Here is a 243,793-nt window from a genome sequence, read left to right as displayed (position 1 = left end):
CTTGGCCTTTGGGCTCCATTTCCTAGCCCTGGAGGCTCACACTTGAGCTCCTCTTCATTCCTAAACCACTCTATTTCCCTTCATGCATGGTTGAGGGTTCTGGGAGCAATGCCTACCCTGGAATGTCAGAGGGAATAAGTGAACACACAGGAAATCTGGTTGATAAAGGATTGAAGAAAGGCTAATGCTTTCCTCAGGTGAAAACTGCTGGTCCAGAAGGGAGTTCAGAGCAGGCACCAATAGATACATGCTGAAATAAATGAACTGGATTAGGAAAATAAGCAAAACTTAAGTAAACTTTATTTTCAAAGTCCTTGAAATATAAAAGAAGACAATGGCAAAGTCTGAAGATAACACAAACCATCCCCCTGAGTGTTAAGAGTACTCTAGGGGTGAAGGGGCTGGGGACAGAAAGGTGGGTGGAAGATGCAACATTTTTCTAGCTTCAGAACCTCAGAGAGCCCAGATCACAGCCAGAACGTTATGGTATTAGTTACAGATTCTTTATAAAGGTGTTTACCTGTGGGAAAGAGAAAAAAATCAAAAGTTAAATTTCACATTTAGCAGACTGTTCAAATAGTCTACCCACAATGTATATGTAGCCAAGCCCATGAGGTTTTTGTTAGGAAGGGAAAACAGGCACGGAGAAGAAATGTGAGCAGGGTCATACAGCATCAAGTGGCAGAGCTGGGAATAGAATCCAGAAGTCTAATTCCTTAGTTTTAGAATACCTTAGAGGAGAAAGTCAGCTGGCAAGCATGTGTTACAAGTCAATTATTTAACAATTCTTAGCCCAATATATTCATACTTTAGAGAATAGGGATTATATTTGTAATTTGTACAAGATCCCATAGGCTTTGGAGCATGAAATGCAATTTGATATGCAAAGCACAAGACCCATTATACTGAACTTTGAAGCAAAGGCCAGAAAGATAAATGTATACTAGAAATCAGGAGTTAAGGTCCTTCCCACCTTTCTCATGAGTTCTTCTTGTTTGGTTACTTCTTCAGAAAAATCATCGTTGACATCCAATACCAGCACTGGAATGTTCAGCAGAGCCTCAAAATGGAGCCTATAAGAAGCATGAATGTTTGGGGACAGAAAAAAAGAAAAGAAACTTAAGCCAAGCTTCAAATACTCACCAAGCTGAGAACAGATCTAAATTCATGTGGCTTCTCAATAAAACTGCATGTGAACAGCACTTTAAAAAACGAATTCAATCAAGTTGTCTGGAAAAAGAAAGGTTACGATTTCTCTTTAGTCTTGAGAGTGATACTAAAGGTCAGAGCTGTAAACATTTTAAATGGACAGCCAACCAAGACTGCAGGGAGCGCAGGCAGAAACTAGGAATGTAAACTTAGTAAACCTGACGATTTCTCTAAAATTTGTCAGCTTTTCACCCTGAGCCAACTATCACCATTAATCACAATGTTAAATCTAGGGAAATGTTAAGAGAAAAAGAAAGAAAAAAAAAAAAGCTGGAGAAATAGAACCTAATGAATAGTCTCTTGGAATGTACAGATTATATTCAATATTAAATTTCTGAGTTAGAAAATGCCTGACATTTCCAACCACTTCCAGTACATTCTGAACTTTCTTTTGGGGCTGTCTGGTGAACTTCTTGTTTATAACTGGCTGTAGGGAGGCAGGTCTCTGTCTGATAACACTCTTTTCTCACTTACTTAGTTGTCTTGTGAATAAACCAGGCTTCGTGTTGATCATGAAGCTGCTCGAGATAGGCCAGCTCAATTCCTTTCTCTTCCTCCCTGGCCCTCAGGTATAGTCTCTTCAAGCAAACCTAAAAGACAATCCCCAGGCCCCAGTGAGCTCATCTGCTGTTTTGACTGTTACAATGCAATATTGGGGGGGCTCTGAGACGTACTCACAATGTCTATCTCAGGTATTACAAGCCATGACTTTGCTTCTGCTGTCCTGTTTTGTTGTTCAACTGGAAGATCTACACCATTCTCTCCACCTCCACCTTAAACTTGCTCTTCCTCTGTAGCATACTAAGCTGCTTAATGGCAAACATCAACCACTCAGTCATCTAAGGTGGGGACCTGAATTTTCCCTCTTTTTCCTCCTCCCAACCACATTTAAGAAGTCACTAAATTCTCTTTAATCTCTCTCCAGTTGGTTCTCTGCTTGCCTCTCTCACCTCTGCCCCAGTCAGGTCTACAACACCTCTCATGTGGATTGTGGAAAGAGCCTCCTGACTCTATGCTTCCTGGAGGCAGAGAAGTATAGGCAAAGAGCACAGGCCTTAAGTACAGAAAGTCCAGGAGTAAATTCCTGCCTTCATCATGTACTAGCGGTGTGATCTTTGTGGGCTTCCTCCTTCCATAGTACTGCAAAGTAATAGCATTATGTTCCTTGCTTAAAATACTTCACAGGCTATTTACTGCCTACAGCCATAACCCCAGGGTTCAAGAAGTATGAGTAGTATCGTACTTATAAAGTACGAATTATAAGTACTTATCGTACTTATAATTCAAAACATCTCTTGCATATCATACCCAATGTACTCTGGAGTAGAATGCAAATTGCATAGGTCAAAGATAAAACAGGCCGGGCGCTGTGGCTCACGCCTGTAATCCTAGCTCTTGGGAGGCCGAGGCGGGCGGATTGCTCAAGGTCAGGAGTTCGAAACCAGCCTGAGCAAGAGGGAGACCCCGTCTCTACTATAAATAGAAAGAAATTAATTGGCCAACTGATATATATATAAAAAATTAGCCGGGCATGGTGGCGCATGCCTGTAGTCCCAGCTACCCGGGAGGCTGAGGCAGAAGGATCACTCGAGCCCAGGAGTTTGAGGTTGCTGTGAGCTAGGCTGACGCCATGGCACTCACTCTAGCCTGGGCAACAAAGCGAGACTCTGTCTCAAAAAAAAAAAAAAAAAAAAAAAAAAAAAAAAAAAAAAAAAAGATAAAACAAAGTAGTGGGGAAAAAAAGTGAGGCTTGAGAGTAACTCTCCTTCCCTCCCCCTTTGCAGAGTGCATATAATTCTATGCTGCGTTCATCTGGTAGAAAAGTGCAAAGCACAGAAATATGTATTCTCCTTTACCTGTCACACAAGGCCACCTCTCCTACTTCTCCTAAACTTCCCTAGCTCCTCTCCTGAACTCACTGCTTTAACCAGATTTGACCTCCTTCCCGAGGGACAGGCCAAACTCTCTCACACCTCAAAACTTTTGCTCCAAATGTTTGTTTTGCCTGAGTTGCCCTCATTCCTCTCTCTGCCCGGCAAATATTTCATTATTCAATGTTGTCTGTCCTAGAAGAATAGATGGACTAACCCACTGATTTAGGATTTCCCTCTTTGAAATACTTAAAACTTAATTCCCCAATGTAGTATATAATATTCCCAAAGACTTGGGATCTTTGCTGTTTCCCTCTTATCTTTCTTCTAAGGAAATGAAATTGTATAAATAAATTTATGACCAAAAGGAATGTGTACTTTATAAACTGCCTCCTTAGTGGTTAACCATGTATATTACCACCAGCAAAGCAGCTTTAGGATGGATTTCTACTTTTTTTTTTTTTTGGAGACTGAGTCTTGCTCTGTTCCCCAAGCTAGAGTGCTGTGGCATTAGCCTAGCTCACTGCAACCTCAGACTCTTGGGCTCAAGTGATCCTCCTGCCTCAGCCTCCCAAGTAGCTGGGGCTACAGGTGTGCACCACCATGCCTGGCTAATTTTTTTTTTCTATTTTTAGTAGAGATGGGGTCTCACTCTTGCCCAGGCTGGTCTTGAACTCCTGACCTCAAGCAATCCTCCCACCTCAGCCTTCCAGAGTGCTTAGGATTTCTAAACATAGCAAAGCTATCTAATTTTCCTGGGGAGAAAAATGCCTGAATTAGTGAAAAAATATATATATTTAAATATGGCTTTATGTTTTCAAGTACACACAAGGGCAGAGCAATTTTTTTTACAAAAGCTGTTTATTCATTCATTGCTTGCAGACAAACATTGATCTCCTACTAAAATAGGCTAACATTTCCTTTTTTACTATTAATTTGCTTAACAGAGCAAATGTTTTCTCCCTAGAAGTCTAAGTAAACTCCTATTTTGACCATTTGGTATAATTCTTGCTTTACTGATAAGGTGACAACAAATTCTTTTTTAAAAAATCCTGTGTAGGTTGAGTATAGTGGCTCATGCCTGTAATCCTCATGCACTCTGGGAGGCCGAGGCAGGAGGATCACTCAGGATTCAAGACCAGCCTGAGCAAGAGCGAGACCCCATCTCTACTAAAAATAGAAAAAATTAGCCGAGCATGGTGACGAGTGCCTGTAGTCCCAGCTACTCAGGAGGCTGAGACAAGAGGGTAATTCAGGATTTGAGTAGCAGGGGAGGGACGCTTTGCCAATCTTATCCTAACCTGTGCCACCCAGGAAGAAAAGCTGCTGTTCTGATTGGAGTGAGAGGCAGGACAGGAACTGGACCATGACTGCCACTGTACCCTCAAGCCCCAAACCCAGGTGCCATTTGTTCCAGTACATCTGCATGCTGTTTCCATGCTGTGACAGTCCCAGGCAGGGCCTGGGTTTTTGAGGCACACTGGCTAGCTCCTGATTCCATGCAGCTGGTTGTAAGAACACTGCAGTCCAGCCATTTCTCTTCTGATTTTTTTTTTTTTTTTTTTTTTTTTGAGACAGAGTCTCACTTTTGTTGCCCAGGCTAGAGTGAGTGCCGTGGCGTCAGCCTAGCTCACAGCAACCTCAAACTCCTGGGCTCAAGCGATCCTCCTGCCTCAGCCTCCCGAGTAGCTGGGACTACAGGCATGCACCACCATGCCCGGCTAATTTTTTGTATATATACTTTTAGTTGGTCAATTAATTTCTTTCTATTTTTAGTAGAGACGGGGTCTCGCTCAGGCTGGTTTCGAACTCCCGACCTCGAGCAATCCGCCCGCCTCGGCCTCCCAGAGTGCTAGGATTACAGGCGTGAGCCACCGCGCCCGGCCTGATTTTTTTTTTTTAATTGCCAGCTTGCTTGCTTTTCAGAAGTTAGAGAAGAATGGGTGGAAAGGAGCAGAAGGCCCTACTGAGATCCACCTTCCATCTAAATAAATTCAGTATTTACCAGGACTCTGCACTAGACTGTTGGACACTTGCACAGCTTTTTACATAGAAATATCTTAACTTCTGTTCTGCTCTTCCCTTGGATATAGTTACCTCTAAATTTCACAGAAGAGGCCAGAGGTGGCTTCAGAGAAGGAATATGGGCATATCTGGGTTCCTAAATCTAATGCTATCAAACTAGCACTAAAATCCCCATCCAATTCCAAAATGAATAAGCTATTTTTCTTTTCTGTCATTATATTGCAATAATCCTTCAATTCTCCTCATGCTACCCCAGCTGAAATACTTCAATCAGCCTCTACAAAAAGATAAATCAGCCCCCCAGTGATAATAATCACCACTGCCATCTGCTATGGTTTGTGTTCCCCAGAATTCACGTGTTGGAAATTTGGTCCCCAGTGTGACAGTGTTGGGAGGTGGTACCTTTAAGAGGTGATTAGGTCAGTAAGAGGGATTAGTGTCACCCTGTCAGGACTGGGTTAATTCTCAAAGGAACAAGTACTCTGTGGAGCACTGAACTGGTTACGGAGAGAGCAGGCTGTCATAAAGCAGGGCTGCCCCTCATGTTGTGCACTTTCGTATGTGCCCAGTCTCCACCATGTGATGACGCAGCACGAGGCTCTCACCAGAGGCCTACCAGGTGCGGCTGCCCCATCTTGGGAGTTCCCAGCCTCTAGAATTATGAGCCAAAATAAACCTCTTTTCCTGATAAATTACCCAGTCTCAGGTGTTCCATTGTAGCAACAGAAAATGGACAAAGAAAATGGACACCATCCCTGTCCCTTTCTCACAAGGTCATTTAGAGGACACAAAGCAGAAAAGTGAGGAAGACTTTCTTCCTTTCCTTGCTGGGTCTTAGTGTCCCGGTCCAACCTCCACTCCCCAGAAACAAGAGGCTCTGCAGCTGGCCACGCAGCCTGTTTCGCTCCCAGGAATGAGTCAGCCCACTTCCTCCTTTGCTCCTTCCCAACACTGTCTTCATGGCACCAAGTTGATTGTGCTGAAGTTCTGTTTCTCTTGGAAAAGTTTAGGTCAGCACTCTCAATTCTCCTAATGCTCAACCTCCGGCTTCTTTCAGCCCAGCCAACCCACAACCCCACGGGAAACCTGTCACCTCTTCAAATTCCAACCAAATCTTCACTCAGTACCTAACTCCACGGCACTCTCATCCCTTCTAAGCCCAGGCAATAAACCCTCATGGGGGCCGGGGACTTCTCTCTCACCCTGAACCCTACACTCAGCTACTTCAAGCTGCCCTCTTCGACTCCTCTTCCTCTAATCACTGACACCAATCCCTACCCTTAAAGTATAATCACCTTCATAATTTGCCTCTTCTATTCCTGCTCCCGGGCAATGAAGACTACTAAAAGAAGTCACATAAATGTGACCTACCTGGTCAACTTACAATCAATGCATCTAACTTCAGCTTGATTCTTTTTTTTTTTTTCTTTTTTTGAGACAGGTCTTGCTCTGGGCTAGAGTGTAGTAGCATCATGATAGCTCACTACAACCTCAAATTCCTGGGCTCAAGTGATCCTTGGCCTCCCAAAATGCTAGGATTACAGGGTGAGCCACCATGCCTTGCCAGCTTGGTTCCTTTCATGGAAGGTTCTCAGCCCTCTGGTCTCACTGAATCTCCAGTTCAGTTTCATTTTAAAGCTATATCCTATTTATTTCTGTAGAATCCTTATTCCCTCCTATGGTCTAGCTTTTGCCTCATAATCTTCAGAAACTCCCGACACAAAGACCCCCGATATCTGGTCCCAGTCATATTCAAGGGCCTCTTTCCTGGCTGCCACCTTCCTGAGGCAAGGCCCTTGTTTACAGACTGTGTAATGGGGGCTCTCCCACTCTTACTCTGACTCTGCTCCATCTGCTCTCAGGCCCCCTTCTGCCCACAGGCTCAGTGCCACCTCTAAAAAGCATGGCCTCCATCAAAGATTATGTGGTATATCTGGTATTGGATGTATGTCTCAAAAGCTGAAAGAAATACATCTCTCAAAAAATAGCTATTGGCTGGGCGTGGTGGCTCACACCTGTAATCCTAGCACTCTGGGAGGCTGAGCTGGGAGGATCATTTGAGCTCAGAAGTTCAAGACCAGCCTGAGCAAGAGTGACACCCCGTCTCTACTAAAAAATTAGAAAGAAATTAGCTGGACAACTAAAAAAAAAAATAAAAAAAAATATATAATATATATAAATTATATATACATTTTTTATATATAAAATATATATAAATTAGCCAGGCATGGTGGTGCATGCCTGTAGTCCTAGCTACTTGGGAGACTGAGGCAGGAGGATCACTTGAGCCAAGAAGTTTGAGGTTGCTCTGAGCTAGGCTGATGCCACAGCACTCTAGCCCAGGCAACAGAGTTAGACTCTGTCTAAAAAAAGAACCCAACAAACCTCTTGCCTTGATTCAGAATTCAACTCCAGAAGACCCTTTAGAGATCATCTAGTCTAAGCCAGTGGATTTTTACAAACAAGGACACTACCAGTGGAAAGGTTTCCTGGAGCTGCCCAAGGTCAATGCCAGTCAGCAGAGGCCAAGGACCATTGCTCTCTCCAGAGACTACAGTGCTCCTGCCATGACATCATTCTATTACATGTTGGGCTAGCTCCAAAGTCCAAATCAGAGAGTCACAAAGTACAACTTCTGTAGTCCATCCTGCCTTGCCAGTGGCAAAAAAGGTTCAAAAGGGAGTTATAAATTAGAGCAGTATCAAGATGAGATGAGGAAATCCTTCTTCTCTTTCTCCCCACATCCTATTCAGGAAACCATCAAGGCCACTACAGATACTGCTGACCCAGTAAGAGAGAAGGAGGAGCTGAGGCAACTGGCTACAGGTCAGAGTGTTCAACCTGCAAACTCTGAGTTATAAAGATAATGCCCAATTTGCTCTGTGCTGATACTACATCAAGAGGGACCCTTCTATGCACAGGCAATTACATTAGCACTCTGCTGCACAAAGCCTGTGGGAAGCAGGGTGCCCAATGCCAGGATGGGAGGGTGTTCACTTACTGTTCTCTATGACTCTTATTTCTCCAACCAGAAAATCAGGGGCTTGGAGAATGTCACCACTTAGGTTTCACATGGCCCTAAAGTCTAAGGCTTTAGGTTCTGTGTTACCTGGGGCGTAGCCTGGAGGTAGATGAAGCCATGTAACATGAGCCGGCTGGCAAACTCCTGCAGGAGAAAAGAATGCCAGTCTTGATAGATATGCCATTCGATGTCACTGAGGGAACCATTTTCAAAAAGATTCTTTGCAAAGATATACCTGGTTAGAAACGTAAGTGGGGTGGGGATGGGGGGGAGGGAGGGAGAATGGGACATGGAATGAAAGGTACAAGACAGAGAGAAGCAGAAAAATCAATAACCAACTTATTCCATGTCTGTTCAAACCACTTAACCTTTTTAGCTCATCAATTCTTAAGATATGTGAATTCTTAACCTATATCTCCCTCTCTGTTCAACACTAAGATGGTAAATAGCATCTAGGCTTTAGAGGCTGAAATCACACCTTTCCAGGTGGATTAATTCACTGGAAGAAAGGGGACACTAGAAGAGAAATCATTGGTCCCTAACAATTTTTCCTGCGAGATACCAGTTGGAACATACAGCAAATGGTACATGTAAATTTTGAGATTTCCTATTATTATTATTGTTATTGCAAGGCCCAAATAATAAGAAAAAAAAAAAAACCACAAAAAACAAAAACAAAACAAAAAAACCCAAGTGAATCCAGTACAAAGCCACCCACTACATTTCACTTAAGGACTGAGGGTGTTTAGTCCCCAGGCTGCTAAGCCATCCTTTTGTCTAATTGAGAAGTAGAGAAGGACCTACTTTTAGGAGGCATTATCTATGGAGGAGGAAATGCATTTCCTATTAACTTCAGTGTTACCAAGAAAGCATACTCCTCCAAAGTACAAATGAGCTCTTATTTGCTTGCTGCTTCTGCTGCTGAGCTTCTAATTCAGATAAAAGAAAACTAAAACTGGCTGGGCGCGGTGGCTCACGCCTGTAATCCTAGGACTCTGGGAGGCCGAGGCGGGCGGATTGCTCGAGGTCAGGAATTCAAAACCAGCCTGAGCAAGAGCAAGACCCTGTCTTTACTATAAATAGAAAGAAATTAATTGGCCAACTAATATATATACAAAAAATTAGCCGGGCATGGTGGTGCATGTCTGTAGTCCCAGCTACTCGGGAGGCTGAGGCAGGAGGATTGCTTGAGCCCAGGAGTTTGAGGTTGCTGTGAGCTAGGCTGACGCCACGGCACTCACTCTAGCCTGAGTAACAAAGCAAGATTCTGTCTCAAAAAAAAAAAAAGAAAACTAAAACTAAAAATCAAACCAAGTTTGACCCTTGCTTACTTCCACAACTAAAAGGGCTTCTGGCAAATAGGAAATCAGAGCTAAACAGAAACTGTGGCTTCAGAAGGGTATATTCTGTTTTAAAACCAGGCATCTTAATACAAAACACAATTTATATCCTAAACAATGAGCTCCAGTTTCTAAGGCAACATTCAGCAATTGGCCACTTCTTAGAAAATAAAACTCAGAATCTTTGTGTATGAATGGCTCAGGGAAATGCAGGCTACAAGGCTGTGAGTGTCACCACTAAGAAAATAGGTTCCAGAGTAACATTCCAGGGTCTGATCCTGGCTGCAACATTCCATAGCTATGTCACCCTGAGCAAGTCACCTAAACTCTTTCAGCCTGTTATATGACGACTTGTATATAATATTCATAAAGGACTTAGAAGAGTGACATAGTATTTGAGATATCTCAAATACTAGTTGTTATTATAACTGCTTTTCTGCTAGGCCATGAAGAACCTAATTTGAAACACCAAGTTTTCCCAGTCTGGAATGGTTTAACTATAGTCTAACTGAAGACAAAGGAAAAGGTGGTGTTCATAACTCAAGTTCTGAAAAATGTTTTCAGAATCTTCACAGAAAAGTAGAAGATGAAATTAAGATGCTATAAAGATAAATTAAACATTTGTTAATAAGTTCTAGAAAAGGAACTCTAGGCCAGGCATGGTGGCTCCTGGCTCCCACCTGTAATCCTAGCACTCTGGGAGGCCAAGGCAGGAGGATTGCTTGAGGTCAGGAGTTTGAGACCAGCCCGAGCAAGACTGAGACCCCTGGCTCTACAAAAAATAGAAAAATTAGCCCAGCATGGTGGCATGCACCTGTAGTCCCAGCTACTTGGGAGGCTAAGGCAGGAGGATTGCTTGAGCTCAGGAGTTTGAGGTTACTGTGAGCTGTGATGACGCCACTGCACTCTAGCCTGGGCAACAGAGTAAGACCCTGTCTCAAAAAAAAAACAAACAAAGGGGAGGAGGCTGTTGCCTCTGTAGAGTGAGTACTTCTTTTATTTCTCCTAAGCTGGTGGGGATGGGGCGAGATTGGGTATAAGGGGCTGTGCTGAGAGCTAATGGGGACAGAACTACCTCAAACCGCATGCAGGGGCTGCAGGGAAGAACAGGCCTTAAGGACCTAGGAGTCAGGACCTCTGCTCCAAAACTGTGTGCTAGTGTTTCCTTTAACTCAAACATAAAAGACTTCGATTTCTTTCTCCCTGTAATCTACTCACAGCTGTGAGCATATGTTCAGTCCCTGTTAGACTAGGATCCATGTGAAGGCAGGGACTGGGGCTGCCTTACTGCTGTCGCCCTAGGGCCAGGCCTGGTGTCTGAGCATAGGAGACAGTCAATAAATCTGTGCTGGCTCATGCCTGTAATCCTAGCACTCTGGGAGGCCGAGGCAGGCGGATCGCTCAAGGTTAGGAGTTCAAAACCAGCCTGAGCAAGGGCAAGACACTGTCTCTACTATAAATAGAAAGAAATTAATTGGCCAACTAAAAATATATATATATAAAAAATTAGCCGGGCATGGTGGCGCATGCCTGTAGTCCCAGCTACTCAGGAGGCTGAGGCAGAAGGATTGCTTGAGCCCAGGAGTTCGAGGTTGCTGTGAGCTAGGCTGACGCCACAGCACTCCAGCTTGGGCAATGGAGTGAGACTCTGTCTAAAAAAAAAAAAAAATAATAATCTGTGTTCAGCAAACAAGGTCCGAATTACCCTTAGGATTAGAATTTGAAATTAGTTTCTGTCTCAAAAATGCCCTCTCTGAAGAAAGTACTTAAAATGTTGTGGCTGCCCATAGTGTAATCAATTCTTACCTCTTCCTTTACAAGTAAATGTTAAGATACATGTAGCTTCTTAACACATTTCTAATTAAAAAAGCATTTCTACTTCTGTTTTCCTTCGAGAGTCTCACATGCCTACCTCACTGAGGAGCTAGAAATCAAAAGACAGACTATGAATATGTTTCTAAGCAAGCCAGGTAATTCAATTTCCTAGTCTGAGAGGAATGGTTTGGGAGAGGAGACAGGAAAACAGGTAATAGCATATCCAACAGCTGAAAAAGAACTAAAACCTACAGCCCGTCAATTGTGGTTCACATATTTACTTTTTATAAAAAGTGGGTTCTTTTAGGGGTATACAGAGAAGGAATGTGTAGCCTGTAGGGTTTGTTTGACATATCTTACATGATTTTTAGGTTAAGTCAGAAAAATCACATTTATAAATGTACCCTTGGCCGGGCGCGTAGCTCACGGTCAGGAGTTCAAAACCAGCCTGAGCAAGAGTAAGACCCTGTCTCTACTATAAATAGAAAGAAATTAATTGGCCAACTAATATATATATATTTAGAAAAAATTAGCCGGGCATGGTGGCACATGCCTGTAGTCCCAGCTACTCGGGAGGCTGAGGCAGCAGGATTGCTTGAGCCCAGGAGTTTGAGGTTGCTGTGAGCTAGGCTGACATCATGGCATTCACTCTAGCCAGGGCAACAATGCGAAACTCTGTCTCCAAAAAAAAAAAAAAAAGTACCCTTATTTTTCCTTCCAGGAAGCTTTATATGAGCACTAAAAAGTAGAATTAGTTTGTCTAATTGGGAATTAAAAGTATAACCAACTGAGTGTCTTGCACAGTGAATGGACAGCAAAAATGCACCAATTTCCACTGACACAGGTCATTCCCATCCTTCAAATAAGAAAAACTTCAGCAGGGTCCATTTCAAGCCACTATGATGTTGTCTCTAGGCAGCTTAAACACAAGCACAGCCTGCTCTCCACACAGAGCCAGGAATTCTGAAGCCCGCATGGACTAGCTCTTCTGGAACAGACGGGCTAACTTCTCAGTGAGCTAGTGCTAGTCACTTCCCAGTGAGCTAGTGCTAGTCTTCATTAAAAATGACTTCACATCTCACTCCGTCAGGTGGTCAGGATGCCCTTCGCCTGACCTGACACAGGCACTTATGTCCATTACAGACTCTGGCCAGCAATAAGCCCTTCCACTTAAGGACTCAAAAAAGGTTAAATCTGAGACAGAAGCCAATTTCACAGATGTGCTATTTCTGCCTAGACATCCTTTCTTGATGAATAAAAAAGAATAAATGTGTCTCTCTTACATCGTTTTAGGAACACAAATTTTAATTCTGTCTACTGCTTTCTTAAAGGTGATAACCAACCACTGATTCATTTGGTTTCCTAAAACATACACTGTCACCTAAGTGTCTACTGTGTGCCTTGTAGCAAGTAATGGTTATATTGGGTAGCTACCCGCTTGCTTGTATGCCTAAAAATAAGGAAAAATAATCAGTGGCAATGTAAGAAATTCAATGCATTCAGTTTACGAAAAACACAATTTCTTTTCTTGAATTTTTTTTTTTTTTTTGAGACAAGAGTCTTGCTCTGTTGGCCTGGCGAGTGCTGTGGTGTTAGCCTAGCTCACAGCAATCTCAAACTGCTGGGCTCAAGTGATCGATCCTTCTGCCTTAGCCTCCCGGGTAGCTGGGACTGACTACAGGTATGTGCCACCATGCCTGGCTAATTTTTTCTATATTTTTAGTTGTTTGGCTCATTTCTTTCTATTTATAATAGAGACAGAGTCTCACTCTTGCTTAGGCTGGTCTCGAACTCCTGAGCCCAAGCAATCCTCCTGCCTTGGCCTCTCTTTCTTGACATCTATAACTTGGTAGAATTATAATTCTGGAGAAATCTGTATAGTGTTGTCTTTAAAGAGGGTGACAATTTTTCAAAGTGGAATTTTGAATGACTGGAGCAGTACAGGGCCTGTGCAGGAAGAGCGAATAGGCAGGACTGAGCATGGGGCTTGTGACTGATGGAGGGCTTGGTGTCTTACCTGTCACTGTACACAGACCTCTCAAAGATCTGTACTGGCTTCTTTTCAGGGAAGGGTTCCAACTGGACTTTGAGGCGGCTCATAAAGGAAAATGTCTGGAATGTGTAGGACCATCGTGCTGGCTCCTGGTACATCATATCCAGCAAGTTTCCAAGACTTTGGGTGGCACAGGCCTAGAGGGGTGTTACAAAAGAAGAGAATTTCCTAGAAGGCATATTTACTTCATGGTGTACATGTCCCCATCACTTCCTCCAAGCAGTTTTTACTAATCAATGAGAAGGAATTTCAAAGGTTTCCTTTCACTAAAAAGATACAATCAGATCCTCTAGCTCAAAGTTACATAATCAGGGGAGAGATTTTCCGACCTTATTAGACAAGAAGCTGACAGAGGGAGATGACATGCCACCTTCAATATAACAGGGAAGAGCAGAGGAAGAACCACATACAGAATTAACACACTCACTGATGGATGGGTTTGTAAAGTCTGTCTGGGTAGGAGTTAACAATCTACTGCTGCTACAATCTTTTGTTTGTTTGTTTATTTATTTATTTATTTAGAGACAGAGTCTCACTTTGTTGCCCAGGCTGGTGAGTGCCGTGGCGTTAGCCTAGCTCACAGCAACCTCAAACTCCTGGGTTCAAGCAATCCTTCTGCGTCAGCCTCCCGAGTAGCTGGGACTACAGGCATGTGCCACCATGGCTGGCTAATTTTTTCTATATATATTAGTTGGCCAATTAATTGCTTTCTATTTTATAGTAGAGATAGGGTCTCACTCTTACTCAGGGTGGTTTCAAACTCCTGACCTTGAGCAATCCACCCGCCTCAGCCTCGGCTTCCCAGAGTGCTAGGATTACAGGTGTGAGCCACCACGCCAGGCCACAATCTTTTGTTAAGACAGACAAACAAAACCCAAACCCTCTCCCTCCATTCTAAAGATTTTATGAAACGGAATTTGAAAAATTTCACTTACTCGGCATGTGCAAGTGGGCACAAGGATGGGATACTCAGGAGCCCTGGACTGATTTCTGCATTTGCCACTGACTTAATACAAAAGTGACTTCTGTGTAAAAGCACTTTGGATCTAATCACCATTAACTAAAGGCCTATGAGGATGAGGTGCTACCTAAGCCAGGTGCTATAAGGTGTATAGAAAAAGGAACTATCTCAGAAGCCTGAGTTCTCCCCTAAAAGTAAAAGAAGAAAATATATAAATAATAAATTATATAAAAATAAAGAAAAATTAAAAAAAAGAAAAAGGAACTGTCATTTATTTCAACCTTCACTGTGCTATTATCTCATTTAATCTTCAAAATAGCTTCATGAGGTAGGTACTGTTGTTATACCTATTTTCCAGAGGGGAAAATTCACTCAGAGGTTAAGTCACTTACTTGTCCAAGATCTCATGGCAAGTAAGGATTGAGGGGACTCAAACCTTTAACCTCTTCATTCTAATACTTCTCCATATAAAGGTGAACAAGATATGGTTTCTGAACTTAAGAGCTCACAATGCAAAAGGGACAAAGGTGCCAAGGATATAAAGAGCTAGAATGTGGCCGGGCGCGGTGGCTCACGCCTGTAATCCTAGCACTCTGGGAGGCAGAGGCAGGCGGATTGCTCGAGGTCAGGAGTTCAAAACCAGCCTGAGCAAGAGCGAGACCCCATCTCTACTATAAATGGAAAGAAATTAATTGGTCAACTAAAAATATATACAAAAAATTAGCCGGGCATGGTGGCACATGCCTGTAGTCCCAGCTACTCGGGAGGCTGAGGCAGGAGGATCGCTTGAGCCCAGGAGTTTGAGGTTGCTGTGAGCTAGGCTGATGCCACGGCACTCACTCTAGCCTGGGCAACAAAGCAAGACTCTGTCTCAAAAAAAAAAAAAAAAAAAAAAAAGCTAGAATGTAAGGCAGAAATGTGACAAAGAGGTGGTCATATATGGTGGAGGGAATCCTGGGAAGCTTCTGGAAGAAAGTGGCATTAAGCTGGGAAATAAATGATAAGCAGAATTTCCACAGATGGAAATGGAGATTAAGAAGACAGCATTTCAGGCAGAGACAGTGATACAGGAGGGAAAAAAAGATTAGACAATAATAAGTAATCCAATTTGACTAAACAGCACCCTGAGATTCCAAAGAAGGGTCCTGGCACTTGGAAAGATTTCAGCAGGAGTAATGCGTGTAGAGCAGAGTGGGTCAGAAAATCACTTAATGGGAGGTGTGTTCAGGAATTCACTCCTTCCAATCCCCCAACCCACAAACACACACCAGCCTCACAAATGGCCCCTGACTGAGAGCTGGAGGTTCAGGGGAGAAATCTGAGTCCCCCTCAAGTCTCTGTGGTGTCACTAGAAACTGTGAGTAGGGCACAGCCCTTGGCCTTAGCATAATTCACAGATTGCATGTGGAGTGGGACATGGTGCTGGCAGAAGTAGTAAGTTGACTAGGTGGGGACTATTGCACCTGCAAGCTTTGTGCTACCCAAGGGAGACTATTCTGGAACAAAAACTATACAGGGGCCTACACAATTTCTGAAAGAATCCATCTTCGCTACAAAACAAAAGTAAACATCCCTCCAAAAGTACAAACAGAAACAACAATTGGATATTAAAATATTCACAATTCAAAAGGAGAAGGACCAATCTGTGTGCTCAGATAGAGCTGTTGCCACAAACAGAAGAAAACAAAACAAAAAAAATCTCAGATTTAAGATATTGTCTCATTGATAACATAAGAATAGGCGATCATAAAAAAGAAGCAATATGAAAAGAACATTCTTAGAGGTGAAAATGTAATTGTCAAAATAAAACACCCATTGAAGATAATAACTAACGAACTATATACCGTGGTAAACCTAATTAATGAATGAGAAGATCCCTACAGAATATCAATTTAAGAAATTCTCCCTAAACTAAGTGAAAAAAGCAAAAAATTATGAACAACAACAACAAAAAAAGACATGCAAGCTAAAAGGAGAGCTAATATACATTATAATATATTAATATATTGGTAGGGTAATTCTTTCCTCTGGAAAGATACATTGAGATGTGGTATCACTTGTGTTCTACTTCACAGCAATTAACACAATTTTGTATCACACAACTTTCCAAACAGGGGCCAAAATGGTTTCCTGCAATTTCAAACCATCCCTAGCTCAGAGAAAGCTACCTAATCAAGGAAATAATTTTCCCTCTTAGGAGACCAGTCCAATCAGAGATAAAATGCCACCCCCAACAAAAAACACATGAGCAGAGGAAGACCCCTACTCATAAAGTGTGTGTCTCCCTCGCCATGAAGAATCATTATCAAACAGAAATAATGTGGTATCTCTAGATATTTTGGGACATAAACTAAGTTTCATGATAAAACTAGGAGTTTCATGCATTTATTGAAACCTTAAAATCTGTACCCCCATAATATGCCGAAATAAAAAAAAAAAAACTAGGAGTTTCAGTCAAGGGATTGATTAGATGAAACAGCAGTTAAAATCAAGGGAAAAATTAAAGAAAATCCCTAATATATATTTTTTTAATTAAAAAAATTTTTTTTTTCCGAGACAGTCTCACTCTGTTGCCTGGGGTAGAGTGCCGTGGCATTAGCCTAGCTCACAGCAACCTCAAACTCCTGGGGTCAGGCGATCCTCCTGCCTCAGACCCCCAAGGGTGGACCACTAAGCCTGGCTAAGTTTTTCTATTTTTAGTAGAGACGGGATGTCACTCTTACTCAGGCTGGTCTCAAACACCTAACCTTAAGCAATTCTCCTGCGTTGGCCTCCCAGAGTGCTAGGATTACAGGTGTGAGCCACCGAGCCTGGCCATCCCTGAAATGTGAGACTTTCCACCAGAGAAATCCACTAAGTAAGTACTAGATTTTATAAATATTTATATATATAGCAACTCATACACACATATGCAACACATGTACATGCTTGTGTGTGCATACACACACAGAAAGAGAGGTTCCTACAACTGGATCTATCCTGGAGAAATGTCAAGTCTTTTTTTTTTTTTTTTTTTGAGACAGAGTCTCACTCTGTTGCTTGGGCTAGAGTGCGTGGCGTCAGCCTAGCTCATAGCAACCTCAAACTCCTGGGCTCAAGCAATCCTACTGACTCAGCCTACCGAGTAGCTGGGACTACAGGCATGCACCACCATGCCTGGCTAATTTTTCACATATATTTTTAGTTGGCCAATTAATTTCTTTCTATTTTTAGTAAAGATAGGGGTCTCGCTCTTGCTCAGGCTGGTCTTGAACTCCTGAGCTCAACCGATCCTCCCACCTTGGCCTCTCAGAGTGCTAGGATAATAGGCATGACCCAACCATGCTTGGCCCAACAATTCATTAAAAAGCAAAAACAAAACCCCAAAACAGGGCCGGGCGCGGTAGCTCAAGCCTGTAATCCTAGCACTCTGGGAGGCCGAGGCGGGCGGATTGCTCGAGGTCAGGAGTTTGAAACCAGCCTGAGCAAGAGCAAGACCCCGTCTCTACTATAAATAGAAAGAAATTAATTGGCCAACTAATATATATATATAAAATTAGCCGGGCATGGTGGCGCATGCCTGTAGTCCCAGCTACTCGGGAGGCTGACGCAGAAGGATTGCTTGAGCTCAGGAGTTTGAGGTTGCTGTGAGCTAGGCTGACGCCACGGCACTCACTCTAGCCTGTGCAACAAAGTGAGACTCTGTCTCAAAAAAAAAAACAAAAAACCCAAAACACCTAATGAGGGGGGGAGGGAACCACAAATCACTTCTAAAGAAAAAAGGATCAGAACCACATAACATTTCTCTGCAACAGGAGCTACTTTTATATTCTAAGGCAAAAGAAAGTTTTAGACAAGCAATCACTCAGAAATCATACCACTCAGAAGCTGGGTGTGGTGACACATGCCTGTAGTCCCAGCTACTCGGGAGGCTGAGGCAGAAGGATTGCTTGAGACCAGGAGTTTGAGGTTGCTGTGAGCTAGGCTGATGCCACGGCACTTACTCTAGCCTGGGCAACAAAGTGAGACTCTTGTCTCAAAAAAAAAAAAAAAATCAGTGGGATAAAAATGTAAATTGTCATATAAATAAAGGGGAGGAAAATGAAAAAAAATTTAAGTAAGAAGAAAAAGACAGAACATGAAAGCACAAAATAAGGTGGTAGAAATAAACATAATCACAACAAAGGAGAAAAATCCCCAGCAAAGGCAAACCCTCAAATTGGGTAAAAACCTAAAAATCCTACTCATAAGAGAATACATGAAATGACACAGATTGGTTGAAAACAAAGGGACAACAAGTAGATGCAAATAACAAGAAAGCAGATATGGCAAAACTGTATAAAGAAAAAAAGCATTAAATGTTATGAGAGGGTTTTAAAACATCCTAATAAGCAAATAAAGACTCTACAAAAAAGTCATGATCATTTTTAAAGAGAATAATAAAGCACTGAAATATATAGATACAGAAAAAAGCCAATTAAAAATACAAAGAAAAACAGACAAAATACAATAAAAGCACAAATTTTAACACACTTCTCTCAGAATTTAATAGAAAAAGCAGACCCCAAATGTGAGAACTCAGAAAACTAGACCATTATTTTTTCACATATCTGAACAGGGGATATACCTTACAATGATTATTAAATTAATCGTAACAGGCCAGACTGCTCCAATGGCTCATGCCTGTAATCCTAGCACTCTGGGAGGCCAAGGCGGGAAGATCACTTGAGGTCAGGAGTTTGAGACCAGCCTGAGCAAGAGTGAGACCCTGTCTCTACTAAAAATAGAAAAAGTCAGCTGGGCGTGGTGGCAAGCACCCTAGTTCCAGCTACTTGGAAGGATGATGCAGGAGGATCACTTGAGCCCAGGAATTTAAGGTTGCAGTGAACTATGATGATACCACTATACCCCAACCTGGGTGACAATGTGAGACTGTGTCTCAAAAAGAGAAAAGAAACCCTGTACACACAAATAGTAATACCAATCAAATTTATAAAGACACAAGTGAAATTCCAAACATATTAGCTAATTAATGGAATAGTATACCATTAATTCTAGTTCATTCTAGAAAAAAGCTCATTCTAGAAATGTGAGGATGGTACCATTATCAAATCTATGACTAATATTAAGAGATTTAAAAAGGAAAACCCCATCACTATCTCATCAGATGTTAAAAAAAAGGCTTGGGATGGAAATTCAATACTTGATCCTGATAAAAACAGTTAATATTCTAGTAACAGAAGGGCACCCCCTCTACATGGTCTGTTGAAATGAATAACAAACACAGAACTTAACAATGGTAAATTAGAGGTGGTTTCACCAAAGACAGAACAAGGTAAGGGGACTACTCTCACTGGTATTACTTAATAGTGTTTTGGAAGTTCTACCCAATGAAAGTAAACAGGAAAATAGAAATGAGGTACAGAAACTGGAAAACTCTTCCAAATGATTACTAGTTTGAGACATTACTTTCTAAAAACCACACAGAAAGCAAAAAAAAACAAACAAAAAACAGGGGGGAGGGGGGCGGGTATATACATACATAATGAGTGAGATGTGCACCATCTGGGGGATGGTCATGATGGAGACTCAGACTTTTGGGGGGAGGGGGGAAATGGGCATTTATTGAAACCTTAAAATCTGTACCCCCATAATATGCCAAAATAAAAAAAAATTAAAACAAAAAACAAAAAACAAAAAAAACTAATATGAGAATGAAGCCATATGAGACAAATAAAGCAATCAACTGTTTTCCTTTAAAACAGCAATAAGTAGTTTGAAAAGATGATGGGGGAAAAAAGATCCTAGCCATGAAACAACAAAATACACATTCTGCTCAGGATTAACGAATGAATACTACTGGGACAAGTAGATAGTCGTTTGTCAAAAAATAAATAAAATTAGAGGCTTATAACTTTTAAAGTCACATAAAATCTAAAGCTATAAAAGCAACAGAAAAAAATATAGGTGGATTTTTTTAATAATCTAGGGCTATGGAAGGTTTCTTAAAATTTTCACATCAAAGGTGCTAACACTATGAGGAAAAAGATGGACAGACTACAGACATACTAGAATTTAAATGTATTATATAGGCCGGGCGCTGTGGCTCACGCCTGTAATCCTAGCTCTTGGGAGGCCGAGGCGGGCGGATTGCTCAAGGTCAGGAGTTCAAAACCAGCCTGAGCAAGAGCGAGACCCCGTCTCTACTATAAATAGAAAGAAATTAATTGGCCAACTGATATATATATATAAAAATTAGCCGGGCATGGTGGCGCATGCCTGTAGTCCCAGCTACTCGGGAGGCTGAGGCAGAAGGATCACTCAAGCCCAGGAGATTGAGGTTGCTGTGAGCTAGGCTGACGCCACGGCACTCACTCTAGCCTGGACAACAAAGTGAGACTCTGTCTCAAAAAAAAAAAAAAAAAAAAAAAAAAAAAAAAAAAAATGTATTATATAAAAATAAAAAAACATATACAGAGCCGGGCGCGGTGGCTCACGCCTGTAATCCTAGCACTCTGGGAGGCCAAGGTGGGCAGATTGCTCCAGGTCAGGGGTTCAAAACCAGCCTGAGCAAGAGCAAGACCCCGTCTCTACTATAAATAGAAAGAAATCAATTGGCCAACTAAAAAAATATATATAAAAAATTAGCCAGGCATGGTGGCGCATGCCTGTAGTCCCAGCTACTCGGGAGGCTGAGGAAGAAGGATCGCTTGAGCCCAGGAGTTTGAGGTTGCTGTGAGCCAGGCTGACGCCACGGCACTCACTCTAGCCTAGGCAACAAGGCGAGACTCTGTCTCAAAAAAAAAAACATATATAAAGATGAAAGAAAAATGACAAACTGTGGAAAATATCAGTACCATGTTTCCCCGAAAATAAGACCTACCCATAAAATAAGCCCTAGCAGGATTTCTAAGCATTTGCGCAATATAAGCCCTACCCTGAAAATAAGACCTAGTGATGGGCGTGGCTGCCCAGCGCATCTGCACAACCCTTGCATTTCGTCCCTGGAGCGGTAAAGAAGACAAGCAGTCCTTCTCATCTGCCTCACCGTGACAGCTACTATCCCAGAGGTGACTGGAAAGGTGCGGACAGCCCCACCTACAAGGTTGGCTCCCCCGTCAGGTCCTGGCCATCCTGTGCGTGCTGCAAGCTGAGGCTTTGAGGGGAAAAGTCTCCTCAGTGAAGTGAGGAGTGGGACATTTGGCTTTAGGTATTGTGTGTCCCCAGGGGGGAAGAAGCAAAGCTGTGGCTACCATTTTACTACGATGATGTTCCAGAAGATGACGACTTAACTATATTTGAATAAATGTAGATTGTTGTACGGTACTTTAAAAAATAACACATCCCCTGAAAATAAGCCCTAGGGCAGGGGTCCTCAAACTTTTTAAACAGGGGGCCAGTTCACTGTCCCTCAGACCATTGGAGGGCCAGACTATAGTTTAAAAAAAACTATGAACATGGCCGGGCGCTGTGGCTCACGCCTGTAATCCTAGCTCTTGGGAGGCCGAGGCGGGCGGATTGCTCAAGGTCAGGAGTTCAAAACCAGCCTGAGCAAGAGCGAGACCCCGTCTCTACTATAAATAGAAAGAAATTAATTGGCCAACTGATATATATATAAAAAATTAGCCGGGCATGGTGGCGCATGCCTGTAGTCCCAGCTACCCAGGAGGCTGAGGCAGAAGGATCGCTCGAGCCCAGGAGTTTGAGGTTGCTGTGAGCTAGGCTGACGCCACGGCACTCACTCTAGCCTGGGCAACAAAGCGAGACTCTGTCTCAAAAAAAAAAAAAAAAAAACTATGAACAAATTCCTATGCACACTGCACATATCTTATTTTGAAGTAAAAAACAAACACCCGCATGTGGCTTGAGGGCCGTAGTTTGAGGACGCCTGCCCTAGGGTGTCTTCTTGAGGAAAAACAAATATAAGACCCTGTCTTATTTTCAGGGAAACACGGTAATATACGACAAAGAATTAATGTACTTAACCTACAATGAGACCTTTTTTTTTTTTGATACAGAGTCTCACTTGGTTGCCCGGGCTAGATGTAGTGGTGTCCGCCTAGCTCACAGCAACCTCAAACTCCTGGGCTCAAGCAATCCTTCTGCCTCAGTCTCCCAAGTAGCTGGGATTACAGGCATGCCCGGCTAATTTTTTCTATATATTTTTAGTTGTCCAACTAATTTCTTTCTACTTTTAGTAGAGACAGGGGTCTCGCTCTTGCTCAGGCTAGTTTTGAATTCCTGACCTTGAGCAATCCGCCCACCTCAGCCTCCCAGAGTGCTAGGATTATAGGTATGAGCCACTGCGCCAGGCCTACAATGAGCTCTTATGAAGCCATTAAAAAAGATGAAGGTCTCAATAAGAAAAAAAAAAAAATGGCAAGGAGTTTGAATAGGCAATTCACTAAAGAAGAAGAAGAAGAATAAATGGACAAGGCCAGGCGCAGTGGCTCACGCCTGTAATCCTAGCACTCTGGGAGGCCGAGGTGGGCAGATTGCTTGAGGTCAGGAGTTCGAAACCAGCCTGAGCAAGAGCGAGACCCCATCTCTACTATAAATAGAAAAGAAATTAATTGGCCAACTAATATATAAAGAAAAAATTAGCCGAGCATGCCTGTAGTCCCAGCTACTTGGGAGGCTGAGGCAGGAAGATCACTTGAGCCCAGGAGTTTGAGGTTGCTGTGAGCTAGGCTGACGCCACAGCACTCACTCTAGCCTGGGCAATAAAGCAAGACTCTGTCTCAAAAAAATAAAAGGACTTTAAAAAGGTGTTCAACTTAATGTAATCAAAGAAATATAAAATAACATTTTCTTACCTCTCACATTAGCAAAGGTGGAAAGGAATAATAGCTAGTATTGCTGAAAGTATGAGGAAATGGTACAACTTTTCTGAAGGGAAATTTTGTGACACATAACAATATTCATAATTTTCACTCATCGAAATTCCAGTTCCAGATTATCCTAAGAAAATATGCATGTACACAAAATGTGGCTATTAGAAAGAAAAAAGATGTATTAGTAGCTACAAGGATATTCATCATTAAAATATTGTTTATAATAAGGAGAAATTAGAAAAGTAAATATTCAAAATAGAGGACTGGATAACTAAATGATAAATTTCATATTATGCAGTACAATGCAACCATTAAAATGACATTACTGTGAAAGAAGACCTTGCCTATCAAGTGACATGCAGATGGCAATCACAATTTCTGTTTAAAAAAGCAAATGTACGTGTATTTTATACATTTGTGTTAAATATATCCATTTTCTCCTCTGTAGAAAGAACTCTAAAAGGACAAAAATGTTAATCGCATTACCTCTGGATAATGGGATTACAGGAGTGTTAGTTATCTATTGCTGCCTAACAAATCATGACAACACGAGGTGGCTTAAACAAAAAACATTCATTATCTCAGTTTCTATGCAATAGGAATTTGGGAAGCAGCTTAGAGGGGGGGTTATGCCTCAGGGTATCTCATGAAGTTTCATTCAAGATGCTGGCTGACACTACAGTCATCTGAAAGCTGGGCTAGGACTGAAGGCTTCATCTCCAAGAAGACTCACCACATACCTGTTGGCAGGAGGCCTCCTGAAAGGGCTGCTTCAGGACAAGGTAGCTGGCTTCCCCCAGAGCAAGACAGAAGCTACAATGTCTTTTATGACCTACCCTAGAAAGTTACAATCTGGTATTTCTGCTATGTTCCATTCATTAGAAACAAGTTACTAAATCCAGCCTGCATTTAAGAATTACGCTCTAGGCCAGGCGTGGTGGCTCACACCTATAATCCTAGCACTCTCGGAGATTGAGGTGGGCGGATTGCTGGAGGTCAGGAGTTGGAAAGCAGCCTGAGCAAGAGCGAGACCCTGTTTCCACTATAAATAGAAAGAAATTAATTGGCCAACTAATATATATAGAAAAAATTAGCCAGGCATGGTGGCTCATGCCTCTGGTCCCAGCTACTCGGGAGGCTGAGGCAGGAGGATTGCTTGAGCCCAGGAGAGTTTGAGGTTGCTGTGAACTAGGCTGATGCCACGGCACTTACTCTAGCCTGGGCAACAAAGTGAGACTCTGTCTTAAAAACAAAACAAAACAAAAAAAACCAAAGAATTATGCTCTACCTCTTGAAGGGAGGAACATTAAACAATTTGTGGACATACAGTCATTTGGTTGCTTAACAATAGGGATATGTTCTGAGATATGCATTGTTAGGTGCTTTGGTCATTGTGCAAACATCATAGAGTGTATTTACACAAACCTAGATGGTATAGACTACTACACACGTAGGTTATATGGTCTAGCCTATTGCTCCTGGACTACAAATCTATATAGCATGTTACTGTACTGAATACTGTAGGCAACTGTAACACAAGGATAAGTATCTGTATATCTGAACACTCCTAAACATAGAAAAGAACAGTAAAAATACGGTATTATAATCTTGTGGGACTACCATCATACATGTGGCCCAATATTGACTAAAACATCGTTATGTGTCACATGACTATTTTGAAATCCTGACAGGTGACTTGTGGCATACTCATAAAAAGATATATAATTTATTACTAAATAGAAAAGTTACTTTCACAAATACACATACATATACATGTATACATATAGACATATAAAGACACAACTTAAAAACCAAACATCCTTAATAAGCGTGATATGCCTGCCACAAAAGGTAACACAATTCTGAGTTAGAATAAAAGAAAAATGGAACCCCAAAAAAGTTCCATGATACTCTGTACTGTTTAGACTATATCCAGAATGTCATGTTCATCTCTGAGTACCACTTTTAGTAAATTCTAAGTGGAAAATGACAAATTAGAGCTCATCACTTAGAAAAAGTTACTTCAGAATGAAGAACAGCCTGGAGGAAAATTGGAGGTGTTTGGCTTCAAAGAGAGAAGACATGAGGGGGAGAGAGAGCAGGCAAACCACTGCCTTCAGCTATATATAGGGTTGCCGCGTGGAAAAGTTAAAAGACTTAGGTGGCAGAACCTGAACCAATGAGTCAGAGTCACAGGGGTGCAACGTGGCTCAATGCAAGGCAGAACTGTCTAACAATTAGAGTTATGACACATAAGAATGAGCCACTCAGTCAATGTTCCAGGTGGTGTTCCAGGAGGCGTTCACAGAGCCTGAAGAGACACAGTGCTGCCACCCCCTCAGCTACCTCTAAGGTTCATGTCCAAATTGGTCCTTTCCCACTCACATTGATGTGGATGGTGTTGAAACCAACCCTATAGCCTTTGACGAAGCAGTAGGCGTGATACTAGGGCCTGAGCCATGAGGTATACGTGAAACGCATACAGTGCTTGGCATAGTACAGTGCCTGACACATAGTATGCGCTTCATAAATGTCAGCTATTACATCTACACTAACTCAAAGTGTGACAGGATCCTCTCTAAGGTGCCTTTCAATTTCTAAGACTTTACACAAAATTTAAAATCACTGTAATTAACAATTAATCCTGATGGTCAGCTTCAGTAATAAAAGTATAAATACTTAAGGGGAGGAATGACAAAATTCATCTTTAAAGCCATGATGATTGGACATGCTTTGGGAAACCACAAAAAACAGAGGCTGTCACTTATATAGACACATAAAAACCACAAAAATCAAAACTAAATATATTCAAACAAATCATATCCTTTCTGGTGTATGTGGTCTGTTTTCTGGAATGAAGCTATTTTAAAAAGGAGACTCAAACTGGGCTACTTCACCCACTCAGAGCAAATTAAATTATTACAATTAGATTACTCATCCATGCCTGCCAACTACCCACCGCAACTAAAAACTTACTTTTTGGGTGCCAGCAGCCTGGATATCCTGCCATGTTGCTACAGGTTCTGTAGCTACGTGCCACTCTGGGTAAGTTTTCGTGAGTAACTTCACAAAGGTGGACTTTCCCACAGCTGCAATGCAAACAGCATGTATTGGGATCCTTCCCAAAGAAGGGCTGAAGGAGAAGGCTGCTACCAAACTACCACAAATGCCTAACTCCAGAGAACAAGGACAAGTTTTTCCAATTTCAAAACTCTACGATTGTAAGACTGATGGTAGGGCAGGCAATGATAATCAAAGCCACCATAATGAATACAGGCAGCAGGGAGGAAAAATTCCCCCAAGATCTGATTTGCAATTTCCATGTCCCAGCCTTCCAGAGGCAATGAGTGTTTAATAACAGTCGAAAATGCAATAGAACCATCAAAAGTACATGGAATCAGCTACATAACTCACAGTCCTACTTGTTCTGTGACTGTGTCAAAATTACAAGTTTTTCAATGTAGAAAATGAAAATGATTATGACCCTCATTCATTCAACAAATCTAACAAATATTCATGGGGTGCTATGTGCTCAGGACTGTCAGGCACTGCAGGTACAATGTTAAACAAAACACGGAATGGATTTTGCCTTCAGAGAACTTGCATGGGCGATAGATACTAAACACACAAGTAACCATAATACTAACGAATTGTGTTAAGTGCTAGGAAAGAAAAATGCAGGACGGCTCTAATATAGCTCAGGAAGTCAGGGAAGGTTCCTCTGAAAAAAATGACATCTGAGGTAAGACTTGAAAGGTGATAATCCATGCAGAGTGAGTAGCATGAACAAAGGCCTGGAAGAGAGAAAGAATGTAGCACACAAAACCACAAAAGAGAAGTCTGAACTCTAGAGAAGCCAGTATGGCTACGGCATGGGTAAGTGATGAGGACTGGCTCAAGATGAGTGTGGCTACACAGACAGGCAGTTCAGGGCCAGGTCACACAGGGCCTTTGTAGCCATGGTGAGAAATTTGAATTCTATCCTAAGGGCAATGAGAAGTCAGTGACAACAGGTTTTAAGTAGGAAAATTACAAAATTCCTTCTCATTTTTAAAAGATCACTCCGCTAGCTGTGTAAGAATGGGCTGAAGCAGAAGCAGGAAGACTAGTCAAAAAATAATAGTATGGGGGGAGAGGGAGGGAGGGAAAAAAATAATGATAGTAGCTCGGACCAGGGTAATGACATAGGAGTGAAAGTAGTGGTTGCTTTGAGAAATATTTTGGAGATGAAATCAACTTAGTACCACAACATTCAAGTTCTCTTTTCCCATTTATCCCAGTATCTGGCCCATACCTCCCTGAACTCCGGACACACTATTCAAGAGCCCTGCAGACATCTCCACTTGGACATCCCACAAACACCTCAAAGTCAATATATTCTTTCAATGAATTCACCATTTTTCCCATCAAACTGAACTTCCTCTTGTATCCCAGACATAGCACCCCATGAATATTTGTTAGATTTGTTGAATGAATGAGGGTCATAATCATTTTCAAGGTATGACAGCACCAAGCACTCACTGTCAGAGCTTTTCTTTCTTCCAAGCCACAAATGGCTACCAAGTCCTTTTGCACTTGCTTTTAAGTATTTTCCATTTGTCCTTTTCTCTTCATTCCCCCTCCATGCTCAAGACCAAGCTCTCACATCTCTCGCCTGACTCCAGCCTTGTTTTCTTCAATCCATTCTCCATAGCATAGCCACACTGAACGTGACATAAACTGCTTAAAATGCTTTGACAACTTCCTATTGCCTTCATGACAAAATCCAAGTCCTTTAACACGGTCTGAGATACAAGATCTAACCCCTGCACACCCCTCTCTGGCCTCGGCTTTCCTGCAGGCATCCTATGTACCTGCTGAACCAAACTCCTTGCAACTCCAATCATGCCACGTTCCCTCTAGCAGATGGGACCCTGCATAGGCTTTCTCATTTCCTGGAGCACCCCCTCTCCTCACCTGGCTAACTCCCACTTAATCCTCAAGGTTCTGCTCTGATGTACCTCCTGTGTGAAGGCTTTCCAGACCCTGATGCCTCTAAGATAGATTAGCTAATCCTCCTTTGTTCTTGGCTTCGTATTTGGGATGAGACTCTACCACTGCAGATGAGGTTCCTGCAGGGTAAAAACAAATTTGAGCCTAACGACCTGGCTGAATGAATAAAACACACAACATATTATTAATTTCAGTTCCCTCGGAAGTCCACGTTTGTGAAAAATCAAAATATGAACCTGGCTGGGCGCGGTGGCTCACGCCTGTAATCCTAGCACTCTGGGAGGCCGAGGCGGGCGGATTGCTCAAGGTCAGGAGTTCAAAACCAACCTGAGCGAGACCCCGTCTCTACCATAAAAATAGAAAGAAATTAATTGGCCAACTAATATATATATATATAAAAATCAGCCGGGCATGGTGGCTTGTGCCTGTAGTCCCAGCTACTCGGGAGGCTGAGGCAGGAGGATCACTTGAGCCCAGGAGTTTGAGGTTGCTGTGAGCTAGGCTGACGCCACGGCACTCACTCTAGCCTAGGCAAGAAAGCGAGACTCTGTCTCAAAAAAAAAAAAAAAAAAAAAAAAAAAAAAAAAAAAAATATGAACCTTTAGACTGTTCTTGGGAGCTCAATCTCCTTTATTAGAAGTGGTTTTAAGAGAAAAAACAGGACTATCCTTCCAGCTTCCAGTCAATTCTATCAGCCACTCATGTTACTGATTGGGAGTGCTGAATGTCTCAGCACAAGAGCCCACACATCCAATATGTGACATTTACTACACACCACTCCAACTCCTCTTTGAATAGACAGGACAAGAACAAATAACAGGAATTTGTGCATTTTGTACAGTCATCCTCATCTTTCAGTCCCCACCTCCACCCAAATTGTAGTGCCTTTTCACAATTGCTCAGCCTCTGCTCTGCCCACACTTCAATGAATAAATCCCCTCCCCTGCTCTTCTAGGCCTATCTCTAAATCCTTTGCCTACCAAGCCTAAGGTCCCACATCTTCCATTAAGTTCAGAACTTCTCTAGCTCACATGAATTCCTACCACAATGGCTAACTGCTTGAGTTTGTATATTATGAGGTATGTGGCTGCTCTGAGTAAGCCCTAGCTTAAAATATTTGGCCCAGGTGGTCGATATTTAGATCGCAGGTTATTCAATAAGTCTAAAACATAGACATAGAGTCTAAAACTCTGCCTATAGGCAGAGAAGCCATTAATATTAAAAAATAAAGGTAGTGATCTGCTAGATGGTTGGGATTGAATAATTGTTAAAATTACTTATATTTTTAGGGCGACTTCTGGGGCCCCGCTCTTGGGGCCCCAGAACCTCGTCCACGAAAAATATAAAAATAAAAAAAAAAAAAAAGAAAAAAAGAAAAAGAAAAAATTACTTATATTTTTAAGAAGTTAAAAAAAATTACCTATAAAATTGTTGATAGAAAGGGCAGGCTCTGAGGATTAGGGAGGGCCAACTTCACCTTTGAGATCAGACACTATTAGTTCCTCTAAGGGCAGTCAGGACTCCGAGAAACAGACTCATACAGTTTAAACACACAAACCCCAGAATGCCAACAAGTTAGATGTAATGGGAAATATATGGTTCCAATGACTGGAACAATCACATCTGATACCTAGGGTACCCTGCACTCCACATTCCATTCCAAGCCTTCTGGAAAGCCAGTTTAGTAATCAGAAGCCAGCTTCAGCACAGAATGACAGTACATGGTGGTAGATGGTCCTGAGAGCTCTGGCGTCCATGTTGCTGGGGCTCTCAGAGCCTGGGTAATTCACCACAGGCAGTATTTCTTAAACCAATTCCACTGGAACTGAGTTGTGCTACGTACCACCCATAGATGTAGAATAATTACTTTTAAAAAATTTCAAAGTTATGTATTTATTAAATAATTAAAACCAGACATAGCAAAACTTTTTTAGTGCTGTGGTATTTGATCATAATAGCTGTTTTCTTCTGGCTTGGGTGTGTTTTTATTCTTTTTATTTATTTATTTTTTTTTAAGACAAATGTTTTAAAGTGTTCCCAAGGGCTTCATAAGAGTGGTAGTGTTTGGTTCTCTACTGCTACAAAGCTTCCTCCTAGTGACCAGAACACCCTTGTCTATAGAAAGCCTCATTTCTTCAGGCCTCTTAGATACCAATGTCTCAGGCTTTTGACAATTTAGTTAGATCCCAGATTAACTGTTACCTTTCAATATATTCTCATTATCATGAATTTTGGGAAGTATCCGATTTCACAGACAGTATCAAACCTTCCCTTAGGGACTTGGCAATCAGTGTTATTATATGTGCCATGACTTAAAAAAAAAGCAGAGGTACTTTCTTAGAGTTTATTACTTCAACATGTTGATTCTATTAGCTCTAGGATAATCATTTCACAAGCTGGACCAAAGAGTTCTGCTGTTAATGTTCATCTTTTCCTAAGCCATGGTTTTCCCTTCCCACAATTTTTTCTATAAACAATAATGCATGCTATAGCTACAAAATGTTAAAATCTAGTAGTAAGGTAGTATCTGATTAACATCCAAAATAATACATTCTATTAAGTTTAATACAGTTATATTTCACAGGAGCTCTAATACTACTAATACCTCCTCTAGGCATTTTCTTCTTCTGAACAAGATGGAAAATATGAGAAAAATCCAGCTCTGAACTCCTTTACCAAAGTGAAACAAAGAAAGTAAATATAAAACTGTCTAAAGGCCTGGCATGGTGGCTCACACCTGTAATCCCAGCACTCTGGGAGGCTGAGGCAGGAGAATCAAGGCAGGAGGATCATTTGAGGTCAGGAGTTCGAGACCAGCCTGCCTGAGCAAGAGTGAGATCCCGTCTCTACTAAAATTAGAAAGAAATTATCTAGACAACTAAAAATAGAAAAAATTAGCTAGGTGTGGTGGTGTTCACCTGTAGTCTCAGCTACTCAGGAGGCTGAGGCAGGAGGATCACTTGAGCCCAGGAGTTTGAGGTTGCTGTGAGCTTTGAGGTTGCTGTGAGCTAGGCTGACACCACAGCACTCTAGCCCAGGTGATAGAGCAAGACTCCGTCTCAAAAAACAAAACAAAACAAAACAAAAACCCACCAAAAACCTGTCTAGTATCTTTTAAAAAAAATTCTTCCAAAGAAAATTTAAAGTCTTTATTTCAGCAACTGAAATAAATTCATTCTGTCAATAGATGTTTATGGAGTACTTTTTTCTTTTATCGAGTATTATTACTAAAATGAACTAGGCTCAGGGCTTGCCCTCAAGGAACTTATATTCCAACCCTGAGACTAAGTACCCAGGACCAAATAGGCTCTGAGCCTAAAAGCATTCTAGGCAAAATGAACAAAAATCAGTCTGTAGGCTTAAAAGAAAGTTAGTACATTTTACCTTGATTCCTTTTATTTTATTTTCATGGGTAACTATTTACTTTAAAAAAAAAAAAAAAAAAAGGCCTTACAGCTTCCAGAATATGATTCAAGCTCATGGAGCAAGGCCCTCACCAAGATCCTCTCAGATTGGGCATGTCTTCCTCCTCTACTCTGCCTACCAGGTGATTCATCCTTCCAATGTCACTTTCTCTGTGAAGCCTCCTTGAACTCTGTCCAGCTCCACTTCATCCTTAGGCAGAGTTAATTACTGCCTACTTTGGTTTATCAAAGTATTACATTGTAATTATTTGTTCACTCATCACCCTCAACAGCTAGACTGGGAGCTTGCTTTTTGAAGACACAGACTGAGCCTTATTCCCTTTGCATCCTGAATAACTAGTGAGGTACTGAGAATAGAGATGGTGGATAGAATGAAGTGAACCACAGAAACAGGGAATCCACTATACGGTGTTTGAAATAAATAGCTTCCTCTGCCCCCCGCCCAAGAGTCTTTGCCCAATTGTTTTACCAAATAAAAGGAAAAAACACATATTAGTGATGTTAAATCACTAATTTTGAATGCTAGAGGAGACATATTATTAGGGAAGCCCTCCAATGCTTTATGTACAAGTTTCTAGACTAAAAAGTGTAAAACAGGCCGGGCGCAGTGGCTCACGCCTGTAATCCTAGCACTCTGGGAGGCCAAGGTGGGTGGACTGCTCAAGGTCAGGAGTTTGAAACCAGCCTGAGCAAGAGCGAGACCCCATCTCTACTATAAATAGAAAGAAATTAATTGGCCAACTAATACATATAGAAAAAATTAGCCGGGCATGGTGGCACATGCCTGTAGTCCCAGCTACTCGGGAGGCTGAAGCAGGAGGATCGCTTGAGCCCAGGAGTTTGAGGTTGCTATGAGCTAGCCTGGGCAACAAAGCGAGACTCTGTCTTCAAAAAAAAAAAAGTGTAAAACAATTTCCTCTTCTCTGGTTGCATCTTTCAAAATAAAAAGTGAGAATGGTCTGAGATGATTCACGAAATTATTTCATACAGTGATCCTTTCTTCATTTTGGGCTTATAATTACAAAATGACTGGCTTTGGAAGATAATAATACATTTTAGTGATGAGTGGTCTTAAAAGATAGGCTAGGTATTTTGTGTTTTAGATTTTCAGGGGTTCTAGGTACCAAGCTTTTTACTTTCAATCACACATTGCTGATGGCTTCACAAGTCATGCCAGATGCCATTAGTTGCTACTTCACTGATCCACTTTCCTCACACACTGCTTTCTGCACCTTCAGGATCACAACAGCAGGACTTAGAACAGAAGGACATATCTAACTTCAGTCAGTTCACCTTCCCTGTTTAGGTTTCCTGAACAGGTACTCTCATTCTGGTTTGTTTGGGGATGCCACCTGTGAGAAAAGGATAACTCTTTTTTTTTTTTTTTTAAACTTTTTATTACACAGTAATACAACAATACCTGAATCATACTTTAAAGATTCACAGGTTGACAGACCATACATTACAGTCCAAGGATAACTCTTGATTTAAAAAGTAGTTTAATATATTCCCTCCTGGGTACCAATGACTAACTTCCATGAATATCACAGAACAATTTAACAATCTGGTAAACACTGAATGAGTAAAGGGGGTCTGGTAGGGGGTGAGGTGCCAGTGACACAAAGATGAACACAGAGATGAGTGGCTCCAACCCAGGGAACGTGCTGAATGTAAAAACAACCTCAGAACTCAAGTGCTGCAGCAGTTGTGGGTACAGAATGTTATGTCAGCCCACAGAGGAGGCAGTGACTAATTCTGTCTGGAGAGCGTCATCAGGGTGTGTGGGGTGATGAAGAGTGGTGGGAGATGAAAGTAAAAAGAGTCAGATTAAGGTCCCCCAGTCCACTGGGCATCACCCTTTTCTTGGGCAACTGTACTTCCAAGGATTCAGCAACTACCGCCAACAGTCCAGCTTCCACATTTGAAATCTCAGCTCCCATCTCCAGTGTCTCTCTCTCTCTCTGTATGCCTCACAGGCTCCTCACACAAAACAGGTATCTCTTACCTTCCCAGACAGCTTCTTTCTTTATTCCCATACTCAGCTTTTAGAGTCAGCATCCAAATTATAAACCTCAATGTCATCCTCCTCAACTTCTCATTATCCCTCACCTCCAAGTGGCCACCAAGTCCTGTCAATTTCACTTCCAAAATCTCTCTCAAACCATCACTTCTTCTCTGTTTCTCCGTTCCATCTGTTCATGCCTGCATCTTTCCTCCTTCCACTTACTACAATAGTCACAAAACTAGTCTATATATTCTAACTCCTTTCTAATTCCTTTCTTCATTCATGCAAAAAAACTGGATGCAAGGCACTATGGGTACTGCTACAAACAAGACACACAAAGAGGGCCGGGCACGGTGGCTCATGCCTGTAATCCTAGCACTCTGGGAGGCTGAGGTGGGAGGATCGCTCAAGGTCAGGAGTTCAAGACTAGCCTGAGCAAAAGCGAGACCCCATCTCTATTAAAAATAGAAAGAAATTAATTAGTCAACTAAAAAAATTAGCCAGGCATGGTGGCACATGCCTATAGTCCCAGCTACTCAGGAGGCTGAGGCAGTAGGATTGCTTGAGCCCAGGTTTGAGGTTGCTGTGAGCGAGGCTGATGCCAATGGCACTCTAGCCCGGGCAACAGAATGAGACTCTGACTCAAAACAAAACAAAACAAAAACAAACAAAACAAGACACATAAAGAAAGTGCCTGCTTTGTGGAGCCTTTTTTCAATTTATTCATTCTAGCCAATTTCCTTTTAAGATTAATCTGGTAATGGTACATGCTGGCTTCAAGTGTTCAATAGTCTTCCACTGCCAACAGGATAAAATTCTAGCATGGTCCACAAGACTCTTCAATATATAGCAAATCCGACCCTTCCAACCTCTTGTTCTGCCACCCTCTCACAAGCCTCCAAAACTCCAAGCACATCCAGCTACTTCCCTTTTATTAAAACTACATGTGTTTTTTCAGTCTTCACCACTTTGGCAAATGTTATTTCCTGTGCCTGGAATACTTTTTCCTCTTCTTCCCTTTGGGAATTCCCACACCAGAGATTTGGAATTTTCAAGCCCAATCATAAATCTTATCAAACAGTATGGAAATTATATATTTAGAGTCTGTTTCTCCCACTTAGTTGTGAGCTCCTCGAAGGATAGGAGCTGTATTCCATTCACTTCTGTGTTCAGCATGAGGGTGGACTCACAGTAGGGATTCAGTAAACCTCTGCTGCATGAGAAAGCAAGGAAGCAGCATAAAAATTTAGCTAGGTTAGGAAGCAGAGGTCAGAAAATATGGAGAGGGAGCTCAAACTTCACCTGAAGACATCCAAAGTACTTATTTCTTAAGTACCATGGTCTCTGGGCTCTGAGGACAGAGCTTCCCCCTTTAGGAGTGTGTTTCTTAAAGTACAGGACAGAACATCTTTAAATAACACCACCAGGCAAGTAGCAGGACCCTTCCTTTTCATTTCTTTCAGTGTTTCTGATGTGGCTCGGAAAAAACACACAGCTGTGGTGACTGGTCTTGCTTTAAATTCACGACCACTAACTTCAAGTGGGTCCTGAATGCCACCCAGCAACTGAACAGTTTTCTTCCTCACTCACTAGACTATGTTACATCTTCTCCTCTCTCCTTGAACTCCCTCTTAGCTGATGACCTTTCTTCCTATTTCACTGTGAAAGCCGGCACAACCAAAAGACCTTCCCCAAATTCCCATCATACCCACTCAAGTTAGTGCTCATATATTTTGCTATCCCTCCTGCTACTAAAGATAAACAGTGCTCCTAGCCAAGGCTAAACTCTTTTCCACTTGGGCAATAGATCCCATCCTTTCTGGCTTACTTAAAAATCACTCCAGCAATTCTATCTTCTCTCCTGACTCACCAGTTTCCCCCCTTATACTAGGCCATTTCCATCAGCCTACAAACATGCTCTAATTCCTCTCACAAAAAGAAAAACCATTTTTTAAAAAATTCTCAAACCCTCCTCTAATTTCAGCTACCACCTCATGACTCTCCTTTCTAAGAAAACTTCCACACAGTTGTCTTAACCCACTGTCTCCAATTCCTCACCTCCCATTCTCTTGGAACCTACGCCCATCAGGCTTTTACTCCCACCACTCCTAAAACTGTTCAAGTTCACCAAGGACCTTCATTTACTTAAACAGTATAACACAGTCAATTATTCTTTCCCTCTGAACATCTTCTTCACTTAGCTTTCAGGTTATTGTTTTTTGTTTTTTCTCCTCAGTGGTCATTCCTGCTCAGTCTCCTCTGCTGGTTCCTTTCCATCTCCCCAACCTTGGAACATCTGCATGCCCCAGGGCTCAGTCTTTTCCATCAAAAACATATAGTCTCCTTGCTTTAAATACCATCTTCATTTATAGCTCCAGTCTAGGGAGATTCTGAATTCAGGACGCACATATCCAACTGCCTACTCAACACCTCCACCTGGACATTAATAGGCATATAAAAAACCAACATGCCTAAAATCTTGAACCACACAAATCTGTTCTTCTCAGTCTTCTCCATTTAAGAAAATTGGAACTCCATATTCAAGTTGCTCAAGCCAAAATAATTAGTCATCACTGACCTCTCTCTTTTATACTCCACATTCAATCTGTCACAAAATCCAGTTGGCCCTACTTAAAATGTAACTAGAACCCAATCACTTCACATGACTTCCACTGTTAAAATGTAACTAAATTCTAGTTAAAATGTAACTAGAATCCAATCACTTCTCACCACTTTCACAAAAACCAAAACTTATTACTGCAATAACCTCCTAACATCTCCTACTTTCAGCATATCAGCTATCGTGACCTTTATATAATCTAAACAAAACCATGTCACTTGACTCCTCAAGCCTTCCAATGGCTTCCTATTGTAATGTGACGAAAAATCCATGATAAGGCCTTATACAATCTGGCCACCCCTCACCCTCCTGACCTAATTTCCCTCCATTCCCTTCCTTGCTCACTACTCAAGACACAGTGGCTTCGGTCTTATTCCCTGAACACACTTTCCACCTCAAGCCTTTCTACTTGCTCTTCACTGTTTTGTAACATTCTATTCCCAGGTACCCATGTGGTTCACTCTCTCACCTTTTTCAGGTTTTTGCTCAAATGTCACCTTCTCAATGAGGACTTGTTTGACTATCCTATTTTAAATAACAACTTCTCCCAGTCCCTTACCCCTGATTTTTCTCCAACATACTCATTACTATCTACCAACTGTTTACATTAATTTATGTTGTTTATTTTCTATCTCTCTCTACTAGACCCTGTTCATAGCTGTACCCTCAGGGCCAAGAACAGTACTGACACACAGAAGTGGCTCAAAGGGTGATTTGTTGAATGAATAAAATAAGAAATTCTCAGTTTGCTGCTAGAATGTCTTCAGTACTCAACACTTGCTAATCTCCTTTTAAAACCCAGTGCCTTAGTAGGTAAAAGTATCTAGTCAGAATTTAGTAACATAAATTTGAAATGTTTTGTCTTCATTTTGCTTTTTGATTACTTTTTATTTAAGATACTGGGTCTCTACTCTTGTAGCACAATTATTTTTAATTTAATACAAATGTTTAAGTTTCAAAAGTGAGTTACAGCTGGGCGCGTGGCTCACACCTGTAATCCTAGCACTCTGGGAGGCCAAGGCAGGAAGACTGCTTGAGGTCAGGAGTTCCATACCAGTCTGAGCAGAAGTGAGACCCTGTCTCTACTAAAAACAGAAAAACTAGGCTGGTCCAAAGGTAATGAGTTATCTCACTTGATTGTTTACAGTCAGTTACAGATTGAATTCCTTGTTCTACTACTTTCCCCCCTTCTCACTACTGCACTTGACTAGTCCTTCAAAAAACAAAAACTGGCCAAGTGCGGTGGCTCATGACTGTAATCCTAGCACTCTGGGAGGCTGAGGTGGGAGGTTTGCTTGAGCCCAGGAATTACAGGTTGCTGTGAGCTAGGCTGACACCAAGGCTCTCACAGGCAAGAGCGAGACTCTGTCTCAAAAAAAAAGAAAAAGAAAAACTAGCCAGGCATCAAAGTGCCTGTAGTTCCAGCTACTCAGGAGGCTGAGAGGCAGGAGGACTGCTTGAGATCAGAAGTTTGAAGCTGCAGTGAGCTACCAATGATGGCATTGCACTCTACTCAAGGCAACAGAGACTCTGTCTTAAGAAAAAAAAAAGAAAAAAGAAATTGAACCCCCTTCTCACTCCCCTCCTTTAAAAAAAAAAGTGATTCTACTTCAAGTTCTCCCCAAAAACAAAAAAAAAAAAAAAAAAAATAAAAAAAAAAAAAATAAAAAAAAAAGTGAGTTGTTCCTAAGAAAGACCTTAAGAAATTATAGTGCAACTAGCACAGAGACATGGCAAAAATAGTGAAAGTGGTATTTGTATGACTTTAGTTTAGGAACTCTTTCAGAATAGGGTTGCCAGATAAAATACAGGACATCCGGTTAAATTTGAACTTTAGACAATGAATTTTTTTTTCAGTGTAGGTCCTAAATATTGCATTGGACACACACCACAAATTGTTATCTTAAATTCTATTTTAACTGGGCATTTAAAATTTAAAAAAAAATTCTGCTAAATCTGGCAACCCTATCTTAGGAGAACAAAGAAATTTCACACTGCTTGTTGTATGCATTGCGATCTATTAGAATAACTTAGTAAAATTCTTGTTATATCTACTGACTGCGTGGCTTTTATGCCCCAACAAATGTGTCCTTGTGGGCGGGTACTGAGGGACCAACGTCCTAAAAATCAAAGAGGCAAAGACCCACAGTGCAGTTTGGGAGGGGAAAGGCCCTGGCATCTTAGAACAAGCCGGCCAGCAGCATGAGATAACGGGGCGAAAGGGGGATTCAGGCCCAGGTCCTTTTCCCAGCCTCTCAGTCACCTGTGTGGCGGAGGCCAAGGCGTTGCAGCCGCTTTCTGGCCCTTACCAATGTTGCCTTCGATGGAGAGCCTTCGGGGCCCGCGCCCCGCATGCAGGCCCCTGGAGGACGGAGCGCCCTCGAGCGGGCTCTGGGCCATGGAACTGAGGGGTGCTCGAAGCCGACTTAGAAAGAGTCGGCCCGCCGCCATCCCACCCACGAGTCGCACAGAGATCACTTCCGCCGAGACGCTTCCGCCCTAGGTACTGCATTCCAGCGCGCCTCTGACGTCAGGAGATCGCCAGGCAGGAAATGGGTGGGGTTGAACTGCTTGGGAGGGAGGGGCCCAGGGGACGGCTTTGTTCTCGCGATGTTTGTAGAGGAGCGTTGCGAGAAGAGAGTCTTGTAGTGGTGAGGTGCAGTAGAGTTAGCTGGTAAACAGAGTTGTTGCTGCGGGGTTAACTCCTCCGATTTTGTTCGTCGGACGAATGGCATTTTAAAAGAGACATAACTCTACCATCCTTTCACCTTCGCATTTGTTAACTTTAAAGTAAATTAGGCCAAGCGTGGTGGCTCACGCCTGTAATCCTAGCCCTCAGGGAGGCCGAGGCGAGAGGATCACTTGAGGTTTGGGAGTTTGAGACCAGCCTTGGCAAGACCAAGACCCCCGTCTCTACTAAAAATAGAAAGAAGCTGGACAACTAAAATAGAAAAAACAAAAATTTAGCCGGGCATTGTGGCACATGCCTCTAGTCCCAGTTATTCAGTAAACGGAGGCAGAAGGATCTCTTGAGCCCAGGAGTTTGAGGTTGCTGTGAGCTAGGCTGACGCCTCGGCACCTCTAGCCCAGGCAACAGAGTGAGACTCTGTCTCAAAATAAATAAATAAATAAAAATAAATAGTAAAGTAAATTCAAATTTATAACTAAAGACAAAATAATTGTAGTTTTAAAAGAGATTTCTTTTTTCCCAGGTGTGTGTTGTCTGGTTTTTATTCTAATACAGGAAGAACATGGAGAGTTTATAGTAGGAAAAGGACTGATAATTTACACAAATTAACTTTTCCCCATTCCCTTTAACTCCCAGCACAATGCTGGCACATTATGGAATAAATTAACAAATTAGTTCACCAATAATTTTATCTCTTGAGTAAATAAGTTTTTGCTCAATCAATTTGCAAAATAGCCTAAAATCTCATCAGAATAAAGTGGTGGAGGCTCAGGAATGTAGATTGAGTTCTGTGTGAACAATGGCAGGTGGGTGATGTGGGGGGTGCACGTGGGTGAGGGATTCAGAATGGGATTTGTACAAGGATGAGAAGAAGCAGGGTAGAGACTTGTTGAGGGCTGAGAAGTGTGCTCTGTGGAAAGGCAAGGACCTGAGCTGCTGCCACCAAGTTAGGCAGACTGGCTTTGTCTCTGCCACATCCCACTGTCATGATAACCTCAGAAGTAATGATTTATGAAATGTCAAACAGTGCTTCTAGTTCCTATAGCATAAATCACAGGAGTCAAACCATGAGTCCACAGGCCAAACCAGCATTCTTAGGTGTGGGAAGATTTAGAAGGCAGGGATCTGATTGCAAGGGGGCTGGGAGGAAACTGTGACTGGGACACTTGTCTTGAAGCTATTTGCATAGAAAGCACAGGACCTTTTTCTTATATTGATGTTTATATGGGATGGTTGAACTCATGTTTGTGTATTCTATTTTTGTTGATTTATTTATTTAGAGACAGGGTCTCACTCTGTTGCCTGGGCTAGAATGCTGAGGCATCAGCCTAGCTCACAGCAACTCAAACTCCTGGGCTCAAGTGATCCTTCTGCCTCAGCCTCCCAAGTAGCTGGGACTACAGGCATGTGCAGCCATGCCTGGCTAATTTTATATATACATATTTTTAGTTGTTCAGCTAATTTCTTTCTATTTTTAGTAGAGACGGGGTCTCACTCTTGCTCAGGCTGGTCTCAAATTCCTGAGCTCAAAGGATCCTCCCACCTCGGCCTCCCAGAGTGCTAGGATTACAGGTGTGAGCCACCATGCCTGGCCTTCATGTTTGTATATTAATTGCATTCTTTTTTAAAACAGATTGAAAATTTATGTAGGATAACCTGAGTGGGGCACTAATGGCTGTCCAGGGTAGCTAAAGTGTGTCCCATTCCCATCCCCACTCCCCCTGCCACTTCTGTGTGAAAATACTGCTTACATTTTTATATCTATGTAAACTCAGGCTTGGAAAATATTCATCTATAAGAGTTTGATTACCCAGGCATGGTGGTGTGCACCTATAGTCCCAGGTACTCAGCAGCCTGAGACAGGAGAATCTCTTGAGCCCAGGAGTTAGAGGCTGAAGTGAGCTATGATTCCACCACTGCACTCCAGCCTGGGCAACAGAGCGAGACCTTATCTCTAAAAAATAAAATAAATAACAGACAAACAAATAAGTCTCTTTGTCCCCAGGGTCCGGCTGCCTCAGGATTGTTGTGAAGGTTAAATAAGGAAGTTGTTTGTAGGTTTAGGTGCAGGCAGACACTAACCTGCTCCTAAAAGTTATTATTTTTAAAAACTTTATTGTGAAGTATAATATGTAGTGAGGAAAAGAGGATGTATTGTAAGAGCATGGTTCAATGAAAATTTCACAAACTGAATAATCCCATGTTACCTGAATTCAGATTAAGAAATAGAGCACAACCAGCATCCCCAGAAACCCCCAAGCCCCTGCCAGTTACTATCCCTCAAGGGTAACCACTAGCCTGACTTCTAACAGCAGAGATTAGTTTTGCTTGTTCTTTTTATAAATGGAATCATATAGTAAGTACTTCTTTCATTTAACGTAATATCTGTGAGATGAATCCAGGTTGTATGTAGTAGTTGTAGTTCATTCATTCTCGTTGCTATATAGTATTCCACTATGCCACTATACCACAATGTATTTTATACATTCTACTATTGATGGACATTTGGCAGTTTCTAGATCTGAACTATAATAGTGTTGCAATGAACATTGCATGTTCTGGATATTAGTATGTTACACATATGTATTTTCTGGGTATTAGAACATTGCATGTCTTTTGGTAAACAAATGTATGCATTTGTCTTTTTTTTTTTTTTTTTTTTTTGAGACAGAGGCTCGCTTTGTTGCCCAGGCTAGAGTGAGTGCCGTGGCGTCAGCCTAGCTCACAGCAACCTCAAACTCCTGGGCTCAAGCAATCCTGCTGCCTCAGCCTCCCAAGTAGCTGGGACTACAGGCATGTGCCACCATGCCCGGCTAATTTTTTCTATATATATTAGTTGGCCAATTAGTTTCTTTCTATTTATAGTAGAGACGGGGTCTCGCTCTTGCTCAGGCTGGTTTCAAACTCCTGACCTCGAGCAATCCGCCCGCCTTGGCCTCCCAGAGAGCTAGGATTACAGGCGTGAGCCACCGCGCCCGGCTTATGCATTTGTCTTGTGTGTATACCTAGGAGTATCTAAAAACTCCCCAGGACCAGGAAGTGGCCTCATTCTGCTAGGTAAGTGGGAGGTGATTCTGCTATTATTTTCTATCTTTTGGCCAGCACCTGAGCCAGGATGATGAAAATGCCCTGTTGACCACTTGCAGGAGGAACTGATCACCTTTTTGGATGACTTCCTTGCTCGTCATGATCCCTTTAATTGCACTTCCTCATGTAAGAGATGGGGCCCCAACATGTATGTTTGTCTGTGAGACCCTCTCCCTTGGCCAGAGCTGACTGAACCTAGGTTAGATTCCTGTCCACAGCTGGGCCAATCATATTCTCTCTCCTGGGAATTAGGAATTGAGACCAAGAAAATATAACATCATAGAACAAGCATAAATAAATAAAGGGGGATAAAAAGATTATTACTAACGATAGTAGGATTACTGACAGACAATTTAGGCAAAAGATATTTTGATTTCTTAACTTATACATCAAAAAATTTAAAAAACACTTTTATTTCTTTTTTATTTTTATTTTTTGAGACAGAGTCTCGCTTTGTTGCCCAGGCTAGAGTGAGTGCCGTGGCGTCAGCCTCGCTCACAGCAACCTCAAACTCCTGGGCTCAAGCAATCCTCCTGCCTCAGCCTCCCGAGTAGCTGGGACTACAGGCATGTGCCACCATGCCCGGTTAATTTTTTCTATATATATTAGTTGGCCAATTAATTTCTTTCTATATATAGTAGAGACGGGGTCTTGCTCTTGCTCAAGCTGGTTTTGAACTCCTAACCTCTAGCAATCCGCCCACCTCGGCCTCCCAGAGTGCTAGGATTACAGGTGTGAGCCACCATGCCTGGCCTAAAAAAACACTTTTAAAAGCAAGCCACAGAGTGAGAGAAAATATTCACTAAGGACTAATATCCAGAATATTTAAAGAACAAGACAAGTGAAAGACAACCAACAGAGAAATGGGTACAAGACTTGAACAGGTCCTTCACAATAGAGGATACTGAAATGGCCAAGAAGATGTTCAACTTCATTAATCATCAGGAAAATGCAAATTAAAACTACAGTAGGGAACCGTTACACACAACAGAATGGATAAAATGAAAAAAGCTGACAATATCAACTGTTGGTAAGAATGTGGGACAACCAGAACTATCACTCACTGATGGGGGAAGTGTCGATTGGAACAATCAAACACTGTGGAACCATCTACTATTTTGGAATATCTACTATAGCTGAGCATACATAATAACTTATCACACAGCGGTTCCACTCCTAGGTATACATGCAAGAGAAATACATACTTTTGTTTACCAAAAGACGTGCAATGTTCATTGCAACACTATTCATTATGGTTCAAATCTAGAAACTGCCAATGTCCATCAATAGCAGAATGAATTATGGAACAGTGGCATAGTGGAATACTATATAGCAATGAGAATGAATGAACTACAATTACTACATATTTAATACAACCTGGATGAATTTCATAGATATTATGTTAAATGAAAGAAGTACTTACTATATGATTCCATTTATACAAAGAACAGGCAAAACTAATCTCTGCTGTAGTTTGCCAGTAAGAGCTGATGTTGCTGCAGGAACTCTAGTCATTCAGCATTCATTCATTCAGGCAACGTTTGCTGAGCATCTACTATACATTCTACTTAGTCCTTGGAGTGCAGCTCAGAAGGACTTACTATTTTCCAAGTGTTTGTAGATGTTATGCTACTGTGATAATTAAAGTACTGACCCATATTACATAAAATGCCATGCCACCATCAAAATGGGAAATAAACATACAAAAAATGTGATGCAGACTTTCTTCTGTTGCTTGAACTTTTGGCCAGCTATTTCTTATCTACTTCAAAGGTTTTCTAATTCATTAAATTGATTGTGCTAGATTGATTTGATTAAGCTGGGAAGAATGTTTCCAGAATGCCCCGCCAGCAAGGCTCTGAGTTAGAGTTAGCAAAAAGAGGCCCTGGTGTTGAGATTTGGAAGCCAAAATGGTAGCATCAGCCACTCTTCAGGGGAGATCTGCGTGGTCAGATACTGCGACAGACAGACGTGCCCAGCACATAGATGCCAGCTAGTTCCCCATGCAAAGTGACTCCTCTCTGATTGTCCCACCTTCACTTCTCCAGCTCCTCCCACATTTGGGTAGAGTCTCATTCCTGTAATAAGTCGCTTATTCCCGTAATGCCCATAGTGGCCCTGCTCCAACTGGTACACCTAATCATAAAGGGAGGCGTATAGGGAGGTGGTTAAGATCCCAATGGCCTGGGGGTGAGGATTAAGACAGAGAATCCACTAGCAGTATCTGCCATATAGTTATATTTTGTGTAATAGATATTACACAAAAAATGATAAGTAAAGGCTGCCTCCATTGGCCCTCAGTGCCTGGGCCATTGTTTCTGTTTATCTTTAATTGACTTTTCTGTTGGATTTCCACAGTTCTCAAGCCACTGTTCCTCTATCAGCAGATGACCAAACAATCACTGAAGAATCTAGGATAGCACTTTTTTGTTGTTGTTGTTGTTTGGGTTTACTTTTTTTTTTTTTATTTTGGCATATTATGGGGGTACAGATTTTAAGGTTTCAATAAATGCCCATTTCCCTCCAGCACTTTTTTATTTGAAGTGGGGCAAGACGAGTATGGTGGAAGGAGGGGGAGGGGAGTAAGAGGGTGTAGAGGCTTGGGGAGGGAATGGCCTGCAGCTTTTCTTTGAAGGTGCCCTCAGCCTGTGGGAGCCCTTTGACAGCACAGATGGAGAGCCTAGGACTTCGTGTCCTCCAGGATGTGCCCTCACCAATCACTGGCAGGTGTGGGACTGTGAAAAGCCAGGTCGCTTGCCTCTAGTGAGGCCCCTGTTTAGACCGCTGAGCCCGCCGGTCGAGGGTCTGGGTCAGGCCGAAGCTGCCCTCTTCAGGACTTGCGTGAGATTGTCTCCTTAGCTGGGCTTCCTTCCTCTCCTTTCCTGTCCTGCCTCTCCCTCTCTGCTTACCACTGTCCGCTGAGAGCACTGCCTTAATGATTCACTTGCTTGTGAATTCTCATTTCAGGGTCTGCTTCTAGGAAACCCATCCTAAGACAGAAATCCTCTAAGGGTTTTGGAGAACATGCTTGTCTATCCCACTTCACCTCCAGGGGGCCAGTGCCTGCATGGTGAAAGGAATGTCTGACACTGAAGTCCCCATGCTTCACCACCCGGCTCTACTACCTCCACATGGGTGTGTCTGCAAAGGCTCCTGCACCAGGTAGGATCTAACCAGGACATGAAGGCTGGGACTTGGCTCGGTGGAGAGAGAGAAGGGTGCACCAGGTAGAAGTGAGAACTAGTTCTGCCATGAACTAGCTGGGTGGCCTAGTAAACTAGCTGTAAAATGGGGGTGACGGTAGCACCTGCCCTATATGGGTTTTTGGTGAGGATTAAACAAAGAAATCCATGTAAAGCTCTTAACCCAGTACCTAGCATATTGTAAGCACTCAATAAATGTTAGCTATTATTATTATGCCCTAGTTTCTCTTAGTACTTTGTGGGTGCTTATATTTTACCTTGTATCATTGTCTTGTACGTATGTGTCTATCTCTGCCTTTATGCAGGGAGACCCTGATGGGCAGGAATCATCTTTGTGGGGAGCACTAATCCCTTGTGGCCTTACCCAGCAATTCTAGATAGCAAACATTCAGTAAGTACTTGTAAAATTAAACAGAATTGACCAAGGGCAGGGGGTAGGGAGAAATAAATAAGAAGGGAAGGAGGAAGGAAGAGAAGGAGGAAGAGGAGAGGGAAGGAGAGAAAATACCCTTCCTAAGAGGATTAATCCTTTCTTAATTAATTTTGGAAATACAACCTAATCCTCAATGACAAAGGACCTCATAGAGATCTTAAGCCCACTATGACCTTCGTTCATGTAAGTCACAACAACATCGTGTTTGACTACTCCTATGTCACATCCTGTAAGCCCTGTGTCATGACTCTTTGTATTCACCTCTTCTAGTGTATTACCCTTGAATACAAGGACTTACATCACAGAAAGCCCGTGTTTCTGAACCCCCCAAAGAGTCATCTTGTCTTCATTCTTACTCATGTCGGGGAAATAAGACAAGATGGTGTAGTAGAAGCAGCACCAGCTTTGGAGTCACATACACTTGAATTTTCATCTTGGTTCTGTGTGATCTTCAGCAAGTCCCTCACTTTCCTGAGCTCAATTTCCTCCTTTGTAACATGGTAATAATATGACCTACCTCACAGGTCATTATGTGGATTAGAAATAATGTGTGAAAATAAATATTAAAAAACAAAATTCAGTGATTCACTAGGAGGCCAAAAAAGAAATGATAAAAGAAAAAAAATGTGTGAAAAGTCCTTAGCACTGTGTATGAGCCCCAGCCCTGCAAAGAAAGAGCCCCACGCAGAGAAGTCAGGCTTGCAGGTTTTAATGTTTCATGACTGGTAACAGAGCAGTCTCGAGCGGACCCTCAGAGAGGCTGCTCTGACTTAGAAACACTTCCTGTGGACGATGGAAGGCCCTGCTTCGTCGTACTCGGGCTTGCTGATCCACATCTGCTGGAAGGTGGAGAGAGAGGCCAGGATGGAGCCCCCAATCCAGACCGAGTACTTCCGCTCTGGGGGAGCAATAATCTGCAAAGAGCAAATGTGGTGAATCACAATCAGTCCCCAAGGATAAAAGACAAAGTGGCCCAGGAATTAACCTGCCGTGCTGCCAGGCTGTCCTGGAGAAGCACAGCCTCCATAGTCAGAAACGGGCAGGATACACATCGTAGAGATTAGATTATTGCTTGAAATCTTCATGCCCCCACCCCTGCCTTTGCTCCTCCATGGGAAGAGTGCATTGCTCTACCCTGCGACTTTGGGCTGGGCCATGTGTTTGCTTTGGCCAATGGGATGTTAGCAGAAATCACACAAACAGGGACTTGAAATGCGCTTGTGCACTTGGGCACGCTCTCTTGCACCTCTGTCATCTTCATGAGAAGAGCTGCCCTTGAGGAGCTGCTAGCCCTTCAGCCTGGGCCCCATAGTGAGAGACGTGGACTTGACCTGAGCTGTCTGGACTTGCAGTTGAAACAGGGCTGCTTATCCAAGCCTGACCTTAATCAGCTGACTCCCAGCTGACCTGCAGATGCATGAGCATTACATGCTTATTGTTATGTGCCCTGAGATTTCAGGACTATTATTCAGCAAAACCTGACCCATACAAACATCTAAAGGGGAGCCCCGTTCTGTTCTTGCCTGAAATTTGGATGCATGGGCAGTTTGGACTGGGCTTCCTCTGTTCCTGAGTCTAAACCAGTCTCCCCAAATTCTGCTCTGAGCTTTATCTGTCAATGGCCAATTATGACTGAGAAGTTCTTAAATTCATGCATACATTGTGCCTCCTTTCCACTAGGAGTCCTGGGCTTGGCCTTTAGAATTTGGTTGTCATGTCAAACAACTTTGAACTCCACCTAAAAGTAGGTCTAGAAGAATGATTCTTCTACTAATGTCCAAGTTTCTGAAGGGTCTAAGAATTCGGTGCTAGAGCAAACCAGACTATAAATTGATTTTTTTGTCTCCTTAGAATCTCTCTATATATTTCCTAAATTGCAGAGACCATAGAATTGCAGAATAAGAAGGATCTTTCAGGCCAGGTGCAGTGGCTCACCCCTGTAATCCTAGCACTCTGGGAGGCCAAGGTGGGAGGATCCTTTGAGCTCAGGAATTTGAGACCAGCCTAAGCGAGACCCCTGTCTCTACTAAAAATAGAAATAAATTAATTGGACAACTAAAAATATATATATAAAACATTAGCCGGGCATGGTGGCGCATGCCTGTAGTCCCAGCTACTCGGGAGGCTGAGGCAGAAGGATCACTTGAGCCCAGGAATTTGAGGTTGCTGTGATCTAGGCTGATAACACGGCACTCTAGCCCAGGCAACAGAGTGAGACTGTCTCCAAAAAAAAAAAAAAAAAGAAGAAGGAAGTTATTTTTCAGGCTGACAAAAGTCACCCAGATGCTCCTTGAACAGATGTTTCAAGGACTGGGAATGTACAGCTACTAGGAAGGTAACAGGTTTAATTGCTGGGCACTTCTGATTGTAAGAAAACTCTGGCCTGTCCTAGGCTTTTGTTTCTAAATCTCAACCCCATGCCCACCCTAAATCTCTTCTTCTATGACTTTGAGGCTCACCTCATCCCCCTCAATTCCTCTGCACAAATCCTGCTGTCCAATTTGCTTAGGGTGCTTGTATGAGCACACACTCCCCTGGGCACCTTTGTTCATTCTGCTTCCCTCACTTGGGGTCCCTTTCTCCTCCTCTTGTCTTATTTAGGTTGCCTCCCATTGACGGTGTCTGTTAATGAGACCCTAAACTCAGCAAAGGCTAGCACATGCTGCTAAGCTCAGACAAATGGCTCATGAACTGGGAAATGCACCAGATCATTGGTGGTTGGTTATCAGTGTAGGTGGTGGGGGCAGCTCACACCTGTTGAACCAGAATCTGGGGGTGAGGCAGGTTTGGTATCCTGACACACAGTTCTGGCAGAAAGCCTCAGGCCTAGTGCAATGCTCACCATAGGGCGGGCCTCAGTGAACACACTGCTCTGTGGCTCTGGGTGAGGGGAGCCACAGGTTCTCCCCAGTTTCCTGGTGGCCTGCTCTGCTTCCCTGTGATGGGTAGGGGAAAGGCCTGGGGCAGCCTTCCCATGTGAAGAAGGTTCTTAGAATACCGACAGAGAACACACTTCCTCACCTCAGGCCTGCTCCCCAGAGGCTGGCTTTACTGTGAGACTTTGTAACTTTGATCTAATTTGTTATTTCTATTCCCAGTTCTTTCAACCTGGTAGCAGTGGAGTCCCTAGAAGCCCTAAAAAGGTCTGAATGCTTGTGTGAAGACCAAAGGCTGGGAGAAGCTCTCATCCTGCCAAGGCCTAGGAGGTGAAATGCCAAATGCCCTCCTGGGAAGTGGTGTGGGGAAGGCCGCAGCTAAGATGGGACAGTAGATCAGAGGATGTCCAGGAATCAAGGCTTAGGGCCAAATGTCCTCTCCTTGGAAATTTTACCCTCCTCTAGGGTAACATTCAAGTCCTTTTATTTTATTTATTTTATTTTATTTTTTTTTTGAGACAGAGTCTCGCTTTGTTGCCTAGGCTAGAGTGAGTGCCGTGGCGTCAGCCTAGCTCACAGCAACCTCAAACTCCTGGGCTCAAGCGATCCTTCTGTCTCAGCCTCCCGAGTAGCTGGGACTACAGGCATGCGCCACCATGCCCGGCTAATTTTTTCTATATATATATTAGTTGGCCAATTAGTTTCTTTCTTTTTATAGTAGAGACGGGGTCTCACTCTTGCTCAGGCTAGTTTTGAACTCCTGACCTCGAGCAATCTGCCCGCCTCGGCCTCCCAGAGAGCTAGGATTACAGGCGTGAGCCACCGCGCCTGGCCTCAAGTCCTTTTAAAGTTTAAAGATGCTATCATGTGACCTCCTTCTTTTCTTCCCTTCTATTTTCCACCCTAGGATTTCCTCCCTCCACCCCCTCAATAGTCTCTTCATCCCAAATTCTTTCAACCCCTTCTCATTTGACAGCCAGGTGACTAAGTTTGAGATCCCATGCTAAGCATGTCTCCAGTTCATCAGTGTCCAAGGATCATAATCCCCCAAGATGAAACTGGCTCCAGTCCAGGACGGTACCAAACCTACTAGAGCAGTGAGCTCCTGGGCCTGGCAACCTGGCCCTGAGCATCTATCTCTCAGGTAGGCAGGTCTTTGTACAAAGAACAGGATAGAGGGAACTGGGACAAGACCCACCTTGATCTTCATGGTACTGGGGGCCAGGGCTGTGATCTCCTTCTGCATCCTGTCAGCAATGCCAGGGTACATGGTGGTGCCCCCAGAGAGGACGTTGTTGGCATATAGGTCCTTACGGATGTCAATGTCACACTTCATGATGGAATTGTAGGTTGTCTCGTGAATTCCAGCAGACTCCATGCCTAGTGGAGATCACAATATCTAGTCAACACTTCATGAATACTTACACCTCCAGCTCTTCAAATGACCCTTCTTCTGTTGTTGCAACTACCCTAGTTCAGACCCTTAATATCTCCCAAAAGGATTATAAGATCAGACCCCCTACTTGGTCATGGCCCTGCCTTTAGTTTCCCCCATTGTAACTGGTCTTTCACACTGTTGCCCACACTATTTCTAAAGGAACACTTTAATCCCATCATCTTTTTTTCCATAGCTTTGTTGAGATATAATTCACCTACCATAAAATTAACCTTTTTATTTTTATTTATTTATTTTTTAATTATTTTTTTTATTTTGGCATATTATGGGGGTACAGATTTTAAGGTTTCAATAAATGCCCATTTCCCCCCCTCCCCCCAAAAGTCTGAGTCTCCATCATGACCATCCCCCAGATGGTGCACATCTCACTCACTATGTATGTATATACCCGCCCCCTCCCCCCTCCCACCTGCCCAATACCCTATTACTGTAGCACCTATGTGACCACTTAGGTGCTACTCAGTTAATACCAGTTTGCTGGAGAATATATCTGGTGCTTGTTTTTCCATTCTTGGGATACTTCACTTAGTAGTATGGGTTCCAGCTCTAACCAGGAAAATATAAGATGTACTATATCACCATTGTTTCTTAGAGCTGAATAGTACTCCATGGTGTACATATACCACATTTTATTAATCCATTCTTGGATTGATGGGCACTTGGGCTGTTTCCACAGCCTTGCAATTATGAATTGTGCTGCTATAAACATTCGATTTATTTTTTTTTTTTTATTTTTTATTTTTTTTTTGAGACAGAGTCTCACTTGTTGCCCAGGCTTAGTGAGTGCCGTGGCGTCAGCCTAGCTCACAGCAACCTCAAACTCCTGGGCTCAAGTAATCCTTCTGCCTCAGCCTCCCGAGTAGCTGGGACTACACGCATGCGCCACCATGCCCGGCTAATTTTTTTTTTTTTTTTTTAGATATATTAGTTGGCCAATTAATTTCTATTTATAGTAGAGACAGGGTCTCGCTCTTGCTCAGGCTGGTTTCGAACTCCTGACCTCGAACAATCCGCCCGCCTCAGCCTCCCAGAGTGCTAGGATTACAGGCGTGAGCCACCGCGCCCGGCTCAAAATTAACCTTTTTAAAGTATACAGTTCAGTAGATTCTAGTAGATCCACAAGTTGTGGAACCATCACCACAATCTAATTTTAGAACTTTTTTTTTTTTTGAGGCAGAGTCTTACTCTGCTGCCCAGGCTAGAGTGCCATGGCATCAGCCAAGCTCACAGCAACCTCAAACTCCTGGGCTCAAGCGATCCTACTACTGCCTCAGCCTCCCGAGTAACTAGGAATACAGGCATGCGCCACCACGCCCAGCTAATTTTTTCTATATGTTTTTAGTTGTCCAATTAATTTCTTTCTATTTTTAGTAGAGATGGGGTTTCTCTCTTACTCAGGCTGGTTTTGAACTCTTGACCTTGAGTGATCCACCTGCCTTGGCCTCTCAGAGTGCTAGGATTACAGGCGTGAGCCACCGTGCCCGGCCTAATTTTAGAACACTTTTAGCACCCCAAAAGGAAACCCCATCAGCAGTTATTCCTATTTTACCCTCCACTGCTGCCCCAGCCCTAGGTAACAACTAATCTACTTTCTAGCCCTAGAAGATTTGCCTATTCTGGATGTTTCATAGAAGAGTTTGGAATCATATGCTATGTGGTCTTTTGTGTCTGAGTCCTTTCACTTAGAGTAATGTTTTCAAGGTCCATCGATGACATAACCCATATCAATGCTTCGTTCTCTTTCATTCGGAATAATAGTCCATTTTATGGATATACCCATCATGTCATGTCTAACAGCGCCCCATCGCCTACAGGTTAACATCTAGCTACCATAGCCTGGTAGCTAGTGAAAGGCCCTGTGTGCCAAACCAGCTCTTGCCACCTGCTTGACCTCCCTGCTTCCAGTCTTTTGTCCATGCAATGTCACTCCATGCTGTAGGTAGAAGAATCTTCTTAAAGTACAAACTGAACTTGCTACACTACTGTCTGAAATTTTTTTCTGTTTTAACCTCATTCTTAGCCTCATGTTATATTCCCCATCCTGCTTTTCCTATGTCTTGATTTCCTTCCCCTTTTATTTAAAATTAGATTTTCCCTAGTAGAATTGTTTCTATATTTTTGGTCCTTCCCAGGAAAAGGTGGGTATGTATAAATAATAAACAAAGTGTCCATGACTCCTGGTGTTTCTCTTTCCACCCCACACCCACTTCTCCACCCTGCCCTCCTGATTAATCAAGCGCTCAGCAGGTACGTCACCAATGAAGGAAGGCTGGAAGAGGGTCTCGGGGCAGCGGAAGCGCTCATTGCCAATGGTGATGACCTGCCCGTCTGGCAGCTCATAGCTCTTCTCCAGGGAGGAAGAGGATGCTGCTGTGGCCATCTCATTCTCAAAATCCAGGGCCACATAGCACAGCTTCTCCTTGATGTCTCGCACAATTTCTCGCTCGGCTAGAAGGAGCAGAAGTGACAGCAGATGGATACTCAGCTCTGTTAGTTTGGATGTCCCATTTTGATCTCCATAAAAAACTCCTTCTTACATCTACTTTGGATTCAGTCTTAGGATGCTGATAGAATTGCCCCAGAAGAAGTTCAAGGGTCTCTCTATCCCACGTTAATTTTTCCACTCCTCTTTCTAAAGTGGGAGTTCAAAATCTTAATTCCCAGGAAAGACTTTGCATGTGATTTCTGACAAAGCCGCAGGCCTTCCAGGACACCTTTCTGGTCTAGACTCAGACTTATAGGTTGTGATCTTACAGACTCTAGAAAGGCCCTAACCTAAACACTCCTCTTGCCTAGATGGGCCACATGACACCTTCCCCTTAGACCTCACTTACTCCACTTGTCCTCAGATAAGCCATGGGCACCCCTAGGTAATGAAACACATCACCCCCTCTTTCCTACCAGTCAGCCTTGCGCAAACTAGCCTGATCCCGGCGAGGACGTGAACAGAGGTAGCTGTTTCCTATGGGGGTAAAGGTAGGCTCAGCAGAGTGCTGCTTAGGCAACTAGGCCTGAGCCAGGTCCTCTCCCCAGGGCATCTTGATCAGGAACTTTCCTCCTTAAAGGCTGCCTTGATTATCTGGTCTTATCCAGGGGCCCAGCTCTAGCTTGGGGTCTCCTGGTCTATACCAAGGAAGTCTGAGGACACAGGACCATAGAATTTTCATCAGTCCTGAGAACTTCTGGTCCTAAATCAGATCTGGTTCTGAGCTCAAGTCAGAATCAGGAATGGGGCTGGATACCTGTGGTCACAAAGGAATAGCCTCTCTCTGTGAGGATCTTCATGAGGTAGTCCGTGAGGTCGCGGCCAGCCAGGTCAAGGCGCATGATGGCATGGGGCAGAGCATAGCCCTCATAGATGGGGACATTGTGGGTGACACCATCCCCTGAATCCAAGACGATGCCTGTGGACAGAGGACAGGACCTAGGAAAAGCTCATTATTGTCTTTCATCTGTCTCTTTCTGGGGCCTATTACCAATGCCATTCAACTACCATGTTTTTCTTTATCAGTTAAAATTCACCCATCCTGAGAATTATCAATCAGATTTCTTATTATTTTTTTTTTTTATTTTTTTATTTTTATTTTTTTATTTTTTTTTTGAGACAGAGTCTCGCTTTGTTGTCCAGGCTAGAGTGAGTGCCGTGGCGTCAGCCTAGCTCACAGCAACCTCACACTCCTGGGCTCCAGCGATCCTTCTGCCTCAGCCTCCCGAGTAGCTGGGACTACAGGCATGCGCCACCATGCCCGGCTAATTTTTTATATACATATCAGTTGGCCAATTAATTTCTTTCTATTTATAGTAGAGACGGGGTCTCGCTCTTGCTCAGGCTGGTTTTGAACTCCTGACCTTGAGCAATCCGCCCACCTCGGCCTCCCAGAGAGCTAGGATTACAGGCGTGAGCCACCGCGCCCGGCCAGATTTCTTATTTTTTGTGTATGTTAATTTTTTTCCTCCCAAAAGAGATGGTAAGCCTCTCGAAAGCAAGTAAAATGTCTCTGTTTTTTCTTATGCATACTTGTCAATTTGCATTAATCTAGACCACATATTCTTTAAGTGAGATTGAATAGTTTACACATCCTTTAGGCATAAAATTAACACATATATACATATAATCAGGTCTGGAAGGGGCTATGAAAAACAGCCAATTTGAAAAAAAATTAACATTTCCTACTGATGAAACTTTAAGCCATGAAAGGAAGTAAGATTTTTCAATGTGGAAAATCTTTCTTGGTCTAATGGTCATGTCATAATTGATAGGAAAACACTAGAATATCACCATTATTATATAATATCGTCCTGGATGTTCTAGCCAATGTAATAAGGCAGAAAATAGAAATAAGAGGCATTACTACCAAAAGGAAACAGAATTATCATTGTTTGCAGATGATGTGGTTTTATATGTAGAAGACCCAAGAGAATCAAATAAGAGACCACTAAACCTAATTAGATGGTTCAAGAAGGGCCAGATGCAAAACAAATACCCAGAAACCAGTAACTTACTCATATGCAAATATCTTAATCACTGCATATTTTAAGAGACAACTTAAAGGTCTAGCAAAAGAGAAATGGCATAATAAATAAATTATGAAACCATCATACAATGACTGCCATGTGGTCATTAAATATGACGTTTTCTACAAAAAAAATCAAGTGCAAAGTGCAGGATACAAAACTGTACATGTCATGTATTTCCCCTTCACTGTTCTTATCATCTGCAGTGAAATTTTCTTTTACTGTTGCACGCACCCCCTCCCCCAAATGGTTAGCTGCATAATGGTAGGTCTGTCTTATTTGTCAGTGTATGCTCAAGGCCTGGTACTGTGTTTTGCGCATTGTGGGGAGTGCTGGAAAATATTTCATGGATGAATTAATGAATGGATAAATCAATGAATACATAAGGAATGAATGTTTGAACAATGTTTCTAGAAGCTGTCAAGTCCCTGCTAAAGATTACTTTTTACTTTGAAGTTGCCTCTGTTTCCCTGAGCACTTTACTATGCCAAGTCCCTGAACTTTGTTCCTTTGATTCTTCTGAGCAGGAGCCTCTGCTGGAGCCCAGCTTTCCTCTATTTCCCCTGAAGTGAGAAAAGGAACAAATTACAGGTCTACTTACCTGTCGTGCGGCCAGAGGCATAGAGGGAGAGCACAGCTTGAATGGCAACGTACATAGCAGGGACATTGAAGGTTTCAAACATGATCTGAAAGGACAATGAAGAATAAAGGATTATTTGACAAAAATCACAGCACGTCTTGGCCTACAGAGTAGTTTGCAATCTTATTAAGGACAAGAATTATGCCAACTTGATACTTCTTTATCCCATGCCGACCTTCCATTCATCCTGGCATGGACTATGCACATAGCAGGTCCTCACAGAATTCTATCGCGTTAATGTATGAAGAGGAGAAAGTATCTGGCCAAGCATCCTTGTTGCATTCTTGTGCTGGTGCTCAGGCCTTCCAGCCTCTTACCTGGGTCATCTTCTCCCTGTTGGCCTTGGGATTTAGGGGAGCCTCCGTGAGTAGGGTGGGGTGCTCTTCAGGTGCTACACGCAGTTCATTGTAGAAGGAGTGGTGCCAGATCTGGTTGAGACAAAAGCCAGATGAGTCCAGCAGAGTTTGAGTGACATTCCCATGCTGGGGGAGTGTGGTACCATGTTAGACAGGACTGTGCTGGATCTAGAGGGGAGAACCCTTAGCCCTAGGAATTTCTGGTTGACATTTAAAGGGTATTCTTCTCAACTTTCTGCCTGAGTCCCAGGCAGGACTCAGACCTGGGGTCAATATGCTTTGTGTTGATTATTTCCCTTTAAGTTTCCCTCCTCTGTTTTGTGCTCTTGGGGCCGAGCATAGGGCATCACTCAGTGCTCATTGCTTTCTGGCTTCTGGCTATGTTTGGAGGAGGGAAGATACCAGCAGGAGACTGGAGAGTGGGAGGAGAGTGAGAGGAGAGAGGGTATTTCTCCTGCAATGGTGTGGCCCTCCACCAGCACAGCTCCTGTTGGGCGGCCCCTCTTCCAGGGCTCCAGTGACACTGACCCGCCTCACCCCTTCAGGCTTAAGGGTGTGAAAGCTCCCACTGTTGCTGGTGCATGGGAGCCTCAGCACCTCTTTCTGGTTGCCTTAACCCCGCTCACACCTCTGTAAGCAGACCTTCCTTTCATCGATTTCAAACCCCGGGCGGAGTGTACGCTGTCTCCTGCTGGGAACCTGACTGATCCCCTCTCGCTCAGATCTCACTGTTTCTTATTGACCAGGCTGGGGCTCTAAAGCAGGGTTTCTCAACCTCAGCACTGTGGCATCTCAGGTTGGATAATTCTTTGTCGTGGGGGGCTGACCTAGGCATTATGGGATATTTAGCAGTATCCCTGCTCTCCTCCCACTAGGTGCTATTAGCACCTCTTCAGTTGTGACAATCAATAATGTCTCCAGAAACTGGAGAACATCATGTTAGTTCTAACAAGCCAAGCGCAGGAAGACAAATCTCGCATGTTCTCACTCATATGTGGGAGCTCATTATTAAAAATGATTGATCTCATGGAGACAGAGCGTAGAATGATGTTTACCAGAGGCTGGGAAGGGTATCAGGGAGAGGGGGATACAGTGGGGGTGGTAAATGGGTGCAGAAGTATAGTTAGGTAGATAGAATGAACAACATGCACAGCAAAGTGACCATGATCAACAATAAGTTAGGGTATACTTCAAAATAACTAAAAGAGTGGTATTAGAATGTTCCTAACACAAAGAAATGATAAATGCCTGAGGTCATAGATACCCCAATTACCCTGATTTGATTAGTTCACACTATATGCTTGTGTCAAAGCATCACATGTACCCTATAGAGATATATACCTATTATATACCCATAATAAAAAATTAAAAAGTATCTTAAAAAAACATCTCCAGACATTACCCATTGTGCTTTGGGAAGCAAATCCTCTCAGTTAAGAACCACTGCTTTGGAGGAAGTTATGTTTTCCCCCCTCTGTGTTCAGTTCCCTCTTCAGTGATCCGGGATGACCAAAAAGGAGTCTTTCTTTCAGAGGGACTCGGCAAAGAGTGGCAGGGACATGGGGCTCTGGGTTCCCCAGAGGTGGGGCACAGTGCCATTTGATTCCATCGGACCCATGTTCTTATGGACCGTGGCTTCCCTCTAGGCTGGTGCCAAATGTGGTGAGGATGGATATGAATCAGACATGGCACCTGGTTCTTGGTTTCAAAGTCCGGAGGGGAGAAAGGCAGTCAAAAAGATACAGAAACCACAAAGACACAAACCACATTTTACATGAAGGAAGAGGCAGGAGAAAATCATTTTCTGGGGGATTTCAGTGGGCAAAGGAAGGTTTCCAGAGGCTGTGAAGGGCACCTGACGCAGAGGACATGGCACAAGCAGAGCCCTGGACTGTGCAGGTTTCACAGGAGCATGAAGGACGGCAACTGGCCCTGAGTAGGGGATGCTGTGTTTCTAGGCTGTGCTTTCCAGACGCCCTGTCTCAGGGTCCCCTGGGATCACTGCTATGGGTGCAGGTTTGTAGGCTCTACCCCAGACCCACTGGATCAGTGGTTTTAGGTGTTGGGCCCAAACTTCTGCACTTCATTTTATTTTGGGGAGTTTTTTAATAAAGTACTTTAAAAGTTGAAGATGTTGATAATTTTAAAAATTAGAAAAATCTTTTTAATAGAAATAAAAATCTCCCATATTTCCATCACCTACCTAATGACAAATAGCTAACATTTTGGCTTTTTTTCTTCTTTCTAATCTTTTGTCTTTTTGTATTTTTAAATTTATTATTGTTATTATTTATTTCATATACATTTAGTTATTTATTTGTTTGTTTACTGAGACAAGGTCTCACTCTGTTGCCCAGGCTAGAGTGCAGTGGCATCATCTTAGCTCACTGCAACCTCAAACTCCTGGGCTCAAGCAATCCTGCCACTTCAGCCTCCCAAGTAGCTGGGACTACAGGCATGAACCATGGTGTCTGGCTGTATCATATGTGCAGTGTGTATCTCACATCCAGAGTGACTGAATCTGGATTTAGAGAAATGTATACGTGAATTACAGATTTCAAATCAACATTTCTGGTTGCAGTCTGCTAAGTAAGCCCTCTATTACATTTCAAAAAACAATCATTGCTCAGTCAACTGTCAGAAAAATTAATCAAAAAGAATATTAGAAAGGCTCCATTGGAATTTTGCACACATGACTTTGTTTATTATGAACTCTACCTTTTAAAATTTATCTCCCCTTTTTTGTTCTTGAACAAAAAAACCTTCTAGAAACCCCTAGGGAGTCCTACTTAAAATTTTCATTAGAGAATCATCATAATAATCTAGCATCAGAGCACCTATCTGAAGTCAAGATGGGGACAATGTAATGGAGAGAGAGCTATCTGCCTCTCTGGAGGCAGCATTAGCATTTTAACCACTTCGGTATGAGCGTCGACTATAGTCCATAGCCATAGATGAACCGAGTGTTGACTTTAGCCAATAGCTGTGAGGTGACTTTTCTAACTTTTCATTTATCAAAATAAAATTGTGAACATTTAAAAATAACGTAATTTACACTCCCCGTTTGTGTAAAAAAAATAAAATAAAAAAAAAATAAAAATAAAGTAATGAAAACATAGATGTATATGTTACCTATTCTGATTTACATTACAAGCAAAGCTGCCTGTAAAGTCAAACAAGCTTTCAGTGCTTTAAAGCTTTCCTCATCACACAGGAGCAAAACGGATTCGTCGTCAATGCACAGCACACACTATCGTGCCTGTGGACTGTGAGTGCCGGCTGTGGGCAAGGCTTCGCTGCGGTGAGCACCATACCGAAGTGGTTAAAGAAGGGGCAGTCACAACCCTGAGCAAACACTGCAGGAAAGGATGAAGCTAGGGACTGGGTAGGGCAGGTCCTCAGATCCCAGGACAGGGAGTTAGGAACCTGAGGAGGCAAATGACCTGAGCTAAGCTGTGTTCAGAAAGATAAGCTTTGCAGCTGTGTGGAAGCACCCAATTGATTAATTGGGTGGATGGAGCTGGAGACAGCCAGAAAGCCATTGCGATAGTCCAGGGCTGGCAGCCTGGGTTGGAGAAATGGTCAGGGGGCTGGAAAGGATGGAAAGAAGGATGCGAGGAACATTTTAGAGGAAGAGTTGACAGGGCACAGTGGCCTATGCAGTATGAGGCTCATGATGGCATATCATCCTTGAAACAAGCTCACTGAAGGGGAGTCCACAGATACCTTCTCCATGTCATCCCAGTTGGTGATGATGCCGTGTTCAATGGGGTATTTGAGAGTGAGGATCCCTCTCTTGCTCTGCGCCTCGTCCCCCACGTAGCTGTCTTTCTGGCCCATACCCACCATTACACCCTGCAACGCAAAGGAGGAGGAGGGGGAAGGGGGTCAGCAGAGGGCTCCGGGCATTGGAAGGTCTCTGAAGGAGGAGGAGGATGGGGAAAAGAGATTTTCTTCTCCTGGAGACAGGATAGCAGGAACCAAGGATGGAGCAGATACCAGCCAGTGTGCAGGTGACAGGAAGAGAAGGTGGACAACTTCTTGTGGGTTGGACTCTCTTCTCTCTCCTAAAACAACATCATTTTCTGGGAGAAAACAGGGCCCCTCCATAGACTTCTTCCCTTCACCTTAACACAAACACACACGTGTACACACACACACACATACACACACACACACAATTGCATATCCCCTGTGCTTGCACTTTGACATCTCCAAATCCCTGTTCATGCTATTCTCTCCACCTGCTGCAATCCTCCTCCTTCTCAAGCATTCCTTTTTCTCCTTCCCAAGTCCCTCTGTTCACACTTAATCCCTTCCTCTTTTTTTTTTTGAGACAGAGTCTCGCTTTGTTGCCCAGGCTAGAGTGAGTGCCGTGGCGTCAGCCTAGCTCACAGCAACCTCAAACTCCTGGGCTCAAGTGATCCTCCTGCCTCAGCCTCCCGAGTATCTGGGACTACAGGCATGCACCACCATACCCGGCTAATTTTTTCTATATATATTAGTTGGCCAATTAATTTCTTTCTATTTATAATAGAGACAGGGTCTCACTCTTGCTCAGGCCGGTTTCGAACTCCTGACCTCGAGCAATCTGCCCACCTCAGCCTCCCAGAGTGCTAGGATTACAGGCGTGAGCCACCGCGCCTGGCCATCCCTCCCTCTTTCATGCTCTTCTGGTGAGATACTTTGCCTCTATAACAGCCCGTGATTTCAAGTTGGGTGTGTGTGTCTCTTTACAGAGTATAAATTTCCTAAAAGCAAGGGGCTTGTTCAATTGCATATGTTTTAATTTTTCCAAGCCTAGCAACCCCTAAAATTTAAGCCAGACATGATACCATCATTGTCTGCCTGATGGATATCAGGTTTTTTTTTTTTTTTTTTTTGAGGCAGAGTCTCACTTTGTTGCCCAGGCTAGAGTGAGTGCCGTGGCATCAGCCTAGCTCACAGCAACCCAGCAACCTCAATCTCCTGGGCTCAGCTATCCTACTGCCTCAGCCTCCCGAGTAGCTGGGACTACAGGCATGCGCCACCATGCTCGGCTAATTTTTTGATATATATATTTTTAGTTGGTCAATTAATTTCTTTCTATTTTTGGTAGAGACAGGGTCTCGCTCAGGCTGGTTTCGAACTCCTGACCTTGAGCAATCCGCCTGCCTCAGCCTCCCAAAGTGCTAGGATTACAGGCGTGAGCCACCGCGCCCGGCTTGGATATCAGTTTTGGCCCTGGATATTTCTATTTAATGGGTCCTGCTCTATCAGTTAATCACAAAAGGGCTCCCCATCCCCAGCGTGGACACACATGCGCGTGCGCGCACACACACACACACACACACACACACAGAGCTCAGCACAGTCTCCACAGTGCAGCGCTTACTCCTACTGGCCCAAAGCCCAGGATCCAGGGGAGCACACACCTGGTGGCGAGGGCGGCCCACGATGGAGGGGAAGACAGCCCTGGGGGCATCATCTCCCGCGAAGCCCGCCTTGCACAGGCCAGAGCCATTGTCACACACAAGCGCGGTGGTCTCCTCTTCACACATGGCGAGGGCGGCTGAGTGAACTGGGGGCTAGAGCACCTTGGGGGCAGGGAGAGAAGAGAACTAGTCAGTCACTTGTCGAATCATGCTGGAGACAGTTTCTTGGTTTGGGGGCCTCACCTCCCCTGCAACCACGGCCCACTTCCAGGAAGGACAGGTGTGAACCTGGCCTCCCCCCCTCTGGCAGTTGGGCCTCTTTCCTCTTCCCCTGCTGTTAATGGAATTAACTGTATCTCCCCCAAATTCTTGTTGACGTCCTAACCCCTAGTACCTCAGAATGCATTTGAAGAGAGGGTCTTTAAAGAGGTAATTAAGTTTAAACGAGATAAATCCAATATGGCTGGTGTCCAGTGTGACTGCTCCAATCGGATGAGTGTCTTCATGAGAAGAGGGAATTAGGGCACAGGTGCATGCAGAGGGTCGGCCACGTGGATACAGGAGGAGGTGGCCATCTACACGCCAAGGAGAGAGGCCACAAAAGAAACCAACCCTCTGACAGCTTGCAGATGGCCCCCTTCTCACTGTCTCTAGAACTGTGAGAAAATTAATTTCTGTTGTTAAAGCCCCCAGTGCGTGGTACTTTGTCACTGCAGCCCTGGCAAGCTAACCCCCTGCCTTTAAAGATCTGAAATGGCTGCTAAGCTTCCTCCAATGGAATCACTAAAAGACTTGAAGGTTAGGAAAAGAGTTGGAAAACTTTGCTAGATACCTAACAAAGGATTATTATTTACAATATATAAAGGGGTCCTACAAGTCAATAAGAAAGACGTAAATAGCCCAAAAGAAAAACAAAGACTATGAATAGATAATTGACAGAAAGGGAAATGCAAACATCCAACTACGCAAAAAGATGTTCAGCCTCGCTAGTTATCAAAGAAATGGAAATCAAATAAAACCATTTCCACCCTTCATGTTGTTACAATTCAAAGTTTTATAATAGGTATTGGCAAAAGTGTGGGAAAACTGATGTTTTTTAACTAGAGAAACAAGGCCCAGCTGGAGACTACCCAAATGTCCAGATTATGGAATACTGTACTGCAGTTAAGAGCAAGGCACGGCACGTCTAACTGCCTTGGACTAACATGGAAAGATTTCTAAACCGTTCTGCTGAGAAAAGCTCTCTAATCCAGACCACAAGGCCCAGAATAGGATATTCCTATTGATAAACCATGTGGCTGAGCAATGATACAATTAGGCTTATATACAGCTGACTGAGTTGCTGTCACTGAAAGGTGTTAATTAATGGGTCAATGACAATGTCAATGTCAACCTGGAGGCAACAATATGTCTCAGGGCTCCACTTTTGTTCTTTTTTCTTTTCTTTTTTGAGACAGAGTCTTACTCCTCTTGCTTGGGCTGGAGTGCAGAGGTGTCATCCTAGCTCACTGCAATCTCAAACTCCTGGGTTCAAGTGATCCTTTTGCTTTAGCCTCACGAGTTCCTAGGACTACATGTGCACAGTTGGCTAATTTTTCTATGTTTTGTAGAGATGAGGTCTTCTTTTTGCTCAGGGCTGGTTTTGAATTCCTGGCTTCAAGCAATCCTTTCACCTTGGCTTCCCAGAGTGCTAAGACTACAGGCGTGAGAAACCACGCCTGGCCTCTTGATTCTTTCTTATATGACCTTTATATAGATGAATTGGATGAAAATACAGAGCACAGGCTGATCAAATTTTGAGATAAAATGGAGCTGGGAGAGAGTAATATTAAATATGTTGGATGAATCCTAGCACTCTGGGAAGCCGAGGCTGGTGGATCGCTCAAGGTCAGGAGTTTGAAACCAGCCTGAGCAAGAGGGAGACCCTGTCTCTACTAAAAATAGAAAGAAATTAGCTGGACAACTAATATATATATAGAAAAAATTAGCTGGGCATAGTGGCACTTGCCTGTAGTCCCAGCTACTCAGGAGGCTGAGGCAAAAGGATCGTTTGAGCCCAGGAGTTTGAGGTTGCTGTGAGCTAGGCTGATGCCACGGCACTCACTCTAGCCTGGGCAACAAAGTGAGACTCTGTCTCAAAAACAATAAACAATAAAAATAAATAAATAAATATGTTGGATGGAAGAATCAAAATCCAAGATCACAAAAGGCAGAGAAAATGAGCTGAGTCGAACAAGATTAAATTTGATGGGATAGGCTGGGTGCAGTGGATTACTACGCCTGTAATTCCAGCACTCTGGGAGGCTAAGAAGGTAGGATCACTTGAGGCCAGGAGTTCAAGACCAGCCTGAGCAAGAGCAAGACACCATTTCTATGAAACAGAAACAAAAATTTAGCAGTGTGTGGTGGCACACGCCTGTAGTCCTAGCTACTTGGAAGGCTGACACAGGAGGATCTCTTGAGCCCAGGAGTTTGAGGTTACAGTGAGCTATGATGATGCCACTGTACTGTAGCCCAGGTGACAGAGCAAGACTCTGTCTCAAAAATAATTAAATAAATAATTTCATAGGGTAAATATGAAGTCCTACATGTGGATTTGAATAATCAAAGTATGAAAGCTCTTGTTCAGCACCTGTGACCGGATGTCCTTTGACTGTCAACAGTGTGCTCTGGCCAGAATAAAGTTTACCCCCAGCCCTGGCCGGATTGCTGTGTCTAGTTCTTGGGGCCACTCTTGCTGGCAAAGGTATAGAGAAATGGGCTCACACGCACTGCTGGTGAGTGTCAAGTTGTCCTATTTTTCTGCAGCGAAATTCTAAAATACTTATCAAAAGCCTTGAAAATGCACTTATCTTTTGACTTGACAAAAGTACTTCTGAGAATTTATCCTTGTGGAACACTCTTGAGTGAGTAAAATATTTGGCGAAGAGTCTGTTTAACATAGCTTTGTTTAAAGTGCTCAAAATCAGAAACAATCTTAATGTCAAAAAAAGTTATTGAAGAATACATAAATTGGTTTGTTTCTTCTTGTTCCCATGAAGGGAAAGGAAAAAAAGAAAGAAAAATAATAATAAAAAATAAATACATACATAGGTTTGTAAAGTAATTGCCAGAAATCTCCATGCAATGAAGAAAGCAAAATATTTCATGTAATGGAAAAGGTGCAAGTTTCTTTGTTAGGAGAAAGATAGAAGTATGTTCAATGTTTCCATTGTTGGTAAAAATGTATTTTTAACTAAAGAAATTTGAGATCCTCTGTATTTATTATCTACTTAATCCTCAAAAATGCCCTGAGAGAAGATATCTTTAATTCCATTTTATAGATTTGGAAACCAAGCCTCAGAGAAGGTGAACAACTTAGCCAGAGATCTCCTCTCTGGGAAGAGGCCAGGAGAGACAGGTCTGGCATCAACTGCGACAGGTTCCAAAGCCTGAGCATGTGCCTTCCTGGACCTTAGGGAAACTGTCATAACTGTCATAACTTCTCCATGTTTGGTATTTTCCTTTGTCCTATCTGTTTCTCTGGAGCTTTTGGCAGCAAAAGCCCTAAAACAAAAGGGTCTATGTTCTTTTCTCACTATGAACCTTTGAGCCCCTCCCATGCCAGGACCATGTCTGGATTTACTCTTAGTCCCAGCACCTAACTCAGTATTCAGCGCATAGTAGGTGCTATGGTTTCAATGTTTGTCCCCTCCAAAACTTATGATGAAATTTAATGGCCATTGTAACAGTATTAAGAGTTGGGGCCTTTAAAAGGTGATTAAGCCATGAGAGCTCTTCCTCACAAATGGATTAATGCTGTTATCTTGGGAGTGTGTTTATCATTAAAGTGAAAATGCCCCCCCCCCCTTGCCCTGCGGCCACATGAGGACACATCTTGGAAGCAGAGACTGGGCTCTCCCCAGACACTGAAGCTGCTGGTGCCTTGATCTTGGACTTTCCAGCCTCCAGAACTTTGAGAAATAAATTTCTTTCTTTTTTGCCTGAGGCAGAGTCTTGCTCTGTTGCCTTGGCTAGACTGCAGTGCATCATCATACCTCACTGAGACCTGAAACTCCCAGGCTAAAGTGAGCCTCTTGCTCCAGCCTCCCAAATAGCTGAGACTACAGATGCCCATCACCACACCTGGCTAATTTTTTTTTTTTTTCTATTTTGTAGAGACGGGGCCTCGCTTTTGCTCAGGCTGGTCTTGAACTCCTGAGCTCATGCAATCCTCCTGTCTTGGCCTCCCAGAGGGCTAGGATTACAGGCGTGAACCACCATGTCTGGCCTGAGAAATAAATTTCTATTGTTTTTAAACAACCCAGTCTCCACATTCTTTTGTAGCAGCAAACGTGGATTAAGATGAATGCTGAATGGCAATCCCACCATTGAGTGGCCCCTCCCAGACCTGGGATCCCCAAATTCCCACAGTCCAGTCTCAAGATGGCTTGGTCACACTGGCCTGATTTACAACCACATGGGCAGTTTTCTCTTCAACCTGGCTGGCAAGCAGCCCCTGCCCTGATCTAGCAGGTGGTCCACCCGGAGGGGAAAACCACCTGGAAAGCAAGAAGGTGGCCAAGAGGCAAAGCTGTACCTCTGTGACTGCCTCGCTCTAGGGTCCCCCCTCTCTTATATGTGAGTCATAGTTCAAGCTTGTCTGGCTTCTAAATGAGCCCTTTTGTCCGCCCACCCGCCCAGTTCCCCACACAAGGAAAGAGAGACAGCATCGGACTTTTTGTTTCCCAAGCAAAGCAGCAGCTGACACAAGTCACAAAGCAACTTCAAGCTGTCAACAACGTCACTCTGCAGCACTTCAGGTGGCTTTAAATCTGTTTGTTTGAAGGCAGGGGGAGGGCTGGCTGAGGAGCCTGAGGAGTCCCTAGCTGCCCCAGGAAGAAGGGCTTTACCCTGGAGCCAGACTCCTGGAACCTCTCCTGCGGGGAGAAATTCTAAACCTTCCTCAGCTGCTTTCTGGTAATTTGTGGCTCGACTGGAGCATGTCAGCTGAACCAGAGCCAAAGTCACTGTGGTTTCCTGGGGTCACAACCGCTTTGCCCTAGCAGGAAGCTGAGCGAATTGTTCTGGCTCTTAAAGCGCGTACTACATCTGGGCTTCATTGAGGAGCTCACTGAGTTAGAAGTGCAGCTTTTATTTCATCCTCCAAAGGTGGCCAAAAACCAAAGACATAATGAGTGCAAATAATTTGCCCTCTCCCTGACCACCCCCAACACCATGTGAGGACAAAGGTGTTAAAATCCACCCTCCCCATCACTCTGAGGCAGGCAAGTTTGGCTCTAGGGTTCCTCCCACTTCTTTTTTCTTTGCTCTTCTCCCTCCTGGTATCACCCCTTCCTCAGCCCAGTCCATGTGTCCCTCTCTAGCCCTCAGTTTCCTCTGCTATGAAATGGAAAAGATAATATCTATTTCATGAGATGATGAATCAAATGAAATAATGGAAATGAAAGTGCTGCATAAACTATAAATCAGGATAGGCAAACTCAGGTCTGTTTTTGTATGGCCCCACAGGTAAGAATGATTTTTACATTTTTGTTTTTTTAAGAGACAGGCTTTCTGTCTGTTATCTGGCTAGAGTGCAATGACATGATCTTAGCTCACTGCAACCTCCAACTCCTGGAGTCAAGTGATCCTTCCGCCTCAGCCTCCCAAGTAGTTGGGACTACAGGTGTGTACCAACATGCCTGGCTAATTTTTTAATTTTTTGTACAGACATGGTCTTGCTATGTTCTCTAGGCTGGTCTTGAACTCCTAGCCTCAAGGGATCCTCCTGCTTCAGCCTTTCAAAGTGCTGGGATTATAGGAGTGAACCACTGTGCCCAGCTTTATATTTTTAAATGATTGGGAAAAAAGCAAAATAATAATAATAGTCCATGACCCATGAAGATTACATGAAGTTTAAATCTCAGTGTCTATAAATAAAGTTGTATTGAAATACAGCCATGCCCTTTCATTTACATATTATATATGGCTGCTTTTTTCTTTCTTTCTTTTTTTTTATGGCTGCTTTTGTTACAATAGCAGAATTGAGTAGTTGTGACAGAGAGCTTCAGGCCACCGAAGCTTCAAATATTTACTATCTGGGCCTCTACAGAAAAGTTTGTCAACCCCTATTATAAAGGGCAAAATAATAATACTACTGATAATTCTTATTAATCTCTTAAGTAAGTTTCATCAAAACTTACTCCCAAGATGAAGCCTGTCATGTTGGAAGGAATTGAATGATCTATTTCACAAATCAGTGACTACTGAAGGTTGAATTCATGCCAATTCCCAAAGACATTTTCATTTTAGTGGAAAGTTTTAGCCCTAAAAGGAAGGCCTCTCAGATGGTGATATTTCAAATAATATTTGGGGACATATTTTTTGGGTGAGGCCTTCAAATGACATGTAAGCTGCTGCCTATCTATTATTATCTTCCTACACACACACACACACACACACACACACACACACACACACACACACACACCAGCAAACTTGGCAGACAGCAATCACTTCATGAAAACACTGCCACGGTGGAAAATTCTAACAGCTGCTCTAATTAACTGTAACTTCAGGATATCTTTACTGGGTTCATATACATTAATTCAACTAAAAACAACTCTGGTTAGTAGCATTTCTTTTTTTTTTTGAGACAGAGTCTGGCTATATTGTGTTGCCTGGGCCATGTGTTGCCATGTGTCAGCCTAGCTCACAGCAACCTTAAACTCCTGGGCTCAAATGATCCTCCTGCCTCAGCCTCCCAAGTAGCTGGGACTATAGGCATGTGCCACCATGCCCAACTAATTTTTCTATATGATATTTTTAGTTGTTTGGCTAATTTATTTCTATTTTTAGTATAGACAGGGTCTCGGCCTTGCTCAGGCTGGTCTCGAACTCCTGCCCTTGAGTGATCCACCTGCCTTGGCCTCCCAGAGTACTAGGATTACAGGCGTGAGCCACCGCAAAGGGCCTGATTAGTAGCATTTCTGATCCTCAGGAATCTGCCCTTGGTGCCTGCTCTTCTGGCTCTTACCTGGCCTCCCATTCACTGCACCGGCTCAGTCCAGTCCAGACCCCTCTCCTGAGCTCCAGCCCCATCTGCAGACCCTGCCCTGCAGCCGTCGGCATGTCCCCTCCTGCATCTCAGCTCATCACCTCCAGGACTGCTGTCCTCATCACTACCTGGAATTGCCATCCGAAACTCTGGGGCCACCTGCCACTCACCCTGGGGCCTGACACGCTGGTGCCTCCGTTTGCCCTCCCAACCAATCACCAGCCCGTCTTGATTCTGCCTCCACAGCACCAGTGTCACCAGTGCCACCAGCTCAGGGCCACTGCACACGGCAGTAGTGCTCTTGCCCTCTTCCAGCCCACTCTCCTCGCAGCTGCCAAAGCAGTCCCTCCAAAGGACAAATCACTTGCAGTCACGCTCTACATTAAAACCCTTCCTTGCCTGCCCCGCCCCCGACATTGTCTGATCCTTTAGCTGATAAAGCCCTTGTAATCCAGCCCCGCCCACTCCTCTGAATTTAGTTCTCCCCACTTTCTGCCTTGCAAACTAATCTCAGTGGAATCGAGCTACTTGAGTCCCAAAGGCCATGCTTCCTCTTTACCAGGACCACCGTACTTCAGGACCCAGCTTGGGCACCCCTTCCACCAGGAAGCCTTCCCTGATAACTCCTGGGGTGGGTGAGGGCTCCTCCTTACCCCTCTCATATACTTGTCTACTCCATGGTTCTCACTTGTTTATCCATCTCTTCCAGTGACTGTCGAAGTCCCCACACTGTCCCTAAAGAACAGGGACTGTGCCTGGCACATAATAAGTGCTCAATAAGTGTTGGTAGAATGAACTAAGAGAAGGAGGAAAGAAATCTTGCCCCAAGAGCATGCCGTCACACTGCTCATCCTGGTTTCTCAGGCCTGGCATGTAGATTGTCACCACTCATTGCAGTTTCTCCAGTACCTGTCCATCTCTGTCACAGGAAGCTCTGCCTCTTTTCAGCCCAACTAGTTTCAAAGTCCACACCCACATCCAAATAGCACAAGTGAGCACCTCGAGCCTCCCTGTGCAAAGTGCAAGTCCCAACCAGCAGCCTCAGCATCACCCCAGAGCTTGCTAGAAATGCAAATAACCGGGCCCCACCCCGGCCTACTGAACCAGAATCTGGGGTGGGGTGGAGGCCATCTCTGTTTCCAACGAGCCTTCCAAGTGACTCTTAAAGTTTGAGAACTCAGGGCCAGGCCCTGACAGCCTTGGGTGCTTTATGCATGCATTCTCTCATTTAATCCTCACAACCCACTGCCGAGTAGACATTAGTATCATTACTCCCATTTTACAGGTGAGGAAATTGAGGTCACCAGTAACTTTGGCAGCCTGGCAGTCTGCCTCCAAGGCCTGCACCACTACACCAGCCTGCACCAGCTGGAAAGAGATGCTACAATGTCCTGATCATAAAAGTGGAAGGTGCCCCTTGGTCTCATCTTCCTCTTAATTCTTCATGTATGTGTGTCTGTGTGTGTTGGGGAGGGGGGTGACAATGACACAGGCAGGTGGTTTCACAGCTGGGAGTGAGCCTTGGGATGAATGGTTTAACTTCTGTAGGCCTCAGTGTTCTCATCAGAGGAGGACGAATTAGATGGCCCCAAGTTCCTTTTAGCCCTAAAACCTCATGATGGCACAGGGCAAGTGTGACTTTCCCCATCCCTCAATGACCCTGGAGACTTCAGACTGAGAAGAGTCTCCGTCCGCCTGAGCCAAGCACAAATCAGAGGACAGAGAGATCCACAGGGAACTGAAGAAAATACCCTCCCACTCCCAATACAGACATCTCATGGCCCCACGGCTCATGGACAGGGGGACCATGGTTGGCTTTGATTCAAATACCCTGAAAATGAAGCTGTTTTTCTGCAAAGTATCTGCTCCCCTAAAACAGCCTCCCAGACATTCTGACCCATGACAAAGGACGTCAGGATGTCACTCTGCACTGGGAGCCCAGGGAGCAGGGCAAGTGGAGACCATAGGGGTTGTAGCCCAGCCGCCCCCCCAGTCTGAGGGCAGGGAGCAGTTCCAAGATGCCCCTGCTCCAGGACACCCCAAGGCCAGACATGCCTTCTCCTGGCAGGCAGCAGTGTGCTTACAGACACCACTGCGCACCAGGAGCCTTGACGTGTGACCTGGACCAGCGTCACAGAGGCCAGGCCAATCTGGAGGCGCCTCCCGCACCCAGGAGGCCAGGCAGCCCCAGAAAGGAAGAGGCAGCAGGAGCCGTGCAGTACTTACTCACCGAGGGGATGAGAGGTTCTTCTCCCGGTGACCGAGGGCTGGTGTGTCTTTGGCATAAATACCAGAGCAATATAAAACCCCAGAGGCGGATCTTCTTTAAACAGAGTCCCTAAAAAGGCCAGCTGACGGTGTGTTAGCAATATTACCATATAAGGTGTTTTTTTCAATAAATCGCCTTGGGGGGTGGGGAAGGAGGGGTGGGCAGAGAGAATTACCATTTGAAAAATGTATGCAAAAGGACTCCAGTGGCAACAGCCTCTGCGCTGGTGGATTTGTTCCTTTTATGCTGCACTCACATAAACAGAACTCACACCAGGCCTTATAAGCTGCCCAGAGTGAGCCCAGCTGCAGCCCTGCTCCTGGAGTGAGAACCATACCAAGAATGGCAGTGGCCTCCTCTGTCCACACCTCCCTCCTCAGGCCCTGCTGCCGCTGCCCCTGGGTATGCTTGGGACATCCGTGCAGTGTCCCCAAAATGGGTGCAGTTGTGCCTTGTCTGGCACAAGCCTGGGATTGATAAAAGCTAAAGGGAAATGCCTCAGTACCTGGGAAACAAATCCCTGTGCCCTACTCACCTGCTGCCACTTGGCACAACCTCCTAACCCCTGGGCGGTCGTCTGGGGGACTCAGGACACCTTCAGCTCCCTCTGGCACTCCACTCTATCCTGTGTTTCCTTTCCTGAGTGGATTCCCTGTACCAGTCTCTAAAGATTGGGAATCACAGACCGAGGGGTCTGCCTCAGGGTTGAGGCTCTCCTAACAAGACTCACAAGCCTGTAGAATTTTCCACAGTCCTGTGGTTCTTGCTCTTCTTTTTGCAATTCATGTTCTCTCCCTAGGCACCTGGTTCGTGTCCCACAATGTCAGCTACCAGCTCTGTGGGATTACTTTCAACTCCACATTCCCATGGTCCCAAGAGCTCACCTGAGCCGGGCTAGAGTGATCAATCGCTTATTGACAACCCCCTCCAGAGGATTCTACAGCTCTTCAAACTCAGCCTGTCCAAACCGAACCCTTCTCCCCTACCCTCAAAGCTGTGTGCCTCCTGGGTTCCCACCTCTGAATCCTTCCCCTCAGTCCCTCAAGCTAGAAGCCAGTCAGTCTAGAACCCTCCCTGTCCCTCATACTCCCACAACCACCTGGGCGCCCTGCCAGTGGCCCACCGCTCAGAAGTGCCTCTCAGCGCACATCCTCCCTTCCGTCCCTGTGGCCCTGCCCTGCTGCGGGCTCTGGTCCTGTCTGGCTGGAGAGGGCACAGCTTCCTGTCGGCCTCCTTGACTCCGTTCCGTCCGCAACCCAGTGGCTCCCCAAATGGGGGGACTGCCAGAGTGCAGCAGCAGCGTGACATGGGAGTGTGTCCAGAATGCAGATTCTCAGGCTCCCCGGACCTAGTGGTAAGATACTCCGGGGCTGGCCGAGCGCGGTGGCTCACACCTGTAATCCTAGCACTCTGGGAGGCCGAGGTGGGCGGATTGCTCGAGGTCAGGAGTTTGAAACCAGCCTGAGCAAGAGCGAGACCCCATCTCTACTATAAATAGAAAGAAATTAATTGGCCAACTAATATATATAGAAAAAATTAGCCGGGCATGGTGGCGCATGCCTGTAGTCCCAGCCACTTGGGAGGCTGAGGCAGGATTGCTTGAGCCCAGGAGTTTGAGGTTGCTGTGAGCTAGGCTGACGCCACGGCACTCACTCTAGCCTGGGCAACAAAGCAAGACTCTATCTCAAAAAAAAAAAAAAAAGAAACTCCAGGGCTGGGCCTCAGCTGTGTGTTTTACAAACCTCCCCGACCCAAGTGTCCAGGACCCCTAGCCCACAACAGAAGCCACATGCATCGCACACCTGCTGTGGGTAGGGACTTCTAAGTAGTTTGGGGGTGGCCTGGTACAGTGGCTTGGTGCAGGTCTGGTTTCCCCATTAACTGAGAATCGAGGCAGGGGGACATGTGGATAAAGAGCGGCCTGTGCTGAGAGATCCCAGAGGAAAGATTAGGAAAGGCTTTCCATGGTGGTCTGTGGTTGTTCCCTGTGAAGAAGGGACGCTGTCACCATTATGAGGTCCACTGACTCATTTTTTGCCCGCTGGCCTGAGTGTTTAGTGCCTTAAGTCTACATTTCAGGCTCTGTGGAAGCTTCCTGAGCCTTTCCAGTTCCTAGGAAAGCCCGAGCCGCCAGGGATTCTGGAGGGAAGAGGGCTCCCTGCCTGCAGCTCTGCTGCACAGAAAGCGGCAGGCAGCGGGTGCGGGACAAGGTGGGAGCTGTCCCAGCAGGGACAGAGCTGCTGCTAAGTGCCAGGGTCACAAGCGCCCCCTTCTGAGTCTCCCTCCTCAGTGGTGGGAATGAGGCCAGGGTAGGGACAGGGTGCCAGTCTCCCTTGACCTGGCCATGGATCTAGAGGGGCATCATTTCTCTTCACAGCGAAAGGTTGGCTCAGCTTCCTTGTAATCATTCAGCGCTGTGTCCAGGTTACAGATGGGGACACCTTGCCCAGGTGGACGTTCACACCTTAGATGGTGTGATCAGCTGATAACAATGATAACAATAAAGAGCTTGTAATAAAAGGGAACTGGTTGTGATCCAGGCTCCAAACAGCGCAGAAAGCAGAAAGGGCAGCGTGCAAATAAACTGACACTCTAGGAAATGCTGAGGGGACTGAAGTCTGTCTAGGTTTTGATAGAGAGAAGGTCGGGAAGGTGGGGAGGTACTTAATTTTTAATAATGTGAGGGACCCTACCCTTAGCATTTCTTTTTTTTTTTTTTCTGGCTTGGCTGCAAATATTCAATGCAGAAAATTCAAAGGATACAAAAATGTATATTTTAGAAAGCAAATCTTCCCAGAATCCCACACAGACCTGAATCAGAGATGGCCAGTTAACAACAGGGCGTGTATTCTTTCTTTCTTTTTTCTTTCCTCCCTGCCTCCCTTCCTCCCTTCCTCTCTTTCTCTCTTTCTCTTTCTCTCTCTCTCTCTCTCTTTCTCTTTCTTTCTCTCTCTCTCTCTCTTTCTCTCTCTCTTTCTCTTTCTTTCTCTCTCTCTCTCTCTCTCTCTCTCTCTCTCTCTCTCTCTCTCTCTTTCTTTCGCTCACTATGTTGCCTGGGCTAGAGTGCCATGTTGACAGCAACCTCAAACTCCTGGGCTCGAGCAATCCTCCTGCTTCAGCCTCCTGAGTAGCTGGGACTACAGGCATGCGCCACCATGCCCAGCTAATTTTTTTCTGTATATTTTTAGTTGGCCAAGTAATATCTTTCTATTTTCAGTAGAGACAGGGTCTCGCTCTTGCTCAGGCTGGTTTCAAACTCCTGACTTTGAGTAATCCTCCCTCCTCGGCCTCCCAGAATGCTATGATTACAGGCGTGAGCCACCACGCCTGGCCTTGGGGTGTGTATTCTTTCAAAAAATTTTTCCAGACTATTCTAACACTTTCATATTATTTTACAAATATAGGATTATATTATTACATATATTTTTATAACTGTTCTGAAACTTATGCTCTCTTAATAATACTCTTGGATGTGAAAGACATCCAAATTAGTTCACATAATTTTTAAAATTCAGTTTAAAAGGTTTTCCATAGTAGGGATATAACATAAATAATTTAACCAATATCCTATTGATGGGTTCTTGGGTCATTTCCAATTTTTTACTTATATAAATATTGCTGCAATTAATAAAACTTTATACATGTACCTTTGCACACGTGTGCAAGTATATCTATAGGGTAAATTTCTTAAAGTGGAATTGTTTGATCGAGCAATAACCTGTGAAATATTGATGGGACTTGTGAAATTATCTTCCAAAAAGGTTGTACTATTAATAGTTTACACTCCTGCCTATAGCATAAGACTACTTTCTTCTTCACATTCTTTCAGACATTCAGGATTAATATTTTTCTCTATTATATTTGTTTATTACATGTAGAAACATGCTAATTTTCATATGACTCACCACCTTGAATTGTTTAGTTTTTTTCCTAATTCTAAAAGTATGACTGGGTGTGGTGGCACACACCTGTAGTCCCAGCTATTCAGGAGGCTGGAGTGGGAGGATTGCTTGAACCAAGAAGTTTGAGGCTATGCTGTGTTATGATTATGCTTGTGAATAGCCACTGCACTCTAGCCTGGGCAACATGCTGAGACCCTGCCTCTAATTTAAAGGAAAATATGCAAAATAGGTGTTTGAATCTTGCCTTATTTCCTTCAGTGCTAAATGAGTCACTCTGCTCATCTGGCTGTGCTTGTGCCCAAATGAACCACGTAGAACACTGGCAGTTATCCACCTTTTACATTTTTCCTAATTGGAAAGGAGAAACTTAGCATCTTCTTGCTTTAAAATTAAAATTTAAAATCTGTGGTAACTAATGCAAAAGAATATGTTTAGTATTTACTAACTTTTTTTTTTTTTTTTTGGAAACAGAGTCATGCTCTGTTGATGGGCTCTGTGGTGTCAGCCTAACTCACAGCAACCTCAAATTCCTGGGCTCAAGTGATCCTCCTGCCTCAGCCTCCTAAGTAGCTGGGACTACAGGCATGCAGCACCACAATTGGCTAATTTTTCTGTTTTTTTTGTAGAGATGTGGTCTCTTGCTCAGTTTGGTCTCAAACTCCTGAGTTCAAGCAATCCTGCCATCTTGGCCTCTCAGAGTTCTAGGATGACAGGCATGAGCCAACTTACCCAGCGCTTTTTTTTCTTTTTTTAAAAAAACATTTATCTTTCTCTGAGAATGGCTGGTTCATGTTTTTGCTTATTTTTCTATTGGATTGTTCACTGTTATCTTCTTTTTTCTTTTTCTCTTTTTTATGAGACGAGGTCTCACTCTATTGCCCAGGCTGGAGTGCAGTGGCATGATCATAGCAACCTGTAACTCTAAACTCCAGTGATCCTCCTGCCTCAACCTCCCAGAGTGCTGGGATTATAGGTGGGAGCCACTATTCCTGGCCCTTCTTGAGTTATAGGAGTTCTTTGTATATTATATTAGTGATGCTGTTAGCCTTTTACCTATCACAAGTGTTGTAAATATTTTCCCCCCAATTTAACAGATGCCTTTTAATTTTGTCTGGTAGCATTTGCCTTAGTGAAGTTTAATCAAATGTCTTTCCTTTTTGGTATCTGTGTTCTTTTAAATAACATTCTTAGGAAAATTAAGCACTTCATTTTTTATTTTTAAATTTTTTAGAATTTTAATTATGGAAAACACATAACATACAATTTACCAACTTAACCATTTTTTAATGTACAATTCTGTGGTGTTAAGTATATTCACATTGTTGTATAACCAATCTCCAGAACTTCTCCATCTTGCAAAACTGAAACTTAGTATTCAATTAAACAACTCCCCATTCTTTCCTCCCCACAGTCCCTGGCAACCAACCTTCTACTTTCTGTCTCTATGAATCAGAAAACTCTGGGTACCTCATATATGTGGAATTATAGGGTATTTGTCTTTTTGTGATTGGCTTAATGTCCTCAAGGTTCATCCATGTTGTAGCATGGGTCAGAATTTCCTTACTTTTTAAAACTGAATAATATTTCATTGTATGTATGTACCACATTCTGTTTATCCATTTATTGGTTGAAGGACATTAGAATTCCTTTCATTTCTTGGCTATTGTGAATAATGCTACTATGAACATAGGTGTACAAATAGCTCTTTAAGACTCTGCTTTTACTCCATGCAATGGCCAGATCATAGCTCACTGCAGCTCCAACTCCTGGGCTCAATCTATCCTCCTGCCTCAACCTCCCCAGTAGCTGAGACTACTGCTGTGCTCCACCACACCTGGCTAATAGGCTAATTATTTTTAAAAGTTTTTTGTAGAGATAAGGTCTTGTTATGTTGCCCAGACTGGTCTCAAACTCCTGGCCTCAAGCCATCCTCCTGCCTCAGCCTGTCAAAGTGCCGGGGGATTACAGGCCTGAGCCCGTATTTTTAATTTTCTGAAGAACCGCCATACTGTTTTCCACAGAGCTCGTACCATTTTCCATTCCACCAACAGTGCACAAGGATTTCAATTTCTCCACATCCTGAACTAGCACTTGTTATTTTCTGGTTTTTTTTTTTTCCATAGTAGACATCCTAAAGAGTGTGAGTCATCCTCATTGTGTATATATATATTTTTTTAGTTAAATAGACTTTATTTTTTAGAGTAGGTTTAGGTTCACAGAAACACTGAGCAAAAATTTTAGAGTTTCCATATACCCTCTAATCCCCACACATGCTCAGCCTCTCCCACCATCAACATCCTGCACAAAGCGGTACGTTTGTTACGGCTGATGAACCGACATTGACACATCATTATCACCCAGAGTCTATAGATTATATTAGGGTTCACTCTAGTGTTGTATCTTCTATCAGTTTTGACAAATGTATGATGACATGTATCCACACTGATACTGTGGTATCATACAGAGTAGTTTCACTGCCCTAAAAGTCCTCTGTTCTGCCTGTTCATCTGTTCCTTCCCCCAACCCCTGGCAACCACTGATCTTTTTACTGTCTCAGTCATGTTGCCTTTTCCAGGATATCTTATAATTGGAATTGTACAGTATGTAGCCTTTTCAGGTTGGCTTCTTTTATTTAGTAATAGATATTTAAGTTTTTTTTTTTTTTTTTTTTTTTTTTGAGACAGAGTCTCATTCTGTTGCCTGGGCTAGAGTGCTGTGATGTCGGCCTAGCTCACAGCAACCTCAAACTCCTGGGCTCAAGCGATCCTTCTGCCTCAGCCTCCTGAGTAGCTGGGACTTCAGGCATGTGTCACCATGCCGGCTAGTTTTTTCTATATATATTGGTTGGCCAATTAATTTCTTTCTATTTATAGTAGATGCGGGGTCTCGCTCTTGCTCAGGTTGGTTTCAAACTCCTGAACTCAAACGATCCGCCCACCTCGGCCTCCCAGAGAACTAGGATTACAGGCGTGAGCCACCGTGCCCGGCCTGATATTTAAGTTTTCTCACCATGTCTTTTTTATGGTTTGATAGCTCACTTCTTTTTAGTGCTGAATGATGTTCCCTTGTCTGGATGTAGCACAGTTTATTTACCCATTTACCTACTGAAGGACATCTTGGTTACTTCTAAGTTTAAAAGCTGCTCTAAACATCCTTCTGCAGGTTTCTGCGTGGGCATAAGTTCTCAAATCATTTAAGTAAATTCCAAGGCATGCAATTGCTGGATCTTCTAGTAAGAATATGTTTAGTTTTATAAAAAAAATTTCTAAATTGTCTTCCAAAGTGGCTGTACCAGTTGGTGTTCCCACCAGCAATGAGTTCCTGTTGCTCCATATCCTTGTGGTTTTGATTTGCATTTATTTGAGCACTTTTTCTTAACAATGTCTCCTCCCTGACAACTGTTCATGTTTCCATTTCTTTAAGAGAAGAAAATAACAAATATTTATTCAGACATTCTTCAAAATGAATTTTTGTCATTTTATTTTTGGCAAAGTAGAAATTTCTTTATTTTCTTGTGATCTAAAAGGCATATCCATTTTAAAAAATTTCAGGAATAAAAAGTATATAGAAAATAAAAATCTCCACCATCCAGACAACCACTATGAACTAAAAATCTTCGCAGAAATTTCAGCATATGTACACATTTAGAAAAATACTTTCATACTGTACACACTGTTTTATGTACTACATGCTTTATTTTACTCTTGATTATCTTTCATTTACCACTACAATATCAGCTTCTGGAGGGCAGTGATTTCTTTTCTCTTTTGGTTACTACAGTATCCCCGTGCCTAGAGGAGAGGCTGATATATGTAGGCACTCAATTAATATCCATTAAATAAATTAATAAATAAATCCCACTCTCATCCCATAACAAAATGTCTTGGAATTTCTTTCTTCTGTGCCCATTAATGTAGGTTTTCATCATCATCTATTTTATTGACTGTGTATATTTCTATGTATTTATTGAGCTAGTGCTTTACTGATTGGCCATGTAGGTGGTTTCTAATTTGTCATTATTATAAACAATACTGTGATGAATATGCTCTTACACATGTTTGTGCACCTTTGGGATTATCTCCTTAGATTCAGTTCAAAAAGAGAAATTCCTTTGTCAAATAGAACACACATTTAGAAAATGATTGCAATTTATTCTCCTGTTCAGGTACGAGAGTACTCATTTTCATTTTCTACAACCTAGTTATAATAGAAGGGATAAATTTTTTTAATTTTTTTAGTCTAATAGGTAAACAAAAGTGTTCTGCTGGGTTTTAATTTGGATTTGGTTATTAGCAAGTTACATATTTTTTTTTGTTTATTGTTCATTTGTGTATCTTCTTTCCTGAATTACCTGTTTGTGCTTTTTGCATTTGTGGTAGGTTGCTTAATACTTTCTTATTGATTTAAAGTAGCTGTTAAAGATATTAATTAACCTTCTCTATGTCATGAATGTTGCATATATTTCTAGTGTGTTGTTTCTTTTCAAATTATATTCATGGTATCTTTTGCTAAATAGAAATTTTATTTAAAAATGTTTTTTAAATTGAAGGATAACATACATAAAGTGCATCACCAATTTTAAGTGCTTAATGAGTCTTCTTTTAAAAAAGATGTGTATTTCCACCTCTTGGACTATGCCAGAAAGAAAAAAAAAAAAAAAGATGTGTATAGGGCGGGGTGTGGTGGTTCACGCCCATAATCCTAGCACTCTGGGAGGCTGAGGCCGGAGGATTGCTTGAGCTCAGGAGTTTGAGAGCAGCCTGAGCAAAAGCAAGACCCTTGTCTCTACTAAAAATAGAAATTAGCCAAACAACTAAAAATATAAAAATTAGCCAGGCATGGTGGCACATGCCTGTAGTCCCAGCTACCTGGGAGGCTGAGGCAGGAGGATCACTTGAGCCCAGGAGTTTGAGGTTGCTGTGAGCGAGGCTGATGCCACAGCACTCTAGCCCAGGCAAGAGAGTGAGAGTCTGTCTCAAAAAAAAAATAATAATAATAATGTGTATACTTGAGGTTTACAGCATGATGTTTGGAATACATACAGATAGTAAAATGATTATCATAGAGAAACAAATTAAAATGTCTATCATATCACAGTTACTTTTTTGTGACAAGAGCAGCTAAAATCTATTTATTTAATAAAAATCCCTAATACAGTACAGTTTTATTAACTGTAGTCCTCATGTTGTACATGAGATCTCTAGACTTGTTCCCCCTATATATCTGCTACTTTGTATCCTTTGACCTAATCTCTCCATTTCTTCCCTCCCCACCACTCTTTCAACCACTACCCAAATCAGGTTTTCAAGGTAACCTCTTCATGTCAACAATCCTCTCAAGGTAAATAACTCTGATAAGTAAGTTTTAACTCTTTTCTTTTTAGAGACAGAGTCTTGCTCTATCTCCCAGGCTGGAGTGCAGTGGTGTCATCATAGCTCACCAGCCTCAATTCCCGGGACTCAAGCAATCCTCCTGCCTCAGCCACCTGAGTATTCTACTTTTTGTAGAGATGGAGTCTCCCTATGTTGCCCAGGCTTGTCTTGAACTCTTAGCCTCAAGCAATCCTTCTGCCTCAGCCTCCCAAAGCGCTGGGATTACAGGCATGAGCCACTGCACCCAGCTGTTTTAACTTGATGTAACAGTAGCTTTCTTATCCTCCATAGTATTTATTTTTGTCATGTTTAAGAATGCCGTGTTTAGGAAAGCATTCCCCAACTCATAGTTGTGTAAATATTCACTGCATTTTATTCTGTTACTTTCATTATTTCTTTTGTTATGTAGAAATCTTTAATCCAGCTAAAATTTATTCTAATGTAAACTATAAAATAGGGATCAAATTCCCCTTTCTCCTCTGTCCCCTAAGGACTACCACCCAACATCATTAATTGTCTAACACCATTTATGTAATAACTATGCAACACTATCTCCATGATTTGAAATATATGCTCTTCTTGTACTCTGCTCTTTTTGTTTACTTTTCTATTTATTGCTATACCATTATCTCCTCATTTTAAATATAGCTTTAGGTTTTAATATCGGCTGAAGTAAATATTGCATCTTCACTCTCTTTCAGACATTACTATTGGTTATTATTATCTATTTATTCTCCCAGAATATCTTTATATTCATTATAATTTTAATTGGAATTACACTGAATGCATGTATTGATCTGGAAAATGTTGATATCTTTACATGATATGTTTTTCCATTTGTTCAAAAATTTCTTTCCGTTCCTCAATAACATCTCAAAGTTTTCATCATATGTATCAATTCTCAGCCTTTTGGCTAAGATCAAGTGTAGTATCTGTTCTTATCAGTTTAATATCTGACAAAAATTTAAAAAAAGAATGTTAAAAAATTTTTTAAAGTTGTCAGCATACAGATCCCACACATTTTTATTTTTTTAACCTATGTTTTTATATTTTTTGTTACCACTTCATTAACATTTTTGGTTATTTTTCTAATTAATTATTGTTGGTATATAGGAAATATGTATATTTTATTATATATACATATAACATGTTATTATACAAATGTATCTAGTCATTTTACTAAACTCTCTCATTAGTTTGCAGTTTATCTTTTTTAGGCAGATAACATCTGAAAATAACATTTATTTCAACCATATTTATACCATTACTTTTATTACACTATTAAGAACTTTCAGAACAATGTTTAATGTTTTGCTCTTACAACTTGTCTTTAATGAGAACGCCTCTAGTTCAGTGTTCATAACCTACCCCCACAAGCTCCACAGATTCAAATTTATTATATCTGAGGTGGGGTTAAGGCAACTGTGTTCTTTTAGTTACACAGATAATTTTGAAACATGTTCTCTTCCAATATACCATTGAGGATCCCACTCTAGTGTTTCTACATTAAATATTATTCAATATGATACACATTATTTTTCACATTAAGGAAGTATTACTCTATTCTAAATTTATTAAGAGTTAATAATTTAAAAGAGTTGAGTTTAATAAAATGTTTCTTAGCATCTCAATGATCCTTCCTGTTATATAAAATATTTAAACATCACCTGTTTGAAGGCACCAGACAACTACAAAAGCATTTAGGACATGAGAGGTGAGGTTTCTAGACAAGGAAGAAAATTCATTAGGGTAACCTTGACATGCTATGCCATTTTCCTTGAGACATCTATAAATATTTAAGCCACAAATTTAAGGGCCATAAATCAAGAAGTTGAGCAAGAAGCAGTAACTAAGATACTGAGAAGCTAATCAGAGCTTTTGGCAGACTCATGGGGCTAGGGAGAAAAATATCAGAGTTTGGGGCCCACTGTGGAGGAGGTGCCCTGTGAAACACTCCAGGCTTTCCCCTGGCACCGGTGATGGTTAATTTTATGTGTCAATTTGGCTAGGCCATGGTACCCAGCTATTTGGTCAAACGTTTAGATGTTTCTGTGAAGTTATTTTTATTTATTTTTATTTATTTTTATTTTTTTTTAAGAAATGACTATGAAATTCCAGTGAAGTTATTTTTTTTTTTTTTTTTTTTTTTGAGACAGAGTCTCGCTTTGTTGCCCAGGCTAGAGTGAGTGCCGTGGCGTCAGCCTAGCTCACAGCAACCTCAAACTCCTGGGCTCAAGCGATCCTTCTGTCTCAGCCTCCCGAGTAGCTGGGACTACAGGCATGCGCCACCATGCCCGGCTAATTTTTTCTATATATATCAGTTGGCCAATTAGTTTCTTTCTATTTATAGTAGAGACGGGGTCTCGCTCTTGCTCAGGCTGGTTTTTGAACTCCTGACCTTGAGCAATCCGCCCGCCTCAGCCTCCCAGAGAGCTAGGATTACAGGCGTGAGCCACCGCGCCCGGCTAAAGTTATTTTTTAAAGACGAGATTAACATTTTAATTAGTAGGCTCTGAGTAAAGCATTACCCTCCATGATGTGGGTGGACCTCATTCAATCAGTTGACAGCCTCAATAGAAAAAGACTGACTTTTTTGGCAGAAGGAATTCTGCCAGCAGATTGCCTTTGAACTCAAACTACAACTCTTTCCTGGGTCTCCTGGCCTACACTGCAGATTTTACATTTGCCAAGCCTCAACAAGTCTGTGAAACAATTTCTTAAAATCTCTCTCTCAGGCTGGGCACAGTGGCTCACGCCTGTAATCATAGCACTCTGGGAGGCCAAGGCGAGTGGATCGTTTGAGCTCAGGAGTTCAAGACCAGCCTGAGCAACAGCGAGACTCCATCTCTACTATAAATAGAAGGAAATTGGCTGGACAACTAAAAATATACAGAAAAAATTAGCCGGGCATGGTGGCGCATGTCTGTAGTCCCAGCTATTTGGGAGGCTGAGGCAGTAGGATTGCTTGAGCCCAGGAGTTTGAGGTTGCTGTGAGCTAGGCTGATGCCATGGCACTCTAGCCTGGGCAACAGAGTGAGACTCTGTCTCAAAAAAAAAAAAAATTCTCTCTCATTATCTCTCTCTCTCAGTCTTGTGTATATACGTATATATACATACACATATATGTATATTCACACATACATATATACACACATCCTCTTGGTTCTATTTCTTTGGTCAATCCTGACTAATACAGGACCCTTGAAAAACTGTCCTCTAGGAGTAAGGGAAACCAGAAATAAACCAGGCATTAGAAAGACTGCATCCAGATTTGAAAATGTTTAATTCCAGATTGGAATAAGGTGAGCTCTGCCTGCCTGCCAAAATCTAGAGTAAATCCTCTAGAGGAAGATAATATTATCAACAGATCTACAAACTTTTGTCTATAATATCTGGTGTTCAATAAAAATAATTATCACAAATACCAGGAAATAGAACTGAGAGAGAAACAAGCAAACAATAGAAACAGACCACAGAGGATCTATATTTTAGAATAATCAGACATAGACTTTCAAATAACTTAGCTTCAAATAACCATGATTAATATAGTCAAGAAAATAGATGACAAGATGGATATTTTCAGTGGAGAAAATTGAAATCCAGAACAAACCAAATGGGAATTACAGAATTGAAAAATTTTAGTAGCTAAAATTGGCTGGGCATTGTGGCTCATGCCTGTAATCCTAGCAGTCTGGGAGGCAAAGGCGGAGGATTGCTTGAGCTCAGGAGTTCGCAAACAGCCGGAGCAAGAGTGAGACCCCCATCTCTACTAAAATAGGAAAAATTAGCCAGGCATGGTGGCGCATGCCTGTAGTCCCAGCTACTGGGAAGGCTAAGGCAGGAGGATTGCTTGGGCCCAGGAGTTTGAGGTTGCTGTAAGCCAGGCTGACGCCATGGTACTCTAGTCTAGGCAACAGAGCAAGACTCTTTCTCAAAAAAAAAAGAAGAAAAAGAAAGACCCTCCACCAGCAAAAAGATTATTTATGACTCACTGTGGGCTCCAATAATCATTAGCATATTTTAGCAATATGGTATTTTAAAACTAAGGTATATACATTGATTTTTTTAGACATAATACTATTGCACACATGATATACTATAGTGTAAACATAACTTTCATATGCATAGTGTAAACCAAAAAATTAGTGACTTGCTATTATTGCAATATTTGCTTTATTGCAGTGGCCTTGGAACAATTGTACAGGTAGTATGCCTGTACAGCCCTCTCCACTTTCCGCATTTTCTGAGTCTTGGGCTGGCCTGGGAGGTCCCCCACAATCCAGGCTCAAATAACTGTACTTCTTCCCTTATTATCGGGCAGTTCCCTCACCCTCACACTCCCGCACTTCCTGGCAAGCACTTGGGGTGTGTTCCCCCACACCCTGTCCTCATTTCAGAAGCCTGGAGAAGCCGGGGTTGGTGGTGATGGGGGAAGGGGACTGGAGGGATTTAAAAGTATGGTTAGTGGCCAGGCACGGTGGCTCATGCCTGTAATCCTGGCACTCTGGGAGGCAAAGGCAGGAGGATTGCTTGAGCTCAGGTGTTTGAGACCAGCCTGAGCAAGAGGGAGACCCTGTCTCTACAAAAAATAGAAAAATTAGTCAGGCATGGTGGTGAGCTCCTGTAGTCCCAGCTACTTGGGAGGCTGGGGCAGAAGGATTGCTTGAGCCCAACTTTAAGGTTGCTGTGAGCTATGATGATGCCTCTGCACTCTAGCCGGGGTGACAGAGTGAGACCCTGTCTCAAAAAAATAAAAAAATAAAAAAGTATTGTTAGTAGCCTCCCCACTGGACAGTTCTTTTAGAAGGCAAGCTTTTTTATTTTATTTTTTTTTTTGAGACAGAGTCTCACAAAAAACTCTAGCCTGTTGCCCAGGCTAGAGTGCAGAGGCATCATCATAGCTCACAGCAACCTCAAAGTTGGGCTCAAGCAATCCTCCTGCCTCAGCCTCCCAAGTAGCTGGGACTACTGGCATGTGCCACCATATCCGGCTAGTTTTTTCTATATTTTTAGTTGGCCAATTAATTTCTTTTCTGTTTATAGTAGAGACAGGGTCTTGCTCTTGCTCAGGCTGGTTTTGAACTCCTGACCTTGAGTGATCTTCCTGCCTCAGCCTCCCAGAGTGCTAGGATTACAGGCGTGAGCCACCGTGCCCGATCAGAAGTCAAGCTCTTTACCTGACACTCAGGCCTGCCTACGTAGAAGGGGGGCTTTTAAATAAAAGCAGGACCTCTCCCTTCATTTTGTGATTAAGGGCTGTGGTTTCCCTGCAAACGGCTTCAACATATGAGGACTCAGGTAAACCTGGGCTATTAGGACCCTCTGCCCACCTCTTTTGGCAAGGCGATGATGTTCCCCTGGAAGATTAGTCCCCAAAGGATGATTTAGAGCAAACTACTGCCTGTAGGCCTCATTATTATTACTGTTAATATTATTGTTATTATCCATAGTTGCTACCTACTGGATCGTGTCTGCATGCTACAAGTTGTACTAAGCCCTGTATTTGCATTATCTCATTTAATCGTGGTATTATTTACATTTTACAGCATTGAGGACTTCAAGGCCCCAGGGAAATTAAGTTATTCATTGAAGTCACACAGGCAGTGAGGAAGCCAGGAATCTATCCCAGGTCAGTCTAGCTCCTGAGCCTGTCCTCAAAACCTTAGCATTGTGCCTCCCCTAGGGCTGGAGGAAAAATCATACTTGCAATTTGGTATTAGCTGAGAATTATTGGAATTGTCACTTGTAGCATTCTGAAGGTGAGGTTCTTGTGTAACAAGATAATGCAAATATAATAACTTAGAATCAGGTTTATTTTACCCACATTTTGGGTTTAAGGAGAATTTTTTGGTAACCAAACTACCTTTTTTTTTTTTTTTTTTTGAGACAGAGTCTCGCTTTGTTGCCCAGGCTAGAGTGAGTGCCGTGGCATCAGCCTAGCTCACAGCAACCTCAAACTCCTGGGCTCGAGCGATCCTTCTGCCTCAGCCTCCCGAGTAGCTGGGACTACAGGCATGCGCCACCATGCCCGGCTAATTTTTTTTTTTATATATATATATCAGTTGGCCAATTAATTTCTTTCTATTTATAGTAGAGACGGGGTCTCGCTCTTGCTCAGGCTGGTTTTGAACTCCTGACCTTGAGCAATCCGTCCACCTCGGCCTCCCAGAGAGCTAGGATTACAGGCGTGAGCCACCGTGCCCGGCCTAAACTACCTTTTAACGAGTCGAATGAAGCTGTGAAAAACCAAAATGGGAAGAGGCCACTCAGGACCTCATAAAGTTAAAGTTTATCATCCATTTTTCCCTGTCTAAAAATATTTTATTTCAGTAACATCTTGTATTGGGGATTGAATCTGGCTAATACATCTGGCAACAAGGGTAGAGTCTGGAAGCGTTTTTTGAGGTACCCTGGAGAGAGGTTTGTGTGGGGCGAAATGCTAAGTAACACCTAAGATGTTCACTTTCTCCAGCTCTCACAAGACACGGTTAACTGTCCCACGTTTTATAAATATGAAGCCTGTCTCTGACTAGAGCCCAGTTATGGTGCGCCACTGCCCAGGCAATTTTAAAACTTGAGATAAATAACGTGCCCAGAGAGGACTTTTTCCTCTGGAGTTATCCGTGCTCCTGAGTTGTGGCTCCAATCCTCAGTTCTATTTATTTATTGTGTTTATTACTTAGTATTTTACTTGATGGACTTGGCTCTGTTGGGCTAGACCCAGAGTCCTGTTTATCTCATCTTGCATAAGGACAATCTCTGTCTCCTCTAATTCAAGTGAAAAGTCTATTTGTTTATTGGCCATTCTACCCAAATTCTATGCCAGTTTCTTAACAAATTGTGCAAATTGGGTTTCTCAGACCAGCATTCGACATAGGAAGAGATGAGCTTTAAACAACAATTCCTTCACAGGCCATTAATGTCATAATTTTTGCCTTATGGTGGTAAGGATCATATCAAATCATTTGCAACTTTTATTGACCTTTCCTCAGTTCTGGGCCCTGGGTGAATTGATCAGGCACTGCTCTTCCTCTTTGTGGGTCACAGTGGTGGGAACAACTTTCCTGAGGGCTGATCCAGGCTGGGCTCTGACACCCAGTACTTTTCCACTCATTAAAAAACAACTTCGGCTACGACATGTTGGAATGGACCAAAAAAAAAAAAAAAAAAAAAAAAAACAAAAGGAGATATTCTTTTTCACTCTGATGATATGGCTTTGTTTTCTTAGATAAGGAATGGTCTGTATATACAACAGAAGCTACTAGCTAATTATGGACAGAAAGGACTACAGATCAAAACCTCTGATGTTCATGTTATTACCTTGGGAGGCATTCATTCCCAGGCTATTCCCCAGTTTATAAATAAAAAGACAACCACACTGTCCAAAATTTGATTACCCAAATTTGCTTATACAGAAACCCTTTGTGGTTACTGCAAGTTCCTCTTCCATTGTAAAGTGGGAATCGCTGGAGTAAGTGGGCTATGGGCTCTATTACTTCACCTTGGTGAGCTGTGTTAAAACAAAACAAAAACGAGTTGAAAGTTGAGAACCTTGGATCTTCCTCAGCCACCAATAAAGAATGGCAGCTGCACCTCAGGCACTTGCCAAGGATTACAATTCGAAGCTCACTGTCACTAAATATTTATTAAAATGTCACCAAACAGAAACTCAGAGTTGTTTAAAATGCATGTAGTCCATCTGAGCTCCCAAATGTGACAAAATACAGTCCTAGGTTAAGTCAGGTTAGCAGACAAACAGGTGTCTCAGCTGGACTATACCTCCCCTGCCCTGCACTCATCAGAGTTCTAGTAGAATTACTTTTACTATATATTGTGTTTTAGTGAAATTCCATTATTTTTATGGAAATCCAGAATCCTTCTAGTTGATGTTTGGGTTTATTATACAAATTATTTATGATATCACACAACATTTGGCCCATCCATGGTGGGGATGTATGTAAATAATCATGGTTTACATTTTTCTCTTTGCTGCTGAATTCATTTGGTTGCATACTTGATTTCTACATTCTTCTTCACTCCTGTTCATTTTCTCTTTTTAACATTTTACATATCCTGGGAATCTATCTGAAATCTTTTCTATAAGTTATCTAGAGTCTACCTATATCAAGTTCTATGGGACTTAGCACTTAGTAGGCATATAGAAAATATTTGTTGAGTTAAAAGTGGAGTGTAAATAGATTAAAATGAAAACATTCATTTCTCCCTCACTTGGCTTCCCTCAACACTTACAGGTAAAGTTGGTGCTCATTATTCCGTGTATGCTCATCAATCATGAAGAAGTTGCTCTTGTGCTATGTCACCAGCATATGGCTCCTTTATCTCCCTCCATTATCTGTTGCTTGAGGACAGAGAGCTTAGCATCCATGAATACTTTTTGCGTACTTTGAACAGTGCTCTGCACACAGCGGGTGCTCAATATATGCAAATTTAGTGAATGACCCATGGACTGGATGTGTGACCCGCCTTTTGGGATTGAGAGGGTCACCATCCCATAGTCTAGCTATTATTATCTAAAGCCAATACCACTTAGTGTTCCCGTTTACATTTTATTAGTTCACTCACCTTGGGTCATAAAGCCTACGTGGAGATGGTAGGCTCCAGCTTTTTCTCCTAGGCACCCGTCATGGACATCTCTTGCCTTTGCCTGTCCAGCATCTACTTCTCCTTCCGCTGCTAATGCCAACATGATTTTTCTTTGGAAATGAATGCTTCTCCACTCTCAGTGTATGTGGGAATAGGTACCTGGGACCTAGGTACTTCTCCACTCTCAGTGTATGTGGGAATAGGTACATGGGACAGACGGGGAATAGGTACATGACCCAGGCCTGGCTAATCAGAGTATTCCATCCTCCTGGCCACAGTGATTGGTCCAAGGATGAAGTCATGACCAAAACCATGACCTAATAACTCAATTCCAGGACTTGTGTTGAACCTGTTGGACTCAGAAGTTTCTTTTCCTTGATGGGTTTACCAGGCCAATAGGCTATATAAACCTATAGGTGTCAATGCTACCTTATTAGAAAATCTAATTAAATGAATACACATTAAGCATATGAGCCTAGAGATGAATACAAAATGAACCTGATGACAATGGACACTGAATCCAGCTGTGCCTGAATACCAGTTTGAATTTTCCGTCAGTGCAATTAAAAGAATTTGTACTAAGACATGATTCTGTTCTCATTATGTGATCTCTCCCTGGGTCAGCTGAAGTCTCAAGGGTATAATCAGAGACCTTGTGCTTACAAAGCAACACTGGGACTGGGAAATAAAATAGTTGTGTGAACTTATCGTGAGTCTACCATGTTTCCATTAAAAACAATTTAAAACTCCTAAGTCATGGGAAAGGTGTAGAACTAGGCTGGGTGAGAGACGTTGTAGACACAGGTGTTTTAACGTGGTGAGCAGGGTGTTATGAGCCATTCAAAATGGCAAAGGGGCCAGTGCTATAGACGGCATGGGCCATATTTGATGGAATTGTGCTTTGCTATGATGTCATTCGCTTTTTTTAAGGCAAAGTGGGGTGAAGAGAGGAGACTGCCAGGGATAGGGAACCTAACTACAGGGAATGACAGAGGAATATCTAAGAATAACTTTACTTCCTTGACTCAAGGTAATATCTCCACTTCTGTCACCCACTAATAACCCGTAATGATTTGTCCAACACAAGTAACAATCTATGTTTTCAGAAAAAGACAGAAATAACCCAGGGCTATTGTGGGAGTTCTTTTCTGGAGGTTGAGAAAAGCAATTCTTCCCTAGGAATAGATCACAAAAGAGATCTGCTAAGCTTGGATGGATAATCAGGACTTCTTCAGGCCATAAAGGCAGCATTTCTCTTCTTTTTTTTTTTTTAATTTATATAATTTTTTTCATAAAATATTTTACTTCTTTTTTAAATTTATTTGAGGACTGTAGAGGTAGATCCTGCAGAAGCACTTCTCTTCTTTAGGTCAGTTCTTTCTTAGTTCTCCACCCACTGGGTTTTGTCCAAAGATCTCTGCTAGTTCTTGCAGCAAGGTTTATGTTGAACAGGCTCCAGCGGTGAGGTCACCCTCATGGAAGGTTTCCATATATGACATGCCTCTGCTGCTACACCCAAGAGCTTTCCCAAGGCCCTTTCACTGATGCTGTCCAAGAATAAGGTCTTGGCTAGATTCCCACATTGAAGGGGCAATGGAGTTTTGGTTTCTGAAAATAGAAGGTATTGTCTTTTTTGTGCAATTATAAAAGCAGTACATGTTCTCTGTAGTACATTTGAAAAATTCAGAAAAGGATAAAGGGAAAAACAATAACAGTCATTCCATAATTCCATTGCCTACAGGTAACTAATATTGATATATGTATATATGTTTAATTTCTTTCTTTCAAAAATAATACTTTGTATTTTAATTCTTCTTTAATTTTCTCCTGATTTTTTTTTTTTTTTTTTTTTGAGACAGAGTCTTGCTTTGTTGCCCAAGCTAGAGTGAGTGCCGTGGCGTCAGCCTAGGTCACAGAAACCTCAAACTCCTGGGCTCAAGCAATCCTGCTGCCTCAGCCTCCCGACTAGTTGGGACTACAGGCATGCACCACCATGCCTGGCTAATTTTTTTTATACATATTAGTTGGCCAATTAATTTCTTTCTATTTATAGTAGAGACGGGGTCTTGCTCTTGCTCAGGCTGGTTTCAAACTCCTGACCTCGAGCAATCCCCCCGCCTTGGCCTCCCAGAGTGCTAGGATTACAGGTGTGAGCCACCGCACCCGGCCTTCTCCTGATTTTTTATTTGTCAAACACCACAACAGAAATAGTTTCTCATAGTTTTTCTGAATACATGCATCTATGTATATTTTAGGAAGGCAGTATTGCAGCATGGTTAAGAAAGTGGGTTTGGAAGTATGATACTATTCATTTGGAGTTCTATGACCTTTATGGCCATGGGCAACTTGACTCTTTAAGTCTTACTTCTTCAACAACAAAGTTTGCTAATTCTTAATCTAGTTCTCAGCTAGTATCACATTATTTTAACTTATAGGTTTATAATAAAAGTTATCTGGTAATAAAATTCCTCCTAATATTATTATTATTCTTTCAAGGAAGAATTTTTTTTTTCCCGAGACAGTAAATGAGACAGGGTCTCATTCTGTTGCCCAGGCTAGCGTGCAGTGGCATCATGATAGCTCACTGCAACCTCAAATTCCTGGGCTCAAGCAATCCTCCTGCCTCAGCCTTCCAAGTAGCTGGGACTACAGGTGTGCACCACCATGCTCAGCTTATTTTCTATTTTTATTTTTGTAGAGATGGGGATCTCCCTTTGTTGCTCAGGCTGGTCTTGAACTCCTGGCTTCAAGTGATCCTCCTACCTACGCCTCTCAAAGAGCTGGGATTATAGGCCTGAGCTCTCACATCTGGCCTTCCTTCAAGTTTTTAATGGTTATTTCACATATTTCCGATTAATTTTAGAATATTATTTTCAAGTTAAAAATGAGATTCTTTTAGTGGACTTGCATTTTAAATTTTGGATTAAAGAAGAATTAACATCTTTAAAGCACTAGATCTCCCCCTCATGGAATACATATATTATGTCTGTCTTTCCATTTATTTACTTTCATTTCCTTATGGAAAACTTAGTAGTTTTCCTGCTATAAGGCTTACATGTTTCCTCTTAACTTTGTTCCAAGGCATTTTATATTTTTACTGCTAGAGTGGTTGAGATTTTTCTTTTTTCCCAACCACAACTGGCTATTAACTGTACTGGAAAGCTATTTTCAAAGGCTTTTAATGTATATTTTACTGAACAACCTTACAACTCTTTCTTATTAGGCTTAAGCATTTTTTTCAGATTTCTAGGTAGATACTTAGTTTGTAGTATTTAGCCAAAACTGTGTCTCTTTTCCAATAGTAGACTCTTTACCCTGCTTCATTACATTGGCTAGATTATCCTTTTAGGACACTATTCAGTAACATATTAATAGTTAGAATGGATCTAGCTTGTCCTTGACAACATTATTTGCTTATTAAGAATGATGCTGGGTACTGTATCAGCATATTTATTGTATCATGTTAACGAAGCTTCTTTCTTTCCTAATTTAATAGGGGAGTTTTAAAAATAAAGAATAAATGTTAATTTTCATCTTAAGATACTTTTTATGAGAGACTCTTTTCTGTTTCCTTTGACCTACTTCTGTGATATATTATAGAGTGGATTTCTTTTAATGAGGCCATTGTTACATTCTGGGGACAAAATCACCAAATGTATCACAGGCTCTCTGAGACAAGTAAACCTGGGCTGTCATCCTGGCCCATCACTTACTAGCTGGAGAATCATGGGCAAGTTTTAAATGAGGATGCACAATAAATGCTGGCAGTTGTGATACATTATTCTTTTACTATATGGATATATTTGATTTAGAATTTTTGCAGCTATATTGAGACTGGTGTGAAGTGTATGTGTGTACACAATTTATGAGGTTGTATTCACAAAAATGAGTTATTTGTAAGCTATAGTTCTGCTTTAAAAAATGAGTTATGTTGGTTTTTAAAATGTTCCTATGCTCTACAAAAATTAAAACAGCATATTTGCATACCCACGTTCATAGCAGCATTATTCATAATAGTCAAGAGGTGGAAGCAACCCAAGTGTCCACTGATGGAAGGATGAATAAACAAAATGTGGTATCTACACACAATGGAGTATTATTCAGCCTTAAAAAGAAAGAAAAATCATCTCACATGTTACAACACAGATGAACCATGAGGACATTATGATAAATGAAATAAGCCAGTCACAAAAAAGACAAGTACTATATGATTTTACTTATATGAGGTTATCTAAAGAAGTGAAATTCATAGAGGCAGAAAGCAGAATGGCAGTTACCAGATGGTAGGAGTGGGGGGGAAAGGGAGTGGAATGGGCGTAGAGTTTCCGTCTGGTTCTGAGACGGGATCTCACTATGTTGTCTGCCCAAGCTGGTCTTAAACCCCTTGGCTCAGAAGATCCTCCTGCCTCAGCCTCCTGAGTAGCTAGGACTTAAGAGTTTCAGATTTGCAAGATAAAAATGTTCTAGGGATCTGTTTCACAACAATATGAATATACTTAACACTACTGAACACTTAAAACTGGTTACATTGGTAAATTTGATGTGTTTTTTACCACAATAAAAAAATGGCATAAGAATGATCTTTTCTTTCAAAATTTGAAAGAATTTACTCATAAAAGTATATGAAGGTAATACTTGTACATTTATTCCATTTCTCCATCTCTTTGACATCTTTTTTTTTTTTTTTTTTTTTGAGACAGAGTCTTACTTTGTTGCCCAGGTTAGAGTGAGTGCCGTGGCATCAGCCTAGCTCACAGCAACCTCAAACTCCTGGGCTCAAGCAATCCTTCTGCCTCAGCCTCCCGAGTAGCTGGGACTAGAGGCATGCACCACCATGCCCGGCTAATTTTTTCTATATATATTTTTAGTTGGTCAATTAATTTCTTTCTATTTTTAGTAGTGACGGGGTCTCGCTCAGGCTGGTTTTGAACTCCTGATCTTGAGCAATCTGCCTGCCTCGGCCTCCTGGACATCTTCTACTTCTTAATTTTTTCTTCTTTCACATGTATAATTTTTCTTTTACCAGAAGATCATCTATTTCGTGAGTAGCAAATTCATTAGCTTAGTTATACATAGGACTTTCTTATATATTTCTCTACTTGTTCATTTCTAACTTTATATACATTTTTCTGTTTCCTCTTTGGCTACTTTAGTGCTTTTTCAAAAAAAGACCTTGTGAATTTATCTACCTATTCTCCTATTTTATTTTATTTTATTTTTTTGAGACAGAGTCTCGCTTTGTTGCACAGGTTAGAGTGAGTGCCGTGGCGTCAGCCTAGCTCACAGAAACCTCAAACTCCTGGGCTCCAGTGATCCTACTGCCTCAGTCCCCCGAGTAGCTGGGACTACAGGCATGCGCCACCATGCTCGGCTAATTTTTTTTATATATATGTTAGTTGGCCAATTAATTTCTTTCTATTTATAGTAGAGATGGGGTCTTGCTCTTGCTCAGGCTGGTTTTGAACTCCTGACCTCGAGCAATCCCCCCGCCTTGGCCTTCCAGAGTGCTAGGATTATAGGCATGAGCCACCGCGCCCAGCCTATTCTCCTATTTTAAAATTTATTAACTTCTTTCTTTCTTTCCTCCTGGCTTTCTTAGTATATTTTGTTATTCTTTTTCTAATTTGAATCCAATGTTTAATTCCTATCTTTTCATTCTCTATTAAATAACTAAAGTATTTCGAGTTCTAAACTTCCTTCCCTGTACAATTTGTAGAAGTTCTAAAAGTTTTAATTTCTGATGTTGCATTATCACTCATCTCTAAATAAAAGATGAATGGCTTTATATGGCGCCATATGTAGTTTTTGTTTTCTAATGTGCTTTCTTTAACCATCTAAGAGGTAACCTTCTATGACTGTTGATCTTTAAGTTGCACAATCTTTAAAATCATTATTCAAAATGTGTGTACATGCATTGCTCTGTTCCAAAAAAGCAAAGGCTTACCAGTTATTAGCTGGATAACTTTGGACAAGTCTTTGCAGTTAGTCATATCTTATTGGATGTCAGAGGGCTGAGACTACAAAGACAAAATTGCTGTTCTCAAAGAGTATATTGTAGATACATAAGCTAGCAATAAATAAAGAGAAGAGTTTTAGCTTGGGACAGTGCCATATGGACAATACGGAAGGTGATGTGACAGTGATGAGGTGGAGGTGCTCTAGATGGGGTTGTCAGGGAAGGCCTCTGCTAACTGTCAGATCCCATGGGCTCATTCTGGCATTTAGCCCAGAAAACCTCTTCTGAGCCATTTGGCACCACTGACCTCCCCTTCCTTAAACTGTTACCATCCTTGATTTCTATGACAAGAGGTGGTGTCACTATTTCCTGGTCTCTTCCTACTTCTCTGAGCTCCCTCTTTCAGCCTTGTTTGCAGGCACATCTTCTTCTGACCACCCATTAAATGAGCTGTTGCTCAGGACAACTGTCCCTCCTGGCAGCTAGAAGGAGAGCTCAATTGCAGCACAGGCCCAAGATACGATGCTGAGTCAAGGAGTTCAGATAGGCTCCCACAAGGTTGGGAGTGGAGTTTCTCCAGGCTGGGACCCAGGTCCAGCCGGCTTCCTACTACATGACTGAATACCAAGGACATTATTTCAAGGAACAGCTAAGCAATAGGAAGTGCTATACTGACTGAAAGGCACTTAACACAGTGCGTAAACCAAACATGGTCCCTATCCTCATAAAATTGACAGGATAGTTCAGAGACACGACTCACATAAAGACAGTAAGAAACACTACAAAATAGCAAAAACCACACACCAAATTGTGGGAAACAGGCTATAATTGCTATTGGAATTCAAGGAAGGAAGCCCTCAGAGTGAACTTACCAGTGAGAGAAGACACTAAAGAAGGTGGAAGTTGGATCAAGCTCCAGGGGAAGCAGATTTGATCACCAGAGGACGACACAGACCCATGGCTGTGCAATGCCACAGAGCTGGATTCTGGACCTAACAGGCTCAGCCCATGATGAATCCACTTGAAACAGATCAAAGGTGCAGGACTCACTGGACTTTCACTCATTAAAGCTTTGTTCTCAGCGGTCTCCATTCCTCTCAACTCCAATATGAAAAACCTCCTACCACTGGGGTAACTGAAACGCAGAAGCAGTGATCAACAGTCAAAGGGGACAGGCACTTATAATTTTAGATTCTATGGTACCAAAATGAAAGCTGAAACCTTTGCCTCTCAAGCAAGAAATATCCACCATGATGCTGGCCCCACTAGGGACTACTTCTCCAATGCTGCCTTTCAAGGTGTCTGGTACTCCAGAGAGCATTATGAAGGCTTAAAGGTTTCTTCTTCCCCTTCAGTCCCATGTAATTAGGAGTATGTGAAAGTGATCCCCTGATAAAACCCAGCCCTGCCCTGCCCCCCAGCAAAGCAGCTCCTCTGGATTCTCTCTGCGCCTGGCCTGTGGCACTTTGGAGGGTCTGTGCCTCTGAGGCCAACTGGAATGCAGCCAGACACTGCCTCTGTCTCCCCGCTCACCCAGACCACTAAACATGGTACTTGTGTAGCTTGGGAGAGTGGAAAAGGCTCCTGGCCTTTGAGACTCAGGAGTCCAGGAGTCAGTCTCTTTAGCTGAGTAGTAGTTACCCTTTCAATATGCGCTTCTTTCCTCAGGTTTCGTGGCTTGAGTCTCTTTTATTCACAATATTCCTTTCCTCCTTTCCCTACAACTCTGGCTCCTCCTCTCTCCTACTGTCCTACCCAGTCTCCCTGCTTCCTTGTGAGCTATATTGAAACCATGTCTCCCTGCTGGAGAGAGGGTAAAGACAGACACTGACACAACCCTGTGCAGATTGCCTGTGTTGGCTAGACTGCAGCAGGTGCAAAGAGGGTGTTGTCTGCAGACTGATTTTATGCACATGGCAAGAGGCAAGAAAATATGGCAGTTTGGTGATCAGTCAGTGATCAATGTAGTTGCAATGTATGATACATATAGTTCACTTTGGTTCAACAAACATTTGGTGAATGTCTATGATGTGCATAGGTTGAGAAGAGAGCTCACAAGTCTTAGGTATAAATGATCAGTGCAGTAGTTTTCAACCTTGGCTGCATGTGAGAATTCTAGCAGCTTGAAAGACAAAGACAAAAACAAAAACAAAACAAAACCAGTTTCTGGGGCATCACTCCATAGATTCAGATTTAATTGGTAGGGGTGGGGCATAAGCATCAGTATTTTTTAAAAAGCTCCTTAGGTATTTGTAGGTATTTGAATGTGTAGCCAGGAGTAAGAAATTTAAGTGGCCATAGGTGGAAAGTTCTAACTAAACACTTAAATTTAGATTTTAGGCAATGGAAAGTTATTGCAGGTTTTTGAGCAAGAGAGGAAACGTGAAGATGGCTGTAACGTGGGAAGCTTCTTCTGATCAAAGTGTGTAGAACAGACTGGAATGAAGAAACACTAAAAACAAAGAAATCTGGTAAAAAGCCTATTATTGCAATAGTCCAAGTAAAAGGTAATATAGCCCTAAATTAAGTGGTAGCCTGGAAAATGGAAAGAAGGGGATGATTTCCTAGAAAGTATAGGACTGGGCAATTTAGGACTGTGCAGGGCAAGGTGGAGCAGCCCTGCTGCTCTGGGCTGCCCAGGGGAGAGGCAAGTGCCCAAGCCCACTTGGCCCCCCATTCTGACTTACATCAAAAACTGCAGAAGAATTTCTGCTATCTTGTAGAGACTTGGCCCTTTCAAGGGGAAGGCTCAAGGGTGACTAACCTAAGCAATAAAGGCTGAATATATTTGGCATACGAGATTTTAAAATGAAGCAAAACTTTATACATTCACAGATTTTTGGTATAGAAAGGAATCATTCTACTCAAGGTATTTACTCTCTTGCCTTTACCTGAGGTGTCAAAAATAAGACCATTATTTCTAGGCCACCTAGAACACCAGGCTCAGCTCATAGAAAGAAAAATGCAGTATCAAGTGCAGCTTCAAACACCTTCCTAGGTGTTTCCTTAGTCAGAAAAGAATGCCCAACACAATAAAATTAGTAGGGCGGGGTGGCTAGGGAATGTAATCATTTATTTGGAGCATAACCTGGTACTCCAAACAAAGGCTCTACTGTTCTCAGTGGAAAGCTTGTAGGGCATAAGGAGGAAGTAAATGGGATGACCCACTTGAGACAACACCAAAGAACAGAGATGACTTCATACCCCGGCAACAGGCAGAGAAAAAACATTGAATAATTTAAAGTGAACTGGGACACACCTTCAATGTTAGGACATCTCATATTCCATTTTCCCCTCACCTTTCCCAAAACAACCAGACCTTTTATTTAACCTGTTTATACAATGCTTGATCAAAAGGATCACTCTAGAGCACAAAAATATACATTGTTATTTTATTATAGAGGAAAAATGTCCTGAAATATTTGTTAAATGACAATAATTACGACAAAATTCACTCTTCAAGATTTGTAAGCCTCACCATCTGGTCAGATGCAGTGAGCTGTTCCTCATCCTTTAATAAGCTCCATTAGTATTGCCATAAACCACCGGAAAACCCCAAAGATTTTCTAAATGGCTTCCAAATTTCTGCATAGATGCCCTTGTTTAGTCCAGAGATAAACAATAAACAGGTTTGGCATAGAAATTAGAAGGATAGCTGAAAGGAAAAAAATGTTAGCAACTGGCAAATCTAGAATGAAGGATTTATGGGACTTCATTATACCATTCTTTTGACTTAATTTCTGAGTTACCGTGCTTTAGTGTCATCATGCTGTTTTCCAGCCAGGTCTAAAAAATAATTCAGTTATTTCTTTTTAAATCAGAAACAGAAAATCAGCTCTTTCCCAAATGATGCCCCCTTTCTAGTCTGTCTAAGAAAGCTTACGAAGCTTTCTGGAAAGCTTAAATTAAGGGGCTACAGTACACTGATATGGTTTTGTAATTCTTGGAAGGTGTCTGACTCAAGCTCTCATCGAAGGTCTGTGATGTTTACTGCTCTGTCCACAACGGTCACGTGACTGCAGCTCTGTAAGAGGGAAAAAGAAAGAATGGTCAAGTCGTAGACAATTCTGAAAAGTTATTTTTTAAAACGTCTATTTAAAATGCTCTGTCTAGGCCAGGCACGGTGGCTCACACCTGTAATCCTAGCACTCTGGGAGGCCAGAGGTTCCCACTCTGGAAGCCAGATTGCTACTTAAGTGGTAGTTATGGCAAGGGGTCTAGGAATCATCACTTCCATCAACCCTCACCCATAGACTGAATCAATGTCTGCCTATATGTCTTCATTTATTTTTCAAATGTATGTATCTTCTAGGGTCATTCTTGGTTTGTTGGTTGGTGATTTGGTGTGAAACCTGGCAACAAATAGTCATTCTTAAAATATACATTTATTGAAAAGAATTACTGAGTTCCTTATAATTTTTGGAACCACAATGTCAATCAGATGCTAAACACATGGGGACATGGGGAATTATAACATATATTAATAATATAATCACATGGGGATGAGAGATGCTCACTTTTGGCATGCAAATGGGGTCTTTATAACTGAAAATTTGGGCACTGGTGTTTCAGACTTTTTTTTCTGATTGTGTAGTCTCTGGTTTAACATGCTAGTACCTAGACATGTATTATATTTTAAGTCAGAACAATCTATTATTGAACAGATTTATCAGAAGGTTCTTCCTCCTATTTAGCTGAAACTATCACTCTATGAGGTCTTAGTTTTAGAGCTAGGAGTGATATGAAATACACATAACTAACTCTTCTAATAGTTGAAGTCACCTCCCAGATTCTTCCTGTGGCTTCTCTTGTAAACATTGTAGTTCCTTTTATGTGACAAGGTTATGAATCCCTTTTCTATATTGGTCACTTTTCTCTAACTTCCCCCCACCCCCAATAACACTCCATGGCCAGCACAGAGTAATGCAACACTATCACAATAGATTTGAGGAGGCGAACTGGAACATACTGATCTTTAGCCAAACTTTTTATTCACAGAACACAACTTAGAGCAAAAACAACTGCCTAGAAGGGTCATAAAATCTCTATAATCTAAGCAAAATTACAGATCGAATGTACTTAATTTTCTTATCATAGTGGCTTTTTTCCTTTGGATTCAAATCTTTTATTGAGGTCAGGCATGGTGGCTTACACCTATAATACTAGCACTGTGGGAGGCCGAGGCAGGAGGATTGCTTGAGCTCAAGAGTTTGAGACCATCCTGAGCAAGAGCAAGATCTCATCTCTATTAAAAATAGAAAAATTAGGGCATCGTGGCATGTACCTGTAGTCCCAGCTACTTTTGAGCCCGAGGCAGGAAGATCACTTGAGCCTAGGAGTTTGTGGTTGCAGTGAGCTACGAGGATGCCACTGCACTCTACCCAGGGTGACAGAGCAAGACTCTGTCTCAAAAAAAAAAGACATACAGTAGCAGAGCTAAGATTCAAATCTATTCCTATCCCACACTGCTTCTTTTTTTTTTTTTTTTTTTGAGACAGAATCTCACTTGGTTGCCCAGGCTACAGTGAGTGCCATGGCGTCAACCTAGCTCACAGAAACCTCAAACTCCTGGGCTCAAGCAATCCTCCTGCCTCAGACTCCCAAGTAGCTGGAACTACAGGCATGTACCACCATGCCTGGCTAATTTTTTGTATATATTTTTCGTTGGCCAATTGATTTCTTTCCATTTATAGTAGAGACAAGGTCTTGCTCTTGCTCAGGCTGGTTTCAAACTCCTGAACTCTAGCAATCCGCCCGCCTCGGTCTCCCAGAGTGCTAGGATTACAGGCGTGAGCCACCGCGCCCAGCCCCACACTGCTTCTTATGTATGTCCCTATGATGGAGATCTGGAAAGATAAGTGACAAGGCTGGCCTTCTATGTGGATCAGAAAGGACAATGCACCTCATGAGCCCTGTCATTCCTGCTTAAGCTCAGCTCCAATTTCTTCTACATAGATACATACACAGAAAAGAGGTGGATCCTTGCTGTGTGGGTGAAATCCTTTCTGGCGACAGGAAGATATCTCCTCTAGTCCATGTTCAGTTAGTTTAAAGAATCCAGTTCTGAAATAAGAAAAAGTATGCTCAGAGTCAAGCAAAGCCTCCAACATGCACATGCATACAACACAGAGGCATGCACAGTCACAAAGCAAGGCAGAGGTCATTCTTAGATTCTGTAGGATGCTGGCTCACAGGTCCCTTCTCTGGTGAATGAATCATAGGTAGAGAATGATTCATCACTGCCACCACACTAGTTTTGCTGGGTGAATTCCGAATAGAGGATTTGAAATGAAAAAGTAACATTCTGAGATAATCTGTTTGATTGTGAAATTTTCTAATCCAACATCAAACTCTTAAAATTCCTATTGCTTCAAGCCAAACACTTAAATTTCTTGTGGACATTTCTTAGAAAAGCAACTAAGTGGTTGCTTGGATATCTTTTTAAACAAGTATGATAGATTTATCAGAATATGGGGCTTAAAAGGAAGCAACTAATTGACATTACAATCTATATATTTTATAAAGAACAAGGTCTCAAGAAGAGAGACCTTTTCCTCCAAGTTGTTCTTCCTACTACCTCCCTGTAACACCCAGAACCAAGTCCCATATACTCACTCCTGGAACTTGGGGGAGCAAACAATGGCTATTGACTCTGGCAGCATCAACTGGTAGGAGCAGTGCGTGTGCAGGTCAACACTGGAGAGGAAGGCGGTCTGTGTGGGATGAGTCTGAGAAGAGGAAAAAAAAGTCAGAACTCTCAGTGAGGATACACAGTTGTACAACCCTTACCTGCCATTTCCCTGTCCGAGGTTTCAATTAGCCATGTCAACCACAATCTGAAAATACTATATACAAGTAAGACATTCTGAGAGAGAAAGAGAGAGATGACATTCACCTAATTTTTATTATAGTATATTGTTATAATTGTCCTATTTTTTTTTTTTTTTTTTGAGACAGAGTCTCGCTTGTTGCCCAGGCTAGAGTGAGTGCCCTGGCGTCAGCCTAGCTCACAGCAACCTCAAACTCCTGGGCTCAAGCAATCCTTCTGCCTCAGCCTCCCGAGTAGCTGGGACTACAGGCATGCGCCACCATGCCCGGCTAATTTTACATATATATATTAGTTGGCCAATTAATTTCTTTCTATTTATAGTAGAGACGGGGTCTTGCTCTTGCTCAGGCTGGTTTCGAACTCCTGACCTCTAGCAATCCGCCCGCCTCGGCCTCCCAGAGTGCTAGGATTACAGGCTTGAGCCACCGCGCCCGGCCTGTCCTATTTTATTAGTAGTGATTATGAATCTTTTACTGTGCCTAATTTATAAATTACATTTTAGCGTAGGATGTATGTATAGGAAAAAACATAGTATATGTAGAGTTTGGTGTTATCCTTGGTTTCAGGAACCCACTGGGGTTCTGGGAAGGTATCCCCTGAAGATAAGGGGAGGCTACTATACAACCAAGCCTGGTGGATGAAGGAAGGTAAAGCCAAAATAGTTCTCCACAGTTGGCCACAATTTCCTTTTCAAATACAAAGCCATTTGCAACCATGAGGGGGTACACCTGAAGTTCATGATATGAAAGTTCCTTTCCAGCATTGTACGGCTTCACATAATTATGTGAAGAGACTCATAATTTATTTATTTCTATATTTTAAGTTCAAGAGATTTACTGTACAACATGGTGACTGTAATTCATAATAATGTATTATATACTTGAAAATGTCTTAAGAAAGTAGATTTTAAGTGTTCTCACCAGGAAAGAAGTATGTGAGGTAATGCATTTATTAGCTTGAGTTAGCCATTCCACAGTGCATACATATTTCAAAACATCATGCTATACACCATACAATTTTTGTCAATTAAAAAAAAGGAAAAAATACCTACTCCCATTATAGTCTTGGAAAACAGGAATAAAACAAATAAAAGAGGCTGGGCGAGGTGGCTCACGCCTGTAATCCTAGCACTCTGGGAGGCCGAGGCAGGCAGATTGCTCGAGTTCAGGAGTTTGAAACTAGCCTGAGCAAGAGCAAGACCTCGTCTCTACTATAAATGGAAAGAAATTAATTGGCCAACGAAAAATATATACAAAAAATTAGCCGGGCATGGTGGCACATGCCTATAGTCCCAGCTACTCGGGAGTCTGAGGCGGGATTGCTTGAGCCCAGGAGTTTGAGGTTGCTGTGAGCTAGGCTGATGCCACGGCACTCACTCTAGCCTGGGCAACAAAGCGAGACTTTGTCTCAATCAATCAATCAATCAATAAATCAATAAATAAAACAAATAAAAGAGCTCATAGAAATAAGAAGAACAAATAATTTTTGGAAATTGGAGAGTTCTCTATAGTGAGGGATACAATGAGAGGAAGGGGACAAAAGTGACTAAAAATTAAAATAACTTAGATTAAACCGGCCCCAGCAGAATGGCAGCTAATTAGGAGGGGACTTCTCTGGAGAGCAGTGGTGGGGAGATGTCACAAGCAGGGTGAAGGAGACCACCCCCGCTTCAGTTCCTGGGTAGTTGGATGTATTAGGGATGCCCTAATGTACATTGTGCAGAACCATAATTCTGGGATTCCATTGGATAGGGTGATTTCTGTCTAACAGAAAGCAACACAGCATTAAGTCCAGACCAGAGCGTACCATCCTAGCTCATGGTTATAGACGACATATGAAATAACCTAGCACATTCAATTCACTCAGATGATCTTGTCAGGGAGAGCAGTCTCAAAGGGTAAGGCTCTGTTGAAACACCTTCTGGCTTCCCCTGTTTGAAGGCAGTGGAAGATATTAGGCAGCCTGAACACTTACTGGTGGGGGAACAGGCAGATAAAAGGAGGGGAGTGAACAGAAGGGGGAATATCTTTCAATCTGTACTAACTAAAATGTGAACTCTGATCCCACTGGTTCATGAAGTGTAGTGTGCCTGATGGGTTCTGGAATTCTTGTTGGATGAAGTGCTGTAGGCTGCAGAGCTTGGGGAAGGGGAGGTTTAAGGCATTGGGCCACTAAACTAGTGGGGTATGGAGAGGGCTTGAGGGCAGAGCTCAAACCTTCCATCTGGAGCATCATGGGGGAAAGATACTGATCCAGTGTTGAAGCTTGAAGACTACTGCAGGGTAGGAGAAAAATTAGCTTCTGAGACTGAACAGACAAGGCAGAAGAATTCAACATTCTGCCACATTCCAATTAAACAAGTTTTGACCTCTCAAAATGAAATCAAAATCCAGGTTCTAGTTGTCAAGAAAAAGTTTCTCTGTCGTTGGTGTGTGTGGGCCAGGAGATCAGCATGGTGGGCCTTGTGGGCTATGGGGACTGGCAGGGGGAACACGAATCAGGTGCACAGTGGATGTTCAGACAGTGCATATCAGACTTGGAAACAGGTACTGGGGGCTTAGCAGGTGTGGATAGTGTAGTCACATGAGGAGACTGGTGTTGTCAATGTGTGTGCATGGAGACATGAGAGATCAGCCTTGGGGCTTAGCAGGTGAGATGGGTGAGGAGTTGAATCTCAGGCCTGGAGATAGGAGAAAAGCTTCATAGTCTCAGGCACTGGGCATATGGAGATGGGAGAGGAGACCCCCCACTGTGGAAATTGCAGGTGGGCAGACTGGTGCTGTGGGAGCCCAGGGTGTGAAGACCAGGAGAGCACAACTGTGTCTCAGTGTTGCAGTCAGGGAGAAACATGTCCCAGTCATCACAGTTGAGAAGACAAGTGCATGTACCTGCCTCTTTCTGGCTGGAGACAAGAGGGGAGAACAGTGTTGTGGGTGTCAGGGGAGTGGGGTGGTCGGCTATCTGCAGCACAGAGATCACAGGTATAGTAGGAGCCGAGACAGTGCCTATCAGACTTGGAAACAGGAGAGGAGACTGCTGATGTTTCCTGCTCTGGCTCTCCAGTTCTTGAACCAAATTGGAAGGACTCAAGGACTACGATGTTGGGTTCACCCTGGGATCCATACAATCAAAGATGTTAGTGGGGTTATCAAGATGGGACTCCATGGACAAGGTAGGTGGGTGCCCTTTACAATTGTGACTGGCATGAGAGTGGCCTTCGGAACTTCCCCTCAGGAATGTCTCCTTTTCATCTTCTTGAAGGAGTATGATTATGTCTCTGGATAATTCAGGCTTTGGTTGTTCAAGTGACTCATAATTTCTAATTGACCATCAATGCTTATTTGGCTCCTCACGAGCTCTCTCCACATCATAGAGAGTCACCCATTCTGGAACAGATGGCACATGCTGCCCAATATTTCAACACAGAAGAAGTCAAGGACTATGTAATCCACAATTAGATGAATGATTCTTCCTGACAGAGGTGTTAAAAGGTCAAGCATGAATTTGGGGCTTCATAGGCAAAAGATGTTCTACAGTTAAAGCATCATCCAAGGAAGATATGAGAGGTAGGGGACTACCTGGATTCCAGTTAAGTCATGCAAAGGAGTCTGTCTTATTTAGAAGTAGAAAAAGATGTTGAAATTTGAGGGTAATTAGTTAAAGCACTATCTAAATGTGCATTCTGTTCATTTCATTTGTTTCTAATTATTTGTTTTATTAAGCACATTTTTTTGGTATACAAAACAACTAGATGAACTAAGATGATTTATGTTCATCTTAGAGGGATGTGTTCTTAGGTAACAAGAATGGAAATAGAAAAATCCAATGTGACTTAAAAAGACCACTGACTTCCACTAACAGAAAAAGATAAAAAAACAAGTGCAATTGTCCAGTGTTTTCAAATCTGCTGTCCAAAAACACAAATCTCCTGAGAAGCTTGTCAAAAGCCCAGACTCCTGTGCTCCACCCCTGGAAATATCCCATGAAAGGGAACATTTTTCTTTAAAGCTCACTAAACTATTCTTCTGGGCAGCCTTGTCTGAGAAGCACCCTCCACAGAATGCCGTGATAAGCTCACTGTGGATGAAGTCTTCAGGGCAGGAAATTGTTAGCTGAGTGGTGGAAGCAAATCCATACACGAGTCCTCATGGGGCTTCTAAGAACTTCAGGGACCAGTAGGGAAAAACAGTTTCTACTAGATCATAATATAATCCTTTAGACTGCTACAAAGCAATGGCCTGTGCCAACATCTCTCATCCCAGGGTGAGAACACAGGATTCTAACCAGGAGCCAACGAGACCCACAAAAGCCAATCCAGACCTACAATCTAAAGTTGAGAGGCCAGGCACAGTGGCTTACTCTTATAATCCCAGCATTCAGGGAGGCCAAGGTGGGAGGATGACTTGAGCTCAGAAGTTGGAGACCAGCCTGAGAAAGAGCGAGACTGTCTACTGAAAAACAGAAAAATTAGCTAGGGATTGTGGTGCATGCCTGTAGTCCCATCTACTCAGGAGGCTGAGGCAGGAGGATCACTTGAGCCTAGGAGTTTGAGGTTGCTATGAGCTACGCTGATGCCATAGCATTCTACCCAGGGCAATGGTGTAAGACTTTGTCTCAAAAACAAACAAAAACGAAAACAAAATACAGTTGGGTAGCCAGAAAGATAATAAAGAGACACACAGCAGGGGTACAATAAGCAACTGTTAAACTGAATCAAAAGACCTTCCTTTCACAGTCAGGTTTCTTGGATAGTTATGTTCACTGTGTCCACCCTGCTGGGATAGAGGAAGGCATGTCACTGAAGAGAAAACAATAGGACAAAGGAGCAGAGCAAGGAGAGTAAATGCTGAAGGCTGCCTGGGCACCTGGGCAGGAGCAGAATGGCCACAAGAGAAGATGATGAGGGCTAAGATGGGGCTGAGACAAGATGAGGAGTGCCTGGAATACTGGGTTGGGGGTTCAACAACAGTTGGTGACTAATCCATGACCATCTAAGTTTTTGACCAGGGAACCTGATTTACAGTTGGCAAAGTGCAGGAGGAAGAACTGATCTTTTACATTCTCCTCTTGCCAATTTTCAGATTTAAACAAACCTTATAGTCTGCTTTTTATTTATTTGTTTGTAATCCCAAATTAGGAAGGAATGGTACAGAAATATCATGGGGGGAAAAAGGCTAAACTACTATTAACTGAGGCTTTAAATTTGTTCCTAGCTGGGTCATCACCAATATTTAGAAATCCTTTTATTCTTCCATGGCTAAGTTCTATCTGAAGTCTAAACAGTAATTATTTCATACTTTCTCCCATCTCCTCCAGTTTCTAAATCCACCCTTGTCTCCCTCTTGTTTGACAGCAAACCTAGACTCCAACTTTACTGAAATCAAGATGGTCTGAGTTCCCTCAATCCCTCCAAATATCATTTCAAAACTCTCTGTATTTTCACCTCTCTTCCTTTAATCCTGTCTCAGAGGAATGAGTGTTTTCCTCCCCATATGAAGATGAATTTCTGTTTTATACTTTTGATTCAGTATTTCCCTACCACCACATTACTTTGTTTCTCCCACCCATTTACATCTCCTCCACTGGTAAAAACACATACAGATAACTACACATAAGAATGTGGATAAACCTTCAAAATGTTAAGCAACAGAAGCAAGACACCCATATACATATTGTATAATTCCATTTACAAAAAGGTCAAAATCAGGCAAAAGTAAACTATAGCCTTTTGGGATACACATTTAGATGGCAAAAGTAGAAGAAAGCAATGAAGAGAAGACCAGAAAAGTCAGAGGAGGGATTACCTGTATGAGGGAGGACATGTGACTAGGGTTGGGAGTGTACTTCTGGCAGTGTTCTATTTCCTGACTTTGGTGGTGTGTGCACACAGATGTTTGCTTAGATTTGTTAAAGTGTACATGTAGTTTCTGTGCTCTCTTATTTTATTTATTTATTTATTTTAATTTTTTTTTTAATTTATTTTTTCTTTTTCTTCAAGAGAAGGTAACAGACTCTGGAGGAATGTGCTCTCTTATGTATGTGTTATATTTCAAAATATAAAGCTTTTGAAAAACCAAAATCAAACCAAAACACATATTGAAGCTTTTTCACACTAAACAACTGCAACCATTCTCTCAACCCAGCTACTCCTTAGGCCACCACCGTCTCTCTCCTTTCCTCTAGAGCTAAGCTCCTCAGAATGGTAGTGTACATGCCGTTATTGCCACAACTTCAATCCCCATGACTTCTTTTTTTTTTTGAGACAGAGTCTCACTCCGTCCCCCCAGAAGAGTGCAGTGGTGTCACAGTAGCTCACTGCAACCACAAACTCCTGGGCTCAAGTGATCCTCTTGGCTCAACCTCCCAGGTAGCTGGGACTATAGGCAAGCATCATCATGCCCAGCTAATTTTTCTAATGTTTTCTTTTTTTGAGACAGAGTCTCACTTTGTTGCCCAGGCTAGAGTGAGTGCCGTGGCATCAGCCTAGCTCACAGCAACCTCAAACTCCTGGGCTCAAGTGATCCTACTGCCTCAGCATCCGAGTAGCTGGGACTACAGGCATGCACCACCATGCCCAGCTAATTTTTTCTATATATATTAGTTGCCCAATTAATTTCTTTCTATTTATAGTAGAGATGGGGTCTCGCTCTTGCTCAGGCTGGTTTTGAACTTCTGACCTTGAGCAATCTGCCCACTTTGGCCGCCCAGAGTGCTAGGATTACAGGCGTGAGCCACTGCGCCCTGCCTAATTTTTCTCTTTTTACTAAAGATGGGATCTTGCTCTTGCTCCCTGGCCTTGAACTCCTGAGCTCAAATGATCTTCTTGCCTTGGACTCCCATACTGCTAGGATTATAGGCATGAGCCTCTGCACCTAGCCTTCATGACTTCTAAAACCCTTACAATCTACCTCCACCACTGCCTAAAACCCACTAACTCAAGATCCTCAATGACCTCATCACATCCAACAGGCTGATCCAAGTCCTGATCATTCTGGAGCTCTCTAAAGCATCATTCACACCCTAGAATTTCTTCTTAAAGTGTTCCCTTCTGGTGGCTTCTGTGCCTTAACACTACTCTCACCTTTTTCATACAAGTTTTGCTTCATTATTGATTACTTTCTATGTTCCCCTAGGTAGCCTGTTCCCCAAGTTGCCAATGAGTCTCTTCCTGCTCTCAACACCCATCCCACTTCCAAGGTTTCCAAGGTCAGCTCTACATAGAAACTTCCAGATCCCTATCTCCTGCTTTGCTCTGCTCCTAAGTTCTAGCTTCACATTTCCAACTCGCTGATAACTACCTCAGTTTGATGTCTCACCAGAACCTGAAATTTAACATACTCAGAACTGAACCCCACTTCCAAAGGAAGTCCTCTTCCTGGATCCCCTACTTCTGCTTATGAGATGATCACTGTCAGGCCCCAAATCTCTGAGTCATCATTTATTGTTACTCATTATCCTTTATTACTCATTAACCAAATTCTCTGAAATCATATATTCATCTCTTCCTTCCCAAAAACAATGACATCACCCGAGCAGATCATTAAACTTTATGAGCAAACTCTCCCTGCCACAATCTACCTTAAAACTGCATTTATATTAAATTTTCTTAAGTATGGTTTTGATCACATCATTGCTTTGCTCAAAAACCTTTAAGAATTCTCCACATACTAAAAAGCATAATCATGCTGGGCGTGGTGGCTCATGCCTATAATCCTAGCATTCTGGGAGGCTGGGGCAGGAGGACTGCTTGAGGCCAGGGGTTTGAGACCAGCCTGAGCCACACAGTGAGACCCTGTCTCTACAAAATAATATTTAAAAAAATTAGCTGGATGTGGTGGTGTGTACCTATAGTCTCAGCTACTTAGGAGGCTGAGGAAGGAGGACTGCTTGCACCCAGGAATTCAAGGTTGCAGTGAGCTGTGACTGTGTTATTGCACTCCAGCCTACGCAACAGAGCTAGACTTCATCTTTAAATAACTAAACAAGAAAAGAAAGAAAAGAAAAGAAAGGTAAGGAAGGGAAGGGAAGGGAGGAAAGAAAGGAAAAAAGGAAGAAAGCAAGAAATGAGTAGTGTTTACAACACAATGAAAGAAAAGGAGACTAACCCTCAGAAAGCCCAGAATTTCTTACATGAATCCATCCTAGTGTGATGAGACCCTGCTGATCCTGTATGAGGAAAAGTTCTTCTTCATTCTCTGTGTTACAGTAATCAGATCCAGCACTTTGCTTGGGGATGAGAACATGAGTAATGGTAAATTCATTCCTCATCTGCCAAAGGAGAAAAGAGCTTGTCACAATTCCCTGGCACTCATGCAGCCCTGCACTGTCCTAACAGTGGAAAGTTAAACATCTGTACAACTGAAGGCCCCTCCCACCCAGCAGCAGTCCCTCACCTCAGAGGTTCACAATCTTGGCTGCTTGTGCACATTGCCCGAGATGCTTTGTAAAGGGACAGATGCCAAAGACCAACCCCAGAACTCTGCAGCTTGGGCAAATACCACATCCCTGTGGGAATTTCTCGGTACAGCCAAACAGGTCTACACATGATTGTTGAGGAGGTCCGGATAGAGTACCATTTCTCTTCCTTTGTTTGTGTCTAAAGTAGTTTCCTTTTCACTGTTTCCTTAAGTCCTTTTCATCCTTTAAGGTTCAGATTAAGTCTATTCCACTTCCTTCATTTATTCATTCAGTAATTAGTAATGGGTTTTTAAGTGCCTCCATTCGGTGATCTTTCCTTCCTCAAAATTTCCAGTGCTCATATCATACGTGCTATTCGGCATGCTATTTATCTTTTGGTGTGCCTCTCCCATCTTTGCAAAGTGACTGGCACTTTTCGTGGACATTTACTATGTGCTTTAGATATTTCATAATCCCAGGTCCTACCATAAAGTAGGTACTCCAAAAATGATATACAGATAATGAATGGATCTTCCTGCTAAATTTAAAATTAGGTATTTCTTAGTACTACCATTAACATAATAAGTTCAATTCAAGGGATTCTAAAAATCAAATACACGGTCACCCAATTCAAAGTGACACTACATTATGCAGTCCATGGTTCCTTCAGCAGAGGGTCAGCACAAAACTACCTGACCCTGGATATCTTCTCTGAGAGTCATGGGAGGCCATGGGAGAAAAAACAGTCTCAGCTCAGGAAAGACTTTGTTTTCTTTACCAGTTTTCCACAGAGAATTCCACATGTCTCCACTCCCCGGGCAGTGTTGGCGCTGGCTAACTGCAGAAACTGTGGGCACAGCCTGCCGGGCACCACCACGTGGCGCAATCCATCGATGGTAGGAACTGTAATGGAGAAAGGGGGAAAGTCTGAGACCACTGGACTGAGCTCCTCCAAGCAGACCTCACAGCTGGCAGCTCTGGGAGAGCCACGCTAACTCGCTGGGATCCCCCCAACTTCAGGCAATAGATGGGGATCTCATTCTAACGGCACCCAAAAGAGGGTTGTAAAGTCTCTACTCCAATTTCTGGCCACTGCTCTTGGGAGCACATTACTTCAAGAAAAGAAGAGTAGGCTTTAGTCATTCAAATTAAGAAAAGGGTAAGGTACGTACAACTTTAACAAAGTTCCTGAGATAGTTGGGAATTTTCTGTTGGAAACTAATATAAAGGGTTAAAAAGATTAGTTCTCTGCTGTGGTTTGAATGTGTCACCAAGGTTCATGTGTTGGAAAATTAATCCCTAGTGTGAAAGTGTTGACAGGCAGAACCTGTAAGAGGTGATTAGCTCAGGAGGGCTCTGGTTTTGGCCCATCTGCCCTTCTACCACAGGATGACACAGCAAGAAGGCCCTCACCACAGGGACCCCCCCATCTTGGATTTCCCAGTCTCTTGAACCATAAGTCAAATAAATTTCTGTTCATTATAAATTACTTAAGTATTTTGATATAGCAGCACAAGTGGATTAAGACACCGCCATTCATCTGAACTTTTAATTTTAAATCTCTCTTTTATTTCATTCTTTCTTTTTCTTGAGACAAAGTCTCACTCTGTTGCCTGGGCTAGAGTGCCTGGGCTCAAGCCATCCTCCTGCCTCAGCCTCCCAGATAGCTGGGACTAGAGGCATGTGCCACCATGCCTGGCTAATTTTTTCTATATATTTCAGTTGTTCAACTATTTTCTTTCTATTTTTTAAGTAGAGACGGGGTCTCGCTCTTGCTGAGGCTGGTCTTGAACTCTTGAGCTCAAACGATCTGCCTGACTCGGCTTCCCAGACTGCCAGGATTACAAGTGTGAGCCACAGCGCCCAGCCTCTCTTTTATTTCAGATAAGAATATCAGAGAGTATGACTTTCAAAGAAATACACCAGGATATATTCTTTATAACAGAAAAGAATTTGGGTATTTATTTCTGAACTTCATCTTTTAGAAGAAAGTTAAAATGCCAAACCAGAACAAAATAACCAAAATATAGTCTCGTCCCCCCCAAAAAGGCATGAATGAAGCAGCTCATAAAACCTGCCTCAGGATGCCAAGAATGGACCCAGTTCCTGAACACCATGGAGAAACCCTGTGAGAGAGCCAGCAAGCTAAAGTTAGGAAGCATCTTTCACAGCCAGATTTTCATGTTAAAAAAAAAAAAGTAAAAAAAGATAATTCTCCTTCTGCACATTCAGCAGCAAAATCTGAATAGCTGAAGAGGCAACAAAGTCATACCACAGTCACCTGGCAGTCTGATGATGGTATCTAAGGATTATGATTAGGTTTGGCACAGCCCTTTCCTTTCAGTTCAATGACTTCCCAAGTGCATACCAAGTAGACACTGTGCTCAGCCCACATGGAACACAAACATGAATAAGATTCAAGCCCCAACCTATAAGAAGTTAAAATCTAATTATTGACAAACGACTGACACTATCAGGTGAATAATCTAAATTGCATCAGAGACTGAAAGAACTCTAAGAGTTTTAAGGAGAACAGAATCAGTCTGATTGAAGGGAGGGAAATCTGGAAAAACTTCAAAGAAAAAAAACAGGGAAAGCAGGAAACAGAGAAAGGGGAATCTAGGTAGAAGGGAAATGTTAATAAATCTCTTTGAGTAAGATAGTCTAGCCATGTTCTGAGAACATTATAGTCCAATTTCACGGAGTATAGACTCTGTATGAATGAACAGTGGGAGATAGCCCACCAAGTAAATGTGCAGAAGCTCTAAAGGTCAGGCTTCAGAGTTCAGCCCTACTTACGCATTCTTACTTTTTTTTTTTTTTTGAGACAAAGTCTTGCTCTGTCCTCCTGGGTAGAGTGCAGGGTTGTGATCATAGCTCACTATAACCTCCAACTGCTGGACTCAAGCCATCCTCTTGCTTCAGCTTTCCAAGTAGTTGAGACTATTGGAGCTCGCCACCATACCTACCTAATTTTTCTATTTTTTGTACAGACATGGTCTTGCTCTTGCTCAGGCTGGTCTTGAACTCCTGGCTTCAAGCAATTTCCTGGCCTCAGCCTCCCAAAGTGCTAGGATTACAGGTGTGAGCCACTGTGCCTGGCCTTACATTGAGCTTTTAAGTGGATCCTTCTGCAAAGCTGACTTCCTGTTAATAACTACTTGAATGTTAACTTCTACCCTCCAAAATTTGTTCTAATGATCAAGGTTACTCATCATTTTGCCCCTAGTGTTATTTTCTGAGATTGCAAATTGTTGGTGAGAGGAGGAAAGACTGTTAATAGTTTTCAGGCCAGACTGAGTTCTCACCAAATATATACAATGTTTACCTTGACTAAGCTCCTTAAAGATTAGGAAGGCTTTCAGGGCAAGCACAATTCAGTAGCCCTTTTTTTATTTTTTGAAAGTCAGCTGTTGAATTGCACAGTGGTTTTATACATTTCAAATTTATTTTTACAAAAGGCTCAGTGGTCTCTAATTCACTTAACTTTTCCAATATCTGAAGTTCCCTTGTTGTCTAGTGGTTAGGATTTGGCGCTCTCCCTCAAATCTCTGCATAACACTTAAAAGTTGAGAGTCTAACTTTGAAGGACAGTTGTAACTTTTCAAAAAATTGACCCGGCCTCAGGTAAATTATATCATTCAAGCAAAGGCCACTTTTATAATACAGGCAGTGTGACACGACACAATACAGCAACACTTATCAAATGGGTTTCTGTGACTAAAGCCTATTAATCATATGACGGAGGTACTCTCGGGCTGGCTCCCCCAGAACGATGCTCTGTGTGGTGGCAACTGAGATGGAACAGGATCAGCACGTGTACTCACCACTCTCTGAGTTGCTCAGTGCTCCAGGTTTCAGGGACCTATCCACCACTGGTGGCTTAGCTGGCCTTACAGTTGTGTTACAGTCTAAAGGCTGTGTGGATGAGACAGGTGAGGTGGGGAACACATCTAAGGAGGGCTTTTCCAAGTCAGGCACCAGTGGGCCTCCTCGGCCAGGGTCCACCTTCCCAAACTCCTGTACAATTTTCAGTCGCTCTTTTTCTAGCTCCTGGTTCCGAATCATCTCCTCAAAGGCATGGAACTGTTCCTGTTCCAATTGCTGCTGCTTCTGCTGTGCTATCCTCTGTCTTTCCTTTTCTAGCTCCTGCTGGATGGCCATGTTACGGGCAAATTCCTCCGCTTCCTTCTTCTACAAATAAAGAAAAGGATTTAGGCCTCTACATCACCCCTCAGATGCCTTCACACCTCAGGAGAACAAGGCTTTTTAGCAGGGAGATTTCCAAAATGTACTTCTGCTCTGGCCTGATTTCCTAACTCAAAATTCATACTTCCCTTGTACTTTATATTCATGGAATACAGTCACACACACCCCTTCCTATCTGTATACCCACCTTCAAGGACAATTAAAGTCCCAATCCTCTTAGTACCTGTCCCCTTGATGACTCCAGTCAGTGCATTTCTTCTTTACTGAAATCCTGAAGCAACTTACTGTCTGTTCTCCATAAGCTGCACCACATACAGTTTTTATTCTCTAATTGTTCCATGTCTATATTCTGTATCGAAAGTAAGGCTGTAAAATAGAACCAAATCTAAACTTATACCTGATACGCTAAGGGTCTCTAATGAATTTTTTTTTCCCTAGTGATGGAGTCTCGTTGTCGCCCAGGCAAGAGTGCAGTGGCACAATGACAGCTTGCTGTAGCCTCGAATTCTTGGGCCTAAGGCATCCTCCATGTCAGCCTCTCAAGTAATTGGGCCTATAGGTGTGTGCCACCATGTCCAACTAATTTATTTTTTACTTTTTAGAGACAAGGCCTCACTATGTTGCTTAGGCTGGTCTCAAACTCCTGACCTCAAGCGATGCTCCCATTTTAGCCTTCTACTGAATTTTAACCCAAAATGAAGCCTCTGAAATTTTTCTGGTAATCAATTCAATATGCAGTGACATTTTAAACTACTAAGAAATATTAATTAATAACCTCCTACATTAAACTTTTCACTCACTCGGTGCCATAGAAATATACTCTTCATAGCTATTCACCCCTCTGCTGATATTCAACATCACAGTCCAGAATAGGGCACAGCAGACAGCTGCAGTGTGTATTCACATCTGGCCACTGGCAGTTCCCTGGGGCCTTCTCTGCATGTTTTACGTGACTCTTCCTAACAAGAATCATTAGAAAATGGCTTGAAAAATCGATTATTATAAACAGCTTCAGGTATCACCAAATGTGAATCAAATCCTCAAATTCTCTGATGGAAAAATGTATGTTTTGGTTACAATTTTCATTGTTCTTAAGGCTCTTACTCTAGATAGAGCAGACAGGCAATAGATTTTCTGTCTCCCAACTGACCCTCTTGAACAAGTAAGCTAAATCTGTGTTAGAAGCCTGAGCCTAAGCACTGGTGTTCTACTCTTTTGAGTTTCTGGCCTTTGCATAAAATTGCAGGACTGTTGAAATATCATGTTATAATCCCAGAGCACAGCCAAAGAAACCAAAATAATTTTTTCTTTTTCTTTGCTGTTATTTACTGACCTTTTCTTCATTATATTCTGTATATTCTTTGGTGTATCGTTTTAATAGTTCTGCCTTCAGTTCTTCTGCCTTGGGAAATGCAATTTCCTTTAATTTCTGAAATAAAAACCAGAAAACAGAATTAGAAACAATGTCAGCTAAGTAAGAAGAGAAAAGAAGACTTAAGTCAAACTGGCAATGGCAACAATGTTTCCCAAAATGATATAAAATACCCCCTATTGGTTGGGCGTGGTGGCTCACACCTATAATCCTAGCACTCTGGGAGGCTGAGGTGGGAGGATCGCTCAAGGTCAGGAGTTTGAAATCAGCCTGAGCAAGAGTGAGACCCCATCTCTATTAAAAATAGAAAGAAATTAATTGCCCAACTAATACATATAGAAAAAATCAGCTGGACATGGTGGTACATGCCTGTAGTCCCAGCTTCTCGGGAGGCTAAGGCAGAAAGGATCGCCTGAGCCCAGAAGTTTGAGGTTGCTGTGAGCTAGGCAGATGCCATGGCACTCTAGCCCGGGCAACAGAGTGAGACTCTGTCTCAAAAAAAAAAAAAATAAATAAAATAAAATAAAATAAAATAAAATACCCCCTACTGTAGCATATGTGCAACCTCATAACTCTTCTAGTAAAATGGCCTTATCTCCTACTGCAGGATTTGATGCTCAGATGCAGAGACTAATACTATTATCTTGAAGTAAGACTATGATGCTTTGAAGCTTTTAGATGGGCAAACAATGAAAGTGAAGACCCACCTTTACCGTGTCTTTCTTTTCAGGAATGACAGCAGATTTGTAATCTCGATGCTTTGGCAGTTTCTCAATAAAAAGCCTGAGGGAACAGATCAAAATGACTATGATACAAAGACAATGTTCAAATCTTTGGCCAGGCGTGGTGGCTTATGCCTGTAATCCTAGAACTCTGGGAGGCCGAGGCAGGAGGATTGCTCAAGGTCAGAAGTTCAAAACCAGCCTGAGCAAAAGTGAGACCCAGCCTCTACTCAAAATAGAAAGAAATTAATTGGCCAACTAAAAATATATAGAAAAAAATTAGCCAGGCATGGTGACGCATGCCTGTAGTCCCAGCTACTCAGGAGGCTGAGGCAGGAGGATTGCCTGAGCCCAGGAGTTTAAGGTTGCTGTGAGCTAGGCTGACGCCACAGCACTCTAGTCCGAGCAACAGAATGAGACTGTGTCTCAAAAAAGAAAAAAAATGTCCAAATCTCTGTAGGACCCTGAAGCAGTGCAACTCTTCCCTTATCCTGCAGCTCTCACATGAAGGGTTTCTAGAGGTGTAGGGGAGGGAGAGCAGGCACACTCAGCCAGGCCATGGTTCCTTTCCATATCTAGGCCTGTAAAGAGCCCAAGTCTTTCTCTTCTCCCAAACCAGGTATGTGGCAGCAAGCACCAGACTTCTACAACAAAAAGGATGGCTAGAAAAAAAATAAGAGCCTTTCCTGTGCCCCAAAATGTACCTCCAAAGAAAGAGATCCTTTTCTTTTTGTAATGTGACAGGCTTTCTAAGGAAAGGGCCTCCGTCACAAAACATTCTTTGAAAAATATTTTGGCAGCCCTGGGAAGGAGGCTAAGAGAAAAACCATGTTCAATTACTACTTCTAGCCTTTATGTGACCTTTAACTTTGACTTTTTTTCCTTTAGAATTTATCTTCATTCAAGGAACATTCCTTTGCATCATAGTTAGCGTGGAAACACTTAGCACATGTATTATATACATGTAATATGTACATATTACACGTGTATAGTATACATTACGATCATTTATGAAAAGTGCTTAGATAAATATAAAATGCTAGATTTTCTCTTTCAGTTCTTGTCCTTGGCTATAAAGCTCAGTGTGAAGAATAAACTGAATCAAGTCATAGACCTTTAACATTTATAATCTCTACTTAGAGACCGTAAAAACAAACAGAAGTCCAGTAACTTGTCACAGGAGGAAAGTGGCAGACTTAAAATGTCAATGCTAGCAGGCCAGCTCCAGAGCATCTTTTAACCATTACACCATACTGCTTCCTCATGGCTCCTGGCATGTGTGGAACTATTGGAGAGGTTCTGAACAAAGATCTCTTTTAAATTGAGGGTAGCTTTCCCAAAGCTCTAAAATACTATACTCTAGTTGGGATAAACTAATTCTTCTCTACTTTGTGCCCACGGAGTAGGAGTAAATGGAGGAGGAAACCTCAGTAAGGGAAAAAGGAAATGACTCTCACCAAAACAAACCCTCTTTAGATAAGCTCTCCTCCTTCAGGTCTATATTAGGTACATGAAAATTTCATTTCAATCCTAGTTGACAAGGCTCCTCAGGGAGGGATGAATTCTACAATCAAAATGGTTCTAAAAATCTTCCCTTTGTGTTCACGAAAAAGATATAAAAGTTTCCTTGAAGTTTATATTTAAAACAAGTACAGAGTCATTTGTTTAAACCATAAAGTCCTGGAAAAGATATTAAGATGAATAAGATATAGTTCTTACATTCTAGAGACATAATTCAGTAGATCTTGCCTTGGTCCCCAAAGACAAAGATGTATATTTTCTACCTTCAGCAGGCTGAGTGTGCTTTACATTGAGGCCTGAATCTGGCAAGAAAGCAGCATGTCATATAAATACCACACTTTACGTTCACTGAGGCTCTTGTTCCAGAACTGGACTGTAAACTCCCTGGGGCCAGAGATTTCTGTTTAATGCTTTTTGTATACTCCTCTAAAGCCAGCATAGTGCCTTGTATAAGGAGGCGCTCAATAAATATTTGATAAATGAAATGGTCTTAGCCTTTGGATAAATCGAGTGAAGAAAAGAAAATAAAGTGTAAAATAAAGTGTAAAAAAGTGTATACAGTATGGTACTTTATGTGTAAGAAAGGGGGAACATTATATATACATACGTATATACAATAAGTCTTCAACAGTGTCAACAGGTTCTTGGAAACTGCAACTTTAAGTGAAATGACATACAAGGAAACTAGTTTTACCATAGACTAATTGACACATACACGAGTTAAGATACTATGGTATATTTCTGGTCACAAACACATCACTAAACTTCTAAATGTTGAACTTCTAACACTTCTAATATTAGACATTGAAGTAAATGTGAGCTATATATACATTTAAGAAGATTAATAAAAACAAGAAAGATCACTGTTTATCCACTTATTCCAGTTCAGGGTCACAGGTGGCCAGAGCCCATCCAGGCAGCTCAGAGCTCAAGGTGGGAGCCAGCCCTGGATAGGACCCATCCCAGGATACACTAACACACACATCCACACTCACTCAGACTCAGAGAATTTTTTTATGCTAATTCACCCAACATATACATCTTTGGGATGTGGGAGGAAGCCAGAGAACCCAGAGAAAACCCACAAAGACATACAGAGAACATGCAGACCCTACACAGTGGCCCTGGCTGGGAATCGATTTTTTTTCTCATCAATGTTACAACAAAATGACACTGAACAAAAGGACCTGCTGTATTTCATTATTTTGCTTGTAAGTATACTAAGATACAGGAAGTATACACAGAAACTAATAAAAGTAGAAGGCAGGGGAAATAGAATGAGATAAGAGTGGGAATGACATTTCTCACCAAATGCCTTTTTATATTTTTTGACTTTGAACCATGTAATGGAATCTAGTTTACAAGTAAAGAAAAAACTCCTGGACCCATACATGAATACCTTGCCCTTGTTTCAGCAGTAGTAGTCAATTTTCTGAATGGGGATATGGGCAGAAAGGTCTCTTGAAAACAGACAATGGGCAACATAACCCATTACCCATACTGGAGGTAAAAGAGCTCAGTGGTGAGGAGGGCAGGCCATAGAGCCACTGTGCCTGGGCTCAAAATCCGGCTTTGCCATTTACTAGCCTTGCGACCTTGGGCAAATCACTTAATCTCACCATCCTTCAGTTTCTCTACATATAAATTACATAGATGGAGATAAACTAGTACACCCTGATAGGGTTGCTGTGACACTTAGGTAATAAAAATAAAGAGCTAAGCATAGTATCTAGCACATAGCCAACATCTGCTATGTACTTACATGATTATCTTTACTAATAAACAAACCAACAAAAATATGATCAGGTCAGGCATAGTGGCTCATGCCTGTAATCCCAGCATTTTGGGAGGCTGAGGCTGAAGTGCTTGAGGCCAGGAGTTCAAGACCTGCCTGAGCAACATAGCAAGACCACTTTTCTATAAGAAATTAGCCAGGTGTGATGGTGTGCACCTGTAGTCCTAACTACTCTGGGGGCTCCGGCAGGAGGATCACTTGAGCCCAGGAATTTTTTTTTTTTTGAGACAGAGTCTTACTTTGTTGCCCAGGCTAGAGTGCTGTGGCATCAGCCTAGCTCACAGCAACCTCAAACTCCTGGGTTTAAGCAATCCTTCTGCCTCAGCCTCCCGAGTAGCTGGGACTACAGGCATGTACCACCACACCCGGCTAATTTTTTCTATATATTTTAGTTGGCCAATTAATTTGTTTCTATTTTCAGTAGAGACGGGGTCTCGCTCTTGCTCAGGCTGGTTTTGAACTCCTGACCTTGAGTGATCCACCCACCTTGGCCTCCCAGAGTGCTAGGATTACAGGCATGAGCCACCGCGCCCGGCCGAGCCCAGGAATTTGAGGCTGCAGTGAGCTATGATGACACCACTGCACTCTAGCCCGGGCAACGGAGTGAGACTCTGTCTCACACACACACAAAAGAAATATGAGCAAGAATAAGAGATGAAGAAGCTAACACTAGGGTAGAAACTTTCTAGGCATAGAATAGCAGTGGCCCAGATGTATACTGTTCTCTGGGGTTATATTTGGTTGCAGCCTAGAGAAGAAATATACCAAAGCAAAAAAAGATGTGTTAGCAAAAATATGAGCAAAACAACCAACAATGGAAAAAAACGAGATAAGCAGAAAAGTAAATACAAAAGTTGAATAAATATATGAAACAGTTCTCAACTTCACTCACAATGGAAGAAATTCAAATTAAGATGAGACGTCATTTTCATCCATCAGATTGGCAAAGACTTAAAGGTTGATGATACCTGGTGTAGGGAAGAGTGTAGGGAAATAGGAGTCCTCATATACTGTTAGCAGAATTGTAAATTGATATAAACTTTTTTTCTTAGGGGAGGGAAAAGCTAGGAAATAATTATTCAAAATTCAAAATATGAGTATCCTTTAAACCAGGGATCTTCAAACTTTTTAAACAGGGGGCCAGTTCACTGTCCCTCAGACCATTAGAGAGTATGCACCATGGGCCTGGGATGAGTCGGCTGCTAAGCAGGACAGGCAGCGGCAGCAAAAACACCCAGAGGGCCAGATAAATGTGCTAGGCGCCCGTATATGGTCCGCATGCCATAGTTTGAGGATGCCTGCTTTAAACGTATAATTCTATCTCTAGGAATCTATTCTAGAGATTATACAATAGTACAAAAATATACATACAAGAGTATTCAATATAGCATTGTTTATAAAAGTAAAGAAAACTAAAAAAAAAACAAACAAAAAAAAACCAACAAAACCTAAATGTCCACCAAGGATAATTATTTAATAAATTAATAAATTACAGTATACCTAAATTGAAAACAATGTAATCAGTCACTCATTCATTCAACCAATATTTACTGAGCACCTACTATGGAGTCAGGCATTATTCTAAAGGCTGAGGATATGACAGTGAATGGCACAGTCAAAACTTCCTCCTCATCATAAAGTCTACATTACAGTGGAGAAAGAGACAATAAACAAAACAAAAAGTATGTTAGATAATTAATGCTAGGAAAGTCATTAATAGTGAAGGGGAAGCCGGGCGCGGTGGCTCACGCCTATAATCCTAGCACTCTAGGAGGTTGAGACGGGCGGACTGCTCTAAGTCAGGAGTTCGAAACCAGCCTGAGCAAGAGCGAGACCCCGTCTCTACTATAAATAGAAAGAAATTAATTGGCCAACTAATATATATAGAAAAAATTAGCTGGGCATGGTGGCGCATGCCTGTAGTCCCAGCTACTTGGGAGGTGAGGCAGAAGGATTGCTTGAGCACAGGCGTTTGAGGTTGCTGTGAGCTAGGCTGATGCCACGGCACTCACTCTAGCTTGGGCAACAAAAGCAAGACTCTGTCTCAAAAAAAAAAAATTAGTGAAGGGGGTAGAATATGATAGGGGAAGGCTTGATATTTTAGATAGCAGAACTAAGGAAGGTGCCATTTGGTTAAGGAATGGAACAGAGGAAGCCATGAAGAAATCTAGGGTCAGACTATTCCAGGCAGATGGAACAGCCATGAGGCAGAACAAGATGGCTCAGTACATCCTGATATGGAAAGGCACTGGTGTTAAGAAAGCAAGTCACAGAACAGAATACATCATATGATCCCACTTATGATGCTTGCATGTGTGTGTGTGCTTGCATGTGCATAAATAATGTCTTACACACACAAGAAACATACCAGTGGTCAGCTCTAATAGATGGGACTTTTCTTTTCACTTTAGTATCTCCCTTGAGATGTTTGAAAAAAAAAATATAAATCATAAACAAGTGTTAAATTTCTATAAAAAATAAATAATTTAAAAAGTCAAGCAGAAATTCTATTAATATAACATGGATGTATTAAGGACCATCATCTCATTCCTTCTCATCTTAAAAGTTAGTCAGCAAAGTAAACATAATTGCAGATGAACTCTTCTTCAGTCCATAAACTCCAATCCCAGTAAATATTTTCAATATAGGTGACAGTTCATTTTCAGAAAGAGGGTTTGTGTTACCAGAGGCTCACATAGCAGATAGAAATTGCTTGAATGCTGTGACTCCCTTCTGCGCAGCCTAGTCGATGACCATAAAAAGCTATGAAAGAATCCACTGCCTGGCTTATTGTCTGTGCTCATCATGAAAATATGTACTGATATAATATGCTGAAGGTCTTTCTTCTATACTGGGGTCTGCAAAAGGCAAAGCATTCCTACATTAGGGAAAGCACGGAGGGGAAATATGCCTGAGATCATTAAGATGCCTGAACTGCTCCAGGAAAAAGAACAAACATGCCTTTTAAAATCCTGAACTAAAGTATGCACAAATGGTCCAGAACAATGATTCTCAATAGTGGGGGAGGCAGAGGAGTAGTGAGGTAGATGTTTGTTTCCTCTCCTCTCTCCTTGATTGTAGTTACCTGTTAAGTAAGCCACTGTTATTGATACCAAATAAAACATGGTAGAAAAACAGATAAAGAATCACTGAGCTAGAACATCTTAACTGCTGCACTTGTCAGCTCACAGAATCAGCATCAGAATCTTGAAGGTATCACAAGAAAAATGAAGGTAGCTACCTTTATTGCTTCAAGTCAAGCCAACCCAACAAAATCACAAATTAAACCATTAATCCAACAAATAAAATAAATGAGCTGCTAAATCCACTCCCCACTCCACTCTCCTCCAGGCCTAGTTCATCATATTAAATGGTCCTGTAAGCAGAACACCTTATACAGGGACAGACTCCCCATATCAGTCTTGCTGTTAACACTGATATTCAGGTTTCTAAAAGTAACACCAAATGACATAAAAACAAAACAAAACAAAACAATTTCTTAAGCATCTGTGTACTCTTAATTCTAGTCCCTCTTGCCTTCTTAGGAGCTTATTGCTATAGTTAAACTCTCTTCTGGACCATCAGCCTCTCCTTTTCCACAGGATCCTTTCCATCAGCAAAAACATATTCCAGAATCTCTTATCTTAAAATACATACACACATTCACACACTCCTTGTTCCCCTTAAACTATTTCCCCATTTTCCTACTTTCCTTCCTAGCCAAAGTCCTCTAAAGACTTGTCTATACCAGGGTTTGGCAAACTACAGCTGGTGAGTCAAATCAGGCTAGCCATCTGATTTTGTCAATAAAGTTTCATTGGAAGCAGCCACATCTGTTCATTAATGTGTTGTTTATGATGCTTTCACATTACAAAGCAGAGGTTGTGACAGAGATTAAATGGCTCACAAAGCCAAAAGTATTTATTATCTGGCCCTGTACAGAAAAAAGAATTGCCAACGTCAGGTCTATACTCCCTTCCTCCCTCTGTTCTCTTCCTCTTCCTCTTCCCTTCCCTTCCCCCTTCTCTTCTCTTTCCTTCCTTTCTTCCCTTTCTTTCTTCCCTCCCTCCCTCCCTCCCTCCCTCCCTCCCTCCCTCCCTCCCTCTCTCTCTCTCTCTCTCTCTCTCTCTCTCTTTCTTTCTTAGACAGAATCTCACTCTCTTGCTCAGGCTACAGTGCCATGGCATCAGCCTAGCTCACAGCAACCTCAAATTCCTGGGCTCAAGCAATCCTTCTGCCTCAGCCTCCCGAGTAGCTGCGACTACAGGCATGTGCCACCATGCCCGGCTAATTTTTTCTATATATTTTTAGTTGGTCAATTAATTTCTTTCTATTTTCAGTAGAGATGGGGTCTCACCCTTACTCAGGCTGGTTCTGAACTCCTGACCTTGAGCAATCCTCCCGCCTTGGTCTCCCAGAGTGTCAGGATTACAGGCGTGAGCCACCGCGTCTGCCTGCTTCCACTTTCTTATTGTCCTTTCCACCCTTTCCAATCTAGTGGCTTTTTTACACTTCTAGGAAATTGCTTACCAAGATCACCAGTGACATCCTGTTACCAAACCCAAAGGACGGTTTTCTAACCTCATCCATCTGATACAGTTGGCCACTCTCCTTCAAACACTGACCTCTTTTGGCTCACATGACACTGCTCTTTCCTGGATTTCCTCCAACCTCTCGAACCTTCCTGGAAGTATCTTCTGTTGGATTTCCCTTCACTAACCAACCTCAGGTCTCTGTTCTAGGCTCCTTCTCTTCTCATTCTATAGTGTCATTATCAGGGATTCTTGACCCTTTTATGTGCATGGATCCTTCTGGCATCTGGTGAAGTTGAGGAACTCCTTCTCAGAATAACTTTTCAAGGCATAATATAAAGTAGAAAAGATTAAAAAGAAATCTATTTTACAGAAATACAATTTTCAAAATATTTTTAAAAACTGTGATATGTACTTCTTTATAATGTTCTTTATTAAACAACAAGATCTAGTTGTGGATAAATAACTCTGTACTGTAATTCTGAAGTAGTTATAAGTATAAATGCTATTTTGAGATGTTAGCAATGACTATAATGTGATATAAATGCTAAATTTCAGTCAGTGCTTAGTAAAAACAATAAAAATTTTTCCAAGTTCATGGACCCCTTGAATTCTATCAATGATTCCTTGTAAGATTTCTTAAACCCAGATTAAGAACTTCTTCATGAGAAAATCTCTGTGATTCCCATGGCTACAGAACAATCTCATACTGATGACTCCCTCATTTGTATTTCCAGCTCAGAATGCTCTGAGTTTCAGCTGGTATGTACATTTGACCTCCTACTTCACATTTCTACTTGGATATCTCAGAGGCATCTGAAACTTTACATGTTGGGCCAGGGCAGTGGCTCACACCTGTAAACCCAGTGCTCTGGGAGGCTGAGGCCAGAGAATTGCTTGAGATCAGGAGTTCGAGACCAGCCTGAACAAGAGCTGTCTCTACTAAAAATAGAAAGATATTATCTGGACAGCTAAAAATACATATAGAAAAAAATTAGCTGGGCTTGGTGGCACGCACCTGTAGTCCCAGTTACTTGAGAGGCTGAGGCAGAAGGATCGCTTGAGCCCAGGAGTGTGAGGTTGCTATAAGCTAGGCTGACGCCATGACACTCTAGCCCGGGCAACAAAGCAAGATTCTGTCTCAAAAACAAACAAACCAAAAAACAACCAAATGTTACATCTCAAAAAAAGCCCAAACCTGAACTCTTGAGTCTTCCTCTACGCAAACTCCCCCCTTTTTTTTGAGACACAGACTCGCTCTATTGCATGGGCTGGAGTGCAGTGGTGTCATTGTAGCTCACTACAACCTAAAACTCCAGGGCTCAAGTGATCCTCCTTGGCTGGTACAGGTGGCTCATGCCTGTAATCCTAGCACTCTGGGGGGCCCAGGTGGGCGGACCATTTGAGCTCAGGAGTTTGAGACCAGCCTCAGCAAGAGAGAGAGACCTGTCTCTACTAAAAAAATAGAAAGAAATTAGCAGGACAACTAAAAAATATATAGAAAAAAATTATCCAGGCATGGTAGCGCATGCCTGTAGTCCCAGACTGTACATATTTATTTGTTAATCTGTTTATTGTCTTCTCCTATACCTAGAAAGATATACAAGGGAAAGTCCATTTTATTCACCTTTCATACAGCCTGTGTATTCAGTACCTAGTGCAGTGCCAAGTAGACAGCAGGTATACTCAATATATATTTGCTGAATGAATATGGTCCTTGCCCGGAAAGCACTTTCCATGTGGGGCAAGGCCCTTCAGAAAATACCTGGTAGAGTGCTTCCATGATTCTACTTAACTTTCTCAATTAGTGATTCTCCAAAGGAATTGTGCCCATGGGTTTTATTCCGAGCAGACAATCTACAAAATGACTGGAAATATACAAGAATATTACTTCTACCAGCAGTAGAGTATATAAAGAGGACAGTAGCCAAAGTAACTTTTCAGGAAAATAAATTTTGTGCCTAGGAATAAAAAACTCATAACAACAAAGAGAAGCAGAACTGTAACAACAATTCTGTAAAACTTTACCAACGTTGAGGGCACATGAAACTACATGATGGCATTAGTGAAGTACACGATTTTTGAGGAAACAGGTGGTAAAATAAGTTTAGCCTAAAGCTGTCTCCTTATATACTGTGAACTATAACCTACCTTACTGTGGAAACAAAATATAACTTAACATAAACAGGTTACAAGTAGCTGAGTCTCACCCAATCATAGCAGCTGACCCTCCATCCAATCAGAGGCTGAAGACTGCCAAAATATGACTAAATAAGGCAAACATGGTATTGTAACCAATCAGGCTATTTTTGTATCTCATTTCCTTTTCTCTGGCTACAAATAAGCCTGCACAGCCTCTGCTGTGGGGCACAGCATCCTGAACCACTTTGGTCATGAGTGTTACCTGGTTCATGACCATTTTCTGCTCAATTAAACTCTACTAAATTAACTTGTCTAGGGTTTTTACCCTTTTAACACAGGCAAGACTTCTAATTAAGAAAAAACAAAACAAAAAAAGACAACAGCAGTCTGATTCTTCCATTTTAAAATTACAATATAAATCCTAGGCAGTCTACTTTTCCTCATTCTTTTCCTTAGAGCACTGGTTCTCATCCAGGGGTGATTTAGTCCTTCAGAGAACATTAGGTAATATCTGGGAACATTTTGTTGCTACAACTGCATCTAAGGAGGACAAACCAGGGTTGCTGGCTAAACATCCTACAATACATAGGACAGCCCACAACAAAGAAGTATTGAGTCCAAAATGCCAAGAGTGCCAAAGTGGAGAAAACTGATTTAGAGGAGTATGTGATCAAAACTTAATGTAACATACTGATATGCATATATCATCTCTGGCATGACAGGTAAGAAACTAGTAAGAGTGATTGTCTCTGGGGAGGGGAACTGGGAATTTGGGGGAAAAGAGGAGTGGGTAGGGAGATCTACTTTTTAATTATACATACTCTTTTTTGCCTCTGAATTCTGTACCATGTATATATATGTAACCTATTAAAAAAACAATAATAGGGCCAAGTACAGTGGCTCACTCTGGTACTCCCAGGACTTTGGGAGGTTGAGGCAGGAGGATGGTTTGAGGCCAGGAATTTGAGATCAGCATGGGCAACATAGCGAGAACCTATCTCTCCAAAAAAATTTAAAAATTAGCCAGGCATGGTGGCACATGCCTGTAGGCTCAGCTACTGGGGAAGCAGAGGTGGGAGGATGCCTTGAGCTCAGTGAGCTATGATCACACCATTGAACTCCAGCCTGGGTGACAACAGCAAGACCCTGTCTAATAATAAAAAGCACAAAATAGTCATTGAGCCTCATCACCATTATCTTGAAAGACAACCTTAAACTCACGGAACACTACTAAATGGAAAACAGAAAAAACAGGACCTATGTTGTAGAATGACTCCTGAATTAGAAGTTAGAAAACTGAATTTTGTTACTCTAAGCTGTGGAAAATTGAGCATATCACTAAATCCTAAGCTTGTTTCCTCATACGTAGAATGGAAGGATGATATGTTGTACATAGTACACAAGGAACCGTGAAGATCACTTGATGTTATACAGGCGAAATAGTGTATGAATTCTGAAGAGCCAATTTGTTTTAAAGGTCTTGGTATTATGAAAGAACCAGACTAGAAATGATAAAGAAGACCTTTAACATTATTGCCTTTCTAAATTACACATCATTTCATTGTCATGGGCATTAGGAGTTGCTCCCTGTTAACAGTACTGAAATCTATTTTTGCTGCCTACCCTAGGAAGATAAGCAGCTCAAGGGTAAGGTCTTATTGTAATGAGCCACACAAAGTGTGGGCAATTGGACGATTTGCATGATTATAATAAAGGTTAAAAGAAGAAAAACTTTTTCCTATATCACTCAATTTGCTAGAAAATAAGTAGAGTGAGGAATTTTGGCTCTGCTAGACCTCAGCAATAATCCTATGATTGGCTGCCTTAATAGAAAGAGGACAGTAAAAGCATTCATCAATACATATCTAATTTAACCAACAACTCTTTTGTCTAACAGCTGGGCCATATGGGCATAGGCCAAAGAGCTAAATCTCTTACTCATGAAAGTACTGAGTCATGAAAATAACACCTTGGGTACTCATGTCTTTGAATAGCAAGGACTGCTAATATGTAGGCGTTGCCAGCAAAAATGATTAATGCTGATGATACTGTAAAGTTCTCTAGTTTTAGCAATTCTGAGCAGAATAAGTGAGACATCAGTCACCGGAAAAGAAAAAGGAAACCGTGGGTGTCTTACGTGATATACTTGTTATAAAGGATGAAGGCATGTTCAATGTTGCCTTCCTCAGAGTAAATGGATGCCATTCGGATCATCTCAACTCCAGAGCGGAAGTACCGACGGGGTGGAATGTCTTCATTCACCTCCACTGCACTACCCAGCTGGGAGAGAGCCCTCACCCGGTCTTCGGGTGGGAGGCTCACATCTCCATGGTCAGGCATCAGGACCAAGAAGTTCTGAGACAGAAAAGAGAAAACAGATGGTATCAACACCATTGCCCACATCATCCCAGCACAGTCTAGCACAGTGTGTTTATCTCACACATCTCTACCTTAAGAGGAAAATAAGAGAAAATACCATGTGCTGTGTCTTACATCAAATAAGGTCTCTTTCCTACAGGAAGGAACTCCAAATCACGATGAGAGGATTGGCAGGCTCAAAACCCCCACAATCTCTGTGCCCTAATTGGTCGGTATAAGGAGTATAACAATCAGAGCCCACAGGGATGCAGTTCTACCCTTCAAGTGAATCATTCCCTGTCATCAGGTGGCCTTGCCCTAGCACCATAAAAATAGTTACAGTCTATATTACTTTCCATTATTTCTCCTTCCAGCTACACACTTAAATCCACTCCAGTACCTGGCATAGCACACTCAGTGAACTTTCATAGAGATTGTTAACAGATTTCAAGTTTAATCATTTTTATTTAATCTGAGAGTAAATGACATTTTCTGTGATATATATTTGAGCATAAGGTTAGTTAGAAGAACTAGTCTGGGAATGAATGGTTATAACAATAACTCAACTTACTAAACCACCATGATTCCAGTTAGTCTATAACAATGTTCATTATTCTCATGGCAAGGAATTTAGATCTTGAAAACAACAATTTATTCATCTTCAAAGACTAAGCACTTTTTGAATAAAAAAAGGGCCCATGGTAATCTGGAAGGCAAAAATAAACCAACTAACCTGGGAGTTTTCCCTCCCGTGGGTCCCAACTCCAGAAATTCCACAATCTTTGCAGATAACACTTGCGGTTAGAATCAGATTCCAGGCTGGGCGTGGTGGCTCCCACCAGTAATTCTAGCACTTTGGGAGTACAAGGTGGGAGGACTGCTTGAGGCCAGGAATTCCAGACCAGCCTGAGCAAGAGCCAGACCCCATCTCTACAAAAAAATAAAAAAATTAGCTGGACGTGGTAGCACATGCCTGTCATTTGGGCTATTAGGAAGGCTGGAGCAGGAGGATTGCTTGAACCCAGGAGTTGGAGGTCGCAGTGAGCTATGATGTTGCCACTGCACTCTAGTCAGGGTGACAGAGGGAGACTCAGTCTCAAAACAAACAAACAAAAAAACAGATTCCAAATTCCAATGACATGTCACCATTCTCCATCATCTCCAAAAGGAATCTGGGTATTTGATACACATTGAATTACAACCTAACCTAACCAGTACACCATACAGGCTAAAGTAGAATTCATCTTGGAATTCAAGGCCCTGTTATCAACTGGCGCCACCTTATCTTTTCCATCTCATACATTTATCCCTCCCCAACAGAGATCTTTTGCTTCAGTCAAGATTCCAATCTGCCCAGGAATCCACACATTCCCGTTTCATTTGTCTATCTACCGCTTTTGTTTTCTACTACAACTCTTCCCTCAGAGAGTCTTCTCTGGGCCAATTCTATTTTTCCATCTCTTCAATATTCGGGTCACACTTCCTCCACAAAGCGTCCCCTCTAAAACAAAACGGCACAAAAGCTGTGGGGATTACTAGGGATGCAGAAACATTGCCGCTCTCACGAAGCCTCTTTCGGTATTCGGAAAGCCACAAACAAATCTAAAACCTCCCCAAGCCGCCTAATTAGTAAACGTTTCCAGAGCTCGGGAAAACTAAACGCAGGATGTTCGCTGCATCTCCATATCTCTTGGAGAGGTACTTGTAGGTCAAGCAAAAAACCCCTTCCACAGGCCAGTAAGCGGCGCCCGGTTCTACCGCGTGTGGAAACTCCAAAGAGATGCAGCATCCGCAAATAAGGGGGAAGGGCGGAGTAAAGCACTGAGGGGAACACAAGGAGGCAAAGGAAGTGGCAGGAATGAGCGGAGGGGGCGTAGACAGTGGAGAGGGATCTACAGACAACTGCTGAGGCAATCTTCTTGAAGGCACTCAAGCCCAAGTTGCGAACCCCAGGGAAATGTATCTAAGGTTTTGGGGTCTTTCAAATGCCGCAGGCAGGGAAGCTCCGGGCCTTGCTGGTGAGGCGCCAGCCCGTGGGGAGCTGAGCCATTAGGGACACGCGCGCGGCGGGCAGGCCGGGTACGCGGGGGGAGAAGGATGCAGGCCCCACACTCACGGAGGCCGCTTCCCTTCATAGTCCGACTACGCTCAAAGTCCCTACGCAGCACCTTCCCGAGACCCTTCCCGGGACCCTTCCCCACCTTTCCCCGCAGATGACACTCGGAACTTCCGGAAACGTCACATCCGCCGTCCGCCCCGCCCACTCCCGCTTGCCTGCCAATTATACTCTCTAAAACACGGACCTGGCGTGTGGAGGTAGTGGGTGGGGCTAGATTGTCACCTGAAGAAAATCTGACCAATGAGAAGAGCGATCTACGGCAGCCATCTTGGTAAAGGAAAACGAACCGACGCGAAGGCGTAACTAATGACCAAGCTAACATTTGTTTTTGAAATTATTTTGATTTGCATAGGGTTTCCTGCCAGATAGTCCCTCTATCACAGTCACGTACACCCTGCATTTAAGGAGGGATCCCAGTACAACTGCAGACTTCGCGAAACCTTTCGGGATTTATAGATGGGGGGTAGGAAAACTTTTGAATTTATTTTTCAGCTTGTTTGTGTTACTTTCTGTATAAAATTGGTAGTCTGAGATATCAGGGAATAGGCTTTATTGCTTATAAAACATAAGACTAATTTTTTGATGTCAAAACACGTATAAAACGTATAAAAAATGAGTGTATGTCACATTTCCTGCTCCTGAGGACAGCACAAGACAGTTATACATATCAAATACAAACAGTTCTGTCTGTAGATGTGTGTATGTATAAATATGCAGACACTCTCTTTCCAAAAGGTCCTGCAAGCCTGCTAGTCATTCTGTCTCAGGACACTTTGTATATCATCACTCTGGAAGTTTATGCTTTGGTTTAAAAGTTTAACTCTCCGTGAACAATTTCCCAAAATTTATTAGGGAGCCCTTCCTGTGAGTTTGTTAGTCTGATGACAGGAACTATACTTCAAGGTCAAGCTTACAGCCCAAACACAGCTGTTAACTTCCTCCATTAAGCCAGCCTCCAGATCTCTCATTTATCCTAAACTCTTTTGTGTATATTTCTCTTAGAGTGATTCTGTGTAGTCATCAACTTTTCAGACTTGTGATTGAAGGCACTTACTGGATCATTCCCTCTCTCCTTTCCCCAACAAGCACTAATGTGCCTGCCAGTACTAGGGTCTACTCATGCTTGAAATCCTAGCATTCTGAGAGGCTGAGACTGTAGGATCACTTGAGGTGAGGAGTTTGAGACCAGTCTGAGCAAGAGCAAGAACCTGTCTCTACTAAAAAATAGAAACACAAAAGAAGGAAAAGAAATTTTGACATTCTTCATTTGTTGCTTAACCAGCAAAGTCGAAAACTGAACACTTTTGTATATGCAAGTTTTGTAAGGCTAACAAAAGTTTCTTGGTATAACTGAGGAGAATATTCTACCTACCTTTACCCCAAAGGTTGGAGGTTAGCAAATAGGTTTCAACAGCTCACCTGGTGGGAATTGAGGTTCTCTTTCATCCTGGTACCCACACCTGGCCATGACCACTTTTCCTGTACATAGCAGCCTCTTTCTGGCCCTGTGCAGGATCCAGTGTCCTGTCTCCTGCACTCCTGCATGCTCATTCCTACCTCCTCATTCATGGGAAGCAGCAAAAGACTTCTATAAGGTGAAATCATTAATCTGATATGTAGCATTGGGGTACAGCAAACACAAACTGAAGTAAGGCAGGTGGAGAACACCTGTACTCCTAGCTACCAATGAGGCTGTCTCAGGAGGATTGGTTGATCCTCTGAGTTCAAGGCTATGATAGTACCAATGAGTAGCCACTTCACTGTTGCCTAGCTAGAAGCGAACAGGGAGGTAGGAAGGGAAGGAAGGAGGAAAGAAAAGGTGTGCAGGCCCAGAGGAGCTATCTGGGGGGTGGAAGAGGATGTTGTCTAACAACAAGGAATATTATACATAGATATCACTTGTCTACTTGTTACTCCTGTGATAAATGGCATACCTAGAGGGGTAATCTCACTAGTTCAGGAAGGACATCCATTCTTACCTACTACAATGCATTCTTACAACAGCAACTAATGATCTTTTTTAAAGAAAAATCATATTTCATCACTCCTGGGCTTAAACCCCTCCCATGAATTCCCATGGCATTTGGAATAAAAGTCTAAACTCTACCCTGGATTCCAGAGTGATTGGGGCCCTGTGCCTGTCTGACCTCATCTCCCACTCACCTCCTTGCTTGCTACTCTCTGCCACATCATCTGAACTTCTGCTGCTCTACTCAAGACCTGTGTGCAGCTGTTTCCTCTTCCTGGGGGGGTGTGTTTACCTTGTTCTTCACTTGGCTGGCTCTGTCATGTCATCCGTGCCTCAGTTTACATGTCAACTTGTCAAAGAGAACTTAAGAGCACTCCTTCTAAGTAGCTACCCAGTCACCCTCTATCACGTGGTCCTATTTTAATTCTCTTCATAGTCCTTACAACTGTCTGATGTGGTTTAGGTTGTTTGTTGTCTTTCATTTCCCACTAGAATATAATTTCCAAGAAGACAAAATCTTTTTCTGACTTGCTCACAGTTCTATCCTGAGTGCCTAGAACAGCTTACAGCCCCAGATGACACTCAAGAAATATTGTTATGCTTTTGGGACCAAGTTTTCTCTACAAGGTAGTTAGAGCTGGAAGCATAAAGCTTCAAGGTGAAATGCCTTCATTAACAGAATGAAATGTTTATTGAGAAATCTATCATGCTCATGGATCTATGTAAGGCATGGTTCTACCATAATGAAAAATAAACCTCAATTTTTGTTTTTTTTAAGGCTTTCATAGGAGAAGGCTTAGACTTATCAGAAGGAAAAAATTCTTTAAAAGATAAGCAAGATTCCCAAGGTGGGGGTGGGGGTGGGGAGGAAGTGAGTTCCATGCCCAGAGACACTACAACAGCCTATCTTGAACAATGCTAGGAATGGTGTGCTCTGAAGGCAGAAATGCAAGGTGCACCAAAGACAAATTGTTCACATTGTGAACTTTTTGCTGTGAACCTGCTGGGAATATAAAATGACAAATAGAATTTGAAAAGTAGTGCTTGGGAAGAAAAAGATGTAGGATCAGCTGGTTCAAAGAAAGGGAAATGTAGCAACTGCACTGGGATCATTAGGTTTATGCATTATCAATGCATTCAAATTATGTCCCTGTTCAGTTCAATTTGGAACCTGATGAAGCTGTACCTTGGGAAGAAGGCTGTAGTAAAACCAGCAGCATTAAGATGAATCTGTGGTTTGGAGCTCCATCTACAGTTTGAAGACTAATATCGCCCATTGTCAAGAAAAATGACTGGTTTGAAAAATGAGTTCTGATACATGCTTGGAAAGATTTTCAATGTGTCTACTAGAAAAATTTGTGTTTACATGTGTACTTGAGGAATATGTTTTATGTTAGACATATTTTCATCTTTTGTTACCTGCTAGTTAGCGTTGAGTTATATCATTTATTTCCTAATAATTCAAAGCCTTTGTTTTATGTAAGAGTGCCATTCTCAAGATTGGAAATTTCAACAAGAATTAAATGACAAAAGAAACTTTGGCCAGGTGTGGTGGCTCAAGCCTAGCCACCTAGCACTCTGGGAGGCCGAGGTGGGTAGATCACTCAAGGTCGGGAGTTCAAAACCAGCAAGAGCGAGACCTCGTCTCTACTATAAATAGAAACAAATTGATTGGCCAACTAAAAAATATATAGAAAAAAATTAGCCGGGCATGGTGGCACATGCCTGTAGTCCCAATTACTCAGGAGGCTGAGGTAGAAGGATTGCTTGAGCCCAGGAGTTTGAGGTTGCTGTGAGCTAGGCTGATGCCACAGTTCAGGCAAGAGAAGTGAGACTCTGTCTCAAAAGAAACTTTAAGGCTACTTAAATTGCACACTTTGGGTGAGGGATTTTATCATTTTATATCTGCTTTCCATATTTCTTTTTTAAAATACTGGCTTATGACCAGACATTGTAACTTTAAATGAGGGATAAAAAAATGCATGCCACACTATATTTATATTCTGAAAAACATTCACTTAGTCTGCAAAAGCTCAGGACTCAGAAGAAGGAGGACAAATTTGCTGGCAAATGAAGAGGATTGAGATGATTCCTGTCTAAAATGCCATTGTCCTAATCATAAACAGAAATAAAGAGCTTTTAAAGGGATGTTTTCAGCTTCAGGCAATTGTCGTAACTACATTTGATGATTCTGATTGTCTCATCTGTGCTGAATCCCTGTGACCTCCCCCAGCAGTTCCTTTGAGCCAACTCCTAGCACAAAGAAAAAAGGACATTCTCCAGCCCCTCTAGACCACTGGCTTGAGGCAGGGATGCAGGTTTTACTTTCAAAAAGAGTGGGAAGGTTTTAAAGAGACAGAAAACATCCTCCCCAACCCCTTTCTAAAGCCATTCACTGTTACATTACTATGTGCCAGACACTATTTAAGGCACTGGGCACTTAGTGAACAAAGCAGTCAAAAATTTCTCTGCTCTCTTGGCCAGGCGCAGTGGCTCACGCCTGTAATCCTAGCACTCTGGGAGGCCGAGGTGGGCGGATTGCTCGAGGTCAGGAGTTCGAAACCAGCCTGAGCAAGAGCGAGACCCCATCTCTACTATAAATAGAAAGAAACTAATTGGCCAACTAATATATATAGAAAAAATTAGCCGGGCATGGTGGCGCATGCCTGTAGTCCCAGCTACTTGGGAGGCTGAGACAGAAGGATCGCTTGAGCCCATGAGTTTGAGGTTGCTGTGAGCGAGGCTGACACCACTGCACTCACTCTAGCCTGGGCAACAAAGCGAGACTCTGTCTCAAAAAAAAAAAAATTTTTTTTTTCTCTGCTCTCAAGGATTTTACAGTATAATGATGGGCAAGGGAGTAGAGGATATTATTATCATGATAAAGAAAGAAGTAATTTATCTAGTATATTAGAAGGTTCAAAGTACTATGGGAGAAATAGGCCCTGGTAAAGAGAATCAGATTGAGGATAGTGAGAAGAGGAAGGAGGTGAGTACAATTTCAAATAATGTGGTGAGGGAAACCCTCAATGAGAAGGTACCATTTGAGAAAAGACTTGAAGAAGGTGAGAAGAACATTCCAGGCAAGGAATAATAGCGAGTGCAAAAGACCTGAGTCAGGAGCTTGCTGGTGCATTCAAGACACAGGAAGGGGGCTCAGGAAGGTGGGAGTGGAGTGAGTGAAAGGGAGCAGCATAGCAGTAGATCATGTAGGGCAAGAATCAGCAAACCAGTGCAGCCTGTTTTTGTAAATAAAGTTTTGTTGAAACATAGCTAAGTGGCTGTTTCATGCTATAAGTGCAGAGTGGAATAGGTGTGGCAGAGAGGATGTCACCCACAAAGACTAATATATTTACTGTGTGGCTCTTTACAGAAAATGTTTGCTGATTCCTGATGTAGGTAGGGCTGTATAAGCCATTGTGAGGACATTGGCTTTGACCATGAGAGAAATGAGAAGCCATGGGAAGGTTTGAGCAGAAGACTGACAGGATCTGACTTATGTTTTAAAAGGATCCTTGTGCCTGCCGTGTTGATATATTTTCCGGGCAAGGAAAGCCAGTTTGGACCATGGTTCAAAAGGTGCACAAGAGTGTCCCCAGGAAACGAGAGCAGATTAACTGTGTATGTATAGGAGGGTATTTTAAATTTGTGAAGGATTCATAGCAATACTTGACTTCTGTTAGACACTGTGGGAGCTTCTAGCTAGTAGGTAGTTCACAGTTTCCGCATCACGTTGTGCTACACTCCTTTCAAGCATGCCGTGTATTTGTGAAACTGGGTTTTTGTCAGCAGCTCATTTAAAAAGCAAGTATCCTCTGAAAATCAATGTGGACAGGAAATGAGACTAGCAGTGTCCACTTTGATTCCAAGGTTTGAGATGTTGTACAGGGCCCAGCAGGCACACCTATCCCATTAGCAAGTAATTGTAGTTAAGAGTGAAATAGAATTTTCTTTTAATTTGTATGTATTGGTTTTCAAAGAGCTACTTAGGGAACATTGTATTGGTTTTCTGTGGCTGCTATAACAAATCATCAAAATTTGACTGCTTAAGAAAACAGAAATTTATTTTATAGTTCTAAAGGCCAGAAGTCTGAAATTGGTATCATTGGGATAAAATTAAGGTGTTGACAGAGCTGCACTACCTTTGGAGGCTCCTGGGGAGATTTTGCTGCTGCCTTTTCCAGCTTCTTCTGGCTGCCAGTGTTCCTTCACTGGTGGCTGCATTACTCCAATCTTTGCCTCTGTGGTCCTTCCTTTTCCCTCTTCTGACTCCATTAATTATCCATCTGCCTGTATTTTATATGGACATATATGATTGTATTCAGGATTTGCCCAATAATCTAAGATAATCTCCCCATGACAAGATCTTTACTTTAATCACATCCAAAGATCCTTTTTCCAAATAACGTAACATTTGCAGGTTCCAGGGATCAGGACTTGTTCTCTTCGTGTGGCCATTACCCAGCCTACTACATTATAAATACTTATTCAATGGTTGGCACCTAACTACTTAATAAAGACTGTTAAGTATTTTGTAGTTTAAGTATTTTAAGCATCTTGGCTTAGGAGTCAGACAACAAGGGATTGGTGAATCTAGAAAGATTTGGAACTTCTGGGTGTGAAGGATATTGCAATAATCTAGGCAGGAAATGATTAAAGCTTGGACTAGAGTACAAATGGAAGAATGTGGTTAGAAGTAGTCAAGCTCTAGATGCAATATGAGGATAGGGAAGGTGCACTTTGCTGAAATTTTAGGTGTGTAGTTGGGAGGGGAGGAAAGAAGTGAAATGACTTCAAAGGTTTGTGGCTTGAGCAACTGGAAAAAATGACCTTATCATTGACCAAGATAAAGAAAACTGTGTATGGGCCAAGTTTCTGCAGGGAGAGGAGCAGTGATTGAAGACACAATTTGTGGGCATTTAGAAAAAGCAAATACAGAGAGAAGACAAAGGCCAAGTGCAGTGGTTCATGCCTGTAATCCACACTTTGGGATGCTGAGAAAGGAGGATTGCTTGAGGCCAGGAGTTTGGATCAATAAGTTGTGATTCATGGATGTTGGGGTATAAATAAATAATTTATGTGGAAGAATCCTCAAATTGGCAAAAGTAGATGTCTCTAAGGGAGGGCAGAAGTTCCTGGCTGGGAAACTTGGGAAAGATGGTGAATTTCCATGGAATACCCTTTTATGTCTTTCTAATGTTCTATCATGTGACTCTATTACCTCTAAAATCCAAATGCCTAAGTTCAAATCCCAGCTCCCCTATTTGCTAGTTCTTTATCTTGGGTCAGTTCTTGCCAGTCTGTATCTCCTTATCTGTGAAATAGGGCAAATAACTTAGCCAGGTGCTGCTCGGCACAGAATAAACTCTCAGTAGTGAGGTAGGGTGGCTCATGCCTATAGTCCTAGAACTTTGGGAGACCAAGGCAAAAGGAAAGGATTTCTTGAGGCCAGGAGTTCGAGACCAGCCTGAGCAAGAGTGAGAAACCGTCCCTACAAAAAGAAAAAAAAATTACCAGGCATGGTGGCTCTGGCCTATAGTCCCAGCAACTTGGGAGGATCCCTTCAGCCCAGGAGTTTGAGGTTGCAGTGAGCTGTGATGACGCCAATGCACTCTAGAGCCTGGGTGACAGAGCAAGACCCTGTCTCAAATGAAATAAAATAAAATAAACCCTCAATAAATGTATGTTACTAGTGGAAACAACCCAAATGTTCAGCAACTGATGAATGGATAAACAAATGTGGTATATTCATACAACAGAATGCTATGCAGTAATCAAAAGAAGTGAAGCACAGACAAACACTACAACATGGGTGAAACTTGAAAACATGCTAAGTGAAAGAAGCCAGATATCAAATGTGCCATATTGTATGAATCCCTTTATGTGAAATGTCCAGAAAGGACAAATCTGTAGAGATTGGTGGTTGCCCCAGGGCCAGAGGGAGGTGGGAGTGGGGAGTGACTACAAATGGATAGAGAGGTCTCTCTTGTTGATGAAGAAAATGTTATGAATCAGATAGTTGTGATGGTTGCACAAAACTGTCAATGTACTAAATGCCACTGAATTGTATATTTTTACTTTTATTTCATTATTATTATTGAGACAGAGTCTCACTCTGTTGCTTGGGCTAGAGTGCTGTGGCATCAGCCTAGCTCACAGCTACCTCAAACTCCTGGGCTCAAGCAATACTTCTGGCTCAGCCTCCTGAGTTGCTGGGACTACAGGCATGTGCCACCATGCCCAGCTAATTTTTTTTTATATACTTTGATTTAGCCAATTAATTTCTTTCTATTTTTAGTAGAGATGGGGGTCTCACTTTTGCTCAGGCTGGTCTCTCTGGTCTCTAACTCTTGACCTAGAGCGATCCTCCCACTTGGCCTCCCAGAGTGCTAGGATTATAGGCCTGAGCCACTGCACCTGGCCTCATTATTATTTTTTAAAATAAGAGACAGCATCTTGTTACATAGCCCAGGCTGGAATGCACTGGCTATAAACAGGCACGATCCCACTACTGAATTGTATCTTCTTAAACCGTGAATTTTGTTATGTGAATTCTGTCTCAAAAAAGAAATCTTATCTCCACAAATATCTTAAAAATGTCAATTACTGACTTTTTCATAGTTGCAATCCCTGTCCCACCTCCTCCTTCCCCATTCCATTCCCTTTCTGCCCTCCCCTTACCTGCCCCTACGGTCCCACCGCCTCCCTCCCTTCCCCCCTGGTGCTGAGTCTCCAGGCCCCCCAGGAGCGCCTCTGGACCCTTGGGCGCCTGCGCCCTGAGGGTTTGGCCGGTGAGCCAGTGCGCACGCGCAGCAAGCGCTGCCACCCCGGGGAAATGGACACAACCAGCTGGTGCTTCTCGAGCGCTTCGGTTGATGGCGGAGGTCCAAGGAGGCAGCACGCGCTGGGGTCGGTGGAGGAGGACATGGCGGGCCCCTCAACTTCATATTTAGGCCCCTGCAGCAGTTCGATCTCGAGCCGACGGTGTGCCCTGAAAGCCAGGTTGGCCGCCTATGGGCGCTGGAAATCACTGAGGACCTCGGAGCCCCGTAGGCCTGGCATTGAGGCCTTGCTCCGCGTGTGTTGAGCCCAGACATTGCTTAACCAGCCTAGTAAAGTGGCACAGTGGTTCGGGCCTCGCGTGTCCTTGTGAAGGTTAACGCAAGTAGTGCATGTGGCTGGCCCCCTGCGCGGGTATAGTCAGTCAATAAATGGTGGTTTATATTCCACACCCTGTTCTGGCTGGGCCTCATGCTAAGGAGTTCACTTGGCCAGGGCCCTGGTTTTCAGTTGCTCCCAGGATACCTGCTTGTCACTCCCTTGGTAGAGTCTCCTGTGTTTTGTACTCACCTTTCTCAGCTATAGATCATACACACATAAGGTAACCCAAATCTTTTGAGGATTTGTCCTGTATCTTATTTTTTAAAAGGCTTATCTGGCAAGTCATGAGATATAAGGTCATTCTCCATGAAAGATTTCTTTGCATTTCTGTGGTCAACCCAGGCTCATCTTCTCCAATTGTCAACTTAATTCTCATTTTGTTGTTTTAGCCCAAACCTTAGACTCTGTCTTAGTTCTGCCATTTCCCCCATTGCTGATACTTTTTATAAATCCATAAATATCTCCCCTTTTGGCTTACCTAGTCCTGGAAAGGTTCCTTCCTCTTTCCTCAATTCTTAATCCCTTTTGCCCCTATTCTCCCACCCAACTTTCAGTGCCTTCTTTCTAAGGCAGCCTTTGATCCCCACCTCCTCAAAAGAAAAACCACACTTAACAGCACATCAAAATTCAAAAGGGCTCCTTATTACTCATTTATTAATCAATCTATTATATCTATTTGTTTAATTTTATTAAGTTTTTAAAACATATCAGAATAGAGAAATTTGTATCTATATATGTGTGTGGAAAACCAGCTCAAAGTGGTACCAAAGTGGTACCAACAAGCTGAGCATCTCTTATTTTACATAGCCATAGTAGTGTGAAATTTCCATCTCTTTTTCCCTCACAACAAAAAAACTGCATTTTCCGCAGAGAGCTGTATTTGGCAGCATTCTCACGCTCTTGTTGAGCCTTCCTTTTCATGGCTTCACAATCTGGCCTCTGCTCTTTTGTGGTAGGCTTTGATATTACTGGCCCAGAAATATTGGGTTTCCTCCATGGAATTGGTTAGCAGCTGAAGTCTTGGAGTAGAAATTGGTTTTGAGGCTTGGGTGGTGACTTGGGCTTGGTCAGAGCAGTGGAAACAGGATCTTGCTGGGGAGAAGTGCAAGGTGATGTTTTGTTAGGTACAGGCTTAGAAGAAGCAGACTGAGTTTCACTAGACTGGGTAGGGTTGGTCAAACTGTGTCTTGTTGCATTGGTTGAAATTGGCCAAGCTGGTCTGCCAAGACCTGTTGAAGATGCATTGGCAGGAGCTAGTTGGAATAGGTTGACTGCAATAGGTCGAGATAAGTTAGTAGAAGCAGGCTGGGCAGGGTTAGCCGCAGTAGGCCTATGTGAGGCCAGAGAATGTGGCCACTGAGGAACAGGTTGAGCTGGAGGTTTGTCCAGGGTTGGAAAGGGCAAAGGTACCAACTTGACCTTCCCACGTGGTGGCAGCTTATACTGTGATGGAGATGGACACTCTTTTCCAGCACTGCCACCTGTTTTCTGGGCTTTGACTGGAGTTTTCTCAAAGCCTTTACCTTCACGTTGGGTATCTAGCCATGGTTTCTGGCTGGGGGTTGTAGATGGCTGGGGGTATTTGAAGTTACTTGAATTTCCCAGCTTCCAGGAGAAAGAGAGTCCAGTTTGCTTATCACTTTTCTTTCCCAGCACATGGAAAACCTGCAGAGACTCCGGCATGTGCATGCCTTGGCAGGTTTGAGGCTTTTTAAAATTCTGTGGGCTAAGCTCAAGTTGGTTTTTCTTTCTCTTCATTTTGGGAATGGTTGGCTTGTCTTCTACCTTGACTTTGTTCCCTGACTGCTTACTTTCTTCAGCTTTCTTGGAGTTGTTTTCCCTGGTCCTTTTTGGTCTTTCCTGCCTATGACTATTAGTGTTGCTGCCCCTGCTGGATGCAGCTTTCTGAGGTTTGCTGTTAGAACGCTTGACTACAGCACTGAAAATAATCACTTCTTCTCCTATCAGACACTCTGGATTCTTTGGCTGGATTTTGGCCTTGGGAGCACCACTGATAGGCTCAGAAGCTTTACGCTTGTTCTTCCTGACTTGCCCAGAGGAAGTCTTTGTGACACTTGACTTTTCCTGTGACTGATTCACCTTGATGGCTCTGGTATCTTCTGCTTTGATTGCTGTGAGACCTTTGGATTGGTCAAGATCTTTTAATAAATTTAAAAGGTGGAGAAAGCGAATATCTTTCACCACTGTAGTGGTGTGTGAACTACTGACAGACTCAATCTGACTTTCAATTGTGCCTTGATCCTGAAGATTCAGGCTGTTGTTTCCTAGACTGACAGTTTTAGAACCAGGCTGTACCTCTTGGCCAAGAGGATCAATGCAGGCCAGAAGCTGGTAGATATCAGGGAATTCTAAAGAAAGTAATAGGGGATCTTGGTTTTCTATTGGGATCTGGTAGGCATCCAGAGCCTTTGACAGCTTGGTTTTAATCTCATCCAAATTCTTATTGTCTTTTTGTTCCTGGGTCGAAGCTGGAGGCAATGCCAGGAAATCAGAAGGACTCTGGACTAGAGCCATTATTGAAATGTCCCCAGAGTCAGCAGTGGGGCAGTAACTCTCAATTATCTGGATATTTCTGCTCCTGCAGGACTTGGAGAATTCTGGAGTTTGTAGCAGACCAAGTGTCTGGGTTGGAGTTTGCAATCCCAAGGAAGTGTCCATCCCCAGGGAAATTTCCATCACTACAAAGGAATCAAGGAAGCAGTCAGTCCCTGGTAAGTAAGATGCTCTCCCTACACACCAACACACAGTCAGGCACCTTATAACAGAGTGCAACACATCTCTACTAGCTCTTCCTGGGTACCATGGACAAGACCCTGTATTAGGACACAGGCAGTGACTGTCCTACTCCCTACTGGTTATCATTTGATGCCATTGTTTCTTGCTTTTCTTTATATTTCATAGAGTTGTTATAGGTCAAATAAAAAGTAAAGTGATTTTTAAACATATGAAATGTTTTATAAATCCTAGCATTCTTACCTAAGGTTCTTTCCATTTTTTTCACTCTGCTGAGAGAGCAAACACACTTCACTCCATGGATTAGGAGAGTGAGTGGAGCTCCTCCTCATGAAGTAGACAAGCAAGGACAGATTTTGAGCCTGCTTGTTTTGGACAGGGTCTCTGGACACAAGGTCTTAAATCCTTGTGCAAACCAAGGAATGTTAAAATGTCACTTCCACTATAAGAGTTCTCAAGTGCCTTCCAGAAGGACTAAAGCAATATATCAGGGAAGAGATTTAATTCCAGTGTGATGGTGCAGGGGAACTGATCAGCATATTAGGGCAGCAAATACTGTGGTAGCCCCCAGCACACTCCTGGGGTTCTCTTACGGGTATGCTAGATGGCCAGTATAGTGTTCTACCTTCCCACCTACATTAGATGTTCTTATGTAGTGTCTGAAAGTGGGGAATACTAAGCAAAGGTAGTGGTTGAACTCCCAGGACTTAAATTCTACTTACCTGTGGACTTACTTCTCAGCTGCGTATTTGCTCCTCTTTTATTGCTGTGTCTTTTTGCTGTTTGTACTTACGTTCAAAACTTGTTTCTGTGACAGGTTGAGCAGACACAGAGTAGTAGATCCTAGTGGTAGAGGTAACTGGTAGAACATTTGTAGCTTGAACCTCCTTTAGCCCCATCACCATTTCTGGTTGAGAGGCAGAGGACATACTTCCTGTGTTTGACATAGAGCCATAGGATTGCAGGCAGGGGCTAAGTTCTCCAGACAGTAGTGGTCCCAGTGTGCTTTGATTGTAGTAATAGACCTTGCTTCCTTCCTCATAAGAATGTGACAGGCTCTGTCACTTGTCTTGATTTGAAATTTCACATGATGTTCCCTGAAGAAGGCTGGCAGAGAGTGATGGGTACAGAGGGAGCATAGTATTGGCATCTGGAGTTTGATCATACTGGGCTGTGTTGGACATGGAAGAAATAATTCTGTCCTGGTCAATGATAATCACAGTGAGGTCCCCAAGTGAAGATGAGTTTTCAGTGCTTCCTGTCATATTCCAATCAAAAACACTTGGATAGGAGGCAGCTGAAATGGACATGGGGCTGTGTCCAGTAACCTCAGACAACATAGTTGTGCTAGAATGTTGGTAAAGGTAGGCACTACCCATGAGTGACTGGAATGAGCTGCTAGCAGGTGATGGCAGTATCCATGACGAGCTAACGGCTGGAATAGGAACTCTGGAGAAGTTGCAGACACTTCCTGTTAGGGAAGCCTCATTGCTTACCACAGAAAGAGTGAGCTGCAGAGAATTTGCAGTTCCAAGTAAAGATGAATTTTGGAAATTTACTGTAGGAAAAAAGAGGGTGATTAAAAAATGAGATGAGATGGACAAAAATGATGAGATGGACAAATTCTCACTGTATGTGAGGAATAGCATCATCTTAATGTTGCTGCAATCAGGCAGCCTCTAATACTAATACTCACTGAGATACCAAAAGCCAAACGGTTTATGGTGCTGTGAAGTTCTGGAGCAGTTGGGTATTCTTCTGATGAACTGCCTCTGTGTCCAACTTGGGCAGAGATGTGCAGAAGACCCAAGTGGTCTGGTTCACACATTGTTCCCTAGGCTGGAAGTAACCTTCTGCCATCTTTACCCTGAGCCAGCATTAGCACTGACTCATAACTACTTCCTAGAATTAGAGTCATGTAGAACTAGGAGGTCCTTAGAGAACTTCTGTTCTCACATTTTCATTGTATAAGTGAGGAAACTGAGGCTCTTAGAGGTCAGATTCACCTCTTCAAGTTCTCCCATCATGTTAATATGATTACCAGGTTACAGAAATTGACTACCTTTCCAGGACTCTTGTTCTGATCAAATACTGGAAACAAGAATTAGAACTGTTAATACAGGCAATTTTGTGTCCATTAGATAACACTACAGCTATTACCACTGTAATCTCTAGTGTCCCATATTGCATGTGCAGATCACTTGCCATTTCCTAGAGTTCAAATACAGCCCAGACCAGCTGGTAAGTGTAAAGGGTCATTCTTAACCCTTTTTAATCCTGGCTTCTTATCTTCAATCGAAAGCACTACCTGAGAGTTAGTTTCTCAAGACATGCTTTTTGAAAGAAAAAAGTTACTTAAACTCTCTGAGCTTTAGGTTACTCATCTATAAATTGGTTATAATCATAACAACAATGATAATTCATACATAAATAAAAGTGATATATTGTGCATGATTTGTTTGGAGAAAGTATAATAAGTTCTGGACAGACAGACACAAATCATGAAAAATTTATAGTATTATAGAACTTAAAAAGAATTTAAAACTGGGGTATGTAGCAAGCATCAAAGCATAGTACCCATACTATTAAGCGAAGTCCTGGTTATCATACATGTTATTATAAAAATGAATATTATCTACTCTCTTTTAGCAAATACTGTTAACCAAAAAACTCCAATCCACAATAGAAGGCAATTTTATATGAATTTCTAACCACTACAGATATATAGAGAAAGTATATTGGTAAAAAGTGTGTCACTAGCAGCAAAATGGAGTAAATATGAATGCATATGTATACATATAGCGGTAACATATATGCAAATATTTCAATAAAAACCCGTATGAAACCAAAAATACCCCCCCAAAATTTTTTTTTTTTTTTTTTTTTGAGACAGTGTCTCGCTTTGTTGCCTAGGCTAGAGTGAGTGCCGTGGCGTCAGCCTAGCTCACAGCAACCTCAAACTCCTGGGCTCAAACAATCCTTCTGCCTCAGCCTCCCAAGTAGCTGGGACTACAGGCATGTGCCACCATGCCCGGCTAATTTTTTCTATATATATTAGTTGGCCAATTAATTTCTTTCTATTTATGGTAGAGACGGGGTCTCACTCTTGCTCAGGCTGGTTTCGAACTCCTGACCTCGAGCAATCCACCCGCCTCAGCCTCCCAGAGAGCTAGGATTACAGGCGTGAGCCACCGCGCCCGGCTCCCCCCAAAATTTTTAAATGTAAAAAAGGTAGAAAGCAGAGTGTAAAACTGTGCAGTGTAAAGGAGTTCCATTATTGTGCTTATCATATTTCTGTGAATATTATCCAGCAAATGACAGATAGTAATCCTGGTAGAAATAGATCTTTAAATTAATATAGCCACATAACAATTAGAAAAGAACATTTAGAAAGTATTAGGAAGGTTTTTATATTTATTCTCAAAAAGTAGAGTATAATCATCTTCAATATCCAGGAAAATGTCATTCCCAAAGCCTAAGAAAACCACTACTAGAATCTAGTTAAAATTTTTTTTTAATATAGGAAAACCCAAAGGACTCCAGACAATTGTTTTAGGTAAATGTCTAATTAGAGATGTAGGATGTTTTCATTTTATTCTTAGGTAGGTCTTTCTTTTTATTCTTAGATTGAAAAACAGTTAATGACTGTTAAATTGTATATACTCTGTTTTAGGATGAATAAATAACGATGAAAAGCAACCTTTACTTGTAACATACTTACCATACAAAGGAATCTGTCCTTCAAATGCAAGGTAAGATACATCATTTATTTTTAAAAAAACTTAATTTTGTTTTTTATAGGAGAAACATCCATATAGTTTAAAATCAGAATGAAACACTTCTTCTGTCCCCCTAGGTACCCACTTTTATTAGTTTCTTATTTACAGGAAGCAAGAAACAGCGGTATCCAACATTTTTGGCACCAGGTACGGCTTTCACCATGGAAGACAGTTTTTCCCTGGAGAGCGGCAGGGAGGCGGAGCTCGGGGCAGTGCCAGCCACCAGGAGGGAGCGCTGTAAATACAGGTGAAGCTCGGTCGCGCTCCCCCGCTCACCTGCTGCTGTGCTTCCCCACCCCAAATTTCAAGGAAGACAGTTTTTCTCAGGGTCCGGGGTGCAGTGGGGTCGGTGGCCGGGAGGTCTTGGGCTCTGACCTCCGCGGCCCGTCCGTGAAAGGACTGGTAGGGTGGTCGGTGGCCCCAGGATTGGGGACCGCAAATCTAAAACGTATTTTCAAAATATTTACATTCAAAAGTATCAAGTGTCATTGGTGTTTAAAGAGGCAATAGAAAAAAACCAAACAACGGAATGTGACTTTTCTGATAAGCTGCTTTTTCTAGTGACATTCTATTCTAGCCTTAGCTTCCTTCCAAGTCCATTAATCTAAGCATTTGCTAAAACCAACTTTATTTTGCCCTGCTCTGAGTAGATTTCACTCTATGCTCTTTCTGCTTAAAAATCTATGATTCTCTTACACATTTCATCTGAAATTACCTCTTGAGAACTCCTCCACAATCTCCATAGCTTTGATTCTTACATTTTCTCCTCCCTCATTTTTACATTTTCTCCCCATGTCAGTTCCTGTTGCCCTGTGCTTAATGAAAACAGTCACAAACTTTCTTTCTGTAGAATATCTGCCTCCTTACAGCCCAATATCCTCCATTCTTTCCTTATTTTCTCTTTTCACCTCGTTTAGATAGAAAACACCAAACTTGTAAATACTACTTTCTGAACAGCACTAAATTTAAAGTACTGAAATTGATATAGTAATGATAGGAGACTATTAGAGATAAAACATCTCGGTATATATTGCTAGTTTTCTACACCACTGAGGTTTTTTTTCTCTGTTTCTGATGAAACAAATACCTCTCAGAAAGTCTCTGATTTCATTTTCTGTATGCAAGCCCTCTAAGACGCGATAGTAGAAGGGGGCCACAGGGACAACCAATCTATTATTATCCTAATATAACACATGAGAAAACAGATTTTGTGAGAGAGTAAATGATTTATCCAAAGTCACACAGCTAGCTAGTAAATGTCAAAGCCACAAGTGAAATTAGGTCTGCAGATTGGAGTTCAATACTTTCCCCCATTATTCTAAGCTGTTTTGAGTCTGCTACTAAATTTAGGGGGAAAGAAACAAAAAACCTTAAAAAGTTCCTTTCCTTACCTGACATGGTCAGAGAAGAGGAAATGTCAATGGAGGATAGAAGGGATGAGGAGACAATAGTAGAGGGTGTCTGAGGAGTGGCAGAAGAGCGCATGTGGCCAGCAGAAAGGTCACTGGTCACTGATTACTGGTCACTGGTTACTGGTCACTGGTCACTGGTCAGTTGCGATGATCCAAATTTATTTACAGACAACTCCATGGAAACCCCAAGATTCTACCAGGTGCTCGTAGGTTTGGTGGGAAAATGATGTCACAAAGCAGGCAGTTTAAAGGTATGAGTTAGCCAATGTGGAGGTCAGTTTCCCAGCAAGAAGGCACTGGGTGGAGGGAGTGTTAGGAGAGCTGCAACAGCACCTGGCTGGCTGAGCTCTGGGGAGGTGAAAGACAGACAGGATAGTTCCACCCTCCCAGGCTCTTATGTTAGGGAGGTCATCTTGATGTTCCTCATAGATGTTCATTCATATAATTAACTAACAGTTATTTATATTTAGTATACTGTGTTTCCTATTATAATGTATATTATACATTTATAATTAGATATTATATATACAGTTAATTGATATTCTTGGGTAGGAGAGAAAGGGACAACTAGGTTGAACAACTGTTGTTCTGAAATGATTTCACTGGATCTGAGCAGTGAACTTACTGCAGCTTTTAAGGACCAAAGGAAGGGATTAAAGAGCTCTGTCTGTAACTTGGTTGAAAAGTAGAGTTAAGTTCGTTGAGTGCTCGTTGTAGAAAATGATGTGGTCCAAGGCTCTTCTCTTTAGGTTCTTCTTGAATCCCACCTTCCTGGGGTGGGCTGGGCTGGGCTGGGCTGGGCCAGGTTGAACTTGCATCTCTCTTCTGCTTTCCCTTTCCCTTTCCCTCCCTCCCTTGATTCTAGGCATTGTTTCCGGGTCAAGCATTGATCGGGCTTTCTTACATTTGTAGATGTTACTTCCTGTCAAATTCCATAGCAGGGGTCTTCTTTTCAGTGCCATCATATTCAAAAAATTGACTCTGCCCATTAGAAGCAAACACCAGAGAGGTAGAAGACACAGCTGAGTATAAACTTTTCCTGTTTCAGCCTCTGGGTACAGTTCTTTTGTCCATAATTTACTACCTTTGGCTCCTTGGGCCATGTAGACATCCTGCCATCCTCTTTCATATGTGAGAGGCATTCATACTACTTTTCCCTTTTCTCACATTAGAGACTCCATTTTGGCAGTTACTGTGGCCTCCTCCCACTAGCAAACAGCCACTGTAGAATGTTAGACCTCTATGATTCTCTGTCTGCCATGCTTGGGTGCAAGGTCAGGCAAAATGAAGAGGACAATAGTTAAGAGAAAGAAGACATTCGGGGAGAATAGGGAACAGGTAAGGTGAGGGTATAGAACAAAAGAGGTTCATGTGGATTTTTTATTTTCTGTGACAAACAAGATGACACACTTTGACCTCATTTTGTAATAACAGAAGAAATAAGTCAATATTTTTAATGTAGCTAGTCCAGAAACCACCATAGATTGTGTACATTAAAAAGAATAATTTTAAATATATTTTCTCATTTGATTTATGTCACATTACCTCATTTATGTTATTCATTAGTTTGTTTGTAGAATGTAGAATATAGATTTCTTTTTCTTTTTCTTTTTTTTTTTTTTTCTTTTGAGACAGAGTCTCGCCCTGTTGCCTGGGCTAGAGTGCTCTGGCATCCGCCTAGCTCACAGCAACCTCAAACTCCTGGGCTCAAGCGATCCTCCTGACTCAGCCTCCAGGTAGCTGGGACTACAGGCACACATCACCGTGCCTGGCTAATTTTTTCTAGTTTTAGTTGTTTGTCTACTTTCTTTCTATTTATAGTAGAGATGGGGTCTCACTCTTGCTCAGGGTGTTCTCGAACTCCTGAGCTCAAGTGATCCTCCCACCTGGGCCTTCCAGAGTGCTAGGATTACAGGTGTGAGCCACCATGCCCAGCCTCTTGTTATGTTTTAAGGACTCTAACATTGTAAGACATACTGCATGTTTTTCTGTTTTTCTTTTTTTTTTACATTTTTATTTGACCATGCTTATGTTTTATTTATTTATTTATTTTTTCAGCTTATTATGGGGGTAGAAATGTCAAGGTTACATATATTGCCCTTGCCTCCCCTCCTCCCTTGAGTCAGAGCTTCAAGTGTGTCCATCCCCCAGTTGGTGTGGATCACACTCATTATGTCTGTATATACCCATCCCCTCCCACTCCACCTGCTCAACACCCGATAGATGTTATTCCTATATGTCCACTTAGGTGTTGATCAGTTAATACCAATTTGCTGGTGAGTACATGTGGTGCTTATTTTTCCATTCTTTTTTTGTGTGTGTGTGACAGAGTCTCGCTTTGTTGCCAGGCTAGAGTGAGTGCCGTGGTGTCAGCCTAGCTCACAGCAACCTCAAACTCCTGGGTTCAAGCAATCCTTCTGCCTCAGCCTCCCAAGTAGCTAGGATTACAGGCATGCGCCACCATACCTGGCTAATTTTTCCTATATATATTAGTTGGCCAATTAATTTCTTTGTATTTATAGTAGAGACGGGGTCTCGCTCTTGCTCAGGCTGGTTTCGAACTCCTGACCTCGAGCAATCCGCCTGCCTCGGCCTCCCAGAGTGCTAGGATTACAGGCGTGAGCCACCGTGCCTGGCACTATTTTTCCATTCTTGAGATACTTCACTTAATAGAATGGGTTCCAGCTCTAGCTAGGAAAATACAAGAGGTGCTATATCACCATTGTTTCTTATAGCTGAATAGTACTCCATGGTATACATATACCACATTTTATTAATCCGCTCATGTATTGATGAGCACTTCGGTTGTTTCCACATCTTTGCAATTGTGAATTGTGTTGCTATAAACATTCGAGTGCAGGTATCTTTTTCATAGACTGACTTTTGTTCTTTTGGGTAGGTGCCCAGTAATGGGATTGCTGGATCAAATGGTAGATCCACTTGTATCGCTTTAAGGTATCTCCATATTGCTTTCCACAGAGGTTGAACTAGTTTGCAGTCCCACCAGCAATGAAGGAGTGTTCCTATCTTTCCACATCCACACCAACATTTACTGTTTTGGGACTTCTTAATAAAGGCCATTCTCACTGGAGATAAGTGATATCTCATTGTGGTTTTGATTTGCATTTCCCTGCTGATTAGAGATGTTCAGCATTTTTTCATGTGTTTGTTGGCCATTATTCTGTCTTCTTTTGGAAATTTTCTGTTCATGTCCTTTGCCCACTTTTTGATAGGATTGTTTGATTTTTCTTTTTTTTAATATTTTTTATTTTCATTAAAAAATTTTTTTTGTTGTGATATCAAACTATGGTTGTTTGATTTTTCCTTGCTGATTTTCCTGAGTTTTAAATAGATTCTAGTTATCAGCCCTTTATTGGATGTGTAGCTTGCGAAAATTTTCTCCCATTCTGTGGGTTGTCCCTTTGCTCTATTGACAGTTTCTTTGGCTGTATAGAAGCTTTTTAATATGATGAGGTCCCATTTATTTATTTTTGTTGATGCTGTGATTGCCTTTGGGGTCTTCATCATAAATTCTTTGCCTAGACCAATGTCTAGAAGAGTATTTCCAACGTTTTCCTCTAGAAATTATAATAGTTTCACACCTAAGGTTCAAGTCTGTTAGGTGAGTTGATTTTTGTGAGAGGTGAAAAGTGTGGGTCTTTTTTCAGCCTTTTACATGTGACTATCCAGTTTTCCCAGCAACATTTAATGAATAAGGATTCTTTTCCCCAGTGTATGTTTTCGTCTGTTTTGTCAAAGATTAGATGGCTATATGAGGATGGCTTTATATCTGGGTTCTCTATTGTGTTCCACTGGTCAGTGTCCCTGTTTTTGTGCCAATACCAGGCTGTTTTAATTACTATAGCCTTGTAGTATAGTTTGAAGTCTGGTAAATTGATACCTCCCATTTTCTTTTTATTGCCTAGGATTGCTTTTGCTATATGGGGTCTTCTCTGATTCCATACGAAGCAAAAATTATTTTTTCTATATCTGTGAAAAATGAAGATGGTATTTTAATAGGAATTGCATTGACTCTGTAGGTCACTTTGGGTAGTATAGACATTTTAGCAATGTTGATTCTGCCGACCCATGAGCATGGTATGGTCTTCCACCTGTTTACATCCTGTGCTATTTCCTTCTTCAGTGTTTCATAGTTCTCCCTGTAGAGGTCTTTTACCTCCTTAGTTAAATATATTCCTAGGTACTTTATTTTCTTTGTTGCTATTTTGAAGGGAATTGAGTCTTTGATTTGGTTCTCACTTTGACTGTTGTTGGCATATATGAATGCCTCTGATTTGTGTGTATTGTTTTTTATCCTGAGACTTTGATGAATTAATTTATCAATTCAAGGAGTCTCTTGATTGAATCCTTAGGGTTTTCTAGGTATAATATCATATCATCAGCAAAGAGTGAGAGTTTGATCTCTTCTTCTCCCATTTGGATGCCCTTAATTCTGCTCTCTTGTCTGATTGCTTTAGCAAGGGCTTCCAGCCCTATGTTGAATAGAAGTGGAGATATTGGGCAACCTTGCCTTGTTCCAGTTCTAAGTGGGAATGCTTTCAATTTTTCTCCATCCAGTATAATGTTGGCTGTGGGTTTGTCATATATGGCTTGTATCATTTTTAGGTAAGCCATATCTATGCTATTTTGTTGAGCATTCTTTTTTTTTTTTTTTTTTTTGAGACAGAGTCTCGCTTTCTTGCCCAGGCTAGAGTGAGTGCCGTGGCGTCATCCTAGCTCACAGCAACCTCAAACTCCTGGGCTCAAGCGATCCTCCTGCCTCAGCCTCCCGAGTAGCTGGGACTACAGGCACGAGCCACCATGCCCGGCTGATTTTTTTATATTATATATATTAGTTGGCCAATTAATTTCTTTCTATTTTTATGGTAGAGACGGGGTCTTGCTCAGGCTGGTTTTGAACTCCTGACCTTGAGCAATCCGCCCGCCTCGGCCTCCCAGAGTGCTAGGATTACAGGCGTGAGCCACCGCGCCCGGCCAGTATTTTGTTGAGCATTCTTTTTTTTTTTTTTTTTTTGAGACAGAGTCTCGCTTTGTTGCCCAGGCTAGAGTGAGTGCCGTGGCGTCAGCCTAGCTCACAGCAACCTCAAACTCCTGGGCTCCAGTGATCCTTCTGCCTCAGCCTCCCGGGTAGCTGGGACTACAGGCATGCACCACCATGCCCGGCTAATTTTTATATATATATATCAGTTGGCCAATTAATTTCTTTCTGTTTATAGTAGAGACGGGGTCTCGCTCTTGCTCAGGCTGGTTTTGAACTCCTGACCTTGAGCAATCCGCCCGCCTCGGCCTCCCAAGAGCTAGGATTACAGGCGTGAGCCACAGCGCCCGGCCGGCTTGTATTCTTTTATACATTCTGCCAGCCTGTGCCTCTTGAGTGGGGAGTTCAAGCCATTCACATTTATTGAAAACTGATAGGTGGGGCAGATTTCTGTTCATTCTGATGGCTTAAACTTTGTTGCTTTGTTTTCTCTCTTGAGCCATTGTGGTATCTGGCCTTTGATTTTTAGCTTTTGAGTGGATTTACATTCGTGAGTGTTTATTGTCCTGGGTAATACTATTTTGAGTACTTCTTGGAGGGCTCGTCTTGTCTTGGTGAATTCCCTCAGTTTTTGCTTATCTGAGAATGTCTTTATTTCTCCTTCATATACAAACTTTAGTTTTGGGGAGTGAAAACTAGTTCAACCTCTGTGGAAAGCAATATGGAGACACATTAAAGTGATATAAGTGGATCTACCATTTGATCCAGCAATCCCATTACTGGGCACCTACCCAAAAGAACAAAAGTCAGTCTATGAAAAAGATACCTGCACTCAAATATTCATAGCAGCAGAATTCACAATTGCAAAGATGTGGAAACAACCGAAGTGCCCATCAATACATGAGTGGATTAATAAAATGTGGTATAAGTATATCATGGAATACTATTCAGCTATAAAAAACAACAGTGATATAGCACCTCTTGTATTTTCCTAGCTAGAGTTGGAACACATTCTACTAAGTGAACTATCCAAAGAATGGAAAAATAAGCATCACATGTACTCACCAGCAAGTTGGTACTAACTGATCAACACCTAAGTGGACATATAGGAATAACATCTATTGGGTGTCGGGCAGATGGGGGGAAGGGGATGGGTAAATACATACATAATAAGTGCGATGCACACCAACTGGTGGATGGACACACTGGAAGCTCTGACTCGAGGGAGGGAGGCAAGGGCAAGATATGTAACCTTAACATTTGTACCCCCATAATATACTGACAAAATAAAAAATAAAATAAAATTTCAAGAAAAAAACAAAAGAAAAGATATAATGAACGAATTTATGTCAATAAATTTGACAGTTTAATGAATTGAACAAACTACTTAAAAAATATAATCATCTAAACTGACATAAGAAATTTTAAAATGATCAGTGTGAAATCTATTAAATATATTGCATCCATTAATAAAAACTTCATCAAAAAAGTAAAAAAAAAAGCCAAAAAACAACTTAGTTTTGCAGGGTACAAGATTCGAGGCTGGGCATTATTCTGTTTCAGAAGAGTGAGAATAGGGTCCAGTCTCTCCTTCCTTGTAAGGTTTCAGTAGAGAAGTCTGGCTTTATTCAGATTGGCTTTCCTTTGTATTTTTGTATGTTACTTGCTTCTTTTGCCTTACAGCTCATAGAAGGGCCTCTTTAGTTGATATTTTGGTCAGTCTGATGACTGCATGTCATGGTGTCTTCCTGTTTGCATTGAATCTCCCAGAGGTCCTTTGAGCTTCTTGTACTTGGATATCTATCTATCCTGTACTTGGATTTTTAGCAAGGCTTGGGAAATTTTCCTCTATTATATCTTCAAATAGCTTATCCAACACTTGGCATGTTTTCTTCTTCCCCCTTCTGGAATCCCTATAACCCTCACATTAGGTTTCTTCACATAATCCCACATTTCTTGTAGGCTTTGCTCTTTTATTTCTCTATCTCTGTCACTGACTTATTTAATTAGAAGGTGTTATCTTCAATCTCTGAGATTCTTTCTTCTGTTTGATCTATCCTGTTCTTGAGGCTTTCCAATTTGTTTTGTAGTTTCCTGAATAGATTCCTCATTTCTGGGATTTCAGTTTGATTTTTCTTTATTATTTCAATTTCTTTAGTGTTGTTTTTGAGTCCTGTAACCAGCTCTTGTTCCCTGGAGAGGCTATCTAGTGCCTCAGGTAGTGGGTGGGGCCCTGGGACTTCCAGGTGTGTCCTTATTCTACACCTCAGTGAGGGCTGGTCTGGGTGTGAGTCTGGGTGGAGCTGTGTTGGGTAGCCTGCCCTCAAGCACCACAAATGCTGTTAGCAGGGGTCAAAGTTCTGTTGTCTGCTTCTGAGCAAAGCTGTCAGGGAGGGACTGGAATGCCCCCACTCAACTGGAAAGTCTGCATGTGGGGGTGGGGCTGTCTGAGACCTACAGTGTGGAGCAGGCCTTGCTCCTTTCCACCCTCCCCAACTCTGCGGCTTCTCCTGGGCTTCTGCAAGCAGGAAGGACTTCATGCCAGTGGGTCTCCCCTAGCTGTGATGCCAGCCGGGAGGCTCCCTGTTCAGGATCATGGCCTGGGCTGGGCATAGGGCCCTCCCCTGGGAGGAGGGTTGCCCTCAAGCATGCTGATCTGCCCCTGAAGGCACACACATCTTAGTAGGCTGGTTCATGAATATCTCTTCTGTGCCTGGGGCAATGTGAGACCTGGGTGCACGGGATCTAGTCTGCAGGTCTGACCTCTGGGCCCCAGAATTCAATCCCTGACCCCCACCAAGGAAAGGAGTGCCGGTCCTAATTCACCCACAGGGTGCCCAAGCTGGATCGATGTCTCTCAGCCTTAGGATCTGCCCTGTTCTCCTGGAGTCACCAGGCCAGCAGCACCTGGGAGGGCTGGCGGGTAGGGAACTCACCGTCAGAGTACCCCTCAGTCAGCTGTAGGGCCCTAAAAAGAAAGGTCTCGTTCCCTGGAGATGCCTCTGGCTGATGGCTATATTGTCTCTCTTGGCAGCTGCTGTTTTTCTGTTGACGTTTATTTTGAAGCACTGTGAACTAATTTGACCTGTTGGATTTTGGGGAGGAAATTAAAGAGGAGGCTGGGAAAAGGCATGGTGCGTTGTTCAGTGCACTCAAGCCTAGGTAACAGATGTCTTCAGTCAGCCCAACTTGGCCTGCATTGCCTTTATTTTTGTCCCCCTAGTTAAGGCTTTTGTGACTAACTTCTCTTGTAACTGTGATAAAGTGAGTTAGGGCTGAGTTACTAATGATTTATATGTGGACTAAGCTGGGTTAGGGGAGGAAATGTATGGATATAATCATTTATTTGGTGGTAAGCTCTTAGAGATGCCTAGCTCAGTCTGTCTAGGGACTTTTTTAGTGCAGTGAGTACATACAGAGTGATACAAGGTGCCAAGAGCCCATGAAAAGATCAGCTTAGGATGGGACCTCTGAAGACAGATATTGCATTTATAGGCCATTTTTCCCATCCCTTCCAATAATGCTTCATAGTATAAGAGAGGAATATTTTCAGTGATTGTATTTGGGAAGGTAATGCTTATCTGAGAAGAAATTATGAAAGGTGTGGCAATGTGGAGATGGGCTTAAGCTATATACAGTTTTCAAGGTTTTTTTCCATTTGATCTCAGCTTCAATCTCAAGATAGCCTACTTCTATGATACTGCTAGGTAATGTGAAATTAATAGTATATAATAAGTATCTGCAAGCCAGAGCAATCTCTGTTTTCTCAATGTTTTCATGGAAATCCAGGGAATCCATAACTACTGCAGGTTAGAGTGGGTAGTATAATATATGCAGGAGTGTGATAGAATCGCTTCTAATAGCAGTAAAATGTTTGCATATTAAATTGTTCATTTATAAGATTCAATTCTATTTAGGCAAATGCTTATTTCTCAACCTGTATAACTATTTTCTCTGCATAGTTCTAGCCACTTAACTGTAGCTTGCACTCTCGCCATCATCTTAACTTCTAAAATAAATCTCAAGTGTACAAGGAAGAACCTAAAGAGCTGTAGACCAAGCTGGGCACTGTGGCATGTGCCTGTAGTCCCAGGGACTTGAGAGGTTGAGGTCGAGGATTGCTAAAGCCCAGGAGTTCAAGAAAAGCTGGGCAACATAATGGGACCCTGTCTCTGAAAAAAATTAAAAATTAAATGAAAATAAAGAGCTTTAGTCCAATACTCAGGAACGTAGCATGAAGTCCTATCATGACCTAAAGCCTCAGTTTTTATAGTTAAAGTGTTGTCTTGTGTCAGAGACCCACTCCCTGAATTTTGTACCCATCAGGATAACTGGGTCTCATCTTGGTATAACATACCCAGTCCTCCTACCCCTGAGGCCCTTGCTTACTGTTTCCATTTTTGGTTTTCTTCTTCTTCTTCTTCTTCTTTTTTTCTTTTGGAGACAGAGTCTCACTCTTTTGCCCAGACTAGAGTGCTATGGCATCAGCCCAGGTCACAGCAACCTCAAATTCCTGGGCTCAAGTGATCCCTCTGCCTCAGCCTCCCGAGTAGCTGGGACTACAGGCATGTGCCACCATACCCAACTAATTTTTTCTATATATTTTTAGTTATCCAGATGATTCCTTTCTATTTTAAGTAGAGATGGAGTCTTGCTCTTACTCAGGCTGGTTTCGAACTCCTGAGCTCAAACGATCCACCCGCCTCTGCCTCTCAGCGCTAAGATTACACGTGTGAGCCACCACGCAAGGCCTTATTTTGGGTTTTATTAAAGAGTGGAATCCCTCAAACCCCTACATGTTACCTGGGGCCCTACCAGATACTGCTACATTTATTAGTATCAATTACTTAGCTGTTTGGTGCTCCAAATATCCCATGCTCCTATATTTTCCATTCCTGAGTACTACACACTTGTAAAAGCATTCTTTTACCTCATGTTGTAACCACTCCCATCTAATGGCCTAGTCTTTTCTAGTTCCCATACTTTCTAGAAACCCTATTCTCTCTAGGTCTGGAGTTTTTTGTGTCAAGTATAACTGAGTTTGTTCTCATCCCAAATTTGTGTCTTTTAGGAAATTGAAAGTGTAAGATCAATATATGTTTTCTAGCTTCTGATAGATTTATGTCACATATTGTATCTTGTCATATCTATAGATATTTGTATCATTTGTACTTTTTGGTCACTATACATGTACTGGATTTTTTGTCATAAATTCCTAAAGAGTATTTTATAATTTAATGTCAAATTTGAATATGCCTAATTATAAGTTTGAAAATTATGTTATACTAACTTGTATCTTCCTTTTCCAATTAGCAATTTACTAATATTGACACATTTTTAATTATGTGGAATTTTTCATATTTGGAAATGCTTGTAGATTAAGGTTGGAATATGAGTGTCTCAAAAATGTTAATAAAGCTTGTAGACTTTTTACCTATTCCTTCATTTCTTCATTTATTCAATAACTCTCGCCTTTCTCATCATCAGTTTATCAAGCTCTAAGATGGTTGTGAAGATTCCTAAAACTGTATGTTAGGTAGTTTCCTAAATTAAAAACTAAAAAGTATTATAAAAATTATTTTTATAGTGTGTTATCATAATTACAGTTAAACCTACAATTTAGCACTCTATTCTGTTTTCAAACCTACTGTGGGTCATGCTTTGCTGTTCCACTTGTAGCAGAGTTCAGCTTTTCTAATAGTTACAGATTTTCATGTCTGATACTGTGTAGAAACCTTGGACTTGAGCTCCATACTCAGTTATTTTTTGGTATTTTCTAACACATAAATACATGCTGCCCACTTTTTTTTTTGAGTCAAGAGTCTCACTCTGTTGCCCACACTACAGTGCCATGGCATCAGGTTGCTAGCTCACAGCAACCTCAAACTCCTGGGCTCAAGTGATCCAATTGCCTCAGCCTCCCGATTAGCTGGGACTGCAGGCGTGCGCCACCATGCCCGGCTAATTTTTTCTGTATATTTTTAGTTGTCCAATTAATTTCTTTCTATTTTTAGTAGAGACAGGGTCTCATTCTTGATCATGCTGGTTTTGAATTCCTGACCTTGAGTGATCCACCTGCCTCGGTCTTCCACATGCTAGGATTACAGGCCTGAACCACAGTGCCCCACCATGCTGTCTACTTTTAGCATGCTAGCAGCTACATGATAGGAACCCAATAAAAACTTGGCTGTAAATGAGAGTGTATGTTCATACAACATTTTTGTAGAGTAATTAGACAGTATCTTTCAGAATTTTGTATATCTTTCATTCCATAGGTTGTACTTCCAGGAATCTAGATATATTTGTATATACGTATAAGGATGTTCACATTGTAGCATTGTCTTTAACAAGATTTTTTAAAAACATAAAATAACTAAAGGTCCATCAATATTGAGCTGCTTAAATAAATTATGGTACTTTTAGTTATGTTATTTATAATCAATGAAGTGCTTTACAGCTATTAAAAAATGGAGTGGATATATATGTAAATGGGGAAATTCAGTGTTCCAGATATATTATAGAATATATGCTATTTTTGTATAAAAATAGGGGATATACATATGTGAAAGTAAATATTTACACAGAATATTTAAAATGTGAATGCAAGGCCAGGCGCGGTGGCTCACGCCTGTAATCCTAGCACTCTGGGAGGCCGAGGTGGGCGGATTGCTCAAGGTCAGGAGTTCAAAACCAGCTTGAGCAAGACTCCGTCTCTACTATAAAAAAATAGAAAGAAATTAATTGGCCAACTAATATATATAGAAAAAACTAGCCGGGCATGGCGGCGCATGCCTGTAGTCCCAGCTACTTAGGAGGCTAAGGCAGGAGGATTGCTTGAGCCCAGGAGTTTGAGGTTGCTGTGAGCTAGGCTGATGCCACGGCATCACTCTAGCCTGGGCAACACAGGGAGACTCTGTCTAAAATAAAATAAAATAAAATAAAAATATAAAAAAATAAAATAAATATATAAAAAATATAAAAAATAAAATAAAATAAAATTGAATGCAAGCACTTGGAAATATCTGGAAGAACACACAAGGAAATGGGGGCGGTGGCACTTAACGTCTTATTCCATGCCCTTCCCTATTTGAATTCTGAAGGGTGCATGCCCGACCTCATCTACCTGCGCTACCGGCCGCCAGCCATGGAGGGCGCTGTAGCTATTAATGACCTGTTTACAAATGAAGCGTCTCAGTAAGTCGATATGGTTACGCTATCACGACTGGCGACAGCGCATGTGCACTATCCCAGCGTGGGGTGCTGCTAAGGTTCCTCTGGTCCAGGGTCTTACTGTGGCATCAGGGCCGTTGGGCTGGCGCGTTGGGTAGGCAGCATTTTGGGGCCCACATTAGCCAGTGGCATCATGTCCGCAGTGGCTGGGGCCGGGGCACGAATGTTCTCTGGGAGTTCCTCAGCCAAGAGGAAGGGTGGAAACCACATCCCTGCAAGGTAATATGCCTTGGTCCGTGGACACGGCCTTCCCAGCTCGCAGCTTCTGGGCCTGAGCTTCATCTGTTGTGGCCTCTGCCTGTCACTGTCGCAGCCGCGGACTTGGCCTGTCCACCCTTCACTTAGAGGCACTGACTTTCACTGCACCACCCACAACAGCTTAAAGGAGCAGTGTCTGTGATATCCTGTTATTTCTCCGTGTTCTTTTCAGAAGGAGGTTCTGGCCATCGTTCTCAGGTGAAATATAGAAGGACCATGTTAACGAGGGACTGTTAGTGTTGGGGACACTCCTTAATTACCAAAATGGAACCCCTCTGAACTCATAAAGTTATGCTATGTTGACAGAAAATGTAATAGTTTGAATGAATGAACTCACTAGTAGCGACCTGAAAAGTTGGAAAGTTGGTTTATGTTTCCATAAATCACAAAGAGCATCCTATGTTGCTTCTGAACAGGTCTCATGGGAGAGATCTTCCTTTATATGGTCAATTGACTGATTTTCAAACTTTGCTCATACGTGCAGAGAACTGTTTTTACTCCTTGAGACGTTCCTGTTACCTATCTCATACTTCATTAAGTCCCTTTCATTTTATCTCCTGAGTTATCTTTTGACTATGTGGACTTCTCTCCATGAGCACCTAATACGGGTCTTGGCTGACCTATTGCAATTGGTTCCTAAATAGTGTCTATATATCTACTCTTTGTTTTCTTCCAGTCCATTCTTTTTTTTTTTTTTCATTAAATACATTTATTTGTTAAAATAATTTAACTCCAAATACAACTGTTGAATTTGCATTGAGTTATAACTACAATTCGTGTTTTAATTGAAATGTCAAGGTTTAACAACCAGTCCATTCTTCACAGCAAGAAATATTTCTAATAGGTAATGATCAAAAATTGACACTCTACACAGATGTGCCCATTAGAAAAACGAAAAAAAGTAAAACATTTATTAACAATTTAAATAAAAAAATTGAAACTCCATTGTAAATAGAACATTGCTCATAAGCATTGTTCATAAACATTGTTTTGGCCAGGCATGGTGGCTCACATCTGTAATTCTAGAACTCTGGGAGGCTGAGGCAGGTGGATCACTCAAGGTCAGGAGTTCGAAAGCATCCTGAGCAAGAGGAGACCCTGTTTCTACTAAAAATAGAAAGAAATTGGCCAACTAAAATATATAGAAAAAATTAGCCGGGCATGGTGGCACATGCCTGTAGTCGCAAATAGTCGGGAGACTGAGGCAGAAGGATTGCTTGAGCCCAGGAGTTTGAGGTTGCTGTGAGCTAGGCTGACACCATAGCACTCTAGCCCGGGCAACAGAGTGAGACTCTGTTTCAAAAAAAACACATTGTTTCTGCTTATTTCAGGCCTTAAAAAAAACAAAAACAAAACACATTGTTTTAAGAATTCAAACTCCTTATCATGGCCTGTATTCTAAAGCCCTCTCCATGCGCAGGGATACTCTCTGCTTCTCCAGCCCCATCTCTTGCCACTCTTGTCTTATCTATGCTTCATGTGTATGGAATTATATATATATAAAAAAAGCACACTCATTCTGTCTGTCTACCCCAAACCCTCTAGAATATGGCTCCAATGTATATACCTGATATACACCATAAATCCCAGCAAAGTGGACCACTCAGTGCTCCAGAAACAGTTTGCCTATTCCCTATGCTATCTCTTCCACGTGGAACTGTCTCTTGGCCCAGCTTGTCAAAATTCTACTAAACCACATCAGGTATGATCCCTCTTTCCTCTGGACTCCACAGTGCCCTATTGGTACCTCTTGAGGCCCTTGGCACATTCTCCCTTATGTGAAATTATTGTCTATTTTATGAGGCTAAAGTCATATCTTACTCACATTTGTATCCTCTGGCACATAAAGAACAAGTTTTCTTTTTGTCATCTAGTACCAAGAGGAAGGTACCTACATAAGAATAGGTAAATTAATCAATGTTAATGTAATTTAATGGAAGAAAGGACAGAAGGCTCATGGGACTGCCTCCCAGGTCAGTATTTCCCAAATTCTGGAATACAAGTATGTGTAATCTTCCCAAATCCAGGAATAAGCCACTGTATGTCTAACTTTGTCACACAACATGAAAAGTAGCTCCATCTGTAATAGTAAAGAGTTGAAAGGAATAGAAAGAAAAATTAAGTAGTTTTTAGGGAAGGAATGGTATTTCACCTGAACATTACCAGAAGACTGCACAAGAGAATACAAACCCTGGAAAATCTTGTGTACTGGAAGACCTTCTGGGTTATATAAAGGTATATGCTGCTTTAAGAAAGATTAGATGCAAGTATCTAAATTAACTTCCTTGGTTCATTTAAAATTTTCTGGACACAGTGGCTGACACCTGTAATCTCAGCACTTTGGTAGACCGGAGCAGAAGGATCACTTGAGGCCAGGAGTTTGAGACCAGCCTAAGCAACATAGTGTGACCCTGTCTCTACAAAATAATTATTTAAAAAATTATTGTGCACCTGTAATCCCAGTTTGGGAGGCTGAGGTGGGAAGATGGCTTGAGCCCAGGAATTCAAGGTTGCAGTGAGCTGTGATTGTGTCACTGCACTCTACCCTGGGCAACAGAAAGAGACCCCATCTCTAAAACATAAATAATAAGAAAGAAAGGAGAGTGAGGAAGAAAGAAAGAAAAGGAAGGAAGAAAAAAGAAGCAGTGTGTTTACAACACAATGAAAGAAGGGGAGACTAACACTCAGAGAACACAGAATTGCTTACATGTATCCAGCCCAATGTAATCAGACCCTGCTGATCCTTTTTCATTTTTTGAGAGAGTCTCCCTCCATTGCCTGAGCTACAGTGCCCTGCCATCAGCCTAGCTCACGGCAACCTCAAACTCCTGAGCTCAAATGATCCTCCTGCCTCAGCCTCCTGAGTAGCTGGGACTAGAGGCATGTGCCACCATGCCTGGTGAATTTTTTTATATTTTTTGTTGCCTGGCTAATTTTTTTTCTACTTTTAGTAGAGACAGGGACTCACTCTTGCTCAGGCTGGCCTCGAACTCCTGAGCTCAAACAGTCCTCGCTCGGCCTCCCACAGTGCTAGGATTACTACTGTATGCCACCACACCTGGCCCTGCTGATCCTGTATGAGGAAAAGTTCTTCATTCTTTGTGTTAAAGTAATCAGATCCAGCACTTCGCTTGGGGATGAGAACTTGTGTAACAGCAAATTCATTCCTCATCTGCCAAAGGAGAAAACAGCTTGTCACAATTCCCTGGCACTCATGGAGCCCTGCACTGTCCTAACAGTGGAAAGTTAAACATCTGTACAACTGAAGGCACCTCCCACCCAGCAGCAGTCCCTCACTTCAGAGGTTCACAACCTTGGCTGCTTGTGCACATTTACAAACATCCTAAGTATTAAGATCATGACGAGAGGACTTTAAAGAGCTGTGAGTGAGACACACATAAGAGGGGTGTGCTTAATCATAAACACAATAGTCTCTACACTGAGACTGATTCTGATAATCAAAAGTAGACATGCTTAGTTGCTAGCAGTTCTTAACATAATGGCTAAAGGGGAGATATAGGAAGAAGTATCTAGTCCTTTTAGGGAGGGAATTTGTAAATATTCACCAGAGTTTTTGGCATCTGGGGCAAGGGTCAGCACTCTTAGCTTTTTAGGAACCAGAAACAACAAGAAAAGCCTGGCCAAGGAAAAATTTGACATTCCTCATTTCTTGCTTAACCAGAATACTTGAAAATGGGACAACTTTGTATATACAAGTTTTGTAAGGCTACATAAGTTGCTTGGTGTAACTGAGGAGAATATCCTACCTACCTGAGTCCCAAAGGTTGGAGGCTAATATATTAGTCAGCAAATAGGCTTCAGCAGCTTACCTGGTAGGAACTGAGGTTCTCCTTGGTCCTGGTGCCCACACCTGGCCATGACCACTTTTCCTGTCCATAGCAGCCTCCTTCTGGCCCTCTGTAGGCTCCAGTGTCCTGTCTCCTGCATTCCTGCATGCTCATTCCTACCTCCTCATTCATGGGAAGCAGGAAAGACTCCTATACAGTGAAATTCTTAACCTGATATGTAGCATTGGGTTACAGCAAACACAGACTGAAGCAAGGCAGGTGGAGAAAATATGTAGTCCCTGCTACTCAGGAGGCTGCCTCAGGAGGATTTCTTGACCCTAGGAGTTCAAGGCTATGATCTCACCAAGGCTATGACAGTGCTGATGAATAGCCACTTCACTCCAGCCTTGCTGGAAGGGGGTAGGGAGGGGAAGGGAAGGAGGGAAGGAAGGAGGAGAGAAAGTGTGGGCAGGCCCAGGGGAGCTTAGGTGAGAGGGGGGTTGTCTAAAAACAAGGAAGATTCCAGGCCAATTTCACTTGTCTACTTGTTACTCCTGTGATAAATGCCATACCCAGAGGGGTAATCTCATGAGTACAGTAAGGACATCCATTCTTACCTACTACAATGTGTTCTTACAACAGCAGACAATAATCTTTTTCAAACAAAAGTCATATATCATCACTCCTAGGCTAAAAATCCTCCCATGAATTCCCATGGCACTTGGAGTAAAAGTCCGAACTCCTTATCCTGCACTTTTAGAGCTGGAAGTAGTAAGTAGGTAGTTAGAGCTAGAAGCAGAAAGCCTTAAGATGAAATGCCTTCATTAATGGAATGAAATGTTTACTGAGAATCTATCATGCTCGTGGATCTATGTCAGGCATAGTTCTACCACAATGAAAAATAAACCTCAGTCCTTGTTTTTTAAGGCTTTCCTGGGTGAAGGTTGGAGACATCAAAAAGAAAAAAATCTTTAAAAGATAAGCAAGATTCCCAAAGTGGGAGAAGGTGAGTTCTATGCATGGAGACACTACAACAGCCTATCTTGAACATTGGTAGGGAATGGTGTGCTTTGAAGGCAGAAATGCAAGGTGCACCAAAGACAAATTATTCACATTGTGAACATTTTTGCTGTGAACCCGCTGGGAATATAAAATGACAAATAGAATTTGAAAAGTAAGTTCTTGGGAAGAAAAAGATGTGGGATCAGCTAGTTCAAAGAAAGGGAAATGTAGCAACTGCACTGGGATCATTCAGTTTGTGCATTATCAGTGCATTCAAATTATGTCCCTTTTTGGTTGCATCTGGTATTATCTGATGAAATTGTCCCTTGAGAAGGTTACAATAAAACCAGTAGCATTAAGATGAATCCATGGTTGGAATGTGTTTTGTGTTAGACATATTTTCATCTTTTGTTACCTGCTAGTTAGTGTAGAGTTATATCATTTATTTCCTAATAATTCAAAGCCTTTGTTTTAGATAAGAGTACCATTCTCTTGGTTGCAAATTTCAACAAGAGTTAAATGACATAAGAAACTTTAAGGCTTTTTGAATTGGACATTTTGGGCAAGGGATTTTATCATTTTATATCTGGTTTACATATTTCTTTATAAAAATATTGGGTTATGACCAGGAATTGTAACTTTAAATGAGGGATAAAAAAATGCATGCCACACTACATTTATATTCTGAAAAAGATTTACATAGTCTGCCATTCAACAAACATTTATTGGCCGCAGTGGCTCATGCCTGTAATCCTAGCACTCACTCTGGGAGGCCGAGGCAGGCGAATTGCTCAAGGTCAGGAGTTCGAAACCAGCCTGAGCAAGAGCGAGACCTCCGTCTCTACTATAAATAGAAAGAAATTAATTGGCCAACTAATACATATAGAAAAAATTAGCCAGGCATGGTGGCGCATGCCTGTAGTCCCAGCTACTTGGGAGGCTGAGGCAGCAGGATCGCTTGAGCCTCCTTCTAAGGAGATTCACTGTTACATTACTATGTGCCAGACACTATTTAAGGCACTAGGCACTTAGAGAACAAAGCAGACAAAAATTTCCCTGCCCTCAAGGATTTTACAGTATAGTGATGGGCAAGGGACTAATGGATTATAAACAATTATCATAATCAAAAACGAAGTAATTTTTCTAGTATATTAGAAGGTTCAAAGTACTATGGGAGAAATGGGTCCTGGTAAAGACAATCAGATTGAGGAAAGTGAGAATTGCAGGGAGGTGATTACAAATTTTTTTTTTTTTTTTTTTTGAGACAGAGTCTCACTCTGTTGCCTTAGCTAGAGTGCCATGGCATCAGCCTAGCTCACAGCAACCTCAAATTCCTGGGCTCAAGCAATCCTCCTGCCTCAGCCTCCCAAGTAGCTGGGACTACAGGCATGGGCCACCATGCCTGGCTAACTTTTCTATATATTTTAGTTGGCCAGTTAATTTGTTTCTATTTTTAGTAGAGACAGGGTCTCGCTCTTGTTCAGGCTAGTTTCGAACTCCTGAGTTCAAGGGATCCTCCTGCCTCGACCTCCCAGAGTTCTAGGATTAGAGGTGTGAGCCACCATACCCAGCCTGTGATTACAATTTCAAATAATGTGGTGAGGCAAACCTTCAATGAGAAAGTACTATTTGAGAAAAGACTTGAAGGAGGTGAGAAGAACATTCCAGGCAGGGAATAATAGCAAGTGCAAAAGACCTGAGTCATGGGCCGGGTGAGGTGGCTCACGCCTGTAATCCCAGTACTCTGGGAGGCTGAGGCGGGAGGATTGCTTGAGCTCAGGAGTTTGAGGCCAGCTGTGCAAGAGTGAGACCTTGTCTCTACTATAAATAGAAAGAAATTAGCCAAACAGCTAAAAATAGAAAAAAATTAGAAGGGTATTGTGGCAGGTGCCTGTAGTCCCTGCTACCTGGGAGGCTGAGGCAGGAGGATTGCTTGAGTCCAGGAGTTTGAAGTTGCTGTGAGCTAGGCTGAGGCCATGGCACTCCAGCCCAGGCAAGACAGTGAGACTCTGTCTCAAAAAAAAAAAGACCTGAGTCAGGAGCTTGCTGGTATATTCAAGTCACAGGAAGGGGGCTCAGAAAGGTGGGAGTGGAGTGAGTGAAAGAGAGCAGCATAGCAGTAGATCATGTAGGGCAAGAATCAGCAAACCAGTGCAGCCTGTTTTTGTAAATAAAGTTTCATTGAAACATAGCCATGTGGCTACTTTCATGCTACAACTGCAGGGTGGAATAGGTAAGGCAAAGATGATGTAGCCCACAAAGACTAATATATTTACTGTCTGGCTCTTTACAGAAAATGTTTACTGACATCTGATATAGGTAGGGCCATATAGACAGGCCATTGTGAGGACATTGGGTTTGACCCTGAGAGAAATGAGAAGCCATGGAAGCTTTGAGAAGAGTGACAAGATCTGACTTACGTTTTAAAAGGATCATTGTAGGTGCCATGTTGATAAATTTTAGGGGGCAAGGAAAGCCAGTTTGGACTGTGGTTCAAAAGGTACACAGAGCATCCCCAGGAAACGAGAGCAGATTAACCTGGGTATGTATGTATTTTAAATTTGTGAAGGATTCATAGCAATATTTGACTTCTGTTAGACACTGTGGGAGCTTCTAGCTAGTAGGTAGTTCACAGTTTCCACAACAGGTTGTGCTAAATTCCTTTGAAGGATGCCATGTCTTTGTGAAGCTGGGTTTTTTCCAGTAGCTCATCTAAAAAGTGAATAACCTCTGAAAATCAATGTGGACCAGGAAATGAGGGTGGCAGTGTCCAATTTGGTCCCAAGGTTTGAGATGTTGTACAGGGCCCAGCAGGCACACCTATCCCATTAGCAAGTAATTGTAGTTAAGAGTGAAATAGAATTTTCTTTCTTTTTTTTTTTTTTTTTGAGACAGAATCTCACTCTGTTGTCTAGGTTAGAGTGCCATGGTGTCAGCCTAGCTCACAGCAACCTCAAACTCCTGGGCTCAAGCAATTCCCCTGCCGCAGCCTCCCGAGTAGCTGGTACTACAGGCATGTGCCACCATGCCCGGCTAATTTTTTCTACATATATTTATAGTTGTCCAGCTAATTTCTTTCTAATTTTTAGTAGAGACAGGGTCTCGCTCATGGTCAGGCTGGCTTCAAACTCCTGAGCTCAAACAGTCCACAAGCCTCGGCCTCCCAGAGTGCTAGGATTTCAGGCGTGAGAGACGGTGCCCAGCCAGAATTTTCTTTTAATTTGTACGTATTGTTTTCAAAGGGCTACTTAGGGAGGATTGTACTGGTTTCCAATGGCTTCTATAACAAATCACCACAAGCATGATGGCTAAAAAAACCTGTAGGGGACTGACATTATATTTTCCTGGTTTAAGAATTAAATTTAGTAATATACGTGCTCTGCCCAGAGTGTTTAAAAGTAATGTGCTCTGGACAAGGTCCCTGTGATAAACAAGGCTGTTGCCTAGAGGCATAACAAAGGACCCGAGCTGCAAGTAAGCAAGAGCTGCCCAGCCCCACAGCAATGGGGGTCTGGAGGCCATACGATAGACACATTGTTCCTGTGATTGTTGCTTGACCCCCATAAGATGGCTGGTTAGTCAATGACAGGTAAGACTCCTCAAGGGAGGGGCGACATAAGCCAGGCACAGCCACCGGGGATCAGCCTAAGATCTTAGGGGATCACCCTAAGAGAAACTGGGGATGAGAAATGCCCCCTGTGGCTGCCTTGCCCATCCTTGCTAATCTTGGTCCGTGATCTATGCCTGGCGCCTACAGCAACCACCTGGAAACCTTGAGTCAGGGGACATCTGTATCCTTAAGGCTACGTGTTCCAAAATTTATGGCCATTGCTAAAATGCCTGGGTGGTTACGTATAAGGAACTAACTTTAATTTTTTAGAGTACAAAAATAAAACTGACCTGGTATATTATTACTGGAGTCAACCGTCTGTATGTGTGTCCACATTTTTCTTTGTGTTCTGCGTTTTTGTTTTGTGTTCTGTGTTCATCCTCTGTCCTGTAAATGGGTCAAGACAAAAACCCAAGCCGGGCGCGGTGGCTCACGCCTGTAATCCTAGCACTCTGGGAGGCTGAGGCGGGCGGATTGCTCGAGGTCAGGAGTTCGAAACCAGCCTGAGCAAGAGCGAGACCCCATCTCTACTATAAATAGAAAGAAATTAATTGGCCAACTAATATATATATAAAATTAGCCGGGCATGGTGGCGCATGCCTGTAGTCCCAGCTACTTGGGAGGCTGAGGCAGGAGGATTGCTTGAGCCCAGGAGTCTGAGGTTGCTGTGAGCTAGGCTGACGCCACGGCACTCACTCTAGCCTGGGCAACAAGCGAGACTCTGTCTCAAAAAAAAAAAAAAAAAAAAAAAAAAAAAAGACAAAAACCCAGAAATTTACTTTCACAGTTCTAAACATCAGAAGTCTGAAAATTGGTACCACTGGGTACCAATTAAGCTGTTGACAGAGAATGCATTCCCTTTGCAGGTCTTAGGAAGATTTCATTTCTGACCTTCCAGCTTCTGGTGGCTGCCAGCATTCCTTGGCTGGTGGTCATTACCTTCATCTCTTCTGTCTGCATTAAATCTCCATCTGCCTCTATTTTATAAGGACATATGTGATCATGGGATTGTGTTTAGGACTCACTCAATAAACCAGGATAATCTCCCCGTGTCAATATCTTTAGTTTTATCAAATCCAAAGATCTTTTCCAAATAAGGTAACATTTACAGGTTACAACAATCAAAAGACTTGTTCTCTTTGTGTGGCCATTACCCAGCCTACTACATTATAAATACTTATTCAATGGTTGGCACCTAACTACTTAATAAAGACTGTTAAGTATTTTGTAGTTTAATTATTTTAAGCATCTTGGCTTAGGAGTCAGACAACAAGGGCTTGGTGAATCTAGAAAGTTTTGGAACCTCTGGGTACAAAGGATATTGCAATAATCTAGGCAGGAAAGCTTGGACCAGAGTAAAAATGGAGGAATGTGGTTAGAAGTAGTCAAACTCTAGATGCAACATGAGGATAGAGCAGATGAACCTTGCCAAAATTTTAGGTGTGCAGTTGGGAGGGGAGGAAAGGAGTGAAGTGACTTCAAAGGTTTGTGGCTTGAGCAACTGGAAAAAATGACCTTATTGACCGAGATAAGAAAACTGCAAAGACCAGGTTTTTGCAGGGAGAGGAGCAGAGATTGAAGATACAATCTGTGGGTATTTGGAAAAAGTAAATACAGAGAGAAGACAAAGGCCAAGTGCAGTAGTTCATGCCTGTAATCCACACTTTGGGAGGCTGAGAAAGGAGGATTGCTTGAGGCCAGGAGTTTCAGACTAGCTTGGGCAACATAGCCAGATGCTGTCACTACAAAAATGAAAACAAAAATTAGCCAGTGTTGCGGTGCATGTCTGTAGTTCCAGCCACATGGGAAAACTGAGACTAGAGGATCACTGGAGTCCAGCAGTTCAAAGGTGCAGTGAGCTATGATCACACCACTGTACACTGCCTGGACAATAGAGTGAGATCCTGTCTCTGAAAAAAGAGAGAGACAGACAGAAAGAAGAAGGAAAAGACAGAAAACATAGACATTTCTGACCAGGTCCTGGCTCCAAACTCTCTACCTGCCCAGCCTATTTCACCTGCAATAGTAGCCAAATGTCCCTCCACCCATGAGCTCTTTAGGCTGTTGTGTTTTGACTTCTTACCTAAAATGTGGATTGAACAAACAGAGACATGAGGTGCTGTGTTAGACACAGGGGACTCTGAAAGGCTCCTCTGACTCAGGTTTAATTAGTTTGGGGCAAATGGAGCGCTGCTTCAGGGAACTTAAAACTGTAAGACCCTCACATTTAAAATAATTATGTCAAAAGGTTGAGCAGGATTTCATAAAGTTGGAAGCAGCAGTGTAGTTTTTGAACCTCCCCAAATCTTCTCAGGGAAATAGATCAAATAAAACCAATTACGCATGAGTAGCATTTTCCACAAATCCAGAGGAGAAAATTTTCCCTATGAATTTCAGAACAAGAGAGAGGGGCAAAAACTATCACCCACGGGCACCAGACCTGCCTGATATCAGCATCTGCACAGGAGGGAGTAGCAGACAGGAGGCCTCCGAAGTGCCAGCAGGTGTTCACTGGAAAGCTCTGTGGGCCAGTTTGAGACAGCAGTTGAAACTGAGAGACTTGGCCCAGTCCCAAATTGAGTAAGTACACTGGGCCCGTGATAGAATCTAAAGTTGGGGAAGTCTACCCCTCTAGACTGTTGACACTGAGCAGCCAGAGCTCCTTTCCAGAAAGTGGCCACACACAGAAGAGAAATTGCTGGGAGGAACAATAGACACAAAGAAGAAAAGTCAGGTGGGGAACAGACATGGAATCCCAAACAGCAAGACAATATATTTCTAAATACTACGTTAAAGGAAAACACAAGCAGAAGAGGTGTTTTATGAACTTAGAAAAGCTATCCTCAAATGCATCTCCTTTTAAAAGTGCAGAAAAACTAATTTTACCACATAAAACAGAAAATGATTGAGAACAAATCCCATATTATAGGAAAAAAAGAGAATGAGGAGCAGAATAGCATCGTCTCAGATCACAGGAGCAAGTCAAAAAGGCCCACCAAACAGATCAAAACAGTAACCTGTTATTTCAAAGCTAGCTATGAGACATTAGGAAAAACAAGGAAACAGATGAAAGAGCACAGAGAAGGGATGAGGAGTTATTACTCCCTGAGTACTGTACAGAGTTTCTGTTTGGGATGATGAGAAAGTTCCGGAGATGGAGAGTGGTAACGGTTGAACAACATGGAGAGTCTATGTAATGCCACTGAATTGTACACTTAGACATGGTTACAATGGCAAATTTTATGGTATGCATATTTTACCACATTAAAAGAAGATGAAAAAGCAATACAAATCAGAATTAGGTTATATGATAGAACTCAGAACAGAATTAAAAGTAAAAAATTTCAGAAATGAACACTAAAAAGAATACGAGAGGGGGCTTCTAGGTGGCTGACTAGAAGGATTTCATGCCCACCTCCTCCACTTAGAAGAACTGAAATCGTCTACAGACTGTTGCACTTCAAATACATTATCCATGATTGAACACTGAAATCCAACAGAGAATGGACAGGAAACCCCAATATCAGGGAAGGAGAAGGAAGAGAGGAAGCTGCTTGGCCAGGACCAGTTGGAGCTGGGAGTGACTCTGCAGCACAGGGAAAGTGTGAATGGGAGACTTCCAGTGGCCATATCCCCACTGTGGAGTCATGCCATCCTGGCTAGGGGACAGCCCCTTGACCCTCCTAAGCGCTGAAACTAACATAAGAAACAGCCAAGAGACTGTGGGGTGAAAAAGCTCACACTGGGTCCCACACCCTTTCTGAGATCTAAACAGCTATAGCAAGGCTCCATTTCCAAACCTAGCCTTTGGCAAAGTACACCCTGACCTGGGGCCTAGTGGGACCGGGACTGAGGTTTATGGAAGCTAAGGCAGTTGCTGCTGGGATTGGGGCACAGGCTGGATGTCCTCTTACAGCTGGGGATAAGAAATGAGTGAGGTGTGAGTTGTAGGTGCCTGGGCCAAGAAGTGAGAGCAAGCAGGGTGTAAGGTGCCACAGGGCCTTGGTCATGAGCTGGGCAGGGGCTCCTGCACCTGCGGATGGCTGAGAGGTGAGCCCCACCAGGACTGACGTGTGAAGGGGACACATGTTCCCCACCCACCAGCTCAGGCTTTGGCCACTAAGCTGGGCCCCACCCTCTCCACTGCCAAAGCCTGAGTGTAGCTGCTACTGCCCCTCACCAAGTGCTCCTCCAGGGGCCTGGGTATTGCCCCTCCCCGTCCTCCACGTGGGAAGTGGGATACAGTGCGCATACATACAATAAGATAGAAGGAATACATTCGATGTGTGCTGGCAGAGTAAGGTGGCCATACTTAACAAAAATACAGTGTACTTGTGTGTTGGACACCCTAAATACTCTGACTCTATCACTACGCATTATATAGACATAACAAAATTTCACATGTACCCCATAAATTTGTATAAAAAAGAGAACACACAGGTGAGTGAACAGAATGGATAATGCCTTGAAAGAAACAAAACAAGGAAGAAATTTTTAAAATTCAAAACAAGATGATATTCAACAATATGAGTCTCTTCTGCTTTAAAACAAAGCAAAACAAAACAAAACAAAACAAGATGATAGAAAGGATTCCAAAGAAATGACACACATAAAAGATAGGCCAAAAAAAAAAAATAAATAAAATCAGGATAGTTCTGAAAAGAGTAATGCAAATGCACGCAGGAATTCAGTATACCACAAAAGTGACATTTCAACACAGTGGGACAAAAGTGTTCAATAAACTGTGATACATACACATAAGGGTATAAATACATAATTTCTGTGGAAGGATGATGAATTTCCATGGAACACCATTTTGTGTCTTTGTAATGTTTTATTATGTGAATCTATCACCTCTGAAGTCCAAATGCCTGAGTTTAACTCCCAGCTCCCCATTTGCTAGCTCTTTATCTTGGGCCAGTTCTCGCCAGTCCCTATCTCCTTACCTGTGAAATGGGATGAATAACTTAGTCAGGTGCTGCCTGTCACAGAATAAACCCTCAGTAGCCAGGAAGGGTGGCTCATGCCTATAATCCTACCACTTTGGGAGACCAAGGTGGGAAGATTTCTTGAGGCCAGGAGTTCGAGACCAGCCTGAATAAGAGTGAGAAAACATCTCTACAAAAAAAAAAAAAAAAAAAAAAGAAAGAAAGAAAAATTAACTGGGCATGGTAGCACTCACCTATAGTTCCTGCTACTCTGGAGGATCCTTTCAGCCCAGGAGTTTGAGGTTGCAGTGAGCTGTGATGATGCCAATGCACTCTAGCCGGGGTGACAGAGCGAGACCCTGTCTCAAAAAAATAAATAAAATAAACTCTCATAAATATAAATTACTAGTAGAAACAACCGAAATGTTCAGCAACTGATGAATGGATAAACAAATATGGTATATTCATACAACAGAATGCTGTGCAGTGATGAAGTGAGGCACAGACACACACTACAACATGGGTGAGTCTTGAAAACATCATGCTAAGTGAAAGAAACCAGATTTCAAAGGTTACATGTTGTATGATTTACGTGAGATGTCCAGAAAGGGCAAATCTGTAGCTTGGTGGTTGCCTGGGGCCAGAGGAATGAGGAAGTGGGGAGTGACTACAAATGGATAGAGGGTTCTCTCTTGATGATTATGGAAATGTTATGGATCAGGTAGTTTGATGGTTGCACAACACCGTGAATGTACCAAATGCTACTGAATTGTATATTTTTATTTCATTATTAGTATTTTTTTTTCTTTTTTTTTTTGAGACAGGGTTTCACTTTGTTGCCCAGGCTAGAGTGAGTGCCATGGCATCAGCCTAGCGATCCTCCTGCCTAGGCCTCCCGAGTAGCTGGGACTACAGGCATGCGCCACCATGCCCTGCTCATTTTTTTCTATATATATTAGTTGGCCAATTAATTTATTTCTGTTTATAGTAGAGACGGGGGTCTTGCTCTTGCTCAGGCTGGTTTCGAACTCCTGACCTCAAGCAATTCGTCCGCCTCGGCCTCCCATCATTATTAGTATTTTTAAAAATAAGAGGCAGGATCTTGTCATGTTGCCCAGGCTGGAATGCACTGGCTATAAACAGGTGCTTTCCCACTACTGAATTGTATCTTTTTAAACCGTGAATTTTGTTACGTGAATTCTACCTCAAAAAAGAAATTTTTATCTCCACAAATAGCTTAAAAATGTCAATTATTGACTTTTCCATAGTTGCAATCCCTGTCCCACCTCCTCCTTCCCCATTCCATTCCCTTTCTGCCCTCCCCTTACCTGCCCCTACCGTCCCACCGCCTCCCTCCCTTCCCCCCTGGTGCTGAGTCTCCAGGCCCCCCAGGAGCGCCTCTGGACCCTTGGGCGCCTGCGCCCTGAGGGTTTGGCCGGTGAGCCAGTGCGCACGCGCAGCAAGCGCTGCCACCCCGGGGAAATGGACACAACCAGCTGGTGCTTCTCGAGCGCTTCGGTTGATGGCGGAGGTCCAAGGAGGCAGCACGCGCTGGGGTCGGTGGAGGAGGACATGGCGGGCCCCTCAACTTCATATTTAGGCCCCTGCAGCAGTTCGATCTCGAGCCGACAGTGTGCTCTGAAAGCCAGGTTGGCCGCCTATGGGCGCTGGAAATCACTGAGGACTTGGGAGCCCCGTAGGCCTGGCATTGAGGCCTTGCTCCGCGTGTGTTGAGCCCAGCCATTGCTTAACCAGCCTAGTAAAGTGGCACAGTGGTTCGGGCCTCGCGTGTCCTTGTGAAGGTTAACGAAAGTAGTGCATGTGGCTGGCCCCCTGCGCGGGTATAGTCAGTCAATAAATGTGGATTATATGCCAGGCCCTGTTCTGGCTGGGCCTCATGCTAAGGAGTTCACTTGGCCAGGGCCCTGGTTTTCAGTTGCTCCCAGGATACCTGCTTGTCACTCCCTTGGTAGAGTCTCCTGTGTTTTGTACTCACCTTTCTCGGCTGTAGATCATACACATAAGGTAACCCAAATCTTTTGAGGATATGTCCTCTATCTTATTTTCTAAAATGCTTATCTGATCATGAGATATAAGGCCATTCTCCATGAAAGATTTCTTTACATTTCTGTGGTCAACCCAGGCTCATCTTTTCCCATTTTCAACTTAATTCTCATTTTGTTGTTTTAGCCCGAACCTTAGACTCTGTGTCTTAGTTATACCATTTTCCCCAACCTTGGTTCTTTTTATAAACCCCCAAATCTCTCACCTTTTGGCCCTCCTAGTCCTGGAACAGGTTCTTTCTTCTTTCCTCAATTCTTAATCCCATGGCCCCTATTCTCCCACTCAACTTTCAGTGCCTTCTTTCTAATGCAGCTTTGGATCCCCACCTCTACAAAAGAAAAACCACACTTAACAGCACATCAAAACTCAAAAGGCTCCTGACCTCTGAAGGATGTAAAAAATAAAATGAAAAAAAAATTTAAGAAAAAAAATTTAAAAAACTCAAAGGCCTGTTTATTATTCTGCTACTAACCAATTTTATTACATTTCTTTATTCAATTTTATTAAATTTTTAAAATATATCAGATTTAATAGAGAAATTTGTGTCTATCTATATGTGGAAAACCAGCTGGTACTCAAAGTGGTACCAAAATGCTTAGCATCTCTTATATAATACAGCATGAAATTTCCATCTCTTTTTCCTTCTCAACGAAAAAAATGTAGTTTCCGCAGAGAGCCGTATTTGGCAGCATTCTCACGCTCTTGTTGAGCCTTCCTTTTCATGGCTTCATGCTCTGGCCTCTGCTCTTTTGTGGTAGGCTTTGATAGTACTGGCCCAGAAATACTGGGTTTCCTCCATGGAATTGGTTGGCAGCTGAAGTCTTGGAGTAGAAATTGGTTTTGAGGCTTGGGCGGTGACTGGGGCTTGGTCACAGCAGTGGAAACAGGATCTTGCTGGGGAGAAGTGCAAGGTGATGTTTTGTAAGGTTTTGGCTTAGAAGCGGCAGACTGAGGTTCACTAGCCTGACTAAGGTTGATCAAACTGTGTCTGGTTGCATTGGTGGAAATTGGCAGAGTTGGTCTGGCAGGACCTGTTGAAGATGCACAGGCAGAAGCTGGTTGGGATAGGTGGACTGCAATAGGTCGAGATGAGCTAGTAGAGGCAGGCTGGGCAGGGTTAGCTGCAGCATCCCTATGTGAAGCCAGAAAATGTGGCCTCCAAGGAAGAGGTTGAGCTGGAGATTTGTTCAGGGTCGGAAAGGGCAAAGGTACCAACTTGACCTTCCCAGGTGGTGGCAGCTCATACTGCGATGGAGATGGACACTCTTTTCCAGCACTGCCATCTGTTTTCTGGGCTTTGACTGGAGTTTTCTCAGAACCTTTATCTTCATGTGGAGTATCCAGCCATGGTTTGAAAGTTGGGGATGGGTGGGGGTATTTAATGTTGCTTGAATTTCCCAGCTTCCAGGAGAAAGAGAGTCCAATTTGCTTATCGCTCTTTTTTCCCAGCACATGGAAAACCTGCACAGACTCCGGCATGTGCATGCCTTGGCAGGTTTGAGGCTTTTTAAAATTCTGTGGGCTAAGCTCAAGTTGGTTTTTCTTCGACCTTATCTTGGGAATGGTTGGCTTGTCTTCTGCCTTGACTTTGTTCCCTGACTGCTTACTTTCTTCAGCTTTCTTGGAGTTGTTTTCCCTGGTCCTTTTGGTCTTTTCCTGCCCACGACCCTTAGTTTTGCTGCCCCTGCTAGATGCAGATTTCTGAGGTTTGCTGTTAGAATGTTTGGCTACAGCACTGAGAACAATCACTTCTTCCCCTATCAGGCACTCTGGATTCTTTGGCTGGATTTTGGCCTTGGGAGCACCACTGATAGGCTCAGAAGCTTTATGCTTGTTCTTCCTGACTTGCCCAGAGGAAGTCTTTGTGACACTTGACTTTTCCTGTGACTGATTCACCTTGATGGCTCTGGTATCTTCTGCTTTGATTGCTGTGAGATCTTTGGATTGGTCAAGATCTTTTAAGGAATTGAAGAGGTAGAGAAGTTGAATATCCTTCACCAGTGTAGTGATCTGTGAAAAACTGTTGACAGACTCAATCTCACTTTCAGGTGTGCCTTGATCCCGAAGACTCAGGCTGTTGTTTCCTAGACTGACAGTTTTAGAACCAGGCTGTACCTCGTGGCCAAGAGGATCAATGCAGGCCAGAAGCTGGTGGATATCAGGGATTTCTAAAGGGAGTAGTGGAGGATCTTGGTTTTCTATTGGGATCTGGTAGGCATCCAGAGCCTTTGACAGCTTGGTTTTAATCTCATCCAAATTCTTATTCTCTTTTTGTTCCTGACTTGAAGCTGGAGGAAGGAAATCAGAAGGACTCTGGACTGGAGCTATTACTGAAATGTCCCCAAAGTCAGGAGGTGGGGGGTAGCTTCGATCTCCCAGGGAGGTGTCCATCTCTAGGGAAGTTTCCATCACTACAAAGGAATCAAGGAAGCAGTCAGTCCCTGGTAAGTGAGATGCTCTCCCTAAACACCAATGCAGAGTCAGGCTCCTTGTAACAGAGGGCACAGTGTTTCCACTAGCTCTTCCTGGGTACCATGGACAAGACCCAGTATTAGGATACAGGCAGTGACTATCCTAGTTCTTACTGGGTATCATTAGGTGTCATTATTTCTTTGTTTTTTTAATATTTCATAGAGTTGTTATAGGCCAAATAAAAAGTAAAGTGAGTTTTAAACATATGAAATGTTATATGAATTGTAGCATTCTTACATAAGTTTATTTCTATTTTTTTTTTTTTTTTTTTGAGACAGAGTCTTGCTTGTTGCCCAGGCTAGAGTGAGTGCCGTGGCGTCAGCCTAGCTCACAGCAACCTCAAACTCCTGGGCTCAAGTGATCCTTCTGCCTCAGCCTCCCGAGTAGCTGGGACTACAGGCATGTGCCACCATGCCCGGCTAATTTATATATATATATATTAGTTGTCCAATTAATTTCTTTGTATTTATAGTGGAGACGGGGTCTCGCTCTTGCTCAGGCTGGTTTCGAACTCCTGACCTCAAGTAATCCGCCCGCCTCGGCCTCCCAGAGTGCTAGGATTACAGGCTTGAGCCACTGCGCCCGGCCTCTTTCTATTTTTTTCATTCTGCTGAGAGTGCAAACACACTTCACTCCATGGATTAGGAGAGTGAGTGGAGCTCCTCCTCATGAAATAGACAAGCAAGGACAGGTTCTGAGCCTGCTTGCTTTGGACAGGGTCCCTGGACACAAGGTCTTAAATCCTGGTGCAAACTAAGGAACATTAAAATGTCACTACCACAATAAGGGTTCTGAAGTTCCTTCCAAAGGGACTAAAGCAATATATCAGGGAAGAGATTTAATTCCAGTGTGATGGTTCAGGCAAACTTATCAGCACACTAGGGCAGCAAAAAGTGTGGTAACCCCCAGCATACTCCTGGAGTTCTCTTATGGGTATCCTAAATGGCCACTATAGTATTCTACCTTCCCACCTATATTAGATATTTTTTTTTTTTTTTGAGATAGAGTTACACTCTGTTGCTTGGGCTAGAGTGCCATGGCATTAGCCTAGCTCACAGTAACCTCAAACTTCTGGGCTCAAGCAATCCTCCTGCCTCAGCCTCCTGAGTAGCTGGGACTACAGGCATGTGCCACCATGCCTGGCTAATTTTTTCTATATATTTTTAGTTGGCCAATTAATTTTTTTCTATTTTTAGTAGAGACAGGGTCTCACTCTTGCTCAGACTGGTATCGAACTCCTGACTTTCAGTGATTTGCCCATCTCGGCCACCCAGAGTGCTAGGATTACAGGCCTGAGCCACCATGCCAGCCTATATTGGATGTTTTTATGTAGAGTTAATATGGGGAACTCTAACCAAAGGTGGTGGTTGAACTCCCAGGACTTAAATTCTACCTATCTGTGGACTCACTTCTCAGCTGCAGATTTGATCCTCTTTTATTGCTGTCCCTTTTTGCTGTTTGTACTTACCTTCAAAACTTGTTTCTGTGATAGGCTGAGCAGACTCAGAGTAGTTGATCCTAGGGGTGGAGGTAACTGGTAGGACATTTGTAGGTTGAACCTCCTTTAGCACCATCACCATTTCTGGTTGAGAGGCAGAGGACATACTTCCTGTGTTTGACATAGAGCCATAGGATTGCATGCAGGGACTAAGTTCTCCAGACAGTAGTGGTCCCAGTGTGCTTTGATTGTAGTAATAGACCCTGCTTCCTTTCTCATAATTAAGTGACAGGCTCTGTCCTTGATCTGAAATTTCACATGATGTTCCCTGAAGAAGGCTGGCAGAGAGTGATGGGTACAGAGGGAGCATGGTATTGGCATCTGAAGCTTGATCATACTGGACTGTCATAGACATGGAAGAAACAATTGTGTCCTGGTCAGTGAGAGTCACAGTGAGGTCCCCAAGTGAAGATGAGTTTTCAGTGCTTCCTGTCATATCCCAATCAAAAACACTTGGATAGGAGGCAGCTGAAATGGACATGGGGCTGTGGCCAGTAACCTCAGACAACATAGTTGTGCTAGAATGTTGGTAAAGGTAGGCACTACCCATGAGTGACTGGAATGAGCTGCTAGCAGGTGATGGCAGTATCCATGACAAGCTAACAGCTGGAGTAGAGACTCTGGAGAAGTTGCAGACACTTCCTGTTAGGGAAGCTTCATTGCTTACCACAGGAAGAGAGAGCTGCAGAGAATTTGCAGTTCCAAGTAAAGATGAATTTTGGAAATTTTCTGTAGGAAAAAAGAGGATGATGAAAAAACTGATGAGACGGACAAATTCTCACTGTATGTGAGGAATAGTATCATCTTAATGTTGCTGCAATCAGGCAGCCTCTAATACCAATACTCACTGGGATACCAAAAGCCAAATAGTTTATGGTGCTGTGAAGTTCTGGAGCAGTTGGATATTTTTCTGAGGAACTGCCTCTGTGTCCAACTTGGGCAGAGATGTGCAGAAGACCCAAGTGGTCTGGTTCACACATTGTTCCCTAGGCTGGAAGCAACCTTCTGCCATCTTTACCCTGAGCCAGCATTAGCATTGACTCATAACTACTTCCTAGAATTAGAGCAGTGTAGAACTAGGACGTCCTTAGAGAACTTCTGTTCTCACATTTTCATTGTATAAGTGAGGAAACTGAGGCTCTTAGAGGTCAGAGTGACCTATTCAAATTCTCCCATCATGTTAGTATTATTACCAGATCACAGAGTCCCTTGCTAGGACTCTTTGTTCTGAGTAAAGACTGGAAACCAGAAGTAGAACTGTTAATATAGGCAACTTTGTGTCCATTAGATAATAGTACAGCTATTACCACTGTAATCTTTAATGCCCAATTTTGCTTGTGCAGATCACTTGCCATTTCCTAGTGTTCAAATACAGCCCAAACCAGCTGATAAGTGTAAAGGGTCATTCTTTACCATTTTTAATCCTGGCTTCTGATCCTCAGTCAAAAGCACTATGTGAGAGTCTCTCATGACATGCTTTTTGAGAGAAAAAAGTTAGTTAAAGGCCGGGCGCAGTGGCTCACGCATGTAATCCTAGCACTCTGGGAGACCGAGGCGGGATGATTGCTTGAGCTCAGGAGTTTGAGACCAGCCTGAGCAAGAGCGAGACCCCATCTCTACTATAAACAGAAAGAAATTAATTGGTCAACTAAAAAAATATATATATATATAAAATGAGCCGAGCATGGTGGCACATGCCTGTAGTCCCAGCTACTTGGGAGGCTGAGGCAGGAGGATTGTTTGAGCCCAGGAGTTTGAGGTTGCTGTGAGCTAGGCTGATGTCACGGCACTCTAGCTGGGGCAATAGAATGAGGCTCTGTCTCAAAAAAAGAAAAAAATTTAGAAAAGTTAGTTAAACTCTCTGAGCTTTAGGTTACTCATCTATAAATTAGTTATAATCATAACAACAATGATAATTCATACATGAATAAAAGTGATATATTGCATATTATTTGTATGGAGAAAGTATAATAAATTCTGGACAGACACAAATCATGAAAAAATTATAATATTATAGAACTAAAAAGAATTGCAAATTGGGGTATGTAGTAAGCATCAATGCATAGTACCCATACTGTTAAGTGAAGTCCTGTTATCTTACATCCTTATGAAAGTGAATATTATCTACTCTATTTTAGCGAATACTGTTAACCAAAACACCCCAGCCCACAATAGAAGGCAATTTTGAATGAAGTCCTAACTAGTACAAATATAGAGAGAAAGTATATTGGTAAAAAGTGCATCACTAGCAGCAAAATGGAGTAAATATGAATGTATATGTATACATATACCTGTAATATATGTGCACAAATATTTCAATAAAAATTTCTTTCTGTTTTTAGTAGAGACGGGATCTTACTCTTGCTCAGGCTGGTCTCGAACTCCTGAGCTCAAAGGATCCTCCCACCTTGGCCTTCCAGAGTGCTATGATTATAGGCATCAACCACCACGCCTGGCCTATAATCATCTTTGTTATCCAAAAAATGTCATTCCCAAAGCCTAAGAAAAATATCACTGCTAGAATCTAATTTAGAAATAATTTTAATCTAGGAAAACTCAAATGAGTCTAGAAGATTGTTTTAGATGAATGTGGAATTAGAGATGTAGGGATTTTTCTTTTTATCTTTAGCTAGGTCTTTCTTTTTATTCTAAGGTTGAAAAACAGTTAATGATTGTTTAATCAGTACATATTCTGTTTTCAGATGGAAAAATAAAGATGAAAAGGAACCTTTACTTGAAACGTACTTATCATACAAAGGAATCTGTCCTTCAGATGCAAGGTAAGATGCATCATTTTTTTAGAAACTTAGTTTTGTTTTTAATAGGAGAAACTTCCATATAGTATAAAATCAAAATGAAACAGTGTTTCTTCTGTTTCATAAAAAGGGATACTCCTAGGTAGGTATCCCTTTTTATTAGTTTATTTATTGGAAGCAAGAAACTAGTGATCTCCAAACTTTTTGGCACCAGGGACCGCTTTTATCATGGAAGACAGTTTTTCCCTGGAGGGCGGGAGGGAGGCAGAGCTCAGGGGGTAATGCCAGCAATGGGGAGGGAGCGGCTATAAATACAGATGAAGCTGCCCTGGCTGGCAGGCCATTTACCTCCTGCTGTGTGCCCCCTCTTCCTACATGGAAGACAATTTTTCCCAGGTCTGGGCTTTTTTTGGGGGTGTTGGAGGGGTGTCACTGGGAGTGGACCCCTGCAATCTGCTGGTCCCTGACAGGACCCTCACAGTGGTCCACGGCCTCGGGGTTAGGGACTGTAGATTTAAACGTATTTTTAAAATGTTTATATTCAAAAGTGTCAAGTGTCATCTGTGTTCAAAGAGGCAATAGAAAAAAAAAAAAAGACACCCAAATAACAGAATGTGACTCTTCTGATAAGTTGCTTTTTCAAGTGACATTCTATTCCAGCCTTAGTTTCTTTCCTAGTCCATTAATCTAAACATTTGCTTAAACCAAATTCATTTTGCCCTGCTTTCAGTAGGTTTTACTCTATGGTCATAGTTTCTGCTTTAATTTAAAATCTTCAATTGTCTTACACATTTCATCTCAAAATACCTCTTGAGAACTCCTCCATGCTCTCCATAGCTTTCATTCTTACATTTTCTCTTCCCTCATTTTTACATTTTCTCCCCATGTCAGTTCCCATTGCCTTGTGCTTAATGAAAACAGTCACAAACTTCCTTTTCCTAGAACATTCACTTCATTACTGCCCAATACCCTCCATTCTTTTCCCATTTTCTCTTTTCACTGAGTTTAGATAGAAAATGCCAAACTTATAAATATTACTTTTTGAACACTACTAAATTTAAAGTACTGAAGTTGATATAGTAGTGACAGGAGACTATTATAGATAAAACATCTCGGTATATATTGCTAGTTTTCTACACCACTGAGGTTTTTTTCTCTGTTTCTGATGAAACAAATACCTCTCAGAAAGTCTCTGATTTCATTTTCTATATGTAAGCCCTTTATTTATTTTTTGAGACAAAGTCTCACTTTGTTGCCCAGGCTAGAGTGAGTGCCGTGGCATCAGCCTAGCTCACAGCAACCTCAATCTCCTGAGCTCAAGCAATCCTCCTGCCTCAGTCTCCCAAGTAGCTGGGACTACAGGCATGTGCCACCATGCCTGGCTAATTTTTTGTATACATATATTTTAGTTGGTGAATTAATTTCTTTCTATTTTTAGTAGAGATGGGGTCTCGCTCAGGCTGGTTTCCAACTCCTGACCTTGAGCAATCAGCTGGCCTAGGCCTCCCAGAGTGCTAGGATTACAGGTGTGAGCCACCACGCCCTGCCTTTATGCAAACCCTTTAAGACTGAACACTACAAGCAGGGCTACAGGGAATAACCAATCTATTATTATCCTAACATAATAGATAAGGAAACAGATTTTGTGAGAGAGTAAATTTATCCAAAGTTACACAGCTAGCTAGTAAATGTCAAAGCCACAAGTGAAATTAGGTCTGCAGATTTCTAGGGGAAAGAATACTTTCCCCTGTTATTCCAAGCTATTTTGACTCTACTACTAAATTTAGGGGGGAAAGAAATGAAAAACCATAAAAAGTTCCTTTCCTTACCTGATGTGGTCAGAGAAAAGGAAATGTCAATGGAGGATAGAAGGGATGAGGAGACAATAGTAGAGGGTGTCTGAGGAGTGGCAGAAGAGTGCACATGGCCAGTAGAAAGGTCACTGGTCACTGATTACTGGTCACTGGTCACTGGTCAGTTGCGATGATCCAAATTTATTTACAGACAACTCCATGGAAACCCCGAGATTCTACCAGGTGCTCGTAGGTTTGGTGGGAGAATGATGTCACAAAGCAGGCAGTTTAAAGGTATGAGTTAGCCAATGTGGAGGTCAGTTTCCCAGCAAGAAGGCGGCACTGGGTGGAGGGAGTGTTAGGAGAGCTGCAACAGCACCTGGCTGGCTGAGCTCTGGGGAGGTGAAAGACAGACATAAGAGTTCCACCTTCTCAGGCTCTTATGTTAGGGAGGTCATCTCAATATTCCTCATAGATGTTCATTCATATTTAGTATACTGTGTTTCCTATTATAACGTATAATATTATACATTTATAATTAGATATTATATAAACAGTTAATTGATATTCTTGGGTAGGAAGGAAAGGGATCACTAGGTTGAACAACAACCTTTGTTCTGAAATGATTTCACTGGATCTGATCAGTGAACTTACTGCAGCTTTTAAGGACTAAAGGAAGGGATTAAAGAGCTCTGTCTGTAACTTGGTTGAAGAGTAGGGTAACATTCGTTGAGTGCACGTTGTAGAAAATGATGTGGTCCAAGGCTCTTCTCTTTAGGTTCTTCTTGAATCCCACCTTCCTGGGGTAGGCTGGGCTGGGCCAGTTTGAACTTGCATCTCTCTTCTGCGCTCTCTTTTCTGCTCTTGATTTTAGGTGTTTCTGGGATGAGCCTTGCTTTCTTACATTTGTGGATGTTACTTCTTGTCAAGTTCTAGAGTAGGGGTCTTCTTTTCAGTGCCATCATATTAAAAAAATAGACTCTGCCCATTAGAAGCAAACACGAGAGAGGCAGAAGACACAGCTGAGTGTAAACTTTACCTCTTTCAGCCTCTGGGTACAGTTCTTTTGCCCATAATTTACTACCTCTGGTTCCTTGGGCCATACAGACATCCTGCCATCCTTCTCTTTCATACGTGAGAGGCATTCATACTACTTTTCCCTTTGATCACATTAGAGACTCCATGGTGGCAGTTACTGTGGCCTCCTCCCACTAGCAAACAGCCACTATAGAATCTTGGACCTCTAGGATTCTCTGTCTTCCATGCTGGGGTGCAAGGCCAGGCAAAATGAAGAAGACAATAGTTAAGAGAAAGAAGAAGACATTAGGGGAGAATAGGGAACAGGTAAGGTGACACAAAAAATTTCAGAGATTCATGTGGATTTTTTATTTTCTGTGACAAGATGGCATATTCTGCTTCATGTGAAATTATTATCTATTTTATAAGGCTAAAGTCATATCTTACTCAAATTTGTATCCTCTGGCACATAAAGAACAAGTTTTCGACTGGGCGCGGTGGCTCGCGCCTGTAATCCTAGCACTCTAGGAGGCCGAGATGGGAGGATAGCTCGAGGTCAGGAGTTCGAAACCAGCCTGAGCGAGACTCCGTCTCTACTATAAAAAGAAAGAAATTAATTGGCCAACAAATATATATAGAAAAAATTAGCTGGGTATGGTGGTGCATGCCTGTAGTCCCAGCTCCTTGGGAGGCTAAAGCAGAAGGATTGCTTGAGCCCAGGAGTTTGAGGTTGCTGTGAGCTAGGCTGATGCCACTGCACTCACTCTAGCCTGGGCAACAAAGTGAGACTGTCTCAAAAAACAAAAAAAAGATATACAGATAATTAATCGATCTTCCTGCTAAGTTTAAAATTAGGTATTTCTTAGTACTACCATTAACATAATCAGTTCAATTCAAGGGATTCTAAAAATCAAATACAGGGTCACCCAATTCAAAGTGACACTACATTATGCAGTCCATGGTTCCTTCAGCGGAGGGATCAGCACAGTTCCTGACCCTGGATATCTTCTCTGAAAGTCATGGGAGGCCATGAGAGAAAAAACAGTCTCAGCTCAGGAAAGACTTTGTTTTCTTTACCAGTTTTCCACAGAGAATTCCACATGTCTCCACTCCCCGGGCAGTGTTGGCGCTGGCTAACTGCAGAAACTGTGGGCACAGCCTGCCGGGCACCACCACGTGGCGCAATCCATCGATGGTAGGAACTGTAATGGAGAAAGGGGGAAAGTCTGAGACCACTGGACTGAGCTCCTCCAAGCAGACCTCACAGCTGGCATCTCTGGGAGAGCCACGCTAACTCGCTGGGATCCCCCCAACTTCAGGCAATAGATGGGGATCTCATCCTAACAGCACCCAAAAAAGGATTGTAAAGTTTCTACTCCAATCTCTGGCCGCAGCTCTTGGGAGCACATTACTTCAAGAAAAGAAGAGTAGGCTTTAGTCATTCAAGTTAAGAAAAGGGTAAAGTACGACTTTAATAAAGTTCCTGAAATAGTTGGGAATTTTCTGTTGGAATCTAATATAAAGGGTTAAAAAGATTAGTTCTCTGCTGTGGTTTGAATGTGTCACCAAGGTTCATGTGTTGGAAAATTAATCCCTAGTGTGAATGTGTTGACAGGCAGAACCTGTAAGAGGTGATTAGCTCAGGAGGGCTCTGGTTTTGGCCCATCTGCCCTTCTACCACAGGATGACACAGCAAGAAGGCCCTCACCACAGGGACCCCCCATCTTGGACTTCCCAGTCTCTTGAACCATAAGTCAAATAAATTTCTGCTCATTATAAATTCCACAAATATTCAGATATACAAGTGAATTACGACACCATTCATCTGAACTTTTATTTTAATTTTAAATCTCCCTTTTATTTCAGATAAGAATATCAGAGAGTATGACTTTCAAAGAAATACACCAGGATATATTCTTTATAATGGAAGAGAATTTCAGTAGTTATTTATTTCTGAGTTTTGTCTTTTAGAAGAAAGTTAAAATACCAAACGAGAACAAAATAACACAAAATGTAGTCTAGTCCCCCAAAAAAGGCATGAACGAAGCAGCTCATAAAACCTGCCTCAGGATGCCAAGAATGGACCCAGTTCCTGAACACCATGGAGAAACCCTGTGAGAGAGCCAGCAAGCTAAAGTTAGGAAGCATCTTTCACAGCCAGATTTTCATATTAAAAAAAAAAAAAGTAAAAAAAGATATTCTCCTTCTGCACATTCAGCAGCAAAATCTGAATAGTTGAAGAGGCAACAAAGTCATATCACAGTCACATGGCAGTCTGATGATGGTATCTAAGGATTATGATTAGGTTTGGCACAGCCCTTTCCTTTCAGTTCAATGACTTCCCAAGTGCATACCAAGTAGACACTGTGCTCAGCCCACATGGAACACAAACATGAATAAGATTCAAGCCCCAACCTACAAGAAGTTAAAATCTAATTATTGACAAATAACTAACACTATGAGGAGAATGATCTAAATTGCATCAGAGATTGAAAGAACTCTAAGAGTTTTAAGGAGAACAGAATCAGTCTGATTGAAGGGAGGGAACTCTGGAAAAACTTCAAAGAAAAAAACCAGGCATAGCAGGAAACAGAGAAAGGAGATTCTAGGTAGAAGGGAAATGTTAACAAATCTCTTTGGGTAAGATAGTCTAGGCATGTTCTGGGAACATTATAGTCCAATTTCACAGAGTATAGACTCTGTATGAAGGAATAGTAGTGAGATAGCCCACCAAGTAAATGCACAGAAGCTCTAAAAGCCAGGCTTCAGAGTCCAGCCCTTCTTAGCTATTCTTATTTTTCTTTTTTTCGAGACAGAGTCTTGGGCCAGGCGCGGTGGCTCATGCCTGTAATCCTAGCACTTTGGGAGTCCAAGGCAGGTGGAGCGTTTGAGCTCTGGAGTTCAAGACCAGCCTGAGCAAGAGTGAGATCCCATCTCTACCAAAAATAGGAAGAAAATTAGCTGGATGACTAAAAATATATAGAAAAAATTAGTCAGGCATGGTGGCACATGCCTGTAGTCCCAGCTGGAAGCTGAGGCAGGAGGATTGCTTCAGACCAGGAGTTTGAGGTTACTGTGAGCTAGGCTGATGCCATGACACTCTAGCCTGGGCAACAAAGTGAGACTAAGACTCACAAAAAAAAAAAAAAAAAAAAAAAAAAAAATTGAGACAGTGTCTTGCTTTGCCCTGCTGTGTCTAGTGCAGTGGCATGATCGTAGCTCACTACAACCTCCAAGTCCGGGGCTCAAGTCATCCTCTTGCTTCAGCCTCCAAGAGTGAGACTACAGGAGCTCACCACCATACCTACCTAATTTTTCTTAATTTTGTAGAAACAAACTTTATTTTGCTCTTGCTCAAGCTAGTCTTGAACTCCAGGCCTCAAGCAATTTCCTGGCCTCAGCCTCCCAAAGTGCTAGGATTACAGGTGTGAGCCACTGTGCCTGGCCTTACATTGTGCTTTTAAGTGGATCCTTCTGCAAAGCTGACTTCCTATAAATAACTACTTGAATGTTGACTCCTACCCTCAAAAACCTATTCTGATAATCAAGGTTACTCATCATAACCATCAGCCCCTATTGTTATTTTCTCAGATTGCGAACTGTTGGTGAGAGGAAGAAAGACTGTTAATAGTTTTAAGGCCAGACTGAGTTCTCACCAACTATATATAATGTTTACCTTGACTAAGCTCCTTAAAGATTAGGAAGGCTTTCAGGGCAAGCACATTTCAGTAGCTCTCTTTTATTTTTTGAAAGTTAGCTGTTGAATTGCACAGTGGTATTATAAATTTCAAATTTATTTTTACAAAAGGCTCAGTGGTCTCTAATTCACTTAACATTTTAAATCTCTGCATAACACTTAAAAGCTCAGAGTCTAACTTTGAAGGACAGTTGTAACTTTTCAGAAAATTGACCTGGCCTCAGGTAAATTATATGGTTCAAGCAAAGGCCACTTTTATAATACAGGCAGTGTGACATGACACAATACAGCAACACTTATCAAATGGGTTTCTGTGACTAAAGCCTATTAATCATATGACGGAGGTTACTCTCGGGCTGGCTCCCCCAGAACAATGCTCTGTGTGGCAGCAACTGAGATGGAACAGGATCAGCACGTGTACTCACCACTCTCTGAGTTGCTCAGTGCTCCAGGTTTCAGGGACCTATCCACCACTGGTGGCTTAGCTGGCTTTACAGTTGTATTACAGTCTAAAGGCTGTGTAGATGAGACAGGTGAGGTGGGGAACACATCTAAGGAGGGCTTTTCCAAGTCAGGCACCAGTGGGCCTCCTCGGCCAGGGTCCACCTTCCCAAACTCCTGTATAATTTTCAGTCGCTCTTTTTCTAGCTCCTGGTTCCGAATCATCTCCTCAAAGGCATGGAACTGTTCCTGTTCCCATTGCTGCTGCTTCTGCTGTGCTATCCTCTGTCTTTCCTTTTCTAGCTCCTGCTGGATGGCCATGTTCCAGGCAAATTCCTCCGCTTCCTTCTTCTACAAACAAAGAAAAGGATTTAGGCCTCTACATCACCCCTCAGATGCCTTCACACCTCAGGAGAACAAGGCTTTTTAGCAGGGATATTTCTAAAATGTACTTCTGCTCTGGCCTGATTTCCTAACTCAAAATTCATACTTCCCTCGTACTTTATATTCAGGGAATACAGTCACCTCCCCTTCCTGTCTGTACATCCACCTTCAAGGACAGTTAAAGTCCCAATTCTCTCAGTATCTGTCCCCTCGATGACTCTATCAGTGCATTTCTTCTTCACTGAAATCTTGAAGCAACTTATTGTCTGTTTTCCATAAGCTGCACCAAATGCAGTTTTATTCTCTAATTGTTCCATGTCTATATTCTGTATCCCAAGTAAGGCTGTAAAATAGAACCAAATCCAAACTTATACCTGATACACTGAGGGTCTCTAATGAATGTTTCTTGTAGAGATGCTGTTGCCCAGGCAGAAGTGCAGTGGCACAATCACAGCTCACTGCAGCCTCAAATTCTGAGGCCCAAGGTATCCTCCACATCAGCCTCTCAATTAGTTGGGCCTATAGGTGTGTGCCACCACATCCAACTAATTTATTTTTTACTTTTTAGAGACAAAGCCTCACTATATTGCCTAGGTCTCAACCTCCTGACCTCAAGCAATGCTTCCACTTCAGCCTCTACTGAATTTTAACCCAAAATGAAGCCTCTAATATTTTCTGGTGATCATTTCAATACAGAGTGACATTTTAAACTAATAAGAAATATTGAATCCTAGCACTCTGGGAGGCTGAGGCAGGTGGATTGCTTGAGGTCAGGAGTTCGAAACCAGCCTGAGCAAGAGCGAGACTCCATCTCTACTATAAATATAAATTAATAGGCCAACTAATATATATAGAAAAAATTAGCCGGGCATGGTGGCACATCCCTGTAGTCCCAGCTACTCAGAAGGCTGAGGCAGCAGGATCGCTTAAGCCCAGGAGTTTGAGGTTGCTATGAGCTAGGCTGACATCACGGCACTCACTCTAGCCTGGGCAACAAAGCGAGACTCTGTCTCAAAAAAAAAAAAAAAAAAAAGAAATGAAAGAAATATTGGCCAGGCGTGGTGGCTCATGCCTGTAATCCTAGAACTTTGGGAGGCCGAGGCAGGAAGATCGCTCAAGGTCAGGAGTTCGAAACCAGTCTGAGCAAAAGCAAGACCTGCCTCTACTAAAAATAGAAAGAAATTAATTGCCAACTAAAAATATATAGAAAAAATTACCTGGGCATGGTGTGATACATGCCTGTAGTCCCAGCTACTGGGGAGGCTGAGGCAGGAGGATCACTTGAGCCCAAGAGTTTGAGGTTGCTGTGTGCTAGGCTGATGCCACAGCACTCTAGCCAGGGCAACAAAAGTGAGACTTTGTCTCCAAGAAAAAAAAAAGAAAGAAATATTAAGTAATAACACCCTTCACTCACTTGGTGCCATAGAAATATACTCTTCATAGCTATTCACCCCTCTGCTGATTTTCAACATCACAGTCCAGAATAGGGCACAGCAGGTGCCTGCAGTGTGTATTCACATCTGGCCACTGGCAGTGCCCTGCAGCTTTCTCCGCATGCTTTACTACTCTTCCTAACAAGAATCATTAGAAAACGGCTTGAAAAATCAATTATTATAAACAGCTTCAGGTATCACCCAACGTGAATCAAACCCTCAAATCCTCTGATGGAAAAACGTATGTTTTGGTTAAAATTTTCATTGTTCTTAAGGCTCTTACTCTAGATACAGCAGACATGCGATAGATTTTCTGTCTCCCAACTGACCCTCCTGAACACATATAGGTTAAATCTGTGTTAGAGAATCCTGAGCCTAAGCACTGGTGTTCTACTCTTTTGAGTTTCTGTCCTTTGCCTAAAATCGCAGGACTGTTGAAATACCATGTTACAATCCCAGAGCACAGCCAAAGAAACCAAAATAATTTTTTTCTTTTCTTTGCTGTTATTTCTGCTGACCTTTTCTTCATTATATTCTGTGTATTCTTTGGTATATTGTTTTAATAGCTCTGCCTTCATCTTCTGCCTTGGAAATGCAATTTCCTTTAATTTCTGAAATAAAAACCAGAAAACGGAATTGGAAACAGTATCAGCTAAGTATGAAGAGAAGTAAAGAGAAGACTTAGTTCAAATTGGCAATGGCAACAATGTTTCCCAAAATCATTTAAAACCCCCTACTGTAGCATATGTGCAACCTCATAACTGTTCTGGTGAAATGGCCTTATCTCCTATTGCAGGATTTGATGCTCAGATACAGAGACTAATACTATTATCTTGAAGTAAGACTGTGCTGCGTTGAAGCTTTTAGATGGGCAAATAGTGAAAGTGAAGACTCACCTAGGATTACAGGCATGAGCCACCACAACTGGCCCCAACCTCTTTTTGACAATTTTCCCATCTCAGTAGATGGTTTACCATACCCTAAGTTGCTTAAGGAAGAAACTTGAAGTCAACCTCAATACCACCTTTTCCAAAGCTATTGTATCAGGAAGTCTCCTGGACTCTATCTTCAAAATATCAAATCCATCTGCCTCTTTCCATGCTGCCACACTACCTCAAGCCACCAGCCTGCAAGAATTTCCTAACTAGTCTCCCTGCCTTAATACTCCCTCCACCATTCATCGTGCAACTGCCAAGATTTATATTTTAAAAATATAAGTAAGTTTAGGCCAGAACCTTGCTGAAAACTTTTCAATGGTTTTCTATTGCTCTCAGGATAAAGTGCATACTCCTTATCATAGCCTATAAAGTCTTGTGTGATCCAGCCCCATCTGCCTCTACAATCTTATCTGAAGTCATTCTCCCTCTTCTCTGGCTACACTCCAAACACAATGATCTTTCAAACCCCAGAACATGCTAAGGTCTTTCCAACCTATGTCAAATTTTATACACAGATATCCAACTGCACAGGGAGTTGGTGCCTCTATCCCTGTGTTGTTCAAGGGTCAACTGTACATATTTATTTATCTGTTTATTGTCTTCTCCTGTACCTAGAAAGATGTACAAAGGAGAGGCCTTTGTATTTACTCTATCATACAGCTTATGTATTCAGTACCTAGTGTAGTACCAAGCAGACAGCAGGTATACTTAATATATATTTGCTGAATGAATATGGTCCTTGCCTGGAAAGCACTTTCCATGTGGGGCAAGGCCCTTCAGAAAATACCTGGTAGAGTGCTTCCATGATTCTACTTAACTTTCTCAATTAGTGATTCTCCAAAGGAATTGTGCCCCTGGGTTTCATTCTGAGAGGACAATCTACAAAATGACTGGAAATATACAAGAATATTACTTCTACCAGCAGTAGAGTATATAAAAAGGACAGTAGCCAAAGTAACTTTTCAGGAAAATAAATTTTGTGCCTAAGAATAAAAAACTCATAACAACAAAGGGAAGTGGAACTGTAATAATAATTCTGTGAAACTTTATCAATATTGAGGCCACATGACAGGGCATGATGGCATTAATGAAGTATAAGATTTTTGAGGAAACAGGTAGTAAATTAAGTTTGGTCTAAAGTTGCCTCTGTACACAGTGTGAACCGTAAACTACCTTAGTGTGGAAACAAACTGTAACTTAACATAAAAAGGTTTCAAGTATAACAAGTAGCTGTGTCTCCGCCAATCATAGCAGCTGACCCTCCATCCAATCAGAGGCTGAAGACTGCCAAAACATGACTAAATAAGGCAAACGTGGCATGGGTCCCAACCAGGCTATTTTTGTATCTCATTTCCTTTTCTCTGGCTGTAAATAAGCCTGCACAGCTTTTGCTGTGGGGCACAGCATCCTGAACCACTTTGGTCCTCAGTGTTACCTGGGTCATGAACATTTTTCTGCTCAATTAAGCTCTGCTAAATTAACTTGTCTAGGGTTTTTCTCCTTTTAACCCAGGCAATATTGCTAAACTTAAAAAAAAAAAAAAAGACACCAGCAGTCTGTTTTTTCCATTCTGAAATTACAATACAAGTCCTAGGCAGTCTACCTTTCCTCATTTTTTTCCCTTAGAGCACTGGTTCTCAACTAGGGTGATTTTGCCCTTAAGAGAACATTATGTAATATCTGGGAGCATTTTGTTGTCACACCTGGGGGGAGGGGATACTAGTAGTATCTAATGAGTAGAAACCAGGGTTGCTGGTTAAACATCCTACAATACATAGGACAGCCCCACAACAAAGAAGTATTGAGTCCAAAATGCCAAGAGTGCCAAAGTTGACAAACCTGCCTTAGAGGATCAAAGCTTAATGTGATATAACTGATATGCATATATCATCTCAGAGACGACATGTGAGAAACTAATAAGAGTGACTGTCTCTGGGGAGGAGAACTGAAAATTTTGGGGAAAAGAGGAGTAGGTAGGGAGACCTACTTTTTATAAATTTTTTTTGAGACAGAGTCTCACTTTGTTGCCCAGGCTAAAGTGAGTGCTGTGGCATCAGCCTAGCTCACAGCAACCTCAATCTCCTGGGCTCATGCAATCCTGCTGCCTCAGCCTCCTGAGTAGCTGGGACTACAGGCAGCGCCACCATGCCCAGCTAATTTTTTCTATATATATTAGTTGGTCAATTAATTTCTTTCTATTTTTAGTAGAGATGGGGTCTCGCTCTTGCTCAGGTTGGTTTCGAACTCCTGACCTCGAGCAATCCGCTCGCCTCGGCCTCCCAGAGTGCTAGGATTATAGGCGTGAGCCACTGCGTCCGGCCGAGACCTACTTTTTAATTATACATACTCTCTTTTGCCTCTGAATTCTGTACCATAGGTATATGTTACCTATTCAAAAACCAATAATAAGGCCAGCTGTGGTGACTCATGCCTGCACTCATATCACTTTGGGATGCCAAGGCAGGTAGATCACTTGAGGCCAGGAGTTCAAGATCAGCCTGGGCAACGTAGCGAGACCCTATCTCTACAGAAAAATTTAAAAATTAGCCAGGCATGGTGGCAATTGCCTATAGTTTGTGGAAGCTAAGGTGGGAGGATCCCTTGAGCCCAGTGAGCTATGATCACACCACTGCATTCCAGCCTGGGTGACAGAGCAAGACCATGTCCAATAAAATTATAACAATAATAATAATAACAATAGGCCGGGCATGGTGGCTCACCCCTGTAATCCTAGCACTGTGGGAGGCCGAGGCAGGCGAATCGCTCGAGGTCAGGAGTTCGAACCAGCCTGAGCAAGAGTGAGACCCCGTCTCTACTATAAAATAGAAAGAAATTAATTGGCCAACTAATATATATATATATATACATATATATATATGTGTGTGTGTATATATATATATGTGTGTGTGTATATATATATATATATAAAATTAGCCGGACATGGTGGCACATGCCTGTAGCCCCAGCTACTTGGAAGGCTGAGGCAGTAGGATTGCTTGAGCCCAGAAGATTGATGTTGCTGTGAGCTAGGCTGATGCCAGGGCACTCACTCTAGCCTGGGCAATAAAGCGAGACTCTGTTTCAAAAAAAAATAACAATAGGCCAGGCACCGTGGCTCACATCTGTAATCCTAACACTCTGGGAGGCTGAGGCAGGAAGAGCACTTGACATCAGGAGTTTGAGACCACCCTGAGTAACAGTGAGATCCAGTCTCTATGAAAAATAGAAAAAATTAGCTGGGTGTAGGGGCACATGCCTGTAATCCCACCTACTTGGGAGGCAGGAGGATTGCATGAGCCCAGGAGTTTGAGGTTGCTGCGAGCTAGGCTGATGCCACGACACTCTAGCCTAGGCAACGGAGCAAGACTGCGCCTCAAAAATAACCAAATAATAATAAAATAACAAAAAATAGTCATTGTGGCCATGACTATGATCTTGAAAGACAACCTTCAACTCATAGAATACTACTAAATGGAAAACAAAAAGAACAGGACCTATGTTATAGAATGACTCCTGAAATAGGAGTTAGAAAACTGAATTTTGTTACTCTAAACTGTGGAACATTGAGCACATTACTAAATCCCGAGCGTGTTTCCTCACATGTAGAATGGGAGGATGATATGCCCTATATAGGACACATGGAACTGTGAAGATCACATGACGTTATGCAGGCGAAATAGTTACGAAATCTGAAGAGCCAATTTTTTTTAAAGGTCTTGGTATTATGAAAGAACAAGAAATAGAAATGATAAAGAAGACCTTTAACATTATTACCTTTCTAATTTATACACCATTTCATTGTCATGGGCATTAGGAGTTGCTCCCTGTTAACAGCACTGAAATCTATTTTTGCTGCCTACCCTAGGAAGATAAGCAACTCAAGGGTAAGGTCTTATTGTGATAAGCTGCACAAAGTGTGGGCAATTATTTGATGATTTGCATGATAATAATTAAGGTTAGAAGAAGAACTTTGTGCTATATTACTCAATTGGCTACAAAATAAGTAGAGTGAGGAATTTTGGCTCTACTAGACCCCAGCAACAATCCTATGATTGGCTGCCTTAATAGAAAGAGGACAGTAAAAGGATTCATCAATACATACCTAGTTTAACCAACAACTCTTTTGTCTAACCACTGGGCCATGTGGGTGTAGGCCAAAGAGCTAAATCTCTTGCTCATGAAAGTACTGAGTCATGAAAATAACACTTTTGGTACTTATGTCTTTGAATGGCAAGGACTGCCAATATGTAGGCGTTGCCAGCAAAAATGATTAATGCTGATGATACTGTAAAGTTCTCTAGTTTTAGCAATTCTGAGCAGAATAAGTGAGACATCAGTCACCAGAAAAGAAAAAGGAAACTGTGGGTGTCTTACGTGATATACTTGTTATAAAGGATGAAGGCATGTTCAATATTGCCTTCCTCAGAGTAAATGGATGCCATTTGGATAATCTCAACTCCAGAGTAGAAGTACCAATGGGGTGGAATGTCTTCATTCACCTCCACTGTACTACCCAGCTGGGAGAGAGCCCTCACCCGGTCTTCAGGTGGGAGGCTCACATCTCCATGGTCAGGCATCAGGACCAAGAAGTTCTGAGGCAGAAAAGAGAAAACAGATGGCATCAACACCATTGCCCCCATCATCCCAGCACAGTCTAGCACAGTGAGTTTATCTCACACATCTCTACCTTAAGAAAATAAGAGAAAGTACCATGTGCTGTGTCTTACATCAAATAAGGTCTCTTTCCTATGAGGAAGCCCAAATCACAATGATGAGAGGATTGGCAGACTCAAACCCCCCACAATCCCTGTGCCATAATTAGGCAGTATAAGGAGTATAATGATAATGGGCCACAGGGATTCAGATCTATCCCCAAGTGAATCATTCCCTGTCATCAGGTGGCCTTGCCCTAGCACCATAAAATAATTACAGTCTATGTTACTTTCCATTATTTCTTTTTCCAGCTAGCTACACACTTAAATCCACTCCAGTACCTGGCACAGCATACTCAGCGAATTTTCATAGAGATTGTTAATGGACTTCAAGTTTAATCATTTTTATTTATTCTGAGAGTAAATGACATTGTCTGTGGTATACTTTTTCATATTTGAGTATAAGGTTAGTTAGGGGAACTAGTCTGGAAATGAAGGATCAATAATCATAACTTAACTTACTAAACCACTCTTCCAGTTAGTCTATAACATTGTTCATTATTATAGTGACAAGGAATTTAGATCTTGAGAACAATTTACTTATCTTCAAAGATAAGCACTCTTTGAATAACAAAAGGGCCCATAGGTAACTTGTAATGCAAAAACAAACTAACCTGGGAGTTTTCCTCCCTGTGTTCCAACTCCAGTAATTCTACAATCTTTGTAGATACAGTTGCTGTTAGAATCAGATTCCAGGCTGAGCGTGGTGGCTTTCGCCTGTAATCCTAGCACTTTGGGAGTGCGAGACAGGAGGACTGTTTGAGGCCAGGAGTTCCAGACCAGTGTAAGAGTGAGACCCCTGTCGCTACAAAAAATAGAAAAATAAACCGCACACGGTGGCTCACGCCTGTGGTCCAGGCTATTGGTGAGGCTGGAGGAGGACGATTGCTTGAGCCCAGGAGTTGGAGGTTGCAGTGAGCTATGATGACACCATTGCACTCTAGCCAGAGTGACAGAGGGAGACCCTGTCTCAAAAAAAAAAAAAAAAAAAAAAAATCAGATTCCAGTCACTTACTGGAATTCTCCATCATCTCCCAAAGGAATCTGGGTATTTGATACACATTGAATTATAGTACACTACAGTACACTCTACAGTACACTATATAGTACACTACAGTAGCTTAAGCAGTACACCACATAAGCTAAAGCAGAATTCATCTTGGAATTAAAGGCTCTGTTATCAACTGGCGCCACCTTATCTTTTCCATCTCATACATTTATCCCTCCCCAACAGAGATCTTTTGCTTCAGTCAAGATTCCAATCTGCCCAGGAATCCTCACATTTCAGTTTCATTTGTCTATCCACTGCTTTTGTTTTCTACTTCAACTCTTCCCTCAGAGATAGTCTTCCCCGGGCCAATTCTATCTTTCGGTCTCTTCAATATTCGGGTCACACTTCCTCCACAAAGCGTCCTCTCTAAAACGTCACAAAAGCTGTGGGGATTACTAGGGATGCAGAAACATTGCCGCTCCCACGAAGCCTCTTTCGGTATTCGGAAAGCCACAAACAAATCTAAAACCTCCCCAAGCCGCCTAATTAGTAAACGTTTCCAGAGCTCGGGAAAACTAAACGCAGGATGTTCGCTGCATCTCCATATCTCTTGGAGAGGTACTTGTAGGTCAAGCAAAAAATCCCTTCCAGAGGCCAGTAAGCGGCGCCCGGTTCTACCGCGTGTGGAAACTCCAAAGAGATGCAGCATCCGCAAATAAGGGGGAAGGGCGGAGTAAAGCACTGAGGGGAACACAAGGAGGCAAAGGAAGTGGCAGGAATGAGCGGAGGGGGCGCAGACAGTGGAGAGGGATCTACAGACAACTGCAGAGGCAATCTTGAAAGCACTCAAGCCCAAGTTGGCAGTCCCTGGGAAACTCATCCAGAATCTTGCGAATACAGCAGGCAGGGAAGCCTCGGGCTTTGCTAGCGAGGCGCCAGCCCCCGGAGACCAGAGCCGTCAGGGGCCTCGCGCGCGGTGGGCGGGCCGGAACGCGGGGGGGAGAAGGATGCAGGCCCCACACTCACGGGGGCCGCTCCCCTTCACAGTCCAACTACGGTCAAAGTCCCCACACTACACATTAACCCGACCCTTCGCCACCTTTCCCCGCAGATGATACTCGGATCTTCCTGAAACGTCACATCCGACGACCGCCCCGCCCACTCCCGCTCGCCGGCCAATTACACTCCCCAGAACAGCGACCTGGTGAGGGTAGCTGGTGGGTGGGGCCAAAATCGTTACCTGAGGAAAATCTGACCAATGAGAAGAGTGATCTATGGTGGCCTTCTTGGTAAAGGAAAATGAAGTGGGATGAAAGTGGAACTAATGAGCAAGCTAAGTTTTTTTTTTTTTTTTTTTTTTTTTTGTGAGACAGAGTCTCACTTTGTTGCCCTGGCTAGAGTGAGTGCTGTGGCGTCAGCCTAGCTCACAGCAACCTCAAACTGCTGGGCTCAAGCAATCCTCCTGCCTCAGCCTCTCGAATAGCTGGGACTACAGGCATGCGCCACCATGCCCGCCTAATTTTTTCTCTATATATTAGTAGACCAATTAATTTCTTTCTATTTTTAATAGAGACAGGGTCTCAGTCAGGCTGGTTTCGGACTCCTGACCTCAAGCAATCCGCCTACCTCGGCCTCCCAGAGTGCTAGGATTACAGGCGGGAGCCACCGTGCCTGCCCGGCCCCCCCCCCCTTTTTTTTTGAGACAGCGTCTCACTCTGTTTCCGGGGCTAGAGTGGCAAGGTATCTGCCTAGCTCACAGCAACCTCAAACTCCTGGGTTCCAGTGATCCTCCTGCCTCAGTCTCCAGAGTAGCTGGGACTACAGGCGTGTGCCACCATGCCTGGCTAATTTTTTATATACATTTGTTAGTTGTGCAGCTAATTTCTTTCTATTTTTAGTAGAGATGGGGTCTTGCTCTTGCTCAGGCTGGTCTCGATCTCCTGAGCTCAAAGGATCCTCCCACCTCACCCTTACAAAGTGCTAGAATTACAGGTGTGAGCCACCCGGCTGGCCTGTTTTTGAAATTACTCTGATTTGGCATAGGGGTTTCCTGCCAGATGGACCCTACATCACTGTCGCATAAACCCCACATTTAAGGAGGGATTGCTGATCCCAGTATAACTGCAGATTTAGCTAAATTAGGGGGGATTTAAAGATAGGGGGATAGGGGCCGGGCATGCTGACTCACACCTGTAATCCTAGCACTCTAGGTGGGTGGATCGCTCCAGGTCAGGAGTTCGAAATTAGCCTGAGCAAGAGTGAGACCGTGTCTCTACCAAAAATAGAAAGAAATTAATTGGACAACTAAAAATATATAGAAAAAATTAGGCGGGCCTGGTGGTGCATGCCTGTAGTCCCAGCTACTTGAGAGGCTGAGGCAGAAGGATTGCTTGACCCCAGTAGTTTGAGGTTGCTGTGAGCTAAACTGACGCCATGGCACTCTAGCCCGGGCAACAGACTGAGACTCTGTCTCAAAAATAAATAAATAAATATAGATGGGGGATAGGAAAACTTTTCAATTTATTTTTCAGCTTGTTTGTGTTACTTTTTGGAGAAAATTAGTAGTCTGAGATATTAGGTAATAGGTTTTATTGGTTAGAAAAGAATATGAGGCTAAGTTTTTAATGTCAAAACACCTATAAAACTTATTAAAAATGAGTGTTTATCCCATTACCTTCTGAGACCAGGACAAGGTAGTTATACACGTCAAATACAAGAAGTTCTGTTTGTAGATGTGTGTATGTATAAATATGCACACATTCTCTTTCCAGTGGTTTTGCAAGCCTGCTAGTCATTCTGTTTCAGAACACTTTGTATATCATCACCCTGAAACTTTATGCCTTGGTTTAAAAGTTTAACTCTCTGTGGACACTTCCCCAAAGATTGTTTGTGTGCCTCCCTGTGAGTTTGTTACTGTGATGACATGACCTATACTTTAAGGCCTAGCTTAGCCCCAACTCAGGTGTTAACTTCCTCTACCAGCCAGCCTCCAGATCTCTCATTTATCCCAACCCATGCTGTGTATGTTTTTCCTGGAGTTCCGTGAAGTGATTCTGTGTGGTCCTTAGCTTTTCAGACTTATAGTTGAAAACACTTATTGGATCATTCCCTCCCTCCTCACCCCAAGATGCACTAATGTTGATGTCAGTGCTAGGTTCTACTATAGACTGTCATGGATCCACTGCACTTAAACATGAGAAGACAGGTACAGGGCACTCTACTGTATCTTCAACACTCTAATTCTCTACTGATTCTTTCCCTTCAGAATATAAACATGGTGGGTTGGGCCTAAAGAAATTGATGCGGGACGCATGTGACTGTAGTTTCCATTGGAGAGTCAGGTCATAGGGCAGGCATATAGTGTAGGTGGAGTCTGTTAGGCTTAAAGAATTTACCCTCCCCAAACTTCCATTCCCCTCCATATGGGTATATTAGGCATGTAACATTTGCCCGTCCCCTAGGGAGATAAAGGAAAGAGGGGAACTTACTTTCCTTATCCCTCCTGACAAGGGGGACACTTATTTCTCCCCTCCAGGTGGTTTGAAAAGAATTTATTATAACAGCTCTTCTGGCCCAGTTGCTCAAACAGCCCCCCCCCCAAAAAAAACCTTCTATAAAACCTAAGTCTTGACCGGGTATGGTGGCTCATGCCTGTAATCCTAGCACTCTGGGAGGCCGAGACGGGTGGATTGCTCAAGGTCAGGAGTTCAAAACCAGCCTGAGCAAGAGCGAGACCCCGTCTCTACTATAAATAGAAAGAAATTAATTGGCCAACTAATATATATAGAAAAAATTAGCTGGGCATGGTGGTGCATGCCTGTAGTCCCAGCTACTCCAGAGGCTGAGGCAGGAGGATTGCTTGAGCCCAGGAATTTGAGATTGCTGTGAGCTAGGCTGATGCCATGGCACTCACTCTAGCCTGGGCAACAAAGTGAGACTCTGTCTCAAAAACAAAACAAAACAAAACAAAACAAAAACGAAGTCTCTCCCACCCTCCTTGGCATGGACCCTTCTTTTGACTTCCACTCAGATGCTCAAAATAAGCAGCATTTTGCTACACACAAGCTTTCATGTGTCTTCCTCTTGGCTCCAGAACTAATGACTGGTGCTGAAACCCAGGAGGGCACACGGTGTGGACACGACCTCTGAGACTCTAGCAGGCAAGGCTTGCAACTTGGGAAACAGTAGACCCTAGCAGCTAGTCCTGGGCTTACTCCCAATCCTGTCTTCCTCTGAGTTCCTGGGTCATCGGTAAGGTTTCCACAGATCTTTTCTGAGCCATGCAGGGGCCTCTCTCTAACTTGTCTCTGATCCTGGAAGGTAGGCAGAGTATTCTAGCTTGGCTGAGGTAAGGTAATTGTCCACCCAGACTCTCCTGAATCAAGCTGAGAAAGAGACACTGGAGTGGGACTCAGATCTTCCTTGCTAATCTCCAAAATCCACACCCTGTCATATCCTGTTCCTGGTGAGTGGGGAGCTCACAAGCTCATTCTCGTTTCTCAATCTCGTTCATTAGTTTGTTTCCCAACCTATTTTGTTCTTGTTTCTCATTTAATTGCTTTGACTCAAAAAGTACTACCGGTAAGCTGAAGGACTCTCGGCCCCTGGGGCCTTCATTGGACACAGGGACGCCTGTTCTGACTTGTCACTCATGCTCATCACTCACTTGTCACTCCTGTGCCATTCCCTTGTTCTAGGGACACCTAGAATTGAGTAGAATTTGCCCTGTGTGACCCTTCCTCTTTCCAGGAACATGGGAAACTCAGTCTACTCCTCCTAAAACTATCCCTTTGGGGTACCATCTCTGAAGCCTCAAAATACTAGGTCTCCCTACAATTTCTGTCACTGCAATGGAAAGTGGTCCAAGATTCCCTATGTCCAGGCCCCCTTGCCCTCTAGTCTCGACCCTCACTCTGTACAAACTATAATCTGGCTCAATCTTCCTACTACACACCTGCCCCCTGTCCTCTTCCCAGCCCCCCTACTACCTGCTCTTGGTCTGCTCAAGTACTGTGGGTTGGGGGTGGAAGACATCATGCGGGTGCATGTCCCTGTTATTTAACTCAAATTTATAATCGGACCTGGCAGGGCCTCTACATTATTCTTTCCTCTACTCTATCCCCTGAGGAGAAAGACAGGGTTTGGCTTAATGCCCAGGCACATGGTGATGAAATCCATAGATGTACCCCTGCCCAGCCAGTAGGTGACAGTTGCTGTCCCTAGAACAGACCTACGAGGGGATTATCAAGTAGGAACTCCTGAGGGAACTTTTCTCCTCAGCATGCATTTTATGTCCCAGTCCATGTCTGATGTCAGGTGCAAGCTCCAAAAAGTGGAGGAAGGCCCTCAAACCCCCAAAAAGATCTCCTAAGCCTGGCTGTCAAAGTCTTTAATAACCAAGATGGGAAGAGGTGAAGGAAAAAAGAGAACAGGACTGACAACAGCCCCTCAAAACAGGAAAAACGCTTTTCAAATAGTGGCTGCCTCTGTAAAAGAGCTTTTCCAGAGAGTCAGTCAAAAAAAGTCCCCACTAAGTAGACGACAAGGCCACACCCTCTCTGTGGGAACTGAGCCCTGCCTCCACTATGACTCTGATCCCCAGAGTAAAAATACCCAGGAAACGGGCTCTGCCATGATTGTGCCCCCTCTAACAAAAGAAGGGCAGGGGGAGAACTACTGCCTTCTTCCTAAAATGGGAGATCACACCTGCATTCCAGGATTGGCTGCCCTACCCTGAATGGACATTCTCCGTACCTACAGACCCTCTGAAACTGCTTCAGTCTCATGGGCACATCAGGCTTCAGAACAGACTGAACTTTGGCAGACAGGGATGGCTGAGCCTTAGGTAACTCTCTGGCACAGGGAAGAACTAATGCTGGAGCCACGCCCTCTACTCTTCCTGAATTTTCAGGGCCTCTATTTCTCTCTCCTTCCCCCACAATCAGAATAAAAGGTAAAATACGAAATTCCTGTGTATTCCACAACTTCTCTGTCGACTGGGAGATAAAGTATTTGCCCACCCCTTTTTGTGCTTCCCAATTACCCCCACTCGGAAAAGATCTTATGGCTTCCTTCCTCTGACTTATTTTGAACTTTACATGCAAACTTTTCCTTGATATACTCTGAGCTTTCAAACTATAGAACTTTCTGCCTTGTTTCACCTAAAATTGTCTCCTTCTATATGTCTATATGTTTGTGTGTCCATATGTCATGTATATATAATGTTTCCCTATCAAAATATGTAAAAGAGCCCTAATTAATTGGCTTAAAGAAAGAGTAAGTGCTTACATCAAATATTTGATTAAAAATAAAATAGAGGCTGGGCACGGTGGCTCATGCCTGTAATCCCAGCACTCTGGGAGGCCGAGGCGGGCAGATTGCTCGAGGTCAGGAGTTCGAAACCAGCCTGAGCAAGAGCGAGACCCGTCTCTACTATAAATAGAAAGAAATTAATTGGCCAATTAATATATATATCTAAAATTAGCCGGGCATGGTGGCGCATGCCTGTAGTCCCAGCTACTCGGGAGGCTGAGGCTGGAGGATCGCTTGAGCCCAGGAGTTTGAGATTGCTGTGAGCTAGGCTAACGCCACGGCACTCACTCTAGCCTGGGCAACAAAGTGAGACCCTGTCTTAAAAAAAAAAACAAAAAACAAAAAAAAAAACGAAATAGAAAGTAACTTGTGAGTAAGAGAAAGAGATGTAAAAAGGCAATAACTGTGGAAATATATTTTGGTAAGAAAGGATCTTGTATGGAATTTTTTATCCTAAAATAATTGGTTTGGTCCAGGTCATCGCCTGGGGAGACCAAGCTCTGACCTACTCCAGTTGTTTGGCCACGTGGTCTGGATTGTTACCTGGGGAGACCGGGCTCTGATGTACCCCAGTTGTTTGGCTATGATTTAGGAAATGGGAAAGTTAGGACAAAACAGAGAGTTTTAGGCATGTTTTTTGTAGATGGTCTCTGCAGGTTGGGATAAAGTTTATGAAGGAATTTAGTATGACATCTACTTGGCCATAATTAGAAAAGTTTAGTTATGACTTTCTATTTAAAACATCATTAATTCTCTTGCCTTACTCCCCAAAGCCATTAAAGTAATATTGAGTAAATAACAAAGTAATCTCCAGGATATAAGCTATTAAATTCCACCTGGCCCAACCTTACTCAATCTCTCTAGGCCTAAGGGGTATTGCAAAGGAGACAAGCATTTAAAATTGTAAAGACTGATTTCAAGAAATGGAATTAGTAAGTTTGGTTCCCTTGTCTTACTTCACTACCCCCACCTGGTGCCTACCTGCCAGCAATGTAACACACTAGCGACTTATTAAAGGGACTGCAACTCTTACAGCCTAGAGTTTAGATTTTATTCAAGGATTCCTGAGAACAAGTGGGGTCTCCTTCAACCTTTTAAATACTTCTTGCTACTTCCACCACTACAGCTGAAATTCTGGGAATACGGTCTAAGACTCATCTCTCCAGACTGAAACCTACAGGCCCTCCAGAACCTGCTTCCACCCATGGCGGGCTCCCTGAAAGCCCAGCCCATCTTGGATACCAGGCTCTGATAATATGCCATAGTATATATGACTACTTATTGTACTTTTCCTCCTCTTTATACTTCTCGTGTCACTCTATGAATGCCACCACAGCCCAGCTTACATACCAGGCTGGTCAGTCCTTTGCCCATGCTGGGAGATCTAAAAATAACCTTACTTTCCAGCCCCCACTATGGATGTTCCACGACGTCTCTATCTGCCTATAGTACAAGAGACCCTCTACCTTCTCAAAACTGTAAACTCTTCCCACCATGTGTGATCTTAGGTTTCTTGGCTAACGCTCTCATTTTCAAACCTTACATTCCCCACTATCTAGTAACATTCATATGGAATCAAATTTAGTCCCTAACTATTTCTCTCCAGTGAAATCCCATCCTGCCTCTAATCTAACTTCAAGACTGTCCATGTTCAAACCCCTCCCTTTTAATAATTTAGATGAACTCCATAAAAAGATATCTACACTTCTTCTTAGTTGGATATAGCTACAGAAGAAAGATCACCAATCATTTCCCCAACTTTCAAGTTCATTTTAAATAGAAATTTACTTTTAACAACAGAAAGGGGGAAATGTTAGAGTGGCTTTGAATCTCCCAGTTTTCTATTAACAGCTAAAGATTAATCTTGAGCTCTCCCTACTCTCTTTGCTGCTTCTCTTCCAAACTAGCAGGCAACTTGCTGAGACTCTGTTTTCACCAACACCTGGAAAGAGCTCAGAAAGAAAATGTAAATCTTTCTCTTTACATTTCCCCAGATCACAGCTTTTAGAATTGGTTTTATAACCTCAAGGTGTTCCTGAGAAGCTCCCAGATAGACAGTAGGGGAGTAAACTCCAAGCCTTTGTTTCCTGCCCAAAACCATATCTCAGCACAAAACTCATATCCTCTGCCATAGGCCTGACTACATTTCAGAAATAAACAAGTCTCCAGGAACAGAAGAAAAGAGGAAGCAGTCAGAAAGACAATGATGCCCACTTCCCAATCTTTCTAATTTTTAATTTTTCCCCTTCCTTTTCCTATGTGTATATAATAAAAAGGGTGGAATGTTAAGCTTAAAGAATTCACTCTCCCAAAACCTCCATCCAAATCTATAAAACCCACTGCTCTCCCCTTCCTAGGGGTGTATTAGGCACATAGGCTTTGCCAGACCCCTAGGGAGATAAAAGCAAGAGGGAAACTTACTTTCCTTATCCCTCCTGACAGGGAGGATGCTCATCCCACCTCTCCTGTTTGTTTGAAAAGAATTATTTACAGTGGCTGTTCTGGCCCAGTTGCTCACTCCCCCCGAGAAAACCCTCTATAAAAGTCAAGGCTGTCAACCCCCTTGGCATGGACACCTTTTTCGGCTTCTACCAATCTGCACCCAGATGGTCAAAGTAAACAGCATTTTGCTACACATGAGGCTTCCTGTCTCTCCCTCTCGGCTCTGGACCTGACAGGGTCCTGGCAGAAGCCAACACAGGGCAAAATCCAATCATTCAACCTCTTGCTTAGTAAATATTGAGCATCCACTGTGTGCCATGTTCTGTTTTAGCTGTTAGGGATACAGCAGTAAACAAATCCAGCAAGTGGGTACCGTCATGGGTGAAGTGCAGGCGGAAACAGAGCTGCTGGGGTAGGCAGCAGGAGTATCTGCTCCCACTATTCACCATGTCTAAAGTAGCTCTTTTTTGTTATGTTTAACTTACAAGTAAGTTAACAGAATGTACAAACATACTAGATATAAGATTATGATGAGAAGACTTTAAGAAGCTGTGACTGAGACATACAGAAGAGGGGTGTGCTTAATCATAAACACAGTAATCTCCACACTGAGGTGGTTTCTGAAAGTAGACATGCTCAGGTCCTAGCATTTCTGAAGATAAAGGCTAAGAAGATATAGGAAGAAGGATCTAGTCCTTTTAGGGAGGGAATTTGTAAATGTTGACCAGAGTTTTTGGCATCTGGGGCAAGGGTCAGCATGCCTAGCTTTTTGGGAACCAGAAACAACAAGAAAACCCTGACCAAGTGAAAATTTCACATTCCTCATTTCTTGCTTAACCACAAAAGTTGAAAATGGAACAATTTTGTATATGCACGTTTTGTAAGGCTAGGAAAGGTCCTTGGCATAACTGACGAGAATATCCTACCTACCTCTGCCCTAAAGGTTGGAGGCTAAGCACTGGAGGCGTGATGTTGCCAAATAGGCTTCAGCAGCTGACCTGGTAGGAACTGAGGTTCTCTTTCATGGGGTGCCCACACCTGGCCATGACCACTTTTCTTGAACATAGTAGCCTCCTTCTGACCTTGTGCAGTCTCCAGTGTCCTGTCTCCTGCACTCCTGCATACTCATTCCTACATCCTCATTCATGGGAAGCAGCTAAAGACTCCTATTAGGTGAAATTCTTAACCTGATATGTAGCATTGGGGTACAGCAAACAAAGACTGAAACAAGGCAGGTGGAGAACACCTGTAGTCCCTGCTACTCAGGAGGCTGCCTCAGGAGGATTGCTTGACCCTAGGAGTTGAAGGCTATGATCTCACCAAGGCTATGAGAGTGCTGATGAATAGCCACTTCACTCCAGCTGAGCTGGGAGGGAGGAAGAGAGGGAAGGAAAGAGGAAAGGGAAGGTGGGCAGGCCCAGAGGACCTTTGGTGGACCCTGTGATAAATGCCATACCCACAGGGGGTAATCTCATGAGTACAGGAAGGACATCCATTCTTATCTACTACAATGCATTCTTACAACAGCAGCTAATGAACTTTTAAAACAAAAGTTATATTTAATCACTCCTGGGCTTAGACCACTTCCATGAATTCCCCTAGCACTTGGAATAAAAGTCTAAACTCCTTACCTTGGATTCCAGAGTGATTGGGGCCCTGTGCCTCTCTGACTTCATCTCCCACTCACCTCCTTGCTTGCTATTCTCTGCCACATCATCTGAACTTCTGCTGCTCTACTCAAGACCTGTGTGCAGCTGTTTCCTCTTCTGGGACATGTTTACCCTGCTCTTCACTTGCTGGCTCTGTCATGTCATCCTTGCCTCAGTTTACATGTCACCTCGTCAAAGAGAACTTAAGAGCACTCATTCTAAGTAGCTGCCCAGTCACCCTCTATCATGTGGTCCTATTTTAATTCTCCTCATAGTCCTTACCACTGTCTGATGTGGTTTAGGTTGTTTATTGTCTTTCATTTCCCACTAGAATATAATTTCCAAGAAGACAAGATCTTTTTCTGACTTGCTCACAGTTCTATCCTGAGTGCCTAGAACAGCTTACAGCCCCAGATGACACTCAAGAAATATTGTTATGCTTTTGGGACCAAGTTTTCTCTATAAGGCAGGTAGAGCTGGAAGCATAAAGCCTCAAGGTGAAATGCCTTCATTAACAGAATGAAATGTTTATTGAGAATATATCATGCTCATGGATCTATGTCAGGCATGCTTCTACCATAATGAAAAATAAACCTCAGTTCTTGTTTTTTTAAGGATTTACTGGGTGAAGGCTGAGAGACATGAGAAGGAAAAAAAATCTTCAAAACATAAGCAAGATTCTCAAGGGGGGAGGGTAAGTGAGCTCCGTGCACAGAGACACTAAAATAGCCTATATTGAATCTTTTTAGGGAATGATGTGCTCTGAAAGCAGAAATGCAAGGTGCACTAAAGACAAATAGTTCACAATGTGAATATTTTTGCTGTGAACCCACTGGGAATATAAAATGACAAATAGAATTTGAAAAGTAAGTACTTGAGAAGAAAAAGATGTGGGATCAGCTGGTTCAAAGAAAGGGAAATGTAGCAACTGCACTAGGATCATTAAGTCTGTGCATTGTCAATGCATTCAAATTGTATCTCTTTTCAGTTTGATTTGGAATAACCTGATGAAGCTGTCCCTTGGGAAGAAGGCTGTAGTAAAACCAGCAGCATTAAGATGAATCTGTGGTTTGGAGCTCCCCCTACAGTTTGAAGACTCATATCACCCGTTGTCAAGAAAAATGACTGGTTTGGAAAATGAGTTCTGATGCATGCTTGGAAAGATTTTCAATGTGTATCTATTACAAAAATTTATGGTTACATGTGCACATAAAGAATCTGTTTTATGTTAGACATATTTTCATCTTTTGTTACCTGCTAGTTAGCATTGAGTTATATAATTTATTTCCTAATAATTAAAAGCTTTTGTTTTATTTTTTATTTTTTATTTATTTTTTATTTTTTTTTTTTAACCTGGGTCCTCTAGGCTAAAAAGCTTTTGTTTTAGATAAGACTGCCATTCTCAAGGATGCAAATTTCAAGAAGAGTTAAATGACATGAGAGACTTTAAGGCTGATTGAATTGTGCACTTTGGAAGAGGGATTTTATAATTTTATGTCTTGTTTACAAATTTGTTTTAAAAATATTGGCTTGTGACCTGGCACTGTAACATTTAATGAGGGATAAAAATTACATGCCACATTACTTTTTTTTTTTTTTTTTTTGACTCAAGAGTTTCGCCCTCTTGCCTGGGCTAGAGTGCTGTGGCGTCAGCCTAGCTCACAGCAACCTCAAACTCCTGGGCTCAAGTGATCCTCCTGCCTCAGCCTCCCGAGTAGCTGGGACTATAGGCATGTGCCACCATGCCTGGCTAATTTTTTCTTTTTTCTTTTTTTCCTTTTTTTTTGAGACAGAGTCTCACTTTGTTGCCCAGGCTAGAGTGAGTGCCGTGGCGTCAGCCTAGCTCACAGTAACCTCAAACTCCTGGGCTCAAGCGATCCTCCTGCCTCAGCCTCTCGAGTAGCTGGGACTACAGGTATGCGCCACCATGCCCGGCTAATTTTTTGTATATATTTTTAGTTGGCCAATTAATTTTTTTCCATTTATAGTAGAGATGGGGTCTCGCTCTTGCTCAGGCTGGTTTCAAACTCCTGACCTCGACCAATCTGCCCGCCTCAGCCTCCCAGAGTGCTAGGATTACAGGTGTGAGCCACCGCGCCCAGCCCCGGCTAATTTTTTCTATATATATTTTAGCTTCCTAGTTAATTTCTTTCTATTTTTAGTAGAGATAGGGTCTCGCTCTTGCTCAGGCTGGTTTCAAACTCCTGACCTTGAGCTATCCGCCCACCTCGGCCTCCCAGAGTGCTAGGATTACAGGTGTGAGCCACCACACTCGGCCACCACACTACGTTTATTTTTATTTATTATTATTTTTTAATTTTTTCTTATTAACATTTTTTTATATTTATAAAAATATAATTTATTTTTTTCTTTTTTTTTTGTGACAAGTGTCTGTCTTGTGTTATCTATTAATTTTTTTTTTTTTTGAGACAGAGTCTCACTTTGTTGCCCAGGCTAGAGTGAGTGCCATGGCATCAGCCTAGCTCACAGCAACCTCAAACTCCTGGGCTCAAGCGATCCTCCTGCCTCAGCCTCCGGAGTAGCTGGGACTACAGGCATGTGCCACCATGCTTGGCTAATATTTTCTATACATATTAGTTGGCCAATTAATTTCCTTTTATTAATAGTAGAGACGTGGTCTCGTTCTTGCTCAGGCTGGTTTTGAACTCCAGACCTCAAGCAATCTGCCTGCCTCGGCCTCCCAGAGTGCTAGGATGACAGGCGTGAGCGACCGCCCGGCTGCCACACTACATTTGCACTCTGCAAAATATTCGCTTAGCCTGCCAGTCAACAAACATTTATCGATTACCTACTGTTACCAAAAGCTCAGGACTCAGAAGGCGGAGGACAAATTTGCTGGCAAATGAGGAGGATGGAGATGCCTGTCTAAAATGCCATTATTCTAATCATAAACAGAAATACAGAGCTTTTAAAGGGATGTTTTTAGCTTATGGCAATTGTTGTTTAACAATAGTTGATGATTCTGATTGTCCCATCTGTGCTGGAGACAATCCCTGTGACCTCCCCCAGAAGTTCCATTGAGCCATCTCCTAACACAAAGGAAAAAGGACATTCTTCTCTCTCCCTAGACCACTGGGCTGAGGCAGGGATGCAGATTTTACTTTCCACAAAGAGTGAGAAGTTTTAAGAGACAGAAAACATTCTCCCAACCCCTTTCCAAGGCCATTCCCTCGGTTACACTACCATGTGCCAGACACTATTAAAAGGCATTGGGCACTTAGTGAACAAAGCAGACAAAAATTTCCCTTCCCTGAAGGATTTTACAGTTAAGTGATGAGCAAGGGAGTGGAGGATTATAAACAATTATCATGATAAGGAAGTAACTTACCTAGTATATTAGAAGGTTCAAATTACTGTGGGAGAAATGGGCCCTGGTAAAGAGAATCAGATTTAAGAAAGTGAGAAGTACAAGTAGGTGATTGCAATTTCAAATAATGTGGTGAGGGAAACCCTCAATGAGAAGATACCATTTTAGGTCAGAAGTTCGAGACCTGCCTAAGCAAGAGTGAGACCCTATCTCTACTAAAAATAGAAAGAAATTATCTGAGCAACTTAAAATATATGGAAAAAAATTATCCAGGCATGGTGGCACATGCCTGTACTGCCAGCTACTGGGGAGGCTGAGGCAGCAGGATTGCTTGAGCCAGGAGTTTGAGGTTGCAGTGACCTAGGCTGATGCCACGGCACTATAGCCGGGGCAACAAAGTGAGACTCTGTCTCCAAAAAAAAAGAAGGTACCATTTGAGAAAAGACTTGAAGGGAGCCTTACAGAGATGTTGTAGAAGGCCCAGCAGGCACACCTATCCCATTAGCAAGTAATTGTAGTTAAGAGTGAAATAGAATTTTCTTTTAATTTGTATGCATTGTTTTTCAGAAGGCTACTTAGGGAGGATTATGTTGGTTTCCTGTGGCTAGTATAACAAATCATTTTTAAGCTTGACAGCTTAAAAAAACAGAAATTTACTCTCAGGGTTCTAAAGGCCAGAGTCTGAAGTTGGTATCACTGGGATAAAATTAAAGTGTTGACAGAGCCACACTTCCTTTGCAGGTCTTGGGAAAATTTCATTCCCGCCTTTTCCAGCTTCTGCTGGCAGCTGGCATTCCTTGGCTGGTGGCTGCATTACTCCAATCTTTGCCTCTGTGACCATTGCCTTCTCTTATTCTGTCTTCATTAAATCTCTACCTGCCTGTACTTTATAAGGACATATGTTATTGTATGTGGGACACACTCTGATAATCCAGGGTAATCTCCCCATGTCAAGATCTTTAGTTTAGTCACATCCAAAGACTCTTTTCTGAATAAGGTAATATTTACAGGTTCCAGGGATCAGGAGTTCTCTTTGTGTGGCCATTATCCAGCCTACTACACCATAAATACTTACTAAATTGTTGCCACCTAACTACTAAATAAAGACTGTTAAGTATTTCTTTTGGCCTAGGAGTCAGACAACAAGGGCTTGGTGAATCTAGAAAGTCTGGAAACCCCCAAGTTTGAAGGATATTGCAATAATCTAGGCTGGAAATAATGGAGGCTAGCACCTGAGTGAAAATGGAGAAATGTGGTTAAAAGTAGACAAGTTCTAGATGGAATTTCAAGGTAGGGCAGATGGACCTTGCTAAAATTTTCAGTGTGCAGTTGGAAGGGGAGAGAAGGTGCGAAATGACTTAAAAGGGTTCTGGCCAGAGCAACTGGAAAAAAATGACCTTATCACTAACTGAGATGAAGAAAACTGCATGGACTAGGTTTTTGTGGAGAGAGGAACAGAGATTGGAGATATTGTTTTGTGCCTGCTTAGAAAAAGTAAATATAGATGGAAGTGAAAGGCCAGGTTCAGTGGAAGCAATTTGCATTCCTGAGGAAGGAGGATTGCTTGAGGCCAGGAGTTTGAGACTAGCCTAGGCAACATGGCCAGATGCCATCTCTACAAAAAATGAAAAAATTAGCTGGGTGTGGTGGTCCATGTCTGTAGTTCCAGCTACTTAGAAAGCTGAGACAGGAGGATCACTTGAGCCCAGTAGTTTAAAGCTGCAGTGAGCTGTGATCACACCACTGCACGCTGCCTGGACAATAAAGTGGGACTCTGTCTCTATGAAAAGAGAGAGAGAGACACACAGAGAGAGAGAGAGAGAGAGAAGAAGGGGGGCATGGTGGCGCATGCCTGTAGTCCCAGCTACTCGGGAGGCTGAGGCAGGAGGATCGCTTGAGCCCAGGAGATTGAGGTTGCTGTGAGCTAGGCTGATGCCACGGCACTCACTCTAGCCTGGGCAACAAAGTGAGACTATGTCTGTATGAAAAAAGAGAGACAGACAGAGAGAGAGAGAGAAGAAGGGAAAGACAGAAAACACACATTTCTAACCAGGTCCTGCCTCCAGGCTCTCCACTAGCCCAGGTTATTTCACCTCTCACAGTAGCCAAATGTCTTGCCACCCATGAGCTCTTTAGACTGCTGTGTTTTGACTTCTCATCTAAAACGTGAACTGAGAAAGGACAGACATGAGGTGCTGTGTGAGACACAGGGACTCTGACAGCCTCCTCTGATGCTGGCTTAACTAGTCTGGGGCAAATGGAACTGAAAACTGTAAGACATTTAATATAATTATGTCAAAAGGTTGAGCAGGATTTCATAAAGAGGGAAGCAGCAGTGTAGTTTTTGGATCTCCCCAAATCTTCTCAGGGAAATAACTTATGAGTAGCATTTTCCTTAAAACCAGAGGAGAAAACTTTCCCTATGAATCTTAGAACAAGAGAGTGGGGCAAACCATCACCCATGGGCACCAGACCTACCTGGTATTAGCATCTGTACAGGAGGGAGTAGCAAGAGGCCTTCAAAGTGCCAGCAGGTGTCCACTGGAAAGCTCTGTGGACCAGTTTGAAAGTGGCAGCTGAATCTGAGAGGCTCTGCCCAGTGCCGAATTGGGTAAGTGCACCAGGCCTGTGATAGATTCTAAAGGCTGAAGGGAGTCTACCCTTCTAGACTGTTGACACTGAGCAGCCAGAGCTCCTTTCCAGAAAGTGGCCACACACAGAAGAGAAATTGCTCAGAGGATCAATGAACAGAAAGAATAAAAGTCATGTGGGGAACAGACAGGGAATCTCAGACAGCAGGACACCATATTTTTGAATCCTACATTAAAAGAAAACACAAACAGAAGAAGTGTTTTATGAACTTAGAAAAGTTATCCTCAAATGCACCTCCTTTTCAAAGTGCAGAAAAACTAATTTTACCTAAATAAAACAGAAAATGATTGAGATCAAATCCCATGCAAAGTTATTATAGAAAAAAAAAGAGAATGAAGTGCAGAATAGCATCCTCTCAGATCACAGGAGCAAGTCAGAAAGGCCCACCAAACAGATCAAAACAGTAACCTGTTATTTCAAAGCTAGCTATGAGACATTAGGAAAAACAAGGAAACAGATGAAAGAGCATGGAGAAGGGATGAGGAGTTATTACTCCGTGAGTACTGTACAGAGTTTCTGTTTGGGATGATGAGAAAGTTCTGGATATGGAGAGTGGTAACGTTGTTGAACAACATGGTGAGTCTACGTAATGCCACTGAATTATACACTTAGACATGGTTACAATGGCAAATTTTATGGTATGCATATTTTACCACAATAAAAGAAGATGAAAAAGCAATGTAAATCAGATTTAGGTTATATGATAGAACTCAGAACAAAATTAAAAGTAAAATATTTCAGAAATGAAGACTAAAGATAACATAATATGAGCTTCAAGGTGGCTGACTAGAAGGATTTCATGCCCACCTCCTCCACTTAGAAGAACTGAAATCATCTATAGACTGTTGCACTTCAAATACATTATCCATGATTGAACACTGAAATCCAACAGAGAATGGACAGGAAACCGCAGTATCGGGGAAGGAGAAGGAAGAGAGGAAGCTGCTTGGCCAGGACCAGCTGGGAGCCATGAGTGACTCTGCAGCTCAGGGAAAGTGTGAATGGGAGACTGCCAGTGGCCATATCCCCACTGTGGAGTCATGCCATCCTGGCTAGGGACAGCCCCTTGACCTTCCCAAGCTCTGAGACTAACATAAGCAGTCAAGAGACTGTGGGGTGGAATTGCTCCGGAGAGGGTGCTCACACTGGGTCCCACACTCTTTCTGAGATCTAAACAGCTATGTGCAAGGCCGTCGTATTCAAACCTAGCCTTTGGCTAAGTGCACACTGACCTGGGGCCCAGTGAGACTGGGACTGAGGTTTATGGATGCTAAGACAGTTGCTGCTGGGATTGGGGAACAGGCTGGGGGTGCTCTTTTTATTTTTATTTCATTATTATTATTTTTTAAAATAAGAGACAGCATCTTGTTACATTGCCCAGGCTGGAATGCACTGGCTATAAACAGGCACGATCCCACTACTGAATCGTATCTTTTGAAACCGTGAATTTTGTTATGTGAATTCTGTCTCAAAAAAGAAATTTTATCTCCACAAATATCTTAAAAAAATGTCAATTACTGACTTTTTCATAGTTGCAATCCCTGTCCCACCTCCTCCTTCCCCATTCCATTCCCTTTCTGCCCTCCCCCTACCTCCCCCTACCATCCCACCGCCTCCCTCCCTTCCCCCCTGGTGCTGAGTCTCCAGGCCCCTCAGGAGCGCCTCTGGACCCTTGGGCGCCTGCGCCATGAGGGTTTGGCCGGTGAGCCAGTGCGCACGCGCAGCAAGCGCTGCCACCCCGGGGAAATAGACACAACCAGCTGGTGCTTCTCGAGCGCTTCGGTTGATGGCGGAGGTCCAAGGAGGCAGCACGCGCTGGGGTCGGTGGAGGACGACATGGCGGGCCCCTCAACTTCATATTTAGGCCCCTGCAGAAGTTCGATCTCGAGCCGACGGTGTGCTCTGAAAGCCAGGTTGGCCGCCTATGGGCGCTGGAAATCACTGAGGACCTCGGAGCCCCGTAGGCCTGGCATTGAGGCCTTGCTCCGCGTGTGTTGAGCCCAGCCATTGCTTAACCAGCCTAGTGAAGTGGCACAGTGGTTCGGGCCTCGCGTGTCCTTGTGAAGGTTAACGCAAGTAGTGCATGTGGCTGGCCCCCTGCGCGGGTATAGTCAGTCAATAAATGTGGATTATATGCCAGGCCCTGTTCTGGCTGGGCCTCATGCTAAGGAGTTCACTTGGCCAGGGCCCTGGTTTTCAGTTGCTCCCAGGATACCTGCTTGTCACTCCCTTGGTAGAGTCTCCTGTGTTTTGTACTCACCTTTCTTGGCTATAGATCATATACACATAAGGTAACCCATATCTTTTGAGGATATGTCCTCTATCTTATTTTCAAAAATACTTATCGGGTAGGGCATAAGATATAAGGCCATTCTCCATGAAAGATTTCTTGACATTTCTGTGGTCAACTCAGGCTCATCTTCTCCAATTATCAACTTAATATAATTTATTGTTTTAGCCTGAACCTTAGACTCTGTATCTTAGTTCTGTCATTTTCCCCATTGCTGATACTTTTTATAAATCCATAAATATCTCCCCTTTTGGCTTACCTAGTCCTGGAACAGGTTCCTTCCTCTTTCTTCAATTCTTAATCCCTTTTGCCCCTATTCTCCCACCCAACTTTCAGTGCCTTCTTTCTAAGGCAGCCTTTGATCCCCACCTCTCTGAAAGAAAAACCACACTTAACAGCACATCAAAACTCAAAAGGCTTCTTTATTACTCTGCTATTAATCAATTTTATTACATTTCTTTACTCAATTTTATTAAGATTTTAAAATATATCAGAATTAATAGAGAAATTTGTATCTATCTATTTATATGTGGAAAACCAGCTGGTACTCAAAGTGGTACCAGTAAGCTGAGCATCTCTTATTTTACGTAACCATAGTAGCGTGAAATTTCCATCTCTTTTTCTCTCTCAATGAAAAACTGCACTTTCCCCAGAGAGCTGTATTTGGCGGCATTCTCTCGCTCTTGTTGAGCCTTCCTTTTCATGGCTTCACGCTCTGGCCTCTGCTCTTTTGTGATAGGCTTTGATAGTACTGGCCCAGAAATATTGGGTTTCCTCCATGGAATTGGTTGGCAGCTGAAGTCTTGGAGTAGAAATTGGTTTTGAGGCTTGGGTGGTGACTTGGGCTTGGTCACAGGAGTGAAAACAGGCTCTTGCTGGAGGGAAGTACAAGATGATGTTTTGCAAGGTGCAGGCTTAGAGGCAGCAGACTGAGGTTCATTAGGCCGGGTAGGGTTGGTCAAACTGTGTCTGGTTGCATTGGTTGAAACTGGCCAAGCTGGTCTGGCAGGAAATGTTGAAAATGCATTGGTAGGAGCTGGTCTGGATAGATTGACTGCAATAGGTTGAGCTGAGTTAATACAAGCAGGCTGGGCAGGGTTAGCTGCAGCAGGCTGAGCAGGGTTAGCTGCAGCAGGCCTACGTGAGGCCAGAGAATGTGGCCGCCGAGGAACAGGTCGAGCTGGAGGTTTGTCCAGGGTCGGAAAGGGCAAAGGTACCAACTTGACCTTCCCAGGTGGTGGCAGCTCATACTGCGATGGAGATGGACACTCTTTTCCAGCACTGCCATCTGTTTTCTGGGCTTTGACTGGAGTTTTCTCAGAACCTTTACCCTCACGTGGAGTATCCAGCCATGGTTTGAAAGTTGGGGATAGCTGGGGGTCTTTGGTGTTGCTTGAATTTCCCAGCTTCCTGAAGGAAGAGAGTCCAGTTTTCTTATCACTCTTCTTTCCCAGTGGGTGGAAAACCTGAACAGACTCCAGCATGTGCATACCTAGGCAGCTTCGAGGCTTTTTAAAATTCTCTGGGCTAAGCTCAAGTTGATTTTTCTTCCGCTTCATCTTGGGAATGGTTGGCTTGTCTTCTGCCTTGACTTTGTTCCCTGACTGCTTACTTTCTTCAGCTTTCTTGGAGTTGTTTTCTCTGGTCCTTTTGGTCTTTTCCTGCCCATGACCCTTAGTTTTGCTGCTCCTGCTGGATGCAGCTTTCTGAGGTTTGCTGTTAGAATGTTTGGCTACAGCACTGAGAACAATCACTTCTTCCCCTGTCAGGCACTCTGGATTCTTTGGCTGGATTTTGGCCTTGGGAGCACCACTGATAGGCTCAGAAGCTTTATGCTTGTTCTTCCTGACTTGATCAGAGGAATCCTTTATGACATTGGACTTTTCCTGTGACTGATTCAACATGGACGCTTTGGCATCTTTGGCTTTGATTGCTGTGAGATCTTTGGATTGGTCAAGATCTTTTAAGGAATTGAAGAGCTGGGGAAGGTGAATATCCTTCACCAGTGTAGAGATGTCTGAAAAACTACTGCCAGACTCAATCTCACTTTCAAGTGTCCCTTGGTGTTCAAGACTCAGGCTGTTGTTTCCTAGACTGACAGTTTTAGAATGAGGCTGCACCTCTTGGCCAAGAGGATCAATGCAGGCCAGAAGCTGATGGATATCAGGGATTTCTAAAGGGAGTAGTGGAGGATCTTGGTTTTCTGCTGGGATCTGGTAGGCATCCAGAGCCTTTGACAGCTTGGTTTTAGTCTCATCCAAATTCTTATTCTCTTTTTCTTCTTGGGTGGAAGCTGGAGGCAGTGCCAAGAAATCAGAAGGACTCTGGACTGGAGCTATTATTGAAATGTCCTCAAACTCAGAAGGTGGGTTATTATCAATTATCTGGATATTTCTGCTCTTGCAGGACTTGGGGAATTCTGGCATTTGTGGCAGACAAAGTGTCTGGGTTGGAGTTTGTAATCCCAGAGAGGTGTCCATCTCTAGGGAAGTTTCCATCACTACAAAGGAATCAAGAAAGCAGTCAGTCCCTGGTAAGTGAGATGCTCTCCCTACACACCAAGGCAGAGTCAGGCACCTTATAACAGAGGGCAACACATTTCTACTAGCTCTTCCTGGGTACCATGGACAAGACCCTGTATTAGGACACAGGCAGTGACTGTCCTAGTTCTTACTGGTTATCATTTGATCCATTGTTTCTTGGTTTTCTTTATATTTCATAGAGTTGTTATAGGTCAAATAAAAACTAAAGTGATTTTTAAACATATGAAATGTTTTATAAAACCTAGCATTCTTATGTATTTTTCTTTCCATTTTTTTCACTCTGCTGAGAGAGTAAACACACTTCACTCCATGGATTAGGAGAGTGAGTGGAGCTCTTCCTCATGAAATAGATAACCAAGGACAGATTCTGAGCCAGCTTGCTTTGGACAGGATCTGTGGACACAAGGTCTTAAATCCTTGTGCAAACCAAGGAACGTTAAAATGTCACTATCACAATAAGAGTTCTGAAGTGCATTCCAAAAGGACTAAAGCAATATATCAGGGAAGAGAGTTAATATCAGTGTGATGGTGCAGGGGAACTGATCAGCACATTAGGGCAACAAAGAGTGTGGTAGCCCCCAGCGTACTCCTGGGGTTCTTTTACAGGTATCCTAGATGGCCACTATAGTGGTCTACGTTCTCACCTATATTAGATGTTCTTATGTAGTGTCTGAAAGTGGGGAACACTAAGCAAAGGTAGTGGTTGAAGTCCCAGGACTTAAATTCTACCTATCTGTGGACTCACTTCTCAGCTGCAGATTTGATCCTCTTTCATTGTCTCTCTTTATGGTTTGTACTTACCTTCAAAACTTGTTTCTGTGATAGGCTGAGCAGACACAGAGTAGTAGATCCTAGGGGTGGAGGTAACTGGTAGGACATTTGTAGGTTGAACCTCCTTTAGCACCATCACCATTTCTGGTTGAGAAGCAGAGGACATACTTCCGGTGTATGACATAGAGCCATAGGATTGCAGGCAGGGGCTAAGTTCTCCAGACAGTAGTGGTCCCAGTGTGCTTTGATTATAGTAATAGACCTTGCTTCCTTCCTGGTAGGGAAGTGACAGGCTATGTTCTTGATTTGAAATTTGAGATGATGTTCCCTGAACAAGCCTTGCAGACAATGATGGGTAGAGAGGGACCATGGTATTGGTATCTGAAGCTTGATCATAATGTGCTGTCATAGACATAGAAGAAACAGTTCTGTCCTGGTCAATGATAGTCACAGTGAGGTCCCCAAGTGAAGATGAGTTTTCAGTGCTTCCTGTCATATCCCAATCAAAAACACTTGGATAGGAGGCAGCTGAAATGGACATGGGGCTGTGGCCAGTAACCCCAGACAACATAGTTGTGCTAGAATGTTGGTAAAGGTAGGCACTACCCATGAGTGACTGGAATGAGCTGCTAGCAGGTGATGGCAGTATCCATGACGAGCTAACAGCTGGAGTAGGGACTCTGGAGAAGTTGCAGACACTTCCTGTTAGGGAAGCCTCATTGCTTACCACAGGAAGAGAGAGCTGCAGAGAATTTGCAGTTCCAAGTAAAGATGAATTTTGGAAATTTTCTGTAGGAAAAAAGAGGATGATGAAAAAACTGATGAGATGGACAAATTCTCACTACATGTGAGGAATAGCATCATCTTAATGTTGCTGCAATCAGGCAGCCTCTAATACCAATACTCACTGAGATACCAAAAGCCAAATAGTTTACGATGCTGTGAAGTTCTGGAGCAGTTGGGTAGTCTTCTGATGAACTGCCTCTGTGTCCAACTTGGGCAGAGATGTGCAGAAGACTCAAGTGGTCTGGTTCACACATTGTTCCCTAGGCTGGAAGTAACCTTCTGCCATCTTTACCCTGAGCCAGCATTAGCACTGACTCATAACTACTTCCTAGAATTAGAGCAGTGTAGAGCTAGGACGTCCTTAGAGAACTTCTGTTCTCACATTTTCATTGTATAAGTGAGGAAACTGAGGCTCTTAGAGGTCAGAGTGACCTATTCAAATTCTCCCATATGTTAGTATCATTACCAGGTCATAGAACCTGACTCCCTTGCCAGGACTCTTTGCTCTGAGTAAAGACTGGAAATCAGGAGAAGTAAAACTGTTAATATAGACAATTTGTGTCAATTAGATGACAGTACAGCTATTAAAACTGTAATCTTAAGTGTCCCACTTTGTTTGTGCAGATCACTTACCATTTTGTAGAGTTCAAATACAGCCCAGACCAGCTGGTAAAATGTAAAGGGTCATTCTTTACCCTTTTCAAGCCTGGCTTCTGATCCTCAGTCAAAACCACTATCTGAGAGTTAGTTTCTCAAGACATAGTTTTGTTTTGTTTTTTTTAATCTTTTTCTCTTTCCCTGAAAGTGCAGTTCTACCAAGACATGGTTTTTGAAAGAAAAAAGTAACTTAAACTCTCTGAGCTTCAGCCTTGTCATGTATAAATTGGTTATAATCATAACAGTGTTAATTTATACATGAATAAAAGTGATATACTGCATTAGATTTATATGGAGAGAAATATATTAAGTTCTAGAAGGACAGAAAAAAATCATGAAAGATGTATAACATTATAGAACTAAAAATAATTGAAAATTGGAATATGTAGTGATTGTCAAGGCATAATACCCTTATTAATAAATGAAGTCTTGTTATCACACATGGTATTATAAAGTGAGTATTATCTACTGTATTTTCATGAATGAATACTATTTACCAAAAAAACGCAGCCCCCAGTATAAGGTAATTTTGAATGAATTTCTAGGCAGTACAGATAGACAGAGAAAGTATATCGGTAAAAAGTGTGTCACTAGCAGCAAAATGGAGTAATGTGTATATATATATGCATAATATATGTACACAAATATTTCAATACAAACAGTACAAAAGCAAAAATAACAATATACCCCAATAAATTTTTTAGAAGAAAAATAAGGTTGTAGGCAACAATTAAAACTATAAATGTAAAGGAGTTTCATTAGTGCAGTCATCATATTTCTCTGAATATTATCCAGCAAATGACAGTAATCCTAGTAGAAAAATATATTTAAATTAAGATAGCCACATAACAATTAGAAAAGAACACTTAAAAAGTATCTTGAAGGTTTTTTCATTTAATCTCAAAACCTAGATTATAATCATCTTTGATATCCAGGAAAATGTCATTCCCAAAGTATAAGAAAACCATCACTGCTAGCAACTGATTTAGAAAAAGTTTTAATGTAGGAAAACCCAAAGGACTCTAGAAAATTGTTTTAGATGAATGTGGAATTAGAGGTGTAGGGCTTTTTCTTTTTATTCTTAGGTTTAAGAAAGTTAATGACTGTTAATCAGTATATATTCTGTTTTAGGATGAAAAAATAAAGATGAAAAGAAACCTTTACTGGAAACCTACTTATTATAAAGGAATCTGTTGTTCAGATGCAAGGTAATATACTTCATTTTTTTTTTAAACTTAATTTTATTTTTAATAGGAGAAACTACAGTATAGTTTAAAATCAGAATGAGCCGGGGCACAGCTCCTAGCACTCTGGGAGATCTAGGCGGGAGGATAGCTTGATGTCAGGAGTTCAAGACTAGCCTGAGCAAGAGGGAGACCCCGTCTAAACTAAAAATAAAAAAATTAGGCCATACTCCTGTAGTCCAGGCTACTAGGGAGGCTGAGGCAGTAGGATCTCTTGAGCCCAGGAGTTTGAGGTTGCTGTGAGCTAGGCTGACGCCAGGGCACTCACTCTAGCCCTGGCAACAGAGCGAGACAGTGGCTCAAAAATAAATAAATAAATAAATAAATAAATAAATAAATAAATTAATTAAATAAAATCAGAATGAAACACTGTTTCTTCTGTCCCCCTAGGTATCCCCTTTTATTAGTTTCTTGTTTACAGGAAGCAAGAAACAGCGGTCTCCAACCTTTTTGGCACCGGGGACCGCTTTCGCCATGGAAGACAGTTTTCCCCTGGGCGATGGGAGGGAGGCGGAGCTGGGGGTAATGCCGGACGGGGAGGGGGCTGCTGTAAATGCGGATGAAGCTGGCTTGCTCTCCCGCTGCTCACCTCCTGCTGTGCGACCAGGCTTCCTACCTTTCATGGAAGACCATTTTCCCCCCGGGGCGGCGGGGGTGTTTTGGGGGCGATGGAAGGGGAGCGTGTCGTTGGGAGCGGACCTCTGTGGCCCGTCCCTGACAGGACCGGTACTGTAGTCAGCCTCCCAGGGGTTGAGGATCGCATATCCAAAACATGTTTTTAAGATGTTTATATTCAAAAGTGTCAAGTGTCATCTGTGTTCAGAGAGGCAGTAGAACAAAACGAAACAACATAGAATGTGACTTTTCTGATAAGCTGACTTTTCTAGTGACATTCTATTCTAGCCTTAGTTTTTCCTTCCTAGTCCATTAATCTAAGCATTTGCTAAAACTGATTTCATTTTGTCCTGCTCTGAGTAGGTTTCACTCTATGCTCTTTCTGCTTTACTTTAAAATCTTTGTCTTAGACATTCCATCCCAAACAACCTCTTGAGAACTCCTCCACAATCTCCATAGGTTTCATTCTTATATTTTCTCCTCCCTCATTTTTATATTTTCTCCCCATGTCAGTTCCTGTTGCCTTGTGCTTAATAAAAACAGTCACAAACTTCCTTTTCCTAGAACATTCACTTCGTTACTGCCCAATACCCTCCATTCTTTTCCCATTTTCTCTTTTCACCAAGTTTAGATAGAAAATGCCAAACTTATAAATATTACTTTCTGACCAGCACTAAATTTAAAGTACTGAAGTTGATATAGTAGTAACAGGAGACTATTACAGGTAAAACATCTCGGTATATATTGCTAGTTTTCTATATCACCGAGGTTTTTTCTCTGTTTCTGATGAAACAAATACCTCTCAGAGTCTCTGATTTCATTTTCTGTATGCAAGCCCCCTAAGACTCAATAGTAGAAGGGGGCCACAGGGACAATCAATCTATTATTATCCTAATATGACACATGAGAAAACAGATTTTGTGAGAGAGTAAATGATTTATGCAAAGTCACACAGCTACCTAGTAAATGTCAAAGCCAAAACTGAAATTAGGTCTATAGATTTCTAATTCAATACTTTTCCCCATTATTCTAAGCTGTTTTAACTCTGATACTAAATTTAGGGGAAAAGAAATGAAAAACTTTAAAAAGTTTCTTTCCTTACCTGACATGGTCAGAGAAGAGGAAATGTCAATGGAGGATAGAAGGGATGAGGAGATAATATTAGAGGATGTCTGAGGAGTAGCAGAAGAGCGCATGTGGCCAGCAGAAAGGTCACTGGTCACTGATTACTGGTCACTGGTTACTGGTCACTGGTTATTGGTCAGTTGCGATGATCCAAATTTATTTACAGACAACTCCATGGAAACCCCAAGATTCTACCAGGTGCTCGTAGGTTTGGTGGGAGAATGATGTCACAAAGGAGGCAGTTTAAAGGTATGAGTTAGCCAATGTGGAGGTCAGTTTCCCAGCAAGAAGAAGGCACTGGGTGGAGGGAGTGTTAGGAGAGCTGCAATAGCACCTGGCTGGCTGAGCTCTCGGGAGGTGAAAGACAGACATGATAGTCCCACCTTCCCAGGCTCTTATGTTAGGGAGGTCATCTCAATATTCCTCATAGATGTTCATTCATATAATTAACTAATCGTCATTTATATTTAGTACATTATGTTTCCTACTATAATCTATATTATACATTTATAATTAGATATTATATATACAGTTAATTGATATTCTTGGGTAGGAAGGAAAGGGACAACTAGGTTGAATAACTGTTGTTCTGAAATGATTTCACTGGATCTGATCAGTGAACTTACTGCAGCTTTTAAGGACCAAAGGAAGGGATTAAAGAGCTCTTTTTGTAATTTGGTTGAAGAGTAGGGTAACGTTCATTGAGTGCACATTGTAGAAAATGATGTGGTCCAAGGCTCTTCTCTTTAGGTTCTTCTTGAATCCCACCTTCCTGGGGTGGGGTGGCCTGGGCCAGTTTGAACTTGCATCTCTCTTCTGCTCTCCCTTTTCCCCCCTTGATTCTAGGTATTTCTGGGATGAGCATTGCTTTCTTACATTTGTGGATGTTACTTCCTGTCAAATTCCAGAGCAGGGGTCTTCTTTTCAGTGCCATCATATTCAAAAAATGGACTCTGCCCATTAGAAGCAAACACCAGAGAGATAGAAGACACAGCTGACTGTCAAATTTCCATCTTTCAGCCTCTGGGTGCAGTTCTTTTGCCCATAATTTACTACCTCTGGTTCCTTGGGCCATGCAGACATCCTGCCATCCTTCTCTTTCATATGTGAGAGGCATTCAGAATATTTTTCTCCTTTCCCACATTATAGACTCCATTGTGGCAGTTACTGTGGCCTCCTCACCCTAGCAAACAGCCACTATAGAATCTTGGACCTCTAGGATTCTCTGTCTGCCATGCTTGGGTGCAAGGTCAGGCAAAATGAAGAGGAGAATGGTTAAGAGAAAGAAGAAGATATTAATAGATAATAGGGAACAGGCAGGGTGGTGGTATAGGAAAAAAGAGATTCATGTGGATTTTTTTTTTTTTGGTTTGTTAACTTTATTTGATATATTTGACAATCAGTGGTTAGTTCTCATCCACGTTGACTGTCTGTAGATTTTTAAAAGTGATAACGGGGGCCAGGCGCAGTGGCTCACGCCTGTAATCCTAGCTCTCTGGGAGGCAGAGGCAGGCGGATTGCTCAAGGTCAAGAGTTCAAAACCACCCTGAGCAAGGGCGAGACCCCGTCTCTACTATAAATAGAAAGCAATGAATTGGCAAACTAATATATATAGAAAAAATTAGCCAGGCATGGTGGTGCATGCCTGTAGTCCCAGCTACTTGGGAGGCTGAGGCAGGAGGATTGCTTGAGCCCAAGAGTTTGAGGTTGCTGTGAGCTAGGCTGACGCCAGGGCACTCACTCTATCCTAGGCAACAAGGTGAGACTCTGTCTCAAAAAGAAAAGAAAAAAGAAAGTGGTAACGTGTACATAGGTAACCAAAGTATAGAGCTTGTTTGGTGAATCTTCATCCTCATTACGTTTTCTGGACAACTGCACACGGATCCGGTGTGGGACATTCCTTATTCCTTTGGCCCAGACAGCTTTGTTGAGCCTGGTATCGATGCGCACATCTGGAATTCCCATCTCCTTCATGGCAAATTTCCGGATCTGTTTGAGTGCCTGAGGGGCACACTTCTTGAAGCCCACTCCACGGATGCACTTGTGAATGTCAATGGTGTATTCTCGGATCACCACTTCGCTGATAGCAGAACGGCCCTTCTTCTCGCCACCCTTCTTTGCGGGAGCCATTCTGCCAGGCCCAAGTCAGAAAGGAAGAGCTCGAGGGATTGTCTCGTGGATTTTTTAGTTTCTATGAGAAACAACAAGACACATGTTGACTTTATTTTATATGAACAGAACAGATAATTTAATATTTTTTAAATATAGCTAGATAGTCCAGAAAGTGCCATGAATTCTGTATATTCAAGAGGATAATCTTAAATATATCTTTCTCATTTTGTTTTATGTCATATTACCTCATTTGTGTCATTCATTAGTATATTTGTAGAATATAGATTTCTTTTAAGTGCTCTGGTTTTTCTACACTTTTTCTTGCCTTTTTTTTTAAGGACTCTAACATTGTAGGACATATTGCATGTTTTTTGTTGATGATTGTTTATTTTGAAGCACCATGAACTAATTTGACCTGTTGGATTTGGGGGAGGAAATTAAAGAGGAGGCTGGGAAAAGGCATGGTGAGTTGTTGGGTGTACCCAAGCCTAAGGAACAGATGTCTGCAATCAGCCCAACTTGGCCTGGATTGCCTTTGTTTTTGTTCCCCTAGTTAAGGCCTTTCTCATTACCTTCTCTTGTAACTGTGATAAAGTGAGTTAGGGCAGAGTTACTAATGATTTATATGTGATTTATAAGCTGGGTTAGGGGAGGAAACCTATGGATATAATCATTTATTTGGTGGTAAGCTCTTAGGGATGCCTAGCTCAGTCTATCTAGGGACTTTTCTAGTGCAGTGAATACATAGTGAGGGAAACAAGGTACCAAGAGCCGATGAGAAGATCAGCTCAGGATGGGACCTCTAAAGATACATATTGCATTTATAGGCCTATTTGTCTCATCTATTCCAATAATGCTTCATATTACGAGACATAAATTTTTACAGTGATTGTGTGTGGGAGGGTAATGCTTATCTGAGAAGAAATTATGAAAGGTGTGGCAATGTAGAGATGGCCTTAAGCCATATGAAGTGTTCAAGGTTTTCTCCCTTTGATCTCAGCTTGATAATTCAGATAGCCCACTTCTGTGATACTGGTATGTAATGTGAAACTAACAACACATGCTAAGTAGTGTCCGCAAGCCAGACCAGTCCCTGTTTTCTCAATGTTTTCATGGAAATCCAGGGAATCCATAACTGCAGGTCAGGGTGGGTGGTATAAGATGTGCAGCAGTGTGGTAGGATCACTTCTAATAGCAATGAAATGTTTACATGTTAAAATATTCATTTCTAACATTCAATGCCATTTAGGCAAATGCTTATTATATGTTGTTTTTTTTTTTTTTTTTCTGAGACAGAGTCTCTGTTGCCCAGGCTAGAGTGCTGTGGCGTCAGCCTAGCTCACAGCAACCTCAAACTCCTGGGCTCAAGCGATCCTCCTGCCTCAGCCTCCCCAGTAGCTGGGACTACAGTCATGCGCCACCATGCCGGCTAATTTTTTCTATACATATTTTTAGTTTGCCAATTAATTTCTTTCTATTTTTACTAGAGATGGGGTCTTGCTCTTGCTCAGGCTGGTCTCGGACTCTTGACCTTGAGCGATCCTCCCGCCTCAGCCTCCCAGAGTGCTAGGATTGCAGGCATGAGCCACCACACCCCACCTATAGTTTGATTTTTGGTGTTTCTCAGCCCCATACTATTTTCTCTGCATAGTTCTAGCCAATTAACTAGCTTGCACTCTCACCATCATCTTAACCTCTACAATAAATCTTACGAGGAAGAACTTAAAGAGCTGTAGACTATGCCGGGCATTGTGTTGCATGCCTGTAGTCCCAGGGACTTGAGAGGCTGAGGTGGGAGGATTGCTTGAGTCCAGGAGTTCAAGACCGGCCTGGGCAACATACTGAGACTCTGTCTCTGAAAAAAATTAAAAACAATAAGGAGCTTTAGTCTAACATTCTGGAACTTAGCATCAAGTCCTACCATGACCTAAAGCTTCAGTTTTTATAGTTAGAGTGTAGTCTTGTCTCAGAGACCCACTCCCTAAATTTTGTACCCATCAGGATAACTGGATCTTGTCTTGGTGTAACATACCTAGTCCATCTACCTCTGAGACCCTTGCTTACTCTCTCTCTCTTTCTCTTTTTAATTTTATCTTTTATTTTTTACAAATTTTTATACTTTTTTTTCTTTTCTTTTTTTTACCATGAGAAATTGGTTTGAAGCTTACTCTCTCCATAATCTATTTTTGATTTTATTAAATACTGGAATCCCTCTAACTGCTACAGGGTACCTTGGACCCTACCAGATAATACTAGATTTATTAGTATCAATTACTTAGCTGTTTGTACTCCAGATATCCGGTGCCCCTATATTTTCCATTCCAGAGCACTACACACTTGTAAAAGCATTCTTTTACCTCATGCTGTGTGTACTTTCATCTAATGGCCTACTCTTTTCCACTTCCCATACTTTCTAGAAACCCTATTCTTCCTAGGTCTGAAATTTTTGTGTCAACTGTAACTGAGTTTGTTCTCATCCCATGTTTGTGTCTTTTAGCAAATTGGAAGCGTAAGATCAATATAGTTTTTCTACCTTCTGATAGATTTATATCACATTTTATATCTTGTCATGTCTATAGACATGACATTTGTACTTTTGGGCCAGTGTACATGTACTTTAATTTTTTTCACAAATTCCTAAAGAGTATTTTATAATTTAATATCAAATTTGAATATACATAATTGTAAGTTTGCAAATTATGTTATACTATCTTGTATTTTCTTTTTCCAATTAGCAATTTACTAATATTGACACATTTTTAATTATGTAGAAATTTTCAGAATTGGAAATGCTTGTGGATTTAAGGTTGGAATGTGTCTGTATCAAAAATTTTAATAAAGGTTGTAGACTTTTTAACCATTCATTCATTTCTTTTTTTGTTTGTTTGTTTGTTTGTTTGTTTGAGACAGTCTCGTCTCTTGCTTAGACTAGCGTGCCATGGTGTCAGACTAGCTCACAGCAACCTCAAACTGCTGGTCTCAAGCAATCCTCCTGCCTCAACCTCCCAAGTAGCTGGGACTACAGGTGTGCACCACCACTCTCAGCTAAATGTTTTTTCTATTTTTACTTGCCCAGCTAATTTTTTCTGTTTTTAGTAGAGACAGGTCTTGCTCTTGCTTAGGCTGGTCTCCTACTACTGAGCTCAAGCGAGCCTTCTGCCTTGGCCTACTATAGTGCTAGGATTACAGGTGTGAGCCACTGCATCCGACCCCATTCATTGATTTCTTCGATAACTCTGACCTTTCTGATCATCAGTTTACCAAGCTCTAAAATGGTTGTGAAGATTCCTAAAAATGTATGTAAGGTGCTTTTCTAAATTAAAAACTAAAAAATAAAAATTATTTTAATAATCTAGCATAATTACTTACAGTTTAATCTAGAATTTAGTACTGTATTCTGCCTTCAGACCTACTGATAGGTCATGCTTTGCTGTTCCACTTGTAGAAGAATTCAGTTTTTCTAATAGGAACAGATCTTCATGTCTGATACTGGGTATAAACCTTGGACTTGAGCTGCACTTTCAGTAATTTTCCGTAATTTTTCTAACACATAAATACATTCTGTCCACCTTTAGCATGGTACCAGCTACATGATAGGAACCCAATAAAAAGTTGGCTGTAAATTGAGTGTTGTTCATAGAATATTTTTGGAGAGTAATTAGACAGTAGCTTTCAAAATTTTATATATCTTTCATTCCAGAAATTGTAATTCTAGGAATTTAGATATAGCCATATATATGTATAAATATGTTCACATTGCATCACTATCTGTAACAGAAGATTTAAAAAAACCTAAAACAAGTAAAGGTCCATCAATATTGGATTGGTTAAATAACTTATGGTAGTTTTAATTATGTTACTTATAAGCAATGAAATGCTTTACAGCCATTTAAAAAATAGAAGTGATGTACATATAAACTGGGAAAATCAGTGTTCCAGATACATTGTAGAATATATGCTAGCCTGCTTTTGTATAAAAATAGGAGATATACATATGTGAAAGTAAATATTTACACACGGTATACAAAATGTGAATCTAAGCACTTGTAAATACCTGGAAGAATACACAAGGAACTGGGGGCGGTGGCACTTTTTATTCCATGCCCTGCCTTATTTGAATTCTGAAGGGTGCATGGCCGACCTCATTCATCTGCCTGTGCTACCGGCCGCCAGCTACGGAGGGCGCTGTGGCTATTAATGTCCTGTTTACAAATGGAGCGTCTCAGTAAGCCGAGGTGGTGACGCCATCACGACGGGCGGTGGCGCCTGCGCAGTACCGAGGCTTTGGGGCGCTGCCTTGGGTACTGGAAAGGCTCTGCGGTTCCGGGGTCTTATTTTGGTACCAAGGACGCCGGACTGGCGCTTTTGGCCGGCTTGGCATTGGGTAGGCGGTATCTTGGGGCCCACATGAGCCAGTGGCATCATGCCCGAGGTGGCTGGGGCCGGGGTCGCGACTTTTCTGGACGTTCTTCAGCCAAGAGGAAGGGCGGAAACCACATTCCCGAAAGGTAATATGCCCTGGTCCGTGGGGATTGTCCTCCTAGCTCTCAGCTTCTGGACCTGAGCTTCATCTGTTGTGACTTCTGCCTGTCACTGTCGCGGCCTCAGCCTGTCACTGTCGCGGCCTCTGCCTGTCACTGTCGCGGCCTCGGGCTTGGTGTGTCAGTCGCTGGCATAGAGGCGTCGACCTACGCAGCGCCTCCGGCAGTAGCTGAAAGTGGGGCAGTGTCTGTTTGTCCTGTGATTTCTCCCTGCTATTTAAAAAGCGAGGTTCTGGCCATGATTCTCAGGTAAAATACGGAAGGACCACTTTAATGCGGAACTGTTAGTGTTGGGGCCACTCCTTAATTACCAAAATGGAACCCTTCTGAACTCATGAAGTTATGCTTTGTTGACAGAAAATGTGAGTAACAATTGGAGTGAATGAACCCACTAGTATCGACCTGAAAAGTTGGAAAGTTGGTTTATAAAGTTTCCAGAAATCACAAGGAGCATACTGTGTTGATTCTGAACAGGTCTCATTTGAGAGATCATCGTTTATAAGTTCAAATGACTGATTTTGAGATTTTGCTCATACGTGCAGAGAACTGTTTTTACTCCTTGAGACCTTTCTGTCTCCAGTCTCATACCTCATTAAGTCCCCTTCATTTTATCTCCTGAGTTATCTTTTGAGTATGTCGACTTCTCTGCATGAGCACCTAATACAGGTCTTGGCTGACCTATTGCAATTGGTTCCTAACTATTGTCTATATATCTACTATTTGTTTTCTTCCAGTCCATTCTTTTTTTTTTTTTTTTTGAGACTGAGTCTCACTCTGTTGCCCCTGCTAGAGTACTGTTGCTCTCTCCATGGTCAGGGATCCTCTCTGCTTCTCCAGCCCCATCTGTCACCACTCTTGTCCTGACTATCTATACTTCATATGTACAGAATTAACTGTAGTTAATTATCTCTCTCTTTTCTTCTTCTTGGTTAATTCCCTCTCTCTCCTTCTTACTAGTTAATTCTTTGTCTCTTTTTCTTAGTTAATTCTCCCTCTTCTTCTTCTTCTTCTTCTTCTTTTTTTTGCGTAGAGATGGGGTCTTTGCTATGTTGCCTAGGCTGCTTTCGAATTCCTGGACTCCAGTGAACCTCCCATCATGGCCCCCCAGTGTGCTGAGATTAGTGCTTTGAGCCACTGCACCCAGTGAACCCTTGTTAATTCTAACCCATCATATTTTTCACTGTGACTCCTAGCATTATTATGTGAAGTTCAGAGTCCCCTTCCTATTATGTTTTCTCTTAAAATACAGACTTGAATTTCCCTACTTTTCCAATTCAGTGGCATCAGTTGTATGAAGACTAAATAGACTGCAAAGTGAATTAATTGAATTTAAATTATTTCACGGCACATGTGTGTATTAATGGTACCTTAGTATTTGATACTGGGCTAGGTTTTATCAGGCATGCAGAAGTCCTGGCCATCTCTGGTTTTAGATGTGTCATATTTGTGGAAAACTTTGCACTATTTTGTTGCCTTGTATCTGTTTTCAAGATAGGGAAACAGGAAGAAGGATAGTATAGGTCATTACTGGGTGAGGTTGAATACATGGAGTGACCAAATGCAAAGCAGAGAGGAGAGGGGATTTAGTGTGTGGGCTATGATTCCCATTTTCAGAGAGTCTCATTTTGTGCAGGGAGACAAGGCTAACACAATTTGGCTAACAAAAAATATACTTACTAGGTGGAAAGACTATCTCCCTGTTGGACAACGGATGCCTGGGACTCGTTTCATTGCTTTCAAAGTTCCTTTGCAAAAGGTAAGCAGGAGTTAATTCAGTATTCTTTCAGAAATCTGGATTCACCATGCAGAACTCTGGTTCTCCACCCTATCACACTAGCACACTCCATTTTCCCTTTTTATAGCATGTGGTTTATAATGTCACCTTTACTATCCTGAAATGAAATTCATAAGTACATATAATCTACTTCTATGCATAATTTTAAAGGAACAAAATCAGTATAAAACCCTAATTATAAAGAATAAATAGAGTGAAAGTAATTTACAATTAAGTAATTTGTATTCAAATATGTAAATGTTTGGACATGACTGCACTAGAAGACATAGGGAAATAGTCACTTGTACCAAAAATGCAAGAACTACAGATGCAGACTGTTCTAAGGTAGATTATATTTCCTTAGTGGTAGGAGTTTCTATCATAGTGAACAGCTCTTAGTAGATTTCCAAACAAAACAAAATAAAGTCTTCACTTGGTTGATAAGGTGATTACTATCCTGGAAAATTCAATGTATATCACAGTTGTACCAAAAAATACTTTGTGTTTATCTGTGAATTATAGTTAGGTTGTAAGACTAAGATGAACAATTTTTTACCTTCATCAATGTTGACTAGAATATTCAAAAGTCATTCACATTGTGGGGCCACATTTGTAGGACTGTTCTGATTTTGGCAAGCTGTCTGGTATCCATCACTCTCACCCACTAAATGCCAGTAGGACCTCTTCCCTCCTGTTGTCAGAACCAAAAAAGAATGCCTTGGATTATCATGGTCATGATTTCAGCATAGAAATTCTGAATATTGTGTTTTTGTTTGAACTAGGAAAGGAATAGGTAGGCAAAGCATTTGATAGACATAAAAACGATGAGAAGAAACAGTAAAGGGCAAATATTGTCTTTTAGATTCCATGTCTCATTAAACCTGGTCAACATAGCAGAGATTAGTATCAGAAATAGCCCACTTTGGACATGTTGAGAATTGACTTAATTTGTGACTCATAGGTCAAGCTTCCTTATCATCTGCTGTGTCAGCTTTTCTGCATTTCTGGACTTAAAAATTAGTCATTTCAGAAAGATAAACACATGGGTTGTATCAACTCCAAGCATAGTGTTTGACGTATAGTAAGTACTTACCAAATGTTTCTTGCATGAATGAATGGATTTCCCACCCACATTTGCAGTTACTGTGAATATTCTCCCATACTCCTTCTGCTCTATGCTATTGTTCTAACTCCTCAAGTCCCTACTCTATGGCCTCTAAAAGTTCCTGAGCTTTCAGAAGGGTCCCTACTCAGCCCCTTTCCTGAAAGTACATCAGCAAGAGGAGAGAAACCAAGAAAACTCTTCAATTTCCTTTCCTCCACACAGCCATAGATCTTTTCTATATGATGTCATCATTAAAGGCTTCTTTTAGCTTTGTATACTCAAATTATTTTATTCAGTGTAGGGATTATTTAAAGTATAGTAAAGGGGATTATGAAGATGTATAACTGCTCCTAGGGTAGTCTCTGTATGTGTGATAGAGTTAGGGAGATAAACTATACTTGTGTAGTGGTGAAATGTGGCTTGGTTTCCTGTGTTTCTTATGGAAGTCACCCAAGGAAAAGCAGCCTCAATACTTGACAGTGACTTCTCAAGCACAGTAGAATATGAAATAGCATATGGTAAGTGTCAAGTGCTTAGGTAAGAAATACCTAGGAATTCCATGGAGGGAGAAATGACTCCAGACAATTAATCAAGAAAGGCTTTCTAAAGAGATGATGACATAAATTAGTTGTCTAAGGTGATTGTCCAGCTCGGTGGAGTTGATAATTGATCCATTAGTCTAAGTCCTTGCAAGAAACTAACTGTAGAGATTGTATACCTTGTTGTAATAATTTGCGCTTCAAAACTATTACAATGTTATGTGGAAGACTCAACATCATAAATCTATCTAATTTTCCTAAATTAATTTATACATTTAACATCATACCAATAGGAATTTTCTGAGTTAGTCTGATTCTAAAACTCAGAGAAAAATAAACGTAAGTGTCCAGGAAAATTCTGAAAAAGAAAGAGAGAGAGGTCATCAAGCCCTACCAGATACTAAGCCATATTGAAAGTGTGTTAGAGTATGAATTTGTACACAGGTTGAAAAAGGTTTCCCACACAAAGATTAAGATATATAGAAGTAAAAAGTTTATTTACTTTCCCTAGAAAGAAAGAGAAACCAAAAAAGAGAGAGAGTGAAAAGGAAAATGGCATGTCACTGAGAGGAAGTAGGGGAAAATGCTGGTGCTGAAGAAAAGTAGCCCAGTTTTTAAAGGGTAAAAATGGCTTTTTTCCCCTTTGCTGCACACTGATAAAGTGGCTGTTTCTATTTTTTCTCTTTTTTTCTTTTCCCTATGAGGTTGGCTTGATCAGAGTCCTTGGAATCTGGTTCTCAGGAGAGCTGGAGCGGTTAGCTTATACCCCTGTTGCCCTCTTAGGGCTCTTCAAAGTTGTGAAAATGAAACTCTCAAATAAAAAAATTTTAATCTTAAAGACAACGAGTTGAGTCCCAGGTGGTTGAGTAGACAAAAGGGCAGTTGTGCTGTGAGTTTTCTCTTCAAAGGGGCTGTGAGTTTATTTCTCTCACTTTCTGTTTGATAGTTTATCTTTCTCTGTTGGCTAGTTAATTAACAAGGCCATCCTTTCAGTGTTGTTGGAGCACAGTGAAACTATAATGTATCATACCGTAAGGGTGGTTACATGTCATTATGTATTGATCAAAGCCCATAGAAGGTTTTACATACATTAAATTACAACATTCTTGTCTTGAAAAAGTAGCAGTAGTTCTAATATCTCCTGTTGAGTGCTTATCTGTGCTAAGCTCAGATGATTACAATGAGTGACTATTTTATAGATGATAAAACAGGGTCAGAAAAGAAAGAGTTAAAATTTGAACTCATTTCTTTCTCTTTTTTTTTGTTGTAAAATATATGTAATGTATGTAGTTAGAATATACAACACAAAGAATGAACCATACATAATGTAAACTGTGGACTTTGCTTGATAATGATTTGTCAAAGTTGGTTCATCAATTTTAAAAAATGGACCACACTGGTAATGGAATGTTAATGGTGGGGGAGGCTGTTTAGGGTAGGAGAGGAAAGTACATGTAGGAATTGTCTGTTCTTTTGGCTCAGTTTTGCTGTGAGCGTGAGATTGCTCTAAGAACTAAAGTCTATGAAAAAAAATGTTGCTGGCACTTGAATAGCCAGGCAGATAAATGGAACAGAGCACAAGGTCCAGAAATAAGCCACATACACAAAATAATATTTAGCAATAAAAACCATCCTTCATATGTATAGACATTAAAAAATATATATTTATAAGCACCTAAATAGGCACTCCACTTAGAGCTGGGTATATACAGTGGTGAATAAAAATGTGGTCCCTGCCTTCTGGGAGTTTACAGTCTGTTTACAGGGAGTTTATGTATTAGGAGACCAACATAAAACAAACACAGAAATAAATCCATAGAAGTGAGTTTATTTTTTTCCTTCTGATCACTCTGGAAGAAAGGATTATATTATACTATACATTCCAGGAGAGTGGAAGCTTTTCTTTGAATCTCATTGTAAGCATCACAGGGCTTGAATAGATGCATAATACAATATAGAATTTTAAGTACACATTTGCTCTTTCTTATTTTACTTTCTCTGACAGAGTTTTGAAAAGAATCTTGCTCCAGAAGAATGCTTTTCCCCTTTGGATCTTTTTAACAAAATCCAAGAACAAAATGAAGAACTTGGACTGATTATTGATTTAACATATACTCAACGCTATTATAAACCAGAGGTAAATGAAATCCTTAATTGAAAAGAACTTTCTTCATTCTGATACTAAAATAATTTATAGTAATTCAGTAGTAGTTAGTAGTTACCATCTTGTGCTAATGTGAAGGCTGGCCTTCTTTCATGGATTATAAGTTTGAAAGGGAACCAAATGGTTTCCAGCAGTCTGTGCTGATGAAGTAGCAGTAGTACCAATATCTCCCATTGAGTGCTCATTCTGTGCTAAGTTTGGACGCTAGATGAGTACAATTACAAAACAGGCCCCAAAAAGGAAAAATTAAAACTTGAATTTACATAATATACTGTTTATCATTTTAACCATTTGTAAGTATACAATTCAGTGGCCTTAAATACATTCACAGTGTTGTATGACCATCACCACTGTTTATACCCAAACTTTCTGATCATCCCTGACAAAAATCTCTGTAACTGTTAAACAGTAATTTCCCTTTCTCCCCTTCCTCCATCTCCTGGAATCTTTAGTCTATCTTCTATCTCTATGAATTTGCCTATTCTAGGTACCTCAAACAAGTGGAATCATAAAGTATTTGTCTTCTGTCTGGTTTATTTCACTAAGCATGTTTTCAAAGTTTGTTATAGCATATATATCAAAATTTTATCCCTTTTTATGGCTGAATAATATTACATTGTGTGCATATACTGTTTTTTTAATCCATTCATTTATTGATGGACACTTGGGTTGTTTCCACCTTTTGACTATTGTGTATAATGCTGCTATGAACATTGGCATACAAATATTTGAGTCCTTTTTTTCAGTTCTCTTAGTTGCATAGCTAGGAGTGGAATTGCTGGGTCATATGGTAACTCTGTGTTTAACCTTATGAGAAACTGCCAAACTTTTTCCGTAGTATGGTCTTGTTTTTTTTTTTTTTTTTTGAGACAGAGTATTGCTCTGTTACCTGGGCTGGAGTGCCGTGGCCTCAGCCTAGCTCACAGCAACCTCAAACTCCTGGGCTCAAGCAATCCTCTGCCTCAGCTTCCCGAGTAGCTGGGACTACAGGCATGCACCACCATGCCCAGCTAATTTTTTCTATATATTTTTAGTTGTCCAGATAATTGCTTTCTATTTTTAGTACAGACAGGGTCTCACTCTTGCTCAGGCTGATCTTGAACTCCTGACCTTGAGGGATCCGCCCGCCTCGGTCTCCTAGAGTGCTAGGATTGCAGGCGTGAGCCACCATGCCCTGCGGTTCTTGTTTTTAAACTATTATCATATGCTGGTGAGGATGCTGAGAAAAGGGAACTCTTTGGTGGGAATACAAATTAGTATAGTCATTATGGGAAACAATATGGAGATTTCTCAAAAACCAAAAATAGAACTATCATACGATCCAGTAATCCCACTACTGGGTATTTATCCAAAGGATAGGAAATCAGTGTATATTAAAGGAATACATGTACCCTTACATTAATTGCAGAACTGTTCACAATAGCAAAGATAGGGAATCAACCTAAGTGTTCATCAATGGATGAATGGATAAAGAAAATGTATATTTATACAATGAAGTACTATTTGGCCATAAAAAGGAATGAAATCATGTCATTTGCAGCAACATAGGTAGAACTGGAGGTTATTATGTTAAGTGAAATAAGCCAGACACAGACAAATATCGTATGATCTCACTCATCTGTGGGAGCTAAAAAACATTGATCTCAGGGAGGTAGAAAGTAAAGTAATAAATAGTAACTAGAGTCCAGGAAAGATGTGGGTGTGTTCAGAAGGGGTGAAGAAAGATTGGTTAATGGTATAAACATACAGTTAGACAGAAGGAATAAGTTCTAATGTTCAATAGTAGAGTCAAGTGGCTATAGTTAACATCAATGTATTGTGTGTTTCAAAATAGCTAGAAGTGAGGACTTGAAATGTGCTCAACACATAGAAATGATAAATGCTCAAGGTGATGGATATCCTAAATACTCTGACTTGATCATTACACATTCTATGCATGTAACAAACTATTGCATGTACCCTATAAATAAGTACAAATATATCAATTAAAAATAAATAAGTAAACTGTTATCACAAATTTCAGACTTATACATGAGATATAATATGTGTAACAAACTATTGCATGTACCCTGTAAATAAGTACAAATATATCAATTAAAAATAAATAAGTAAACTGTTATCACAAATTTCAGCCTTATACATGAGATATAATACTTGTGAGTGTTCATTGTATACCCATGAACTCATTTGCCTTTAATCTTTATCAACTGATTGCTATCCTGTTTCATCTATACCACTACCTATTTCACCCAATACCATATTATTTTGAAGCGAATCTCAGGTATCATATAATTTTATCTGTACATTTTTGGTATATATACTTAAAATACATAACTTTTATTCCTTAATATTGTTTAATATCAAATATCTGGGCCAGGCACAGTGGCTCACACCTGTAATCCTAGCACTCTGGGAGGCCAAGGCGGGAGGATTGCTTGAGCTCAGGAGTTTGAGACCTGCCTGAGCAAGAGCGAGACCCCATCTCTACTAAAAATAGAAAAATTAGCCAGACATGGTGGCATGTGCCTGTAGTTCCAGCTATTCAGGAGGCAGAGGCAAGAGAATCGCTTGAGCCCAGGAGTTTGAGGTTGCAGTGAGCTACGATGATGCTACCACACTCTACCTGGGGCTACACACCAAGAGTATGTCTCAAAAAAAAAAAAAAAAAAAAAATCAAATATCTAGTCAGTATTCAAATTTATAGGTATCTCCTAAATGTCATATAAAATTGTCACTTTGCAATTGGCTGTTAGGTCTCTTAAGTCTTATCTTATTAAATGTATAGGTTCCCCTCCATGTTTCTCTTACTTTTTTTTTCTTTGTTAAATTTTATGTTTTGAAGGAACTGGGTAGTTTGTACTATTTAGAGTTTGATAATTCCATCTGCATGTGTTGTTAATATATTCCTCAATTCTTTAATTTCCTGTAAATTGGTAGTTGGACCTAGCTCGAGCAGATTCAGGCTTGATTTTTTTTTTTGTAAGACAATTTCATGGATGATGATATGTTTTTCCATCAGGAGGCTTATAGTAGGTGGTTGTCTCTTTCTGTGATATTAGCAGTCATTTATGATTGATGCCTAAATCTACGAATTCATTTGGGGCTTCAAAAAATTGTGAATTCTATCTTTTTATATACTAATTAGGTATATTTCTATAAAGAGAAGTTTTCGCTTATTAACTATTTGGCTGCCCAGTTATACAGGCATGCTTATTTTCTTATACTTACTAGTTTTCAAAATGATCCAGTTAACTAATATCCTCCAGTTAAGTTAGATTTAACTTATTTATTTTTTGTATATTATGAATTCCATTGCAATTGTTATTCCTATTGAGGCACAAATTGAGGCTGTATCTTTGGACAGTTAGAGCTTCTCAGTTTGTCTCCTGAGTCCTTTTGACACAACCCTAGCAATCTGGCCACCTTTTTTTTTTTTTTACTATTTATATGTTCCAAGCTTATCTTGTACATTTCCTGACCCACCCTGAATTTAGCCATTTTTCTAAGGAGCCTTGATTCCTTTTAGTGAGAATGGTATTTAAAGGTTATAATCTGAGTGCTAGAGGTGTTCATTGCTACTAGGCTATCAAATATCAATAATTGTTTCTAGAACTTTTGTGTGGACAGTGCTAGGAAATATCTTTGTTTGTAATGTAAAATATATCATGGGTTCATGCTTTCCACTTAAACTCAGAACTTCAGGATTTTCATTCTGTGTCTTCTTTTATATGTATCTATTACTACTTTGTCCCATCCCAAGAATACCAGTTCTCAGTAGTGCCTGGAATTCCCTATATCTCACAATTCAAACCTAGGTTATTCTGACTCTATTCTACTCTTCTACTTAAAATCACAGCTGCTTTATGAAGGCACTGACCCTTGAAATGTAAAATATTAATAGAGCTATTTATGTAATTTTTAGTTATGTATGCCTTCATTCACATGGAATTTGCTTTCAGTTTATTTTACCTATTTCATTATCTGTTTTGTAGTTTTATTGAAAATCAAGTGATACTCCCAGTTGAAGCAGTTTTGGAAAAAATGGCTCTTTTATCAGAATTGCTGACATACTAAGTTTATTATGATCTCTTGGTTTATATTTCTGGCTCCTCTAATTAATATTTAATTCTTTCCCTACAAATGAAATAATATACATTTTTCATGGTTTTGCTTTATAGGATTTGCCAGAAAGTATTCCTTACTTAAAAATTTTTACAGTTGGGCATCAGGTGCCTGATGATGACACTATTTTTAAATTCAAATGTGCTGTTAATGGGTTTTTGAACGAAAATAAAGATAACGGTGAGTTTTTGTTTTTTTTTTTTATCTGAACTTTGGTGTGCATTTTAAATGGGATTGGGGACTTTTGATATTTTTAACAGTTCTGACATTAGGCCTGTTGTATTGGATGATGTAAAGGTGAAAATGTCATATGGTGCTAATAGGGTAAGATGTTTTTCCTTTTGTTGGTCACAAGTTTACCTTACTTTGGAAAGTGATTTTAGTGAGAAGTATGAAGCAAACTAGCTCACTCATCTCTTTTTAAAAAATTCAAATGGGAAATATATAATAAAATAAAGATGTTATTTTGCTTGCACTGGTTAAGAGGTGAGAGGTGGAAAAAAAGTCTAAAAACCTGAGGATCAAATTTGCGTGTCAACCTTGCGCAGGGGCCATGCTAATCTTCCGTATCATTCCAATTTTAGTATATGTACTGCCAAAGTGAGCATGGCAGGATCTTAGAGTTATGTAAAAGAGACAAAAGGCAAAGTTTAGGAGTCAGACCCCTAAAAGGAAAACAAAAAAGAATTGGAATTGACTGGAATTGTCATTGGAATTGACCCTTTGTCATAAGTATTTAAGATATTTCTGCTGTTTTTCTACTTTGAGTACAGGTGAGGAAGGACACTACCACTTCTTAGTCTTCAGACAGGAAGAACTTAAGTCAAAGGCTGGTGATTTCTTGTTCCCGCTTTAAGATCTACCTTACTCTGTTGAAAATAGATCTTGATGGCATCTCTATTTTAAGGATCCAGTTGCCTTTTTCTGGTATCTACCTACCAGAAAGAACATAATATTTGTTATATTTTAAGACTGAAAAAGCTTTTGTCTTTGGAAAGCAACTGACACCCACAGGGCAAAGCCTTCATTTTTGCCTGCTTTCTAAATTCAGCTTGAGGAGTGCATGCTTTATTATATAAATCTGACAAATAGTGAATATTCCTTTTTTTTAAAATATGACAGGGAATAGTGGAGAAAGAATAGAGTCAGAGGTGAGAAGATAGGAAATGGAAGGAGAGAGAGAGATAGAGAGAGAGAGAGACTGACTGACTGCATTGGTGAGTTTGAAGATAAATTTTCAAACTATAATTTGGTTGGTCACTCAGTGTAGGCACTTGCTTTTAATTGTGTTAAATCTTGTTCACAGATCTTTCTCTGTACTTTAACTTTCAAACTTGAGAGGTTTGGTTTTAGCCTATGAGAACCACAACATCTACAGAGGAAGAAAATTATATCATTTGTATAAGCTGTAGTCACAGAAATATTACCTCTTAAAACGTGAGGATACAGCTGCCAAGCCTACTTGGCTCTTCCAGGGTCTTTTGTGTGAAACTGTTTTACAGTGTTTCATCTGTTCTGTAAGGGCTAGGAGGTTCTTAAGAGTAAGTGAGAATGCGTTTTGAAATCTTAGCTGTTTACCTGTTACACTGAGTATTTTCAGTTGGGTAGACTGAACCCCATGTTGGTCTTCTGCCTGAGTTGTGCTGACTTATCTAAGTCTTGTGTTACTACCGTAGCAGTCTTCGGACCTTGTTTAGGATCAGTTTTGGCTACCTCTGCTAGAAGCCCTTCCCACAGATACTGTGTTTCCCTGAAAATAAGACCTATCCATAAAATAAGCCTTAGTAGGATTTCTAAGCATTTGCACAATATAAGCCCTACCCTGAAAATAAGACCTAGTGATGGGTGTGGCTACGCAGTGTATCTGCACAACCCATGAATTTTGTCGTGGAGTGGTAAAGAAGATGAGCAGCCCTTCTCATCTGCCCCATTGTGACAGCTATTATCCCAGAGGTGACTGGAAAGGTGTGGGCAGCCCCACTAACAAGGTTGGTTCCCCCGTCAGGTCCTGGCCATCCTGTGCGTGCTGAAAGCTGAGGCTTTGAGGGGAAAATAGCATATCCCCTGAAAATAAGCCCTAGGGTGTCTTCTTGAGGAAAAATAAATATAATACCCTGTCTTATTTTCAGGGAAACATGGTACCAGGCTCACTGCTACAGAGAAGGACACTATATACTCTCCATTCCCTAGAACTGGTACAGACTTAGAAGGCAAAAAACACTGAGATCCTTTTAGCCTTATTGTTAGGGCTTAGGGATACAGAAGTGAATAGCATTTTTTGTTCTTCAGAAACTCAGTTATCTAGGAAAATAAATATGTAGTACATGTGGTTTAAGACATGTGAGTTAATTATAATAAAGGAATAAATTAAGTGTGGTGAGAATAGAGAAAAGAGATTGAGGAAGGCCTGACTGAGGAGACAGCATTTGAGCTGGGCTAGGAGGAAGAGGATTTTATCGGAATGAGAGGACAGTCCAATTTTGGGGAATAGGTACAAAAAGCACAGGGCTTGAAGCCATGGAGAAGTGGCCTCTTATGTGACTAGAAGGTAATGTGAAAGGGCATGGAATTCATATGCTCATTTTCAACAAATATATACTCTTCTGTGTTGGAGGTGCTGTTCTAGTAAGTGGGAATAGAATGAAGTCCTTGTCCTTATGTACTTTATATTCTGATGGGGGGGAGAGATACATAAGCAAGTAAATATACTGAATGTAGATGCTGATAAGTGCTTTGAAGAGGAAAAAACAGGAAAAAGGGGTGAGGGAAGAGGTGGGTGATCAGGGGAGGCCTTGCTATTAAGATGTTATTTGCATCTGGACATAGTAGCTCACGCCTGTAATCCTAGCACTTTGGGAGGCTGAGGCTGGAATACTGGTTGAGGCCAGGAGTTTGAGACCAGAGTGAGACTCTGTCTCAAAAAAATAAATAAATAAATAAAAATAAAAAGAGGTTATTTGAGCAGATCTTTTTTTTTTTTTTTTTTTTTTTGGTATATTATGGGGGTACAAAAGTGTTAAGGTTACTAATATTGCCCATGCCCCCCCTCCCCTGAGCAGTTCTTAAGGAAGTGAGGAACCAAGCCACTGTATATCTGGGGGAGGAGTGTGCTAAGGCAGAGGGAACAGGAGGTGCAGAGTCCCTGAGGCATGATTGTGTTTGGCACTTTTGAGGAGTGGTAAAGAAGCCAGTGTGGCTGGAGTGGAGTGAGGGACCGAACAATAGGAAATGTGATCAGAGAGGTTGCAGAAGTGGGCAGGAGGGAGATGAGTCATATAGGTCCTTGTAAATCATAGTAAGGATCATTACAGACTTACAGTGTAGTTGGAAAGACAGATTAATATCCATTTATAAGGGTTCTAAATGCCATGCTAAGAAGTTTGAAGATTTTTAAGCAAAGGAGCAATGCAGTCAAGCCTATATTTTAGAAAGATAACATGTTTAACAATGGAGCCCTACTCTGTCTAAAATTTATGAAGAAAAGAAAGATATCTTCCACATGGAGGATCAACTGAGATAGAAGAGATTCAGGTAGGGAGATGAACTTGTTGTAGTAATATAGGCAGGTGACACCTAGTCACAGACACAGATCATGCTAAGATAAAGTACACATTGTTGTTTTTTATTTAATTCCTCATATAATTTTTTTAAATGATGGACTAGGAAAGGCAGTGGTATAGTGGGAAAAATCTTAGACTTGATTCTAGTCTTTGTTCTGTTTGTCTGCTATGTAACTTTGGCTTACATCTCCCAGCCTAGCCTTTCCGTTGTAAAATATGAATAGTGCTGTTTACCCAAGTACTTCACAGGCCACATAGACCTGTGGCATGTGAGGAGCACCACATGAGAGAAGGAATGGAAGGGAGCACTTTGGAAACTCAGAATACTACAGAGGCTGTTCTTCTTAGTTCAGTATCAAAAGTGAAGGCATTCCATTTGTTTCATTAAGAAACAAATTTCGGCCGGGCGTGGTGGCTC

The 243,793-nt window shown here is 42.1% G+C and overlaps 8 protein-coding genes, 3 long non-coding RNA genes and 2 pseudogenes across 20 annotated transcripts in view; 4 read left to right on the top strand and 9 right to left on the bottom strand.

Annotated features, from left to right (window-relative positions):
- Positions 1-278: 278 nt before the first annotated feature.
- Positions 279-38,663, bottom strand: DGUOK (deoxyguanosine kinase). 5 transcript variants are annotated; one of them, XM_012788661.2, is made up of 7 exons: positions 38,461-38,663; positions 26,086-26,198; positions 13,300-13,472; positions 8,215-8,362; positions 1,684-1,799; positions 974-1,073; positions 279-520 (listed from the first exon to the last, which is right to left on the bottom strand). In XM_012788661.2, the coding sequence occupies exons 1-7, from the start codon at positions 38,600-38,602 to the stop codon at positions 494-496; spliced, it is 819 nt and encodes a 272-aa protein (XP_012644115.1). In that variant the 5' UTR covers positions 38,603-38,663; the 3' UTR covers positions 279-493. The 5 variants fall into 5 exon arrangements, 4 of the variants coding, with proteins under 4 accessions (XP_012644115.1, XP_012644116.1, XP_020141797.1 ...); XR_001160297.2 differs by lacking the exon at positions 279-520 and adding an exon at positions 1,144-1,230 and having other exon boundaries at positions 978-1,073; XM_012788662.2 differs by lacking the exon at positions 26,086-26,198 and having other exon boundaries at positions 38,461-38,633.
- Positions 38,664-46,256: 7,593 nt separating this feature from the next.
- On the bottom strand, positions 46,257-70,139 carry ACTG2 (actin gamma 2, smooth muscle). Its single transcript, XM_012788665.3, has 9 exons — positions 70,090-70,139; positions 60,821-60,982; positions 59,133-59,261; positions 55,368-55,478; positions 55,012-55,096; positions 53,138-53,299; positions 52,152-52,343; positions 49,638-49,819; positions 46,257-46,477 (listed from the first exon to the last, which is right to left on the bottom strand). The coding sequence occupies exons 2-9, from the start codon at positions 60,944-60,946 to the stop codon at positions 46,334-46,336; spliced, it is 1,131 nt and encodes a 376-aa protein (XP_012644119.2). The 5' UTR covers positions 60,947-60,982; positions 70,090-70,139; the 3' UTR covers positions 46,257-46,333.
- Positions 70,140-80,295: 10,156 nt separating this feature from the next.
- LOC142870226 (uncharacterized) lies at positions 80,296-80,419 on the top strand (annotated as a pseudogene).
- A 6,139-nt stretch (positions 80,420-86,558) lies between these two features.
- Positions 86,559-93,404, bottom strand: LOC142870050 (uncharacterized). The gene is made up of 2 exons (XR_012918584.1): positions 91,994-93,404; positions 86,559-89,614 (listed from the first exon to the last, which is right to left on the bottom strand). It is a non-coding gene; the product is annotated as an uncharacterized LOC142870050 (long non-coding RNA).
- Positions 93,405-97,340: 3,936 nt separating this feature from the next.
- On the bottom strand, positions 97,341-130,108 carry STAMBP (STAM binding protein). 4 transcript variants are annotated; one of them, XM_076000884.1, is made up of 11 exons: positions 130,041-130,108; positions 128,573-128,769; positions 127,619-127,836; positions 115,477-115,552; positions 114,731-114,826; positions 113,016-113,382; positions 109,967-110,091; positions 108,922-109,059; positions 100,578-100,690; positions 99,926-100,025; positions 97,341-97,986 (listed from the first exon to the last, which is right to left on the bottom strand). In XM_076000884.1, exons 3-11 carry the CDS (start codon positions 127,819-127,821, stop codon positions 97,930-97,932), a joined length of 1,275 nt encoding a protein of 424 aa, XP_075856999.1. In that variant the 5' UTR covers positions 127,822-127,836; positions 128,573-128,769; positions 130,041-130,108; the 3' UTR covers positions 97,341-97,929. The 4 variants fall into 4 exon arrangements, with proteins under 4 accessions (XP_075856999.1, XP_075857000.1, XP_012644132.1 ...); XM_076000885.1 differs by having other exon boundaries at positions 129,956-130,044; XM_012788678.2 differs by lacking the exon at positions 128,573-128,769 and having other exon boundaries at positions 130,041-130,096.
- Positions 130,109-175,369: 45,261 nt separating this feature from the next.
- Positions 175,370-184,642, bottom strand: LOC142860999 (uncharacterized protein C2orf78-like). Its single transcript, XM_076000881.1, has 3 exons — positions 183,468-184,642; positions 178,853-179,611; positions 175,370-177,323 (listed from the first exon to the last, which is right to left on the bottom strand). Exons 2-3 carry the CDS (start codon positions 179,430-179,432, stop codon positions 175,558-175,560), a joined length of 2,346 nt encoding a protein of 781 aa, XP_075856996.1. The 5' UTR covers positions 179,433-179,611; positions 183,468-184,642; the 3' UTR covers positions 175,370-175,557.
- Positions 177,272-198,242, top strand: LOC142870049 (uncharacterized). The gene is made up of 3 exons (XR_012918583.1): positions 177,272-177,356; positions 181,585-181,662; positions 198,156-198,242. It is a non-coding gene; the product is annotated as an uncharacterized LOC142870049 (long non-coding RNA).
- LOC105884604 (STAM-binding protein-like) lies at positions 184,807-198,167 on the bottom strand. Of its 3 annotated transcripts, XM_076000883.1 has the most exons (6): positions 197,335-198,167; positions 196,668-197,018; positions 195,716-195,933; positions 190,922-191,014; positions 188,571-188,937; positions 184,807-185,650 (listed from the first exon to the last, which is right to left on the bottom strand). In XM_076000883.1, the coding sequence occupies exons 4-6, from the start codon at positions 190,979-190,981 to the stop codon at positions 185,496-185,498; spliced, it is 582 nt and encodes a 193-aa protein (XP_075856998.1). In that variant the 5' UTR covers positions 190,982-191,014; positions 195,716-195,933; positions 196,668-197,018; positions 197,335-198,167; the 3' UTR covers positions 184,807-185,495. The 3 variants fall into 3 exon arrangements, with proteins under 3 accessions (XP_075856998.1, XP_075856997.1, XP_012644127.2); XM_076000882.1 differs by having other exon boundaries at positions 196,668-198,167; XM_012788673.3 differs by lacking the exon at positions 195,716-195,933 and having other exon boundaries at positions 196,668-198,167.
- A 16,972-nt stretch (positions 198,243-215,214) lies between the features above and the next one.
- On the top strand, positions 215,215-221,692 carry LOC142869970 (uncharacterized). Its single transcript, XR_012918495.1, has 3 exons — positions 215,215-215,340; positions 218,011-218,082; positions 221,606-221,692. It is a non-coding gene; the product is annotated as an uncharacterized LOC142869970 (long non-coding RNA).
- On the bottom strand, positions 216,144-223,579 carry LOC105884603 (uncharacterized protein C2orf78-like). Its single transcript, XM_012788666.3, has 3 exons — positions 223,436-223,579; positions 219,062-219,820; positions 216,144-218,217 (listed from the first exon to the last, which is right to left on the bottom strand). Exons 1-3 carry the CDS (start codon positions 223,527-223,529, stop codon positions 216,296-216,298), a joined length of 2,775 nt encoding a protein of 924 aa, XP_012644120.1. The 5' UTR covers positions 223,530-223,579; the 3' UTR covers positions 216,144-216,295.
- A 1,233-nt stretch (positions 223,580-224,812) lies between these two features.
- On the bottom strand, positions 224,813-225,639 carry LOC105884611 (large ribosomal subunit protein eL31-like). Its single transcript, XM_012788687.3, has 2 exons — positions 225,262-225,639; positions 224,813-224,930 (listed from the first exon to the last, which is right to left on the bottom strand). Exons 1-2 carry the CDS (start codon positions 225,586-225,588, stop codon positions 224,865-224,867), a joined length of 393 nt encoding a protein of 130 aa, XP_012644141.1. The 5' UTR covers positions 225,589-225,639; the 3' UTR covers positions 224,813-224,864.
- A 4,165-nt stretch (positions 225,640-229,804) lies between these two features.
- DUSP11 (dual specificity phosphatase 11) overlaps positions 229,805-243,793 on the top strand; it is a 23,796-nt gene continuing 9,807 nt past the window's right edge. The window contains exons 1-4 of the mRNA XM_012788682.2: positions 229,805-230,078; positions 231,792-231,867; positions 235,535-235,666; positions 239,872-239,995. Coding sequence (XP_012644136.1) covers positions 229,978-230,078; positions 231,792-231,867; positions 235,535-235,666; positions 239,872-239,995 — 433 coding nt within the window. The 5' untranslated portion in view covers positions 229,805-229,977. The remainder of the gene's footprint in view (positions 230,079-231,791; positions 231,868-235,534; positions 235,667-239,871; positions 239,996-243,793) is intronic.
- Positions 240,324-240,423, bottom strand: LOC142870314 (uncharacterized; annotated as a pseudogene).

This window comes from Microcebus murinus, chromosome 3 (assembly GCF_040939455.1).
Source record: "Microcebus murinus isolate Inina chromosome 3, M.murinus_Inina_mat1.0, whole genome shotgun sequence".
Taxonomy (NCBI): domain Eukaryota; kingdom Metazoa; phylum Chordata; class Mammalia; order Primates; family Cheirogaleidae; genus Microcebus; species Microcebus murinus.
This window is presented reverse-complemented; position numbering and strand designations above follow the sequence as displayed.

Bases quoted from the DNA above. Each gene is read 5' to 3' on its own strand.
- LOC142860999 (XM_076000881.1), bottom strand. From the start codon at position 179,432: ATGGGTAGTGCCTACCTTTACCAACATTCTAGCACAACTATGTTGTCT. The intron at 177,324-178,852 runs GTAAGTACAAAC...ATTCCTTTGTAG, and splicing joins CACAGAAACAAGTTTTGAAG to TGATGGAAACTTCCCTAGAG.
- LOC105884604 (XM_076000882.1), bottom strand. From the start codon at position 190,981: ATGAAGGCAGAGCTATTAAAACAATATACCAAAGAATACACAGAATAT. The intron at 188,938-190,921 runs GTCAGCAGAAAT...CTTTGTTTGTAG, and splicing joins CAGAATATAATGAAGAAAAG to AAGAAGGAAGCGGAGGAATT. The intron at 185,651-188,570 runs GTGAGTACACGT...TCTCCATTACAG, and splicing joins ACTGAGCAACTCAGAGAGTG to TTCCTACCATCGATGGATTG.
- LOC105884603 (XM_012788666.3), bottom strand. From the start codon at position 223,529: ATGCGCTCTTCTGCTACTCCTCAGACATCCTCTAATATTATCTCCTCA. The intron at 219,821-223,435 runs GTAAGGAAAGAA...TTTTTCCTACAG, and splicing joins CTCTTCTCTGACCATGTCAG to AAAATTTCCAAAATTCATCT. The intron at 218,218-219,061 runs GTAAGTACAAAC...ATTCCTTTGTAG, and splicing joins CACAGAAACAAGTTTTGAAG to TGATGGAAACTTCCCTAGAG.
- LOC105884611 (XM_012788687.3), bottom strand. From the start codon at position 225,588: ATGGCTCCCGCAAAGAAGGGTGGCGAGAAGAAGGGCCGTTCTGCTATC. The intron at 224,931-225,261 runs GTTACCACTTTC...TACAGGCGTGAG, and splicing joins CTTTGGTTACCTATGTACAC to CCACTGCGCCTGGCCCCCGT.
- DGUOK (XM_012788661.2), bottom strand. From the start codon at position 38,602: ATGGCGGCGGGCCGACTCTTTCTAAGTCGGCTTCGAGCACCCCTCAGT. The intron at 1,074-1,683 runs GTAAGTGAGAAA...TGCTTCTTATAG, and splicing joins TTTATTCACAAGACAACTAA to GCTCCATTTTGAGGCTCTGC. The intron at 521-973 runs GTGGGAAGGACC...TCTTTCCCACAG, and splicing joins AAGAAGAACTCATGAGAAAG to GTAAACACCTTTATAAAGAA.
- STAMBP (XM_076000884.1), bottom strand. From the start codon at position 127,821: ATGCCTGACCATGGAGATGTGAGCCTCCCACCCGAAGACCGGGTGAGG. The intron at 115,553-127,618 runs GTAAGACACCCA...CTGTTCCCTCAG, and splicing joins CTTTATAACAAGTATATCAC to GCTTTTTATTGAGAAACTGC. The intron at 110,092-113,015 runs GTGAGTACACGT...TCTCCATTACAG, and splicing joins ACTGAGCAACTCAGAGAGTG to TTCCTACCATCGATGGATTG.
- ACTG2 (XM_012788665.3), bottom strand. From the start codon at position 60,946: ATGTGTGAAGAGGAGACCACCGCGCTTGTGTGTGACAATGGCTCTGGC. The intron at 55,479-59,132 runs GTATCTGTGGAC...TGTCTCAACCAG, and splicing joins ACTGGGATGACATGGAGAAG to ATCTGGCACCACTCCTTCTA. The intron at 55,097-55,367 runs GTAAGAGGCTGG...TTGTCCTTTCAG, and splicing joins ACAGGGAGAAGATGACCCAG to ATCATGTTTGAAACCTTCAA.